Here is a 288,358-nt window from a genome sequence, read left to right on the forward strand (position 1 = left end):
CAAAGAAAATACCGCAAACAAATTATATTGAGACGCGTATCGCCGATGATAACGCGATTCAGTTCAATAAAATCAATCTTGTATCACTAATCGCCTGAATACAAACAACCAGATAATAATTGGTTTTCCATGAAGGCATCTTTCGGAAAACATGCATGCAGATGCAAATTCAACGATTTTACATGAACATATTTTTTCGTCACAAGTGATGAAATATTTTTCACGCGCGTAGGCACAGAGAAGTTAACCGCCGATGACGAAGCAAAACGGCCTTTGTCTGTACTATACCTGTGCAAATGACAATTGTATAAAACCAATGAAATGATGGGCTCGGTCGAGGGATCAATGTCATATTATTTATGCTATTAATGCAATCGTTTATACAACAATTTCCTTTTAGAGAGCCTATATATTTTAGTCTTAAAGGATGGTTAAATTTAGTTGGTTATGTCAGTAAAGCGCTTATGACTTAATAATGATATAATAATTTAATAATTTCGCTCAATTGAATGTGCCGTGCACATGCTGGGCACAATCAATGAGATTCCAATATCTATAATAATTATATTACGCTGATTCATGCTGAATCATGCAATGACATGTAGAATACAATATTTGTTTCAAATTTGTTTAGTTGCAATATATAGCTAGGAATTATTTCGTCATTTTTGTAACCACTGGCAATGTTGACTGTATTTGTGTTTATATTCTTATGTTGGAACGTAATATTAAGAAAAAAAATCGGTTTAGTCGAAGCTGGGCAAGAATGTAGCTCAAACAAGGATTGCGTGGGGATTTTGGCAATGAATTTCGTTTGCTGTAAAGGGTATGTTCGTGATTCGAAAAGAAAGTGTACGCCGTACAGCTGTCATGGTCTCTATTGTTTTACTGATGGTGATTGTGCGAGAAGTGAATGCTGTTTGGATAACAGGTGTCGTGATTCCAATCGTTGCCCGCGATGTTCTTCAAGTTTTGATTGTGCTTCATCCGAGTATTGTTGTAAGAGAAGTATTTACCCCAACGTATGTCGGAGGAGTTGTGTCACTGAGATGTGCACCAAAAAATCGGATTGCGGAGGTCCAAATGAGTATTGCAATTCCAAAAAGGAATGTAAAAAAAAAAGTAAGGAATCTATCTCAACCAGCTGGAAACTCGGCCTTATAATACCTCTCGCATTTATTTCCCCCGCAATATTAATTATTTTGGTTTATATTGTGTGCCGAAAAAGGAGGCGAATTGGAGGAAGTTGGCCTGAAAAGAGTGATCCAACACGATCGCCATTTTGTCCAAGGCCTACTGGCCAACTTACGTTGAACAATCCATGCACTCATTACATCATAGAGCAATGAACGAAGTTGAACCGAATTAGTTAAAAACATAGCCAAACTTTAACTATCTTTTCTGTAGCTATAATCGTAATCTTGCTTAGCCTGTCCCAGAGCATTATAAAGTGCCTATACAACTGTAAAATATTTCTCAGTTTTCTTACAACGACTTTGCATGATCAGTATTAACTTTTTAACGGGATATATATTTATCAAATACTTGTTCCTTTTTAAAGAGAAGTATATAATAAAAGGAAAAGTACTGTTTATAGTTTGGTTGCCGTGTAGTAAAGATTCCAGATTTGCTTTAAAATAGAGAGTGACGAAGAATCCTATTAAGACTCAATCGGGCGGCTCCACTGTTGTTGAAGCAGCGATTAAGATAATCTGTTTTAGACTTAGGTAGAGGTGTAACGTGCGGGTCGGTGCAACCAAACTTCAGGCAAGGTGGCCAGTTAAAGGTGACGTCGGTTGTTAACACAAAAAAAAGTATAATTTTTCTCAACTTGCTTAGTTGCTTGCGATAATTTGATAAATCGTCTCAATTGTCTGTTGATGAATCGTTTTTAGAGAGATAAAACAGATTCTCAAAGTTTTGCTCAATCAATAAGTTTATTATTAAAAATTATTATTAAAAACTTTATTTACCCACGCTAGCCTCGACAGCATATTTATATATAGCTGATTTCCACGAGGGGCGTCACACAAATAATACAATGTAGTATAAGTACTTTAAAAGAAATAGAGTTAAAAATGTAAAATACATAAACGTATTTGACACGTGTTGCACAGCATCTTCCACTAGTTTACTGCTATTTCTCGTTTAAAGCAGTTTAAAGTATCTGCCGATTTAGCTGCAGGTGAAAGGTTGTTCCATAGCATGGCGCCGCTGTACTTAAAACTTCTTCTTAGATATTCCGTTCTGGGTTTTGGAAGAATTAAATCCTTTTCACTACTTCTAAGATTATAAGTATTTTGTTTCACACTCTTTTTACAGAAAGATTCTTTTAGACTTGGGGCGGCGTAGCCATTTAACACTTTGTACATAAATACAGCCTTGGATTTTTCCCTTCTATTTTCGAGTGTTTCCCAGGACAAGGTATTAAGAATGTCTAGTGACCTTTCATCGTAGGTGGCACTAGTTATTACCCTTGCTGCGCGGGACTGAAATTTCTGCAGTTTATCTTGGAGCAATTTACGGCAGTTTGACCACAAGGTAGAACAATAGTCAAAATGCGGCTGGATCAGTGCTTTATAAATGGTTTGTAACGTATTGGTGTTGACGTACGGTTTAGCGCGCTTTATAGCTCCGATACCAGGGACCGGTTGTTCGAAAGGTGGATAAGTCGCTATCCAACGGATAACTCGCTATCCAACGGATAAGTTTTATCCAGCGTGTGATTTGCGTTGCACGAAGCTTGGATAACTTTATCCAGCGGATAAAAATCGCTATCTACCGGATAAATTTATCCAAGGTCCGGAGGTGGTTTAAATCCACTATCCAGTGGATAAATTCAAAGATACAAGGTAACACTGTAAACATTTATATAAAATAGGACAAAAATGCAATATTCCTATTACTGTGTTTCAACAAACTAATACACATCATGATTGTATTCACTATTAAAAATGTTTTCGAAGTGCAATTTGTCGCAGCAGCGTTTCACGTTGCCTACACATTCCGTTCCGAGCGGCGATTTTTTGGACATCCTCGCATTTATAACAAGCGGTAAATTTATTATACGCTTCTAATCAGTTTATAAACGCGAATATGCAAAGAAAGGTTCAACCTATTCCAAGGAAACTTGCTAATATCTAAGTAATTTCATTCACGAACATTAAAATAGTGTTCCTAAATTTGCTATGAGAACCGAAAGGCAAAGCGTTGCAAGGTCAAGGAATAAAATTGCAATGTGTTTAATTAATAAAATCACTATTATGTGAAGTGCAAAGTTCGAGCAAATCACTTGTTCAAGTCTTTTCCATTCAGTAGTTATACTCGAGAATTCGTAATGATTATGAATTCAATGTTGTAAATGCTTAGCAACAGCTGACGTTGTGGTACGAAATTTAAGGATAATCCTGTTTTCTTCCGGTAAATTTTAACTTATCTATTGGATAGCTATCCACTTCACTATCCACGCTTCGTGCAACGCGTTTTTATCCAATGGATAACTATCCACTGGATAGCAGATTTATCCGTTGGATAGGACTTATCCGTTGGATAAGTTATCCATCTTTCGAACAACCGGCCCCTGAACTTGCTTTCTTGCATATTTTATCAATATGTTTTACCCAACTTAGATTTTCATTAATTTCTACTCCTAAACTTTCAAAAGAATGAATTAATGGTACTGGTTTGTCGTCAAAAATTACAGCATTTTCACCAACCTTATTTTTAAGGTTATACGGTGATCCAATAAACATCAATTTGGTTTTAGTTGGGTGGTGTTGTAACTTATATTTTTGAAAAGCCAACTGTGCAAGTTTTTTAAGTCCTCATTTAGATTTTGGACAAGAGTATCATAGTCATGTGATGATGCGGAAATTACAGTATCGTCAGCATAAAAATAGGGAGTTGTAGATTTTAGGCACTTTGGCATATCATTAATATATAATAAAAATAGCAACGGGCCAAGGATTGAGCCCTGTGGAATTGGTATTATTTGTTTAGGTGACGAAAACTGACTATTGACAAGGCACACTTGTTCTCTCTTTGTTAAATAAGATTCAAACCATTTTAGCTCATTAATTCCAAATTGCGTTTTCATCTTTTTTAGTAAAATAGAGTGATCAATTGAATCAATGATATCAAGAAAGACAACGCCATTTAGCATTTAGCATGCCATTGTCCATATACACTTCTATAAGGTATATCATTTAAGGCATTTCAGCAACAAAGTCCTATCGAATTACATTTTGTAAAAACATGTACAGTCTATTCTCATTGCCTATATGCTTTATTTAAATGCGCTTCAAGTGCCACTGCCACATGCTCGCCGGTAAAACCTGGGGGTTGCATTAGCCTCCCCCCCCCCTCAGTTAAGATTGTCACGCTACGGTATAAAAAACCTGCGTTAATTAAAGTTGCTCTAGGTATATTCCCGCTGGATAAAAACGTTTTTGCTAATATCTGGGGTTTGACCGTTTCATTCTTTTAACATTAGTCTGTACACTTTGCATACTTTTTTTACGTTTTACAGACAAAGGATTCCATTAAAGCTGATCTGAAAGAAGATTGAATGAAACTACAGGGTGTATCAGAAAAAACTAGAAGATTTTAAAATGTCCAAAAAACTATCATTTTATCAAAATATCCCCAAAATATACTTACGTCTAAGTATTTTAGCATCTTCTGGCTTATCTAACAGTAAAAGCTATCAGAAAAATTAACCTAAAAAAGCGGGAGAACGGTTTGTAAAAGCCTCATTTTTAACCGCTTGCGCAAAGAAAATGAGAGGTTCAAAATCCAGTTCATTTAAAGAGATGAAAGTTTGGACCCTTTTGTGCAATGTGCAAAATTTCAGGAAATTTGATAAACATTTAGTCTGCCGTGAAACGTTTCAAAATTGGACTTTTTTCTCGTTTACTCCGCTCTCGCGTAACCTTTTTTGATGCAAGAATGATTACATGCATGAGTGATGGTTTGAATGACGTACTTAAGCATAACTAACAATGAATACTCTTGTTTCATTGTTTTATTTAACAAAGAGTTCTGGTAGTTACACCTGGAGAATGCAAAAGTAGGGCAGAAGTTTGCGTGCAAAGAAATGGAGGACATGTTGAGAACTAACAACAAATTTTGTAAACTCTGCTCTTGTTTGCAATTGTGTGCTGTTTGACGTTTTTGTGTAGTTTATTTTTAACAATAGCATTATTAGATACAACATCAATGTAAGGTATAACAATAGCACTGTAAGTACGTCATTCGAACCATCACTCATGCATGTAATCATTCTTGCATGAAAAAAGGTTACGCGAGAGCGGAGTGAACGGAAAAAAGTCCAATTTTGAAACGTTTCACGGCGGACTTAATGTTTATCAAATTTCCTGAAATTTTAATACATTGCACAAAAGAGTCCAAACTTTCATCTCTTTAAATGAACTTGGATTTTAAACCTCTCATTTTCTTTGCGCAAGCGGTTAAAAATGAGGCTTTTACAAACCGTTTTCCCGCTTTTTTAGGTTAATTTTTCTGATAGTTTTTACTGTTAGATAAGCCAGGAGATGCTAAAATACTTAGACGTAAATATATTTTTGAGATATTTTGATAAAACGATAGTTTTCTGGACATTTTAAAATCTTCTAGTTTTTTCTGATACACCCTGTAGAGAGGTTGTAATTTTCCTAGTTCCAGCTCTGTATCTATAATTACGTCTGTGTCGTTATTCAGGCATTTAGGGAGATCATGACCCTGAGTAGCCGTTCTGTCTTTCATTATTCCGTGGTATACCAAAGAAGTAAAGTTGCTATATTTTGAACCTAAGACCAGTAAATCAATTATGATTTTTCGCACCTCACTCGATGCAGGTAAATTCTAGAGGTTTAAAGCGTCTTAATTTCGAGTGGAATTATACACACTTCAAATTCAAGCCAGGAACAGTTGATGGAAAAAATGAGCGTAGGTTCGATTCCTGCCGGAGGACCTATAGTTGACTCATTTTTCCATCAACTGTATGTAGTATAAAAATTACATCGTTTTAACTTTTAACCATTTTTTCGCGAAAGGAAGATGGGCTACTGCCTACTGGTTTGGGTTATATAGGAAACGGCTTTCTTTTATGACTGGTTATTTTGTTGGCAAGCCGATTGTCATCAATCATAGCAAAGTAGGTGTTAAACGAATTTGCTGTATCAACATGCAGGGTCGGTGATCTCTGTTTTGCATAGTTTAAAGTTTTCATATTTGTATTAATAGTGACTTTACGGGTGGAAAAGTCATTAATAATTCGCTTAGTTTCCTTAGGGCTGCTTTCCACATACGCGTTTTTCATACGCACGTACACGCACATAAAATTCTAGATCTTTATATATGTTATCTTTCTTTATAAATCAAAAGAACTCGAGAACCTAGATGTCAAATAATAAAAATTTAGAAGCATTTAAAATTTCACGTGGGTGTGCGTATAAAAAATGCGTAAGCGGACAGCAGCCCTATAAAATTTTTTGGCTTTAGAAATCCGCGTCATGGAATTTTTGGTAAGTTTATCACCTTCATTCAGTTAAGAACTCATAAGCGAGCCTAAAACTGAATACATGCGCCTATACGCATACAAAAGCTGGTTGACGCATGAATGCATGATCATTCTCTAAATGCGGCACATTCTAACGTATTCTTATTTGTTATTATTTCGACCACAAATTTGGCATTACAAAGAAATTTTGCAAAGCACAGTGTGTGTCGAGGTGGGCAATGCAAATAACGGGAAGGCGATCAATCGGGTCTACTTTAAACGTAATAGATCGATTGGCAGTTTAAAAGTAACGAAAATGAAATGTGCATATTTGAATTTATTCCTAACATGGAATGTGATCTCTGTAACGTTAGTTTGTGTAAACATGACCAAGGATGAATGCTTTACGAATTCTGACTGCACAAGAAGCTTTCGGGAATTTTCTGTTGTTTGTTGTAAAGGAATTTCTCGGTCGAGCGAAAGAGTATGTCGTCCCTACGACTGTATTGGTCGGTATTGTATTACAGACGGCGATTGCGGTGGAAGAGGCGAATGTTGCAAAGATAATAAATGTGTCAACCACACTCGTTGCGAGAGCTGCAATTCAAAGTCGTTCTGCGCTACTTCTGAATACTGCTGTAAGGGACCGAATCCAAGTGTATGCCGAAGAAACTGTCTCTCCGAGCCATGCCACAACAATAGAGATTGTGCCGGTCCTGGAGAATATTGTTGTAGACGTGTCAGAATATGCCGGAAAAGTTGTGCTGGGGAAAAATGTTACCACGATCAGGACTGTGGTGGTTTGGCTGAACATTGCAGTCATCCGGACTTGAAATGTCGTAAAGAACGTAAAAAACTGCCAACATCTAAATGTACGAATTGGCAAGCATTAGATATTTTTTTTGAAATACTATTGACTGTGTTCGCATTTTTTTGCTACACCATTACAGTGTGATGTGGTTGACGCAAACATCCTGGTATAGAATGATACAAATGTCTAATACATATAATATATGGTAGACTTGGCATACAACGTTGGCTAAAAATTGTTTGACATTGGCTTTGTGGGCGACACCCACAATATATAGCTAGCTACTCTTAACAGAGCGGCATGCAGCCTCATAATGTTGGTTAGTTTAAATAATGTACCTTGTAGCTAATATTTTGTTTTTAAATTCGTTGAAGTCAAAAGGTAAAGTGTTTACTTTGTGGTACTAAGGACTTCAAATTTGTCGTAAAAAGCTTTAGATCAGCAACTAATACAATTCACAATTGCAGCCATTGCACAATCTCGTCGAGATCCGTGAACAAAGGCTCACTGTTACAGAGTTTTGCTGTTTTTGTATGCAGCCAAACTGGTTGTACTCAACAGAAATTTTCATATAAAGCTAATTAATTATTAAATCGTATTCTCCTAACTTCAATACATCGGTGATTATATTATTAATGTTAAATAACAAACACCATACATTCTACTACATGTATGTTTTTTCTGAATGAATGATAATTATCCCCTGATAAATGATAAAGTATAAAAATGTATTTTTGTCTATATAGAAGAATATGGACGTTGCAAACGTCGCCTTGCGTCTTTCGTTATTCACCGGTGAATTTAATATAACGCTATGCGGGGGCTGAACGCGCAGCGGGCAACCGTGTCTAACACCTGCTAAAGAACTTCGACCACGCAAATCAGAAATCAAGTAGCTAACAACCAATGACGAAGCTCTCTATGATTTTTCTTGTATCTTGCAGTATAATATCAACTACAGTTCGTGTAGCTGTGGCGAAAGATGAATGTGGCACGAATTCTGACTGTAAAAGCAACTATCGAAAATTTTCTGTTGTTTGTTGTAAAAAATGTCGTCCCTACGACTGTATTGGTCGGTATTGTATTACAGACGGCGATTGTGGTGGGAAAGGGGAATGTTGTAAGATAACAAATGTGGTAACCACACTCATTGCGAGAACTGAATACTGCTGTACAAGGGGCCGAATCCAAGTGTATGCCGAAGAAACTGTCTCTGTGCTCCGAGCCATGCAATGACAATGGAGATTGTACCGGTCCTGCATGGAGAATATTGTTGTAGAGGTATTCGTACATGTCCGAAAAGGTGCTTGGGGAACAAATGCTCCGACAATCAAGAGTGTGGACATGCCTCTGAATATTGTGATCTTTCAGTCCATAAATGCGCCAAAAAACACCCGCACCCAAGACAGAGATTCGACGAATTTGCATGGTGTAAATATTTACATTGAAATACTGTTAATATACTATTGCAATGGGAAACGGTTAATGAACCTTTATGTATAGTTACCCACCCACAGGATTTATGCTGTAAAACGCTACTATATTGGTTAAATTGATGGGTTCATGTAAGCTCTCCATGCACTATAAAAGCATATTTTCAAGAAACTGGTCGTGCTGGTAGGGATGGCAGGCCTGCATCAGCCACTTTGTACTTGTACTGCAACAAGCAAAATATATTTCAAAAACCAGAGTGTTTTGTTCCAATAATAACATTTGCATTAGGCTTCTCTCATTGAAAGCACTTGACTATGAGCAGAAGAAGCCTATCCAGCCACACCGTCTTTGTTGTAGTATTGCAAGCAGTGTGAATGTACAGAATATGTGCATGGTGTTGCCAATAATGGGTCATCCTCTATTTCCTGTATGGTAAACAGCACTTTTGAGATATATTTGAGATATCTCGATTCCCACCGCGGTCAAGTAGAATTTTCTGCTTGCCCGGTTGGTCATACTTGTGCAGAAGAACAAATACACCTTACATACATATATATATATATATATATATATATATATATATATATATATATATATATATATATACCGGGTGTCCCAAAAAAAACTTTACCTCTTTGTCTTAATATAACTCAAAAACGAATAAAAGTCATTAAATTGAAATAAACTCCACTGCATGCAAGCAGGGCTAACTTAGATTTTGATATATAACACTAAATTATTGATGCGATATTTACGGAGATACAAGCATTTGATGTCGCAAGGTACTTTCAAAATCTGTGCAAAATTGACAAAAATCGGCTATTAAATTATTTCTAAACTAATACTTTAACTTTTACGTTTTTAACTTTAGTGATTTTAACTTTAAATGTACGCTTTTCCATTGCAAACTTACTCTTATATAAGAGCGAACAATTAAAGTTAAAATCGCTGAAGTTAAAAACTTACCACGGGAAGTGGCATGTAAGTATTTTCGAATTAATTTAATAGCCGATTTTTGTCAATTTTTCACGGATATTGAAAGTACCTTGCGACATCAAATGCTTGTATCTCCGTAAATATCACATCAATAATTTAATGTTATATATCAAAATCTAAGTTAGCCCTGCTTGTATACAGTGGAGTTTATTTCAACTTAATAGCTTTTATCGTTTTTGAGTTATATTAAGCCAAACAGGTAAAGTTTTTTTTGGGACACCCGGAAAAAAAGTACTCCGGTTTGATTCATAATCGCTTCTAAACTATATAGCTAAGCTATTAAACTGAAATAACTTTCACTAGATAGAGGGAAGACTAACTTAGATTTTGATATATTACATGCAGTTGTATTTTACTTAAAAATTTACGGAGATATCAATGTTCAAAATTGGTAGCATATTTCCATGGATGTGTCTAAATTATATGCAAAAAACGCCGTATAAAATATTAATCAAGCTTTTCTCAACTGAAACTGCACTATTAGCAGTAAATAATGCAATATGCGACTTTTTTCTTTGGGGATATCTTATAAGCAGCAAATTTGGAATGTATCACACAATCAGCAACCACAGAATTTAGAAGAGCTTCGCAACTCAATCGTAACAGCATGCCGTAATCTAGAACAACGAATGATCCATGACTCCTTCGACGCAATGGTCTCACGGGCTAGGCAGTGCATTCGTGTTGGGGGGACACGCGATTCCGAACGAATAAATCTTCCTTGTTTTCTGTAACTAATAATACTTCGTTTCATAATAAACAATTTGTCAAGTGTCATTTATTTACTGCTAATAGTGCATGTTTCAGTTGAGAAAAGCTTGATTAATATTTAATACGGCGTTTTTTGCATAATTTAGACACATCCAGAAATATGCTACCAATTATATATATATGCTACCAATTATAGAAATATGCTACCAATATATATATATATATATCATATGGCTGCTAGACAGATATTAGCTCATATCTGTCTAGTATAGAGAAAGTAAACAAAATGGTGGAAAGATTTGGGAGTTAGTGAAATAGAAATCCAAGTCTAGTTGATAATAGCACACCAAAATGCACCGAAAGGGCGACAAAGTTTGTGTATATATATATATATATATATATATATAATTATATATAATTATATATATATATATATATATATATATGATATCATAATATAATACTACTATAGACACATATATTTAACAGTTATTCTGCGAACTCGAGTCGTATATCGGCTGATAGCCGATGAGGCGCATAGCGCTGAGTTGGCTATCGGCTATATACGACGAGAGTGAGCAGAATAACTGTTTTATTATATACACAAACTTTGTTGCCCTTTCGGTGCATTTTGGTGTGCTATTATCAACTAGGCTTGGATTTCTATTTCACTAACTCCCAACTAACTTTCCACCATTTTGTTTACTTTCTCTATACTAGACAGATATGAGCTAATATCTGTCTAGCAGCCAACCAATGAAATTGCAGCATACCTCATATCTGGCGCAGGTGTATATAATAATATATAATATTTGTCCCCAAAGCATGGCATTTTCACTCGATCCGACCAAAGGATCGTCATCTGAAGCATTGGGTGGTACGTATACATGTGAAGCAGGTTGATCACATCTGGACCTACGTCCTATAGCAGGCATGACCATATCACTGGATGAATGCTTATAGGGATATTATCAACTGCACAAGTTGTAGACGTGAAAGATTGTGAGGTGGGTTGTGCAGTAGAATCAATGGAAGAGCAAAGACCATGGCAGCAGAATAAATTTCATATGTCCGTTTTTCCAATTGATCTAGGACATCCACTCAATCTGAATTTTTTTTTCATATTTCAGTAGAATAAGCATGGTAATACCTTAAGATTGTGTTGCCATTTCCTTGGCATGGAGGTAATCAGTGGTTTGTGAGACAAAAGGTTTAAATTTGTTAAAGGCAGGGAAATGGTCAAATAAAAGTTTTGCAATTAGTATTTTGTACCGACTTCTAATTGACTCCATATCTGCATGCTTGGTTGAGTTTTGCCAACTTGGTAACATTCCGTAATCTGGCAAAATCTCCAACAGGTACCCTACTGAATACAATGCTTGTTGCTACAGCATAACACTGGCATTTTGGGATTCTGTTCTCATGTCATGAACCTTTTCTTCCTAAACCATGCATTGCTGCAACACGATCAATAAATTTTTTGCCAATATCATCAAGTATTGTATACTTCTTGGTTGGATCAAGGCACATACCATACTTGTTAAGCCTAGAATTAGAATGTTATGTATAGCATTTAGATCAATATAAACCTATTGTTAAGTAAATATATTACACTTCCCCTTTACGAGCAGAAAAATCCATAATTTAAGGCTACATTACACAATGCAATTTCCCTTGCAACTTGCAATGCAATTGTAATTTTGAGAGATGTTAATTGCTGAAGAGGGTAAAAAATGTAAGCGTGCAATATAATATGGCGGGTGCTTTCTTTCCAACGTTTTAGCTGTATTGCAGCAGGCTTGACAGCTTGATCGGACAACGTGTTGATAGCTCATTCATAACCTCTGCCATCCAATCTTGATTAATGAGGTCAGTAATATAATTTTATATTGTGTGATAGTTGAAGATGTAAAGTTAATATTATTATTACTGTGTTGTAGTGATATGTTTTGCATTTTCATCCATTGTAATGATATGTTTTTCATTTTTTTTACGATTCAAATAAACATACATTCGACTTTCCGAAGCAGACCTAAAAATCCTGGGCCCATAACCTGTTAGGAATTGAGGCCGAAATCGAACATTTAAGCGCCCCGTACAGACGGGCAAGTTTTCCTTGACAAGTTTTCGTGACCAGTTCACTTGCTAGTGTGTATGACGAACAAGTTTTCGTTGACAAGTTTTATTCGCTCGTGTGTACGCGAAAAAATTGGCAAATTTTTATTGACAAGTTTTACGATAAATAATATGAGTATATTTTACGATAATATGAGCCATGATAAAGTGAGTATATGATCGAATCTTAAAACAAACAGAAATGATAAAACTTCAAAAACGCACTCGATTGGCTCGAAGATTGTTGCGCTGTTCCCTGACGGCCGTACACACGAGCATTTTTCCTTGTTGAAAAGCTGGCATGACTAGCTTTTGAACAAGGCTCCTTGTCATTGAAAACTTGTCAATTTTTTCGCGTACACACGAGCAAATGAAGCTTGGCAAGGAAAACTTGCCCGTCTATGCGAGGCTTTAACCGTGTATTTATTCATGATTAATAACGCTATACAAAAACACATAGCTACATCACAGAGAAGAATACAAAAGCTTACCGAAGCATAAATCTATAAGCACATGCTGTGCAATCACGTGACTAATCTGACCACTGACGTCATGCTCTAAATAAGAAGAGATTATATGTGAATAATTACATGTTTAACATTTTCAGCAGCTTTGGTTATAAAATATTCATATATGCGGTCGCACCAGTCAGCGTCACAAAAGGCTTTGATCATTATCCGTTCATGTTTTCCTGGAAAAGCTGTCATAAGAACATTCTAGTAAAGTGAAAGTACATTCAGTGATAAAGATTTAAACATGAAGATGCATTTCTGTTTTTTGTTGCTCCTTGTCGGTTTTTCAGCCGCATTTATTCCAAATTTGCGCTGGAAAGCTGCTAGTGGAGCTTGGTCATCGCTTAATCACAAAATTATCACTCGAGCTGGGCTATGGTTAAGCGTCATTGAATTTCTGAAAGAAAATCCCAAGACAAAGACAGACGAGCTCGCCCGGGTCGACACGGCAAGGCTGCTCGAAGGAAAGGTAAGCAACAAGCTATATCGTCTGGTGAAGTCGCCAAAATTCGAAGACGCTGTAAAAGAAATCGAAAACGCTAATGCAAAGGTCGACAAGTACGAGCAGGACTTTGCTTCCGCGCATTTTGATGCTGAGCAGTTTCGCGCGAGTTGCATGCGTCTTATGACTTTCAAGAAAGAAGTTATTGCTCTTATTCAAAAGGCTGGCGACGACGAGGTTGACTATACCGTGGCTAGAAAGACTGCTGGAAAATTGCTTCATACATTGCAAGATTTTTACAGTCATTCAAACTGGGTAGAATCGGGAAGCATTGATCCATTATCGATGTTAGGAGATGAGATTATAAGCGAGAGTTATATAGCGGGTGCTGACGTTAAAACTTGCCGTGACTGTACCCCAGTAGGGTGGAAACGTCCCTTTGGAATTGGGGCAGACGATTGCCAAAATAACTTAGTGAACACGGGGAAACTAACAAGCGGCTACTACGGTGGGCAAGATGTGACTAAACCAGTTGGTGTTGGTAAATGCAGCCATGGTGGCTTTTTGGATAAGTCAAGGCATTCAGATTCGAAAGGAGGCATTAACAAGGATTCTACTCTTCGGTATTTATCGCCACATTACAGGTACGTAAATCGAGTCGCACGCAAAGACTTCTTATAATAGTATTATTGCTGATCTTCGCGTGTCGCGAAAAATAGGCATCTTTAATTGGCGGCTGTAAAGATATACGATATAATGGCTCAACGGCTACGAGATTCGTCGTTTTCACATCGAAGCAAGGTCTTGGGACCCTTACTGATCGACATGCCAACGTACTCGTTGTAGTCAGAACTTTGAATATAGGAGTGTTTTTAAGTGTTAATATATCATTCTCAACAGGCCAATATTTACGACGTTCACGAAATTGCGTACTTAGTTGCATTGCGACATCCTTGGACCATGCACACAGCGTTTGTTATCGGTTTGGCGCCGTTTATTTACAGTATTTTACGCCGTCTAGTGAACCGATCTTCTGTTCGCGTGGTATATGGCGTTTTACATCAGTGTGCTTGTATACTCATGTGTTTTCTAAGAATGGAAGTGCGTGAGTTTTCTAAGAAATGACATTTAAAGAAATCATAGGTGTTTGAGTAAATTTGTATAAATGAAAGTCGATATTTGCAACGAAGGTATTAAATTACAAGGAGGAAGAAGTTACATACATGTGTTTACGTCGTGCCGATTCATGTGTGATGCGCAAGGCTACCACTTGCATAATAGATCCACTTTTGATTTAGGAGACAAAAAGGGATTTCCGAAAAGGGCTTACTAAACTTAGTAAAGTTACCTTACTAAAATTGCCAAGTTTGGCTGAGAAATATTGTGAAGTGCCGAAAATATAGTCAAACGAAGTTGACAAATTTTGTATACTTTTGAATATAATGGCCTTCTTGTGAAATACAGTTAAAATAGGACAATATGCATTGACTATATAGGATTAGGAACATTTTTTTGAAACAACATGAGAAAAGTCATTAATCCTTGCTAAAACCACCCATTGAACGTAAGTAAACATAATTCTCGACCACTGGAAAGCATCAATTATTTTTTCTTTCATACATGACACTTCGTAGGTAGCAGGCATTAGGCTAATGAAACTATAACCTAAATCCCCTGTCACTCGGTGCAATTATTCTTGAAACTTGACAAATTATTCTTTTTAGAGATGTGAATTTTGCAACTACCGTGCATAATTAACAGCGGTTTAAGTGTGAATTTTTTTGCCGAGTTGTTTCATTTTTAGGTAAACGATCTCGTGACTGCGGCTGTAGTGTTGATATAACTTAACTCGAGAACTCAAGTTCGTAAAAACTCAGTATGCTTGATGAATCTGGTCCAAATTAGCTAAATTTCTCCCACTCATGCAGGCTCATATTGCCAGCGGACAAGCTACATAAAATTGAGAGCAGTGCGTAAAATGAAAAACTTCTAATTTTTGATGCGCACACCGCTGGAAAACTGCGCCCTCTGTACTGGGAAAAAATTTACCGAACATGACCAACGTGTAATGCTTTCGAGTCAATCATTCGGATGTGTATTTTCGCGCGTTCGAGCATTTTAAAGGCAATTCTCCATTACCGTTCGTTTCAGCCCGTGCGGGCCATTTCTGTCCATGCGACCGTGACGGGTCTGAAAAACAAAGCGCACTCCGCCCGCGCGGGCGGAGCGGACGCAATGAAGAATCGCCTTAAGTATTACGTTACAAAAAACCTAATTCGATAAAAATATTAGTGAATTTAGTTTAAGTTGTAGGATATTGTTCATAGTGGTACTGTTTAAAATTTTTACTATAAGTTTAAGATTATTTCAAGTTGTGAACCAGTTTTAACATTGATTGATTAAGCAAAAGACCAACTTGACTAGTGCGTCAACCCCTTAAGTAAATAGAATACAAGAACTTGACCGAACTTGTAAAGCTATCCTACATTTATATATATATATATATATATATATATATATATATATATATAATATAATATTATATAATATATATATATATATTCATATTTATATATATATATATATATATATATATATATATATATATATATATATACACCCATTTGCAAAAACGTTGGCCGCAGATAGATAGATAGATAGATACTCGAAGTCTAATTAGAATTGCATATGATTACATTTGCATGGGATTTCAATCATATTACACCACATATGCAATTCTAATTAGATTATCTCTCATAACTCATTTATAATTTTTCAATTTCATAGACTACATCAGCCTGCTGCAAGAGTGGCGATCAAAGCAACAAAATTATTCTTTGACAGCATTCGAAAACATGTTGGCGACGAAAATTTTTCAAAGTTCCTAAACATGAAAGCCCTTAATACGCTGACGTTTGCCATTGATACAACTGGCAGCATGAGTGGTAGGTATTTGTCTTCTGCAAATTTTATTAGCATAGTATACGTTTGGCCCTGTATAGTATAGCTAACAGCAGCTTTTGAGAAAATACGAAAAATGATGCAAATGCATGCATGGTCATGATCATGGTATAAACGGGTACACGTAAAAAGAATTGCAGATTGAAGTCAGTGCTAAGTCGGGCAACTTGTGACTCGGTTCATTTTTGCTGAAATCACTCACCTGTCCCAACCTCTCCCCCCCCCCCCTCAATTGAGTAAGTGTTTCAGATTTGGACGACACTGATGTAAATAATGAACTGAAAACCGAACCGCATGAGTCCACACACCTCATCGCTTCCCGGCCTGCATACTTACAAAAGATTTTGGTATGTCGTTCTCTCATAGATGAAATTGCAGGTGTTAAAAAAGCCACTATCCAGTTTATTGAAGACGCTGCAGCTGATGATCATCACGATTTCCGTTACGTTTTAGTACCATTCAACGACCCAGGTGAGAAACCTTAATAATGGACAGTGGTAATTGACAAGAGATATTGTCTCATTTAAAGGACGTCTAAAATTTTTTAGATCTTTTTTCAAATACCTTACTTCGATCATTTCTGTGATATTTTTTTTAAAGGGAATAAGTTGTCAGCCACCATTGAATGGTTGATCTTTAAGTGGAATTAGCCTTTAAATTGCTCTCATAATACCCAAGGCATGCAGTAACAATTAAATATCGCTCGGTTTTCTTTTCAATTTTCATCCGCAAGTTGGAAACAAAAACGGGTTTCATTCAGATAACGATAAAAGATTGCATGACCTGACCTCATAATCTATGCACCAATCGTCCAAGTTGCCGGGACAGTCCGTTGCTTTTAATCAAAATGTTACCATAAAAACTAGGAAATCAAACAAGAAATCGGCATTCAAGACTTCAAGTATATCGTCATTCACAGCACGGAAAATCCATTGTCACTGCTATCATTGTCACTTCCATTTTAATTTCGTGAATAAATATATTTTGCATCTCATTTACAAAATTAAAGGGTTTTTTTGACAGAAATGTTTTGTTTCTCCTCTGGATACCACATACATCGGGAAAAGATCAATTTGATGTTCTCCAAATTAAAAAATAGTTTTCTTGTAGTTATGCGATGAAAAATATATATAATTTTTTAAAAATCCCAATATATAAGCCACTGAAGTAATTTTCTCGCGTTGTGTTTTGAAGGTTTTGGTCCAGCAATAACGACCGATGATCCTGAAGTTGCAAAACAAGCCGTAAACTCCCTGACAGCGAACGGTGGTGGCGACTGCCCAGAAATGGGAATGAATGGTCTTTATTTAGCTGTTCTCAACAGTTTACCCGACTCCGATATTTATTACTTCAGTGATGCATCCGCGAAAGATGCCTATTTGGTACATGCTGTGATATCAGTCTCGTTGCTTAAACAATGCAGGATTTATCTTTTTATCAATAGCTATTGCAGCAGCCGCAGACGAAGAAGCTTGTCAGCACGGGACGTCTATAAGCAACTAGCCAGCCAAACTGGTGGACAACTCATACAGTATTCGAAGTCTAACATCGATGAAGCTATCAAGCTGGTTCGTCCCGCAAATGTAAGCTCTGAAGTGAAGTCGTTGTTACGAGAAGTCACGCTAATCTCTGTTGAAGCTAATGCTGTTAGCCTCGTAACAAAACTCTACAACGTTCATTGTGACTCAAGCATTGCCTCCATGACGGCTGTATTAAGTGCTGCAGGAAATACCAATGTTAAAGTTGTCCGGCCTAAAGGTACATACATATACAAAGTAATAGGGAGTTAACGATCTACGACGAGGTTATAGCTCGACGTCTCTAGTCAATTATTTGTGAATTGTAAACCCCCTAATATCTGTAAGCATGCTAGGAAACAGAATTGAAATTGATATTTCCTTGCAGTCACCTGAACCTTTTCCTATGTTGTGTATTCAAACTACTCCAAATTTTCTTTCTATCATAGAAGTTAAAGAAAGCTGCGTAATAGAATATATTTTTTAGCCCTGATTGTAGAGAAAGAGGGGATATTTTGCTCATCGTGCAATTTGTAAGAGGTCCCAAAATAATATATTAGTGCAAATTACTATATTTTCTGCAGGAATATAGTACTCCTTCCAAGGAGTCCTTCCGTCCCCAAAGTTCTGGTTTTTGGTATAGAATACAAAATATCAATTTCAGATTCCCAAAACGAAGGAAGTCCCATTTACTGTGATATAATGTCGAAATATTCTTAGAGAACTGTGGGCCTAAACCACTATAAGGATGCTTCTACTTCCCTAAAGAAAAATTCCTGGCAACACCGCCTAAACATCTACGTGGACTTAGGCACCCCACAAAACTTTTACCGACGGGTCCTGCAAAATTTTCTGTGTCGTCCTGAATGCATGCATGTGCTTTTATTCTCGAGCAAAACAATTAAATTTTTTTTTGTTCTTGTTACATTGCCCGTGAAATAAAATCCCTAAATTACGTCATCGAAAATCACCTATAAGCTACGGTTTGTGGTTATAAATTAACGAACGCCGATATATGAACACTTTCAACTCATGTTGATGAACTAGAGTTCAGTCCTTTTGTGATGATGTTCTCTTTGCACACCGTGTTCATTAGCGTTCTTTGTTTTTTGTTTCTGAAAATTAGTTGTGAATAATAGATATCTATCATGAAACCTATGTCTGTTATGTTTTAGATGGCAACGGAACAATTGATATAATCTCACAGACATCAACCTTTTATTCCGTTCGTGTTATCATGCCAACACCCGGGGTGTGGAATTTTACTATAACAGCATCTGGTTCATTCACATTCAAAGTTACAGCACAAAGCGCTCTGGCTTTTACAACGTCTCTTGAAAAAGAAGAATACTCTAGCACCTTTGAGAAGATTCTAGTTCCAGTAACAGGAAACCCAATTAAAGGTCGGGAGCAGCTTTTAGTAATTGTGATGTTATAGAGTGTCATAGAATTAAACTGATGTGCTTCGACAACATCTTATGGAGACAACTGTATAAGTATTGAACACTAAAAATCTTATCATCCATTATCATTAATTCGGTTGTCCATTTTGAAATCAGTAGGGGAACTCGCCTCTTCTCTTCTTCTCACCTGAGGTTTTTGTTCGTTTACGCAGGATTATCGTTATACGTGACCGTGGAACCGACAGAGAATGTACTAACTGAGGATAGAAGCTTCACAGGATACTTGATAGATACGAGAGGAGATTACTTAGAGAGATTCGAATTGCAGAAGGGGGAAGAATTTTTTGAGGAATCGTATTATGGTTCGTTTCAAGCGAAACACGATGCATTTAGGATAATGTATATTGGTTATGGTAAAAATGGAGAAACAATCCAGCGTGTACAACCTCCAGTGATCAGACCACAGGAATTTGAAGTTGAAATATCTGTACAAAACAGAAGCTTGAGTTTAACCCCTAACGAAACGACGTCGATTATTGTAGTTTTGAAAAACTACGGTCCGAATAATACGTTCTCAATTCAGGTGTCCGATGATAAATCATTTGTTGTTTCGTATTCGCCAAAGATTGTCGCAGTAAGAGGCAATGATTCAGTCAATATCCATATCGATTTTCTTGCTCCTTCAAATACCAACGATAGTACAACAACATCAGTGTCAGTTTCAGCCTCAATCCAGTACGGATTAAGAGCTGATCTAGCAAATTTCATCTCGTTTGAAGTTTCAGTTTTCTCGAAGGTAATTTTGAATTTTTCTTGCTCGTTGTTTTTTGTGTTCTTTATGCCGCTATATTATATATTTCACTTTAAATTATTGTAAAATAATTAAAGATTAATTTTTTTCCTTGTCACTATCATATGTCTCAGCAAAACTCGATCATACCATGCTCACAGTTGAAAATCCTACACATTCCCTATCACAATCCCTACACAATCCCTACACACCATCATCTGCTCTACACTTCTGCATGTCTGTGTAATTACACCAGCTGACACTATTCTACCCTCTCATGCGATCAATACCATATAACCACTGTCGAATACTTGTTGTTTTCAGGAGTTTCGATTTGTAAATGAGACTCTCGCCACTTCGAAACAGAACATATCAAGTTTGCTAAACGTTCGTCAGGATGATGGTGAGAGTACTACCATGGTTCCGTCGCATAAGGCTACACCGGGCAATGTCGGATCAGGTAAAAATTGAAGTATGGCACGCTTACATGTACCGCCGATTATGCTGAGCTTTTAAAATAAGTTATAACTCAAGTCACGTTTATTGAAACTGCTGCGATGCCGCGTTCCATTTAACTGACGTTTTCATTCAGAGAAGTCTTTTGAACGTTAATTACGACTAAACAACCATTTTATTTGGTTGCGGGTTGAGTTTCCTGATTTTTCCCTTTTATTTGACCACCTCGTGCAATCGCCAGAAGATAAACTACGGATATAGGTCTAACACATTTTGTCGAAATAAAGAATCAAACGCATGTATTCTAAAAGCTCACTCTCACTGAGTCGTTGAGTGAGAGATCTCAAACTTCTCATGACGTTTCCATGGAAGTGTTTCCTATCGACTAAGAGCTTGATTTTCAGTGTTTTACCTTAATTATTTTCATAATTTAAGAAAGAACATTCAGATTGATCAGTAATAACAAAATCTCGGTGTCACACTCAGTGCATGGGCACGAGTGTACCTTTTGAATACAGGCAATTTTGTGAAGGCAAATTACCAAAAGAGCTTTTCCCCGGAACCAGTTTTGCGGCATCGAACAGGAAAGGTTGGCGCGCTCGTTTACGCATGATTTACCCTTCTTGGCCGGTTACATATACGTACGATGTAGGACTTTATCGCGATAACTGTTATAGATTGTCATTTTCCAGCTGGATAATTTCGCAGTAAATTCTAGTTTGAAATTGTGAGGGTAAATCAATTACGATTTTGTGGCACTTCACTCTAAAATTCTAAAGGTTTTTTTAAAGGTCTTAATTTCGAGTGGAATCATACACAACTAAATTCAAGCCAGGAACAATTGAGAGTTAATTGAGAGAAAATTAGTCCACTTTCGGTCCTCCGGCAGGAATCGAACCAACGCTCATGCGATGCCGGTGCAGTGCACAGTTTCTTGTCGATTCTTACGGTAGATTCCACTGATTTTTATTTCTTTTTGCAGCTAACGATGGATTTCCAATGTATAGGACAATTTTAATTGTCGCTTTCAGCAAGTTCTTGCTCGTGTAAGCCGTGTGCAGTGGTAATTGTTTATTTTTTGCTAAGAAATAGAAAAAGTATAACCATGACTCGTAACATTATATAACCTTACAATATATTTAATAATAATAATAATGATAATAATTATAATCCTGCATGCAAATTAGTGAGATAGCAACCATGCATAGATATATATAAATACATTGTGCATGTAAACATATAAGGAGATAATACTATCAGGGCCGTAGCTAGAAGCTTAATTGGGGGGGTGCATATTCATATATTCGTCTTATGCCCGACTGATTTCTTTTGTATGCTATTGTTCCTACGGTATATAAACATGAATATATGAATATACACCCCCCCAATTAAGCGGTCTAGCTACGGTCCTGAATACTATATAGCCCTGTAGTCATAGCTAATCTTGCACATACGCACCTCGTTGCAATATTATATATCCAAACACTTTTTTTAAGCTCAGCTCCATATGTATATATATATATATATATATCCCGGACTGAAACAATTATAGATATTTCTGAGATGACAAATCGATTTGACTTTGGATTTCTACCTCAGTAGTACTTTGCGATTATTTAGCGATATAATAAAGCTTAACAAAAGTAGTTATTCAATAATAGTTATTTAGGTAATTCAATTTTTATCCATTTTTCGTAAAGGTCAGGCCGTACCGTGGGCAATTGTATGTGGGGTGTTTTTCAATAGAGAGTTAACGATTCACGACGCGGCTAGAGAAGACGCGTTAGAAAGGCTTGGTAACAAGCGCGGTCCAAGCCACTTGGTCCTATTTTACGTCCTACGTTACGAAACACAACAAGCTAGGGTAAAACATCAATTTTGGCGGAAAAATTTTGGTTTTTCAAAATCTTTAGGATAAAAGTATGGACCTTCTAATGTATATTAAAAACGCAATGTGATAACAAATTTATTTGTACGAAAATCAACGATTGAATACCATAGAAAATGTAGTTAAAGGACTTAATTCCAATTTTGAATGAAAAAATAGTCGATATTCATATTCGTAGCGTAGTGTTCACAACGTAAAATTAACAAAATTCCGTCGAAGACGCGTTAGCTGGGCTTGTCACCAAGCCTTTCTAACGCGTCCTCCCTAGCCGCGTCGTGAATCGTAAACTCTGTAATAGCAGTTTACCGACGAAGGCAATGATTTGTTGACCAAGTCTCTTTGCGAAGTTTGAAAATTTTTATACGTAAATTACCCAATTTTATCGAAATTTCTGCAAATTCAGGGGGAACAAGTGGACTACTCATTGGTGGATTGTGATCTCCAACCGGCGTGAAGAGCTGCATGGGAGGATACTAAATCCGCCCGGAGATTTTAATTATGCCCAGGGGTGCAAATGCGAAATTGAGGAAGGGCGCCTTCTCATTATATGTTTTCATGTATTTGTTATTAGCTTTACCGAATCTATTGGCTATATATGACATACCACCCCGCATACCGTTTTCAATAAATTGGAACATGTTAATATCTATTAATAATTCTAATTTTATATCAGTCATTTTTAACATATGTAGCGTCCCAAGATAGACCTGGACTAGTGAGGTATTTACATGGATCCAATTTGTAGTATTCTAGACATGTTTTTCTAAAGTTTTCAAACGCATCAGCTAATAGGAGAACGTCAGATTTAAGATATAAATCATGGTATTCCCCCATGTTTTTAAGAGAAAATGTATCCCAAACGGTTTGGGTATGTTTATAGTCTTTGTTTGAGATATGCTCATCATTTAGAATACTATAGAAGTCTTCTTTTGTTGGTAGTCCCTAATTGAATTTATCAAATGAGTCCATGTAATCATAAGGGTAGACACCTTTTTTTAGGCATCAAATCAAGTTTCTCACCTTTAAATTCTTTTGAGGTATATTTTAGATAAATATAATTTGGTTTCATACATGTTTGGGTTCTATTTATACAATTTCTACATTCACCACACGGAAAGCTGGTTTTATGTTGTATAATCTTACCTTTATTGTTAATATGTCGTTTTATACATTTATCAGGGTTGCATGTTTTACATTTTCCACATTTGGTTAGGTTTTTAACAAGGTTTTCTAGACTAGAGCTCATAAATTGGAAACTATCAATGAAGGTTAGATGGTTACCAAGCGTGAAAGCCATATACTTTTCCATGTTGTTGGGAATAGCGTTAATATTCATCTGTGTTTCTCCTCCTCTCTTGTTTTTATATGTATGTTTCTTAACAATAGCTCCAATTTCTTGCATGATAAAATGAGGGTCATAACCTCTTAGATTATGAAATATAACAGGAATTTTTATTTCTTCTGGATTTATTCCAAGTCTCAGATTACAGTCTTGATGTGCTGAACCTCTGTATTTGCCAGTGATATGGCAATGATCTCGAACTCGAATGTCTTTCTCAGTATATTTTTTATCACAGATGTGACATTCTTTTGTTTTTTTAAATTCCTCTTCATCATCAGAGGTCATTTTTAATGGTTGATTAAAATGTTATATTCTTTTATAATATTTTTACAATAATTAACTTCGATCTTTTAACATCTTTTCCATAAATTTGTATACAGTCTCTTCTCCTCTATATAGTAGTATTGGTTTTGTGTATTTGTCATCATAACAACAAACAACCTTGTATCCATAACCACAATCTGTATATTTTTGGTAGGCTTCAGTATATGATTTACCATCTATCCATTGACAACCATATATCTTTTCTGTTATATAGGTTCAAAATCTGCATATATGACAAATGGTACTTGTTGTTGTTTATGGAAGTTGTTAAATTTTAGTATATTATCACCCTTTTTAGGCATTTGCACTGCCTGTGTTCCATTTACTTGAATACAATTATCTTTATGATTGTCTAGGATTTTTTGAGTGCTGAAACATTGAAGACAATACATACAAAAGTGTTTTCTTTCTTTATGTTTTGTTTGTTTATACATAAGCTTATTAAATTTTTGATGAGTACATAATGTTTATTCTCATTTTCTGTAATCAATAATAGGTTCATATGATTGTTATATTTTTCTTTTGAAACATATATTGGATATGATTGTTTATCTTCATATCCAAAAACATTTATGTTTATCTTATTTTGTCTTTCGATTTGGTTATAGTGTTTTTAACTTACAGGGAATTCAATTCCTGAATAGTCTAGATTTTTAATATATTCTTTGTCTAATTTCTTAATCCTTTGTGGATATTTGTCTTGGGGATTTAAGTGTCTAATATGACACCATCTAAAGCATTCATTATCATTATTTTTCATATTAATTAGTCCTTTAGCTTGATTGAATAGTCCAACCAGATCCTTCAGATATATCCATTGAGCGATAGTATTCAATATTTGTTGTTTTGACAATTGTAGGGTCAGGGATCTCTTGATCATTAATAATAGTTTGAGCTTTACAATGAAAGTGTGCAGTTTTATAAATAGTTATTTTATCCGCATCGTCTTTTTTAAAGATAACCTTAAGGGTCTCAATATATTTAAATCCTTTCATTAATGTTAATATAACTATCTTTCATTTTAGATTCGATAGCCTTTCTTGTGCTTTGTAGTTGCACTAATGGGTCTATATTGTTTTCAATGTTTATTCTATATGATTTAGTGTAACCATCTCTGTCCTTGATGTTGGGACTATAGGTCCTCCAACCATTCAGATGGTGGTTGAGGAAATGTGTTGTCATCATCATCTGAGACTAAATCCTCCAACCATTCCGATGGTGGTTGAGTTATTTTTTTGTCCTCAAACTCTTGAACAATTTGTTTCACACTTTTACTAAGAGGTGAAATTGGTACATTAGTCCTTCATGATGGAACTGATTTGACTCTAGACTTAACAAGCTCACTTTCTTGTTTTAATAGCATTTCAATAAGTTCTGATCTACTCAGTTTTTGAAGATCGTTTTTATTCATATTATAACTATATATAATATATAGATATTTCTTTAAGTCTTTTTTTTATAGTGCGTTTAAAATTAACTAAATGTTTGGTCGTTTTTAAACAATGATAGAATTGGTTTATTATACATTGTTTATGGCTTCAGTATTTCTAATATCCTTTTTGTTTTAATATGGGTCCATTTTCCAGCTAATGTATAATCCCGATTATAACATACTGAACACCGCCACTCTTTGTTCAGCATATATTTGGTCTTGTTCATCTTGTTTTCTTTCTTCTTCGTTAAAATATTTTATTGGTCTTCCCATTTATATAATACTGTATATATAACTATAACTATAATAACTATATATAACTATAACTATATATATAATATATAATATATAATAACTATATATAATATATAGATATTTCTTTAAGCCTTTTTTTATAGTGTGTTTAAATATAGTCAGAAACGATCATATTTTTGGCTATAATAGCAAAAAGCAGTATATATTGAGTGTGCGTTAGATATAGTGCTTTCTTAAACCATGTCATACATTAATTCCTTAAATCCTTCTTTGATATCCAACTATTAAACTCATCGCTGTAACCTTTCCACTTTACTAAAGCTTGTTTCTTCTTATAATCTCTCCTAATGACCTTATCAATTCTAAATACGTCCTGTTTGACCTTTAATAATTCAGGCTCATAAATACTCCCTTCAGTCCCTTGAATATCTTCACCTCTGAGATCTTTTAGTTTGTCTGTTATTGGATTAGTGGATGTATTGGATTTTATGTATTATAAATAATTCTTCTGTCCAATTAGGTGTGTATCCTTTATCAAAGACCTTTCTTTTGTACTTCGATATACGAACCTTATCACCAATCTTAAACTTTGCTTTGGATCTTAATTGTTGCATATCCCTGTAGAGATTAAAGTAAACAACTCCTTCGTTACTCTTCCTACTAGCTGCACAGGTGACATTTTTATTGAACTATGTTTAATGTTATTATACTCTTTTAATATTTTAGGTAATATGTCTATATACCGTGTATTACCTTGGACTGTCTGTGAACTGCTTCCACGTTTTGTTTTTAATCGTACGATTCCATCTTTCTATTATTGATGATTTTCCCTCATTCTCATTATTGGTTTGTGTAACTCGTCCGCTAATTGTTGTTGCCAGCTTTCTTCACTCGACGGCACATACCGTTTTTTGAAACTCCAAGACCTAATTTTTGTTTTTTATCAATCAAGAACCTTGCTGTTTGGCCCCATTTAGGCATTTCACCATAAGGAATTTCATCTAGTGATTTAACCATTTGGCGATCACAGTCACCCTTATCCTTACCCATATCATAACAAATATCATGATAAGCGCTTATCTCATCGACCTTGTTATAAGGTTTGACATACCAATTAATCACTTCCCCAGTGTTTGGATGATATTGTAGCTGTTGATCTAGTGGGTTATATGGACCCATATACTTACATTTGCTAGGAGTCCAACCAGGAGTCCAACCACTTCCATGAAGGGCTTTTTTCTTTGACAGGTCTGATGTAATAGAATCCAAAGCTTGATCAAGATATTTATTAGCTATAATTTTCATCTTCTTCTTTGCGAGGTCTGACCTCGCAGCTTTTGCGACACCAGCTCTGCCGAGGTCAAATAACGCTGGAAATACATAGTCTGCCACCCTTTGCCCATTTTGTGTAGTAGACACAAATTTGGACTTTTTATCACCACAACTATTTATTCGCTCATATCTCTCATTATCACTATCTGTTTTTTTCTTTTCTCTGACACAATATGATTTCGTCATTATATATGTAGGTTATATATTTTCATCAAAATTCTTTTTGCAAAACTTCTCCTTATTTAGAAATAAAAACTCATATGGTTTAAGTTTATTAAATAGTGCTGGATCTACTAGATTTTCCTTTGCTATCATATTGATATGATTTTTGGTGGTTGGAGTGTATAATACCATATGGCTACAATTTTATTTGAGTTTTTGTGGTACGTCATAATACGATTGTGATAAATATATAGGGCTAATGTTATGATGACGTCCATCTGTGAAGTTGTTGGCTATTTTATTTTGCATCTTTTCTGATGCATTTATTAAGTCGTCAAAAACAACAACCTTTCTGTTTCCCTCAGGGTATTCACATGTGTCCACTATTTCGTCCTCCGACTTAATATCCATCACAGGGTACCCAACCTTGGAAGATATCTCATCCATTAATGATTTTAGATCCTGAATTTTGTCCTGCTGAGGATTTCTACTATATAAGTATATTTTGTCATAGTACATTAAAGGCTTTCTCAACATATGTGTTAATAGGTTGGTCTTTCCAGTGCCTGATGCACCACAAAGGAGCATCCGAAAGTCTAGTTTCTCATCTAGAAAGTCATTTAACCTTCGTTTTGGTACTGTATCTATCTTGGTGTCATAGTTTGGTATTCTCATATATTACTACAATATATAAAGATAAGTCTTAAAAAGCATTTATCTATAGAAATATATGTTAAAGAGCATTTATCTATGGAGATATGGAGATAAAAAACACATTTATCTAACGTTATATATATGGATATTAACACTTATAGAAAAAAACGTTGGGAGTAGGTCAAAGGCTTCATCCCTAAAACATCAAATCCATGACATGATAAGGGATTATAGAAATCAAAAAGGTGACATACAGTGTGAGCGCGGAGAACTATTCAGCCCAATAACAAAGTCCCAAGACATAGTTAGAAAGACTATTAACTGATGAAAAACAAGACAAATTAATAGACAAACTACAGCAGAATCAAGAAGCTATAACCAATTCACTTTACACACTAAGTGAGGTTGTATCAACTCAAGGGTCGTTACCTGGAGTTAGTAGGTGGATATCAGATCTACCATCAAGCTATGATAAACTAGAAGATATTGACGAAGAGGATGATGAGGGACTAGATGAAAAGTCGACTCCAAAGATATTTACGAAATATGAGGGGGAGATATATAGCCAGGAGTATAACCAACTAATATAAAATGGATATACCATTATTCATCAATAGTTCTGATGGAGTGCGTAACTCAAATAGTAATGATTTCACAATTACTTTTAATCATGCAGGTTTACATCTAGACAAGAACAAGAGGTACTATATTGCCCTCGACAGTATCAGTATGGCATACAGCTGGTATAATATCGCAGATGATTATAACCACAACACCCTTAAATATATAGTCACAATAATGGATTGACATGGACAACAATCACCTTTACTAATGGTAATTACAGCTGGCTATGGAGCGGCAGACAACGCAGCTCTAGTTAATGGATCCCATAGTCTTATCGACCAGGTTAAGGTTAATTATGGTGGATTAAACGTTCTTGATACTGTTAATGTCAATCAGTGCGCACATGTGAGAAACTTGACTGAATTCTCAAAGTCTTATGCTGACACTGTTGGACCATCAATGTTCTTTTATCCTGACACGGCGACTGGAGCGGTTAGCAAAAAGTATGCTACCCAAGCTCTTGCATTGGACGGAAAGGCTCAAAATATTAATGTGATACCATCTGATAATGTAAATTATAATCATGGTTTCACCCAACGAAAAGCACTTTTATCAGCGGCAGCACCAGTTAACACTATAATCCCACTAAATCGGTACGGGTTTTTTAATGGTCTTGAGGATCAAATACTTCCAAATGGAAAAATAACTATCGACCTCGTATTTGCATCAGACGATAACATTATTTTTCGAGCAGCTGCGGCTGACCCTGGTAGGTTTATAGTCACTCGTGCTGTCTTATGGGTTCCAAAGATGGTCTTTCACAGTGAAGGAGAACAAATGTTTCTCTCAAAATTCTTAAGACCTCATACCTGGAGCTATCTTAAGGAAAGACTAGAACAATCTGGAGACCTCCAGACAAGGCAAGGTACATTTAGAATTATCACAAACATACGAAAACCGCGACATGTATTCATCTGGGCTCTTAACACTGCAAAACTAAACAATCAGGAACAGAATCCATTTGTGTTTAACACATATAACATCGCTAATAATAGAACCTTTACAGATGTGCAGCTCGAACTACGTAATGGCATCTACTATCCACAGGAAAGACATAATCCAACAACTGAGATTGTAAAAACATATAGAACTCTTCTGGAATACCAAAAAGAATTTAACGCCCACTTTTACAAGTCCACTAATTAGCCTCAAAGACTTTCAAAGTTTGTATGGAATTTTATACTTTGACCTAACTAATCAGGAAATAGAGTTAAAGAGTGGATCAACCAAAATTGAGTTGCGATACAGTTTGAATGACACATCTAATGCAGCATATAATTTGTATGCCCTAATCCTTCATGAAGAAGATATAGGTGTTGATGTTGTTAGTGGTAAAGTTATGCTACGAGCATAAACACCACCGAACTAAACATATTTGTAATATAAACATTCTTTAAACTAAATATGTTATATGAAATTTTATATAACATATTAATATAAAAATGAGCTACATTCCATATAATGTATCGCTTAATGATAGCCAAAAAGAAAAACTAGCTAATGCAGTAGCAAATAGTTCTGCTATTACACTACGTTTAGGTAATAAAAACCTTGCAGGTAATGATGAACTGATGTTAACTAAAACACAAATTAAGAGGATTCAAAAAGCATTGAGGTTGGGTAAAGGTGTTGATATTAAAATATCTAAGACACAGGTCCGAAAGGTGGTAAAACAAGGTGGTGCTCTCTTTAATGTCTTGAGTGGATTAGCTCCAAAAGTAATGCCTGTGGTCACTAATGTTGCTAAAAAGAATATTATGCCTCTAGCAACTGGGGTGTTATCTAGTCTAAGTGGTTCCGCTACTGATAAAATTCTTGGTCGTGGTCAATTTGGTGGATGTAAGTCGGGTGGATGTAAGTCGGGTGGTTTCCTAATTCCCCAAAACAAAATTGATCAGCTGAATCGCTCATAAACACCTATTAACTAAGAAACTGAAACAAGACATCCTAACATCTCTCTCCACAGGAAGTGGACTACAAATGAAGCCAACACAAAGACAGTCAGGTGGTGCTCTGGGAACATTGCTAGCCTCAATAGGGATTCCTATGTTAATGACCTCATTGTTAGGTAATGGAATATTTTATGCAAAACAGAAAATCAATAGGGCAAGGTATGCAAAATAGACCCTTTATGAATATTGGACCACCACCTTTTTATGGATCATGGGATGGTATGGGTATAAAAAAAGACCAAAAAAAGACAGGTCAGGGGTTATTACTAGGAAAAAACAGCCCGTTAGGAGGAATTTCCCTACTAGGATCAATATTCTAAAACCGAAATTTGTAAATAAGCCAATGTCTAACTTTGATATTGTGTCTTGGATTAAATATTTAAGGATCGACGACTTTAATGGTGTTCTCTCAAGAGACCAAATCCAAAATAAGAGTAAATTAGGATATAACGTTATTAATATGGATGATACCCAAGGCCCTGGAACACTTTGGGTTGCATTAAATATCACATCTAATAATCTTGAATATTTCGGTATGGATTGTCCATTGGAAATAGTTCTATTATCAAATAGATTAGGTTTGAACTATATGTATAACAGCACCCAATATCAAAACCTAAAAAGTGTCTTATGTGGTTACTATTGTATTTATTTTATTCATGAAATAAGTAAGGGTAAATCATACTACAACACAATAAAACCATTCTCCATAACAGATACTAACTATAATGAACATATAATAACCACATACTGATTCATATATTAATGAGACATAATTCAAGACTGTCAAAACATTAAACTGATGTATGTTGGAGTTGCCCAGAGCGTTGGGCAGACTCATGGAAACGAAGTTAACATCGTTGTAGGGTTTGATGATCCACCTCATTAACAAAATATAATTGACACAATAAGATAGTATTATATAACCGATATATAATACTAACATGAGTAAAAAAATCAAGGAACTTTTTAAGAAGTTGAGAGACTTCGTGTTATGTTGTAAGAAAACCATTAATACAGTAGATAGTGTTTTGGAGGATATTAATGACTTACAATGGTTTAACAACCCAATCTATAAACCTGTTGAAGGTGATCTATGATAGCTATCACTCGTAGATAACTCATATATTTAATATAATAAGACATATAACCGATATATAATGCTAACATGAGTAAAAAAACTATAGATTTTAAAATATTGAAGTTGAAAAGATGGTATATGTATGATTATAAATTATGCATATGCTATAAATGGAAATATAAAAGGCTAGGAGAATTAGGTTATCTCTCAATATGACAAGTGTTTCATTAATAGTAATCGGTAGCGTAGTCGGTGGTATTACAGCTAACCCTATCGTATTAGGTTGTATTACCGGGTCTGGGGTCTTGATACAAGCGCATATAACAAAGAGTAACCATAGCTAATAAAAAAGTTGAAATGTGTAGGTTCGCCTATACATCATACAAAAAGATACTAACACAATTAATTAAGATCATACTTAAATGGTTTACCATATGGTGAAGCTACATTTTTATCTGATGTAAAGGTGCTTGATGATATTGTTATTGATTTATGCTCAACGATTAATGGGATGTCTGCAAAATATGATAAAATATTCACCAACTAATTATTGACTTAATTCGATCACCTATTAATAGGAGTACATTATCCCATATATCCCAATATTATATATATGACGCTGTATTGTTCTTTTTGATTTAGATACAGACACATACTCTTTAGCTGGTAAATTCATCATCTCAAACAATTGTTTTAAAATAAAATTAATATGAATCATTCGTTTACGATTACCATTAATTTGTGAAAGCACCCTTTCAGTCTCCTCAAAAATTCTATATATCTTATCTTTATCACTACGCGATATCTATAACAGTAATAATATTACATAATATAACAGTAATAATATTACGAATAATAATATAACAGTAATAATATTACGATATAACAGTAATAATATTACGAATTTCGGTCCCGTCTTGTTAGCTTTTTTATGCTTCCGCACGCCATGACTGAAGCAAGTGCTTCCACACTGAAAATTTATAATTGCCTTTAGATGCGATATTATGAATATTTTCGTTATTTTCTAAGTTCATTTCGGTGCCAAAAAGTTATAATAAAGTATTTAAAACATTACATAACTACATAGGTGATATGTTTAATTTTTGAGTAGTGAAGTGCTATTCCACGAGTCGTGAGAAAAAAACACGACCCACGACAAAGTTAAAAACCATATATAATATTATGACAATCGGTTTATCTCAAAAATAAAACATAACCTATGAAGACATGAAGTTATGTAATGTTTTAAATACTTTATTATAACTTTTTGGCGCAAATGAACTTAGAAAATAACGAAAATATTCATAATATCGCATCTAAAGGCAATTATAAATTTTCAGTGTGGAAGCACTTGCTTCAGTCATGGCGTGCGGAAGCATAAAAAGCTAACAAGACGGGCCCGAAATTCGTAATATTATTACTGTTATTGTAAAAATAAAGTCGAAGAAACACAATATTAGCGTCTATTACATCGTTATCGATGATTATAAGCTTTCTGTCAATAATTTTTAGCTTGTTGTCGGTTGTTGTCGGTTGTTGACGGTTGTTGTCGGTTGTTGTCGGTTATTAGTAAGACCGATGTTCGGTTGCAAATATCATTTATAATATTTTGAATATGATACTTATGATGATAGATTGACTTTCTCTTTATCTTATATTTATTCTCATTGAAATCCACATATGCATGGGGATGTGTAATTATATGAATCGATAGCGCCACATTTGATGCACACGTTTATTCCATTATCATTTATAAGCTCTTTATTCTCACAACACAATTCATCTATCTTGACACAACTATCTCCTATCCTTTTATCAAAAAGTCACAAATTACATAGCCCATCTCTTTTAATTCAGCATGAATATCTTCATTACAATATGTCATTCTTTATATTATTAGTGGAGATTATATTTTATGTGACGTCACGACACAGTTGTGTCAGTCTAGATCCTACAGATATCACGAACCATGCACGAACACAATCCAGTTTATGGGTCCATGGTATCGCTGCCTGATGATGACTCTCAAAATATTCAACCACAATAATAACCTCACAACACAGCTGTGTTAATTGGACTACATTTGTACCGTGATAACACTCCGCACACAGGTTTCAATGTATATATATTTTACAACGTACAACGACAGCACGCAAAGCTGAAAGCTGACCTACAACATAACTGACTAAGTTACAGATTTACACTCTGATTATATTCATTACTTATCTATCATGTCATTCACTTGCACGCACTTACAATTATTTATACAGGGAAACTACTGAGGTATAAAGTACATGATTTACAAACTACTACGTTACTGCACCACTCAACAGTTCACTAGATACAAATTACTTCACTAGACACCAACTATATACGTTACACATTTTACAAGTAATACCAGCCTGAAGTAACACAATCATAGTCGATTTCACGTGTCTATGGAACTCCCACCTTACTGTTACTCATACTTATAGACTGGTGATTGCAAAAATCCCACTTTCTGCAAAACAATGCGCTCTTTTCCATCAGGAATGTGTTGCCAGAGCTCAAATAAGCGAAATGAAACTGTGTTGACGTGATCACCGATGGCAATCCCTTGTTCTCTCACCCAGAATGCTATTTCATTGAATGCTTGTTCTTTTGGACGATTTTTTAAAACAGGCAAGTTTCTTTCAGGAATAAGGGGGTATGGAACAAAATCTGCTCTCTGCCAATCACTCATTGTGGTGAATTTTTTATCAAGAACCACACCAACAAAGACTCGAAACTCAAGGTGAAATGTGAGAAAACTGGAAATGCTAAACCACTATAAGCTGATTCAGAAGTGAACTGATTGGATAAAAAAATCATACGACCATCTCGTGATCTGAAACAATAGCTATTAGTGATGACTCATTTCCTGTTTATCAGTTGGTAATCCCCGTGGTAATCCCTGTGGTAATCCCCTAAATTTTTCTGTCTCTAGGTATTTAGTCACACAATAAGCACATTAAGATGATGTCATATGATGAAACCATGCTTTTTATTCTGACTGGTAGTGCGATAAGCAAAGTGCTTTTACCAGGTGGTTGAAGCATGTGGATTAGAATTATCCACTTTTTGAAACATATAGTTTTTATCACTTTGAAAACCATATAGATTTCCAAATTTTGAAACCATATAGATTTCCACTATTTGGCAACCAAAATTTAGTAACCATCAATTAAAAAGTTATGAAATTAACAAAGTATCACTCAGCTGTTTTGATGACAAAAGATATATACTAAAGGATGGAATAACCAGTTATGCATACGGACACTATAAAATAGAATAAATCCATTGGTCATTTAAGTAACCATATAGTTTTATTAATTTTGGAATTCTTCATGAGATAAAATCATGAGATGAAATCACTATATGAATCCATGTCATGAAAACCATTGTTTGATTGGTTAATACGTGGTTATGTGATTTTTCTTATAATTATCCCAAATTTTTAAACAATGGTCTGTTACCCATCTCGTGGTGTCACATATAGTTTATGGGGATACCAAACATTTTTTTATGTAAATTTGCTGACGTAAGCATTTTTTTTTATTCTAACATATCAATCAATCAATCAATCAAATAATTTATTCAAGATACAATGGTACATCTTAACTAGTGAGACCAACGTTCTTGCAGGAGAAGGATGGTGACAAACGCACCTCATTAATCGAAAAACAATATAGTACTCCAATTTTTGAATTTAGGTTGTGACGTCATATAGTTTTTCATTATTTGGTATATAAACCTACGAGATCATAAAATATAAATGGTCTGGTGGCTGGTGCCCCCATGTACTATAAGGTATCGTAACTGTTTGTCTGCATAGATACTGATAAGGTATCGTAACTGTTACGAGAACCGTTAAAATTTTGAATGAAATAAAGGCATTGGAGACTAAACAAAACATTTTTAAAATTTAATTGTTAAACGTTTTAACATCTTTTTTTGACGTCAAATTACACTAAACAAGACGCCCACCCTGGCGTTAGCTTGCAATGCGAATTCTAGGCTGTAGTTACGAACAATAGCTACCATAGCACCACAATTGGATTGTACTAAGGGTTCGATTACATGGTGCAATTACAGAAGTAGCTGTTGATGTATGGAAATGAGAAATATTGATTCAAAAATGCTGTTTTTCATTTATATTACGTTCTTAGTTTTCATACACCAACAGCCTCTGCGGTCGAAATGTCCGCCCAGGCCTAGATTGCACCGAGTGCTAAAATAATATTTCGCGCTAATAGACCAAGTAGTATTAAATATGTCATGCATGATGATTTTTTTGTACGTGGATAATTATATTTAGCCACCAACACCAGATCAGTGACAAACACTAATTATAATCACCCGAAGTTGGAGTTTTAGTCATGAACTACCGTAGTTGTAAGGCCTACTCCGGGTCCTAAAGTTGCCTAAAGTTGCTGCGACTTAGTGCAACTTAATGCAATTTAAGGCGACTTTAGGCGACTTAAGGAAATTGGTGCAAAAATGAGTGTCGACTTAAGGCAACTTAAGGCGACTTTAGGCAACTTAAGGCGACTTTAGGCAACTTAAGGCGACTTTAGGCAACTTAAGGCGACTTTAAGCAACTTAAGGCGACTTTAGGCAACTTAAAGCAACTTTTACAGGGATTTTATATAAGAAAATAGCATGCATTCCTGCATTTTCTTAACTCTAGTTCACATAGCAGTTCATCATCAAATAGGCATTATTATGCATCAGACTTTTTAATCCATCAATATGTATTAATTTAAAAAACTTTCAAAGCTTTAGCTACAATATAAATACAGTTTAATCATGGTTCCGCTATAGTCTATATTTTATTGCTTAGCCTTCATAAGCTATCATAAGCTACATCTTAACTTCTGAATTTTGGGATTTCAATGTCAATTAACATAAAAATCACAGTTTAGCAAAATCAATTCATACCTAGCATCGCAGAAGGTTTTAATTACAGTGAGTACACATGTTTCTCTCAAATGTTCCATGCAATCTTGTAATGTTACAGCACATGATGCAATCTCATCCAACTTAATTGAGAGACTCATCCAACTTGCTTTTCTTCGTTTGTATTAAAATAATTTGACCTCCAAATTTTGTGCCAGAAACAAAAGTTGTTTATCTTTATTTTAACATTGTGATTAAAATTAACATTAACATCTTTCCGGGACCTCCTTTTTAGCGAGTGCTTGTTTAATTTGAGGTTTAACCTACGATGGCAAACAAGAAATGTTGTCCATATCATTAATCACTGTCGTCTTGAATGAACACTTGAACCACTGACTTGAATAATACAGTCGCCATTTTATATAAACAGTGTATGAATATGATTGATCCACTGAGTCTGAGTGGATCACTGGAGTGGATTGATCTTACAAATATATTACACTGACCTCTATACAACTCTGTATGTCAGACTCGCGACATACAAGTCCAACTAAAAAGTATACAGATTTGCCAATTCACATGGCTTTATTTTCCACACTTTACAAAATTTGTACATCGTGGCCAATATTTTGTATGTTTTCGTCATAAAATTCATATGATTTCCATCATTTGGACGTGTGCAACACCAAGAATAGATGGCTGAACTATGAATTAAACATAGCGTGACAAGCAAGTTGTAATTAAAGGTCGGTTTGGTATTTATTTATTTTTTGCGAAGTAAATGTCGCTTTATATAGTATTTCTAAACATACAGGCTGTAACATTATTCTTCGACTTCAAGCATTGTTTCAAGGTTTATCTTGACGGTTGACGATTAATAGACTTCACAGTACAATTAAGCTTATCATTAATTTGAACATCTCCTATTTTATTAAATAGAGTATCACAATTGAATTATTGAAATACTGCCGGGTGATTTTGATCTAAAGATCTATGTTTATTGTAAGTAAGAGTCGGACGCCTTGGCAAAATGCTCTTCCTGTTAGCCTAAATACTTTATCTTTGCAGGGCTTTTCAGATAAATTTGCCTGGGGGCGTTTCCACATAGGCACTTTGAGATTATCTTTGCACCAGGGTTAGGATTAGGTGTTAAATTAGTTTATGATTGATTATGGTTATAGCCCTAATCCAAAATCTAAATCTAGTACTAATCTAATCTGAAGGAAATAAATTCATTTTTACCATTTAATTACTATATAAACGAGGAGGTGTTTACTCCTTTGTATTTGTTTAAGTTTATACTAGTTAGGAATGCATCTTTTAAGACCTGGTTTTTATATGTCATAATTCATTGGCGATGGCTTTTGTCAGTACTCATTGATGCATAAAATGCTTCCTCTTTTAAAGAAAATTACATACTTCATTGATCATCAAAAATAGATAGTAGAGCATTGCCGATGAATTACAACATATGACAACCAGGCTTAAAGGAAATTAGAGAGGTTAGGGTAACTTGAGAGAATAATCTGCAAAGCCACTTCTGCTTACTTCAAACAAATTACCATAACTTTAGGCAACTTAGGGCGACTTAAGAGAATTTGTGCAAAAATGAATGTCAACTTAAGGCGACTTTAGGCGATTTAAGGCGACTTTAGGCGATTTAAGGCGACTTTAGGCGATTTAAAGCGACTTTAGGCAACTTTAGGCAACTTTAGGACCCGGAGTAGGCCTTGTACAGCATACCTTCGGGTTTTGGCGACCAATTTCACCAATAGACCAGATTCACTGTAAATAAACCTTGATTTTGTTGTATGCCAACAAATATATTGGCCAGCGCGAGTTATAAACTATAGTAATTGTGACGTTACCTTATAGGAAGTTACTTCGTGTGGAGAGTATATACCGCTTCTATTAGTAATGAGCCCGTTGAACAAACGGCAAACAGCTTCACGATCATAATATACACACTAAGCACATATCGAAATATGTTCACAAGTTTTGGCGTTCAAAAGGCTTAATAAACTTTGAGTAGTTATTGCTGTTTTACACATAGTCTAACTGGTAACGTGGTATACGTGGCCATGCAGTTTTACGATGCTATAAACGTCAATGTAGAGATTCTAATGCCAACGCACATTATTTCCTCTAATGTACCATCACATGCATGCGTAAACAAACGTATCCCACTCCCACAATCCATGCCAAAGATGACAGTTATGTTAATAAATAGAGGAAGTCACACTACTTCACTGAGCTTCAGTGACTTCAGTGATGCTTGTTTTTAAATGATGTATTATACTATACTCTGAATTTAATACACAAAAATACCATGAACTCCAGCAAATACTAGCAATTACTGTACAAATAAATGGTATATAAATATAGAAAGGACCCGATTGAAGGTCTTTGGTCTGTACAATAAACAACACTATAAACATCAATTGTATTCAGTGCCTAAGCAGAATCTATTCAGTTGTATCGGTTTAACTTTTCCGAGACAAGTTATGCTACAAACTGAATATGAGAATTATAGATCCAAAATTTTACTTTATTCTACAGCTTTTTTGCAATTAAAATTTTGGACCCCTGTAGTGTTTTTTGACCGAGTGCTATGACCAAGTCTATACAAATAGCAAAGCAACTAAATAAGGTAAAGGTACAGAACCAAACAACAACAAATCATGTCAATGCGGATAGAGGCACGCGTTTCAACCAACTTTGGTCATGTCGTCAATGCTCGCTGGCTGAAAGGACATCCGCCTTCGGAGTTTGTCCGGAGTTCTCACCACCTCGCCAACAACAGTGATCTCTTCTATTATGTTCCTCCTGTTGTATTTTATGGACAGGTGGGAGAGATCCAAGATGCTGTCACTTAACTGGTTATCATCTTGATCCGCTGGGGCTTGGATGACTTTTGCCAACACTTGTTCGAAAATTGTTAACGATATCGCCGTTTCATGATCGTCCCCCATAACTGCTAGTCGGACAGAAATGGATTTTGGACAATCTGAAACGCGCATTCGACGGTGACAGCTGTTACACATGATTGATTTGCCATGAACGCTGACTTGGAGTTTCTTTTGGCACTCAACCCGTTTGCAAGGTTTTCAACCCGTTTGTAAGGATCATTAGCGTCGTGTTTTGACTGTGACGGAAGCTACGAAAAACTCCGAAAAACTGACGACTGTATGGCGTGAATACTAATGATCCGGGGGGGGGGTCGAACAGCTAAAAGGTCTAAGACCTTTGGCTGAATAATAAATTAATAATCAGTCGCTTGAATAATAAGGAGTTGCTGAATAATAATTATACCCCGTGGCCGCGCGGAGGTCTACTATCTAGAACCCAAAAAATAAAAACAAAAAAAAACAAAAAATGCCCATTTTAAAGCTTGCTATGCTACGCATCGCAAGCAATAAGTCCAGAAGAACACATGAAATCTGTGACGTATTGCCCGCAAGACGTTTCCACCTTTTTTGACCGGTTAAAACACCCGTTTCGCCAGAATTTATCTATTATAATAACTATGAGATTAGTTTCAGGCGGCAGTTGTTATAGGCGCAATTTGAAGGTAAATGTACATATAACTACAGAGTTAACCTTTGGCCGATCCGTTCATTCCGCTGTTTATATGTTTTATCCTCGGTTTTATTTGGTTTTACAATATATGTTGGACAGAGATTTCTTCGGCTAAACGCCGCATGGCACTAACTGCAAAGATTTGACGAATGCAGTCTTTCAATAGATGTTTTTGCGGAAGGCATATACAGTTCGTGTATTACAAATCCGCCAATTCTAAAGGAAAATCAAATGTTTGATTTTGGCGCGCGAAAATAACGGTATCCGGTCAATTAAATAAAATACTTACATGTTTATATAGAGCGCTCCCAGTGCTCTTATTCATGCCTTTTATTGCAAGAATATATGCCAGAGTGTTTTGATATTGAAATTATTTAAGATATTGGCGTTCGCTTATTAATGTATCAGTGTGACAGTGTTTTTTTCACCAGAAAATCTGTAGCTTCAACAACCCTGTCTTCTGTTTATTTTGTCATGTTTTAAATTTATATTACACAATATATTACACAGAGTTTATACTATTGGCCAGTTTATAATGTTAATTGTTTACTAATAAACATGGTAAACACTTTGCCATTTTCAAGTGTTTACCATTGATTTTGAGACTTGTCATGAGTACATGCTATATCTACTATCTAATAGTGATTATTATTTATTGAAAATGAGTCAAGAGTTTTGATTGGCCAGCAGCTGTTGGCGAAATCGTCATATCCGCTCGGCAGCTGCCCAAATTTGGACAGTGACGTCACTTCGTCGGATATGAAAAAAATTATTGCACGTTTGACGTCACTTCGTCAGATATGAAAAAAATTATTGCACGGTATGACGTCACGCTAATTTATGCGGCTTGTGCCAAAACCTAAAAGTGGGAAAATACGAATGTCTAAAAATGTCTACAACGCAAGCGTTTAGTCTAAGCCCAAAATTTTTGCAAATAAATAATAAAACAATTATTGAATTCGGTTCTCGCAGGATATGAGGAATTATCAAGGCCTCGGTTTGTGTTATCAGCCTTCGGCTTCGGCAGATAACACAAACCTCGGCCTTAATAATTCCTCATATCCTGCTCAACCTCATTCAATAATTGTTTAATATCATAGGCTATATAGAGTCCACTGTTCATGAACAGATGACTGCCATATTTTGAAGATTCCATAAGATGTTACTGCCTTTCTGGTTTCTTCGAAAGAAAATAATGCAACTATTTTACCACAATGAATAAACCTGCAAAGGATTTAGCCATAAATGCTTTGCTTTAAAAATTTAGAAAACAAAATTGGAAATGTTTTGATATATACCTTACTGACAGGGGCCTTGGAAAAAGTGATTTCAACAAAAGGGAATGAAATTTTTGAAAATGCTGGAAGAGAGTGCTGGAAATGGCATTCAGGAAATTGGAATGAGGTTAGCTCACTGCATTTTTAACTGATTACTGATAGAAAAGTGCTTTTCATATTTGTAAATTTTCAATTTGCTCACCTCAATATCAGATTATCACCTTGAATTAACAAAATCCTGGATTGTACAATTCAAAAGTTTTTGAAACCACATAAACTGGATCAATGTATTAATAATGTTGTATTCTTCTGAAAGTCATGCATCAATTTATATACAACAATAATTGTTGTGTCATCATGCATTCATTATCGACTAGTTTATTATTATAAGTAGTTTTTTTACTAGGTATGCCTTAAGCCTGTTCAAACAGTGCTGTTTAACAGCTTCAGTGCAAGGTGGTCAACGCCGCCTTTTGCTTTTATCTCTTCCTGGTGGAACTTGTAAAAGATCCGCCAGTTGTCGAGGACTGTTAAGGCAGTGCTTCATTGCATATACTATAGACATTTATATTATAAGTAGTTTTTTTTACTGGGTATGCCCTGAGCCTGTTCGAGCAGTGCTGTTTAACAGCTTCAGTGCAAGGTGGTCAACGCCGCCTTTTGCTTTTATCTCTTCCAGGTGGAACTTGTAAAAGATCCGCCAGTTGTCGAGGACTGTTAAGGCAGTGCTTCATTGCATACACTATAGACATTTATATTATAAGTAGTTTTTTTTACTGGGTATGCCTTGAGCCTGTTCGAGCAGTGCTGTTTAACAGCTTCAGTGCAAGGTGGTCAACGCTGCCTTTTGCCTTTATCTCTTCCTGGTGGAACTTGTAAGAGATCCGCCAGTTGTCGAGGACTGTTAGGGCAGTGCTTCATTGCATATACTATATACATTTATATTATAAGTAGTTTTTTTACTGGGTATGCCTTGAGCCTGTACAAGCAGTGCTGTTTAACAGCTTCAGTGCAAGGTGGTCAACGCCGCCTTTTGCTTTATCTTTTCCTGGTGGAACTTGTAAAAGATCCGCCAGTTGAGGACTGTTAGGGCAGTGCTTTATTGCATATACTATATACATTTATATTATAAGTAGTTTTTTTTACTGGGTATGCCTTGAGCCTGTACAAGCAGTGCTGTTTAACAGCTTCAGTGCAAGGTGGTCAACGCCGTCTTTTGCCTTTATCTTTTCCTGGTGGAACTTGTAAAAGATCCGCCAGTTGAGGACTATAGGGCAGTGCTTCATTGCATATACTATATACATTTATATTATAAGTATTTTTTTTACTCGGTATGCCTTGAGCCTGTACGAGCAGTGCTGTTTAACAGCTTCAGTGCAAGGTGGTCAACGCCGCCTTTTGCCTTTATCTCTTCCTGGTGGAACTTGTAAAAGATCCGCCAGTTGTCGAGGACTGTTAAGGCAGTGCTTCATTGCATATACTATAGACATTTATATTATAAGTAGTTTTTTTTACTGGGTATGCCCTGAGCCTGTTCGAGCAGTGCTGTTTAACAGCTTCAGTGCAAGGTGGTCAACGCCGCCTTTTGCTTTTATCTCTTCCAGGTGGAACTTGTAAAAGATCCGCCAGTTGTCGAGGACTGTTAAGGCAGTGCTTCATTGCATACACTATAGACATTTATATTATAAGTAGTTTTTTTTACTGGGTATGCCTTGAGCCTGTTCGAGCAGTGCTGTTTAACAGCTTCAGTGCAAGGTGGTCAACGCTGCCTTTTGCCTTTATCTCTTCCTGGTGGAACTTGTAAGAGATCCGCCAGTTGTCGAGGACTGTTAGGGCAGTGCTTCATTGCATATACTATATACATTTATATTATAAGTAGTTTTTTTACTGGGTATGCCTTGAGCCTGTACAAGCAGTGCTGTTTAACAGCTTCAGTGCAAGGTGGTCAACGCCGCCTTTTGCTTTATCTTTTCCTGGTGGAACTTGTAAAAGATCCGCCAGTTGAGGACTGTTAGGGCAGTGCTTTATTGCATATACTATATACATTTATATTATAAGTAGTTTTTTTACTGGGTATGCCTTGAGCCTGTACAAGCAGTGCTGTTTAACAGCTTCAGTGCAAGGTGGTCAACGCCGTCTTTTGCCTTTATCTTTTCCTGGTGGAACTTGTAAAAGATCCGCCAGTTGAGGACTATAGGGCAGTGCTTCATTGCATATACTATATACATTTATATTATAAGTATTTTTTTTACTCGGTATGCCTTGAGCCTGTACGAGCAGTGCTGTTTAACAGCTTCAGTGCAAGGTGGTCAACGCCGCCTTTTGCCTTTATCTCTTCCTGGTGGAACTTGTAAAAGATCCGCCAGTTGTCGAGGACTGTAAGGACAGTGCTTCATTGCATATACTATATACATTTATATTATAAGTAGTTTTTTTTACTGGGTATGCCTTGAGCCTGTATGAGCAGTGCTGTTTAACAGCTTCAGTACAAGGTGGTCAACGCCGCCTTTTGCCTTTATCTCTTCCTGGTGGAACTTGTAAAAGATCCGCCAGTTGTCGAGGACTGTTAGGGCAGTGCTTCATTGCATATACTATATACATTTATATTATAAGTATTTTTTTTACTGGGTATGCCTTGAGCCTGTACGAACAGTGCTGTTTAACAGCTTCAGTGCAAGGTGGTCAACGCCGCCTTTTGCCTTTATCTCTTCCTGGTGGAACTTGTAAAAGATCCGCCAGTTGTCGAGGACTGTTAGGGCAGTGCTTCATTGCATATACTATATACATTTATATTATAAGTCAGTAGTTTTTTTTTACTGGGTATGCCTTGAGCCTGTACGAGAGGTGGTCAACGCCGCCTTTTGCCTTTATCTCTTCCTGGTGGAACTTGTAAAAGATCCGCCAGTTGTCGAGGACTGTTAAGGCAGTGCTTTAAGGTATATACTATATACATTTATTAGGGGTGCATATTGGTTTTTTTGTGCAAGGTTGCTAGGTGTGTGAGTCATCATAAATGCATTATCGACTAGATTGATATTATAGTTTCTTTGTTCTTTAGCCTTGAACCTGTATTGGAGCCACCAGTTTTCAAGCTTCAATGCATTTACTAGCAGACTGTCAGGCTTCAATGCATTTACTATACATATTTATGTTGTCTCGCATTGGTTTGTCCTCGTTCATAATTGGTTTGCTGGCGACATGCGTGCTTTTGCTGGTTGTTGGCAAAGAAAGCATGCATAATATTTTGCCAGGGCCATTATCTAAGACATGCAAGTATTAATGTCACACGAAGCGACAAACGTGAGCATAATAATCCGTTATGCTATGCATGTTTAATCTTGTTCGATAATTCGTTTTATAGTTGAACGGACTGAAGTCGCATTGTCTACCTTCGTACCATCATAGACAATCCAGAAGACAGGGACTGGAAACGCAAGCTAAAACACTTATAATGCTGACGCGCCATCCGTGATATCACAGAGAAGAGATGGACAGAGAGTCGACTCTTCCGATTTAATGTTGAAACGAGTGTCCCCGAGTTTTGCCTAATATTCACGTCATTCTCACGTCATTTCCACGCGCCACGCAACCACCCGATTCTCTTCTGGTAAGCTCTTTCGGCCAAATTTCAATACAAAAGTGTAGAAAAAACGCTGTTCGATAGGTGAAAAATTGATTTTTTTTTAACTGGGTCGGATTATATCCATTTTTGGACTAAAATTTTGGAGATGAACGGTGAGTTGTTTGTTTTGTTGGGTTTAAATGATCGTGCTGTTTTTAAAAGCAATATTAAAATCCTTGTTTTGTAAGTGAGTTCTGATTACCGTTGTCGGCTGCCATATTTTTACCCGAATTGTCAAATTGTGTTTGCCAAAGTAAAACGTACTCAGAGCTGCTTTTTACTGTTTGTCAACTAGCAGGCAGAGTGTTTGCATATTTGTGAGATAACAATATAGGACGAATTTCAAAGAATACTTCTAAATTCGCGTTTTAATTTTAAAATATCGACAAAATACGTAGCAAAACATTTCAAAACAAAACAGAGTTTTAGGCGTGATATAACTTTAACTCGCAGAGGATATCAGTTTCTTAATAATTAGCACCATTTGATGATACAAACATTCACTGAAAACATTCATAATTATGTATCTTTACTTCTCAAGCAGAGTTGCCGTTCGATTACATACTTTTTCAGTCATTTTTCAAACTTTTTTGATCAAATTTTCATCAAGCATATCATCCCTGGGCTTTCTAAAGAAAATATATTTTAGCTCTTACCTTACACTACAAAAAACGTTTGGAACATTTCAGCCAAAGCGGTTAAATTTTTTTAAATTGCATTTTTACTGGCAAAAATTCCATTTTTTCTTATTAAAAATGTGCTCGGAGCTTACCAGAAGGGAATCGGGTGTAAACGCTTACTAGCGCGCGCGAGTAAAAAAGTGGGGACGCGTGGAGCCGCGAGTCGACTCTCTGTCCATCTCTCCTCTGTGGTGATATGGCTTTATCACGTCAATTGTTAAGTTGCTACGCAACCGGGCTCTTTATTCAGAAAAAATAATGCAAAGTAGATCCAGCAAAAGTTTGCATATTTTGAAGGATTTTTTTAATATAAATACTACATTTCTACCTGACCTTTAAGTCAGATACATTTTCAAGGTAAGTGCGTTTTCATTTTTCATCTTGAGTGTAAACAGTGCTCATAGTTTCAGTTCCAAAAGTGTTTGCATCAAAAATAAACGCACGTAAAAACTAGGTAGTTTTTTGGGACCCTGTAACTTGAAATTAAAGCTATAAATTTTCTTTGACAACATAAAAATAGCATCTTATATTACAAAAGAATGCATTAGGACAGCGACTGCAACTTGTAACTACATGCAGACTAGTGTGTGAGCCCGACAGTAAGAACCTTTTTTAGTCTCTACCACAAAAGGACCGCCATGTATGCACCATTAATTTGTACACCGTAACTACAATTTTGATAAATTGAGCCGAAACTTTGTCTTACATTGTGTAAACAAAATAATACAGGGTTTACATCTATTACCTTTTTCAGCCTCTTTTTGCGCTTGAAAAGCTAAGAATCGCCAATAACTTCATGCGTCGTGTTTTGATGTCAAAATGTCACTTTTTTTGTTCTCGTAGAATATGTACCTAGTTGGGACCCTATAAAATCACTTTGACCCAGTTTCAGAGGGTCGTTTTTATATATTTCACACAATAAATCAACTAACTGTGCACTTATCGCATTTTCCAACATCGTCTTATATTAAAAAAGTGAAATTATCATAAAAAACTGCGTGCGTTGTATTTTTTGCTAAACCGAGTGTCGCCATTGTTTTCCTCGAAATATGTGCCTAGTAAATTAACTTTTGGCTAGTTTTAGAGTCCCATTTAAAGATAGTTTAAACAAAAAACAATAAACTGTTAACTTTTCTTTTACCAACATATTCTTTGCGTTTTTAAAGCTACAAATCACCAAATAACTGCGTGCGTTGTCTTTTTGCTGAGAAGTGTCTCCATTGTTGTTTTCGAAAATGGAGTTCTACATGAGCCCGCAAAATATGCCGGCCGTATCATGGAGAGCGCACGCGAAAACAATAGCGTTTCCAGTCCCTGTCTTCTGGATTGTCTATGGTACCATTTATCAATGTAAGTTTTCCGTTGAATCATTTACATTTGAACAGCAATCTTAGGTGTGTAATCTTGGCTTCACTTTTTCAGTGCCTATATTTAATGTGTTGTATATCTTTTGTTTTATGTATAGGAAAATGAAGATATTGAGAAGATGGTTAAGAACAGCTATAAACACTATGACCGCATGACCCTAACATAATGTATAAATATATACGCATGACTTTTAAACGTACATTACTGTATTTTATAAATTATAAATTTATGTAATATAAAATTGTTTCACTCGTGGTTGCGTGTAATTTCTTTACTTACATCCGAATTTTTTTCTAATCTGTTTGGTCGACTCACTTTACTCGCATTTTGAGTAAATTTACTCAAAAGTATGTGTTACTGTGGACGCATTCACTTTACTCAAGTATTTGAGTAAATCTACTCAAGCAGAATGAGTAAATTTACGCAAAAGTATGTGTTACTGTGGACGCATTCACTTTACTCAAGTATTTGAGTAAATCTACTCAAGCAGAATGAGTAAATTAACGCAAAAGTATGTGTTACTGTGGACGCATTGTTTTACTCAATTTTTTGAGTAAATCTACGCAAAGTTTTTTTGCAGTGTGGATGAGAAAGATGAGTTCTCTGGCTTCTCTGAAAAGGTTCTGGTTCCAGTATCAGGGAATCCAGTTAAAGGTCGGTAGTAACTTAAACATTAGCAAGGTTCAGATTTGACTACCACTACGACTACCACGAGGGAATATAAACCAATCGAATTAAGCCCTCTGCAAAAAAGGGTGTGTCTTGGGCGTGGTCGGGACTTAACTCGAAAAGGGCTTAACTCGGGAGGCTTAACTCGAACTTTACCGACCTCATTGTATGCATGGTTTCGCACAGAACTGTATTATAGTTATGATTACTTGGAATTAATATTTCCGTCTCTAGTCAGAGCCGCCCAGAGAATTTTGGGAGCTTGGGGCAAAATTCTCATTAGGGGCCCAAATTGACCCACAACAAAAAATGCCATAATAAGTTCATGCAAATTTGTACTATTGTGGTACGATAATGCATGGCCTGAATTCGAACCTTGATAGGTGTAAAAGAGGTACATTTGGGGGGATAGAGCGCTTTTAGGGGGGTATCCCCCCGCAAGAAAATTTTGAAATTTTGGAGTGCGCAAATGCGATTTCCTTCGTTTTGGGGGTGAGATTTTGCAATATCGAATATATAATGCATTACCTGAACTATAAATAACCCAAAACTCTTTCTAAAAGAGCTCTATATACTTCCAACAATAGTTTGATTTTTATTCTTCTAGAATTTTAGGGACTCTTGCGACCCTTTACCCCTCTCTGGGCTTTTGTTTATTTATATTGCATATACGTAGGAATGCCATTATACATTACCGTGGAACCGACAGAAAGTGTCTTAATGGTAAACAGGAACCTCACAGGGTACATAATAAATATGACAGGAGATCGTTTGGAACGATTCGAGTTGCAGAAAGGCCTGGAATTCTATAATAACTCGTATTATGGTTCCATTCAAGCCACACACGATGCATTTAGGATAATGTATATTGGTTATGGTAAAAATGGAGAAACAATCCAGCGTGTCCAACCTCCAGTGATCAGACCACAGGAGTTTGAAGTTGAAATATCTGTACAAAACAGCAATTTGAGGCTAACACCAAACGATACAGCGAAAATGATTGTAATTTTGAAAAATCACGGTCCAGGTAATACATTCACGATTCTGGTGTCCGACGATAAGTCATTTGTTTCTTCATATTCTCCAAAGAACGTCACTGTAAAAAGCAAGGATTCCGTCGGCATTCAAATAAATTTTAGAGCCTCCTTGAATACCAGCGATAGTACAACTACATCAGTGTCAGTCTCGGCCTCAATCCAATCCACATTCGCGGCTGATCTTGCAAATTTTATCTCGTTTGAAGTTTCTGTTTTCTCGAAGGTTTAAGTTGTATTTTTTCGTTAATTCTTTTAACCTTTGCACTTTTATTTTATAAAATCTTCGTACGTTTCACAATGCATTAGAAAATCACTCCTATGCCATTACAAACGATATTCAACATCCAACAGGAATTTTCTGTAACCATCCCAACCATCTGCCACTAGAAGTCTACAACACACATATCCAGCACTATTCCAACACGATACCAAATCTGTATCACCTTCCACCGAAACCACCATCGGATTTTGCATGACACTATATTTCAACCATCAGACGCAACCACGCAGACACATACGTTGACGATATACCATTCAATGCTTGACTACCATGGAATACTTTTTTGTTTACAGGAGTTTCGATTTGTCAACGAGACTGTTGCAACTTCGAAACGTAACATTTCAAGTTTGCTAATTATTCGCCCGGACGACGGTAATAGGACGCAGAGTACACTGAGACCAAAATCTGATGGTAAGACACATTTAGAATATTTGAACAGACGATGATGCCAAGCTTTGAAAAAAGTTATAAGTTGAAAAAAGTTGTAACTGTTATATATACAATGCCACGTTCCTATTATGGCCACTAAACTGACGTTTTCAGTTCGACTAAACAACTGTATTTTTTTTTTGGCCTGAAGACAACAAAATCAACTTCGGATAGCCAACATTTTTGTTGCAAAAACGAATCACTGTCACCAAGGCACATAACCAAAAAGAGTTTTTTATGGTTTTGCGACATCGAACGGGGAAGGATTATACCGGCGAGGATTACTCGGCCATTTTGATACAAGTTAATGATCTTAAAAACTTTAGGTGCCTTAGCCCGTTAACATTTACGCTATACATGATTTACTTTTCCTTAGGTTTTACATAGGATATAGGTCTTTAATGTAATGATAATAGTTATCAGTTTCCAGATGGATCATTCCGAAGTAAATTCTAGTTTGAATTTAGTGTTTTTTAGTTCACTTTTTAATTTTACTACCTCTGTGACTTTTACGGTAGTTAGATTACCTTAATTTTCATTTTGTTTTGCAGCTCATGATGGACGTCCAATGCTTGGGACAATTTTGATTGTCGTTTGCTGCATGGTAATGCTCGTGTAAGCCGTGTGCAGTGGTAATTGTTAATTTTTGCAAAGAAAAAAGGAAAATCATGATTGTGGCATTATATAACCTTGCAATCTATCTAATAATAATCATAATGATAATAAGGTAGCAACCATGCGTATATATATATATATATATATATATATATATATATATATATATATATATATATATATATATATATATATATATATACTATACATACATTGTACATGTAAATAATCGATGGGGGATATTACTAGTCATAGCTATTCCTGCACCTGCACCTCGTTGATATATTATAATATATCCAAAACCTTTTTTAAGCTTAGCTCTATGCATATCCCGGACTGAAACAATTACATAATAATTTTGATGAAAAATCCGATTAATACCTCTTTGGAAAATGGAAAAAAAATCAGTATAATGTTTTCCATTATTATGAAGTTGAACGAAATTAGTTTTCAGTTTTTTATAAATTTTTCGTAAAGGTCAGGCCGCAACAAGAGCATTCTCGTTGAGGTTGTTACACCCCGCACCAGCCTCCCCTCCACCCCACTGGTACGTCCCTGGTAACATTGCGCGTTCTGCTTTATAATTGTACCTGTTCCACTAAAGGAAAGCTACCTTCAGTCGGGACCGGACGGATTCGCACGTAATTGTCCAGTTCAGATGTTCACACGATAAGAATGGATGGAAATTTGACTGGTTTTTCGTGTTAGCATGAAGCACGCCACTTAGTTCGATTAGTTATAAAATATTGGTGAATTTTTACTATCTAAGTTTTGCTTTGTCTTTGCATCATAGCAACAACCAAAAGGAAATAATGGCGATCAAAAACCGCTCCGCGAAATTCATCAACTGCATCGCGTTGGGGAACGCATTTACATGTCCTTTAAAGCTTCTAAAATGCGATCTGAAATTCTCTGTGCTTAAAGGTCGATAAAATTTATGACGTTTCATTGTTTTGGACGTGGACATACATGACTTCCCAATTGTGAGTTAAATGTAACGCAAATTTTACTGGTTTCCCACTCCTTTCCTAAGGCGATTTTCCACCAGACGAAATTTTTCGATCGATAACGAAATTTTTCGTTCGATTTTCTTCTCAATTGTGACCGGTGAAGAAAATCCGCTACGTTCGAATTCTCACAATTGAAAAGAAAATCGTCAGCGAGTTCTTGGCAACCATCAAAAAAGTCGCGCATGCTTGGCAACCATGTTGGCCAACATTTCTGAGGGTGTGACGGTATAAAATTCGTCCAGTCAAGTGGAACGCGCGCAGCCTAAAGGCCATGTTACACGATGCAATTTTTCTTGCAACTTGCAATGCATTCTACTTTTAAGAAATGTTAATTAGTGAAGAGGCCTCAAAATGTAAGTGTAAGAAAAGCCATGGATTGTAATAAAGACAAAAGTTCGGTAGTTGCCAAATTTACATCTCTCAAAAGAAGAATTGCATTGCAAGTTGCAAGAAAAATTGCACCGTGTAACAGGGCCTTAAATGGATTGTGTGACGACTCACTAATTTTATGCATGCTATTATATAATAGCGTGGGGGCGGAGTGTAAAAACGCTCAAACAACGCGCGGTAAAACGTGAACTAAACTTCATCGGGGACACTGGGAGAACATTTTTCACATACGAAGTCGGAGAACATTTATTAGTTCTAGCAAAGATATAAGTCACCACGTATTTGTTTATATGTTCAATCATTTGTCTCGTCTTTGTATAATCTTATATATGTAAATACTATAGGCATAGTTATCTTTAATCGTCGTTTTAGTTTTCCCCGACTGGTTACCGAATAAAATATTTATACTAAGCGGTTTAAGTATGTTGGTTTACCGGTTCTGTTGACGCTCCGCTCCTGTCAGCAGGGACGCGACAGATGGCTATACCTCTCAAGGCAACTGTGATTTATCAAATCCGAATCAATATAGCGGATTACACAGATTCTCGACGGCAAGAAAACTGAAGGTATATTTACGTTAGCGTAACAGCACGTAATAGACCTTTCTTATAATGACGTCAAACGCGGAAAGTCTGATGTTACACGAAATTTGATTGGCTCCACAAAACTATCGAGCCAATCAAACTTCGTGTAACATCAGACTTTCCGCGTTTGACGTCATTATGAAAAAGGTCTATTATCTATGCATGCAGGAAGTTGAATTTCTGGAACAAATGTATCAAAAGGTCACATTTTTGTGATTGTGAAATACAATACCTTATCAAATATCAATTATAGGAAATACAATAGCTGGACCTAAACTATGGCGTTGTCGCTTGAAACAATTCAAACAAGCATGATCATTTCACAACAATGGCAATGCTCTGTTTGTCGAAAGTTATTGAAAGACCCAAGAACGCTTCCATGTTTGCATTCATTCTGTAAAGCATGTCTCGAAGACATTGTTCAAGCATGTCCTGACAAAGCACCCGACGGTCGACGTATCCGTGAGTCACCCTGTCCTAATTGTGGCCAATCCTTTACAATCGATTCCCGCAATCAGATCCCCGATGTGCGACAAAATCATTTCATATGTAATTTGGTTGAAGAAGCGACCATCCAGGATGAGAGTCACGAGACCGCCGACGTTCCCTGTTCGCATGAGTGTACCGAAGGTCCTTCAATTGCTCGTTGCCTCACCTGTAAGAAATTCCTGTGCAAGGAATGTCTAGCAGTCCATAACAAATATCGAGGTCACAGCAATCATTCTGTGCTCACGATGAAAGAGCTGACTAAGCCAGAAAATCGGACGAAATTGAGAGAGAAAATATATTGCAATGAACATCAAGGCGAGACATTGATCGCATACTGCCAGACATGCGACAAGCTGGTTTGTAAGAAATGCATGGACGGCAAACACGCCAGGTTCGTTCATTCCCGTTTTTTAGTTCAAAATTTGGCAGGCTCCTGTAGGACGAGATTGGCATTGGAAAACCAAGCGATGCATACTGCTTTGTTTGAAGGATATGGTCGTCTTGGCAACTTACTGTTGGCGAATAGTCTACTTGATAGCGATGTTGAAAGTGTTAAAAGAGACATTGAACAGCAAAAGGATAGCGTTATAGCACAACTCACCGGCATGATAGAACAAAAGGCTGCAATGCTTTTAGATGAAGTTGACTCAATTTATTCCCGTGAGCGGTTGAGGTTGGCTGAACCAACAGAGAATGCAAAGGAATATGTCGAAAATATGCATCGGTCTGTTCAGCTTTCCAGAAAATTGATTGAAAGCGGTACGGGGGAAGAGATTGTGTCCTCGTACAAAATGCTGTCTGATAACGCGGATACTCTACTGAGAAAGTGCCCAAATGATTTTTGGGCACCAGTGCACGTTGCCAAGCTGAGTTACACCTCGTGTATAATGGAGCCATCGAGTGAAGAGATTAACGCGGTCTTGGCCGACTTTTTTGGAGTGGTTAAGGCCAATGGAATGTATAAATTATAGTAAGTAGTATTTAAACAAAGATTTTTGCACTATTGTACAAAGTGGTACTGTGGTTGTACTAGACAGTTGTACTATTCAGGGCTATGGTGTTGATAGTATATGTTTTATCCAGAGTATCTTGCCCTAAACGTTCGATTTGGTCAGAGTCTGGAGGAGAGAATAGAATGTGCAAATTGCTTTTAATCAGAATAACGATTTTCAAATGAAGTGAATCTATCTTTTAGACCGGTCTGGAGAAGTAGCTACGTCATATTGACGTTAACTGGCGTTGAGTGGTAGGTAATGTTAACCAAAATGGAAGTAATGGACGACGTCTTGTTCAAATCTTGCTCTATTTTTTACTCACAAATATAGTTTACTATACATATAGGAATCATGCATTGCATTAAATATTAAAAATCGTAAAGCTTTTGTGGCGATTCAGGTAAACTAATATCTTAATATTCACATTTCTCTTAAAAACATGTTTCAATTGCTTTTCGGCTTAGCGATGTATAGAATAAAACACACATCCGGTGATAATTATTTACAAATTCATTTTACAGTTTATAAACAAAAGTGTCCTGGGGAGGATAATCCCCTAGAGCAAGCGCTCTTTAGGCGATAATCCCCAAGAGCTATGGGGTGATAATCCCCTGGAAGAAGGGTCGATAATCCCCTATGAGGTGGGGTGATAATCTGCTAGAGAATGGGGTGAAAATCCCGAAGAAGTGAAGGGGTGATACTCCCCTAGAAGGTGGGGTGATAATCCCTAAGAAGTAAAGAAGGGCTGATAATCCCCTGAGACAGATCATATGATTAAATTGTATGTTCACCCGGGTTCCGGGTGCAATTCCACAGCAATTCATCATTCTCACGATAATAAATTTCATGAAACGGGGAAGTACGCGTTACACACTTCTGCTCGTTTACACTAAAATAAAACACGATTAAATGTATCTTCGTTTATTTAAAAATAATTTTTAATCAAGGATATACCTTGATATACCCTAATTGAAGCCAGCTGTATATATGTCAATCATAACAAAGCGTCTTCGCGTTCAGTACTCAAGGCATATATTCAACAGTACTTTAGTCGTAAGGCTAGTTCTGGCGCTGGTGTGCACTCTTTCTTTGCTGGCGTGTTTAGTTTTCAATGATCTCACTTCGTGACAGGAGTCACAGGACATCTCGCGATAAAGTTGTACAATTGTACTCCCGGTACAAATATTGTTTTTAACTTGTTATGTAACCAAGGTTACGTACGAGGATATTGTTGCATGCATGCTCGCGTTACTAGACATTCAACGGGTACATTATGTCACAGCCAAGTCTAAACAATATCTTCTTACGCTACAACTGATATACATTTCCACACACAACTACTACAGGTAACCTTTCTGCGGTAACTACCAAGCACGCTTGTGTGGAAGCAGGTGTACTGATATATGCATATTTACGTTTGTGTGACAACCCTAATTACCCGTTCCGGATGAAACTGGAATTTCTAGAACAAATATATCGCCGGAAGGTCACGTTTTGAGATTGTGAAAGAAGATATCATTTCAAGTATCAATTACACGAACGACCATAGCGTTAAATCATGGCGTTTACGTGCGAAGCAGCTCAAACAAGCCTGATGAATCCATCACAATGCTCTGCTTGCCTGGAGTTGTTAAAAGATCCGAGAACCCTTCCATGTTGGCATTCATTCTGCAAAGTATGTCTCGAAGACATTGTGAAATCGTGCCGTGATAAAGCACCTGACGGTCGACATATTCGCGAGCTTCCGTGTCCAAATTGTCACCAGACGTTTACAATAAAACCTCAAAAGCAGGCCCCCGATATTCGACAGAATCCGTTCATACGTAATTTGGTTGAAGAGGCGACCATACTGAATCAGACGACCGAGGTTACGTGTTCGCATAAGTGTACCGAAGGTCCTTCAGTCGCTCGTTGCCTCACCTGTAAGAAATTCCTATGCAAGGAATGTCTGACAGTCCATAATAAATATCGAGGTCACAGCAATCATTCTGTGCTCGCGATGAAAGAATTGATCAAGCCGGAAAATCGAAAGAAACTAAGAGAGAAGATATATTGCAATGAACATCAGGACGAGATATTGACGGCTTACTGCCAAACATGTGACCAGCTTGTTTGTAAGGAATGTATGGAGGTTAAACACACCAAGCTATGCAACCATTTTCTTTTTTTAGTTCAAAATGTAGCAGGCTCCTGTAAGGAGAAACTTGTCGCGAAAAGCCAAGCGATGAATAATGCTTTACTTGAAGGCGATGCTCATCTTAAAAAATTACTGTCGGCGAACGAACAACTCTATAGCGACGCCGCAAATGCCACGAGGGAAATTATTCAGCAAAAAGAAAGCGTGATAGAAGAGCTCACTAAAATGGTAGAGCAAAAAGCTGAAGTGCTTTTGATTGAAGCAGAGCTAATCTACGCCGCCGAAAAGTTGAAGCTGGAGAGACCGACAGAAGAGGCGAGAAAATATGTTGAGAATTTAAGTCGTTCCGTACTACTTTCCAAAAAGCTAATCGACAGCGGAACGGACGAAGAGGTCATGTCCTCGCAAAAAATGATGTTGTCTTACGCAGAGAATCTCCTGAAGAAACCACCAGCTGGCCTTAAGGAATCAGTACAAGTCGCGAAGTTGAGTTACACTCCGAGTGCAAGCGAACCATCAAGTAGTGAAGAGATTAGAATGGTCTTGGACAAACGTTTTGGGGAAGTCGACGGTAGGAAGACAAACATTTGTAAGTAGCTATAATGTACAGTTACTCCAAGCTTTTCGAGATGGGTTTATGCATATGACAGCATGTTGATTTTGTTTGAAGTTAATTAATGTGTTAATGAATATTTATATTCAATTTTTTTAGTCGGGAACATCCCAGCCCAGGCCCCCGTGAGGCAGAACAGAGTGATTCGTCGCCCGGTTCGAAGATTATAATAGACCGTTTGCAAATGGGTGAAAGTTAGAAATCAGTCAATGAAATAAAGACGTCTGCAATAAACTTTTAGCACAAATTAATTATTATTTGTCATCAGTTTAGTATTTGTCTCTAAACTACAGGGTGTCTCAAAAAAACGAAAACTATTGAAATCACTCATTGTTAAAATTTGAATGACGTATTCTCGAATTATAGACCGTGGGAATTTAATGCAACTAATAAAATGCTAAATACGAAAAATTTAAAAATGTGAATATGATTAAATTTAAATTAGCCTTGTTATTGCTTCGAAGGAAAATGGTACAGCTGACCGCGGAGCAACGAGTGTTTATTGTTATATTATCCCAACAGAATATTTAGGCATTCAAACTCTAACAATTACATTGTTATGAGTGATTTCAATAGTTATCGGGTTTTTTTGAGACACCCTGTATAATATATAGCCCTAAAGAATATACGCTAAACGAACGTTTAGAGTAAAGTATTTTAGCTCGTACCTCCATGAAAACTTCAATGGCTTTAATTTCGTTCACGAATGAAAGGTGAATATATGAACGCGCTGTTAATCATTAGAAAAATAAATGATTTTCAAATTGCAACAATACTACTTAAAAACATTTCGAAATCTTTAAAACTTGTTTGGTGGCCAAATCTGGCACTGATGTATATTTTCAGTCTCCCTGAAAGGGAGAGTGAATATCGACCCTGGACTATGTATCCCACACCCGTTCGTTTTGCGATTCACAACTCGTGCATAAAAATCGTACGCACTCGTCAACCACGAAGTAATCTATATTTATTCGACCTCATCGAGGTTGAACATACTATATATATATTCCGCTATATTCGAACTCACCAAGATTAAACGTACAGCATACCACAACAAGGTTGTATATACCATTTCTATTGATTCGACCATACCAATGTTGATTATACCATATTTCGAATATTCGACTTTGTGAGAAGAACTTTACCAACAAAATAGATTCGGATTTTTTTTTCGGTTTTAAGTCATTAACATCCTCTTTCCGCAAAAGTTTTGTTACAAAAAAAATTTCACAGATTCGTAGCAGCGCCTTTGTTTGTTGAGAAGTCTTTTGACCTCGTTGGTAATCGTCATTCGATGACGTGACTTTTTCACACCTTACGTCAACTTTTTCACAGGTCTTTTTCGACCCTCGGATATCGTTCTCTTGGAACAAGTCACCATGTTCCGCCATACCGATAGAGGCCAGCCAATCACAAACGTGCGCACAGGACCAATTCTCGTAAGGCGTTTCCAGGAAAGATGTGAATTTAGGATAGAGAATTTTAAAATTGAGCTAGCACACCCAAAACCCGTACACCGAAAAAATGAGTCAATTTGGCTAATAATAAGTGTTGCGTAACCAACAGTTAAACGTCCGAAATATAAATTATAATTAATTAATTATGATTAATTTTCATGTATTCGTACTAAAACGCCTATCAGTATAAAAAATCCAGGACCTTAGAGGGGCGCTGTTACGCTGGTTAGAACTAAGTTTGAAAATACAAACCTGCAAACCCCCGGCCGCGCTGGTTTAGCAGCTTAAAGCGACCTTTGGGTGTAGGCCGTGTAGCAGCACCTGGTTTTACGGTTTCTGTACTAGCAGTGCATCGAGAATCAGTCTCAACATGCTGGGAACAAGCAAACCGAACACAAGGACATCCAGTTAATAAATAAGCCATACCTATCAGAGGATGCTTCAGATCGTTTGCAGAGAAGCCTCCTCCATGCAATAAGGAAAATAGAAAAAACTGCAAAAATAACGAAGATTCAAAATGGAAAGATCATAAGGCTTGAACATATACTGTTTGAAGAGCAAAGTATGCAGTACAACTCTTATGAAAAACTTTGAAAGACAATCAAGATAAGCACATTATAGTAAATTCGCTAAAATTCAACGAATGGCCCTTGATTGTCTTTCTTTCTTTTAGGGAAAGCCTAGTTTTTTTAATTTCGCTTCCTGTTTATAAGAAATCAAAGAGTAAGGTCTGTTTGATGAGAAATGATTCAGAGGAAAATCGAATCATTATTCTGTTAAATAATGACATACGTTGGACATGACAATTTCACATATGGCCATTACCCAATCATAAAGTTTCAGAGTTTCGTACGGTTGATATTATGGTCCAAGCTGCCAACGGAAAAAAGATCTTCTAGGTAGTCTTGTAGGTAATTAAGTGGGCACATTTCCATATTTTAATAAATTGCCTGAACCACTCTTTATACCTATAGTCATACGTTGGTGCATCTCTGAATCTAACAAACGAGCTCTGCAACACAAAATGCAATAATTCATCTATTTATAATGCAACATAATGAATAATCTGTCTCAACCACTGAACCACTCTTTATACCTATAGTCATACGTTGGTGCATGTTATCAGTTAGTTCAAGCAAACTACTTTGTAACATTTATTTTTTATGTATATAGGTAATTTTGGCAAGACTAAATTGTCAGGCTGGCAAGACAACGCGACTGTTTGTCATTTTTTGCACTTTGATTATCTTCGGTTTTCCATTGACAGCCCATGGGTCAGTCACAGAAAAATGGTGAACTTAGCACGCACACCGTCATGCTTTGCGTCAGACTATATCATAAAACGCGGCACCAGACGAGGTGTTAGGTAAACGCTGGATTTGACAAAAATTATCGCAATGAATTGGTTGATTGTACGAATTCCCCGATAATGCTTTGCGACCTTGCGCCCACGTGCCATTCAATATGCGTGAAGTTACAAGAGGTTCTTCCATTCTGCTTCTTCGCGCGTTTTTTTGCAAATAATTATTGTGTTGAAATTTGAAAATATTGACAAGAAAAAGCATATGCTAAATTTGCACCAATTGCATTTTCACCTCATTAACGTTTTTTGATTTGAAAAGATACTATATTTTATTTAAAGTAATCAATGCAACTTGGCCATGGCAGCACATCAATTTTATCTGCAAGCAAGAACTTGATTAAAAAAAAATGAAAACTTTAGAAAAGTTTAGAATACTCATAGATATAATAATTCATATATAAATATTATTTTAAAATTCTCTTAATCCTTCAGCTTCAAAACCAGGATGAAATTGCCCAGTGTGTCCTATGCCACTTTGCTTTGAATATATGAAAAGTCAGTCTGGATCAATTAAAGGATGGCTTAAAAATGAATGGTAACTTGTAAGGTACAATGCATCATTGTAATACTTTTATTTATATATATGGAAAAAGTGCATATCATTTGATACATCGACGCAAGGGAATCTTTCAAACGAAAAAATAGGTGATAGCTATTATAACACACCATCAAAGAAGTCTGTCCATAGTCACTCAATCCTCTGATTATGTACACTATGTCCACAATCATACTACCACAATTTGGACCTCTTAAGTCTCAACAGGTGATTGAGCATGAACATAGAAACCAGGACATTTTCACCACCCTTGTCCAATTGTACTCTGGATGGCAAACCATATTCATTGACTGCTTCCTCAAACAATTTGAGCACAGTTTCAGCTTGATTATTGGTACAACACTTCAGAAATGTTGGAATATGTGTGTATCCATCAACCCCACCATGCACAACAATTCGCTATCTAATAAAAGAAATGGACATACAATTCATTTCCTAAGCAATTACTGTTTTATTGCATAGCTGTAATTTCTTATCTTAATAAAGTATTTACTGAATGAGCTTGTGGTTGCTATCTATCTGCCATAAGGAAAGAGCACCTCGCACATTATAAACTCTTCTAGGAATTATTGATAGCCACCTCATGGCAACACCCTCTGGATCTGTCCTGTGCATTGACTCTCTTACACTTTCTTGTGTGACATTCACTGATCTTGCCCTCAGAACAGAATAAACCCTTCAGTATCCAGCATTTGGAAACCGCTGCTGCACATCTCTTAGCAAGTTATCTATTGCATCGTCAGTTAAGCGTTCGCCTGCCTCACTACGAATTGAGATGCCATATTCCCTAAGTCGCCATTATCGCCTTTTAATTGTACTTTGTGCCACTCCAAGGGTCCAAGGGCATGTTGCCATGTGCAATGTCATTGTCACGTACTGATATATGACATATATCACACTCAAGTAAATAGACCAGTTGTTCTTGACTTCTTGAGTTACATTAAACTTTGATCTTCCGACAGAGTTAGTTCTAGTCTGTTCGAGAATGTTGGGAATAGCTACTCTGTTATGGTGTGATCTCAAGTCTTGGATAAGTGATATAACGTCTGTGATACAGTGTACTGACAGTCTGTGATAGCCCGGACGAGTCGGACGACAAAATGGAATCTATCTTCCATCCGAGTCAAATGACCACATATTTTCTCCAAACGAAACACAGCAAATTCGACAATGTCGTCACCTGGATTGGACTACAATTTTCTGCCAAAATCAATAAGTGACAGTCGTAATCTCGATTCTCGATAAATACAAATCATTAGTTACTTTTCTGCCGCCATTTTGAATTGTGATTTTTGTCAAGATTAAGATGACGTTTTGCATTGCGGTTCAAATCAAGCATGCGGGCTCAAAAATTCAAGGTATTATTACCATTAATGGTCGCGACTCGCGAACACTGGTCGCGAAGCATTTCGAGGAATTCGTTAATCGTTATTATGACTTTATCACTGAGTCTTATTTCAGATCAGTGGTTATTCACTGGGATAATTTTTGACAAATCCAGTGTTTACCGAATTATTGGTATTGACTAATTCTTACACATTCGAAATATAAATATTAAAGCCCAACATAGTGCTTTCACTAAAGCCATAAAAGACATTTTAAACCATTTGAGAATAGTAAAAATATATTTAATTGTGACGTTTTGTCTTAACTCAAGACATCTTCAGACTAAATGATTAATTACATGATAATTTGAATATTTAGATTAGTAATATATTTACAATCAATTTACAAAGGGTGATAACCAGGACAAAGTAAAGACAAACAGTACATGAGACGACAAGGGACAGAGACGTCACGACACGATGACAATACGAATTACGAAGTAAGCACTAAAATAAATTGAGGGGGATAGAGTTGCCTTGATGAGGAGACTCTCATGTATCATAAGCTCATAAGAGTCAGATGAGGAAGAGAGGATTCTAAATTCGTCAAAGCTAGCCGAGTGTCCGTAAGCCTCTAAGTGCGAATGTATACTGGACATAATAGGGCTTGGGGTCTGTTTACCAGTGATAGATGATATTCCCAAGTGCTCTGATATTCTGGTATGTAAATGTCATGACGCGTGGTTTGACCCACGTACGACGCGGAACAGCACCGACTCTTAAATAAATAAACTACACCAGATCTCAGGTACTTAGGGACTATATCTTTGAAAGGAAAGAGTGAAGAAAGCCTTCTACTGAAACGAAAAACAAATCTAACATCCAAATGCGCATCGTACACATTCATCGCATCTTATACATTCATCGAATTTACATCTTCGTATTTTGAACCCAAAAAAGCGCCATAGTATGATTTTGGCCAGAGCACGAAGACACTTTTTATGGAAATTAGTCTCTCGTCCTCGTCCACTTCCACAATGAATATATAATTGCATACGGTAAACATAACATAATAGCAAACGTATTGGTTGTGGTTCGCTGTTGCTTTGACGAAGCCATGTATCTCTGCTAGCATTTTAAAATGAGGTTTCGATATGTAAACCAGAATGTTTTTATTCTTATTGTAATCGCCATCGTTCTGCTCATTTACGTATATTTTTATAGTGCAATAACTACGACTTATTCCGCCGAATATTTCACTCAAAATGATGAAATCATTTTCCCAAATGTTTCGTTATTTTCCAATTTTTCCGGTAATATTTCATTATTTGTGAGGATGTCTGGCAGAATGGACCACAGGACTCGTTTTTACTGTATTTTCTTCAAGCCAGTTGTTGTATTTTGGCCTCCTTCATTGGGAAAAATTGTGGTCGCACTTGATGAAGAGTCACAAGAAGATCACGAGTTCGGCAAGCAACTAGAACAACAGACCAGACAATATTTCCCTGACTACAATATGGAAGTTAAATACGAACCATTACCTAAGGACAAGACAGTTTTAGATTTTCCACGTCGACTCAAGAGTCCTGGCTACAACCGCCAGCTCTGGAGCAGTTTCTTCATTGATAAATTTACGAATGACTCGATAATCGCATGGATGGATAATGACGCCAGTTTATTGATTCCGGTGAAACAATCCACTATTCTTAACGCAACAAAGGTCCGTGTTGTAGGCTCTTGTTGTAATACAAAAAGATACGGTTGGGTCAGATCCTGGGCAAAAACAACGCAGCTGGCCATCGGGTTTCCAATGATTGCTGACTTTATGACATATTTCCCTGTGTATTTTTACCGCGATACGGTAACGCACTGCAGGAGTCACATACTCAAAAGATTCAAGACGACCAACTTTGAAGAAGCCTTTAAAAGATTCTATCACACAGACACTGGATATCTCTCTCCAGTGAGTGTAATTTTGAGTTATGCCTGGTATTTTGAAAGAGGGAGATATGACTGGAGCCTTGAGGTTTGTGAAGACCTGGCGGAATATAACAAATTTTTACCAAATGGACGCAAATTGGAACCCAAATACACAAAAAGTGTTCTTGGCCAACCGCACACAGGAGGTCATGGTGTCCAGATCCCAAATCACCTTCGACGTGTTCCTCGAATTAGTTTCTGTCAATCACAAATAGCGGCGGGAAATCGGCCAGAGATGTGTAAGAATCACAGTGCATCAGACATGAAAGATCTGCTCATGCTTTTCAACCATGATTCCCACTATGTAAGAATTGAAGCAGGTCAGACCCCATGTACGGGTAAATTAGAAAAATACTGTATGACAATCCTGGAGGATTATCACCGAGATATTGGCCGCGAAATCAAAAATAGGAAGCGTAAAATCGTGTGGCAAAATATTGAGACTGTCGCCAACATTTCGAAAAATGCTGGAATAAGCTGTCCAGAGAACTGGTTTCGAGTGTAGTAACCGCTAACGCTATTTTTTAAGTCTTGTTTGGAAAATTATATAGCTATAAACTAGAAATTTGTCTTGCCGGCCATAGAAGTTGTTTTAAAATTTTTAAGGAGTATTTTTGGCCTTTGCAATATCCCTAACAATAAAGCTGCATACACAGGGTGTCCCAATAAAAACCAAAACCATTGAAATCACCCATAACTGAATGTAATGGCCAGAGTTTGTCAGTTTGAATGCCTAAGCACCCTGTTGGGACCCACATGCAAGTGTATAAATACATGTTCGACGTAGGCATTTTTATGCATGTGGGCCAGCATGGCAGTACAATTTGTTTGCATACCCACAAATGACTTTTATTGTATAACAATACGCTTTTATTCGCTTTACAAATAACCGTGGATAACTGTGAGAGGCGCGGTGAGACTTTTGTTTGTGCCGGCGTGGCCGAAAGCCTATTTAGCATTTTGTAAGTTGTGTTAATCCTCACGGGCAGAAATTCGTGAACAAGTCGTTCAAATTTTAACAAAAGGAGATTTCAATAGTTTTGGGCATTCATCGCAATTATCGCTACTCTGGTTTTAATAAATGAAAGTAATCACCAACACAAAGATTAACTTTCACGACGCAACGTTTCTTCACTCCGGTCAAGTGCCTTTAGTAGGGGTGATCTGATATTGAAACTCATTTCTTTATACAGGGTGTCTCAAAAAAACCGAAAACTATTGAAATCACTCATTGTTAAAATTTGAATGCCGTGTTCACGAATTTTAGCCCGTGGGGATTTAATGCAACTTATAAAATGCTAAATACGAAAAATTTGAAATTGTGAATATGATTAAATTTAAATTAGCCTTTTTATTGCCTCGAAAGATGGTACAGCTGACCGCCAAACAACGAGTATTTATTGTTATATTATCCCAACAGAGTGCTTAGGCATTCAAACTCTAACGATTACATTGTGATGGGTGATTCCAATAGTTTTCGTTTGTTTAGATACCCTGTATACTCTCAAAATGACGTCATCTATCAATCTGATGTAAATGTTCTTTTGGCAAATAGCTTCCGTCATCCCTATTGAGGGCACAAAGACCTTAATATGCCAGGCTTCCAAACAACGCCTTTGTCCCTAACGATGGTCATTAGTGGTAATGACTTTTGAATGATTCAACGCACTGTTATGGTTAGTTTGACACACGTGTTCCGCCAAGGATTATTTTGAACCATCTAAGTTCGAAACGGCTTTTTGATGTTCTTTTAAACGTGTGCCGAACTGGCGTTTTGTTTCACCTAGATATTCTTTCTCGCAATCACCACATAGAGTATACAGCATGAGTTTTCTGTTTAGTCGCTACGCGATCCTTGGGTTTCGCGAAAAAATGTCCATTTTTATACCAAAATATAAGGCCATTTTTATACCACAATTATTCGGGATCCTCCTGATTGGTTTTGCAATTCTCTGAATGTATGGAACTATAACAAAACAGGCTTTTCGAGGGAAGGAAGGTTACGAAGGTTTGTTAATCTATGCTGGGTTCAAGATGGTGCTCCACCTTATCGCCTTATTGCGGTGCGAGATCGTCTTAACGATGTGTTTGGCAATCATCACATCATAGGATTAGCTCATGATGTTGAGTGGCCACCGCGCTCACCTGATTTGACACCATCCACCTTTTAGTGGGGATATATCAAAGATAAAGTGTTTTTAACTCCACTGCAAAATATGAACGAGTTGCGCCAGACGATACACAAAGAATTTGATGCCTTAAGAGTGCAGCCTGCCTTCATTCGAAGGGAAGTGAATGATATGTACCGGCGAACAATGCTTTTTGTTGCTAGAGAAGTGGGACATGGTGCTTGAGATGCACATTTAAATATTGTTATCCATATTTGTAAATTGTAAATATTTTTAATAAATATTTTTACGTACAAACAAATTTTACTGCATCATGCAAAAAAATGCTTATGGCAAACATTTATATACGGTACTTGTGGTTCCCAACAGAGTGCTTTACTTAGGCATTCAAACTCTAACAAAAGACCTTTCTTATAATGACGTCAAACGCGGAAAGTCTGATGTTACACGAGATTTGATTGGCTCTACAAAACTTGACTGTTTGTAGAATTTCCGGGATGAGAGCGAATAAAATGAGAGTACTTGTAAAAGCACTTCATCTCACTTCTTTACTACGTCCTATGCCACTCTCCGATATATAATATCGATAGCACTGCTCTATAGGTGAGGTGCATCGAAGTATTCATGTGGCAGTGCGGGAAAAGTCTTTTGAGTTTTGACTTTACTCATGCCGTTTGTGTTGTCAAAACCCGGCGTCACTTGCTTAAGCTCACTCAACCTCGTAGCTCACTATTAAAACCTCAACTCCTTAATATGCAATATTCAGTATTAAAGAGAGTCTTCAGTGTAAGGAAAAATCTTACATATAAAAGACTCGCTTTCTTCCTCTTCCTTAAATATCCCTTTTTGTTCATTACCTTGGGGTTCCTGGTTGGGTTCCCACTTACCGAATCAGCGATTTTTGGCGTTGTCCATCCCCGATCTTCGTCGTGAGATTGCAAAACAACGTCAAGCTAGGACTCGTAATCGTTGCTGCTACAGAACTTGAGATCGAGCATGAGTGAAGAGCAGATTCGAGCAAATGACCTCAGCTTGGCTAACAGCTCTGCCACTTGCTGATGAGGGTTTCATCTTGACCAAGCGTGAGTTCTTTGATGCAATCCAGTGCATGCGTTATCGATGCGATCAGCCGATGGCGCTAGAGTGGATATTGCTGCGAGAGGTCACACCAGTCGTCTTCAGCGCCTTTGGCGGATGCGGTAGAGAGACCCAACATTGTCTCTCCTTCCTGGGTGCGAAGCTGGCTGACAAGAAGAATCATTCTCCATCTATGCTGGTTAGCAGGTTACGACGAAAGATCGCCTTTGCTATGCTTTGCTTTGATTAGAGCTCGCGTGGTGTGTGTTCGTGGCAGTCCAAGTTGGAGGAGTGCGTCATCACATCGACTAAAGACATTACGTTGTCTGAATGGAACTCAAATATTAGCGAGTAGTCTAGTTAAGTTGTTTCTGTAAATAGTCTGCAGAACTATTAAATTAGTCTGTAGAACTTCGTTTTAATGCATGATCGATTATTGTAAATTTCCCTAGTACTAATAATAAATTATTAATTTCTTTTTATTTAAAAAAGAGAGAAAATGTTTTGGCGTTATTACTCCAGATATACATAGGGTTCACTGGCTTATTATAATGAAGGTTAGATAAAGTATTTCATCAAGAGCACGTGTCGTGTAACTCTGTTTAAAAATTTTGAAAGTATCAAAATTGATAAACAACGTGTATTCAGCGACCTATTCAAAGATAGAAGCGTGAATTTGTTCGATTTAGAATGGGCAGATCGACGAATCTGTTTAAATTTGTGTCATTCACTGAACGAATTTCTAAACTACGCATTGATGTTGTGCATAAGATCGAAAAAACGTCAGAAATTCCCGAAGATTCCGACACATTTTTTCAGCAGGGTTTGGCGAAATGGACTGAGCTAAATTGCTCCCTCGATTTCCAATCGTTTTATAAAGAGGTTAACAGTTTAGTTAAGAGCCTGTCGCTTTTAGTATACCATCAGAAGGATATAATCGAAATTCTCTTGCGATATTTACGAAAGAACGAGTCCTTAGCTTTGGATGCATTGTTGGAATTATGTATTGAATTATCAAGGGATTTGCAGGGAGATTTTAGCCAGTATTTTATGCAGTTTTTGAAGGCGATCGCTGGACATTTGGATACGAAAGACGCTCAAAAGATCGAAGATTGCTTCAAGACTCTAGCCTATCTGTTCAAATTTCAGTGGAGATATCTTGTTAAAGATCTCAAATTGCTGTTCAGGTAGTTATATCACTGATATGAAATCATGTTTCACATAGAACTAGACTTCTTGTAGCTATATATAGCTGGTTATAGGCTAAGACTCAAATGATGAAAGCTGGTTATAGGCTGTATTCAAAAAACTCACTCACACTTACACTCATTGAGTGTGACATGTAAATTTTGTCAATGCTGGCCAGTGAAAAAGTTCTTTCTCAATTTGCGGAAAAATTTAAGGTAAAACACTGAAACTCAAAACCCTATCCGACTGAAAATTCCACCATGGAAACTTCATGAGAAGATTATGAACTCCCACTTGATAAGTTTGAGTGAGCTGTTAGAATACAGGCATAAGACTTTCTTCAGGTGTCTTCCTCACAATCTTGTACTTTGTGCTTTGGAATTCCCAGCAGTTCCTTTGTGTCCGGTCACCTGATGGTACAGCATACATCAATTTTATTGCTATTAGTATAGGTAATAGCATGGTTTTGAGTGCAATTTGGATATAACACGCACAAGCAAGTTTCTCAAAGACCTCAAAATAGCACGAGTCTGAAGGACGAGTGCTATTTGAGGCCTTTGAAAAACTCACAAGTGCCTGTTATATTCAAATTTCATGAGAAACCATGCTATTACTTATTAATAATATATATATAATTTGATTTGATAATATACACATATATATAATTTTTCACTGTGATTACAGATTTTTGCACTGTTGTTTAAGATTACTGCATTGAAATTAACCTGTCACAGTCAAGTAATATATATAGTCAAGTCACTAGGCAATCACAAAATCATAACGTTTCGACTTTAATATTTTTCTCAAGTTGAAAGAAAGGTAATATCTTGAGAAAGATATTAAAGTCGAAACGTTATGATTTTGTGATTGACTTATATAGAGCTTTTTTCTCTGTTGCTTATTACTGATCTAATGTACTTTTTTATTTATGTTGACAGATCATACAGCCCATTATTAAGTGGTAATCAAGCTGGACATATACATAGATTTGCCGCAGAGAGTTTTGCCTTTCTTATTAGAAAGTCCAAAAATTTACCTGACTTACTTGACTACATTTTCAATCATGTCCTGAAGTCCCCGCAGATATTGCCAGGTGTTGGAAGGTTATTTGCAGAAACCGTTCGTGGCATTCAAAATCAGTTCCATTCATGTTCAGAAAATGTTATTACTATTTTGTTGAGTAAGCTTGCACCTGACTCTGAGATTGACCAGACATTAGAGCAGGGGGATAAGGTAAGAATTGCATGACCTAATAATGTCAGAGTTACCGTATCTTACTGATTACCTGGCAAAGATTTGTAAAATTACCTGGCAAAGATTTGTAAAAGTGGGTTTTGGTTATGTTATTATTAACAAATAGATAACATTGAAACCTTGTCTGCTCAGTTATAGATATACAGTATGAGGTGATTTGTGATAAGAACAAAAATGACCACTTGCCCGCCTGCTTGTGGCCACTTTGTTTTCTTCTTATCACAAATGATGTCATACTGTGTATCTATAACTGAACAGACAATGGTTCAATGTTATCTATTTGTTTTATATAATAAAACCGAAACTATAAACAGTCATATAGTTTCCCCAAAACTTGCAAAATTGTCAAAGTAGAAATTTTTCAGATATCAGGCCTACATGATCTATATGATTGACTATTGGCTAGCTTAGGACACATACTAAAATGTGATTGGCTGACAAAATAAAACGATGGCTGATCAGTAAATTCACTAAAATTATCTGTGAGGTCATTCCGTGGGTTTTCCGTGCGTCTGTTCTCTTATAGATCATGGCTCTCCACCAATGAAATTACTTGAATTCTTAATGTTATATAAAAAAATGGTCACCTAATTTAAGCGGGCTATTGTGCAGATATTACTTGATTGGATTTTTGTGGTGGTAAGATTTTGTAACAAATGGAGATTAAATGATTTGATATGGGTTTGTTGAAATACTTTGGTGAAAATTTCCACTTCTGCTTTAATCTGAACAAGAGAAAAAGCAATTAATCACACAAATGTCAAGCCTGGCTTTTGTTAAACGATAGTTAGAACGATTAACTAGGCATGAGTGTTGAATTTCAATAGTCTTTTTATTTCCGTCATGATTTTCATGAGCGATTTCCGTCATGATTTTTGAGCGAAGTCATATTTGCTTATTTCTTCCCCATATGGACTATGCCTATGGTACAAAAAAGATGTCATTCGACAGCAAAAAGGCTGATCTATCATAATATCAAAAACTTACACTTGTTTATAAAGCAGTTTACGCACAACAGCGTACTGAAATTAGTTTACCATTTTTTTACACACCCTCTACAGAAGTTCTGTAGCACTTTGTGTGTCCCCACAAAGCCTCGTAACACGAACCACACTTTTTGCGCAGTCAGTAATTATACGATGTAATGTAATGTAAAAACAGCAATAAAAAGGAACTATGCGAAGTGGCGAACACTGCATGTTGTCCATGTACTGCAAAACAAATACCACAAACCAGTTATCCGCGTTTATATCATGAAAGTTTGCATCTACCATTTTTATTCAAAGTCAGTGACAGTGTTCAAAAGAGACAACTAAAATTTAACAAGCCTACTCAATTTCAAATATGTTTTCTATGCCTATGGTTGATTTTGAGCGACCGGAGCTGGCGCATTGTTCTGTATTAACTGCCCTAAAAGTATTTTTTCGTCTCACCTATATCCCAGCTCTCCTGTGGTGTTTCCTCGGAATTTTAGTGTTCCCTTTTCCTGACGTTCGTTACGGCCAATATTTCACTTTGGTAATCGGCACAAAAAAATCAAATTCACAACTGATGCATGCAGGGAACGGGCGGAACTGAATATCGTTTTAGTTTCGGTCCTGAATGCGGTTTTATACTAATAATATTTTAAATGCGTCTTGTACTGACAAGAATTTGATAAATATGGCGATGCTAAGCCTAAGGACAACGTAATGGAGTTTTAAAGATGCTTTTACGATCCTGAACCCACTTAGCCTTAGGCACTACGCACTTAACTTGTCTTAATAGAGAACTCTTGATTCTTCATTATGAACAACATAGGTTAATCCTTTGAATTTATTATTCTAGATTTTTCAAGTATTTGTATGTATGTTTGATGAAATGGCCAAGTACACGAATAGTGAGCACAGCCAAGTGATATGGGATTGTTTAGTTACTGCTATTGATACCTTGCTCGAAGCGAATGACCTGAATTATGTTGAATCTGAAAAGTTAAAGTATTTGGTTCAATTGACTGAATTTTGGGCAGAATACAAACAAGGATATTTGATATCTGATGCATCGCAGTTACAAAAGGTTTGAACTTTGTCAATGTTAACAATATTTTAACAACATAACAATACATTTTAAAGTACTGTATTTAAAAACACAATGCTTTAAAATACATCATTGCAATATAAACCAATCTCGTGATAATTGTCACTTACGTTTCGACATAAGGCGGGAATTTTATTTCATTTTACGCAAGAAATCGATTAAAACTAAACTCTCTCTTTTTAAATTGATTGCAGTCTGACTGCACGGTATAAAGATCCGAAATCAGGAACATTTCATGGGCTCGTTCTCTACTCCATGTTTATACCTTTTTTTTCTTATCCAGTTTTCACCTTCTCTCTTGCAGTGTGTCGTCAGCCTAATAAAGTCCAACACAACATCGTCGTCTTCAATCTCCGCCATTTTGAAACTTGCCTCGTCACTTTTACTGAACAGCGAAAAAGTCGAGACCAGGGAAGAAACTGAACTCCTGAGTTTAGTTTTTGCGTCTAATCACTTCTCCGTTGCCAACATATGTGTGTTTTGCCGAAGCCTTAGTCAATGGCCGAAATTTGATGAATTTGTTCGACCAAAACTTATTGATTACTTCGAGGAACTGATGCTCTCTGGATCATTAGACCAACAACAACGAAACGAAATTCTTCTCATGTTCTCGGAAATGGTTTTGAAAGGCATGTCGTTTGAAGAAGGCTATTCTGACAGTGTTTGTGAGGAAGAAATAACTACAATATTTTTTTCCAAGATGGCGGCCAAGAAAAGCACAAATTGGTGGAAAGGTTTGCTAAAGTTCGAATGTGAGGTGTCTGCTGAATGTGAAACAATATGGGCGTGTCTTGTGGTTCTACCATTTATACGGTAATCTATGATCAACAATTTTATGTTTTCTGTTGATAACTTACATATAACACAGACAGTGGACCTTATGTATTAACTATGACGTAACAAGCCGTGACGCCTGCAAGGAATTCTGGTCTTAATAATCACAGTTATAAAGTTTAAATTTCCCGCCGTGACTACTAAGGCTAGAATTCCCTGCAAGCATCACGGCGTGTTACGTCATTATGCATAATATATATTGGACCTTACTCTGTCATTTATGGTGCTAGTACCATGGTGCTAGTATCATGCGGTAATCTGTCTGTGAAACCTGAATGCTTTATAATGAAGTTTCGTTTCTGCCCTTTTTAGACCTCTCTCGATTAATACAATACTATGTTCTCTGCAAAAACTGTTTAACCGTCTAAGCGAGGTAGTGCAATGCACAAGTGACAAAACCAAAGTCTTGTTTTTGCTCTCTCGCTGTGTGGCATGTATTGCCCTCTCGTGCAAGTTTCATGGTGTCCCTTTGGAGGAAACACTATCATACAACTTTGTCTTGGATACTCTAAGGTAAACATGCCACGGCATTGCACCCTAGATACACATTGTCAACACGGTATTTTAATTCGAAATTTTGGTTTATGGAACAGCAACTAATTATGCAGGTGCAACATCTAATTATATGCAGCTGTGCATTCACATTTGTGAAATACAGGGTGTCTCCAAAAAAAAACATGGAAATCAAAACTATTGAAACCACCTATTGTTAAAATTTGAATGACTTGTTCACGAATTTTTGCCTGTGAGGATTAACTATATGCGAAGTGCAATGCTAAGTACAAAAATTTGCATGGGACACCCTTTATGTGGGCAAATGAAAAGAGAATGTCTAGCAAATATTTCTACAAATAAAATCTTGTTAAAAGTTAACCCATGTAATTTTCATTCCATCATCTTTATATGTCCAAGTCTTTTAGGAGATGTAACAACGAAAAAATAATCTTATTTAGGAATTATTCGAGTGATGTTCACGTACTTCAAGGGTTCCATGTTTATCTCTCCGTTATCAAAGAACAAATGTCACAGTTGATCTTGGACGCTAAGAAGTTCGTTGAAGTGTACGGTTGTGTTGAGAAGAATCTTGCGTCACACGCACGGCTGGTCCGACTATTGACGTTGAAAATTCTTACAACGTTTGAGCCGTTGGACATGGACACTAGCATGGTTCGTATGAATTGTAGAAATAAATGATATTTTATGGATTTAACCATAATTATAAAGCCTAAATTAACTAAGCTCAAATGATGCAGTTTGTATAGGGACGAGGCCCAGTTATAGTGAGACATATCCATTATATCCATATCCAAGTTATAGTATTTTACGACAAACAGGATTCTTCTTTAATTATCATAAACTTTTATTGAAAGAGGCTTCTTAGTGTCAAGGGAAATTTCAGTATAAGTAATATTTGGTTTGAAAATTTACCTATAATTTTAGGATACAGAAAGTCACGGAGTAAAATGCGACGTTTTCGGTGATTGCCTCGAAGCCGAACTTGTGCCGCTTACCTTTCACGAATACCGTCGAAAATTGATCTTTCTACAAAAGCTGGTTTACTCGAACACGCGCCAAGCGCCCGACGTAATCAGAGAAGGACCATTACGATATTTAATTGCTATGCTGTACTTGAACCTCAGCACCATGTGGGAACCCATTATGACCCTCATTTCCACCTATGCTGTTGAAGAGAACAAAATGACGTTTTGGAAAGTGTTTCATGACTATCTTGCCCGAGACCCAACAGATTCAGGTAATCAACACGCAGCTTTCACGTGGTAACGGCGGGGGAGGGGGGCGGTGCAGTAAGGGGGTGTGACAAAATCGCCAAATCGCTTTGTTGTCGGTCAGAGAACCACCGCATTTAATTCGAGCGAATTTAATGATTATGCAACAAGTACTGGCTTACAAGTACTGAATATTATCAAGTCACTCCCAAAATCGGCTATTTAGGAGGCCTGGCTTAGAATTTGAAAAATGTGAAGATCAGAGAGTTGAACATTTTCATTATAAAAGTTAGTCAATATCATGAATACCGTATGACTCATTCGCTGCACCCCTGCCTGTCAATCTATAGATTTAAATTGTTTAAATTGATTTTCGCACAAATCATTGTCCTGTGTATTACTTTTTTTAGAGGAAAACGTTATTATGCCTGTTTCAAACCAGGATGTCCCAGCATCACAAACGACGCTGAGCGTGTTTTTTCAAAGAAAGCTGACAATGTGCATCGGGGCGAGAGAAGACAACAGAGTTGACCGTCACAACTTCAGATTGTTACTGTGGAAGTGTATGGCAAAGTTTCCTCAGATAGTGGAAGCACGCTCGCGTCAAGTAGTGCCGCTGTTCCTGGAGTTTGTTAGGTATGGTTATAGCAATTCACCCGCCTATACTACGTTAACACTATAATAACTTGTACAATATATTTATACAACTAATAGATTGGTAAATGCTCTTCCTTCGTCTGCATTACATAAATTAAATGTTGACGGTTTTTCCGGAAACATACGATCTTAGCGATCAAATCGCAGAGGTGTACGTTTGATTCCTGCCGGAGGACTGAATTAGCATCTTCTAAAATTGTATGTTGCCGTCTTCATTCTCCGGAATTCTTGTACAATAACAGACCGTTGTCTTAGACACACCAATTTTTTTAAAAATTTGGAACGTGCTTCCTTTTTACGGATGTCTCGTCCTTTTTGTCACTTTTTTAGTCGTTTTTCTGCTTGTTTAGTCGTCTGAGCTTTCCAAAATAGCTAGGATTTTTCAGGGCCACTTTTGAATCTTCACCAGCTTCTTTTGAGCTTTTGTTCAATTTTCTATAATAGTTTTTATAATACCGTTATGTTAGGAAGTTCTCTCTTATTCTTTAATAAATTGCACTATTTTATTTTGCAATATTTCTTGTGTAGGAAGGAGTGTTCTGTCATTGATGAAGCAGGGAGAGTTTCCTACCAGGATTTGACGAGAGGCAAAGATACACCCAACGATGTTGACCATGAAATAACTGGCATCGAAAGTGACCTAGCGGAAACCGACAATGATACGAACGATGTCGAGGATGAAACGAAAAATACCGAGCATGAAACGGACACTGCCGAACATGACTCTGGAGATATCGGACATCAGCTAAATGACAGCAATCCAACAGATACCGACGATGATCCAAGCAAAGCCGACCAGAATACCAAAGTGCAATCCAGTGATTCTAATAATTTCGAGATTGCGAGGGAAATTAATAATGGCCCCTGTATTAATACAACGGACGTTGACTATAGCAGAAGTGTAGGTAAAGCCGGAAATAAGAAAAGTTCCCAAGATAAATTCAGGACAGCCCGTCCTGTTCGAATGAAAACATTAAGCGCCTGTCTAACTCTCTTTGGTTTATTCAAAAATCCAAGCAAACTTTACCAAGAGCCAGCCATGAAACAAATATATCTTACGTTGTTAACTTTAAAAGATGGAGAAATTCAGAAGCTCGCTATAGCCTGTTTGATGGCATACAAGTTGAACTATTTAATGCCTTATAAGGAAAGCTTGGATCGATTGATGGAAGACAAGACTTTCAGGGACGAACTGATGAGTTTCAGTTCTGATGAAGAGTTGAATGTGGTTATCGCGGAGCACAGGGCGGAGTTTATTCATATCCTAATCAGGTTAGTAGATATAAAACCTATTACCAGATCACGGTAGCCTTTATACAGCGTGTTCAGACAATAGAAATCGCATCTTCATATAGCTTTCTAACAGAGAAAGAGTGTTATTTAAATTTGACTTATCCACCGTTTAAGCTAAACGGGCTTGATACAACCGGCCCCAGATCTTTTATACCGCATATAAGGATTAAATTATTCAATATATACGTCGTAAATTTTTTTAGTCACCTTGTAGAAGAGAGTAGGGCATTCACATTTTTAGGTCCGCGGATAATTCAGTAATCGGCTGACCAGAGTTATGATCGACCTGTAGACAAGCCATTTTAACATGTTTATTAACAAAAACGTTCGGTCGACTGAAACTGTAATGGGGGTTATATATACTGCCTTTTTACAGCGTTCATAGGCCACCCCCTTTCAAAAATTGCCTATTTGGGGAGGAGGTTATGGTGGGGAGGTTGTGCGTGTGAAGTGTTTTTTGTCATCGTTTACCAAAACACCTACAAATGGCGGATTTTTGCAAGAATAAGATAAAATGACATTTAAATACAGCAAATTGCAAAAATATATCACCGACAAATAGATGTTGGTCTCTGCACTTTGTACTGTCGTGCACCTTTCGACAATTAACTAGAACCGTATATTGTCCCGGACGCGGGAGAATTTAAATTAGAGCTAAAATGTGAAAAATTAAACTCATCATCAGTCATCTTGGGTCAAATTTAGAAAATATATAAGATGTCACTGGTTCACTTCAAAACAACATACGAATTTATATGTGAAAACATATACGGGTTTTACACTGTGGGGATCACTGGATATTTATGTTTTGTTTTGTTTTGAATTTTGAAAGATTTCTCACACAAATCTTTTAAAAGTGGATTTTCCTCTACTTCGTTCATCTGACTAGATTATTGCTACATCACCTTCCACTACAGTAAATGAGGTGTTCTTCGTTTTCTGATTATAGCGTTCTCTTAAGCCACGAAGATACATTGTCCACCTTCGCTACATGACGTTTTCGCACTTTAATAGATACTTTTCGCACGTTTTCGCAAATATACTTCTTCAACATGGTATAGTTCAAGCTCTGGTTGCAAACGTTGATCCGACGAATAGCATAGAGTTAGGTGACAGTGGTAGGCAAAGCTACATCGTCCTCGACATAACTGAGAGGCCTACTATTTAGTGAAACCTCGACATCAAGTAAAACTTCCTGGAGCTCATTCCATTTGAGACAACCTTTCCCAATCGTTTTGTTCAAAGCTCTTTTCACCAGTCCAATTAATCTTCCAAACTGGGAGCGGCTTAGATTGAATTGCCAACGGATTTTATTTGGTGCAAGGAAATCGCCGAGTTTCTCGTCTTTCTGCGTTGTTTTCAGTCATTTAGCTGCGGCCTCCGACGTTTTAGCATTATCGGAATAAACTTTGTCCGGACTTACTCTCTCTAGTTTCCAACGAAGGTAACAGCTCGAGGTGGACTGTTCGCGAAAGGCCACATGCATACAGCAGTATATATGACTTTGTTTCTTTCTTCGTTCTTTTCTGATACTTGATAGGCCCTGCAAAGTCCACGCCTACGACTTGGAAAGGCCGGTTACATTCTGTTGGATGTAAAGGAAGGAGCCCGGGCGGTGGTTGTGCCACAGCATCGAACATCGACCGCCGGCATCCGAAGCAACGCTTTTTGACTTTCCGGGTTGGTTGTCGCAGTCGAGGAACCCGATACAACTCTTTCACCCGTGCCATTGTCGATCCAACTCCGCCGTGCAGTGTACGTCGGTGCCGGTGCGCATCTTCGACTAACTTCGAGGTGAATGAGTGGGAATCGGGCGGCATTCTAACACGTTTTCCAGATTCTCTTGAAGATTAAATCGCATCTAGCTTGGGTTCTTTTGACCCAGAACAGGCGTTGCTGTTCGATTTCATCTGTTAATAAGGGCCCTTTCACTCGCTGATCCCCACGCGCACACGCGTATAATGTCTTACTCATGTCCAACTTCGTCAAAAGGTTATCAAAGTTGTCATTCATGACTTCGACAGCGGCAGCGAAGATTTTTCGAACGACCTTAGTTTCCGCATAACTTTCGTTGGTTCCTGTGGCCACGATATCTGGGGCCACTGGTCCTTTTCGGCGAGCCAATTCGTTCCATTCCGCCAAAGCCTATCATCTTTAACTTCTCCCCTTCGGCTACCCAGGTCCGCCGGATTCTCTTGTGTAGGGATGTGACGTGACGCCAATGGATCTGTGGATAGGATTGAATCTTGTGGACTCGATTGGCGACAAACTGCTTATGCTCACCTGCTCCCCTTATCCAGCGAAGTGCGACCGTACTATCTATATAAGCTACCCAGCCATGTATGCTCGACACTGGAAATCCTTATACAAAGCTGCTTCTACGTTGCTGGCAAGGTTGGTGGCCATGTGTGCCGAGACGAGCTCAAGACGAAGTATCGTCAAACCCTGCTTCGCCAACCTCGACTTCGCTGCAACTAGTCCCTGAATCACCCCAGACGGTTGTCTGACGAGTGCGTAAACGGTACTTGACGCGCCCTTCATGCTCGTCGATGTTTGACCAACGCGTGTTCTGTCGTCACTTTATCTGGAAGTAATCGGTCAATTGTAAAACAATTTTGTAAATAACTATTACTGGAGTACTTCAACCCGACAACCCATTCTACCACAAATTCGTGTTAGTGTGTTTTACTCAGTAGTCAGAAAGCAATTGCAACATTAATTAATGTCACAATAATGCAAAGGGCGTACATTAAATAGTAAATACGTAGTTGGTTATTAGAGCAAAGTTCACACATAAATAAGTGATTATAAAATAACCCATTATGCTTTGCACGTTCAGTACGTATAATTTTGCAGGGTCAACCTTTCTTGATTAATATTTCGCTTAGTCGTGTCCCACAATTGTGGAAATCAGTCAATGTTACACCATTATTTTAAAAAGGATGACGAATTATGACAAACTATCGTCCGGTTTTTTTTATTTTGCGTGCCAAGTAAAATTTTGGAATCAAGCTTTGCCTTAACAATTACAACCCATATTGTACAAAATCATCTAAGTAATCGACGACACTGGGCTTACAAAAAAAGGACATTCCACTGAACTGTTGTTAATCAAGATGAACGAAGATTGGAGAAGAGCACTGGATGAAAATAAAGTTGTAGGTATTGCTTTCGTTGATTTCAAGAAAGCATTTGATTCTATATCTCATTCGATACTATTGAAAAAATTACAAAGTTTTGGCATCTCAGGGGATTTGTGGTGTTGGATTGACAATTAGATTGTTGGATTGACAAGAAGTAACAATTGTAAATGGATGCCAATCAAAGCCAATGCCACTAAAATATGGAATGCCTCAGTGGTCAGTGCTAGGCCCTATTCTGTTTTCATTATTTTTTAATGATCTGCCAAATATCTGGAAAACGATGACGGGCAAATATTCATGTATGCTGATGACTTCATGCACCATTTATGTAATTGGGACAACCCATGATTTAGTTTGTGCAGCACTAAATAAAGTCCTATTTAAGCTATATAAGTATGCTGCAATAAACACCTAACACCTCATCCTGGAAAAACTGAATATATGATACTCAGTCGAACTAATTTTATGGGGCCGTTACCAGTGATCAGATTGGGAAATAATTGTATTTAGCAAGTCGAAAAATCAAAAAGTTTGGGTCTTCAAATAAACAACAAATTAAAGTGGAAAGCTTATGTTAACGAAGTAACAAGGTCGTTCGCCCAGAAAGTGAACCTTTAAAATCTCTATATTTTTTACCTGAGGCCAGGGCAAATTTTTACTTTGAAGTACTATTGCCTTCAGTTGCATATGGTCTTACAATATGGGGTTCATGTTGGGCCGTACTTTTTGGAGAATTAGAGCGAATACACGTAAGAGCCGCCAGACTTATTTATTATTTGAGCTGGCAGACGCCAACAGTGGAAATTTTTACTCACGTAAATCGACATCGCTTAAAGATATGTACTTAAACAGGTTGTTAATACTAGCATCTAATTGCTATAACGGCCGCCTACCAAGAGTAAAAGTAATAATTTAAAAAAATCCATCTTCTATCAAGCCGCTGTGTTGCAACTCATTGGACAATAATACAAGAGCTATAGATAACTTGAATAATTTCAAACGTGAAATACGGAAACATAATAGGATGAATAGACTTAGGATAAATTAGGATAATGTAAATGCACGACCACATCAGCTACGCTGTAAACTTATCGTGTTAAAATAAATGCGTTACTACTACTACGAAAGTGTATAGTTAATTCTATTTAATTTTTAAAAATGTGTATAGAACTACAGATATTCGAGGACACCATCCCACGCATATTATCTGCTGTTTTAATTTATTTTATGTTAGATATCTTTATTGAAACACGCTGTTGTGGTATTTCCGGCCTATTGAATGTCGATTATGTGAAATACAATTGAAAAACTTACTGGTGGGAAATCAATTAACCAATACCTTTTTATTTATATCAACTACGTATTCAAACCCAACCATATACGCAAATAAGCCAAGGTATAAACAGAAACGAACGTTAAAGTGAGTCATAACATTGAATGTACTAAATTATGATACCAATTTCCAAGTCCAGATAATTTATTTCGGCTTTTTATTTAAGCAATAAATCTATAATCTTTATATAAGCGTGCACGCAAAATGCTTCGCCTTCATACTATAATAGAAACATACAAAACTTAAGCACGCCTTATGTTTTCACTTTTTTAAAAATTGTTTTTAATGAAAGCATGTATACTGTAATTGCTGTCGTATTCGGCCTTAGTGCCGATGTGACGATGTAGGAAAGTTTTTCAGAGTGTTACGTAACTGCACGAAACACGATTAACAGCATCAGACACTTAACGGAAGACTTCACATACTGTAAGATGGCTTCTATGTGTCATTCAACTATACTTTGTAGACTGAAATGGGTGAATTCATATACAAACCCGTATTTGGTAATGTTTCACATCTGAATTTCTAAGGTGCGCAGGCGACCCGCTGTCTAATGAGCGTATAAAGCAGATTGCCTGTTGATGCCAAAATGTCTGGTTTCCAACATGATGGAGAAGTTTTTAAAATAAATTTCAGTGCTATGTATAGCTGAAAATAATGGCTGTTTTCATGCGTGCAATGGAAAGAGTATTTTGGAATGGAACATTCCATCTTTCAACTCGTGAAATATATTCTTACTATCGCATTCATATAATTAGTTCAGGATTCTATATAACATACGCTGGAATAAGAGGCAAGAGGGTCTAAAAAAGTTCACAGCCAGAATCACTATTCGAAAGAAATGGCAATCAATTCATTTAATTCAAATCTTATGCTTCGTGGGATACTTTTGGGAAATAGCTGTCATTCCTGCACGCTAATAATGTTTTCATCTGGTGACAACCTTTTTTGCATTACAATAAACAGATTAATTTAGGAATCTTCGATTAGTTCGATATCAGGATGTATATATATGGTGATAAAACTTATATTTAGTAAAGTTTCATGTTTGAATATAATGAAGTATGCTGACACCCGCTGTTTTATGAGCTGTATTTTAAGCAGAATGCGTGGTGATGGCAGAATGCCTTGTTGCTTTCCAACATGATCGAGGTAATCAAAGTAATATTGGAAAGTTTCATCGTTTTAAGACAAATCACTTCTTCCTTCAGGCGATTTATAAGCAAACCTTTGGAAGAAAGTAAGCATTTGAACATTGTCCTTGATGATTTACAAGTAGGAGTCTCTTACCTAAGACGTTCTCTTCAGAATCCTTTAGACGAGAATCAACGAAGGTCGAACTTGAAAGACACTGATTCTCCGGTCAGTGCTGCCATTGTTCTTGTAAACTCGTTGGACTCATCAAAAATCCAATCTATTGATGACTACAATTCCGCTAGAAGCTATTTCCGTCGTGCACGTAAGAAGGCCACCAGTGTTTTCTGCGACCCGAGTTTACCCATTGAACTTCGGATCCAGGCTGCTCAAATTCGAAATGTGGCAAGAATCTTAGGTTCGCCACAAGGCTGCCAATCCCAAGAGGTTAATGTTTGTCTTGGGTATCTTCAACAACTGTACAAAGTGAAAGATGTTCAAGAAATATTTTCTGTTCTGACCGTAGGAGGACTGAAATCATGGTGTAATCGTGCTAAGATCCTAAAAAATGCCTCAGCCGTTCATGTGACGAACCAAATTTCGTTCGATATTGCGAGAAAATTTATGAAAGAGCAACCGAGCATTTTAGAATGGTACAAAATTTCATTTGGCGAAAGAAATTATCATCCAATGTTTGGATACGAACGTGTTGTGAAAGATTCGGGTGTGAAAGTTGTGCCATCAAGTGTTTCCGTAACATTTGATGAAAATGTTACCCTTGGATGCTCTGTCGTAAACAGCAAAGGAGAAATTATTGCAAATATATTGGGAAACAATTCATTCGAAATATTTGAACGTTCAAAGGAAAATCGCAAACTTTGCGATTCTCCAATGAAAGAGGAAGCAAGAGAGTGCAAGGTTCGTGCCGTGGATGTCGATAAAGAAGACAACATTCACATCATAACTGCATCTAAAAATTGCAATGACGAAGTTATTTCAAAGTGGTCATTTCAGTTGCTTATCTTTGACGCGAATGGAAACAAAAAACTCGAGTGCTCTTTACCTTTTCGTCAGAAATGTTTCACGTCAGCAGTGTCCATGGCAATAAGTAAAGGCGGTAAGATAGCTATCTTAGATCGGGTGAATAATATGGTGTACATTGGATCTACTAACACGAATGCCTATAAAGTTGAGAAAGGTTTTCATGTGCCAGAAGTACCTCTTCGTTTACATTTTTTGTCCAGGAGCATACGTTTCTCATATTTTGATGGAATAAAGATAATTGTTTTAGGCTGGCATACCGTCTATATCTACAGTGAGAACGGAGACTTGGAACAAGATTTTAAGTTACCGGAGGAATACGGAGCAGGTGTATCCCTTGAAATAAATCACGTCACCCAGCGTATTCTAATTGGAACATGGAGTCCTCTGCAATTCCCACGATACAATTTGCTACAATTTTCAAAAATTGGAGAACTTTTAGACAATTTTATGGTTGGGACCTTTGATAAGTATCAACACCCTGCCCTAACGTCTCATTTGAACGGTTCAGTTGTTTTATCTGGTGAGAAACAAGGAGCTTATCTTCAACTACAAAAAAATGCTCAAGATGGCGATGACAGTATGCAATGTTAGTAGCTAAAGCTCAAAATGTCACGTAGAACCATAAAGCACAGCCTACATAGGGGTCATATTCTTGATAGCGCGCAATTGTAGAAATTGTGTAATAATAAATATAAATGAAACGAAATACTTTGGGCAGAGTATCAATGTAGTCAACCATGCCCTTTAGTTTTTAGCCCATGTTTTTCGCCGTTTATAACATGCATGGAAATATGATGATATCAAAATTAAACTATGGTGATAAATATATAATTGCATATTTGCGCCTCTATGGATTTCGTGAAAAACCATTGACGCGTCCTCACTTCATTATATACTACATGTATGACCCACGTTTGGTCACTAATACAAAATGTATTTCATTACTTTAAGATTTTGTTCTTTGGTCCTAAGTTTCCATTACAGCTATTAGCTAGTCTAGCTAGTATGTATAGATGTTCATAGACATGAACCTACGCAGATTACCCGCTGATTTAAATATGTCTATTGAAGAATTCTGTTTTGGTATTTTTTGCATGCAGACCATTTAAAGAAACATAAATATAGGTGAGAAATCAATTAACCCATTTAAAAACATAGTGTACATTCCTTTTCGCTATGCTATTATATTCCAGGCTCTTAATCTGCTATCATTACAAAAATTTTTATTGGCGCGTTATAGAAAAATATCTGGGAACTGCAATTTGATTTATGTTAGAGATATTAAAGTAATTCCTTCAATTCTAGTTGTATGCATGTGGTAGTAACCCCAATAACATCATTAGTTTCAAAACAATACAGAACATTTTTTATTTAACCCATGCAGTAATACAATATAAAAGCTGTATCTGTACGTCTTTAATTATTATAAAATGGCTGATTGTCTCTGCGGACTCCAATATACCATTTCAGCTTGTATGCTTGAAATAAGTCAAATGGTCTGAAATTCTTAAGTTTTATTGGCTATTCCATTAGTCACAACATCCGAAATGCGTGCAAGCTGAGAAGGTCTATTGTCAATGTTATTAACTTGCGATAACGTAATTAAATTTTGGCTGCATTTTAGAAATACCAACCTACGCAAACAAGCCAGGGTTATAACCTTTTAAAATATGATTTGCATACTAGGAAAACAGACGGGATAAATTTTAGTGTTCACTCGCACTGCTCAGAAATGTGGTAATTCAGCATGGTCGAGCCAGCTACAGCTACAGTACGCAGTGTTTTGAGACATGTATTCGGACTTTTGGGAAAAGAAACTCGTGGAAGGATTGCCAATCAATGCAAAGGTGGCAAAGTTGGCGGCGACGAAGAATCTCGTCGCTTTATCGTGGGAGAACTTGACAACGTTCTAGGTAATTTTAATGGTATTGGAAGAAAAGATCTACTGAGCAGCGTTTGCTTTCTGCAAGATGGGGTTAACGAACTGTACCAGTTTCTACATCTATCTCATTCAGGATCAATTGACCGTGTGACGGAAGTAAAAGCTGTGTCCTCAAGTGACGCTGGTTTTTATTCTTCTGACAACCATGCTATTGCTCTGGAAAACGCCGTTCAACTACCTAGATCGAGTGAGTATTTCAGGTTGTCAACCAGAAATTTTATGCTCGCAAGGGAAATGGCCACTAAAGCATTCAACAACGAGGCGTTATCGTTTGAAGATCGCATTCAGGCGTATCAAGTGCGAATGATAGCGAAAATTTTAGAAGATCCCAAAAATCCAAACGTTGGCGTTGGTGATTGCCTGCGGCATTTTAACCAGCTTTTTTTCCCTCACCCTGGACTACTGAAAACAAGTTTTCATCACAAAAACCGTGTAAACATTGTCACGGCCGTTGAGGCGATGAAGCCAGATTTATTCGACCTTGCCATGAAGTTTACGAAACTGGCACCGAATGTTTATGTCCGGAAACCTATTTCGCATGACGAAAGTCTATATAATCCTGAGCTTTGGGACGACATTCAAGAAAAGAGCGAGGTAGGAAAATGTCTGGGACCGTTATTTTATCCACAGAAAGAAGTTGCGAGAGGATGGAAAGTTTGCGCGATGGATGTTGACGAATACGATAACACCTACGTTATTACGGCGTCTAGAAAGCATGAAGGTGAAAAGTTTAAATTTGGCTTTTTCATATTTAACTCGAGCGGGAACCAAAAACTTGAATGCAGTTTACCTTTTTTTAAAAACCATTTTACCCCGGCAGTATCTATGGCAATATGTAAACTCGGAAAAATTGCTTTCCTAGATCGTGTAAATAAAAAAATGATAATTGGTTACCCATCTAAGTACTCGAATGCGTATGAAGTTGAAAAAAAGTTTGATATTGATGTACCTTTATCCATGCAAAATGATCCAAAAATTGATTCGTCTAAAAATATACGATTCTTTTATTCGAATGATGAAATAAAGATAGTCGTGTTGGACCGTCATACCGTATATATATACGATATAAACGGAGAGTTGGAAGAAAGAATTGGTATACCCGAAAAACATGGAACAGGTGTATTCCTTGAAATTGATCACGACAGACGGAGATTCCTGATTGAGGCATGGAGACCGGTAAAATCTCTATATGACAATTTGGTACAATTTTTAGAAAGTGGAAATCCACCTGACATCTTTAAGTATGAACACCTTTTTCAAACTTCTCACCGTCCAGTCTTGTTAGTTGGAGAACAAGGAGCAGATTATCTTCGACCACTGACACTGTGACTTCGCACGATATATATAAATACAACGCTGGAAAAAGAGAGTCGATTAGAGTTCGTGTACCTTTAGTCGGTCAAGGGAGTTGATGAGAGTTGCAAAGCAGCTAGCGGGCTGCATTTTGCAGTAGAGGCTCAGAAAAATAGTACAAAATTAAATACAAATTAAATAGTACAAAATGGTCCTTGGTACGAGCGCGGTAACATCTGGTCAACTCTCGCTTCTCGACTTTCATCTCGTTTGACCGGGGCTTAACTATAGAGTTAAAGCAATATATACCTTTGAATTCCTTACTTATTGCACGAACGCTCCTTTGCAAAACATAATTTTAATATTTCGCATGCATGCAGTACTGTGGAAATGTACAGGAGACTTATAATAAAAATCACTTATATTAAACATGTATATGGCGTGCACAAATGTCGTAAATGATTGTCCAATTCATGCAATGATATCCTGATGTTCATTGTAATAATCGTCGGCTCTACGTGTACGGTTTCACATTCACTTTCACGTTGGAATTGAATATAAAAATAGCCGGGTATCTGACAGCTACGCGACCAAAATGTCGATTTATGCTGCGCCATGCATGCATATTGTCGCAGATGAGGTTAGCAAAACACTTTTCTGCACATCTGACTCGAACAGCAACATACTTGCATGCCAGATTTAACGCGCCTCGCACATTTAATCGCGTGGGAGTGTTCTCATCTTTGCAGCTATCATGCACAAATTGCTATGCCGTTTCGACTAGAATATTCCGGAGAAAAACAGCGATAATGTCAAAAAAAGTAGCAAGAATAGCTGTGGTTTTTGTTATTGTCAAACTCATTAGTTTCATGCACGTATGTAACTGCAATGCCATGTTAAAGCCTGCTTGAATTATGTAATCTAAACAGTGTTATCAAAAATTTTATAATTATTGTGTTTTGAACAGTATGTTTGATAATTTCAATATTTGCATGACTAATTTAAATTCCAATATCTTTTGATATCATGCATGCACGGTGTAAAATACAGTGTCAAAAGACTATCAAATTGAGAATTTATGTAAAACCTTAGCAAATTGTCCTTAGACCTTACGCTTTCACTACATATGATTATTATGTACTTTAACAAAAATAGCCTGAACATCAACTGTCCGTTCTACAATCTGTGTATATATATAGAACATTAATTCAGCGTTGTTGCATCAGTTTAATATGAACATTGACTCATTGTGCACGGTCAGAAGATTAAGGTTTTTTAATCATTTTTACTTGTCTTATTTAACAATTCTTTCGTCCTTTTGCTAAGTTCATAGAAAAGGTTCGAGAAATCTATGCCGTTCCTGTGAATTTTACGACATTGCTCTTCTGTGGTAATGGTTTTGTTTAAAAGGAATATACCCCTGAACACCCGACTTTTTCTCGAACATCGCAAATTCGCATTGGCTATCCGGCTTTGATCAATATTCACGATGGAAAACTTAAGGAGCGATTGAGTGTTGCTTCTAACATTTGTGTAGCAAAAAGCGAGTAAATTCTCGAGATTCTACGCAATTTATTTTTGTGTTAAGCATGCATTACGAGAATTCAGTAAGACAGAGATATAATTTGGACGGTATATTATTCATTAAACAGAGAGCTAGGAAGAGACAACGCTGTGCTGTTTATGTATAGACATCTCTTACGTGATCTCTTATCTCTTACACCGCAGTTGAAATTGCGACTGCTTTGCATGAGCGACCAACGTAACGAGCGTAATTTGAGTGGGTAGTAATCTACCATCTGCAATCGCGACTCTTTAATTCACATCTATAACTATAGAACAAATGTTTATTGAAAATACAGTGCTAAAGGAAGCATACAAATTTTGCCATATTCGTGTGTGGTACTGCATTGAGCAATTGTAATAATAGAAATCAAACCTCCGTTTGATCACGTTTGGTTCGGGCTTATGTTTAACCTGCTTCTTTAGATTTTTATTGGCAAAGTCAAAATCCTATATGTTGCGACAGACGTCTGGTTGCCTAGGTATCGGGAGGGCACTGAAACTTTGCGCTATTCTTGGATCTCTAGTTTTATGAAATGGGCGAGAATTTGTGACTTGAGTATGTTTTCCATGTTTTCGCAATGCCGGCGTGATTCTTTGAGAAACATATCACTTAAAAACAGACACGGTTGCGACAATTAAAACCATAGGCTAAAAAGTTCTAGCGTGATAGCGTCTCCGGGCAGTTTCCCAATGGTTTAAACAGTTGAAAGCTACAAAATAAGGAGACGAATACGTAAATTTGATAGGATTTCTATGACTATAGATTCTGAGCTTTATAGAATTGATTTCAAAATTCTATTATATGTAACTTAAGATCGAGTCACATATAGAAACTTATATTATCAGAATTATATATTAGCCAGTGGCGGATAGGGTAGGTCAGAAACAATTAATGCTGCAATTGCTCTCCGACTAGCAGAACAGAATAAAACACGCTAACATGAATTTGTGGGAGAATGGGTTGTCGGGTTGAAGTACTCCGGTAATAGTTATTTACAAAATTGTACACAATTTATCTATAGATATAAAATAGGCATAGGGTTGTAATCTCCTAGCTTGAATGTCCTAGGGGCTAAATCCCCTAGAACTAAGGAGTGATAATCCCCTGTAATTGAAGTTGGGGTGCTAATCGTTGTAAAATGAACGCTATACTTACATGCCGGCTTATTAAAGTATTATAATATGATTTAGAGTATAATGTAAAAAATCCACCCAACATTTTTATTTTCGTCCTCAAGCCTGTTGTAATCTAAGCTTTAATCACTGTCACCGTCTTGCTTTCGACAATCTCGCGCATGCGCAGACAAATTGCGCAGACAAATTGCACTTTTGTTGCTCGAAAGCTGCCCATTTTTATTTGATAAACAAAATGTATTAGACGATAAATTCATTAACAGTCACCTTTAGCTCAAGTCTTGCAGAATGTAACTTTTTGAACTGTCTGGTCTTTTTTTACAATATTATAATTAAGAATGCAATGTTTTTTATGCGCTTGAAATTTGGCTTTGAGGGAAACAAAGGCTCTGGAACAATTGAAGTTCGACAATTGAAAATCGACAATTAGTCGTTCACCCCGTATGGAGTGTTGTAAGACAATACAGTAAATTAGCCAGAATTTCTGGCTTTCCTCGCTAGAGGATCGTAAGCTCTGGGAGCGGGCTTGTTGTTGAATAAAGTCTTTTGTCAGTCTTTTGCAATGGTCGTCAGTCTTTTGCACTGGTCATGGCTTTTTAGGATACCCAAAAGGTCAAAATGTGGACAGAGGACTGGGACGGACCCTAACCCATCCCCGTTCCCAGGTTCTTTGCGTGCTGCGCACAGTTGAACAAAGATTAACTTTGATTACCCACTCTTGAAAAGCAATTGAGTATAGGGATTTTCTACCGATTATTTTTACCCTGATAAAGAATCTTTTATCACCAATAATAGGTAATTTATATTATTTTCTACCCAGAATACTGTACGGCAAGATGCAGAGGTGGACTGGGGCGGGAACACGCGGAAAATCTGGTGCTGGCGCTCGACGTTCTCTGGTGCTACGCTTCCTGAATAGTTGTCATAACGACGAAATGAAGGTGTTCATTGACTTGATAACCCATGGTTTTAAGGAAATACACCGTAAGTTGATAGACATATATCGTTTTGTCAAGTGTATATATTTTCCGATTTGTCGAACAATAACGTAAAGTAAACGAAGGTGTTTTTCTCTTCAGAATGTGGACAAACACAACCTGTTGTCGTTTTAACAAAGGTGGTTCCTTTAAGAAAACAACTCGGCTTCCTTAATATGTTTTCTCAGCTAATTGAAGTACTTGGTGCCCATGCTTCCCAATATGTACCTCACTTGCTTGAGATTTTGTTCTATTGTTTGGGCTTATGCAAGGATAGCTTGGAACAGCGAGAGAAGGTGAGGACAAGGAATATTGTATTCAGGCTGCCTCCATGGAATCTAGCAAACAGTCTAAATATTCCGCGTTTCCAGACGCAATATTTAGGATCACACCACCTTACTGAGAATTACTCTGCCGAAATATTAAATAGACGAAACGCATAGTCATAGAATTTATTCCAAGCGTGAACATAATGTGGTATGATATTATTATTAGACCTAATTACTAAATATCAATTTTGTAAAATTTACTTCTTCCATTTGGTACTAGTTCATTTTTTCGGTCGTGGTCTTCTTGTTTCCTTCTTTAAACCTATGGAAAATGTTGTGAATAGTTTCAAAAAAGAAATAGATGAAAACATATATCCGTATTCGAGTATATAAACTAAACAAGTAGATCCAACAACAATGCTGTATGTACGCTAGCCTAATATAATCCAAAATTTTGGTGGCAAAATATTGTATATACAACGTAATATGTATTTTGCAACCAAATTTTTAATTTCCATTTGAGCTATTTTATAGCTGTTTACTGTCGCACTGATTATATACTTTTAGTGGGGATTAGTCCATTAGTTTAAATTTTATGTATTTTATGTTTAAATAACTTATTCAATTATTTAGGTCGACCCTCGATGTTTGCCAAATCTCAGAGCTGTTCGTCAACTCGGTATTAAATGCCTGACAAAGTTTTTCGAAAAATTTCCAAATTACGATTTTTCTTCCGTTGTGGATAAAGTCTTTGAATCGGCGGTTTTACCTCAGGTAAATGGCACCACGATTTTTGTATATCATGCGATTATAGATAAAATTTCATGATTATGTTACATAAGGTATAATGACCGTATCTAACGAATTCAAACTGGTACCAAACTACCAAAATTATGGTACCAAACTACCAAAAAAGGTTTACCAAAAAGTAGCTAGGCGTTTTATACTGTCCAGCAGTTTCAGTTTTTAAATTTACAATGCCGAACTCATAAGTAATGACAGTAATGATAATTTAGTTTTTTCGAGGATCTGGGTTCTGATTGGTTGATTTTTGTACTCAGATCAGCTGGGTGCGCACTCATCTAAAGAATTTTGCAACCGGCCTCCCCTCCCCCACCCAATCTACCAGCTCTATAAGCTAGACAATTTGTGAAAAATAAAATTACAAACAAACAAACAGACGTAGATAAAGAAATATTCTTCTTTTTATTTAGATCACAAAGTTACGTTTTGAATCTCTTCAAAGTCCAACCTCGTTGCTTCGTCTTCTGAACGCTTGGAGCAAGAATCCTCGCTTTCATCATCTTTTAGGTTATTTGCCTTCCGGTTCGGATGAAGGACTGCTTCATCACGTATTCGCATGTCTCGCATCAGATCACGTGTGCACACCTGTGGTAACTATGGTGATGGAGATAGCCGAACGTCTGTTATCCAACGGTGGCGAAGCTCGTCCGAGTCATGATGAGGAAGGCCAGCAAGGTCAGATGTCTTTCGAATCTAGGTGAGTTGTGGATTTTTATCATTTACACTTACAGCCCTTTTTATATAGGAGCTTGCTGGTTCCAGAAGACGATTTTAGTCGTAAAGCTATCACTATAATTATGATACCACATTTCAAATACCTTTTTTTCTAAAGAAGAATATCGCAACATCTGCCTGACTCTTGTGCTAGTGTGCGGATTTTTTTAAGATAATCGACAGACAGAAAAAAAGTTAAAAGAACCATGTTAATGAATTTTTTGTGTTAGGAATTAAGTATCTATTTGAAATGGCGATACTGTATATAGCTCGAATTTTCTATTACACGTACACGGCAGAGCCGTTTATTTTAGACCCATTCAGGTGCACATACCCTGCATGGAATAATTTGTAGCCCACGGCCATTTCACTGGATGTATGTAGTTTTACTGTATGAAACGAATCTCGCCGAAAAACAATCAAATCGGCAATGTTATTTATTTACAACCTAAATGGAAAGGAATGCAGAATTTCTTATTGCATATACGAATGTCTTCCAGCCAAAAGAATGCATTGGAAGATACCTCAATCCCCTTTGGCACTGAACTTGTATTGCCCCACGTTTCAACAATTTTGGATCATCTCAACAAATCCATCAAGCAAACAACCAAAGATATGTCTAAAGCCAGAGGAAAATTGGCCAAAATCTCACCTGTATCAAGTACGGAGCTCTCGGTGTTGTCAAAGATCAGCCCGTACATCGTGGATCCTGAACAGTCCTTCACGCTCGTTCGCTTGATGCTGCCTATTCTAAACGCGACTCAGAAAGAAGAATCTCAAATTGGAATGCTTAGATCTATTAAGAACCTCCTGAAAAATGTTGCAGATCCAATGATTTTCTTCGGACAGTTTTCAAGACTGTTCTCCAGTCTACACAGCAGAGTTGCGCGGACGGAACTTTGCGATGTTTTCACCAGTATAGCTGAAAAAAGAGTTGCCTTATCCGAGTATGCGCAATTGTTACATGGACTCAATTCATGGGACAAGAAGCAACTTGATGAACCGAATTTCGAAATCAGGTAACACTGATCATTTATGTCGTATGAAATTTGATTGAAATAGAACAAGTGTATTCGTTGATCAGTTAGAAGATGCAAGCTTGCGCACTTCAAAATCCCGGTCACTTTATTTTAATTTCAACCTGTTATATTTTATTAATTCTTGGGGGTACGTATCACAGAGTAAGTAATAAATACAGAGCTGGAAGTAGGTGGGGCATAGAAATTAAATATTGCGGTTTTTTGTACCCGCTTTTTTACCGACGCGTTGCTCGGTAAGTGCCTGAAACGTTCAACATGACTTGGATTTCTTGGTAAACGCCTGCTTAAACATTTTTGATAATTGAAGCTTTACAATATCGTCATTTATATAGCAATTTACGCACATTAGATATATTGCAGTATTGGTAATAATTCTATAATCTCAGGCGCTTCGGAGCATGCGCACTAAAAAGTGAGTGCACTAGTCCCCACTGAGATGCAACTCTGCATCTATTATTCGCCTATCTCTGGTGACTGCATTTTTTGGGGGGGGGGGAATAAAAAAAACTCTGGGAAAAATTGTCGACCTCTACTTTCTCAGGCCCAATCAATTCCTTCCAGCATCTGAGATGCATGACGGTTAGAATATACAAAACTTACCGAAATAGTCATGTTTCGGAGCAAAATTATATAGTTTTCTTTAATTTATATTAGTTTCGGATACGTATTGGTATAGACCTGACCCCATGTATAGAAACCTTGAATATTTAAGACTGCTGTTTAGTGCATTGAAAATGGACCTTTTGCATTATAGGCAACTTTTTGATCTTCGCGAGATAATCCAATAAAATCACCATAGCTGAAAAGAGCGTACCAAAATTAGTAAAAATGCAAAGTTTGGTTGCGAAATGTCGTAAAATACGGGAAATATGGCCTTGCAAAGTTTGCAAATTTGTATACTTTAGTCTAACGCACGGAAATTGCTACCATTTTTGGCCCGAATGTGGTAGCAATTTCCGTGCGTTAAACTAAAGTATACAAATTTGCAAACTTTGCAAAGCGATATTTTCGGCATCTTATGACATTTCGCAACCAAACTTTGCATTTCCACTAATTTCAGTACGCTCTTTTCAGCTGTGGTGATTTTATTGGATTATCTTGCATAGATAAAAAAAATGTCTATAATGCAAAAGGTCCATTAAGGTCAAGTGTAGTTATAAGTATAGCGCGAAGATTAACCGATTAAAATTTTGGAGTCAACCTAATTGTACAGTTTTATACAACCCTTTGCCTGCCTCACCGTTTTGGTTATTTACCATTTTGGGACGTTCACGTTTACCATTTTTCGAATCTACTAGGTTAGAGTCGTTTTCACGCGCCGGGAAATTGATTCAAGCGCCAGAGACAGACCCCGACTTTGTCATACCATTGTTGCTCAACGCTACGTATACAACGATGAAAACCAGTGACTTGGCACTGAGGTATAGCGCCATGGGATTTGTAAGGACGGTGGTTGATGTGGTTGAAGGAAGAGACGGCAGTCGGCCAGGGAACTGGTTCGATGTTTTGGTCCTTGGAGGTCTATTACCCTCTGTAAAAGAGGCTGTGAAATTGAAACACGAGGTGTGTTTTTCAGAATTACTGCAGTTTTCGTCAGAGCACGAACAGTCGCTTGGTAAAAAATATGTAGTTAGACTGACCAAGACGCAAACTGCTCAAATATAGTTAGACTGACCCCGCCTGGTATAAATTTGGCAATTTATAAAATCAGGTGCGACTCTTTATGTGCATCCGACCAAATCTGGTAACAAAAAATACCAGATCTGGTCGCATTGATTTTAATGCATGTATATTTGATATTTATACTTTTCAAAGTGACATTTTTAGGGATGTGTATTTCTAGGGATCTAGAAACGAATTTGTACTCATTCTTGGGAGCTTGGTGAAAAGATTTGATCATCCGAAATTGAATGTACTCAAACCGTTAGCAAGCGATGACGCCGAAGTCGATTTCTTCGAGAATATTGTTCACATTCAGGTGAGTTTTGATGCGTGGAATACCGAATAGCACAGAAATTTCATTCACGTGGACGCCACCTGCCTTCAAATTCTAGTTGAAAATGACATTTTGCCCTGCGTGATCAGAATTTTATCATTGTATCGCACTTAAGTTGTTTGTATTTGTTTGTGCGTGCGGTATAAATTTTCAGTCGTATACAGTTATACATGCAGTTATTCAGTTATTTACCAATCAAATCACCCTCTCAAAAAAGCACTTCGTCTGAAGAACTGTATTATAGGTGTATGTAAAGTCAATACTATCTTGTAAGCCAAAAACATTTTAATTATTTAATATATATTGTATAGGTGCATCGTCGAATCCGGGCTTTACGGCGATTGTGTAACGCGTGCGCAGAAACATTGTTTCCAAACCAAACGCTGTCCTCAATCCTCCTTCCTTTGGTGACACATTTCGTGTACGAATACAAAGCAGTGAAAGATCACAATGTCGTCACCGAGGCAATAAACGCAATCGCTGCCATAGCAACGCAACTGCCCTGGCCGAAGTACTCCGCGTTACTACGTCATTACTTAAGACTGTTGCCAAGGGAGAAAGAAATACAAAAAGTCGTTGTGAGGTAAATACTTAAGGCGGATTTCCACTTACAGCGAAATCGTTCGCTAGCGAAATATTAGAATATTTTCTTTTGAATTGAGAACAGTCAAGTCGAACTAATTTATTTATGCTGTTAAAATTCAAAAGAAAATATGCAAATATTTCGCTAGCGAACGATTTCGCTGTAAGTGGAAATCCGCCTTTACTGCATCAAAATAGCCGCGTGCATCTAAATAGCTGCGTGTGAAGCTACGTGTGTGATGTGCGTGTCTTGACAACCAGTCTCGTGCAAGGCGGGGTGAATATACCTTTAGCCTCGAATTCAAATTATTCATTTCATTTTCAATTGTATTATTGATAAATGTAATATTATTATTTATATTTTGTATTATATTTTTGGTTATTTCAATCAGAATGTTTTTTATCATTTTAAAACAAAGTGTTAACTTTTGGGCTATAGCCTACCTAAGCCACTGTTGAATCCATATTAAAATTATATATTATTTTTTATATTTTGGATTATTATTATTATTTCTATTAGAATGCATTCACTGACTCCTGAACATCTTAAATTTAAGAAATTTGAAAGAAACGGCTACATTGCACATATAGACCACGTTACATATACTAAAAAAGGGTGGAAAACCCTATTATATAGGAAGATATTTTCGAAGGTCAATGAGTGATTTGTACTGCATTTTTGCCAGGGAATATACCCTTTCTTAATTTCATACTTCACAAACACTCTTTTAGGATCGTTGTTTGCGTCTTGGAATCCTTTCATTTTGATCTCACATCCTTGCAAGATGCAGATATTGAAAATGAAGGTAAGTTTTAATCCGGTTTTCAGTTAAAGTATAACAGCAAGACATTGTACACAAATGACAAATGGTCCCCTCCTTTGAGAGATTAACTTAAAGATGGAGATGTCTATAGCTACATCTGTCAAAATGGTATATTTAGTGTGTATATATAGAAAATGAGAAATATAGTTAGCTGATTAAAACCACAACTTTCAAAAACAATTCACAACCAATTTTTTCAATTTTTCTTTCAGTATTGCTTTAATCATGTGTCTAGGGTTAACCTCTTGATGTTAGTCAAATATAAATGGAGTTTATGCCCAAAATGAGACTTTTTGTGAGGTTTAAATAGTTGAGATGTTTTGGTTACTTTAATTTTTTATCCAAAAAATGCTGCTCGTTACATTTAACGTTTTTTTCTATTTCCGAAATTCTGCAAGTGTCTAGCGATGTCAAATCACTACATGCATGTGCATAAAAAATTAAAAGTAAACTACTAATTAGCAACTTTTCCACACCCGGAAATGCTGTAAGATGCAGTTTTGTTACAAAAGAATTTGTTTACGTATATAGTATCGATGTCCTTTTGGAGTATTGATGCTCTTTTTTTCTTGATTCATGCTGAGTTGTTTGTATTAACGATTTATTCTTTTTTTCGTTGTAGGTCAGCCTGATTTTGATGCTGTAAGCAATGCTGGGTTTGAGGATGAGAAGGATACCTCAGAGGAAATCGGCTCTAAAGGCGAAGAAGATGAAGCAAATATTGATAAGGCAAATGAGGGTATTGAATGTCCCTTGGCACTTAAGTTAAAGATCCATTCCAATATTACGACTCGAATATTGCCACAGCTTCATAAGTGTTTGACTAAAAAGGTAGGAAGGTTTTACCCATTTGTTATTGTTGTTAGCGATCAATGGCGCTGTTGCTGGGTTGGGGGATATTATAGCGATTAAGATTTTGACCAGACTATCGAGTTCGGTTGGTTTTGAGAGATTTCTGAAGAAGAATCCACAATGTGTTTAGGTTTGTTATTTAGCTAGAGAGATATATTAGCTCTTCAAACTTCCCTCAAAATTACAACAGCGATAGAGGGAGGGATTTGTGCTAAAAGGATAAATTATGTATTTTTTTTCCCTATGAGAACAGTCATGCAAATTCAGAAGCCATTTGACGTCGTGCAGTAGCGATCGAAACGCTTATTTTCGAGAAACTTTAGCGGCTGAATATTTAACACCAATTTTCGAGCTAGTCAAGTTCACTACGAAAAAAAATATACTCATGCATGGTAATTTTTGTCTGTCTGTGTTAAAGTACTTCGCATACGAGGAATGAACAGTATGCTGATCAATTGTCTCCTCTAATTCCCTATTAAAAATAACGTGTTTAATAATTAGGAATTTTAAAAAATTTATACACAAGAAAATCGTAATTAATTCGTAATCGTGATTAATAATAATTAATTCCCACAAATTGCCAGTGACACACCAAACCACCCAAAAATGTTTATAGAATAAGACTTGTCTCTTATTTTTTTGCTAAGCATTCTCTTTTAATCTGTTAAACTGTATTTTTTGTCAGATTGAGTCGAAGGATTTTCACCGTCTCAGTGGCAGAAAAGAAGACGACGATAATGAAATATTACGTGTTCCTATCATACTGGCCATGGTTAAACTGTTGCAGTCTCTACCTAAGAAAACACTGGAAACCAATCTGCCTGGGTGAGTCAAAATATCTCATTTGTTATACTATGTACGTAATTCAGTCACTAATTTTGAAATTCACTGGTGCTGTCATAATTTTTACCAGGCAAATGTTTGTAACTTTTTGGAAGTAATTTTTGCTTTGAAAGGAAGCGAAATTTGTTTCCGAAAATAAATGCGCATGACATAGCTAAACAATGTTAATTAAACTTATTAATTGTTTAGCAACGTGTTTCCAAACTGCATGGCATGAGCAAAGTGCTATGCAAAGATGGTAAATAAATTGCCCCAACATGTTTTTTGTTTTGTTTTGTGGACTTGACTAAAGTGGGCAATTTTGGTAGCTAACATTGCGTAACAATGTTGTTTTCTGTAGCAATGCTTCAGACTGCATATGCAAATTTTTTAAAAAAGGCAAATTCCAACCAAAAACCTTCAGCTGGCGATGCGTGCTCGCTAGCTTCTGGTTGTCGTGGCGAAGCGCGTCATAAATTCGCATTCCTCTGCATTTCTGCTAATGTTTTACGAGTAAAACGACATTGTCTTCTGTGTTTAAATTTTCATAGCAGGACGCGCGAAAAGTTTGTCTCATATATAGGCCGGCTATGTTTTCTATGCGACGAATGATTTACTTGGCCGAAACTTGCAGACGATTGAATAGTTATGACGCTCTGTGTGTAAGTGCCTTTTTTTTTAATCCGTGACTTATCCACTCGATTAAATCTCTCGAAAGACGGAAATCGCGCACCTAAAATCGCGGCAAAAAGCTCCCGTGAGAACTGGCCTTCAGGGAATATGAAACCTTTCAGATCTTTCCGCTTTTCTATAAAGCTTGCCAGGGGGTTATATCATATGTACGTATTTTATGACATGCATGGTTCGGCCTGTACAAGATTACGATCATTATTTCGGAATATCAATATATAGCGACTGCATTAATTGATGCAGACATTTTTTATATCATATTCTTCTCAATTGCAATGTTTATCAGCGAAGTTAAACAGGTTTTTTTTTTAAATTTTTTTGTACATTAGTAGATGCCAGAACAATATATCTTTTGGTTTATGTTTTGTTGATTTCGCGTACAATATTGTACGCAGATATGACTAATTTTCACACCATCGCCATCGTTATAACATAGTTGTAGTGTAACAATTTCAATAGCAGTAACAATATTAAATATCATCGTGGCGCTCAAAGCAAACTCCCTGGGAATTATAAAAAATACATAAAAAATACGTTCAAATGATATACTGTATCTATAAGTTAACCAGTTGGAAAAAAACAGCGCATTAAATGTCATCGTAGCGCTACAATTCTTAAAATGACTTTTTAAGTCTGTCAATTAAGGACATATCTATATGTACATACGAAATTAGGCCAGTGATTAAATATTACTAAGTAAACAGCAGACTAGAACGTTGCAAGCTCATCTAACCTAAACATGCGCTATACAGAAACAAATGCATATATATAAATGAAAAACTTAACAAGTTGCGACTTATTTTTTCCCTCACGTATCAATGGCCCTATAATATATAGTCATACTGTAAAATCTTGTAAACTCAATGACAATGACTGAGGCTTGAAATACAAAACAACAGTTTTGCGGTAAATAGTCGTCTCGTCTCGTTATTTTATCGCTATAATATCTCGTGTTTACAAGATCGTGTTTTTCGGAGTATGTTTCATTCAGTCATTTTAGTAAAATGATTGTCTATGATAATAGATTTTTACTGTGGCAACTAAATATAGGTTCTTAAACTATAACAAATTGAAGGATTGTCAAAATTACAATCCCCAAAAATTATACAAGCAAAAATCGTTTAGCATGCATGCATCCTATAGCTGCCAATATCTGGCATTCGCAAAATTTTGACTGAAGTATTTAGAAGTAGAGTTAGATAACAGACATACATATCATTCATAGTTGCATCGTGTAGTCATTTTAGTACTGACATCGTGTGCTGTTTAATCTATATGACTATATTCTATATTATACTATTGTAATCGTTATAGTATATCTGGATTATTTTTGTATTTATAGCTAACTTATCTGATAAACCCTTTTGTATATTAGTGTGAATTGTGGTTGAATAAACCATCTATATCAAAACGATTAAATAATAATTAGAAACTTATGGGGTTCTCATGGCGACACAATAGCTGATGTATAGACTATAGTTAAAAATTCGCACCTAAAATACGTAAGTTAAATATTCGAGTGGTCTACGATAAAATCCCTAGACGCTTTAGTTCGAAAATATTTGGGAAATGCAGTCAGTTCGTACATGGTAAAAAAATATGCGAAAAGTTTGGTTCGCTTTAGATATGTATCGGGGACTATAATATGTCAAAATTTTTCAAGGGCTAAATATTAAGTATTTATATACATATAGAAGAAGGCCATAGTTTTCTCTCACGGCCAGCTGACCGAGGGCGAAGTGTGTATATGTAAACAATGGCGAGAGATGTAAGTTCGTTTGTTTAGTCGCCAAATCCGGAGATCCATTGAGCTTCTTCGAATATAATCTCTTTAAACTCTTTCAATATATTCAGAGATAAGTTTTTGCAAAGTGTCATGACGCTGTGGGGATTGTGATCTCAAAACAACGCGATTCCAAACGTCGTTTAAATATATTTCAAAACACGCCGGCGCATGGAATTTACACTTTTGAAATGCCGGTGCTAATATATTTGCGACAGCTAGTATCTCCACTATAATATACACTAGCTCGAATTAAAAACAACACACTTATATAATTGGTGATATGACTAAGTCCGGAGTGTCGGTTTTATTGTGGCTTTTGATACAAACCTTCGTATATCTGAACGAGGATTTTGTCCATGGGAGTTTTTGCGAAACCGACAGCGATTGTGCGTCGAGTCATAGACAATTCTGTTGCCGAGTTAACAGCCATTCGAAAAGAAAACGATGCAGGGCTAGCTGTATTGGACAATATTGTGCGACTCATGAGGATTGTCGTGGTATTAACGAGTGCTGCGGCGTTTTAAACCGTTGCTCGGCCTATGGATGTGCCAGCGAATGCTTGACGAACTCGGATTGTAAATCTGGCACTTACTGCTGTCGCAAGAAAGACATACACGAAAAGAGCGTTTGCTTACGGAGCTGCGTCGGCGAGTTTTGCTATACGCATATTGACTGTGGCGGGCAACACGAGTGCTGTAGCGGGTTACATCATTGCAAAACGCACGGATGTCGCCACGAATGCTTCGCTAATCAAGACTGCGCGAACAACACTGTTTGCTGTGTCAAAGGGCACGATTTTGACAAGAACAGCTGCCAGTCCTCTTGTCTTGGAGAATCGTGCCAGTCTGACGGAGATTGCGGACGAATTGATCTTTGTTGTGGCTCGGATTCCTATTGTACAAATAAGTGTAATGTCGATTCCAAGGAGTTGAGCGTTTGGGTTATTGTGACGATCGCTTTGGGCATTTGTTTCCTAGTTTTGTTGCCTGGGTTGTTAGGTGTTTATTGCCTGCGAAAAAGGGGTCATAAGAGTCCTACGGAAAATCCTGCCGTTGATACACCATCTGAAGTGAAAAGTAAAGATCTTTCTTTGACGGCGACTTCTAAACCCCAAAACCGTTACCGTCGGCCAGCGTCCCTTCCCCCGCCACTCCCCCCGCCTCTCCCCCCGCCGTCTAAACCGCCATCTGTCGATCGACCCATTCAAGAAATCCGCGATCAGACATGTACCGCTAACGAGCCTGAAGCCAGTGCCTCAGCAAAATTCCCTACAAGACCTAGTAAAGAACGGAGAAAACCCCCCGAACCCCCGGCAGCGAAACCCCAGGAGAATCCTCCAGACCCAACATCCAACAAAGACGAACCCCTGCCGCCTCTCCCGCCTCGCGCAACGAGATACAGAGACCCGCCTCCTATCCCATGCAGTGTGACGTTAACTAAGGATCGACAAAGGCCTTCCCCTCCCCCTAGAAATCGACGGTAACTTGGTATGTACAAGTCGGAATGAGGTGAAATATTTCGCCATTATCAGGAACAAATGAAAGAATTTCGCTCAGACTATAATTCATTCCGTGCAATTTTAGCGTATTTTCGCGCTTTGCGATCAGCACACACCAGATCTGATTTACCTTTTGCGAAGCAAGTGAAGAGCTCTATATAAAGTACTTTGTCAATTTTGGTCATGAACGCGATAGTACATTTAATCCCACATGCATATGTTCTAAAAATATCTCCCAAAGAAATATCTTAGGATTGTTTGCTGCATGCAATGCCATTTTCAACCGCATCGTAGCGAAGCGTAGCGTATGTCATTGTTTCCTGAAAAGGCTAGGAAAAATTACTTTGGAACAAAGGAATGCTACGTTTTGCCACGATACAGTTGAGATGAAAACAGGCCTCAAGAAACGGATTGAGATATAACAATGGATTATTTACGCTATGTATAATAAAAACACTATAAAAACTTTATAAACAATCCATAGCTTGCTCAATAAAACTCTTCTCATAACGATGTAAAACGGGAAAAAGGTGACCTTTGAGCGATGGCGAGAGTACTTACTGCACTCGAATATTTACACCACAGATGCCGAAGTCCAAAATCATCCGCTATTATGAATAGGCGTTACGTACGGCCATTTGCATTATGCGCATGCGCTACCGAAAGATAAAAGTAGATTGGTTACCGTAGCCACCAGGCTTATATATTTTAGATGCGTAAGAAGATGAACTATGGCACAGGTGAAATATGTACCAATATGGTTATACCAAACCCCCCAAAATTGTACGAAACTCCAAATCACACGATTTATTGCGCAATCTACGTAATTTAATTGCTGGCAACTGTCACTAAAAGTTCTGGTGAGTAAATCAATGGAAAAAATTATAATTGAATATTTTAAACCGGATACTGAGAAAATCACATAACCGCAGATAAGACTGTGGTCTGGGATTTTCTAATCTAACGAGTGCTCAGTAAAAACCAGTGTGAATTATATCATAAAACAACAGCGTCAGTAGCGAAATTGTTCTCCCTTGGCAACGTGCGTTGCTATTCGCGAAATCTTTTATTAATTATTTCTAAAAAATCAAATAACCTTACCATTTCAGTGCAAATAAATATTATAAATATTTAATTGGATATGTATTACCTTTATATACAATATTAAAGTTCCTCAGTAGCGAACCATTCAGCGTTCATGATACTGATATTTTTAGTCTGCTCAGAATACAGACCTGTCTGTTGAACCGGTTTGGAGAAATTGTCCAGCTTGGTTATAACCACCAGAGGGTAATACTGTTGGTGATAGGTTTTCACTTGGGTGGGGTTGCTGAGTATGATGAGAGTTATGAGGAAACGTTGCAAAATTTGTGCTTGGTTGCCAGGTTGCTGTGTCTTGGTTTGGGTTGATAATCCCTGTGCAAGGTGTATTTGAATTTCTTCGTGAATTCTCTGATATGCAACGATGGTACAACAAATACGATGTTATAGCACCTATGATGGTTAACAGTATTCCAATAACAATGAATCCAGTCGCCCAGTCGGAAAAGGTGTCTGAACACGAACAAGTGAATGATTCGGACTTCTGTTTTGGCGCTGGGGTTTGATTTAGGGTTTGCTTCGGGGTTTTCCTTGATGTTTTAATTGGATTCAATAGTTTTGCACAAGCATTATTTGGGTCACAGTATTCCCCAGGACCTGCACACTGATCGCCACCTTTCTCGCATCTTTCTCTGACGCAGCTCCTCCGACAAACATTTCCATGAGCTCGCTTGCAGCAATACTCCGAAGCAGCACAGTCAGAACTTGTTTTACACCGAGAGCAATTTTGAGAGTGAATACATTTGTTATTCATACAGCATTCACCCTCACCTCCGCAATCACCGTCGGTGAAACAGTATCGACCTTGGCAATTGTAAGGCTGGCATATTCTGTCGCTATCTCGAGAATTTTTACAACAAACGATTCGTAAATGCCTGAAGTTGCTATAACAGTCGCCATTAGTATAACATTCGTCTATAGCCAAAATGAAGCCAATTCTTCCCTTGAATATTGCGATACAGGTAAAGAAAAGAGTCAGCGATGTTTTAACCATTTTGTTGCACGATGCTACATGAAGAAATTATATAAAAGTATACGGGAGCCAACAGGTTTCCCTTGAGTGTGCTATTTCCTTATGCAAAAGTTGTTGTTTTTCTTACCGTTTTGAATAATTCTTTTTATACCCCCTATGTCGCTTTCACAATTCATTTATTGTAAAAAAAGTGTCGGGCATATTTTGAAATGATGATCCAATATGTGATTTGGCCACACTCAATGCTTAATATTCCATCTATTTTTCTAAACCACCTCACTTTGATCAAAAGCGTAATGATTTGCATTAATAATTCCGGCTTTGCTCAGTTTATTTCTGCATCAAACACTTCTTGGTTCGTTAGGAATTCCTAAATATTCCGCATGTAAACTAATTAAATAAAACAAATACTTGGGTGCATTGCGAATGGTTATTTTTAAGTAGGTATTTGATATCCTTCATTGTCAGTCCTTGAGATATTCCGGGATTGTTTTTTAACGCTGAACAGCAAGTAAGATAGTATACCGATTATACCAGCCATCATTATAACGAGTACAATTAATGCGATCGCCCAATCTGGCATATTTGCCGTTTTCGTGCTCTTGTGTGGATTATTAAATTTCGTGATTTGCGTTTGGGTTTCCCATCCATTTGTCTTTTGCGTTTGCTTCGCGGTTGGGTTTTTAGTTTGTTTTCCGGTCCTCTGTTGCTCTAAGTTGATTTTGGTTGGAACCAGCGATGTCGCACATACATTATCTGAGTCGCAATATTCCCCAGGGCCGGCACATTGATCGCCACCTTTATCGCATCTCTCCCTGACACAACTTCTACGACAAACATTACCGTGTGTTCTTTTGCAGCAATACTCAGACGAAGCACAGTCGGAATTTGTATTACATCGTGGGCAATTTTGAGAATGGATGCATTTTTTATCGATGCAGCATTCGCCATCACCTCCGCAGTCACCGTCTGTGAAGCAGTATCGATCTTCGCAGTTATAAGGCTGACAAATTCTATCGCTATCACGAGAATTTTTACAACAAACTATACGTAAATGCCTGAAGTCGCTGTAACAATCGCCGTTCGTATAGCATTCGTCTATGGCCACAACCAGACTGATATGTGATAAGAAAACACTGCAGCAAGTTAATAGTATAAAAATCGTGAGAGTTCCTCTAGTCATTTGGCTCCTTCAAAACTTCCCATGCATACAAGAACAGATATTCGCTTAACTTGGTTTATCGCCTTACTGTTGTTTTTGCCAGGGGGTTTCCTTACGCCTTTGTAAAACAAAATATAATATAGTTAACGACGGGGGACAAAACACCTAATACACATTCGACATTAAGACCGAAGAAAATCCAAATTCGTTCAATACGACAAATTAACGCAGATGGGTTCAAATTCGACACTGATGTGCTGCTTTTAATCTATGTCATCAAACTTGGAATAACTTGAATTGGATACTTGATGCAAAGTTGTGATGAAACCCTATCAAAATTTTAAAGAAACATGCCGTGTTAAAAGAAAGGTAATAAAATCGAGAGGAAAGTGAATCGCAGAAAATTAGTCATGAAAATGTTAAGTTCGCATTTTGAATGTAACAAAAAAACTGCATGTGTCGTGGTGCCTGTAGTGAATTAAATATTCTGCTTATAATTGAGAATGAGCAAGCGCCGTACTGTATTATTCTGAATTCATTGACCAGTGCTCAGGTGTCTAAAGGAAACTTTTTAATGTGGTGCACGTCTTCTCTTTCTAAAGTTTGTGATAAAAACCCCCCACCCCGCATATTGATTTGGATCAGCTTGTGAATGAGTTTGGCGAGGTTTTGAGCATTGCGGTACACGTCTGTTGAATATCGCCACCTACAGCTGAACGTACTTCATTTCGTCAGTTGAAGTCATCATGCAAATGCTATACTTGTGAAATTACGCGTTGATGCATTAAAAACTAATCACAAAAATCATTATGTCTTTTAATTTTTTGGTTATGTTCCTGGAAAGTTGCTCTTCCGATACCGATAACTATATACTTACGCTTTATTTGAGAATTTTAGATCTGTAAAAACCTCTCATTTGTTTCAAAAATTGCCGAAAGATCTTAATGAGTACGGATCAACAAGAGGCACGGCCTTTGATACGGTAGATCACTAGGTTATATATGTTATGATAAAAATATTGAAATAAAACTTTGGTGTTGGCGGTACTGCGTTAATTTAAAGGATAAAGTCTTTTTGTCGGACAGAAAACAGCTTGTTTCAATAAACCAAGTATACTTTCAAGTAGTTCCCCCATGCCATGCATAGAGTTCATAAGCTGAAAGCTGAATGATACCTGTTTTTGTTCTTCTGCCATGAGTCACTGAAATCTGACGCAAAAACCACCGAAGACAGTCATGAAGAAACAATCATGCTGCTGCTCTAATATAGAATGAGCTGTCTTCCACTTCAGATTAGACGGTGTGAAACAGTTATTGTTTTTAAAACTCGATTAAAAACATTTTTTTGTGTTTAATTTACTTAGGATAATTTTGATTTTGATCCAAAAACATACATATATTTCCTAATTTGCATATATTATTAAGACAGTTCATTGTTTAAATAAGAACAAATTGGGCAGAAAACATGAAAGCTAAATAACAATTATTATGCTGTAGCATCGATTCAAACACAACTTTGATGATGGGAAAATGTTATTGTTTTAAGGTTTAAATATATTTACGGGGAAAATAAAAAGTACGGTAATAATTGTAAAACTCCAAATCTTTTTAATTATATAATTATATTGTATGCATATCCTCATACACTAGTGAAAACGAGTTACTATTTTCAATCACATTTTTTGAACCAGTAAGACAATTTGCCCAGACTAATTATACCTAACAACATGTGATGCGTACTGTTACTGTTGTATAAATTTTCACCTTTGAAGCGCTAGTTGTGAAAGTCATGAAGAGTCATTTCATGGTGTTGGTTTGCTTGCAGAAGTTCCCCGTGTGGGTAAACAACTCCTGCTCTGCTCTTGTAGCGCGATTTGCAATGTCGGTGCAACAAATAGGATACAAGCGCGAAGATGATGACCAGCAGTAATCCAACTGCCACAAATCCAATCGCCCAACCAGGAAACGGATGAAAACACGAGCAAGAACATGAATCTGACTTCTCTTTTGTCGTATGGGTTTGTTCTGGCGTTGGAATTTGTTTTGGTGCTTGAGTTTGTTTTGGTGTTTGCTTTGAAGTTTGAAGTTTCAAACGTTTCGCGCACATATTTTTCGAATCGCAATATTCCCGACGACCTGCACACTGATCGCCACCTTTCTCGCATCTTTCTCTGACGCAGCTCCTCCGACAAACATTTCCATGAGCTCGCTTGCAGCAATACTCCGAAGCGGCACAGTCAGAACTTGTATTACATTGCGGGCAATCGTTAGAGTGGATACATCTTTTATTCATACAGCATTCACCCTCACCTCCGCAATCACCGTCTGTGAAGCAGTATCGACCTTGGCAGTGGTAGGGCTGACAAATTCTGTCGCTATCGCGAGAGTTTTTACAACAAACGATGCGTAGATGCTTGAAGTCGCTAAGACAATCGCCATTCGTATAACATTCGTCTACAGTGACAACCAAGCTGATGTTGACTATGAATATCGCACTCCAAGTTAAGAGAGAAATCAGCGCAGTTGTTTTTAACATTCTGTTGCTCCCTGAAAGTAGTAAGAAATTATACAACAGCGTCAATGGCGAAATGGCTCTCGGTTTCTATCGGCAAAATCCTTCATTAATGATTGTTCCTATGTAGATTCCGATAACCTTACCTTGCGTGTCGGCGTCTCAATTCCAGTATTATAAATAAATAGTTGGATTTGTCATATATTTTTTTATTGAATATGGTATTGGTTTTCCACTTTGATTTTCATGTTTTTGAGCCAATTTGCTTTAGGCAAATCCTCGATAATATGCTTTCCAGTTGTTTCAATTTGTTGGAACCGGTTATTTTGTTTTACTTACTTTATCGGAATTGCAATATATATGTCCCACGGGACCAACACGTTGAAGATGTAACAAAAATTTCTTTCGCTATTTCGTATTTCGTTATTTCGCAATTTTTTTTCGCCTTTCGCTACCCAACTTTTTCAAAAAACACTTCTCGTGTGTTTACTTGAAAATTCAGAGGGTAGAAATGTCGAAATGGTTTACATTGCGAGCAGTCTTTAAATTCGATGGTACTTTTATTCATACAGCATTCGCCCTTACCTTTGGAATCACCGCGTTTGAAAAGCAGTATCGACCTTGGCTGCAGTTGTAGAGCTGACAAATCCTGTCGCTATCCTGAGAATTTTCACAATAAACTATGTGTATATGTCTGAAGCCTATAAGGTGTATTGCAGAAGTGTTTGACGACCTATAGCTTGCACGCATTTTTGCGGTTGGTTATGCCGCACTCTATATGTTTGCGGATTCTTACTTTTAAATTCCTTGAAAGTGGTGACAACGTTCTCAGGCATTTCTTGTTTGAAGCCTGCGATAAATGACATTAGTAAAGATACATAATTCATCAATTTGTACAAAAGCCCTGTGAAAAAGTCGTGTCTCATTGTATATCGCATACTACATACTTATAAAAGTTGCGCCAAACCGCAATTTGCCTATAGAAGCAGATATGTATCAAAGAATTAATATGTATATACTCCAGACGTACTAAACTAGGCAAAAAATAATAAAATTGCGTTAAATCGGTCTTCCGCCGATATCAGAAAGGAGGAATGGGAGACGGGTGAGGGTATATGGTTTACCCGCTTGTTTATTTTATTCAGAGTGTTTGTTTTAGACACACTGTTATTTTTAGGGAGTTATTTTAACACCAAAAAAGGGGTCAAAAAAAAAGGTTCAAAATGAGTAGCTTTTTGGAGTAACAAATAACTCCACTTCTGGTGTTATAATTTAACACCGCTTTTGGAGTTAATTTAACTCCAATTCTGGACATAAAACATAACTCCATTTTTGGAGTTAAACACATTTAACACCGTTTTAGGTGTTAGGCCGGTTTTCTACTATATAGGTAAATTACTTCGATCGAAGGAAATTTTTCGCTTGATTTTCTTTTCAATTGTGATCTATCCAGTAAATCTGCCTCGGTTTAATTTCACAATTGAAAAGATAAATAAATTGAGCGAAATATTCCGTTCCATCGAAGATTTCTACCTATATATAATACCGATCGAGTCAACAAACAATGCAGCACAAATATCGTTATTATATTATTATAATATTGAATACATGAGATCAATTACATTTCTGTTTGAGTACAGCAAGTCAACTACGCATTAAAGGAATTGCTTCTATAGTATAGCTCTTTAATACTTTTTATTTACACTTTAACACACATGCACATTTGCAAAAAACTTAGAAAATGTTTTTAAGTGGAGTACCATGCATGCCTAAAACATAATGGTATAGTCATTAAGACACTGGTTGTTCAGTTCTACTAGAGTTCTACTAAGCTAAGACTCACTCTACCAAGATGATGACTTGGCTGTATAAGCAATACTGATCCACGTTTCTTCTTTTACAATTTTCCTCGTAGTAAAATTTTCGGAGGTTTCCTGTTGTGCCAATTGCACGAAACAAGTCTTCAATCTACGAACAAATAGAAAAATTGCATGTATATGAGTGTAAATTCGAGTAGTGTGCTTTGTATGCATATAACAGAGCACATTGTTCAACAGAACTTCAAAATCTATATGTTCTATGTGATCCACAATGCAAACATACTCAAACAAATAAGCAGAAACATGTGAGTATAAGGAAGGAATAATTTCAAGTAACTTAGGCTTAGCTAATATAAAAAGAATAGGAAAAAAATTCCACATACCTAGATTTACTGCATCATGGTAAGTTGCTTCGTCCATTGAGAATTGAACAGTTATTTTGGGGTTGTTTTCAACATCGTTTCGCTAGGTTAGGGCCTGGTTAGGGCTTTCTTGTATTGAAATTTGTGTTTGAGTTTCCCATTGGCATTGCTTCTTCTACCCTCTACCGGGCATTGTGGACTCCTTCTACTGCTTCTAAAGATACGAATTCGAATTGTTATAGACTGTTAAAATATCCCAGGAACTTTAAGGTAAATATCGGAGGCTCGCGATATAATGTATTCATGCTGATCAGAAACAAAAAAATACTTCGCCGTCAGTTTTGCGACTGAAAAACTCTTTTGGCAAGAGCCCCACAGAAAAAATAAATCGACCAGCATCAAAAATTATCGAAACAACTATTTGAAAAACATTTTAGAATCAAACTATAAGAATCTTGCAATAAATTTGTCTGTTTTTGCAGGCCAAGTTAACACAATAAAAAGGCGGGAAGACTAAATGCAAGAAAAACTTCAAATATTTACCTTAAAATAGCTCGCACTAGTCGCCAAATCCAGCTTTTCGCATCCAAAATCGCAAGTCCTCTACTAAGTTTACAATTTTCGAATGAAAAGTACCGAGAAAGAGAACTTTTTACGGAGCAAGCGAGGGCTTCGTGTGTACTTTGCAAATATTTCGCCAAGAAAGACCCGGCCACTGAGCTGTATAAAGACCTGAAGTCTTAGCATAGGTGTCCCTGGCAATTCAACCCACATCATGAGGTTTTCTTTTTCTTGATTAGTTGACTCAGTTTGTCTTGATTTTAAAATCAACTGTCAAAATTTAAAATGAAAGTTAATGTTAGGATACTATCAGTAATGTTTTTGGCTTTATTAATTTATGAACATATTCTGTGGTAGCTAACAAACACTTATTTCTTCAGTTTAATTAATCCATGATTTGATGTTGTTGGTGATTTTGTATAAATGTTATTGAGGTTTCCAAGTGGGACAATGGAAAAGACATATAAATTAATTATTTTTCATACATGAAAATTTAACTTTCATGAGCCCTCAAAAATATTAATTCAAAAGGTCAAATTTTTTAACATTGATTTCTGATTAAAACCTGCCTTGCAATACATATTGTGTATAATTATAGCTCTAAATTATCTGCACAGTTTAATGCTTGATTCGCATGATCTGCACTGTTCAATGCATGGTTCTTTGACAGATAATATTAACACAAAATAGTTTTTTCAAAAAATTGTATTTATAGCCTTATGAATATATATAGCTTCATAATCATATATAACATGTTTAAGGGTCAGTTTTGAGAGATGTATTACTTAAAACTTTGTAGCATAAAAGACCACATTTGATATGGAAGACTGCAAATCACCAAGCTTTTAAATGCCACTTAACTCTCACATATATATGTTATCCAAAAATGCACCAATCAAATGTTTATAGCACTTCTTGGTTGTGTAAATAGCTAATGTGCATTTGAGCATTACACTCAAATATTGACCACCTTTCAGACAATTATTAAAAAGAACCAGGAATGGATATTACAATGTCCCATATTACCTGGTTATTTTAAGGTGATCCTGAGTATAAAAATAAAGAAGATTCATTGCAAAATAATTAACAAAAAACAGGAAAATGTTTATTATTTGATTTATCATAAACTGAAATAAACAAGCATGCTTGGATTTTTTGCACATAAAGAGGTTAAAAATAGTTTTATTGAATAATTCATGAATAAATCATGTTTTAAAGTACCAAAAATATAAACCTGGGGAATTCGCATTTCCATAAATATATCAAATGAGCTCTTTTATATAGTTTGTTTGAAAATTTGATTTCGAAAAAACTTCAATTAAGGCCTTTCAGGCTAGAACTACAAGACCGTAAGTTATGATATCTTTAATGCGCTGAATACCTTATTTAATAATGCGCTATACGATGTATAACGATCGGTTGTCAATGCTTTACTCCAGCCGATCGACCATGTATTTCGCTATTTAATGATTGATTCTATGACATTTATCGTTATAAACTTACCAGAACTATCCGAGGCAATCTTTTCATCACGTATTCTGATGTAGTAAATGATTTCAATTAATACAAGATTTTGTTCAATTTCAATAAAAATTATCATTAACGCGATGTGCATCACCAATCTTCACTCCTTGTTTTCAAATCTCCATTATGAATATATAATGAGAGGAATTTAACTCCAAAAATGGAGTTAATTTCTCTAACCCTCTAGATGGGATTATTTTTGCATACTAATCAACGTTCGAAGACCTCGTTACTCCACCGAGGAGTTAATATAACTCTAAAAGTGGTGTCAAAATAGCACCAAAATTTAACACCCCGAAAAATTAAATTTGGGGGTGTTAAAATAACTCCCTGAAAATAACAGTGCATGCATGACAAATTTTATATGCGCATTATTGTAAATCCGCGCTGCTTTTAAGTAAACAACCTCGACACGCTGTCATGTCATGCGTTGTCTCTGTGTTGATAAACTGCTCTCGTGAAAGTCCTTCAAATCCTCTAAGTATATAAACTGGCACCGAGAGCATTTTGTGTCGTTCAAGCTTTATCCGTTTAATCCTAGGATAACGAATACCGAAAAAATGATATGCCAGACACTCCTATCAACAAGGAAGTATGGATTTGAGATGGTTTTATAGTCTAAAATTGACGAATAGGCAACGCTATTCGAGCAAATGTTTAAGAAAAAGCAAATACTTAAATGCTTACTTAAATGCACATAATCGTCCTTTTAGAAATAAAGACTTCCTTTATATATAGTATTTGGCTGTTTGAAACGGGCTTCATTTCGTCAAAGTTTGTCATTTATACGAAATTATCAGTTGTGTACGTGTAGAAATCACGGGACATGCAGTCAACCGGAAAATTTCCAATGCCGGCAGACAAAGTCTCAAGCGAATCTGTGTTGTTGATTTTCACTCTAAGCCTGGTGTTCATTGGAGAGCTTAGTCTGTCTTCAGCCCAAAACATGTGCAATTCAAATTCTGATTGTCGGGATGAGGTCTTTCCCGATAAATTGTGCTGTAGGGGATATCGGAATACCAGAAGAAGCTGCTACGACCAACCTTCGTGCGTCGGTCGCTTTTGTTGGACGGACGGTGATTGTGGAGGGAAAGACGAATGCTGTATATCAAACAAGTGCGCCGTATTCGGTTGTAAAGAATGTAATTCTAGTCTTGCCTGTGCCTTGTTCGAATACTGTTGTGAACATCAATACCTCAACGATCATAATATTTGCCGACGAAGCTGCGTTGGAGAAACGTGCCATTCCAGTTGGGACTGTGGAGGTCTTGGAGAATTTTGCGACTCTAATAATGTATGTGCCGTTACAAGCTGTGTTACAGATGGTGATTGTAGTGGAGATGAATGTTGTTGGTCTAGAAAATGCGTTCGCACTGGTTGCTCGCGGTGTTTATCTAATTCTGACTGCGCCGCTTCGGAATTTTGTTGTAAGCGTGGCAGGGACGTCAGCGTTTGTCGGAGACGCTGTGTCGGGGAGAAATGTCTCTCGGACAGTCATTGTGGAGGACCTTGGGAGTATTGTAATTTGAATACAAGCAAATGTGAGAAATCTTCGGCAACGGGGATTTGTAATTGTTCCACAGACGGTGATTGCAGTGGCGATGCGTGTTGTCTGTACAGCAGATGTGTCACCGCAAGTTGCCCGCGGTGTTCTGCAAATTCTGACTGCTCTAATTTGGAATATTGCTGCAAAAGAGGTCCGTACGATAACGTGTGTCGGAGAAGCTGTGTGGGCGAAAAATGCGCCATTGATGGTCATTGTGGGGGCCCTGGAGAATCTTGTGATTTGAGCAATCATACATGTGGGAAATCTATGATTTCAGTGGATGTTAAATGTTTTACAGACGGCGATTGTAGTGGCAATGAATGCTGTCGATCTAATAAATGTGTCACCGTGGGTTGCCCGTCCTGTTCCTCCAGTACAAACAAACGTAAGAAAGAACTTGCTTCCTGGGTCATTCCGGCTATTATTTTTGGAAGCGTTGTGTTGGCTATCATAATTGGCTCAATTCTCGTCTATCGCTGCTGTCGCGGTCCGTTCCGACGTGGTGCGGAAGTCCGACCCATGGCAGCGCAAGGCAACGCTTCTGTTATTGCTCTAAGAGAAAGTGAGATTCGCACAAATCGAGAGCATCATCGTTCTTCACCTCCGTCAGCGCATAGCTTCCTCCCTTATCGCAATCAGGATGAGCTTTTTCCACCCCGTCAGACCCACCGATTACCCCCGTCAGATTCGTGAAATCTATTCCAATGAGCATGGCCCCTACATTTTGCTTTCCTATGAGCATTGATGGTATATCAGTATGGGTCTGGGGATGACTGATAATAAATCGGGAAAAACTGCATGCAAAATAGCCAACTTCTCGGCCTATAACCTCGATATCATAGTAATAAAGAATAAGGTGCAACATGGCGATACTTTGGTTAGTGGGTAAATAGCTTTAAAACTTAGCGAAGAGAACATACTTCAGATAGTTTATATGGTTTGTAGTTTTTCACATGTCACCAAAAGCCTTCTTCAAACAACGATTCGTGTTATTATAATTAGCTATATACTGTATCAATGATATTTAAACACGATAGCCTTTCAGTTGATCTGTTTTTCAAAGTGCAATAAAATTCTTGCAAGCCTAAACTTAATGTCATTCAATCTTTTATTTACATATTTACAAGATGATATTTTATATGTTGAGTCAAGAGCGTTCAAGAATACGCGTAAATAATTTTTTAATGCTCATGCCTTTTTCTTTTGCTTCATTTTATAAGCTATTCCAAACTCTTTTCGGTAGTTTGTTTTAGGTTCTCCAAGATCGTAGTTGTTATTGTTACTTTTTGCTTTGAATTTTTAACACGTTAACAAATAGATAACATTGAACCGTTGTCTGTTCAGTTGTAAATACACGGATGACGGAATTTGTGATAAGAAAAAAACACGTCGCCACGAGTGGTCATCTGGGCAAAAACGTGATGGATATTTTCAAAACATCAGCAAGAAAAAGCCACAAGGGTGAAGAACTCGTTTTCGAAGAGCCCGAACTCTTCGATCAACAAAGACCTATTAATATACATCATGTTTTGCTTCACTTCTCGGTTGGACACTTTCTCAATATTTGCGAGTTTAAGCCTAGTTCATACGTCGTATGTTGGTCGCATGCAATTCAAACAATAGATAATGCGACGATAATGAAGCTAAATGAGGTTTACTATCTCATTATGTATTGTTTGAATTGCGCTCGACGCGACCAAAATGCGACGTATGAACTGGGCCTAAGAAGTTGCATGACAAGCGACTACCGTATTCGGTTATTTCAAATATATCCCGGATGATGTGTGTACAGGAAAGTCTTGTGCTTAGCGAGTTTACCTTTATTTTCACAAACAAACTTGTTTTCCAACAAATATAACGAATTAGTCAGTTTCGTTACAACGTTCCTCAATCTTATATTGCGCAAGTCGCAAGTGCGGAAGTCGCAAAGGCAGAAGTCGCTGAATAAAACAAATAATTCAAAAAAACAAACATGGATTATCGTTGCATTTTTTTACTTCCGCCCTTCCTGAAAAGTGATAGGCTTGTACTTAATGCTGCATGGATCAAATGCCTAGTAACGAGAAATTTTTTGTTTTATTATTGACAGCCAAGATATCGTTCGTCTATATGACTTTGCTTTTCCTTTTAAATGCGATATTGATGGGAAAGTTTGGCCGCGTTTTAGGCCAAAACACATGCGATTCAAATTCTGATTGCGGAAGCTATTACAGCAACATCGTTTGTTGTAGAGGATATGGTTCTAGCAGTGGTAGAAACTGCTACCACGGAAGTAGCTCATGCGTTGGTCGCTATTGCACATCAGACGGTGATTGCGGAGGGAAAGAGGAATGCTGTATATCAAACACGTGTACCAAATCAGGCTGTAGCAATTGTTACTCTAATTCCTACTGCGGTTTATTCGAGTATTGTTGTAAACAGCAATATCTTGACCAAACATATGTTTGCAGACGAAGCTGCGTTGGGGAGTCATGCCATTCCAGTTCAGACTGCGGTGGTTCGTCAGAGTATTGTAACATCAATAACAAATGTGTGGAGTGTTCTACGGACGGTGATTGTAGTGGGAGTGAATGTTGTCTTTATAACAAATGCGTCACCTCAGGCTGTACGCGGTGTTCATCGAATTCTGGATGCTCCAGTTTGGAGTATTGTTGTAAGCGAAGAATCTACGCTAACGTTTGTCGAAAAAATTGTGTTGGGGAGACGTGCTCTTACGACAGTGATTGTGGAGGGCCTGGTGAGAGTTGTGATTCGAGTAGCAAAAAATGTGTCGTGCCCACCTCCTGTTCTACAGACGGTGATTGTAGTGGGAGTGAATGTTGCCTTAATAGCAAATGCGTCACCTCAAACTGCACGCGGTGTTCATCGAATTCTGAATGCTCCAGTTCGGAGTATTGTTGTAAGCGAAGAAGCTACGTTAACGTTTGTCGAAAAAATTGTGTTGGGGAAACATGCTCCTACGACAGTGATTGTGGAGGGCCGGGAGAAAGATGTCATTCCAGCAAATGTAAGAGATCTTCTTATTCCTCTACAACGGCATCCTGGGTTGTCCCGGTGATCGTGGTATGTGTGATACTGTTCATAATCGTGTTTGGCGGAATTCCCGCATATCGTTGTTACCGTGGCTCATCCCAACGTGGACGGGTCGTGAGACCACGGCCTGCCCAGAACGCAATTGCTATTGTTGCCATTGAAAAAACTCAAGTTCACACCAGCGCTCCACAACCCGCAGACTGCAATGCTCCCCCTCCTCCTTATTACAATCGGGGAGGAGACTTTCCTTCCGCACAACCCAACCAGTTTCCCCCGCCTCAACCCCTACATTTCCCGGAACGTCAACCCCCGCTGTACTAGCCGTGGTAATGGCCGATATATACGAGTAACTGATTGCATACTGATTTAAAGGAACTATAGTGACTAGACCAGGCTTTTACGGCCTTGAATTTCGTCCGTTAATAACTATAATTTATAGGATAATATTATGTAGTTCAATATTAAGGGGTAAATACTATCGTGTCAACTAAAATATTCTCTTAATAGTTCGCTTTGTAGTGTTTTTGTTCCAGTATAATAGTATAGTTTCCCGACGAATAGTATTTCACGAAAAAAGTGAATTACAATATATTTACATATGTAATAGATAAATTAGATCTCGTAAAATGTTTACCGTATTATCAATGTATCCAGTGTGAATTCTTCTTCCTTCGCATTTCTCTGCCTAGTGCATTTTTACGAGTCTATTGGCAGTATTGCTTGGTGCAAGAATTTCGAATTATACAGTCTGGATAGGTTGATTCTATGATCCAATGCGCGCTGGATGTCTTGTGTCATTATTTTCCTTGGGCAAGCCTTTTCGAATTTATTAGCTGTATCCGAATTTATTATAATTGTATTGTCGTATCTTGTTCTTACTCTCGCGCAGAATAGGTGCAAATTGTTTTTGTGTCCTCGAATTTTCCTAAAATGTCATCACACTTGGTAGACTGAGGATGACTGAGCTTGGATTCCTTATCATTTCTGCCGTTTTACTGGTTTTAGTAGCAATTTTTTGACAGTTTAGTAGCAATTTTTATATAAATGAATTAATTTATTTTCAAATAGTGAAATAGGTCATTAGTGAAATAGGTCACATGCTGGAAAGATGTCCGCATTGCCATTGAGACACTTTTACACCTGAGACTGACATCTGTCCATATTTCATCTATGTTCTGGTGTATGTGATCGTGTAAACACGCGAACGAACGTCTGCAGAGTTTCAAATTTTGCGATTAGTGAATAAAAAAAAATATGTGGCACTCGTTTTCATCCGTAAGACGATTAGTAATCGTATTAGGATCTTGCGATTATGAGATTACAACTATATAAGGTGTTCATCTTAAGTGGCATTGCAAAGTGTCACATTTTCCACATTTTCTCCATTGTAGTTTATCTATTTCTGAGAATTTATAAAACGTCCTTAAACAGCCGATTCCATGCATGATCTCCTTCTCATTTAGTCGCAATCGTCGCGAAAATTTATGTCATTTTCAAAAGTGTGAAATAGTTTGCATCCTTTTAATGGGATCACTACAGTTGCTGCGTGACTGCGTTGATAGTACGTGTAAAAATACAGTATAGCATAATTTAATGCATAATCTACATCTATATTTATTATCCATAAAACCTTTTAAGTATCACATCCCATGCATTGTCTCTGATTGCTTGATAAACTGCTCGCATGATGTTATTTAAAGCCTCTATAGATTATAAACTGACACAAATCAAATAAAGCGCGGTACTCGGCCCATAAACTCTGATCTTTTTTTGTTTTCGCTTTCTTCAGGATCTTGAAACGTTTATTCATTAGATGCATTATGTTAGGTGTGATCCAAGCTCGCTATGACCAGATGAATGAGTGTTTGTGCTTGTCTTCCGTCACTCTAGTGGGTTGCTTCCGATCATTCATAACACTGTAGCTGAACAGTCTTCAGACGTCTTGTAGGTTTTTCCCAGTGTACGAAGTCATACCGTCCTGACTAAATAGATCAGAATTCAGAATCTACGTCTCCCACCAGTACCATATTCCTATATTTAAGCCATGCATTGCGGTTATATTGTACAGTCTAAAATGAATAAATAATTATATAGGTAACGTAATTCAAGTAAATATTTCAGAAAAGGTAAATGCAACTTAAATGCACTTATAATCGCCCCGGATGCAGACTTTGAAATACTGGTTCAGATTGTTGTGTGCGGTCGCTCAAATCGACTCCGAAAGCAAGTTTTACGCGATCCCAAGTTAACATTGAAAGACGTGCTAGTCCTAGGCCAACAATTCGAACGAAGTTGTCAACAAGCTGCAGAAATTGTGGAAAGTACAAGAAACAATGAAACCGTTATGAACGATGACGCTGTTGTAGATGCTGTTTGCAATATTTCTGGTGAAAAGACAACGCAGAAAGGGGTTTTCAAACATTCTGGGGGTGAATAGCCACACGGCACGGGAATATGTCCTGCAAAGAGCAAAGAGTGCCGAAAATGTTCAAAACTAAACCATCTTGCAAGAATTTGTCGTTCTACACCCACAATGGCGCCGGCAAGATCGTGGACGAAGGCGAGGACGTCATGAGAACAAACCTATTCGGCGGACAACGACAGTGATTCAAGCGAATCCAGCAATTATTGTTATGCAACACAAAGGCACAAAATCCTTACACAAAGTTTACTATTGATACTGATTCCAGCATAAACATAATAATAGATCAAAACACTTTGGAGAAATTGGGACACTATACATTGTCCAAAACAAGCTTACGCATTTAATTCGAAGGTCCCTGTTAAAATGAATGGGAAATTTACTATATATACCATTGTGGAATCACGGCGCAAGATTACGGTGGCAACAATTTATGTTACGCAAGAAAACGGTGGTCGTCTCTTACAGACCATGTAGTACAGACCACAAAACCATCGCAAAAACCACCAACGTTTCCATCGATCAAAGAAAAGGCAATACGACAGGTCGTACAAAAACATCCAAATGTATGTAAACACGAAACGGTAACTCATTACTTATTACTAATATTAACTAATGACGTAACCTGATATATATAAACTAAGTGTATTGACATTGAAGAGGATTATTGTTCGAGACATAATTGCACACGTGATACCGCAGGAAAGCCTTGTGCTTTGCGAGTTTAACCTTGGCATCCTCAATCCCTTGCTTACAAACTTGTTTTCCATTAACGCCGAGTAATCAGTTTCGTTGCAATGTTCCTCAATCTTCCCTTATAAAACAAAAAATACGGTTATTATGTCGTCTTGTCAAGGTCGCTACGATGTAAGTTTAGTGGTTTATATACTCGTAGAAATACGCTTCTTGTGGTTTGTCTCTTCAAAGACTTCGAGTACAAAGGTTTAAACGTAGTCCGTACCTATTGATTGTTGTGTCATCTTAAGTTTCCCATTATATACATGCAGCTCTATGACTGTTTCCTGCTTGACATGTCTACTACTAATTGTTCTAGGGCTGTGTAGGCTAAGCTTGCGCGATTAAATTAAGTCCGTCGCTCATTTCCCAATTTCCCTATTAAACATTTTTTTGTTATGATATCGCGGAAGTCGCAAGGAGAAAAGTCGCTAAATAAAAAAAAGGCACGAAAATAGTAATTCTACTAGCATGGATTATCGTATCACTTTTTTGAAAAGTGATAGGCTTTGTACTTAATGATGCATGGATCAAGTTGTCTAGTAACGATGAATTTTTGGTTTCATTATTGACAGCCAAGATGTCGTTCGTCTATATGACTTTGCTTTTCCTTTTAAATGCGATATTGATGGGAAAGTTTGGCCTGGTTTCAGGCCAAAGCACGTGCACTTCAAATTCTGATTGTGTGAGCAGCTATTACAGCAACAAAGTTTGCTGTAAAGGATACGCCTATAAAGGATATGGATATACTAGTAGAAAATGCTACTACGGAAGTAGTTTATGCGTCGGTCGCTATTGTACAACAGACGGTGATTGCGGAGGAAAAAACGAATGCTGTAAGTCAAACAAGTGTACCACGTCAGGCTGTAGCAATTGTTACTCTAATTCCAACTGCGGTTTCTCAGAGTATTGTTGTAAACAGCGATATTCTTACGATAAACATGTTTGCAGACGAAGCTGCGTTGGGGAGACATGCAATTCCAGTTCAGACTGCGGGGGTTCGTCAGAGTATTGTGACTTTAATAAAAAATGTGTCGAGTGTTCTACAGACGGTGATTGTATTGGGAGTGAATGTTGTCTTTATAACAAATGCGTCACCTCAGGTTGCACGCCGTGTTTTTCGAATTTTGGATGCTCTAGTTCGGAGTATTGTTGCAGGCGAGGAGTCTTCTACTCTAACGTTTGTAGAAAAAATTGTGTTGGAGAAAAATGCTCTTACGACAGTGATTGCAGAGGTCCTGGAGAGAGTTGTGATTCCAGTAGCAAAAAATGTGCCCTGCCTACCTCCTGTTTTACAGATGGTGATTGTAGCGGGAGTGAATGTTGTCTTAATTACAAATGCGTCACCTCAGGCTGCACGCCGTGTTCATCGAATTCTGGATGCTCCAGTTCGGAGTATTGTTGTAAACGAGGAGACTACGTTAACGTTTGTCGAAAAAATTGTGTTGGGGAGACGTGCTCCTACGACAGTGATTGCGGAGGGCCTAGGGAGAGTTGTCGTTCCAACAAATGTAAGAAATCGTCAACAACAACTGCATCCTGGGTTGTCCCAGTGATTGTGGTAGGTGTGATACTGTTCTTTGCCGTATTTGGCGGCATCCCCGCATATCGTTGTTTCCGTGGCTCATCCCAACGTGGACGGGTCGTGAGACAACGGGCTCCCCAGAATGCAATTGCTATTGTTGCCGTTGAAAAAACTCAATCCCACACCAGCGCTCCACCACCACCCCCAGTCTGCAATGCTCCCCCTCCTCCTTATTACAATCAGGGAGGAGACTTTCCCTCCCCACAACCCAACCAGTTTTCCCGTCCTCAATCCCCGCAGTACTAGCCGTGGTGATGACCGATATGTGCGAGTAACTGATTGCATACTGATTTAAAGGAACTATAGCGACTGGACCAGGCTTTTACGGCGTTAGATTTCGTCATTAATATCTATAATTTATAGGTTAATGTTATGCAGTTGAATATTAAGGGGTAAATACTACGTGTCAACTAAAATATTCTCTTAATAGTTCGCTTTGTAGCGTTTTTGTTCCGGGATAATGGTATAGTTTCTCGTCGAATAGCATTTCACGAAAAAGGTGAATTACAATATATTTACATATGTAACAAATAAATTAGATCTCGTAAAATGTTTACCGTATTATCAATGTACCCAGTGTGAATTCTTTCTCCTGCCTAATGTAGTTTTACGAGTCTATTGTTTGGTGCAAGAATTCCAATTTCGAAGAAATCCGAGTTATACAGTCTGGATAGGTTGATTCTATGATCCAATGCGCGCTGGATGTCTTTTGTCATAATTTTCGTTGGGCAAGCCTTTTCGAATTTAATAGCTGTATACATGGACATTGTATTGTCGTATCTTGTTCTTACTCTCGCGCAGAATAGGTGCAAATTGTTTTCGTGTCCTCGAATTTTCCTAAAATGTCATCACACTTGGTAGACTGAGGATGACTGAGTTTGGATTCCTTATCATTTCTGCCGTTTTACTGGTTTTAGTAGCAATTTTTTGACAATTTAGTAGCAATTTTTATATAAATGAATTAATTTATTTTCAAATAGTGAAATAGGTCATTAGTGAAATAGGTCACATGTCATAGTGCATAAAAGCAATGACGTATAAAAATATCACGCAATAAACAGTAGCTGGAAAGATGTCTGCCTTGCCATTGGGACACTTTTACACCTGAGACAGACATCTGTCCATATTTCTATGTTCTGGTGTATGTGATCGTGTAAACACGCGAACGAACGTCTGCAGAGTTTCAATTTTTTGCGATTAGTGAATATTAAAAATATATGTGGCACTCGTTTTCATCCGTGAGACGAGTAATAATCGTATTAGGATCTTGCGATTATGAGATTAGAACTATATAAGATGTTCATCTTTAGTGGCATTGCAAAGTGTCACATTTTCCACATTTTGCCCATTGTAGTTTATCTATTTCTGAGAATTTATAAAACGTTCTCCTTAAACAGCCGGTTCCATGCATGATACGTTGACACGTCGCAGTTAATTTGCACAGGATTGAAGATTTAATATAAGCACGAATTCCAAAGTGTAAGACAAAGTGAACGTATCATGCGGTTTATTTACATTTTTAAACAATTGAATTAACTTCTATACTTTTTAAAGTAAGATGTGCTTCTGAATGTCGCCATCGAACAACATTTAGGTTCGCAAGGTATCTAGAACAGGCGTCTTGTTATCCATAAAACCTTTTAAGTATCACATCTCATGCATTGTCTCTGATTGCTTGATAAACTGCTCGCATGACGTTATTTAAAGTCTCTAGATTACAAACTGACAGAAATGAAATAAAGCGCGGTACTCGGCCCACAAACTTGGTTTTTTTTTGTTTGCGCTTTCTTCAGGATCTTGAAACGTTTATTCATTAGATGCATTATGTTAGGTGTGATCGAAGGTAATGACTGCATGTCTCCTGATTTTTATTTCTCTAAGGCGCGTGCAAATAGCAGACCTCAATGAAAAGTTGTGTCCATGCCCAGAAACAGTCGTCTTGATCGTCAAACACCCTACAAACGACCATGGACCATTTTCTATGTCCTTTGCGAATGATTCAGAATCAAAGTTTTTAAACGATCGAGTGCTGATCACCTTTGGTGGCAGTTTCTTGGTCTTAGTGCTTAAATGCACGTGTACTAGTCTGTGATCAGAAATTCCGAGCTCTAACACCTTTGTGCTGCCCTCAATGTCAACGAGGTCAGGTTTACTTGCTATGACCAGATCAATGAGTGTTTGTGTTTGTCTTCCGTCACTCTAGTGGGCTGGTTCCGATCATTCATAACACTGTAGCTGAACAGTCTTGAGACGTCTTGTTGCTTTTTCCCTGTGTATGAAGTCATACCGTCCTGATTAAATAGATCAGAATTCAGAATGCACGTCACCAACCAGTACCACATTCCTATATTTAAGCCATGCATAGCTGTTGTATTTTATAGTCTAAAATGAAAAAATAGGTAACGTAATTCAAGTAAATATTTCAGAAAAAGGTAGATGTAACTTAAATGCACTTATAATCTCCCCTTTACAAATAGTATTTTGTTATTCAAGGTTAGGTTTTTGATTTTCTAATCTGTTAGAAACGGTTATAGTTTCAAGTCACCGAAACCTCTTGAAACAGCAATTCGTGTTATTGTAAATTATATAGCCATGCAGAGCTGATAGTCATATTTGCTGTGTCAGTCATTATATAACGCACCGGATGACCTCACAGATAATTTTAACGAATTTAATCAGTCATCCCTTGTTTTATTTTGTCAGCCAATCACATTTTACCACGTGTCTTAAGCTAGCCAATAGCATTTCGACAAACGTATAGATCATGTACGCGTGATATCTGCAAAATTTCTACTTTGACAATTTTCCAAGTGTTAGGGAAACTATTTGCCTGTTTAATTTCGGACTCGACCCGGCGGTTCGTGGCCACTTTGTTTTGTTCTTATCACAAAATTAATAATGTCATCCGTGTATTCCATAACTGAACAGACAACGGTTCAATGTTATCTGCTTAAATACATTATTTATAATGAAAGTTGATATAGATCATATCAGCTCATTTCTAACATAGCCATTGACATTTTTACGCCAGTCCAAACTACGGCATCTGCATTAGTATTTTATGAAGCGAGATGCCCCTGAATTGCATTCGTAGAATACAATCATCCCGGCGGTGGCTTTCAGAGTCTTTCGGTCGCTTTTTTGTGCCGGTCGGTGGTTTTAGGGAAGTACGAAAAGTGAAGTTAGTGTAGTGTCACGTCACTTATGGTGAGCCTCGGGCGAAGCATTAGTAGAAAAGATACAACACTTAGTTCTGTACGAGCGCAATCCAGACAGGACAGTGGTTCAACAGCGAACTGAAACAGTTCAAACCCATCAAAGATGAATTAGCTATTGACTACACTAATGATGTGGTGCTTCAGGACACCAGAATCGTATTACCAACATCATTAATACAACATGTCATCCAGCTGGCCCATGAAGGACATTAAGGGCAGACCCGGACGAAGGCGTTAATACGAGAACACGTTATGTTTCAAAAAAATAAACAAAGGAGTCAGAACTAGAAAAGTGCCTTCCTTGCCAAGCCACGGGGTTAACCAACCGGAACTTCTGCGCTTCACCCCGCTACCAAGCAAAGCCTGGGACAAACTCAAAGTCAATTTCTATGGACCACTACCGACCGGACAGTATATTCTAGTAGTCCTCGATTGCTACTCTCGATTTCCGGAATTTAAAGTGTTGTTCGATCTCAGCTAAAAGTGTAACCACAAACCTCGATGCAATTTTTGGCCCGCAAGGCGTTCCTTCGCAGGTTGTCTCAAACAATGGCCCCCCTTTCTAATATCAGAATTCAGCATACTACATCCACCCTCCTTTGGCCTCAAGGTAATGCTGAAGTTGAAGCTTTTATAAAGCCACTCGGCAAGGCTATTCGAATAGCAAACCTTGAAGGACGACCTTGGAAACAAGAGCTCTTCAATTTCTTGTTGGCGTATCGTCCTACATCGCATTCGACCACAAAGGTACCACCTGCTCAGTTGCTGTAAAACCGAGAAATTCATAAAAAATTGCCCACACTTCCCCACAACAGCAAGGTTATCAATCGGCATAGAGAAGCCAAGCACAACGACAAAAAAGGCGTGCGCGGTCAAGTAAACTACTAGTTGAAGATCGTGTTCTTGTGCGGCAGGAGAAAACGAATAATTTTTCAACCAATTTTAGGTCTACACCATATCAAATTATTGCGATCAAAGGGTCAAAAGTAATTGCGAGAAACCAACAGCACTCTATCACGTGAAATGTATCGTTCTTCAAGAAGATAGCGCAGCAAGTAGCCAGAGAGGAAGAGAGTGACGAGGATGTCCTTAACAGAAGACTGGAAGGTGATGGAGACAAAGTACAGGAACAACATCAGCAAGAACAACAAGAGCCTAGAGGTTCCACACGAAATATACACGGCAGACAAATCTTTATGGGCACCCAGTAAACTCGCGGGGTTTAGACTTTAAAATAAACACTCAAACAATAAGAGTAAACTATTGGATATTCGTTCAGATTAAACATTTGACATTTAGTTGTTTTGTTGGAAAAATGGGAGATGTAGTGTTACGTCATTTCCGGTGGGCCTCGGGCGAGGCATTAGTAGGCAAAGCGGCGAGGAAGAAAGTAAACATTTATATTGTAAGCGGATTCGAGTTATAAAACGATAAAATACCAAACATAACAGTTAGATGGTTGTCAAATGCGAGATAAGGCATATGCAAATAGAATAGCAGATAAAAATATGCGGCAAATCTTTCTTGTACTGTGGTTTGCCTCGTGTAACTTTAAAGACAAAGCTTTAAACGTAGTCTGCGCCCGTCCTCATAAATTCCTTTAGACATGCAGCTGTGTACCTATTTCCTGCATGCTTGACATATTTCCTGCTGATACTATTTGGTTTCAAATCTAAGGCTGTGTTGGCTAGGAAATCTAAATTAAAAATGAATATCGACCCTGGTAAATCTAGATAAGAGGCAGCCCATGCACCTTAAACCTCTTGCCTTTGGGAGATCGTACCTGCGTATGATAGGTTCCGAAAGTATGAGTTATATGCGTTTCTGGCCCTGTCAAAATAAACTGAATATAAATACTTTCCAAAATTTTATCAACAAAAACCTTCCAAGATTTTGAATGTATCGTGAATTTGAGCTAGATTTTGTGTTAAAAAAAATTTCGAAACATGCGAAACTGGGCAATATATATATATATATAGGCAGAGCCAATGCGCAAAACGGGCTTGACTTCCACTTTAATATTCCCAACTTACTGCCAAACAATTAGCCAAGTTTTCAAGTCTCATGTGAAGAGTTCACAACTACGTTAACTAGATTTCAGTGACACAACAACCTACTATTATGACCACGTGCATTCAAAATAAAACAGCTGGCGAACTTGCACATGCTTCATCTTTGTTCATTTAATCTATTCAGCAAAAACTTAGGCCCAAACAAAGAGAACAATTTACATAAAATTCCTCATAAACGATGAATAGTGAATACTTCATTCTCCAAGGCTGTTGTCCAACCCGATTTGGCGAGTACCCAGGTAAGTACTTCTTTCTACAATTCAATCCTGCATGACTAGGCTTGCGCAAGCGCGTGTTTGCAGATATACAAGATGCAATAAAGGCAGCATTCACTATCTGTAGGTAACCTAGTATTACTGGTAGACCTGACGCTAATGCTTGAAAAACACAAAAGTGAAGGAAAATCTGCTCGCATTGAATACAAACTTTACGACATTTTACATTTCTTTACAAATTTACATATTAGAGGCGCCTGTATGTTCTAGGACGCTCATAATTTAAGTAATTACCAGTTTAACAAAGGCACCTCATTGCGCCGTTTAGTGTCAGAGGATTACAATCTCAATTTATTATCTATGAAGACGACTTAACTTAGAAATGAAATCGAAAACTTACACTGTTTCGAAAGGCATCGTATTACGAATTGTACTTGCATTTTCAAAATGACACGTTTATTCGGAAATAGATTTTATTTTTAAGATCATTTGGCCTTCTTCTCACTTTAGAAACTAAAATTTATAATATGAAGAAGTTGCATATAGTTTTTACCGGTGAGGAGCAAGGCTTGATTCAAATGCGACAGCGAATCAGCGATGTGCCGACGACGTGTAGCTGGTAGCAAACGCACCAAATAATTTTGAAAATAATTTATGCGAAATCTCTTGTAAATTAATCCATTGTTTACAAAGTTCTTGCTCTTAGTCAAGGTCACCACAGCCTAAGTTCACTCTTAGTCTTTTACCCTTTTTTGTGCTGTGGTTCGTCTTATAGCAATTGGAATACAAAGCTTTCAACATATAGTCTCTACCCGTTGTTTGTTATATCATTGTAATAATTTCCTTTATACATGCATCTCTGTGACAGCATGTTGCCTGCTTGACATGTCCATTACGAATGACTAATGACAGACTTCCAGGACTGTGTTGGCGTTGTTCGCGCGATCAAATTAGAGCGGTGGTTCAAGTTGACTTAATGTTTGCGACTATTGAGCAGAGCCTATTGAGCAGTATACTCATTATTGTCCCAGCATGGGTTATCGCTGCGTCACTTTGAATTCCACGTATTCCCCCTTCCAAGAAAATGATAGATATTTTATTAATTCTTGATTAAGTTGCCAAGTAACGAGGAGTTTTTTAACAGACAAGATGTCGTTCGTCTCTATGACTTTTCTTTTCCTTTTGAATGCGATGTTGATGGGACAGTTTGGCCTGGTTTTAGGCCAAAACACGTGCAATTCAAATTCTGATTGTGTGAGCAGCTATTACAGCAACAAAGTTTGCTGTAAAGGATATGCCTATCAATATGGATATACTAGTAGAAAATGCAGATACGGAATTAGTTCATGCGTCGGTCGCTATTGCACAACAGATGGTGATTGCGGAGGAAAAAACGAATGCTGTAAATCAAACAAGTGTACCACGTCAGGCTGTAGCAATTGTTACTCTAATTCAAACTGCGGTTTCTCAGAGTATTGTTGTAAACAGCGATATTCTTACGATAAACATGTTTGCAGACGAAGCTGCGTTGGGGAGACATGCCATTCCAGTTTAGACTGCGGTGGTTTTTCAGAGTATTGTAACTGGAACAAAAAATGTGCCTTGTCTACCTCGTGTTCATCGAATTCTGGATGCTCCGGTTCGACGTATTGTTGTAAGCGAGGAAGCTACACTAATGTTTGTCAAAGCAGCTGTGTTGGGGAAAAATGCTCGTACGACAGTGATTGTGGAGGGCCTGGAGAGAGTTGTGATTCGAGAAGCAAAAAATGTGTCGAGTGTTCTACAGACGGTGATTGTAGCGGTGATAAATGTTGTCTTAATAGCACATGCGTCACCTCAGGCTGCACGCGGTGTTCATCGAATTCTGGATGCTCTAGTTCGGAATATTGTTGTAAGCGAGGAAGCTACTATTCTAGCGTTTGTCGAAAAAGCTGTGTTGGTGAAAAATGCTCGTACGACAGTGATTGTGGAGGACCTGGAGAGAGTTGTGATTCGAGTAGCAAAAAATGTGTCAAATGTTCTACAGACGGTGATTGTAGTGGGAGTGAATGTTGTCTTAAAAACAAATGCGTCACCTCTGGCTGTACGCCGTGTTCATCGAATTCTGGATGCTCTAGTTCGGAATATTGTTGTAAGCGAGGAATCTTCGACGTTAACGTTTGTCGAAAAAGCTGTGTTGGGAAAACATGCTCCTACGACAGTGATTGTGGAGGGCCTGGAGAGAGTTGTAATTCGAGTAGCAAAAAATGTGTCGAGTGTTCTACAGACGGTGATTGTAGTGGTGATAAATGTTGTCTTAATAGCAAATGCGTCACCTCAGGTTGTACGCGATGTTCATCGGATTCTGGATGCTCCAGTTCGGAGTATTGTTGTAAGCGAAGAAGCTACTTTTCTAGCATTTGTCGAAAAAGTTGTGTTGGGGAGACATGCTTCTTGGACAGTGATTGTGGTGGGCCTGGGGAGAGATGTCATTCCAACAAATGTAAGAGAACTTATTCCTCTACAACTGCATCCTGGGTTGTTACAGCGATCGTGGTAGGCGTGATACTGTTCTTTGCCGTATTTGGCGGTATTATCATATATCGATATCGTTGTTTCCGTGGCTCATCCCAACGTGGACGGGTCGTGAGACAACCTGCTCCCCAGAACGCAATTGCTTTTGTTGCCGTTGAAGGTCATACCAGCGCTCCACCACCGCCAGTCTGCAATACTCCCCCTCCTCCTTATTACATCCAGGAAGGAGACTTTCCGTCCCCACAACCCAGCCAGTTTCCTCCGTCTGAACCCCTACTCTTTCAGGAACCTCAACCCCCGCAATACTAGTCGTGGTAATAGTTAACAGATGACGAGGATTCTACGTTAACGTTTGTCGAAAAACCTGTGTTGGTGAAACATGCTCCTACGACAGTGATTGTGGAAGGCCTGGGGAGAGATGTCATTCCAGCAAATGTAAGAGATCTTCTTATTCCTCTACAACTGCATCCTGGGTTGTCCCAGTGATCGTGGTAGGTGTGATACTGTTCATTATCGTGTTTGGCGGGATTCCCGCATATTGTTGTTTCCGTGGCTCATCCCAACGTTGACGGGTCGTGAGACAACGGGCTCTCCAGAACACAGTTGCTATTGTTGCTGTTGAGAATACCCAATTTCAAACCAGCGCTCCACCACCCCCAGTCTACAATGCTCCCCCTCCTCCTTACTACAACCAGGGAGGAAACTTTCCATCCTCGCAACCCAACCAGTTCCCTCCGCCTCAACCCCTACACTTTCCAGGATCCCAACCCCCGAAGTACTAGCCGTGGTAATAGTTAAACAGTTTGACGGAAGGAAGGCTTTATTAAGATTATATATTCGAGTTACTGATTGCATATTAAAGTAAAGTAGGAACTGTATTTAAGGACTATACCAGGCCTTGGTATTTGGCTTCTGCATGATTCCGTCATTAATGTTTAATCTCTATAGCTAAGTATAGCAGTGGGCGTACCAGTCTGACATTTACTTGCCCTGTTTATGCTATTTCGAATTCGCATCGTCACGACATCAAAATTAGCCATGGCAGACCGATTTTTATCCCCAAAAGTATGACAGCATGATTGCTTTAACTTGATCTGCCAAATGAAAAATGTTCTGGGGATAGAAATACCGTAAAACAACTTAAACTGATGTCGTGACCATGTAAATCTGGTATATTGTAAACGGGGTCTTTTCTGCCTTGCAAATTTCAACTCTTTAGGATAATTGATTTCTTTAGAAATTCATTGTTTCCACATTCAATGAACACCAAAATAATTGTTAGCAAAGCAGGAGTAAATTGTCAGGTTGCCTACGCTATTGAATTTTATACGTAGTTCAATGTTAAGAAATAAAACGATATCGCGTTTACTAAGATTCTTTCAGTTTTGTCATTATCAGTTCGCTTTGTAGTGTTTTTTGTTCGACTAAAATAGATTTCTGCATACAAAAAAGCGAATCTTGTATGATTTAGCAGTAAATTTTATCACAACGTGGGCGGTTGAAATTAATAGACATAAACAATACAGTTCATTCTGAAAAATTCCACATTTTTTTAAGTTGGTGCTATAGTTTATTTTTTAGTTATAGTTTATCGACAATTAACATTTCACCAAAACATGAATTGCAATGTGTTTACAGATACAAGTAATCAATACAAGATAAGTTTTTTAAACCGCAAATTCCATGGCATTAGTGTGAAACAGGTGACATATCATGTGACACAAAAGCAATATGACCTAATGAAAATATTACGCAATAAACAGTAGCTAGTAAGATTGCCGAATTGCCATTGGGACACTTATACCAGAAATTTACGTCTGTCTATATTTCATCCATGCCCTAATGTATGTACATGTGATCGTGTAAACACGCGACGAACATCTTGTTTCAAATTTTCCTATTGGTGGATATAAAAAAGACCAAAAATCTGGAATATATTTAATTTAAAAAGTCTTAAATAGTTTGCATAATCTTGTTAACCAATGTTATTCAGTCTCTAACTGCAAAATTGGTTCTTTTAATAAATCTTAAATCTTAAACACAACACGGGAATATGTCCAGCAAAGGGTAGAGTGCCGAAAATGTTCAAGACCAAACCATTTTGCAAGAATGTGTCGTTCTTCACCCACGGTGGCGCGAGGTCAGCGGCAAGGTCGTGGACGAAGGCAAGGACGTCATGAGAACAAACCTATTCGGCGGACAACGACAGTGATTCAAGCGACTCCAGCAATTATTGTTATGCAGTCCACAATACAAAAGCACAAAATCCTTACATGCACAAGGTTGAAGATTAATAATCGCAACGTAAAGTTTACTTTTGATACTGGATCCAGCATAAACATTATAGATCAAAACACTTTTGAGAAATTGGGACACTATACATTGTCCAAAACAAGCTTACGCATTTGATTCGAAGGTCCCTGTTAAAATGAATGGGAAATTTACTACCATTGTGGAATCACGCCGCACCGCAAGATTACGGTGGCAACAATTTATGTTACGCAAGAAAATGGTGGTTGTCTCTTGAGTGGGTCAACTGCAGAAGAGCTTGGACTAATCACCTTGCATTTGAATGTATGTATAAAGCATCGGTGTCAATCTCCTCAGAATTTTGTCTCGTGCTTTTCGAAGAAGGTGAGATCACAATGGAAGAATTTCTATTAATCTACCAAGATTACGAGTCAAGGAATCCTGAGTTTCCCTTCGAAATGTACCAATTCTGTCTTAACGAAATGAATAAAGCCGAATGTAAAGCAGAGTTTCAAGTAGAAAACAACACGACTTGATTTTTCCTCAAAAATCTTCGAATTCCCACAACTATCGAATGTCGTCAATACCACTGACTATCATCTCCTTCATCAAAAGCAAATCATGTTCTTCTGTCTATCCCATTTCCAAATTGACATTCGAAAGTTGCCTTTCTACGCGGCCGCAGCAGGTCGAAGGCGACCACAGAAGTCGAGCAACGTGATTCGAAACGTACTTCCGCTTGCCGTTGCCGTCGTCAAAAACGTTGCTGCTTAAGTTCTCTATTAGTAGACAGAGCGGCGAGGGAGAAAGTAGACATTTATATTGTAAGGGGGCTCGAGTTATAAAACGATAAAATACCAAACAGAACAGTTAGGTGGGTTGTCAAAATGCAAGATAAGGCATATGCAGATAAAAATATGCGGCAAATCTTTCTTGTGATGTGGTTTGTTTCGTGCTGCTTTAAATACAAAGCTTTAAACGTAGTCCGCGCCCGCGTCCTCATAAATTCCTTTGTACATGCAGCTCCGTAACTTGGTTTCAGATTTAAGGCTGTGTTGGCTAGGAAATCTAAATTAAAAACGAATATCGACCTGGGAGATCGTACCCGTAATAGGTTCCGAAAGTATGAGTTATGCGTTTCTGTTCCTGTCAAAATACACTAAATGATAAATACCATTCAAGATTTTATCAATAAAAACCTTCCAACATTTTGAATGTATCGTGAATTTGAACTAGATTTTATGTTAAGAAAAATTTCGAAACGTGCGAAATTTGGCAATATATAGGCAGAGCCAATGCGCAGAACGGGCTTGACTTCCACTTTAATATTCCCAACTTAGCTATTGTATAATATTACCGGTAGACATGACGCTGATGCTTGAAAAACACAAAAGTGAAGGAAAAACCTGCTCGCATTGAATACATCGTATGTTCTTGGACGCTCATAATTCAGGTAATTGCCAGTTCAACAAAGGCACCTCATTGCGCCGTTTAGTGTCACAGGATTCCAATCTCAATTTATTGATCGCGTCGCGTAGCGACAGCGATCTATAGTTTCGGCTTGGTTTTTTTTTATTATTTTCCTCTCGGGTCGACCCCCAGCGTCGCTAGCTGCAGGCCATATCACCCTAATCGGGAACCTGCGCACAGGTAAGTTGCTACTTATACACGTGTTGTATTCACTTTGGGCATATTTCGTTTCACCTTCAAAGCAGTAAAGTAGAATCAATAAAGCGATAAAAATGCTAGCAAGTGCTATCTTTATCTTTACACTCATTACACAAACTAAAGGATTTCAAGCAGTTTCGAAATAGGCTGTTGTGTGTTTCTCCTGCTTTCAACATGCGACTATAGTTCGGTATATTGTTCATTTTTATTATTAAGAACATTTACGACACAATGCCGCTGTGAACGACGCGATCATATAACGCCTAGTAGGCGTCTTGTTATCTATGAAGACGACTTAACTTAGAAATGAAATCGAAAACTTACACTGTTTCGAAAGGCATTGTATTACGAATTGTATTTTGCATTTTCAAAATGACACGATTATTCGGAAATAGGTTTTATTTTTTAGATCATTTGGCCTTCTTCTTACTTTATAAACTAAAATTTATGATATGAAGAAGTTGCATATAGTTTTTACCGATGAGGAGCGAGGCTTGGTTGAAAGACGACAGCGATGTGCCGACGACCTGTTGCCCGTAACACCGATTAATTTTGAAAATAATTTATGCGAAAGCCTTGTGTTTAGGTATAACGTTAGCAGGCTAAATCAGGGGCGGATCTCGGGTTGTCAAATGAGTCACGCGACTAAGGCAAACAATCCAGGTCGAAATATTTAAACTTCAGTCAGCGGAAAAATTGGCGTCATGCGATAAGTCAACAGTCCAGTTATGAGTTTCAAGCTTCATTCAGTTAGTGGTCACTGACTTTTGAGCTTTCGGCAAATGAGTCATGATAGCGGTAGCCTGCTTGAATTTTGCCTTATCGACTGTTGATTCTAGGCATTTGATTGGCTTAAAAGAAGTTTGACTCATCTCTGCAGAGGTCTGACTCGTCTGCGCAATTTAAGCGTTTCAGATTAGCTGGTGAAGGGCTAATACTGGTTCCTCATTGGCTTGCTTAATCTTTGCGGGGGTCTGATTCATTCGCCAAATTTAAGCTTTCCGATTGGCTGGTGAGCGACAAATACTGATTTCTTATTGGTTTGCATTATTTGACTTAAAGGAAAAATATATCCTTTTCAGTAAATAAGGAATATTGCAAAATTTCTGGATGTTTGACAGCGGATGTTTTTAAAATTCTGTTGGATTCTACTGCTCGCTCGCGCCATTTATACGAATTCGTATTTTTACTTTACAAAATAGCATTTTATTTTAATGATTTGAGATTCCTGCAAAGCCCAATACAGATGTTGTCCAGTTTATCAAAATGAGAAATCTACTTAGATCAGATAAAGATTCATGTCGATGTTCGTGTAAACAATACATCTATAAGTTCATATAAACTATAGTCCTACAAATTGCTATGTTAACTATATATTTGTATATCCTGTATTAGCATATATTAGCATTGGCCCGTCGTCGTTCGGTCATAAGTCGACTATTGTATTGTTTATTTGTATCAAGTATACCAACCAAGATTTACTGCATGTATGAATTTACGTTAACAAGCTGATATAATACACATATTTAGGAGTTGAGTCCTTAAACAGCCAATACATAATTATAATAGATGTAGAAGACTGTAGAATATTAATATATTTGTAAAATCTTGTAATTCATGTTTATGTCAAACAGTACAACGATTAATGCCACCACCAAACCAATACGACAATTGTAGCATTATAAACAATACTGCCCTAACTCTGATACCTTACTGTAAAGTGTATAAGCGGTATTTAGCGCATAAATATTTGGCATGTGGCATAGCGTAGAGCAAATGTACAAGCTTACGCTGTAACGCTTATGAATATTCCGTCTTACAAATTGACCGCATCATTCACCAGTTTCTGGTATTAAAACTAAAGGCTCAGTAAACACTTAAACATTTTTAGTGCGTACTTTTCGTGTATCATTTTCCCTATAAATTTCGGGTTCATTTGATAAGTTAATAATTTTTCAAATTATTCGACCAAATTAGTTGACTTGGTGTTCACGATTCTTGAGCAGGGTTGCAATTGTTTTTTGGTAATAATATCGGCCCGCCGCCCGCGTATTCTCATTATTGTCCCAGCATGGGTTCGCTGCATTACCTTGAATTCCGCGTAATCCCCCTTCCAAGAAAAAGATAAATATTTCATTATTTCTTGATTAAGTTGCCAAGTAACGAGGAATTTTTTGTCTCACAAGGTTTCGTTATTAACAAATAACAGACAAGATGTCGTTCGTCTCTATGACTTTTCTTTTCCTTCTAAATGCGATGTATATGGGAGAGTTTGGCCTGGTTTTAGGCCAAACCACGTGCAATTCAAATTCTGATTGTGTGAGAAGCTATTACAGCAACGGCGTTTGCTGTAAAGGATACACCTATGAATATGGATATAATAGTAGAAAATGCAGATACGGAAAGAGTTCATGCGATGGTCGCTATTGCACAACAGACGGTGATTGCGGAGGCAAAAACGAATGCTGTAAATCAAACAAGTGTACCAAGTCAGGCTGTAGCGATTGTTACTCTAATTCCAACTGCGGTGCCTCAGAGTATTGTTGTGAACAGCGATATTCCTACGATAAACATGTTTGCAGACGAAGCTGCGTTGGGGAGACATGCCGTTACAGTTCAGACTGCGGTGGTCCGTCAGAGTATTGTAACTCGAACAAAAAATGTGCCTTGCCGTGCTCATCGAATTCTGGATGCTCCGGTTCGACGTATTGTTGTAAGCGAGGAGTCTACACTAATGTTTGTCAAAGCAGCTGTGTCGGAGAGACATGCTACTCGAACAGTGATTGTGGAGGGCCAGGGGAGAGTTGTCGTTCCTACAAATGTACGAAATCGTCAACAACAACGTGTTCATCGAATTTAGGATGCTCCGGTTCGACGTATTGTTGTAAGCGAGGAATCTACACTAATGTTTGTCAAAGCAGCTGTGTTGGGGAGACATGCTACTCGAACAGTGATTGTGGAGGGCCAGGGGAGAGTTGTCGTTCCTACAAATGTACGAAATCGTCAACAACAACGTGTTCATCGAATTTAGGATGCTCCGGTTCGACGTATTGTTGTAAGCGAGGAATCTACACTAATGTTTGTCAAAGCAGCTGTGTTGGGGAGACATGCTACTCGAACAGTGATTGTGGAGGGCCAGGGGAGAGTTGTCGTTCCAACAAATGTAAGAAATCGTCAACAACAACTGCATCCTGGGTTGTCCCAGTGATCGTGGTAAGCGTGATACTGTTCTTTGTCGTATTTGGCGGGATTCCCGCATATCGTTGTTTCCGTGGCTCATCCCAACGTGGACGGGTCGTGAGACAACGGGCTCCTCAGAACGCAATTGCTATTGTTGCTGTTGAAAATACTCAAGTTCAAACCAGCGCTCCGCCACCGCCAGTCTGCAATGCTCCCCCTCCTCCTTACTACAACCAGGGAGGAAACTTTCCATCCTCGCAACCCAACCAGTTTCCCCCGCCTCCCCCGAAGTACTAGCCGTGGTAATAGTTTAACAGTTTGACGGAAGGAAGGCTTTTTTAAAACTATATATACGAGTTACTGATTGCATATTAAAGCACTGTGATTAAAGTAAAGTAGGAACTGTATTTAGGGACCATACCAGGCCTTTGTATTTGGCCTCTGCATGATTTCGTCATTAATATTTAATCTCTATAGCTAAGTATAGCAGTGGGCGTACCAGTCTGACATTTACTTGCCCTGTTTCAATTTCGAATTTGCATCGTCACGACATCAAAATTAGCCATGTCAGAGCGAGTTTTATCCCCAAAAGTATGATAACATGATTGCTTTAACTTGATCGGCCAAATGATAAATGTTCTGGGGACAGAGATACCGTAAAACAACTGCTATTTTCTGCTATGCAAATTTCAACTCTTTAGGATAATTGATTTCTTTAGAAATTAATTGTTTCCACAGTCAATGAACACCAAATTGATTGTTAGCAAAGCAGGAGTGAATTGTCAGGCTTGTCACGCTATAGAATATTATACGTAGTTCAATGTTAAGAAATAAAATAATATCGCGTTTGCTAAGATTCTTTTAGTTTTGTCATTATTAGTTCGCTTTGTAGTGTTTTTTGTTCGAATAAAATAGATTTCTGCATACAAAAAAGCGAATCTTGTATGATTTAGCAGTAAATTTTATCACAACGTGGGCGGTTTAAATTAATTTCCATAATCGTTACAAGACGCCTGTTCGGGTGTTAACTCCGGCGTGCCGCGCACGTGCCAGTCCTCGTGCAATATAAAGCTTCTGGACATTCACAGTACAGTTCATGTTCATTTAGATGCCTTGCGAACCTAAATGTTGTTCGATCGCGCATTGGTTTCTTGCAATTATGTCACATCCTCTATAGTGTTGCTTAAGGTGTACGCTTTACCTTCCGAGGACCACACTTATTTGCTGCTCAGCTTATGAACATAATGATAATTAGAACTTCTTACAAATGCAAACCACAAGAGAATATTATAATAATCATATAGAGAAGCATTATTTTCTATTGCTGCGTAGTCGTAGAGAATTCCACATTTTTTAAAGTTGGTATGTGCTATAGTTCATTTTTTAGTTATAGTTTATCGACAATTAACATTTCACCAAAAGGTGAATTGCAATGTGTTTACAGATACAGGTAATCAATATAAGATAAGTTTTTTAAACCGCAAATTCCATGGCATTTGTGTGAAAAAGGTGACATATTATGGGATATAAAAGCAATATGACCTAATGAAAATATTACGCAATAAACAGCTAGAAAGATTGTCGAATTGGGACACTTACACCAGAAATAGATGTCTGTCTATATTTCACCCATGCCCTAATGTATGTACATGTGATCGTGTAAACACGCGACGAACGTCTTGTTTCAAATTTTTTTATTAGTGAATATAAAAGAGACCAAAATTCTGACACTCGTTTTCAGCCGGGAGAACGATAGTGGCATTCCAAACTGTTTTCCCACATTTTTTCATTGTAGGTGAATGTAGATAATCTATTTATAAGAATATACAAAATACTCTCTTTATAAGTCCGATTCAATGCATAATCTCCTTCCCAATGAGTCGAATATATGTCATTTACAAAGTCTTAAATAGTTTGCGTCACTTTGTGATCACTATATACAGTTGCTACGCCTGATAGTACATGGAGGCCTGGCTTCAACCTCCCTATGAATGTAGGAATAATCACAGCTATTAGAATATACATGGTTTGGAGACTAGATGAAAGTACAATACAACTGATTATCTATGTTATTGTCCAGGTTTATTCCAAAAATTGTTCCTTATCCGTCACATGTCTATTGTATTTTTGCCCAACTAAGCAATAGCAATAGCAATGGCTTGGCTTAGCTCCTCAACCGTGATTAAATGTTAATTCAAACCTTACTATTGGTTTATTTGTTCAAAATACAATAGACACGTGACGAATAAGGAGCGATTTTTTGCATAAATGTTCCCCGACATAGTTAATGAGTTCTATTGTACTTTTATGTAGTCTCCAAACCATTTATATTCTATTAACTGTGGAATAATGAACCAAACTGCCAGTGCTGTCGCAATCGCTTCCAACGACTTCCTCTCGTTCCTAATCCTGAAATATGATATACTTTTTTCTTGGAATTAAGCTGTCAACCAGCGTGTAAAAAACTTTATTTAACCACGCTACCCTCATCATCTGTCGATGGTTTTCGTGAGAGGCGTCACACAATTACAATAGATTAAAAATACCTATGTACAAGTATTAAAAATAGTATTATAATATAAACGAATAAACATGCAATATAAGTATTAAAGAAGGTAAAAACTAGGAATAATCGATGTCTGACTCAGTAGTTACATTATTTTATCATATTTTTAAAGATACCTAAAGATTTTGTTTCCTTTGCTTGCTTTGGTAGACTATTCCATAGCGCAGCCCCACTGTAACCAAAACTCTGCACGCGGTGTTCATCGAATTTTGAATGCTCTAGTTCGGAGTATTGTTGCAAGCGAGGAGTCTTTTACTCTAACGTTTGTAGAAAAAATTGTGTTGGAGAAAAAGCTCCTGCGACAGTGATTGCGGAAGGCCTGGAGACAGTTGTAATTCATTTAGCAATGAATGTATCGTACCTACCTCCTGTTTTACAGACGGTGATTGTAGTGGGAATGAATGTTGTCTTAATAATGCGTCACCTCAGGCTGTACGCGGTGTTCATCGAATTCTGGATGCTCCAGTTCGGAGAATTGTTGTAAGCGAGGAGGCTACGTTAACGTTTGTCGAAAAAGCTGTGTTGGGGCGATGTGCTCCTACGACAGTGACTGTGGAGGGTCTGGGAGAGTTGTTGCAACAAATGTTAGAAATCGTCATCCTGGGTTGTCCCAGTGATCGTGGTAGGGTGTGATACTGTTCTTTGCCGTATTTGGCGGGATTCCCGCATATAGTTATTTCCGTGGCTCATCCCAACGTGGACGGGTCGTAAGACAACGGGCTCCTCAGAACGCAATTGCTATTGTCGCCGTTAAAAAAACTCAAGTTCACACCAGCGCTCCACCACCCCCAGTCTGCAATGCTCCCCCTCCTCCTTATTACAATCAGGGATGAGACTTTCCTTCCCCACAACCCAACCAGTTTCCCCCGCCTCATACCCTCCATTTCCCGGAACTTCAACCCCCGCAGTACTAACCGTGGTAATGACCGATATGTACGAGTAACTGATTGCATACTGATTTGAAGGAACTATAGTGACTAGACCAGGCTTTTACGGCGTTAGATTTCGTCATTAATGTCTATAATTTATAGGTTAATATTATATAGTTCAATATTAAGGGATAGATACTATCGGCAACTAAAATATTCTCTTAACAGTTCGCTTTGTAGTGTTTTTGTTCCAGTATAGTATTTCACGAATACACAGATCGTACGAGGTGTACAAATTTCGCGAGGCACGACAAGATGCCAGTGAAACCTTAGACCAATACAACATGTCATCCAGCTGGCCCATAAAGGACATCAAGGGCAGACCCGGACGATGGCGTTAATATGGGAACACGTTAGGTTGAGGCACGGGGCAACCAAGCCAACCGGAACCTCTGCGGTCCACCCCGCTACCAAGCAAAGCCTGGGACAAACTCAAGGTCAATTTCTATGGACCACTACCGACCGGACAGTATATTCTAGTAGTCCTCGATTGCTACTCTCGATTTCCGGAATTTGAAGTGTTTTCTTCGATCTCAGCTAAGAGTGTAACCCCAAACCTCGATGCAATTTTTGCCCGTCAAGGCGTTCCTTCGCAGGTTGTCTCAGACAATGGCCCCCCTTTCTAAGGACAGGAATTCAACAAATACATGACCAAAATCAGAATTCAGCATACTACATCCACCCCTCTTTGGCCTCAAGGTAATGCTGAAGTTGAAGCCACTCGGCAAGGCTATTCGAACAGCAAACCTTGAAGGACGACCTTGGAAACAAGAGCTCTTCAATTTCTTTATGGCGTATCGTCCTACATCGCATTCGACCACAAAGGTACCACCTGCTCAGTTGCTGTATAACCGAGAAATTCGTAAAAAATTGCCCACACTTCCCCACAACAGCAAGGTTATCAATCGGCATAGAGAAGCCAAGCACAACGACAAAGAACAAAAGGAAAGAGGAAAACGATATGCGGATTCTCGAAGGCGTGCGCGATCAAGTAAACTGCGAGTTGGAGATCGTGTTCTTGTGCGGCAGAAGAAAACAAACAACGTTTCGCCACAACTACGACGTAGCCCGTCAAGAAAACCTTGGCCGAGTACGCCGTTCCCGCGGAACTTTAAAAACATTACGCAGTAGTGCACTATAAAGCATCGGTGTCAATTTCTTCACCGTTCAAAACGTTAAGAGAATTTTGTCTCGTGCTTTTCGAAGAAGGTGAGACCAAAAATTCTGTCTTAACGAAATGAATAAAGCCGAATGTAAAGCAGAATTTGGAATAGAAAAACACGACTTTATTTTTCTCCTCGAAAATCTTCGAATTCCCACAATGTGCCGACGACCTGTAGCCGGTAGCAAACGCTCCGAATAATTTATGCGAATGCCTTGTGCTTAGGTTTAACGTTAGCAGGCTAAATCCCTTGCTTACAAAGCTGTTACTCTTAGTCAAGAAATATTAGAAATATACATTTTTTTGCTGTGGTTTGTCTTATAACACTTGGTATACAAAGCTTTAAACATAGTCTCTGCCCGTTGTTTGTTATATAATTTTAATTTTCTTTTTTACATGCATCTCTGTAACAGCATGTTGCCTGCTTTACCTGTCCATTACTAATGACTAATGGATTCCAGGGCTGTGTCGGCGTTGTTCGTGCGACCAAGTTTGTTGACTTGGTTTCGCGATTCTTGAGCAGGGTTTTAATTGTTTCTTGGTAATAATATCGGCCCGCGTATTTTCATTATTGTCCTAGCATGGGTATCGCTGCATCACTTTGTTTTCCGCGTCTTCCCCTTCCAAGAAAATGATAAATATTTTATTAATTCTTGATTAAGTTGCCAAGTAACGAGGAGTTTTTTAACAGACAAGATGTCGTTCGTCTCTATGACTTTTCTTTTCCTTTTAAATGCGATGTATATGGGACAGTTTGGCCTGGTTTTAGGCCAAACCACGTGCACTTCAAATTCTAATTGTGTGAGCAGCTATTCCATTTGCTGTAAAGGATATGTCCATCAAGGATATGGATATACTAGTAGCAAATGCCGCTATGGAAGTAATTGCGTCGGTCGCTATTGCACAACAGACGGTGATTGCGGAGGCAAAAACGAATGCTGTAAATCAAACAAGTGTACCACGTCAGGCTGTAGCAATTGTAACTCTAATTACAACTGCGCTTTATTCGAGTATTGTTGTAAACAGCGATATTATTACGATAAACATGTTTGCAGACGAAGCTGCGTTGGGGAGACATGCCATTCCAATTCAGACTGCGGTGGTTTGTCAGAGTATTGTAACTCGAACAAAAAATGTGCCTTGCCGTGTTCATCGAATTCTGGATGCTCCGGTTCGACGTATTGTTGTAAGCGAGGAAGCTACACTAATGTTTGTCAAAGCAGCTGTGTTGGGGAGACGTGCTCTTACGACAGTGATTGTGGAGGGCCAGGGGAGAGTTGTCGTTTCTACAAATGTAAGAAATCGTCAACAACAACGTGTTCATCGAATTTAGGATGCTCCGGTTCGACGTATTGTTGTAAGCGAGGAATCTACACTAATGTTTGTCAAAGCAGTTGTGTCGGGGAGACATGCTACTCGGACAGTGATTGTGGAGGGCCAGGAGAGAGTTGTCGTTCCTACAAATGTAAGAAATCGTCAACAACAACTGCATCCTGGGTTGTCCCGGTGATCGTGGTAGGTGTGATACTGTTCATTATCGTGTTTGCTGTGATTCCCGCATATCGTTGTTACCGTGGCTCATCCCAACGTGGACGGGTCGTGAGACAACGGGTTCCCCAGAACGCAATTGCCATTGTTGCTGTCGAAAATACTCAAGTTCAAACCAGCGCTCCACCACCGCCAGTCTGCAATGCTCCCCCTCCTCCTTACTACAACCAGGGAGGATACTGTCCATCTTCGCAGCCCAACCAGTTTCCCCCGCCTCCCCCGAAGTACTAGCCGTGGTAATTGTTTAACAGTTTGACGGAAGGAAGGCTTTATTCAGACTATATATACGAGTTAGATAGCATACTAAAGCACTGTGATTAAAGTAAAGTAGAAACTGTATTTAGAAACTATACCAGGCCTTTGTATTTGGCCTCTGCATGATTTCGTCATTAATATTTAATCTCTATAGCTAAGTATAGCAGTGGGCGTACCAGTCTGACATTTACTTGCCCTGTTTATGCTATTTCGAATTCGCATCGTCACGACATCAAAATTAGCCATGTCAGAGCGAGTTTTATCGCCAAAAGTATGATGGCATGATTGCTTTAACTTGATCTGCTATATGAAAAACGTTCTGGGGACAGAGATACAGTAAAACAACTTAAACTGATGTCGTGACTGATGTCATGTAAATCCGGTATAGTGTGAATGGGGTCTTAGTTCTGCTATGCAAATTTCACCTCTTAGGATGATCGATTCTTTAGAAATTCATTGTTTCCACAGTCAATGAACACCAAAATAATCGTTAGCAAAGCAGGAGTGAATTGTCAGGCTGGCTACGCTAGTGAATATTATACGTATAGTTCAATGTTAAGAAATAAAATAATATCGCGTTTACTAAGATTCTTCTAGTTTGTCATCATTACTATTAGTTCGCTTTGTAGTGTTTTTTGTTCGACTTAAATAGATTTCTGCATACAAAGAAGCAAATCTTGTATAATTTAGCATTAAATTTTATGACAACGTCAGCGGTTTAAATTAATTTCCATAATCGTAACTAGACGCCTGTTCGGGCGTTAACTCCGGCGTGCCGCGCACGTGCCAGTCTTCAATATAAAGCTTCTGAGCATAAACAATACAGTTCATACTCATTTAGATGCCTTGCGAACCTAAATGTTGTTCGATCGCGACATTCAGAAGCACGTCGTACTTTAAAATGTATAGAAGTTCAATTGTTCAATAGTGTAAATAAACCGCGATGATACGTTCACTTTGCCTTACACTTTGCCTTTGGAATTCGTGCTCATATAGTTATATTAAATCTTCAATCCTATGCAAACTGCGACGTGTCAACGCGCCCATACACGACCACATCTTGTTAAAAGGCGAAATAGCAGCGATACTATTAAAATAGGACCAGGATCTACATGTATTAAATATATTCTTACCCCAATTCAATCTAAACCTAATCGAACAGCATCAAAAGAACGGTTTATTTGTTCCTCTTGGAAGAATTGCCGTGTCATGCGAGCGAAATGACATCGCGCGCATCCGAAAATTAGCCAAACCTGTGCACCACAACTCTTGGGAGACAAGACTGGGACATAGATAATGTTGTAATTTTCCGATTAGTGCTATAATTTAATTTAGTTACTGACGATGAACATTTCACAAAAAAGGTGAATTACCATGCGTTTACAGATATACATAGCTAACCAATAAAATAAGATGAAATAGATAAATTAGATCTCGTAAAATGTTTACCGTATTATTAATACAGCGATTGTACATTTATTATTACTCATTAGCATTTCTTTGCCTATAATGCGGTTTGGCGAGTCTAAGTTAGATGTAAGAATTCTATTAGCTTTTTGCAATTATGTTGTATCCTATAAAGTGTTGGTTAAAGTATACAAGAGCCTTCATCTTTATAAACCCGATTTCATGACCTCTTTTCATATATAGTTGCAGTCGAGAATGTACGTAATTTAGATAAGTGTGAGATAGTTTGCATCACTTTGATGTGATCACTACAGTTGCGACCAAATGCTAGTACGTGGAGGCCACGCTTTAGCCGGCTTCTTGTATGAATGTAGAAATATTTTACAGAACTCTGGTCATAGCATTACGAAGAATTGGTAGTGGGTGGTCGTAACGGTCAGTGCTGTCACAATAGCCCCCAACGACTTCCTCATGTACGCTGACAAAGAAGTGTTTTGTCTCACACCGTTTTATGATTGACACATACAAAATGTCGTTCGTCTATATTCTTTTACTTTTGCTTTCGAATGCGATAATAATGGGAAAGTTTAGCCTGGTTTCAGGCCAAACAGCGTGCACTTCAAATTCTGAGTGTGGAAGCAGCTATTACAGAAACAGCGTTTGCTGTAGAGGATATGGTTTGGGAAGCAGTAGAAAATGCTACTACGGAAATATTTCATGCGTCGGTCACTATTGCTTGGCAGACGGTTATTTTAATTCTGACATTATTCTAATTCTGACTGCAGTTTCTTAGAATATTGTTGTAAACAACGATATTATTTCGATAAACATGTTTGCAGACGAAGCTGCGTTGGGGAGACATGCCTTTCCAGTTCAGACTGCGGGGGTTCGTCAGAGTATTGTAGCTCCAGTAAAAAATGTGTCGAGTGTTCTACAGATAGTCATTGTAGTGGGAGTGAATGTTGTCTTAATAGTAAATGCGTCACCTCAGGCTGCACCCCGTGTTCATCGAATTCTGGATGCTCTGGTTCGGAGTATTGTTGTAAGCGAGGAAGCTACGTTAACGTTTGTCGAAAAAATTGTGTTGGTGAAAAATGCTCTTAGAACAGCGATTGTGGTGGTCCTGGAGAGAGTTGTGATTCGAGTAGCAATAAATGTGTCGTGCCTACCTCCTGTTCTACAGACGGTGATTGTAGTGGGAGTGAATGTTGTCTTAATAGCAAATGCGTCACCTCAGGCTGCACGCGGTGTTCATCGAATTCTGGATGCTCTAGTTCGGAGTATTGTTGCAGGCGAGGAGTCTTCTACTCTAACGTTTGTAGAAAAAATTGTGTTGGAGAAAAATGCTCTTACGACAGTGATTGTGGAGGGCGTGGAGAAATTTGTGATTCGATTAGCAATAAATGTGTCGTGCCCACCTCCTGTTTTACAGACGGTGATTGTAGTGGGAGTGAATCTTGTCTAAGCGAAGAAGCTACTTTTCTAGCATTTGTCGAAAAAGTTGTGTTGGGAAGACATGCTTCTTGGACAGTGATTGTGGAGGGCCTGGGGAGAGATGTCATTCCAACAAATGTAAAAGAACTTATTCCTCTGCAACTGCATCCTGGGTTTTTCCAGTGATCGTGGTAGGCGTGGTACTGTTCTTTGCCGTATTTGGCGGGATTATCGTATATCGATATCGTTGTTTCCGTGGCTCATCCCAACGTGGACGGGTCGTGAGACAACCTGCTCCCCAGAACGAAATTGCTATTGTTGCCGTTGAAGGTCATACCAGCGCTGCACGACCGCCAGTCTGCAATACCCCCCTCCTCCTGATTACAGCCAGGAAGGAGACTTTCCTTCACCACAACACAACCAGTTTCCTCCGTCTGAACCCCTACTCTTTCTGGAACCTCACCCCCCGCAATACTAGCCGTGCATGATAATAGTTTAACAGGATGAAAGGAAGGAAAGGAAGACTTTATTAAGACTATACGAGTTACTGAGTGCATATTAAAGTAAAGCTATGAACTGCAAAAACCATGACCAGCCGACAATTTAAAAAAGTAAAGTAAAAAGCAAATTCCGAACAAAAAAGGCATCTTGAGAATCAAAATATAACTCAAACAAGGCACAGATTGAGACTGTAAATTTTCGACTTTATTACAAAATCATCTTCAGACAGAATGAAATACAATACTTTACAACGCGTATATATACAACACAGAGAGAGAGCGCACGTGTCAATCCAGCATGTAGGCGGAAGGCCGGTAAACCAAGCAGAGCGAAACATGATAAGGTTGTGAATAAAACTAAATATGTATGCTATATTTACAACAATATGTTTGATAGATTAATTTAAGGAAAGAAACGAAAGACCCGACAATTAAAATATAGAGAGATTAAGTGACCAGTTGTAGTTCTTTGCTGGCTTTAAGTCCGGTGTTAAGGAAAGGGTTGTTCACTTTGCTGTGTTTGATTAAGAGTGCTTCAAGAAATGCGAGAATATGATAGTTATTCGATTTAGTTATGTGAAGAATTCTATAGTTATTGAAAACTAAGTTCTCAATAGGAGAAGAGTTATTCAAAGATAATGGTATATCGTTCAGTAGTGAGAACTGGTTTTGTAGTGTGGCTAAGAATTGAGCATGCTCACACTCAGAGAAATGTTGGCCTACTGCACTAGAAGAGAGCCTATATAGTAGAATGCTCTTTCAAACGTACAGAAAGGCACCTTTGCCATTTAGCTCTGCTATGTAAATTTGAACTCTTTATAATCATTCATTTCTTTTGAAATTCATAGTGTCCACAGTCAATGAACATGTAATTGTAAGCAAAGCGAGACTAAATTGTCAGGCTTTGAATGTTACGTATTTTAATATTAAGAAATAAATAATATCGCGTTTACTAAAATTCTCTTACTTTTGTTATTATTAGTTCTTTATTATTATTATAGTGTAATAGATTTCTTAGTACAATAAAGCAAACCTTGTACGATTTAGCGGTAAATTCTATGAGAATGTAAGAAGTTTGCATTTATTTCCATATCCATAATCAATTTTTATCAATTTTTAAGTTACTGCTATAATTGCATTTAGTTTTCCGACGATTAACATTTCACCAAAAAAGGTGAATTACATTGTGTTTATAGATATCCTTGATCAATAAAATAAGATGTAATAAATTAATTAGAAATTCCTAAAATGTTTACCTCAACTCCTCCTACACATTCCGGAATCTTAACCTCCGCAGTACTAGCCTTCGTAATAGTTAAACAGGATGACGAAAGGATGATGGGCTGTATAAAGACTGTACATGTAGTAACTGACTGCACATTGAAGTGAAAGTAAAGCAACTATATATAGAGACTATGGCATTTGATTTGTCTTTAATATTTAATCTGGAAGTTGCTTAGCCGGCCTGAAGATTTAGTTCTGCTACATGGAAATTTCAAGGTCAATTTTTGTGTAATTATTCATTTCTTTAGAAAGTCATTAATGTTTCCACAGGAAATGAACACCAAAATAATTGTTAGCAAAACAGGAGTAAATTGTCAGGCTTGTCACGCTACTGAATATTATACGTAGTTCAATGTTAAAAAATAAAATAATATCGCTTTTACTAAGATTCTCTTTGTAGTGTTTTTTGTTCGATTATGATAGATTTCTGATTAAAAAAGAGAGAATCTTGTATGATTTTGCAATAAAGTTTATGACAACGTGGGCGGTTTAAATTGGTGTCCATAATCTTAATAAGTTTCATACAAATATTAAGTTAGTGCTATAATTTCATTTAGTTTTCCGACGATTAAGATTTTACCAAAAGGGGGAATTACAATGTGTTTACAGATATACTTGCATGATCAATAAAATAAGATGTAATAAATTAATTTGAACTTCCTAAAACGTTTGCCTCAACTCCTCCTACACATTCTGGAATCTTAACCCCCGCATTACTGGCCTTCGTAATAGTTAAACAGGATGACGAAAGGATGATGGGCTGTATAAAGACTGTCCATGTAGTAACTGACTGCACATTGAAGTGAAAGTAAAGCAACTATATATAGAGACTATGGTCTTTGATTTTGTCTTTAATATTTAATCTGGAAGTTGCGTAGCCGGCCTGACGATTTAGTTCTGCTACATGGAAATTTCAACGTCAATTATTTGTATAATTATTCATTTCTTTAGAAAGTCATTGTTTCCACAGTAAATGAACATCAAAATAATTGTTAGCAAAACAGGAGTAAATTGTCAGGCTTGTCACGCTACTGAATATTATACGTAGTTCAATGTTAAAAAACAAAATAATATCGCGTTTACTAAGATTCTCTTTGTAGTGTTTTTTGTTCGACTATGATAGATTTCTGAGTAAAAAAAAAGAGAATCTTGTATGATTTTGCAATATGGTCTATGACAACGTGGGCGGTTTAAATTAGTGTCCATAATCTTAATAAGTTTATGCAAATATTAAGTTAGTGCTATAATTTCATTTAGTTTTCCGACGATTAAGATTTTACCGAAAGGGGGAATTACAATGTGTTTACAGATATACTTGATCATAAAAAGAAGATGTAATAAATTAATTTGAACTTCCTAAAATGTTTGCCTCAACTCCTCCGACACATTCCGGAATCTTAACCCCCGCATTACTGGCCTTCGTAATAGTTAAAAAGGATGACGAAAGGATGGAGGGCTGTATAAAGACTGTACATGTAGTAACTGACTGCACATTGAAGTGAAAGTAAAGCAACTATATATAGAGACTATGGCCTTTGATTTTGTCTTTAATATTTAATCTGGAAGTTGCGTAGCCGGCCTGACGATTTAGTTCTGCTACATGGAAATTTCAACGTCAATTATTTGTATAATGATTCATTTCTTTAGAAAATCATTGTTTCCACAGTAAATGAACATCAAAATAAATGTTGGCAAAGCAGGAGTAAATTGTCAGGCTTGTCACGTTACTGAATATTACCCGTAGTTTAATGTTAGAAAATAAAATAATATCGCGTTTACTAAGATTCTCTTACTTTTGTCATTATTAGTTCCCTTTGTAGTGTTTATTTTTCGACTATAATAGATTTCTGAGTACAAAAAAGCGAACTTTGTATGATCTTCCAATAAATTTTTTGACAATGTGGGCAGTTTAAATTTATTGCCATATCCATAATCAATTTTTATTAATTTTTAAGTTACTGCTATAATTGCATTAAGTTTACCGACGAGAAACATTTCACCAAAAAAGGTGAATTACAATGAGTTGATCAATAAAATAAGATGTTATAAGTTAATTACATTCCGGAATCTTAACCCCCGCAATGCTGCTCTTCCTAATACTTAAACAGGATGACGAAACGATGGTGGGCTGTATAAAGACTGTACATGTAGTAACTGACTGCACATTGAAGTGAAAGTAAAGCAACTATATATAGAGACTATGGCCTTTAATTTTGTCTTTAATATTTAATCTGGAAGTTGCGTAGCCGACCTGACGATTTAGTTCTGCTACATGCAAATTTGAACGTCAATTATTTGTAATTATTTATTTCTTTAGAAAATCATTGTTTCCACTGCAAATGAACATCAAAATAATTGTTAGCAAAACAGGAGTAAATTGTCAGGCTTGTCACGCTACTGAATATTATACATAGTTCAATGTTAAAAAAAAATCGCGTTTTTTTTAGACCAAATAGATAAAGATGAAAGTTTGAACATGATATAAATTAGATATCGTAAAATGTTAATCGTATTATAAATACAGCGAGTGTACATTCTTACCCCGGTTTGGCGAGTCTAAGTTTGATGTGAGAATTCTATTAGGTTTTTCCAATTACATGCAGTATGTCGTATCGTATAAAGTGTTGGTTAAGGTATACGAAATGCTTCATATTTATAAACCCGATTTCATGCATGAACTCTTTCCCATTTAGTTCCAACTGTCGCGAATTTATGTTATTTTGAAAAGTGTGCGATAGTTTCCATCAGTTTGATGTGATAACTACATTTCTGACCAGACGCTAGTAAGTGGAGGCCATGCACGCTTTAGCCGGCTTCTTCTGGGAATGTAGAAATAGTTTACAGAAGTGTGGTCATAGCACTGAGAAGAATTGGTAGTGGGTGGTCGTAAGGGTCAGTGCTCTCACAACCGTCCCGAACGACTTCCTCATGTACGCTGACAAAGAAGTGTCTTGTCTCACAACGTTTTGTTCTTGACACATACAAGATGTCGTTCGTCTATATGACTTTACTTTTGCTTTCGAATGCGATAATAATGGGAAAGTTTGGCCTGGTTTTGGCCTCATGCAAGTCAAATTCTGATTGTGTGAGCGGCTATTACAGCAACAAAGTTTGCTGTAAAGGATATGCCTATCAATATGGATATACTAGTACAAGATGCTATTACGGAAGAAGTTCATGCGTCGGTCGCTATTGCACAACAGACGGTGATTGCGGAGGCAAAAACGAATGCTGTAAATCAAACAAGTGTACCACGTCAGGCTGTAGCAATTGTTACTCTAATTCCAACTGCGGTTTCTCAGAGTATTGTTGTAAACAGCGATATTATTTCGATAAACATGTTTGCAGACGAAGCTGCGTTGGGGAGACATGCCATTCCAGTTCAGACTGCGGTGGTTCGTCAGAGTATTGTAACTCCAATAAAAAATGTGCCTTGCCGTGTTCATCGAATTCTGGATGCTCCGGTTTGACCTATTGTTGTAAGCGAGGAAGCTACACTAATGTTTGTCGAAGCAGCTGTGTCGGGGAGACATGCTACTCGGACAGTGATTGTGGAGGGCCAGGGGAGAGTTGTCGTTTCAACAAATGTAAGAAATCGTCAACAACGTGTTTATCGAATTTTTGATGCTCCGGTTCGACGTATTGTTGTAAGCGAGGAAGCTACACTAATGTTTGTCAAAGCAGCTGTGTTGGGGAAAAATGCTCGTACGACAGTGATTGTGGAGGGCCTGGAGAGAGTTGTGATTCGAGAAGCAAAAAATGTGTCGAGTGTTCTACAGACGGTGATTGTAGTGGGAGTGAATGTTGTCTTAATAATAAATGCGTCACCTCAGGCTGCACGTGGTGTTCATCGAATTCTGGATGCTCTAGTTCGGAGTATTGTTGTAAACGAGGAAGCTACGTTAACGTTTGTCGAAAAAATTGTATTGGTGAAAAATGCTCCGACGACAGTGATTGTGGAGGGCCTGGAGAGAATTGTGATTGGAGTAGCGAAAAATGTGTCGAGTGTTCTACAGACGGTGATTGTAGCGGTGATAAATGTTGTCTTAATAACAAATGCGTCATCTCTGGCTGTACGCAGTGTTCAACGAATTATGAATGCTCCAGTTCAGAGTATTGTTGCAAGCGAGGAATCTTCGACGTTAACGTTTGTCGAAAAAGCTGTGTTGGGGAAACATGCTCCTACAACAGTGATTGTGGAGGGCCTTGGGAGAGTTGTGATTCGAGTAGCAAAAAATGCGTCGTGTCTTCATCCTGTTTTACAGACGGTGATTGTAGTGGGAGTGAATGTTGTCTTAATAACAAATGCGTCACCTCTGGCTGTACGCCGTGTTCATCGAATTCTGGATGCTCCAGTTCAGAGTATTGTTGCAAGCGAGGAATCTTCGACGTTAACGTTTGTCGAAAAAGCTGTGTTGGTGAAAAATGCTCGTACGACAGTGATTGTGGAGGGCCTGGAGAGAGGTGTGATTCGAGTAGCAAAAAATGTGTCGAGTGTTCTACAGACGGTGATTGCAGTGGTGATAAATGTTGTCTCAATAGCACATGCGTCACCTCTGGCTGCACGCGGTGTTCATCGAATTCTGGATGCTCCAGTTCGGAGTATTGTTGCAAGCGAGGAATCTACGTTAACGTTTGTCGAAAAAACTGTGTTGGTGAAAAATGCTCCTACGACAGTGATTGTGGAGGGCCTGGGGAGAGATGTCATTCCAACAAATGTAAGATATCTTCCAATTCCTCTACAACTGCATCCTGGGTTGTCCCAGTGATCGTGGTAGGCGTGATACTGTTCTTAGCCGTATTTGGCGGGATTCCCGCATATCGTTGTTTCCGTGGCTCATCCCAGCGTGGACGGGTCGTGGGACAACCTACTCCCCAGAACGCAATTGCTATTGTTGCTGTCGAAAATACTCAAGGTCATACCAGCGCTCCACCACCGCCAGTCTGCAATACTCTTCCTCCTCCTTACAACCAGGAAGGAGACTTTCCTTCCCCACAACCCAACCAGTTTCCCCCGCCTCAACCCCTACATTTCCCGGAACCTCCGAAGTACTAGCCGTGGTAATAGTTGTTAAACAGTATGACGATGGGAAGGAGGACTTTATTAAGAATATACGAGTTACTGAGTGCATATTAAAGTAAAGCTGGAAACTGTATTTAAGGACTATACCTACCAGGCCTTTATATATGGCCTCTGATTTTGTCATTAATATTTAATCTATAACAAAGTATGGCAGTGGCGTAGCCAGTCTGACATTTAGTTTTCCTATGTAAATTTGAACTCTTTATAATTATTCATTTCCTTTGAATTTCATAGTTTCCACAGTCAATATACATGTAATTGTAAGCAAAGCAAGACTAAATTTGACGGCTTTGAATATTACGTATTTCAATATTAAGAAATAAATAATATCGCGTTTACTAAAATTCTCTTACTTTTGTTATTATTAGTTTCCTTTATAGTCTCTTTTGTTCGACTGTAATAGATTTATGAGTGTAATAAAGCAAACCTTTTACGATTTAGCAGTAAATTCTATGACAATGTGGGCAGTTTGAATTTATTTCCTTATCGATAATCAATTTTTAGTGCAAAGTTTCTGTGAAACTTTGCAGTATTGTGGTGAGTGGCGAAAATTCACATCAGACAGTCAGACAGTCAGTCAGTCAGTCATAGTGTAAACTCCGGGGGGCGGAGTGTTTTTATGCGTATAGTAGCTTTTTGTATATAATCAGTAATTTAAAGTTTTTAAATCAGTTTAACTTGCTTTATTTATTAATCCTCTACATCCCTTTTGCTAAGTTCACCAAAATATTGAGGAATTTTGACGGTTACTGTAAATTTTAAAGCATTGCTTTTCCGCGGTTTGGGTTTTGTTTCAAAGGGATTTGTGCAGATTTACCCCCGGAACACCCGATTTTTTCCTATACGTCGCAACTGCGCATGTGCCGTCGAGCCTTCAACATTATTCACGATGTAAAGAAACGAGGAGCGACGAGCATTGCTTCAAAACATTCCGAGCGTAAAAATCGTGCAATTCTTTGAGAATCTACGCAATTTATCAACTTATGTTATGAATTACGAGCATTCAATTCGACACAAATATAATTTGGAAGGTTTATTCCATAAATAGAGCTAATAGGTTAGGAAGAAACGACGCTGTGTTGTTTATGTAATGATAGATCTCTTACACGAATGACGAATATATATTATGTCGATATATAGCAAGTCGATACCTGGTATTCTGCATACAGTACATAAATGATACTATACAAAACGGACATTTTGTGCAGTAATCAAATCATTTTGGCGGTATACAGTATTGATTATATGTATATTGTTTTGTATCGATTTAGCTACGCGTCGAAGTATCCACATCATAGACATAATATGCACCGCGGTTTATTTACATTATTTACAACGCAACTATTTTGGCTATTCTTATGAAATGACGATAAATTGTTGCCATCATATAAATGTAGTGAATGTAGTCACAGTTGTTTGACGAAGAAAAGAGACTAAACTGAGAAAATCGCGTCCGGTTTACATGGGCAACTAAAATTATAATTTAATAGTGACAGTATCCGCGGCTAACGTAACTTGAGTACTTTGAATAATTTCCTTTTGATTAATGTTTAACCTAGTTCATTATATTTTTACTGGCATAAGTCAAAATGTTTATGTTGGGAAAACGTGTTGCTTAGGTATTACAGGGCATGAAAACTTTGCACTATCCTTGGATCCCTAGTTATCAATTTTTATCAATTTTTAAGTTACTGCTATAATTGCATTTAGTTTACCGACGATAAACATTTCACCAAGGAAGGTGAATTACAATGCGTTGATCAATAAAATAAGGTGTAATAAATTAATTAGAAATTCCTGAAATGTTTACCTCAATTCCTCCTACACATTCCGGAATCTTAACCCCCGCAGTACTAGCCTTCGTAATAGTTAAACAGGATGACGAAAGGATGGTGGGCTGTATAAAGACTGTACATGTAGTACCTGACTGCACATTGAAGTGAAAGTAAAGCAACTATATATAGGGATTATGGCCTTTGATTTTGTCTTTAATATATTTGATATGGCAGTTGCTTAGCCGGCTTGACGATTTAGTTCTGCTACATGCAAATTTCATCGTCAATTATTTGTAATTATTCATTTCTTTAGAAATTCATTGTTTCCACAGTAAATGAACATCAAAAAAATTGTTAGCAAAACAGGAGTAAATTGTCAGGCTTGTCACGCTAGCGCTACTGAATATTACACGTAGTTTAATGTTAAAAAAAATCTCGTTTACTAAGATTTCTCTTACTTTTGTTATTATTAGTTCGCTTTGTAGTGTTTATTGTTGGACTATAATAGATTTATGAGTATAATAAAGCAAACCTTGTACGATTTAGCAGTAAATTCTATGACAATGTGGGCAGTTTAAATTTATTTCCTTATCCATGATCAATTTTTATCAATTTTTAAGTTAATGCTATAATTGCATTTAGTTTACCGACGATAAACATTTCACCAAGGAAAATGAACTACAATGAGTTGATCAATAAAATAAGATGTAATAAATTAATTAGAAATTCCTAAAATGTTTACCTCAACTCCTCCTACACATTCCGGAATCTTAACCCCCGCAGTACTAGCCTTCGTAATAGTTAAACAAGTTGACAAAACGATGGTGAAACTGTATTTAGGGACTATACCTACCCGGCCTTATATATGGCCTCTGATTTTGTCATTAATATTTAATCTATAACAAAGTATGGCAGTGGCGAAGCCAGTCTGAGATTTAGTTCTGCTATGGAAATTTAAACTCTTTATAATTATTCATTTCTTTTGAATTTCATATTTTCCACAGTCAATATACATGTAATTGTAAGCAAAGCGAGACTAAATTTGACGGCTTTGAATATTACGTATTTCAATATTAAGAAATAAATAATATCGCGTTTACTAAAATTCTCTTACTTTTGTTATCATTAGTTCCCTTTATAGTCTCTTTTGTTCGACTGTAATAGATTTATGAGTATAATAAAGCAAACTTTGTACGATTTAGCAGTAAATTCTATGACAATGTGGGCAGTTTGAATTTATTTTCTTATCCATAATCAATTTTTATCAATTTTTAAGTTACTGCTATAATTGCATTTAGTTTACCGACGATAAACATTTCACCAAGGAAGGTGAACTACAATGAGTTGATCAATAAAATAAGATGTAATAAATTAATTAGAAATTCCTAAAATGTTTACCTCAACTCCTCCTACACATTCCGGAATCTTAACCCCCGCAGTACTAGCCTTCGTAATAGTTAAACAAGTTGACAAAACGATGGTGAAACTGTATTTAGGGACTATACCTACCCGGCCTTATATATGGCCTCTGATTTTGTCATTAATATTTAATCTATAACAAAGTATGGCAGTGGCGAAGCCAGTCTGAGATTTAGTTCTGCTATGGAAATTTAAACTCTTTATAATTATTCATTTCTTTTGAATTTCATAGTTTCCACAGTCAATATACATGTAATTGTAAGCAAAGCGAGACTAAATTTGACGGCTTTGAATATTACGTATTTCAATATTAAGAAATAAATAATATCGCGTTTACTAAAATTCTCTTACTTTTGTTATCATTAGTTCCCTTTATAGTCTCTTTTGTTCGACTGTAATAGATTTATGAGTATAATAAAGCAAACTTTGTACGATTTAGCAGTAAATTCTATGACAATGTGGGCAGTTTGAATTTATTTTCTTATCCATAATCAATTTTTATCAATTTTTAAGTTACTGCTATAATTGCATTTAGTTTACCGACGATAAACATTTCACCAAGGAAGGTGAATTACAATGAGTTGATCAATAAAATAAGATGTAATAAATTAATTAGAATATCCTAAAATGTTTACCTCAACTCCTCCTACACATTCCGGAATCTTAACCCCCGCAGTACTAGCCTTCGTAATAGTTAATCAGGATGACGAAACGATGGTGGGCTGTGTAAAGACTGTACATGTAGTAACTGACTGCACATTGAAGTGAAACTAAAGCAACTATATATATATAGGGATTATGGCCTTTGATTTTGTCTTTAATATATTTGATATGGCAGTTGCGTAGCCGGCCTGACGATTTAGTTCTGCTACATGCAAATTTCAACGTCAATTATTTGTAATTATTCATTTCTTTAGCAATTCATTGTTTCCACAGTAAATGAACATCAAAATAATTGTTAGCAAAGCAGGAGTAAATTGTCAGGCTTGTCACGCTAGCGCTACTGAATATTACACGTAGTTTAATGTTAAAAAAAATCGCGTTTACTAATATTTCTCTTACTTTTGTTATTATTAGTTCGCTTTGTAGTGTTTATTGTTCGACTATAATAGATTTATGAGTATAATAAAGCAAACCTTGTACGATTTAGCAGTAAATTCTATGACAATGTGGGCAGTTTGAATTTATTTCCTTATCCATAATCAATTTTTATCAATTTTTAAGTTACTGCTATAATTGCATTTAGTTTACCGACGATTAACATTTCACCAAAGAAGGTGAATTACAATGAGTTGATCAATAAAATAAGATGTAATAAATTAATTAGAAACTCCTGAAATTTTTACCTCAATTCCTCCTACACATTCCGGAATCTTAACCCCCGCAGTACTAGCCTTCCTAATACTTAAACAGGATGACGAAACGATGGTGGGCTGTATAAAGACTGTACATGTAGTAACTGACTTCACATTGAAGTGAAAGTAATGCAAATATGTATAGGGACTATAGCCTTTGGTTTTGTATTTAATATTTTATCTGGAAGTTGCGTAGCCGGCCTGACTAAATAGTTCTGCTACATGCAAATTTCAACGTTTATTATTTGTAATTATTCATTTCTTCAGAAAATCATTGTTTCCACAGTAAATGAACATCAAAATAAATGTTGGCAAAGCAGGAGTAAATTGTCAGGCTTGTCACGCTAGTGAATATTACCCGTAGTTTAATGTTAAAAAATAAAATAATATCGCGTTTACTAAGATTCTCTTACTTTTGTTATTATTAGTTCCCTTTGTAGTGTTTATTTTTCGACTATAATAGATTTCTGAGTACAAAAAAGCGAACCTTGTATGATTTTGCAATAAATTCTATGACAATGTGGGCGGATTGAATTTATTTCCTTATCCATAATCAATTTTTATCAATTTTTATCAATTTTTATCAATTCTTATCAATTTTTAAGTTACTGCTATAATTGCATTTAGTTTACCGACGATAAACATTTCACCAAGGAAGGTGAACTACAATGAGTTGATCAATAAAATAAGATGTAATAAATTAATTAGAAATTCCTAAAATGTTTACCTCAACTCCTCCTACACATTCCGGAATCTTAACCTCCGCAGTACTAGCCTTCGTAATAGTTAAACAGGATGACAAAACGATGGTGAAACTGTATTTAGGGACTATACCTACCAGGCCTTTATATATGGCCTCTGATTTTGTCATTAATATTTAATCTATAGCAAAGTATGGCAGTGGCGAAGCCAGTCTGAGATTTAGTTCTCCTATGTAAATTTGAACTCTTTATAATTATTCATTTCTTTTGAATTTCAAAGTTTCCACAGTCAATATACATGTAATTGTAAGCAAAGCAAGACTAAATTTGATGGCTTTGAATATTACGTATTTCAATATTAAGAAATAAATAGTATCGCGTTTACTAAAATTCTCTTACTTTTGTTATTATTAGTTCCCTTTATAGTCTCTTTTGTTCGACTATAATAGATTTATGAGTATAATAAAGCAAACCTTGTACGATTTAGCAGTAAATTCTATGACAATGTGGGCAGTTTGAATTTATTTCCTTATCCATAATCAATTTTTATCAATTTTTAAGTTACTGCTATAATTGCATTAATAGTTTACCGAAGATTAACATTTCACCAAAGAAGGTGAACTACAATGAGTTGATCAATAAAATAAGATGTAATAAATTAATTAGAAATTCCTAAAATGTTTACCTCAACTCCTCCTACACATTCCGGAATCTTAACCCCCGCAGTACTAGCCTTCGTAATAGTTAAACAGGATGACGAATGGATGTTGGGCTGTATAAAGACTGTACATGTAGTAACTGACTGCACATTGAAGTGAAAGTAAAGCAACTATATATAGAGACTATGGCCTTTGATTTTGTCTTTAATATATTTGATATGGCAGTTGCTTAGCCGGCCTGACGATTTAGTTCTGCTACATGCAAATTTCAACGTCAATTATTTGTAATTATTCATTTCTTTAGAAATTCATTGTTTCCACAGTAAATGAACATCAAAATAATTGTTAGCAAAGCAGGAGTAAATTGTCAGGCTTGTCACGCTAGCGCTACTGAATATTACACGTAGTTTAATGTTAAAAAAATCGCGTTTACTAAGATTTCTCTTACTTTTGTTATTATTAGTTCGCTTTGTAGTGTTTATTGTTCGACTATAATAGATTTATGAGTATAATAAAGCAAACCTTGTACGATTTAGCAGTAAATTCTATGACAATGTGGGCAGTTTAAATTTATTTCCTTATCCATAATCAATTTTTATCAATTTTTAAGTTACTGCTATAATTGCATTTAGTTTACCGACGATAAACTTTTCACCAAAGAAGGTGAACTACAATGAGTTGATCAATAAAATAAGATGTAATAAATTAATTAGAAATTCCTAAAATGTTTACCTCAACTCCTCCTACACATTCCGGAATCTTAACCCCCGCAGTACTAGCCTTCGTAATAGGTAAACAGGATGACAAAACGATGGTGAAACTGTATTTAGGGACTATACCTACCAGGCCTTTATATATGGCCTCTGATTTTGTCATTAATATTTAATCTATAACAAAGTATGGCAGTGGCGTAGCCAGTCTGAGATTTAGTTCTCCTATGTAAATTTGAACTCTTTATAATTATTCATTTCTTTTGAATTTCAAAGTTTCCACAGTCAATTTTCATGTAATTGTAAGCAAAGCAAGACTAAATTTGACGGCTTTGAATATTACGTATTTCAATATTAAGAAATAAATAATATCGCGTTTACTAAAATTCTCTTACTTTTGTTATTATTAGTTTCCTTTATAGTCTCTTTTGTTCGACTGTAATAGATTTATGAGTATAATAAAGCAAACCTTGTACGATTTAGCAGTAAATTCTATGACAATGTGGGCAGTTTGAATTTATTTCCTTATCAATAATAAATTTTTATCAATTTTTAAGTTACTGCTATAATTGCATTTAGTTTACCGACGATAAACATTTCACCAAGGAAGGTGAACTACAACGAGTTGATCAATAAAATAAGATGTAATAAATTAATTAGAAATTCCTAAAATGTTTACATCAACTCCTCCTACACATTCCGGAATCTTAACCCCCGCAGTACTAGCCTTCGTAATAGTTAAACAGGATGACAAAACGATGGTGAAACTGTATTTAGGGACTATACCTACCAGGCCTTTATATATGGCCTCTGATTTTGTCATTAATATTTAATCTATAGCAAAGTATGGCAGTGGCGAAGCCAGTCTGAGATTTAGTTCTCCTATGTAAATTTGAACTCTTTATAATTATTCATTTATTTTGAATTTCATATATAGTTTCCACAGTCAATAAACATGTAATTGTAAGCAAAGCAAGACTAAATTTGACGGCTTTGAATATTACGTATTTCAATATTAAGAAGTAAATAATATCGCGTTTACTAAAATTCTCTTACTTTTGTTATTATTAGTCCCCTTTATAGTCTCTTTTGTTCGACTGTAATAGATTTATGAGTATAATAAAGCAAACCTTGAACGATTTAGCAGGAAATTCTATGACAATGTGGGCAGTTTGAATTTATTTCCTGATCCATAATCAATTTTTATCAATTTTTAAGTTACTGCTATAATTGCATTTAGTTTACCGACGATAAACATTTCACCAAGGAAGGTGAACTACAATGAGTTGATCAATAAAATAAGATGTAATAAATTAATTAGAAATTCCTAAAATGTTTACCTCAACTCCTCCTACACATTCCGGAATCTTAACCTCCGCAGTACTAGCCTTCGTAATAGTTAAACAGGATGACGAAAGGATGGAGGGCTGTATAAAGACTGTACATGTAGTAACTGACTGCTCATTGAAGTGAAAGTAAAGCAACTATATATAGAGACTATGGCTTTTGATTTTGTCTTTAATATTTAATCTGGAAGTTGCGTAGCCGGCGTGACGATTTAGTTCTGCTACATGGAAATTTCAACGTTAATTATTTGTATAATTATTCATTTCTTTAGAAAGTCATTGCATGTTTCCACAGGAAATGAACATCAAAATAATAGTTAGCAAAACAGGAGTAAATTGTCAGGCTTGTCACGTTACTGAATATTACACGTAGTTCAATGTTAAAAAAAAATCGCGTTTACTAAAATTCTCTTACTTTTCTTATTATTAGTTCCCTTTGTAGTGTTTATTGTTCGACTAGTATAGATTTCTGAGCACAAAAAAGCGAACCTTGTATGATTTTGCAATAAATTCTATGACAATCTGGGCGGTTTAAATTAGTTTCCATAATCTTAATAAGTTTCACACAAATTTTAAGTTAGTGCTATAATTTCATTTAGTTTACCGACGATTAACATTTTACCAAAAAGGTGAACTACAATGTGTTTAAATAGATGAGGTAGATAAAGATGAAAGTTTGAAGATGAAATAAATTAGATCTCGTAAAAAGTTAACCGTATTATAAATACAGCGAGTGTACATTCTTACCCCGGTTTGGCGAGTCTAAGTTTGATGTGAGAATTCTAGTAGGTTTTTCCAATTACAGTATATCGTATCCTATAAAGTGTTGGTTAAGGTATACGAGAGGCTTCATATTTATAAACCCGATTTCATGCATGAACTCTTTCCCATTTAGTTCCAACTGTCGCGAATTTATGTTATTTTGAAAAGTGTGCGATAGTTTGCATCAGTTTGATGTGATCACTACAGTTGCGACCAGACGCTAGTACGTGGAGGCCATGCACGCTTTAGCCGGCTTCTTCTGGGAATGTAGAAATGGTTTACAGAAGTGTGGTCATAGCACTGAGAAGAATTGGTAGTGGGTGGTCGTAAGGGTCAGTGCTCTCACAACCGTCCCGAACGACTTCCTCATGTACGCTGACAAAGAAGTGTTTTGTCTCACAACGTTTTGTTCTTGACACATACAAGATGTCGTTCGTCTATATGACTTTAATTTTGCTTTCGAATGCGATAATAATCGGAAAGTTTGGCCTGGTTTTGGCTTCATGTAAGTCAAATTCTGATTGTGTGAGCAGCTATTACAGCAACAATGTTTGCTGCCGAAAAGTGTTTCACAGGTATCTCGATCTTGTGTTCAGTACTACAGAATGCTACTACGGAAATAGTTCATGCGTCGGTCGCTATTGCCTGGCAGACGGTGATTGCGGAGGGAAAGGCGAATGTTGTAAATCAAAGAAGTGTACCAAGTCAGGCTGTAGCAATTGTCACTCTAATTCCAACTGCGGTTTTTCAGAGTATTGTTGCAAACAGCTATATACTTCCGAAAAACATGTTTGCAGAAGAAGCTGCGTTGGGGAGAAATGCCTTTACAGTTCGGACTGCGGTGGTTCGTCAGAGTATTGTGACTTCAATTACAAATGTGTCGAGTGTTATACGGACGGTGATTGTAGTGGGAGTAAATGTTGTCTTAATAGCAAATGCGTCACCTCAGGCTGCACCCCTTGTTCATCGAATTCTGAATGCTCTAGTTCGGAGTATTGTTGCAAGCGAGGAGACTACGACGTTAACGTTTGTCGAAAAAGCTGTGTTGGTGAAAAATGCTCCTACGACGGTGATTGTGGAGGGCCTGGGCGGGGAGTTTGTGATTCGAGTAGCAAAAAATGTGTCGAGTGTTCTACAAACGGTGATTGTAGTGGGAGTGAGTGTTGTCTTAATAACAAATGCGTCACCTCAGGCTGTACGCGGTGTTCATCGAATTCTGGATGCTCCAGTTCAGAGTATTGTTGTAAGCGAGGAAGCTACTATTCTAGCGTTTGTGGAAAAAGCTGCGTTGGGGAAACATGCCATTACGACAGTGATTGTGGAGGGCCTGGGGAAAGTTGTAATTCCAGCTCCAAATGTGTCGAGTGTTCTACAGACGGTGATTGTAGTGGGAGTGAATGTTGTCTTAATAACAAATGCGTCACCTCTGGCTGTACGCGGTGTTCATCGAATTCTGGATGCTCCAGTTCAGAGTATTGTTGTAAGCGAGGAAGCTACTGTTCTAGCGTTTGTCGAAAAAGCTGTGTTGGGGAAAAATGCTCCTACGACAGTGATTGTGGAGGTCCTGGAGAGAGTTGTGATTCGAGTAGCAAAAAATGTGTCGAGTGTTCTACAGACGGTGATTGCAGTGGTGATAAATGTTGTCTTAATAGCACATGCGTCATCTCAGGCTGCACGCGGTGTTCATCGAATTCTGGATGCTCCAGTTCGGAGCTTTGCTGTAAGCGAGGAATCTACCTTAACGTTTGTCGAAAAACCTGTCTTGGTGAAAAATGCTCCTACGACAGTGATTGTGGAGGGCCTGGGGAGAGATGTCATTCCAACAAATGTAAGATATCTTCCTATTCCTCTACAACTGCATCCTGGGTTGTCCCAGTGATCGTGGTGGGCGTGATACTGTTCTTAGCCGTATTTGGCGGGATTCCCGCTTATCGTTGTTTCCGTGGCTCAGCCCAACGTGGGCGGGTCGTGGAACAACCTGCTTCCCAGAACACAATTGCTATTGTTGCTGTCGAGAATACTCAAGGTCATACCAGCGCTCCACCACCACCAGTCTACAATACTCCCCCTCCTCCTCATTACAACCAGGGAGGAGACTTTCCTTCCCCACAACCCAACCAGTTTCCCCTGCCTCAACCCCTACATTTCCCAGAACCTCCGTAGTAGTAGCCGGGGTAATAGTTGTTAAACAGGATGAAGATGGTAAGGAGGACTTTATTAAGTCTATGCGAGTTACTGAATGCATATTGAAGTAAAGCTAGAAACTGTATTTAGGGACTATACCTACCAGGCCTTTATATATGTCCTCTGATTTTGTCATTAATATTTAATCTATAGCAAAGTATGGCAGTGGCGTAGCCAGTCTGTCGTTTAGTTCTCCTATGTAAATGTGAACTCTTTATAATTATTCATTTCCTTTGAATTTCATAGTTTCCACAGTCAATATACATGTAATTGTAAGCAAAGCAAGACTAAATTTGACGGCTTTGAATATTACGTATTTCAATATTAAGAAATAAATAATATCGCGTTTACTAAAATTCTCTTACTTTTGTTATTATTAGTTCCCTTTATAGTCTCTTTTGTTCGACTGTAATAGATTTATGAGTATAATAAAGAAAACCTTGTACGATTTGGCAGTAAATTCTACGACAATGTGGGCAGTTTGAATTTATTTCCTTATCGATAATCAATTTTTATCAATTTTTATCAATTTTTAAGTTACTGCTATAATTGCATTTAGTTTACCGACGATTAACATTTCACCAAGGAAGATGAATTACAATGAGTTGATCAATAAAATAAGATGTAATAAGTTAATTAGAAATTCCTTAAATGTTTACCTCAACTCCTCCTACACATTCCGGAATCTTAACCTTCGCATTACTGGCCGTCGTAATAGTTAAACAGGATGACGAAAGGATGGAGGGCTGTATAAAGACTGTACATGTAGTAACTGACTGCACATTGAAGTGAAAGTAAAGCAACTATATATAGGGATTATGGCCTTGGATTTTGTCTTAATATTACACGTAGTTCAATGTTAAATAAAAATCGCGTTTACTAAGATTTCTCTCTCTTACTACTAAAATAAAATGTTTACCTCAACTCCTCCTACACATTCCGGAATCTTAACCCCCGCAGTACTAGCCTTCGTAATAGTTAAACAGGATGACGAAAGGATGATGGGCTGTATAAAGACTGTACATGTAGTAACTGACTGCACATTGAAGTGAAAGTAAGGCAACTATATATTATAGGGACTATGGCCTTGGATTTTGTCTTAATATTACACGTAGTTCAATGTTAAATAAAAATCGGGTTTACTAAGATTTCTCTCTCTTACTACTAAAATAAAATGTTTACCTCAACTCCTCCTACACATTCCGGAATCTTAACCCCCGCAGTACTAGCCTTCGTAATAGTTAAACAGGATGACGAAAGGATGATGGGCTGTATAAAGACTGTACATGTAGTAACTGACTGCACATTGAAGTGAAAGTAAAGCAACTATATATATATATATATATAGAGAGAGAGAGACTATGGCCTTTGATTTTGTCTTTAATATTTAATTTGCATGGAAGTTGCGTAGCCGGCCTGACGATTTAGTTGTGCTACATGGAAATTTCAACGTTAATTATTTGTATAATTATTCATTTCTTTAGAAAGTCATTGTTTCCACAGGAAATGAACATCAAAATAATAGTTAGCAAAACAGGAGTAAATTGTCAGGCTTGTCACGTTACTGAATATTACACGTAGTTTAATGTTAAAAAAAATCCCGTTTACTAAGATTCTCTTACTTTTCTTATTATTAGTTCGCTTTGTAGTGTTTATTGTTCGACTATAATAAATTTCTGAGTACAAAAAAGCGAACCTTGTATGATTTTGCAATAAATTCTATGACAATGTGGGCGGTTTAAATTAGTTTCCATAATCTTAATAAGTTTCACACAAATTTTAAGTTAGTGCTATAATTTCATTTAGTTTACCGACGATTAACATTTTACCAAAAAGGTGAACTACAATGTGTTTAAATAGACCAAATAGATAAAGATGAAAGTTTGAAAATGATATAAATTAGATCTCGTAAAATGTTTACCGTATTATAAATACAGCGAGTGTACATTCTTACTTCGGTTTGTCGAGTCTAAGTTTGTTTTAAGAATTCTAGTAGGTTTTTCAAATTATGTCGTATCCTATAAAGTGTTGGTTAAGGTATACGAGAGGCTTCATCTTTGTAAACCCGATTTCATGCATGAACTCTTTCCTATTAAGTTGCAACTGTCGCGAATTTATGTTACTTTGAAAAGTGTGCGATAGTTTGCATCAGTTTGATGTGATCACAACAGTTGCGACTACATGCAAGTACGTGGAAGCCACGCTTTAGCTGGCTTATTGTATGAATGTAGAAATATTTTACAGAACTCTGGTCATAGCATTACGAAAAATTATTAGTGGGTGGTCGTAACGGTCAGTGCTCTCACAATCGTCCCCAACGACTTCCTCATGTACGCTGACAAAGAAGTGTTTTGTCTCATAACGTTTTGTGATTGACACATACAAGATGTCGTTCGTCTATATGACTTTATTTTTTCTTTCGAAAGCGATAATAATGGGAAAGTTTGGCCTGGTTTTTGCCAGGTGCAATTCAAATTCTGATTGTGTGAGCAGCTCTTACAGCAACAACGTTTGTTGCAGAAAAGTATTAGATAGTGGACAGGGGTATGTGATAACTACTAAAAGTTGCTACTACGGTAGTAGTTCGTGCTTCGGTCGCTATTGCCTGACAGACGGTGATTGCGGAGGGAAAGACGAATGTTGTAAATCAAAATCGTGTACCACGTTTGGCTGTAGCAATTGTTATTATAATTTCAACTGCGGTGCTTCAGAGTATTGTTGTAAACAGCGATATTCTTACGATAAACATGTTTGCAGACGAAGCTGCGTTGGGGAGACATGCGCATCCAGTTCAGACTGCGGTGGTCCGTCAGAGTCTTGTAACATCAATAAATGTGTCGTGCCCACCTCCTGTTCTACAGACGGTGATTGTAGTGGGAGTGAATGTTGTCTTAATAGCAAATGCGTCACCTCAGGCTGTACGCCGTGTTCATCGAATTCTGGATGCTCCAGTTCGGAGTATTGTTGTAAGCGAGGATACTACGTTAATGTTTGTCGAAAAAGCTGCGTTGGGGAAACATGCCTTGGCGACGGTGATTGTGGAGGGCCTGGGGAAAGTTGTAACTCCAGTTCCAAATGTGTCGAGTGTTCTACAGACGGTGATTGTAGTGGTGATAAATGTTGTCTTAATAGCAAATGCGTCACCTCTGGCTGTACGCGGTGTTCATCGAATTCTGAATGCTTTAGTTCGGAGTATTGTTGCAAGCGAGGATACTACGTTAACGTTTGTCGAAAAAGCTGCGTTGGGGAAACATGCCATTACGACAGTGATTGTGGAGGGCCTGGGGAAAGTTGTAACTCCAGTTCCAAATGTGTCGAGTGTTCTACAGACGGTGATTGTAGTGGTGATAAATGTTGTCTTAATAGCAAATGCGTCACCTCTGGCTGTACGCGGTGTTCATCGAATTCTGAATGCTTTAGTTCGGAGTATTGTTGCAAGCGAGGATACTACGTTAACGTTTGTCGAAAAAGCTGCGTTGGGGAAACATGCCATTACGACAGTGATTGTGGAGGGCCTGGGGAAAGTTGTAACTCCAGTTCCAAATGTGTCGAGTGTTCTACAGACGGTGATTGTAGTGGTGATAAATGTTGTCTTAATAGCAAATGCGTCACCTCTGGCTGTACGCGGTGTTCATCGAATTCTGGATGCTCCAGTTCGGAGTATTGTTGTAAGCGAGGAGTTAACGTTTGTCGAAAAACCTGTGTTGGTGAAAAATGCTCCTACGACAGTGATTGTGGAGGTCCTAAGGAGAGTTGTGATTCGAGTAGCAAAAAATGTGTCGAGTGTTCTACAGACGGTGATTGTAGTGGGAGTGAATGTTGTCTTAATAGAAAATGCGTCACCTCAGGCTGCACGCGGTGTTCATCGAATTCTGGATGCTCCAGTTCGGAGTATTGTTGTAAGCGAGGAAGCTACGTTAACGTTTGTCGAAAAACCTGTGTTGGTGAAAAATGCTCCTACGACAGTGATTGTGGAGGGCCTGGGGAGAGATGTCATTCCAACAAATGTAAGAGATCTTCCTATTCCTCTACAACTGCATCCTGGGTTGTCCCAGTGATCGTGGTGGGCGTGATACTGTTCTTAGCTGTGTTTGGCGGGATTCTCGCATATCGTTGTTTCCGTGGCTCATTCCAACGTGGACGTGTCGTCGAACAGCCTACTTCCCAGAACGCAATTGCTATTGTTGCTGTCGAAAATACTCAAGGTCATACCAGCGCTCCGCCACCGCCAGTCTGCAATACTCCCCCTCCTCCTTATTACAACCAAGGAGGCGACTTTCCTTCCCCACAACCCAACCAGTCTCCCCCGCCTCAGCCCCTACATTTCCCAGAACCTCCGCAGTAGTAGCCGTGATAATAGTTGTTAAACAGGATGAAGATGGTAAGGAGGACTTTATTAAGTCTATGCGAGTTACTGAGTGCATATTGAAGTAAAGCTAGAAACTGTATTTAGGGACTATACCTACCAGGCCTTTATATATGGCCTCTGATTTTGTCATTAATATTTAATCTGTAGCGAAGTATGGCAGTGGCGTAGCCTGTCTGACATTTAGTTCTCCTATGTAAATTTGAACTCTTTATAATTATTCATTTCTTTTGAATTTCATAGTTTCCACAGTCAATACACATGTAATTGTAAGCAAAGCAAGACTAAATTTGACGGCTTTGAATATTACGTATTTCAATATTAATAAATAAATATTATCACGTTTACTAAAATTCTCTTACTTTTTTTATTATTATAGTTCCCTTTATAGTCTCTTTTGTTCGACTATAATAGATTTATGAGTATAATAAAGCAAACCTTGTACGATTTAGCAGTAAATTCTATGACAATATGGGCAGTTTGAATTTATTTCCTTATCCATAATCAATTTTTATCAATTTTTAAGTTAGTGCTATAATTGCATTTAGTTTACCGACGATTAACATTTCACCAAGGAAGGTGAACTACAATGAGTTGATCAATAAAATAAGATGTAATAAGTTTATTAGAAACTCCTGAAATGTTTACCTCATGCAACTCCTCCTACACATTCCGGAATCTTAACCCCCGCAGTACTAGCCTTCCTAATACTTAAACAGGATGACGAAACGATGGTGGGCTGTATAAATACTGTACATGTAGTAACTGACTGCACATTGAAGTGAAAGTAAAGCAACTATATATTATAGGGACTATGGCCTTGGATTTTGTCTTAATATTACACGTATATCAATGTTAAATAAAAATCGCGTTTACTAAGATTTCTCTTACTTTTGTTATTATCAGTTTGCTTTGTAGTGTTTATTGTTCGATATTGTGTTTGCTTTGTAGTGTTTATTGTTAATAGATTTATAAGTATAATAAAGCAAACCTTGTACGATTCAGCAGTAAATTCTATGACAATGTGGGCAGTTTGAATTTATTTCCTTATCCATAATTAATTTTTATCAACTTTTAAGTTACTGCTATAATTGCATTTATTTTACCGACGATTAACATTTCACCAAGGAAGGTGAACTACAATGAGTTGATCAATAAAATAAGATGTAATAAATTAATTAGAAATTCATAAAATGTTTACCTCAACTCCTCCTACACACTCCGGAATCTTAACCTCCGCATTACTGGCCTTGGTAATAGTTAAACAGGAAGACGAAAGGATGGTGAAACTGAAGACCAAAGAAAGTGAACTACAATGAGTTGATCAATAAAATAAGATGTAATGAATTAATTAGAAATTCCTAAAATGTTTACCTCAACTCCTCCTACACATTCCGGAATCTTAACCTCTTAAACCCCGCAGTACTAGCCTTCGTAATAGTTAAACAGGATGACGAAAGGATGGAGGGCTGTATAAAAACTGTACATGTAGTAACTGACTGCACATTGAAGTGAAAGTAAAGCAACTATATATAGAGACTATGGCCTTTGATTTTGTCTTTAATATATTTGATATGGCAGTTGCTTAGCCGGCCTGACGATTTAGTTCTGCTACATGCAAATTTCAACGTCAATTATTTGTAATTATTCATTTCTTTAGAAATTCATTGTTTCCACAGTAAATGAACATCAAAGTAATTGTTAGCAAAGCAGGAGTAAATTGTCAGGCTTGTCACGCTAGCGCTACTGAATATTACACGTAGTTTAATGTTAAAAAAATCGCGTTTACTAAGATTTCTCTTACTTTTGTTATTATTAGTTTGCTTTGTAGTGTTTATTGTTCGACTATAATAGATTTATGAGTATAATAAAGCAAACCTTGTACGATTTAGCGGTAAATTCTATGACAATGTGGGCAGTTTAAATTTATTTCCTTATCCATAATCAATTTTTGTCAATTTTTAAGTTACTGCTATTATTGCATTTAGTTTACCGACGATTAACATTTCACCAAGGAAGATGAATTACAATGAGTTGATCAATAAAATAAGATGTAATAAATTAATTAGAAATTCCTAAAATGTTTACCTCAACTCCTCCTACACATTCCGGAATCTTAACCCCCGCAGTACCAGCCTTCGTAATAGTTAAACAGGATGACGAAAGGATGGTGGGCTGTATAAAGACTGTACATGTAGTAACTGACTGCACATTGAAGTGAAAGTAAAGCAACTATATATATAGGGATTATGGCCTTTGATTTTGTCTTTAATATATTTTATATGGCAGTTGCTTAGCCGGCCTGACGATTTAGTTCTGCTACATGCAAATTTCAACGTCAATTATTTGTAATTATTCATTTCTTTAGAAATTCATTGTTTCCACATTAAATGAACATCAAAATAATTGTTAGCAAAGCCGGAGTAAATTGTCAGGCTTGTCACGCTAGCGCTACTGAATATTACACGTAGTTTAATGTTAAAAAAAAATCGCGTTTACTAAGATTTCTCTTATTTTTGTTATTATTAGTTCGCTTTGTAGTGTTTATTGTTCGACTATAATAGATTTATGAGTATAATAAAGCAAACCTTGTACGATTTAGCAGTAAATTCTATGACAATGTGGGCAGTTTGAATTTATTTCCTTATATCCATAATCAATTTTTATCAATTTTTAAGTTACTGCTATAATTGCATTTAGTTTACCGACGATTAACATTTCACCAAATAAAGGTGAATTACAATGAGTTGATCAATAAAATAAGATGTAATAAATTAATTAGAAATTCCTGAAATGTTTACCTCAATTCCTCCTACACATTCCGGAATCTTAACCCCCGCAGTACCAGCCTTCGTAATAGTTAAACAGGATGACGAAAGGATGGTGGGCTGTATAAAGACTGTACATGTAGTAACTGACTGCACATTGAAGTGAAAGTAAAGCAACTATATATAGGGATTATGGCCTTTGATTTTGTCTTTAATATATTTGATATGGCAGTTGCTTAGCCGGCTTGACGATTTAGTTCTGCTACATGCAAATTTCATCGTCAATTATTTGTAATTATTCATTTCTTTAGAAATTCATTGTTTCCACAGTAAATGAACATCAAAAAAATTGTTAGCAAAACAGGAGTAAATTGTCAGGAGTAAATTCTCATAACATTATTTCAAACGAACAATGAACAACAAACGATGTGCTTTGGGACTTAGCTATTCGAATGGAGAGTCTAGTTCGCTGTTATTTAAACATAGGAACTACCCTTCTTTTGTTCATGGTTTTCTTGTCTAGCGTATTTTACATTTTATAGTAAAATGTAGTACAGTGCTATTAACTACTTCGTTTATGTTTTTAAATTCAAAGCCGCGAGGCGGGAATAACGTCGCATGGGATATAACGTTGGAGGCCTGGTTTCAACCTTCTTATGAAGGTACTGACACAAGAGAACTGCTAAAATTAACCACTTTGTTTTGTAATGCAAATTAGTGCACTAGTGCTGGATCCACCCCTGAAATAGATTACCGAAGTGCTCTCGCAATCGCTCCTAACGACTTCCTCTCGTTCTTTTAATCCTGGAATATGATATTTTTTGTTACATTAAAGCTGTCAACCAGGCTGTAAACAAGGAAGTGTTCTGTTTTACAACATTTTATAATATTCTTGCTCTGTTCCGAAAAAAACAAAAATCTTACACTCGTTTTCATTCGGGAGAATGATAGTGGCATTCCAAACTGTTTTCCCACATTTTTCCATTGTAGGTGAATGTAGGTAATCTATTTATGCGAATATACAAGATATTCTCCTTATAGATCCGAATCCATGCATAATCTCCTTCCCATTAAGTCGAATATATGTCATTTAAAAAGTCTTAAATAGTTAGCATCACTTTGATGTGATCATGTGATCACTACAGTTGCTACGCCTGATAGTACGTAGAGGCCTGGCTTCAACCTCCTTATGGCTATGAGTGTAGGAATAATTAACCGAACTGCCAGTGCTGTCACAATCGCTTCCAACGACTTCCTCTCGTTCCTAATCCTGAATATGATATACTTTTTTTTATTTAAGCTGTCAACCAGCGTGTAAACAAGAAAGAGTTCAGCCTCACAACATTTCGTTATTGACACAAACTATAATATCCTCACTTTGTTCCGATCAAAACTGTTTATTTTCTATTCCTTTCGACGGCATTTTACACGAGCTCTTTCTCTTGTTCGCTCACTTACATGTCTATCAGTATCGTTTATTCCTAACGTTAAGTGTCAATCGATCATCCTCAGTTATTTCCCCATGCTGGGTCAGCTAAGTACATCACGTATATTATTATGACGTGTGAATATTACAAAGAAATAATGTCGTTCCTCTCTATGGCTTTTCTTTTCCTTTTAAATACGATATTGATGGGAAAGCTTGGCCGTGTTTTATGCCAAAACATATGCGATTCAAATTCGGATTGTCGGGGCGGTTTGTACGGAGTTTGTTGTAGAGGATATGGTCTTGGCAGTAGTAGAAAATGCTACTACGGAGGAAGTTCATGCGACGGTCGCTATTGCCAGGCAGATGGTGATTGCGGAGGGAAAGACGAATGCTGTATATCAAAAAAGTGTACCACGTCAGGCTGTGTCAAATGTAATTACAATTCTGACTGTGGTTCGTCAGAGCATTGTTGTAAACGCCGATATCTCCACGATCACCACGTTTGCCGACGAAGCTGCGTTGGAGAGACATGCCTTTTCAGTTCGGACTGCGGTGGTTCGCCTGAGACTTGCAACTCCAGTAACATATGTGTCGAGTGTTCTACAGACGGTGATTGTAGTGGGAGTGAATGTTGTCTTAACAACAAATGCGTCACCTCAGGCTGCACGCCGTGTCTATCGAATTCTGGATGCTCCAGTTCGGAATATTGTTGTAAGCGAGGAATCTTCGACGTTAACGTTTGTCGAAAAAGCTGTGTTGGGAAAACATGCTCTTACGACAGTGATTGTGGAGGGCCTGGAGAGAGTTGTGATTCGAGTAGCTATGAATGTGTCGTGAATACTCTCTGTTTTACAGACGGTGATTGTAGTGGAGATGCATGTTGTCTTAATAGTACTTGCGTCACCTCAGGCTGCACGCGGTGTTCATCGAATTCTGGATGCTCCAGTTCGGAGTATTGTTGTAAGCGAGGAATCTTCCACGTTAACGTTTGTCGAAAAAATTGTGTTGGTGAAAAATGCTCCTACGACAGTGATTGTGGAGGGCCTGGAGAGAGTTGTGATTCGAGTAGCAATAAATGTGTCGTGCCTACCTCCTGTTATACAGAGAGTGATTGTAGTGGGAGTGAATGTTGTCTTAACAGCACATGCGTCACCTCCGGCTGCATGGAGTGTTCGTCGAGCTCTGAATGCCCAAGTTCAGAGTATTGTTGTAAGCGAAGTAAAGAAGTTCACGTTTGTCAAGAAAGCTGTGTCGACGAGACATGCTTCTTTAACAGCGACTGTGGAGGTCCTAAGGAAAGTTGTTCATTTTCCAAATGTAAGAAATTTTCTAAAACAGCACCCTGGATTGTCGCAGTGATCTTCGTAGGTGTAATAATGTTTATCGTATTTGGCGGAATTCTCTCATATCTGTGTTACCGTCGCGCATCCCGACGTGCAGGGGTTATGAGGCAACTACCTCCACAGAGCGAAATTCGAACCGGTGTTCAACCACCCCCAGTCTACAATGAACCCCCTCCTTACTATAGCCTGGAAGGAGGCTTTTCACCCCCGCAACCCGACCAGTTCCCCCTTCGCCAACCCCTACATTTCCCTGAGTCTCAACCCCGCAGTACCCGCCTTCGTAATAGTTAAACAGGATGACGAGGGCCGGGAAGACTATATATGGGCTGTACAAGGAACTGACTGTGTATTTACGTGATGGAATTAATTATAGAGACTATGACCGGCGGCCTTTATGGCCGTCTTTAATATTCATTTTATAGCTAGATTCTATGTGTTTCAATTCTAATTAAAATGATATCGCTTTAACTGATATTCTTTAAGTTTTGTCCTATTGCTTTAATATTATTACAAAGGGTGATCTTTTCGCAGCTGATTGGTCGAGCGACCTCGGCCTATTATGCGATAAACATTTAAGCGAAATTTTGTATTTTGAAAGGGCTAGTTGTTTTGTTAAAGTGACTCATGAGAAAATTAAAAAATTTTAAAAATACGCTGTACCTAAAAACAACGAAGGAAACGGAAATAGGATTAAAATCATTTCACGGTAAAAAGATTATATTCATTAATAAATATCTCATTTATAGGTTAATATTATATGGTTCAATTTTAGGAAATAAATGGTATCGTGTTGACCAAATTCTATTAGTTTTGTTTTTAATAATTGAGTTCCCTTTTAAGTGTTTCTTATTCGACTAATAGATTTTTCAGTACAATAAAGCAAAACTTGATTTAGCAGTAAATTCGATAACAATGTGGTTAGTGCTATATATTATTTATTTTTGTTTACTGACGATTAATAGTCAAGGCCGTAGCTATAGACCGCTTAATTGGGGGGTGGGGTATTCACATATTCACGTTTATCTACCGTAGGAACAATAGCGTTAAAAGAAATTTGTCAGGCATAAGTTGAATAGATGAATATAACCCCCAATTACGGTCCTATCTGCGGACCCGTTAATAGTTCATCAAAAAGGTGAATTACAACGCGTTCACAGATAGAGATAATCAATGAAATAAGATGTAATAAACGAATTCTTTGTCCAATTCAGTTTGGAAAGTCTATCGCGACTTGTCGTTATATTGTTCATACTCAGGGGCCGGTTGTATCAAGCCCGTTTAGCTTAAACGGTGGATAAGTCAAAATTAAATAACACTCTTACATCTCTCTTAAATAAGTCAACTTGAATATTATGCACTGAATTTGTAGTTATAAACAGTATCTTTGTATTAAGGTCAAAAACATTTTGTTTGCTTCTTGAATAAAACGGCAGTCTTGCTTTCTATTTTGAACTTATCCACCGTTTAAGCTAAACGGGCTTGATACAACCGGCCCCTGGTGCATGTGATCGTGTAAACACGCCTGGTTTCACGAACGTCTGGTTTCATGTGACCTCGCATGTGACACTCGTTTTTATCCGAGAGAATGATAATCGTATTAGGTTTTATGCAATTATGACATATCAAATGTAATGTCGCTTTAAGGTGTACAAAATGCTTCATGCTTAGTGGCATTGTAAAGTGTTTTTTTCACATTTTCCCCATTTTAATTTATTTAATTATGGGAACTGATATATAAAACGTTCCATGCATGATCTACTTACTATTTCTAAGCCTTCTCTTCCTGTCTTCTAGTTGTTAATTCAATCTCGTTTCTAAGTACTGAAGAACTGAAACGTTTTATTGTAAGCCATATCAGTTGTTCGGTTTGGTTTGCTTTTGATTTTATAATGCACACATGCTTTGCTGCATTTATGTTTTGCATTTTAAAAACATACTCACGTGAACATAAGTATGTTCGGGGTTGGCAAAGGGAATTATTTTTTTCACGAATTCCTCGAAAAACCTAAATTTCTTAAACCCCCCCGAGAACCCTCAAAGGCAACAAAGTTCCTAGTTTTAAGGATATCTCCTTAAAATTGTCAGAGCTGGTGACAGCGTTAGCAAATTGCGGAGACGAATATCGTATTATGGTCTAAATGTTTAGTTGAAAATATCAAGTAGGTTCTCCAAAGAGTCTTTTATTTGTTTCTGATCCTATAGGCTAAACCAATATGGTTCGTCTACACTCTTTACAACTTCTTTATACGTTTAGAGTGAGCAACGTAATTTAAAATCTGTCTAAAAAGACAACGATATATTAATTTGTTGCTATAATTCAGGATTTAATATAGCCCGTTTGTGTCGAGTTAAAAGGTGAATTAGAATGCGTGTACATATATGGCCAATAAATAAGAAGATATGATTGATTATAACTTTCTACAGCTAGTAATAAAATATAATTACATGTATATGTGACGTAAATTTGTTAAGGTGTATAAGTGCAGTGTATGCATGTATATATATGTTTAATTGCCCTAATTGTTTGTTCCCACTTCCCAGTTATTCTTAGTTCGTCAACGAAGGTTTGCCATTATTGTGGTCGGAACTGCTCGTGCAATGAGCTGTTGTTGTCATTGACAGCACCGTCGTATTCATCTCCAAATTTTGGGGGCTCACCCTCGCTGAATCTCGCCGAGGCTTCAGTATAAGTTTGTACAGAAAAAAAGATAAAATGATCGATGTTAAGACCCCTCCAGATATACCAAAATACACGAACACGCGTCTTAAACCAATTCTTTCAGTCCGATGCTCATCCTCGCATCCGGTACGCATGCAGGTTTTTGAGACACAACACAGATCCCAACGAAGGCAATGTTTATCGGAATCGCAACGCGATCCGGCGCAATTAATCTTGCATCGACCATAGGCATAGTCGCTCATGCGATTTTTCCCGCAACAAACCGCGTCCCCGTCACATTCCGAACTTTGAGTACACTCATCGCATTCGGTACATTTATTAGAGGTACAGCATTGACCGTCACAATCGCTGTCTGCTTTGCAAAAGCGCTCGGCGCACGTAGAGACATTGTGACAACTCAGATGACTTCCATTAGCGAAACCTCGACAACATCGTCTCTCCGTCTCTCCTTGTTTTGTTGTCACGCAGTCGTTTCGCGTTTCACAAGTACAGCAAACGTACGTTATGCGTACAAAATTCAGCGCGAGTTGTAAGAGGAGGAACATCGTCAACTTCCAGTACTCTCGCATTTCAAAAATACGATCGTGAATAACGCAGTAACAATCATTAGAGGTTCCAGGAGATTTGATGACCCATTACGTGAAATGCCCTCCAGACAAATTTCCCTGACCTCTTATAAAAAAGATAATAAAACTTTTTTTCTTGTAACCAAATATTTCCGCAAGACGCAGGCAACAACATGCATCAGCAGCACAGCACGAAACGTAGATTTTCGTCCGCTATGTTCAAGCCTATATGTATATCGCATGCATATAGCCAGCTACTACATTGCGTATTCAGGGTCGAGTAAAAAAACCCGATACCTCGGGTTTTTATTCATCCTGTAGAAAATTTCAGCCTGGTCATAATCACTGTGACTTGAATAGTTACGATAACTGTTAAATGCTTTATCACCGTGTGAAAAAAAAACTTATCCTATTTATATATTAGTGATATAGCCGGATAATTATTACTCGCCTTGCTGCATTTCGTCCAATAGGACGCAATTGACAGCAGTTTTATTATCTCTCGCGTGAGTAAAGTGCATTTTAACTCCCAAGGGCAAGGAAAAAGATTCATGCTCTAGTTTAAATAATGATTCGCTTTCGACAACTCTCTGTCAAACTACAGATAATTTGCAAATTCGCGTAATAATAGGCATCAAGGTTTTTTCTCGCCCTGAACAGGGCACATAAAAAAGCCTGCGTGCAATGGAATAATTTGCGTTGCAAATTATGCACAGACCTTATTATTAGAATTTCAACGGCTATGCAGTTAGTTACGATTCTCGGATTTGTTTACTTGTATTTCTATTTTGGTAGTCCTGTACGAGGAAACGTGTTTTCAAATCCTGGAACTTGGCCAGTGGTGTAGTTAACAGCCATTGAAATTGTAGTTTATGCACCCTTATATAGATCTAGACTATCGCCTGTATTCTAAAAACTCACTTACACTCAAACGCATTGAGTGGGGGATCTTAATCAGTTAATCTTCTCATAACGTTTCCATGATGGTATCTCCAGTCAAATAATAGCTTGATTTTCATTGTTTCACCTTAGGTAAATCTTTGCATTGATTAAGAAAGAACGTTATCATTGATAATTTCTATGTCGCACTCATTTGTTTTATACAGGCGTACGGCTTATTTGAATTTTAAAGATAATACTTTTTTATATACATATATTGTTCAAAGTATACATATGTCGCGCTGAGGGGAAATTAATCTCCAATCTATGTCGGATTATTTGAGACTGACTATATGCTTTGCGCTTATCTTTAGGCTGCTCATTCGTGTCTGTGTAGCCTTGAAGAGCCGCGCTTATGATGTTCGTGAAACGGCCAGGGACACCTTGTCGAAGATTACAAATTCGCTTGGAATCCACTATTTTCCCTTCATTCTCAACGAATTACGGAGTTCATTGATTAAAGGGTATCAGGTTAGTCTGTCATGCAATTTTTGACGAGGTTATTTCTGGCGTTTGGCCACTTTAGGAATCCATATGCTTATATGGTATACATTTAGGTGTAGTTTTCATCTGACTGTTTTTAATTATGTTCTTATAAGGGCCGTTTCGAATACATTGAAGGATCTCGTATGGATCTAATGTATTTGGCACATGTGAAATACGGGTCAAGCCAAAAGCCTAGTGCACACTGGCCGTGGTGCACTTAGCACGCACGCATTTGACATACTCATGACAGTTCTATTGACACCTATTTCTAGTCTGCCGGGATTAAGTTGACATATTATGTTATTAATACTCAATTCCTCCACACGAATGACAGAATATCTCAATCATACGTGTAGGTCAATGTGTGCCGGCTAAATGTACCGTGTGCGCGAGGCTGGGGGCTGTTTTCACTTTGGCGGCGGCATCGTGGCAAAGCGTATAGGATATATCATTGTTTCCGGAGTACTCGGCTAGAACTTACTACTTTTTAACAAACTGGAATTCGCTGCGTTTCGCTACTATATACCGTTGAAGTGAACTACACGCCTGTTTTTGTCCACATAAATCGCAATTGAATGATTTTCAGTCAATTTTTGATCGCATTTTATTCAATTCAGCTTAAAGGCCCACACAGACAGGACGCGAATTGGCAACGCGGCGCGAATTTTCAACGTTTTATATTTTTCAAAAGCCAATAAATTTGAACTTATCAAAATTTTCTTGTACATTACATAAAAATAATACATTAATACATTTTGACCGCTCTAGCGTCCATAGATTCTATATTTTGATCCCAGAATTTAATTTATATGCTTCTGGAAACTGAAAATTCGCGTCGCGTTGCCGCTTCGCGTCCGGTCTGTGTCGACCTTTAATATTCATTCATAAGCATTAAAATCCGCTTTCATTTGCCGCTTGCAAAGACTGTGGGCTCCACATTGAGGTGACCTAGGTTTACTATATTTTTTAAGGTAGTTTGCCCAATAATAATCGTCGAATGCGTTGATAATATCGCTGCATCAATAAACTGGCATTAAACTGGAATACGACACCGAATCTGAGGCGAATAATATTGTCTTAAGATAATAACATAAAAAAACTACTCGCCTCTATTTTGAAACACTGTTTAGGTGATTACATTGGTGATTATCGCGTGATCCGAGGTCGTCTCGCCATGCAGTGGCATGCACAATTTTCCATAATCACCTTTGTGATGAATTTTCTAAACTTATGTTTATAATCGTCTTAATTTCGAGTGGTGTTTATAAGCGATGCAAATTCAAGCCAGAAACAGTTGACGAAAGGGTATACACAGTCGCAATGTGAATAAATGCTTTGTTTACAATGAGAAAATATAATATCTTTTATAACGGTTTATATTATTAAAACGCCTTTGAAGTAACAACTAAATTACGCACTCAAATGGTAATTATTACAAATGTGAACTTATCTATAAATTTTAACACCATGTTTGTTAGCTATATATTTCTCGATGATCGATGAATACGGAGATTTTATGTTCGGGAAAATTAAAAACATGCGAGATTTGGGCAATTTTCATACATTTAAATCATGGAATCCCGTTATGTTATTAGCAGAACCGATGTGCAGATGTCGCCGTAACTCCCCTTTGCATAATTTCAGGTAAAAAATATCACGGCATCGATAAGGCGTATAGATTCCTGTCAATTCCTGTCGGAGGATCATGCAATAGTTGATAATATTCTCTACTGTTCTGCGTGGCTCGAATTTAAATTGTGTACATAAATTCCACTCGAAATTAAGACCATAACCCTTAATCTAAACTGTCATGAAATTCTCACGAAGATTTACTGTCACCTTTGACTTTGTATTTACACTTTGTGTTTATTTATTTTATCCTGTTTATATATCCTATTCTCAACTTTACACTCGCTCGATTTTCTTCTAGCTTCATGTTCTCGGCTCGACGTTGTTCTACGTATTAAACAAATTTGAAGAATGTATTCCTGATGGAGCACTTGACGTGTCTGTGCAAAGTATAGTTGAGGTTTGACGCTAGTCAATAGAGTGAATATACCTTTCCCCTTTTAGCTTTCAAGCGCGCAATGCGTTACGGTAGTTGGTCAATTTGATTTGTGATTTCGCCATGTTCAGAAGCGATTTGGTTTAACAAAGAAGCAAAAAGAATCGGCAAGGTTTTCTTACAAACGATATTGCAACTCAAAGTTGCTTGATAATCAACTACGTCACGCATTGCGCGCTTGAAAGTTAAAAGGTCTATTAAATAATGTTAAATATTTATACCTGAATGGCCGGTGCGTTATGCTAAACGTTGGATAAGTTAGAAATACAAAATGGAATAATTAGAAATAGAGACAATTCATATTAAAAGTCGAGGCAAATAATTATTTAAAAAGATTGTAGTTATATGCATGTCACGTTGCGTATATCACGTGTAGTCCTTGCTATTTTGACATCTCTTGCCCGACAGCTTTCGAACAATTGCCCGTTTATCTATTTTTGTTATTTATATTTTCTCTTTTTAAAGATATTGATCGAAGATTCTTTTGGAGAACCTGCAAGAGAACGTGAAGTTGATAAAATTTCCACAAAATTACCCGAAGCTCGAACTACCAAAAGTTTCGAGACTTTTGAGCTAGTGGCGAAGAAGATATCCGCAGCTAAGTTGATGGTTATAATCACGCCATTGAAAACGGTACGCATGCGTGCTAGGCTTTTTACTGAGTAGAATTCAAGTAGCATACATGCAGTGTCTATAGAGAAAGCGCTTTAAACGTGAACCGCTTTTCTAGGTTCTAGATGAAACACAAAACCATAAAACGTCTCTTCGGGTCCAGGAAGTGCTTCGTCGCGTCAGTATCGGCCTACAAAAGAACGCCATGTTTTCACCCGAAGAAATGTTGGTCTTTGTTTACAGTCTAGTTAGCGAGAGATTACCGTTGCTTGAAAAGAATGCAAGGTACGTCATTAAGTATCGAGCGGAAATTCCTTGTACTGTTTGCCTTTCATTTCCGATTCCCCTAGGTAAATGGTAAGCGCACTTTAACTTAGAGATTCCTAAACCGTTCAACCCTCGGTGAACAAGCATAAAGGTTGATAAGAGCCATGGGCGCCCATCTTTTTTAAACTCGCCGGAATATTCCATGCAGCTATGACTATATAGTCCATACTTCTTAATACCCATGCAGTCAGCATTGAAATGAAAGAGATGTAAGACCAGATTTAGGGTCAGATTTTGGCGGGCGCAAACATATAGTGAATGCTATAGACAGTTTCGTTGTGGTTATACGGTTTCGTTTATTTAGCGAGTAAGTGTTCACTTTCGATCTGTTTCTGGGAAAAAAACTGGAAGTGAAATTTACTTCACTTTTCATTTCTATATTGCACGATTCATTGGTAGCAATTAACAGTTTAAAAATTAATTTTATCTCTTGAATTGAGTTTTATAATTCCATTGCACTTTATCTATAGTGATGGTAAATTAAGCTTGTTATCATCATCATCGTCATCATTATTGTTGGAAAGTTTTTGAACTTCATTAAACGGATTGCCGCCATGTTTGCACTCCGTTATCCTAGCTGTGCCCAAATTGTAGAAATTATTACTTGCATAAAGTAAGTAAGATTTGCATAAAGTCTCTAGTGTCGATTTTTTGTTTAGCGGTGAAGAGAAGAAACAAGGTGAACATGATCCTCGTTTACAACCATCAGACACCTTTCTCATCCCTTCGCAACCTTCGAGGAAGGGCAAAACGCCTGAAGTCAGTCACAGAACAAACACGCATGTTCTGATCACCTTTGGGCTCCAGGTATTACAGATATTTAGAACTAAGACTTTGCCCAATTTGTTTAACGACTGTGGAGGAGAACTGTAACTTATATTTTTACATTCACTATTAACAAGAGGCCCTGAGAAACGATAAAGTTATTGAACTAATATATTTCTTGTTTGTAGCTCTTATTTACAGCATTGAAAAGACAAAATCTAGTTGCAACGGAGCAACAACATGTGAAAATGCTCGATCCATATGTCGCTGTTTTAACCGATGCTTTGAACTCGAAGCACGTTAAGGTAGTATATGCATAAATTATTCTCTCCTGAATTTCAATATTTCTCCACTTTAATTTCAGCAGTGTGAAAACTTGTATAGGTATAGTTATGCATGCACTGAACAAGCCTCGTGCAGGCTAATTTTATCGTTACCTGGCTTTGCCAATAACTTTGAACAAATCCTCAACCTAATCTGACCTAATTCACCTGACCTTCCATCAACTTTGCAGCCTTTCTCCTCTTATCGTACCTTGTTCTACTTGTCCCGTCTTACCTTACCTTACTTCACGTTAATTTTCTAACCGGACCTGACTTTACCATAGCTATACCTTGCCTTAATTGTCTGACGTTCCTTAGCATATTTCACCTTACCAGAGTTACAAAGGCACACACAATTAACTATTCATTATGTTATCACTGAAGGCTACACATATAATGGATACCTACAAGCACCACATATTTGAGATATCTGTGTTTTTTCAGATAACAACGATAGCATTACGATGTTTATGCTGGGTCGTCCGCTTTCCTGTACCATCGCTCAAGACGCATGTCCTCGAAATAGCAAGCCGTCTTTTTAAGTTACTCAAGAATCACGCTAGGACGGGGGGAGCATCCGGAGATAATTATGAAATGGTCTTGTCGGCATTTAAGGTATTCTTATAGACATTTTCTTGTTTTTTGCGAGAGACTATGAGACATTGCCTAATGAACTTATAATAACGTATACCAAATAATGCATGAGAATCAATAAATTCTGCATATATACTATTTTTTTAACTTTAGTAATTTTTATATGCAACAAAATTAATATGCGTGCTTACAAAAGTTATTGTACTTCGCTTACCAAATTGTTTATAAATAATTGAGCCACAAAAAATCTAAAAAAGCGCATTTATCCATTTAATTAGTTCATTAGACCATTAAGGGATTAAACCTATGCATATTATATCCCGCTAGCCCGAGATCAATAGCTTTAGTAGCTAGAATTGATCCTAACTATAATACCTTTCAGACGATCACAGTTTTAATACGAGATTTCACTGAACTTAAAGTTACCGATAGGCAACTTCGGGTAGGTGTTGTATTGTAGTAGCTACTATATGGCTTTTGATTTCATACGCAATAACGGTAACAAATGATATATGCTTCTGTAAATTTTGACTTTTATAGATTCTACTTACATTTGTCGAAGAGGACATGCACGACTATACCCGACAAACTAGTGCTTTTCCTTTGCTAAAGGTAACAAATAAAATTACCATGATAATTTATCTGTTGTCAGCCCTAAACTAGGTGTAATCCTATGCGAAACTTGAACCTAACTTACAACAGAAGCGTGAAAATCTTGGGGTCTCCGGTAGAGTTGAGAGAAGTATATACTGTATACGGGTATTTATTTATGTATGTCATTTCAGGCAATTTTGTCACGTGGGCTGCAGGTTTCAGAGATAAATGACGTCATGCTTAAAGTGGCCGAACTTTGTGTTACGGATCAATCGCCGTCCGTTAGAAGTCAATGTAGGCAGGTTAGCCGCCATCACCATAGTATACGATATTGTACTCGTCTAGCGTTAGGACGCATAGATAGTAGTCATTATCGCTAAGTAATTTGTTTAAAGTCTTGATTTTTATCCCTTAAGGTTGTTCTACAATATTTACTGGATTATCCTTTGGGCAAGAAGCTGAAACGCTATTTGGAATTTTTCATCAGTCAACTTGAGTACGTTTACTGCATGCTTTTTCACATTTTTGACCCTTTTCGTATTTGTACAATATTTCTAATAGGCCATCGACGAAAGTTGGGTTGCATGAGATTCCAGAATTCTTTCTTGGTTTAACAGGTGGAAATGTTTCTGCACAAAACGTGTGTTGTTATGCTTCCGAAAATCGAGCTTGCAATGAAAATATTTTATTGCTAGCTATTATAGCTATTTTAATCTAAGTTTATCTACAAATTTGTCGTTTCGTTTAGATATGAGCATGCTAATGGGAGAGAATCCACACTGGAAATGCTAATTTCTATTGTCAATTCTTTTCCGGAGGTAAGACTATGATAAACCTGTTTGTTTTTTAGATATAGCCAGGTAATATAGCAAGGACTTCAGTTAAATATTTTACCCCAGCTATACTCTTTTTGCATTGCGAAGTTTTTTCTTTATAGTTAAATCCAAATTTTCTTCATTTTTCTCACAGAAAGCTGTTTACATTAATTCGGGACTGTTTTTCCTACCGTTGTGCACAAGGCTTGTGAACGATGAGTCTACCAACTGTCGAAAATTAACGGCGGTTGCAATCAAAGGATTAATAACAAAGGTGAGTTTAGAACAAATTGAACCCATAGTTCAAGCAACTTTCATTAAGTCCAGTACCCTGGAGCTAAATTCAGTCTAGCTTTGGTTGTACACAAAAAGAATAATTCAATGTATAATAATCAAAATACGTATAATGTCACATTAGAAATGTTCTTCGATAGATCTTTGGAAAAACAAAAATAGAAGAACATATAACTGTAGAACAAACTCGGTCATATAGTTCGTTGTAAAATATACTTCATATGGGTCATAATTTAATCGTATCTTAGGGATAATATCTTTGGCGAAGGTCAAATTTAGTATTACTACACTGTATATTTTCCTTTTCCAGCTCGATGTGGAACGGAGAGATAATTTGTTTGCTATTGTTTTGACGTGGATGAATGACGATAAGGTATGTAGCAATGACCTCTTCTAAAGCGGTTCCAGTCTCCATATATGGAATACGTTTAGTAACCGCGGAAAATTAGGCTGTATGTATGACGAGTTTTACTCCAGTTATGTTAAAGTTAGTTTGGTATAGGTTGGGGCGATAACGGGTTGTCTTTACCTGAATAATACCAACCATGTTCGTGCGGTGCAGCACAAATTCATTGTTCGGTCCTGCCGGTTTTGATTAACCGGAAACACCTTGACCGTTTTAGCCGTGTATTAATTCACTAAGAATACTTCCGAGCTTATTGAACGATATTAGTTTAGATAGGCCAACCAGGGGCGTAACTAGAACGATAATTGGGGGGGGGGGGGGGTGAATATTAATATATTAAGTTCTGACCGACGGATTTCCAACCACGGATTTCTACTGTAAGCTATTGCATTTACAAAAGAAATCTGTCGGGCAGAACTGGGTATATAAATACCCCCTCCCCGCCATTATCATAATTATCGTTCTAGTTACGCCACTGAGGCCGACGTTGTTATTGACATTTTAAAATATTTAAAATTTCTATTTTCAAATAGACAAGCCTTCAAAGACTGTCGTGTCATGTTTGTGGTTTGTTCGTTGAAGTAGAAGGGAAATCATTCGACCGTCGCCTCGTTGATGTTTTGCCCCGATTGTTGGATATTATAAAGCCAGAAAACTATAATGAAAAGGTATTATATGTTATTGTTTGCATAACTAATTTAGTTACACACTTCCGACCATAATACAAGAGTATACAAAATTTGCTAACTTCGCTTAGCTATATCCCTCAGCATTTTACAATATTTCGCAGCCATGCAAATTAGGCAGCTTTACTATAAGTTTGGTATGCTCTTTTCGGAAACTCCTTTTCTGTCGCCTGAATCAAAAGTTGGTCTATTACGCAAGTGGTCCATTAGCAGGACGAAACCAGCATAGAAGATTGATAAAAATCCTTCAAATATTGTGTTTCCGTACCTCCAAAAGGAGACTTTAAGGCGATATTGCTAGGTGCAATCATATTTTTATTTTGATACCATAGGAGCAACGTGTGGTTGACATTGACGAAGTGAGACAAAAGGAGACAATCGGTGATCATCTCTTAATAAATGCTTTGATGACCCTCACAAAAATCTTACAAGAATGCTCAGTTTTGACCGGGAAAGGATCAGGAGCAATGACCGTAGAAGCCTGGGGTAAGACTGCATGCTAGCTGTGTTGATAATGTATGTTCGTATAGTAATCAATTAGTTTATTAATGTTATGAATCAATCAGTATTATTGTTTTGTTGAAGCTAGCGATAACAATATTTTCTATATAGCCATGTTTTGAAAGTTGTGTTGTGAAAGTTGTGGAAGTAACAAGGAAAATTTATTAGTAAATGCATCTCACATAACTGGTCCAATTTCAAATGTTTTAATCGTGAGGTTTTCATCGTATTCTTTCACTTCTTTTCAGATTCAATTTCAAGTCACCTAACATTTCCGCACACGTGGGTGAGATTGATGGCATCGCGTTTGCTTGGTCTCCTTTTTTCACAAAATAATCCAAGCGATCTGATTGACTTATCAAAACAAGGGAAAACCGAGGAATATTTGACTATTGATACAGCGAAAAAGGTAATTTTATATCTATAAATGTTAATGTCGCAAACACTAAATTATATAGAACACTCGCTCGGTCACAACAAGCGATTATGCGTTTTGACTAAGGTGACAAGGAATCTGGTTCAGCTTGAAGATTTCTAGAGTATTTCGTTTTTAGGTTGATTCACTTTGTGAAGCTTTGCTTGAACAACTGAAAACGCAGAATCTCGATCAGGAACTAGGCGAACAAGTAAGCTTTATATATTTAGTAAATGTTAGAGAGAAAAGCATAGAGATCGAAAGACTCCATACTAGAAACCCAGTTGCTGTAAGAGTTATCAGCATAGTTATGGGTAAGTTGATTTAATATTTCTCTAAGAGATTAAAAAGAGGCCAAACTACAGAAAGAAAAGTTCAGAATTGATACTGCTGGTGACCTTATAACAGTAGAGTTTAAATTGATAGCAATAATGGAAATAGAGCCGGGAGCAGCGTGGCAGCGTCTTCAAACAACTTAGCGTCAAATGTGGTGTAACAACAGCCTAAAATAGACAAAACACTTCTCGACGTTTCGACCTGAGGGCCTTCGTCAGGAGAGTTAGTATGGCAGTATACTAAATCTCCTGACGAAGGTCCTCAGGTCGAAACGTCGAGAAGTGTTTTGTCTATTTTAGGCAGTTGTTATACCACATTTGATGCTAAATAATGGAAATGGCCTTTCACGTAGTCCTTTCGTCGGATATTAGGTACTTCAGTTTTACCGAGTATATGCTCTTTAAGCGACCTTGAGGCAAGCATATACCTAAACAAATGCACTTGAGTATTCAACTATTGTTGAAACATCAGGACATTTTGGGTTTCATAGCTACCAAATCGGATACTTTAAGCGAGAAGTGCAACTCACGCAAGTCTTCCTGCAGGATTTCAACCGCCACTTCTAGCATCACAAATAATTTTTCTTTTCTACTGTTTTCAGGTTGTTAAGAACCTATTTTATTTGAGCAAACTGATCGTCCAATTGGAGAGAAGAAACTTAGATGGCAGTGTTCCATCATCCGACGTCGCCCAATCGCTTGACAAATCATCGATGACTGCAGAGGCTACTAATCACATGACAATATCATGGTTGCTCACTAAGATGTGCAATATCGCCAAATATGAATCCTCTCAAACGCCAAAATTGACTCAAAAGGTCTGGTTTCTGTAGTTGATTGAGCTCGACCTAAAATAGCACACATGGCAATTACTTTAAAGCCTATCTCCATGCACATCAACAATCCTGGTTAAAAGTCTTTGAGCACCACGACATTTTCGAAACCTTTTTTTTGTATGTTCTTACAAAAAGCAGGTTAATTGGACGCAGAATATTTTCTCTGCTCCGACCCAGTTTCATGTTGATTTGGAGAATCTTAGGGGAACTTAAATTTTGTGAAGGGATGGGTTGTCTCAACATTATTGGCTTGGTTTGTACAACTAAGACTTAAATTGTTGTCAGTTGGCATTTCTCACCATTGTAACGTTAGATAATATTGATGGTAACTTAAGATGATAACAGCGGCAATTATATCAAGTTGAATTTCAGTGCATGCCTAAACACTCTGACCCGCAGCTAAACGCCTTTTGAACAACCTGCCCCAGATAGTTGTGTAAGGTGGTCTAATTTGTTCTCGAAATTCCCTTTAGCGTTGTAGTGTCTTAAGGTGGATTGCTGCTGTTGGTTCGTACTTGGAAAGTGAAGGTGTTCGTCCATATCTTACCCAAATGCTCAAACCTGTTTATCGGGAACTTGATGGCGGATCGACTTACGTTGGTAAGATAAGCTGCCATTTCCATTAAACATCCTCAATCAATAGAGAAAAGCACTGAAGTCGTAAAGCAAGTGACTGTTTAAAGTTTCGAAAAGCCTTAAAACATATCTCGTGTTTTAATCTATAGACGAGAAGTTACGTGAATTGGCACAGGAGGTGGCTGAATTATTTAAGAATCTTGTTGGTCACGAGAATTTCTCCCAAGCTTACTCAGCAACAAAGCAGAGTGCCACTGAAGTAAAAGCTAAACGAAAAATGCAAAATGCGTTTGAGGTAAGCCGGACGGACCTACAAGGGGGTGTTCTTGCTAGTTACGGCCATCTTTGGTTTCACCTTCTTTAAGGAAGTTCTGAAATCTCACTCTATATGCTGCCCCGGCGCAATGTTATTTTAAAATTTATTCGGGAGGGCGTCCCTCTTCTACATTTCAATTATCTGTCATTTCCGTCTGCTCATGTAAGTTCATTTGTTCGTTCTGTTGCGTGCTCGATGTAGCTTCTGATATTCAAGCCTCCCCCCTCATTTATGCCCCGAATGTCGAAGCGACAAAACAGAATAAATAATTATGGAACGAAATAGTAGGCCTAGGAACAACCCCGTAGGCCTAGGGACTACATGGCCTCTCAAGTGCATCCTTGTATCGAGGCCATTCTGCGAGCCAAAAGACAACGATGATTAAACAAGATCCTTACCCGGGCCATTGTGCCGTATACCTATTCTGAATCCTACCTATGTTATCGTAGCTGACTCTTTGACTTGTGGCTTTATTTCTTAAGATGGTTGCGAACCCAGAAGCGAGTGTTGCTAAGAAAATGAAACGAAATGTTGCAAAAAAGGAAAGTCGAAAGAGAAAGTTAGACGCGAAAAAGCCGACCAGAAGATCGAAAAAAATCAAAACTAAAGCAGTCGTATAATTTTGCACGGTTTTTTAATAACTCTGAACAGTCAAAGTGTTTTTTACAGTTCGATGATTTTTTAAATAAAAATATTTATTATCGCGCGTAAGTATGTTGTCTGACGCAGGAAAAGATTTCTTGCCTATCGATAAGGAGGAATTTCGTAACCAATCATCAAATTTGTTTACCTTTTCAGTAACCCAATTAGAATGCATAAATTTTGACTATTTCCGGTAAAAAAGTAAATTATTTACCACTTTACATAAGTATTAAAGATTCAGGCATTATTTATTGACTTTGCCTGAAAATGTAAACAAATTTTCCGATTAGTTTAGAACGTGTCTTATTGTGGAGCAGCAAATTTGGAGTTACAAACATGGCGGCTATTCCAGAAAGGAACAATATCCTGTTCAATTACGCCTGTCATACCGTGTGATCACTTTTTCCTTCAGATTAGTGATTACCCAAGGGGACGTGTGTTGTTGCACCTAGAATATAAATAAACATTTGCCTGGGTTTTTATCGACGTTTGCAGTTAAATTGGAATTTGTGTGATGATCGTAATTATATGGTTCTGGAATTCAAGAAATTATAAAGGTGGGGGGGGGGGTACACTCCGTAATCTAAACAAACGCAAATCAGAACGAATAATGAGAATATCTAAACAAAATGAATATGAGAGAGATTATGTTCAGTGATATACGAAACATGCGAAGTAGACTACCTATTGTTATGAGCAGAACCAATGCGCAGAAGTAACTGACTATAACCCACCTTTAAGATAAATTCTAATGCTCTTTTGTAAACGTTGATAGGCTTTTGAATTTGTATGGCCAAAAAATTATGGCTGATCCCATTCAGCATTATTATGAAGTTGTGACTCTCTGGGTCTGCGTTTTTCTTTCTATTAGGTCTTTTTGGTTCGTATTCTTTTCAAATCATTTGAAAGAGGGGACTTAATAGAGTGGGAAGTTTTAAATTTTAGTGCTTGCAGTATGCTCGAATTCGAATCGAATTCCTATTCTCCGATGTATATTTTGAACATATACGCCCGCGGTGGCTATCCGGTGTGCACGCGCGGGTCTATTTTTAGTTTTGTTCCAGAGCTATAATGGCGTGCGAGTTTTATATAAAGACTAAGGAGAGTAAAGGAAAAATTCAAGATGGCGAAAATTATTGAGCTGGATGAAAAGCAACCTCAAAGTAAAACAAAGAAAAACGTGTCAAAAGTGAAACAAACTCGTAATAAATCAGAGGAAATTGCTGGCGTATCAGTAATACAGCGAATAGTTGCCGTAGCAGTTATTATAACTGCTTATATTTATGGGAGAGACTATTTTCTGAATCGTTATATACTGGGTGAAGATTTTGAGACGTTTGCCAGCGTTTCGGAGTTCATTTCGGAGAGGTCTACATTTGTACCTTGCTCAAAGGATTATGGAAGTGAATTTAAAAGATGCATACCTAAAAAATGCGGGCGGTTTGTGATGGATTCTGTCGTTACCAAACAGGAGGCAATCAACCTGAGGAAACTAGCAGAAAAGGGCATGAGTCACGGAGGGGGGAGTGGAGGTGCCACCATACTTGACCTGCATTCAGGTGCTTTATCAGTCGGTGACAAATTTGTGAACATCTATTCATTAACAGCAAAAAATAATGAACCAGTATTCTCAAAAGAAGATTTTGAGTTATACAAAAGGGTTAAGGAAAAGATTCATTTTGCTGTAGCACATAAATTTGGCATTGACCCACAAGTCTTGTATCTCACAAAACCAACATTTTTCTCAAGGATGAACTCCCAGCCGGCGGTAACACTGCATGATGAGTATTGGCACCCACACATCGATAAGGTCACTTATGGTTCATTTTTCTACACATCCTTACTCTATTTAAGCGATAGCACCAAGGATTTCTCAGGAGGTCGATTTGTTTTCATAGACAAAAATGTGAACATCACAGTGGAGCCAAGGTTGGGTCGGTTATCATTCTTCACATCAGGGTCAGAAAATGAACATTTTGTTGAAAAAATTGAGAAGGGAACAAGATTTGCAATCACTGTGTCATTTACTTGTGATAAGAAGTTTGCTATTAGCAACCCCAATGGAAAATTAAAGTCTTAAATTTTAATTGTAATCTGATAGCTATACTTTAAGGCAATGCTCCTGAGAATAAATGTTTTCATAAAACTTCATGAGAAATTCAAATATGTTTTATGATTCATATTTCATGAATGCTCCAATGGTTTTGTTTTTTAATTTTTGTTGAAGGATAATATTTATGGTATAAATTATTATTGTGTTGTGATATACAAATGTTTAGTAATATGCCTTTTAAATTTATATTAGGAATAAAAGTAATATGCCTTTTAAATTTATATGGAATATTGCACATTGCAGAGGTTTTAGAGACAGAACTAAGCAGCAAAGTTTATAAAGTATAGCCAGTTGGCAAATAAATATTACAATCAAGAAAAGTTGTTCGACTGTTTTAAATTGAATGTTGCCTTTTTTTAAAGGTAGCTAACTTGGATTGCTCACAGTGGTTATTTAACATTTACTTACCATGACCGAAGGAAACATCTGCTCCGCCTCGTGAAATATCGACCGGTCTCGGGCCCACAAGACAATGTTTTCTTGAGGTCTCGGTAAAAAAGTTTTTTTATTATATACCACTTGTCAAAGAAAAACCAAACTACAAGGTAAACAATGAAATATCTATTCATAAATCATAAAAGACATAATAATTCATAATTTCATATCGATAAACAGTCTAAAGCCACATGTCCAGGTGAGCCGCACGTGATTAAAGTTGTTATTGTCCTAGGAAAATAACGCTTTATCTGGCTTTATCTCCCTCTGAAGAGGGTCGCGCGGGGGACATCAAAATTTCATCACTCGCGTGATTCGCTCTGCACAAATGAAACGCTACGAACACCAACTGACAAATTCTTCTCCTTTAGTTTAGGCTTTAGCAAGAAATCTCCTGCCAAAATTTTAAATCCACGTTTTTCATAATTTCAAAATTGTAGCAAATCAGAACGAATAATGAGAATATATAAACAATAGATTTCCGGTTAGAGATAGCCAAGAGAATATCGTATTTCTTCAAGCCTCCGACTTGTTCATTCTAATCCTTTCGCTTGCCTTTTTATATTAATATTAACTATGATAGCTCTAAACATTCATTCCTTGGCGTGCAAAATTTATCAATCACTGCCAAATAAAATGTGTTTAAATTTGTTTCAGGGTTGACGTTTCGACAAATACATTCGAATATTTCCGGATTCTCATGTAAACATCCTGCATATCTTGCGCAATTTGACAATTTCACAGCACTATCGTCGTGCTCAATTCAATTATGGCTTCAATAGTTACGGGTATTTTATGCTCTACTGTGGGCTTGTTGTGGAACGCGGGACGGGATGCGGCAGCGGTTCAACTAAAGGGCGGAGATGTTACAGATGCAAAGATTCGCGAAATACTTGTGCGAGATTTGAACGAGGTGAAAACGAAGCTGGACGGCCTTTCACGTAAAGATCTACTTAGCAGCTACCGCTTTCTAAAAGATGGATTGGCACTCCTGAACGTTTCTCTCGACGAGTCGAAGCTTGACACAAAAGCTGCTCGCGGTGAGACGCAATCTCGAGTATCGAATACCATTGAGTCGGGTATCTTAAACGAAGCTCTACGGCTATCGTTCGCCGTGGGAATGCTCGAGATGCATTCGAATAAAGCCTTTGAATCTGCCAAGAAACGATTCGAGGAAGCGCGCAAGGCAGCAACCCATGCTTTCTGCAACGAAGCGCTAAGTATCCAAGATAGGATTTTCGCCTCGAAATTGCGCGTGGTTTCGGAGATACTGGAAAATCTCGATAGCCCCGATACCGGAATCGCAGGGAGTCTATCGTTTCTACAAGATCTTCACAGCTTGCCGGCAATCCGTAAAATATTTTCCGTGTATCTCAATTGCAGGATGCAGTCGTACCTGCATAAAGCAGAACGAGTGGAGAACGTAAAGTCTGTCATGATGATCAACTACGTTTTGTTTTATTTTAATCTCAAATTTAGTCGCAAACTTGCAGAAAGATTGAGATGGCCTGGAGCAGGAATTGAGCTGTCCGATCGTAGTTTTAATCCAATATTTGATTGGCAGGAGGTTTCAAATAGAAAATCTTGGGGTGGAGAATTCGTGCAGTTGCCTCAAAGCAGGCTGGCACTCCGTGAAAATATATATCCGTTCGTATCTTCGGTCAATGGACATGGAGAGACTGTTGTAAGCGATGGTGGTAAAAGTATCCAAGTGATTTCGCGGAATGGTGACAAGAGGTTGGTTAACTTGCCGGGTGCGGAAGATGGCAAAATTACCATGCGACGTATCGTAGCGCTTGCTTTCGATCATCGTAGCAATGTTTACGTCGTGCGTTGGCTTGAAATTCGTACAGAAAATAGCGTTGTGAGACGTTACGACTTGTGTATATTGGACGAGAATTACAACAATACGATCTGCTACTGCGATTTAGCTTTTCTCGAAGCGAGTGTCTTGTTTTGGCTGGGGATGTCTGTAGGCAAAAATAGTATCGTCCTGGTTAAGCACCAAGATCAGCACGTGTATGTTTGCAACACCACTGGAAAGTTAAAAAATAAGTTCGATCGAAGCTCCCTCGGACTGCCCTGCTTGAGTATTTCTAACAAAGATGCAATTCTCCTGTCATCATTTGGTGGCATGGCCTTTCATGTTTACACTGAAGATGGGACTCGGGTGTCGACAGTGATGCTACCGCACGACCACGAAATCTGTGGAATGGTATTCCATTATGCCATTTGCAAAATAGTCGTCTTAACTTATGAGAGAGAAGAAGATTCGTATTTTCTCCTCTGTTACACCGCTTCAGGTTTGCTGGAAAGTTCAAATCACTTTTGTGAAAGAGGTGATGGTAAAAGGGCTTGGCCATCCATCGCATCTCATCCGGATGGTCCCGCTGTTGTTGCGAGGGATAAAAGCATTACTTACATTTGAATGATGACTTTTAGTTGGGTACAAAAAAAAAAGATAATTTTACAGATAACTGCGAAGCGCTTATGAATGCAAGTTTGTTATAATTTAGTTTTCTCCGGTGGTTTACGATGAGCAATGTGTCCAAGGTAGCCCAGAAGTATGTGTGTCTAGTTTCATATTTCATCATAGTCATTGTAATTTAATGATAAATTTTTCTTATTTCTAAAACTATATAGCTGTGTAAAAAAGCTATTCTACAATCTTTTGCGCTGTTCTAGCCATAATTTCGAAGTTTTTTCTAGCTTTGCTATTTTGAACTAGGCGTTGGCGTCTCTTTTTTCTGGAGTCAAGTCTGGTGTCTAGGATATCTGTCACTGACTCTATTAGCTGAGGTAAGCTCCATCCATTTATCACGGCAACCCTGAAACCAACAAAAAAACAAGTCTAGGTTAAAATACGTTTGGTACAGCAAATAATTTCAGTCGCTGACAAACTTGGGAATATGGGTCCATAATTTCCATAGCTTTATTTACTCATGAGCTTTTTGTGTAAAAGTTTGGCATTGATATTATGAAATTGATTTTTATCAAGTGAATTCAAATCCTGACAGAATTGCAATTTGTGAACTTCGTTAGAATTTAAAATCGAGTTTCCAAAATTCTTTGCAAATTTACAATTGGCCTGCTTCATATATTAGCTTGGGTTACGTATTTTTCCCAATGGTTGTATTATTCCCTAATGGTCCGTATGGTTCGGATATACTGTAAACAAGCACTAAGCAAGCCTATTGTATGTCCAGACAAGACATTCGTTTAATGTCAACAAGACAAGACATCCAAATAGAATACCTTTTCATTTCTTTATACACCAAGAGGCTAGCCCATGCGTCAGTGCAGGCATAGTATATTTGATTCTCTGAAAGCTCGCTTCTATTCCAATCAGAAGTCCGTAGGCCTTTAGAGATCCTCCACCCCAAAAATATCGCACATACGGCATGGAGACCTAAAGGTTTGCAGTTCAGCTGCATTGCCCATGGCAAGGTATCAAGGAGACGCTTTGATGTGACATCGAACTCCTTTTTTAGTAGGACGACATCATCACTTATAGCATGGCCCACCTGCATTGAGTACATGTATATATGGTGAATTTTACATGTGATGTAAATGGGAGTTTTTCTTTATGTCATCAGAAAAGGGTAGAGGGGTGTGAAACTTTTAAATTGAAAGTACTTGAATAACAATGTTAATAGTTACAAAATTGAAACAGATACAGTATGTCAGAACTCAAATCTACCAATGGAATACTGTACCTTACTGCAAAGTCTACCAATGGATTTAAACAACTGGAATAAGGTAACATTTATAGAGAAGTCAATTGATTTGCCTAGTATTTAACAACTACCACATCTTTTTAGTATACAATATCATATTTACCATGGATGGATATAATAAAGTATATTAAATTAATATTTTTTGAAAAATAACCTAATTTTCATACTGATTTGAGGATGCTCAAAGACCCTACATTTTTGAATTACCATGTTATCATGTTTTTTCTGATATATAATCGCATACATGAAGAACATGTATAGTCGCTTGAAATATGCATTGTTTTAAGAAAAATTATTGGGGCAGAAATTTTTGGAACAGGATATGCATTTGTTCAGACTGTTTCAGGTTCAAAAATGTCTCCCTTTGAAGGATAAAGTGGAAAATTTACTGCAATAGATCTATCAGACAGAAAATTCCACTTGCATGGATGATGTGAGAATATAGTCAGGGTGATGTTGGACTGTTAAAATCCTACTGTTTGGCATCTCGTTCAGGAACTATATAATTGTCTCATTAAGAAAGGGGTAAAATTACCTTTAAGATATCAGATTTCAAAAAAAACACAAGTGATGGAGGCAAAGTTGTAAAGTTCTTAAGTTGCCATACAACGGCATCAGTTTCCGAAGCGATCTGAACAACTCTTGTTTTTTTACTACGTTTATAATACCCTTTTTTGCTTTCTGTCATTTCAGCATCCAGGCCTAGAACTGGCTCACGCTTCAACTTATTTAAAACATCTAAAGTTTCCAAATCTTGCTCATTCCTGGGTTCTTTTATAACACGGATGTTGCCTGCAAAACGACGTATAGGATGCTCTGACAATTCCTCTTCGCTTAAAGTTAAACAACTAGAATTTTCCTTATAAAAATTATCAGAATTTGCACTCAATTCATTCTCTTTATCGCCTAAAAAGCCATTCGAAGCTTGTCTCGAGTAATGAAACTTCCTCGCGTACGCCTTTGCTATTATTCGCAAACGTAGATAGTCTGTAATTTTCGACGTTTTCTTGTATAAAAATTCCACTCCTCTGGCCGCCATATTTTAAACTTTCGAAACCGGAAGTTGTGTGCTTTTTAGTGTTTTCCTATTGTGTTTCCAACATGATGCAGTGAAAGAATTTTGAAAGTCAACATTGATCAAATGATGGTATAATTCTGGAAAAATCATAGCTTTCCGTCCAGCTATGTAAGCATTCGAGAAGTCTTTAACAAAAAAATTAAATGAATACCATACCCATTGACCATTACCCAAATTACCCAATGATAAAAAAGGCATGGAAACACCAGTGACAGACAATTCACCATGGAGAAGGAGAACAGTTTAAAATGACAATTTTCACCGAGAAACTTTATTTTATTCTATTTCATACAACTCCTGTGTACGATGGCATCTAGTTTAGGTAGTGATAAGAAAGGAAAACAACTGATTGTTGTCTCGTTGCCAGAAAATGCGTATTATCGCAAAAGTCTAAAGGATATCGAGAGTTTCATTCGTGACATGAGCGAGAGAAGCACAGGTCTTGACGATGTTCTAGTCGTGTACTCGAATGCTCTAGAAAAAGGATACAAAACTAATTCAACCTTACCGCTAGCGGCAAATACAAGATGTTTACTTGTGGATGAATCTTTGGATCTTTGGATGCGAGATTTTTGCCCAGTCTTGCCAAAATACCAAGTAAAATTTAGCTACAGGCCAAAGTATCTAAAATCCAAAGACGCAAAATTCGTAGAGTCGGAGTTTATGAAAGTTTTAGGGAGAAATATGGACATTTCTCTTAAGAGCAGTGACATTGTGTTAGACGGAGGAAATGTTGTTGACAATAATAGCAATAAAGTTATAATTTCAGAGAGAATTTTTGTTGAAAATAAAGGAAAGTCACGACACGTTTTGCAACAAGAAATAGAGAATTTATTAGCTGCAAAGGTTGCGTTTATTCCAGATCCAGAAGATACAACAGGCCATGCAGATGGCATAGTGGCATTCATTGAAGAGAATGTATTGGCAATTGCAGACTTCGGGGATGAGGATGAATATTATAGAGATGTTGAAGTTGCTGTAAAGTCTGCATTCCCCAATGTGGAAACATTTAGGGTGCCTTGTGGTAAGCAGGATAGTGGATCAGGTATGACTCTCACATGAGATGGATTTTACACTGTTAATATAAGAAGTGAAGTTAGTTTAGTGAAGGTTAAGAATATAGTGCTAAATCCAGTAGCAATAGAAAACCATTTAACTTGCTGTACAACTATGAGGAATTTACAATGTAAGTCTCAGTGGTCATGCAAACTAAATTCATTGGGAGAGGGGAAATGTGTTCCAAGCTGTCAAAATAAGCATGGTCCCAGATGGCAGCTCCCCGGCTTGTCTCTATCCTAATTTTGTTTTAAATGGCCTGACGCACTCGGTTTGATAATTAACATTTTTCAATTGATAAAAATGGGCACCGGCGCCAAGGAAAGGTGGAGCCAATGCCCATGATACATGCTTCTCTGATGTGCCAGTTTTTATGTCACAAAGAGAGTGTGTGGACTAAATCATAGATAGATGTTGGGGTATGGAAATTTTTTTTTGATTCTCTATGTTTCTGAAATGCTCTTTTCTGCCCTTTGAGAGAAACTTTAAGGCAAGAAGATTGCCATAAACGGAAATAAAAGTTGAGACAGGAACTCAAGAAAAACAAATATTTGACCACTGTCCTAGCATAAACAGTTTAAGGAAAGAAATTCATGGCTTAGACCAGGAACTTAGTTGACACTTTGAATTTAGTGCATGCATATGTTTAACCTTGACAAACAAAAGTCGTCTAGACCAACTTAAGTTCATGCCATGCTAAAATCAGCTGCTCATATTTGTCGCACACATTAACCTTTGGTTGAAAGACAACTTGTAAAATGAGGAATTGTTGACTATTTTAAATATCACCACAATAATTCTCACAAATAAAGTTGGCTACAATAATTCTTAGAAATAAAATGTTGGGTAATATTAACCTAGGAAAAACCAACCAAATTCGCTATAACTTTTCATCTGTAAGGTTTCTAAGATGTATTCAGTTTTTTTGTTTAGTTGATAAAAAGTGGAAAGGATTTACAGATGCAACTGGCAGTTATGTGAACATGTTGGTCACAAATAATGCAATATATGTCCCGCAATACGGTCAAACTAACTATGATAAGCAAGCACTGGAGATTGTCAGATCTCACACAAGCAAGACGGTCGTACCTGTGAGTACGAAGATGTTATCCCATATGGGAGGTAGTGTGCGTTGCATGTCTTGGCAAATGGAATCTTCACATCCAGTTGCTCAAGCTTTGTACAAAAATTCCACCATTGGAAAAGGATCGTAGAGAACATAGCCATGGGCTGTCCACTTCCTATCAAGTGCAGGTTACTCTTCAATGCTCGTTCACTTAGATATGACCACACATATATTTAATTTTTCCGTTTTATTGCTTTGCCTTTCCTGGAGAAAAATAAGTGGTAAAACCTTCAAACTAATAATTATATTAATTATTATTTATTTTTAAAAATATTTTCAACTGACATTTTTTAAAAATTCGTACAAACTTCTTTGCTACTATGTTAATTTTACAATCAGAAAAAGAGTACAGCGGTTGAGATTATTTTGGAGTTACGTTCCACGAAGCACTACTACTGACACTGAGCTATATTATAATTCCCGCAGGAGATGCATGCAATACTACACAAGCGCCATATTCAGGCATACTGATTCTAGGCAACCACTCCAAATAGACTTTAAAAAAGTCTTTATTCTTGAATTTGCATATTATAATAATGAAATTGAAACCAGAATAATGTTAAGTTATCGCTGAAATTAAGCGACAAAAGCTCCAAATAATGTTGAGGTGGTGTTGTAAGGTCCTCATTTTTTAAATTTGTTTTCAAAAGAAAGTTAACTCACGTCGTGGGAGGTTTGGCAAACATGTCACGAGTTTCAAAGTGGCGTGGACATTTGGCAAACCATTTTCCTGTCGCCTTTGATGGACACCTGAACTTGACTTTGCTGAACCTCCCTGTATAATGCTTAAAGTCCACGTTATAGTCCACTTCACCCTTTCGCTTGTCACAAAAATCGTACCTTGCGGTTTTGAAATGCCCTGAATATTTCTGAATGCTGAGAATTGCGATTATGCGATAAAATTAAACGAAAAGCGTGAAAACTGAAGGGGATAAAATTTGCAGACAAACATTACTGGCCTAAGCCTAAGGGGAATTTCCATGATTGTGTGTCGAAAATATTCAATAATATACCTTGGCATCGTAGATAAAGACTACCTGAAAAATAAAAAGGATAATTTGTAGCAATGAATGCCTCACTTCATTCGCATTTCAGCATATGAATTGGCAATGATTGGTTTCGGACTGTTGCCGTGTTGGCGTCGCAATTGACACGAAGATTGTTAATGACCATGTCATTATCGCTTTCAATTCCGCTTAACTTCATTCTTGCTATACATTGTTCTGTTATCGCAAAGGGCGGATGCCGGAAAGACCCAAAATATCATGTGTCGAGAATGCGTGCGATTATCGATAGGAATACCTCATATATTATTCAGTCTATCGCACTTCATCACTCTTGCCAATACCATGCCGGTTGCTATTACTTTTTGTTTCGTTACTATGTTATCATCAAGAGCAATCCGATTCATAAGGTTGACAGCGTGTAAGGACATCAATTCGTTTGAGAAACTATAACGGGATCGATAGGTTTAAAAAGCAGTAAAAAGCAAATTTCGATTAGACCGGATATCTTGAGAATACAATATATAAATATAATATATTGAAGAGGTTGATCAATCTTCATTCTGTCTGAAGATGACTTAAAAAATAATAATCGAAAATTTACAGCTCGCGTCCTATTTAATCATATATTCTATTCCCGCAAGGTGTCCATTCATGCACAATTTGCTTTTCAATTTCTTTTTTAAAGCGATTTCCGACCGGCTCATGACGAGAGTTACGCCGTCACGGAAATGTTTCTTGAGAACGCACGCAACAAATCCGAATAAGCTTAAAAGGCGCTAACTCGATTGAAAGTATAAATCCATCGTTATAAACGATGATCACCCGTCCTCAATCTTGAGCGGAAATTTCCACGCGCAGTGGATTTATAATGGGGCGGATATAATTTAACTAAGAATGTATTGCGGTTGACAAACGCTATATCATTGGAGGGAATTGTACAGAGGTTTTTATTCTAGAACATTCATAGTAAAAAAGAAATGAATACAAAAATCTGTGATTTGATTGATTATCACGAGAAAGAGAAGGTTTTGCCTGAATAAAACTCATAGCATCTAAACGGGAAAGGTTAACAGGCTCTTATGCTGAAAAAACCAATATAGACGTGCAATAAAATAGCGTGGGTAGAAAGCTTATTAAATTTTACTAAATTACCCGACCATCGAAAAAGATTAAACGTTAAACCTAAAGTCTTGCGTTTTTCTGAATTTCTGTAAAGTTAATAACTAATATAAGAACAAGCTAGGCTACGTCGCACAATGAATGGTATACCGGTTTCAGACTTGTGCAATGAATCTTGGCCAGGGGGCAAATTTATGCATTGTTTGATAACGCCCCTACAAAGAGAATACCATAACTATAACGTTCCAAAGCAAAAACAGCCGTGTCCAATTTCACGTGATTCACAGTATTAAAATTAGCTTAGGCCTGTGAAACCGCTGTGTTGTTTCAGGAATACTTGTCGGTATTGTAATTTCATTAAGAAACGCGGCTTTTGTTTGGTTGCTTAATTTGTGCTGGTTTTGAAAATAGGAAGAAAACTGCAAGCTATTTTCGGAAACCCTCTCATCAGAACATCGTTGAAATTCCGAAGGCCAAATTAGGTTGATTTATTATTGAGAATGACCGAGATTCCTGGAAACTCAGCAGGGTGAAATTGAATCCGATCTGATTTCAGGTGATGATAGCACTAAAGGTCTGTTCACACGATCCAATTTTGTTGGATACAATTCACTTCTGATTTATGGAATGTAGTCCGTTATTGATACGCAGTACTTCATTGGCTTCAGTGCATTTGCTGCCCATAAACATAAGACAACAGACTAAAAAACATCCATCCGGTGTGTGTTGCTTTTTTATGCTAAATCAATTGATTTCACCAATCACCATTGCTATTGGCATTGTTGTAGTTGAAATGAAATCGTAAGATAAAATGGATATAGCTACTAAAAACTCCGGCAAATCGCAACCATGCCTAAGATGAAAAAGTTCGTTCTCGGAATCTCGGATATAACCAGTAACGCTGTTTCAGACGATGTAAGCGGCCAAGAATTTGTAATCGAAACAGTGTTTCAATTACCGAAGTCCAATCGACATTCAAATCCCAAAGCATTTATTTACCTCTTGTATATTCTGAGCCTGACGAATCCTGCTATTTTTTCAATTTCATTTCGAGAAATTACTTGTTTTTAGTTTCAGAATTTTTAATTATTTGCAAAGTTCTGAAATTAGTTTGTTCCGTTAATTTAAACAACCACGGTCGTTTTGATTGGCCGTAATCTGGACCAGACAATCAGAACAGATATGTAGGTACCAATATCCAATTTCGAATTAGTATAAAATTTCAAAAGCAAATTGAAAATGAGAATGAAAATAGGTTGTTATTCGTAATTGCTTATTTTCTTACCTGTAACTACATTTGCTAAAAATCACACTGTTTTGGAGATTTCAAAATTTGAGCATTTCCAGAATGTGGAAGCCTCGTCGGTGATTCTTGACGTCACACTTTGTGTCACAGTATCCTCGAGTTGTTTCGACACACGCGAGGAAATTTCGAGATCACTCAAGAAATCTCGTATCACGTGTCGGTTATCTCAAATTACTCGAAAAGTCTGGATTCAGTGCGTGCAACATGGCTAAGTTTCGAAGAGTACCGTGTTTCATGGTGTATATATCGGTTTTTAGGCATTAAGCGGCTACGGATTTGTTATACTATTGCCGAAGGACTGCCTCGGGGTTTTCGCTTTTGATTTTAACGTGTTTGTGAGGCGAAATGCACTGGTAAACTGATTGAAACAAGCTTTGTTCATAAACAGGTAGGATATACGTCGTGTATTTTAGTTTTAGTGTACTGAAACGCACTGTGCGATGTATTTTGCTCTACAACGTTGTGAAACAGCGCTTATAGAAGACAAATTCGAAGTTCCGTGGATTCGCTTATTTAGGTTCAAGGTGTAATGTTTAAGGTGTTTGGGTATTCATCCTTGAATAAATATTTGATTAAAACATTCAAATCGGACTTCAGGCAAAGTGCAAGCGTTCGTTTTAATGTTTATAAATGTGTACATATTATAAACTTTCACGTAGGCGAAAATAGGATTTCACTTTATTGCCATACATTAAATTGTCTAGCAGTTTCTGCCGCATAATTAAGACAAATAATACAACTATTCAGATATTATACAGTTGTTTAATGCTTCTAACAACTTCGAATTTATAATTCTTGTCGGCGTAATTTTTATCCAAACATACTGGTAAAATTGGGATTGTACAAACTGTGATTGTTTGTAGAGATTTTTGGGACTAATTTCGAAGCAATTAGAGTTTTATCAGTTGCCTTTCATGCCACAATACTCGCGGACAAAAAGCCTTGTTTATGTCGAATGAGACAATTTAAAATGTCTCGAGTTATGCAAATGAGAACATGTAAACACACATGGAAGAAGTCATTTGGAAATAGAATGTGAGAAATCGAACATTCCAACTGTCGTTCTTTGTCACAATATATGTTGCAATTTCAATATTAAAAGAAGAACACGCATGTTGAGTGGATTTCAAATACTGGCAAAATTTTGACCTTATTTCGAAGCGGAATTAGATATCCTTTCTTGTCTGGTTGCTTTGGCGCGCTTGTACGGTGCCTTCTAGCAACGATCATTCACCCCTCAAGGAGAAGGTTTTCTTTTTTGAACTCCTAAAAGCGTGTTCATTGCTATAAATAGCGCCTGTAGTTTCACGTTTGGTTGTAGATCGTGAAATTTGGCGTCCGAATAAACCTTAACGTTTATGTTGTTCAAGGCCAATATTTCGTTTCTATATTGCACCAATTTTATTCCAGTGTGTTTATATATATGGGCCATGGAAAGGTTCTAAATTGTTTCGAGTCTTTATGTAACACGCGCGTCTTAGCTTAAATACAATTCTGATCTCCTTCTGTTATTGTTTCTTAATTAAGTTTGTCTGGTCTTTCCTGCGAGCTCAAAGGCAAAATTCACCGTCATAGCTTTTCCTAAAATACCGTGCTCTCTAGTGTCAATTGTTCTCAGTATGCTGCAACTTTTTCTGGGAGATTTCCGTGTCATTTCGAATAGTGAATTTTTCCGGCCCTGAAGCTTTGTCGCTTTGCCCCGCAGTGGTTATTTCTCGGCATGGTGCTATTGAATCCTGTTTTGCTGCGCTAATAAAGTACTTATCTGAATATTTATAAAGTTAGATTAGGAGCAATATACTCGGTCTACTTCGTGGCACAATTTAGAACAAGGATGTTGGTGTATTTTTCTGTTATGTAAATGTCAGGTGTTGCTAAGAAAGATTTAGACATAGTATCATACACATGCCAACTTGTAATATGACACAATCTGAACACAGAAACTGCTTATTGAGGTGTTTCCTAACATTGTGATACTTCTAAGTGTAAACAGAGAGAATAATTTGACATTTTATCAATATTACAATATACTTTGATTTTATTTTCATCCATTCCAATTAATTTGACAGTAAACCTTGGTAAATCTGAAGTGTAACAAATCCCCTTATTAAAAGTTGGATTATACAGCATTGAATCTGAAACAGGACTAATATCTGCTGTATTTCTTTAGTACCCGGTATATATATTTTATAATGGTTACACTTTCCCCAATACATAGTTCTTTTCATATGCAGATGCCACTGCAAAATGTGAATTTAATGCAGCTATGTTATACATGTGGCTAAAAATGAACTATGTTAACATGCATATTTTTAAGATATCCAACCATCACACTTTCGTGTTCACCTTATAAATAAGAAAGATGCACTTAAGAAAGAAAGATGGTGTAATTTATGCTTAAGTATAAATAAGCCAGCCATGAAGTGAATGTTAGCAATTTATTTAGATCAATGTTGAACATTTGCATATTTGAACATGAATATTTTATTATTGCCAGTCACAGCTTTCATGAATCACACTGAAGTGCTAATGATTAAACAGTTAAATAGCTCTACAAAAACATTTACCACCCTACATTAAAATGCTTCAAAGTATAACAAAATTGTATTCTGATTTGTATATTTTTATGTATATTTATTTAACTAAGCAAGGTACTTTCACATTCAGATTATTGAATATTGATCAAGTTTTATTAATTGATCTATCAGCCTCTTGGACCACTGGAACCTTATCTTTACAAATCCTCCAGACAATACTGTGCCAGATTTTTTCTTGTGAATCTGACAAAGAGTCTTTAAAGTATGCTAGTCACAATATTTTTTACTCTGATCTTTGAATGCTGCAGTTTTGGTGCTAGACTTGACTTGACCATCTGCTCTGAATAATTAGTCTAACTGACAACCTGGCAATGTTCCCAAATGTCACTAAAAGTTGTTCTGCCTTTTGACATTAACTATTCGAAGTTGCTGCTCATGACACCGTATTATTATTATACTATATTTGTTGGTTTGAAGAGATTGACAGTTAGTTCAATGGCTTAGCACTTAGCAGGAAGACCAAGGGTATTTCTTGTTGACCCTTACCTGGTAGACTGTACCCTTTTTCGTCATGTAAACTCGCAATCTTTCCATGCGTGACGTGCGTGCTTGCATGCATGTGTGCAGCAATGCGTGCGTTAAGCTAATAATGTATTTCTATTGAATGCTAAATGATTTTACCGTAAGTAGAGTTCCGGCAGTTGAGAGTGAATATTCAGTGTGTGCAATCGATGTTTGTCGTACAAGAGGGTCTTCCGACAAAAAGAGATGCGTGCGCAAAATTTCGACTTTCTGCTCTTCATCTTGAACTGCATGAATATCAAAAATGCCAGCCGTTTTAATAGCGATCATTATCTCTTGCCGCCGGCCAAAAACGTCGCAAGCGAATCTTTTTTGCGTCTTTGGTTTTTTCGGTCTGCGAAATATCAATAGACCTTTTCGATAATTACGTCACAACAGGGGAGAATATGCATGAATATATTCATCCCAACAGACTATAAAGGCAGTCGACTTCATGCCCCCTTCCAATGGACATTTGCATAATTGACCAACTTTAGATTTAGGCGACAAAAAGGTGAATTTCCGAAAAGAGCATACTAAACTTAGTAAAATTGCCAAGTTTGGCTGCAAAATAACGTAAAGTGCAGAAAATATAGCCATGCAATTTGGTATACTTTTTTTACTACGACTGGAAGCTTTTGACTAACTTAGTTACACCATAGACAATCCAAAAGACTGTGTTTTGGATTGTCTATGGTTACACACTAGTAAAATGTATACGAATTTGCCAACTTCGCTCGGCTATATTTTCCGTACTACTTGACATTTTGCAGCCAAACTTGGTATGCTCTTTTTAGCTGTGGTGATTTATTTCTTCATTTACCTACATCATAAGTTGTCTATTATGCAAAATGTCCATCATCGGTGCCACTGGCTCAATGTGCTGGCTACGCCACTGCGGTTGCTGTTCAATTTATTTTTATTATTCTAAAATACCTGTTATAGTCTATTTTGCCCGGGTATATGGGGATTTTTCAAACCAAATGCATTTACACAAAAAATTGAATGTTAAATTTTTATATCAAAGAAAACTTTGCCGGAATTGGGTCGTGTAAAAGGGCGTACATATACAGCCTCCTCCCCGGCGCGGCGGGGGAACACGCGTGGGTCAGTGGAGAACACTGAGTGGTGGAGAAGCTCTCGCGGGGGAGCACGCGTGGGTCAGTGGGTCAGCGCGTGATATATATAGATCTGTCACCAAGGAGCTTATATATAGATCTAGCCAATCAGAGGTCTGAATCTGGAGTACAAATCCAATATGGCGACCAGTGACCTCAAAATTTAAGTATTTGATTTAAATCCAGTTTTTATATTGATTGCATCATGCATTGTTTTTGTACAATACCTCGGTCCGAGTGGATTATATTTGCATTGCGCTTCGAGCCAGTCCAGTGTAAAAGTGTTGAAGCCTTTTTTTGTTAATTGTATTTTGCCGCTCCATTGTCAGATTACCGTGCATGTGCAAAACGATATTTCATTTAAAACCTTTTTCATACGTGCTGTCCAGAGAGTGGAGGGATAATTGTACTACACCAGCGTTGGGCAGCTCCGCCTATATTGCCCAAAGGCGTTTGTCTTATGAAGTGAAATATGTGAAAGAAACTGTAAACACGCAGTTTCGTTTAAATCTATATGGAGCTTTGCTAATGGCTCGTTTCACTGATAAATTACGAATGTTCCGATGCATGATGCAATAGTGTTCTAATGAACGTTCTGATGAATGTTGTGAACATCCGTAACTAATTCACTCGTTCACATCTGTCAAAAGAAGAAAATAAATCGCAAGTGTAGGTAATGGCAATTTGAAGTTCATGTAATCTCGTAAATATTGAAATTGCGCAAGTCCTGTTGTTTTGTCCATAAAAAGGTACAACAATTTTAATATTGTAATTTGAATTGTATTTACATACGCCGTAGTCTAAATATCTCAGAATGATGCATGGTAAAAATATAAAAACGAAATACGATCTCACCCCATGATTTCGTGAGTTCTTTAAATATAACAAAGCGTATAGATTGAATAGCAAAACGAATAGCCTAATTGGAATATTTGTTATCCGCAATTTTGGCTTGTCGTTCCACACATACAGCAGTAATTTCGCATCGTCGTAGGCCGATATCATGGGGTTAGTATAACACACGATTCGTAATATGTAATCGTTCAAAATATTTGTTCATGTGATGAGGTTTTCTGTCAGAGCATTTTTATTAACTTGAAAAATCATTATATGGTGACTACGGCTCATTAACATTTTTTGCACATTTTCTCTTCAATTTTGCGCGATTTGTTTACATTGCAATGCGACGTATTTTTCTTAGCGGTATCAAATATCTTGAAGGATTTATTATCGAATTAAAAACATCCCTTGGGCATGTTTGCTCTTGTACAGCGCTGTTTCGATGTGTTTATTCATACTTTTCAAAAATAGGTGTCTCGATTCCAGCGATATGCATGCTCATATACGTAAATTGTTGGGAAAATTATTCAAATCGTATTTTATATACAAACACATTCACTGATTCACCGATAAAGTAAAAGAGTGTATATTGTTTTCAAGATACATTCTTGCCAAGATCAAAATGCGTAGGCGGTCTAAGGGTTTTTTTCTTCCTAGCAAAATAGTTTTTCCAGTATATTTTCATCCGACAGTAAAAAGATACAACGATGTAGGTTTTGGACATGCATCTTCTTAACTGCCTGAAATCCCTATACCATGCATGCATGCACAAGACACAGGATTCAACTATGGAAGATGCACAGACGCATGCAATACATATTCTAATAGTGTTCGACATCGCAATACTGAAATGAAACATGTAATGAAAGGAATGCATATTCATGAATTGCCATTAAAACGTTTCAGCCTTGTGTAACATGTATTAACTTGTAACCCAAATTGGCTATGGAGTTAATCGAGTGCACATTTCCCTCGGATCTGTCAATGCTTGTGTGAATATTGGACGGTCAAAACTTGTTCTCTCAAATGCACTTATATTTGTATTCTGTTGAAAGTCTTACAAGATCTGAATGCATGTGTATGTACTGTGTAGTTGAATTTGTTTGTTTTTCTTCGTGTCTCTGCAGAGTTGTGCAAGGCAGAAAGAACACGGAGCATGAAAAGTTTTGTGAATTACGAAATACATTGGAACATTGGAGAAGCACAGCACTTGGATTTTTTAACAAAACAACTCCTTGATATATCGTAAACATTCGAAAATATGATCAACAATATAGACCATTCGAATTCGCCAATAGTGTTGAAAATCAATATACCTGACAAAGGAATTTATGAGGTAAGATCTAGAGTGGATTTTGTCGTATAATAATCGTACAATGTGTCGGGATAAGAATGTAGATTTCAGTTCTGGTATGTTTATGCGTGATGCATGACACTTGCATGACGCATGCAGTGAGACTTGCCAAGATCTGGTTTGTGATTATGAACTCCATCAAGTGCTATATATCTCACCGATTAACCCAGATAAAGCATATTTCGAGACGCGAAATTGTCATATAAACACTGTATCATGCCTCCCTGGATGAGAATACCTCCTATATATAGGTGTATATCTTCACTCCAAAACTAAAGATGCATTGGAAAACGACGATCGCAATCCTGTTTATCCACCAAAATTTTTCAGCCAAGTAGGATTAAATGCAAGATTTAAATGCAGGGTCAGCCAAGGATAAAATGCAGGGAAGAAGCCACCCTTTGACGGCTCTTTGAAAAGCTATATAATTCAACCCAATGCATGTTTTTAGATAACATCACCACCGCACGCGCACAGATCATTTAATACAATTTGAAAGAGTTGAAAGGGTATGATTACCAGGACATGCATGGGGTCCTTTGTAAGGCCCAACCTGAAAGAATTCCCGAAATGTCACATCTGCATGTATGGGACTTGCTGTAGCTCCGTGACAAGACGAACGTTGTTTACATAAGATGGCTTGATCATATAAGAAAGAATGTTAAAAAGTAGATTTTGCAACTGTGCGATTCTGCCGATTCATTTCACATCGTACTGAATCAGTGACGCTCTTTTCCTTGCGTTTAATTTAGAAACGGTTTACTTTTAATCATGAAGATAAAGTTTGGGCCGCCAAAGAGCAAGTTATACACGAAATAGGAAAGGTGAGAAACGAATGGAATATGTGGTAGCAATCTATACCGTTCAGTGCCTGGCCCTTGATTTCATAGCTTGTAATATAATCATGCACCTTTCGGGTGAAGCCTTATTTTCGTGTGTGGAAAGGAAGGAAATAAGGCTCTGCAGCGCATCAATCTTCTGTTTCGTCCAACGCGTTAAACCAGTTTAACTTGTTTTAACCATGATTCATTGCGCACGGCTATACAGTTTAATTAATTCAATAGTATACTTCATGTATTTCCTCGAGAGAGTCGTGTCTTTCTGAAAATTTCACGAGGGAAACGTCGAGATTTGAAGAAAAACATAACTTACTGTTTCCTGAGGGGTAAATATACACAAGTGTTTTGTTATAAAGCAAAGAGGAATACACAATATACAATATATTAAACGTGGTAATTCCGACAAATGGCGACAATTAACAATATCGATTATATTCTCGCAGTAATTTCTATTCAGTTATGATTTCAATAATTGCAGAACCTGTACGACGTTTCTTCAGCAAGTCCTGTTCCTTACGTGTGCATTTTTCTCTCAAATGAATACGCAAAATTATAGCGCGAAAAGACATCGACGCCATTGTTGTTTTTACGGGCGGGCAAAAAAATTTTTACACGTGACCATGCCCGGCTTAGCGATTCACGATTAATATTTTACATTGATAACAAACAACCCGGCAAAAGAGGCTTAAAAAATTCATTGAATTGTAACGACATTTTGAAGTTCACTTTATCATAAACTTTCATCTGTTTTTAGTCGTTGTCAAAGTGAATTATTTACCTATAAATTTCTAAAGCCTGGTTTTTGTCACTCCCAGACATTCGGCGATCTCTATTGTCAGTGGTTCTTGTATTGGTACTATGTCTGTCGAAAAAAAAGTTCTTCTTGATTCGTCGCCAACAATGGATCGCAGAGCATTGTCGACTGTGTGTCTGCGAGTGATGAAAACCAGGCTTGAAGAAAGTTTGTGTTTAAATAAGTTGAATAATTAATGTTAGTGCAAACGCTAGCTGTATGTATATGCATAACAATTGCTGTTATCGTTCGAGCCCTTTAGTCTGCGACTTGCGAGGACGTTGCTAAGTGACTCCCTAAAGTATTACTTCCCCAGTAGTTAAAAACTGTTTAACTGAAATAGTGAAATGAATTTTCTTTCAATACATTCTCGCCTTTGTTCTGTTGTGTCTTGAGCTTGTTCTCATCCTATATGGTTGTGTCGCGCTCACTCCACCAGATTTGGAAAAAAAGTTGGATAATAACCAGAAATTTAGGACATAAATTGACATAAAAGTTCATAATGCCAGGATTTCGCAATCAAAGATGGCTGCCCGGTTATTATAGAATTATATAAGGCACGAGACAAATTTTGAAATTAAAGCAACTTCTATCTTACATACTGCAGTTGCGGAGCTCCATTTAAGACGAGCTGAAACTCAGGATACTTTTATGACAATTTTTTCATATTTCTATTTTACCTTTAACAGGTTCCCCAGTAGCTAATGTCATTTCAGCAACGCGTCAGCTCCTTGAAATATAATGGTTAGCAAGTTGCTGAAATGACATTACTGGGGAACCTGTTAAAAATAAAAATATGAAAAAATTCTCATAAAAGTACTGAGTTTCTGCCCGTCCTAAATGGAAGCCCGCAACTGCAATATGTAGGATAGAAGTTGCTTTAATTTCAAATTTTGTTTCGTGCCTTATAAATAATTCTATTATAACAAGGCAGCCATCTTTGACTGCGAAATCCTGGCATTATGAACTTTTATGGTAATTAATGTTTTGAATTTCTGGTTATGTCTCGGGATCCTGATTTTATTTATTCTTTTTGGTAAAAACAACCAAACAATTGGCTGCTTTAACCAAGTCTTTATAGGTGTTTTAATCAATAAAATAATTGAACCAGTCGGTTTAATTTTATGCTTTTTTCAAGTATATTCAAGTTCCACTCGATTTTAGACGCCTTGAACCTCTAAAATTTACCTGCATGAAGTGAAGTGCCAAAAATCATAATTGATTTACCCACATGCACCTATTCCCGGCGTTACCATCATATACACATTACCCACGGTTGCTCTTGTCAGCTACCTCTGTAGCTCAGTGGCAAAAGCATTGCACCGGCATCGCAAAAGCGTAGGTTCGATTCCTGCCGGAGGACCGATAGTTGACTCAGACAAACCACTTATTATAGCTACGGTAACTATATAGCCTCATGTAAAGTCCAACCTATAAAAAGAATGTTCCAAAAAAGTTAATATTGATGTTATACATTTTATACCAATTGCATTTTAGGAGTTAAAAGACATACAAAACTATGGGTTCTTCGTGCCTCCGCACCAGGGGAAGGCCGGAAAATTTATGGACGAAGGGAGACCGCTATTGGAATATTCCATTCCTGAAAGTGATCAGATTCTAGAGGTGAGAAGTCGAGCTAATATATAGCTTCGGTGGTACTGTCCACTATAAAATAGGATAAATTCAGATCGCTATAGTTCATGCATGAATGCAATCATTGACACTGTTTTTCAGTTCTTATAGGCTACGTGCTCATGCACGGTAATCTTTTTTAGTGTTTGTGTTCTAGCGGACCTTCCTGTACGCGTTGGAGCTATTCGTATAATTAAAAAGTTCAATATTTTTTAACTTTTTTTATTAAACATCAAAACGATAAAGGAAACGAAGTAATGCATTTCCTGATGTTGACTATAGTGAAACGTGCAATCTGATTAGCATTTTCCGTGCAGGATGACACAATCATGCATACACACATTTCGCGTGGGGTTTTATGAACGTTAATTAAACCGTTATTTCAGCGTAGTGATTTCATAAAACAACAATTATGGAACGGTTTCCCGTACAGAAAGCTAATTAGCGTTTTTCACGTTTTCTGAAAATCTCGAAAAATCCCTTAATCGTGCTTGCATGGATCACGCAGTCTATCTATCCCTCTAAAAAAAACGTTTAAAAAACGATGTCCGCGTGGACATATCCTCACTCCGCTGGTTCTTTTATGCGTGGCTTTATTGTAATCTCGATGATAAAGGGAGTTACTGCCTAGTTACTTGCATGACCTTTCGACAGCCTGCGGGAACCAGTTTCACGCCTGTCGGGTCCTAGTGTTAAAATCACCTGCATGAACTCGTGTGTTCGTAGTAAATATTTTATATTGAATATCTCAGGATTTCACAACATTGTTTTCCGTTATTCGGACTCAGCCACCACCGAAATTTATCAGTATTACTTCGTATTGCCATCACAATTTCTTCTAAACGTTCATTTCATGATGTTTTGCATTCTAGTTCATGTTGAAAAGGCGGATCTACAGATCGATCAATTTCGACGAGAATAAACTTACAAAGATTCACACGAAGGTATCGATTTTTGTAATGTGATATTATTGCCCGAGTATTCCAACACCTTCTTTAACATACCATGCAACGTTTTCAATGTTTGCTCATGCAGGTGCTTTCCGTAAACGATTGTTCATTTTTTGGCGTGACTGGCATTGAAAGTTGAAACATAGGATTAAATTAGATTAAGATATTTGTTGAAAAAAACAATATATAGGCCTAATCAAAACCGTGATTTTTCCAATATGTTTCACGGTTCATATCTGAAGCTTTGATTTTAGCTTCTATATAGCTCATAGCTTTTTGCCCTCTGCTAAACTGAGACCTTTTTTAGTGAGAACCACGGCCAGGCCACGGGAATGTTTTTTATTTAAACCTCGTCTAGTTTTAAACATCGTCGTTTTGATCTGACCTGTGCGTACCGTAACTTTTGCCTCACAAAGGCAAATCACGGTAAAGTAAAAATTAGTTTGGCTGTGGCTGTATATCTTGTGAAGCATTAAAACTGAACCTTTGCGCTGGACATCAAACAGTCAATAAAATCATTAATACAATTTATAGTAAGATGGGTCCCGCAATATTGTTTGTAGTTTTTGTCACATGTTCTTTTTCCTTTGCCCTAAATTCGGAAAATAATTAGAAATTACTGAAACTGATTAAAATTTCGGTGAACAATATGTTGTTATACATAGATCTCCTGAAACAGGTGTTCTGCATGTACATTCTGTAAAAATGTCTCCAAACGTATACATTTCATTTCCAGACGAATCTAAAGAAACTCATGGAACTGATCGAACAGAACAATGCTGGTCAGGTGAACCAATTCCTTGAAAAAGGGCTGGATCCAAATTTCTTGGATACGAAAACTGGAGGTGAGCTTCAAGGACCATAATTGTCTGCAATCGTGCAGCCAAACGGTGTCCAACTGACGTAATGATTTCTCACCAATATAGAGACGCCTCTTACCACAGCTGCCGTAAAGAACAATGCAAACGAAGTGATCATGTTTCTCATTAATGGCGGAGCATATTTTGATTTCAAAAATCGTGATGGACTCACCGCTGTACACAAAGCTGCCGTCGCGGGAAACTCGCATAATATTAAGGTTAGTTAGCAACTTTACATTGTTAGATGGACCTCTGTTACAACAGTTATGTGGAACTGAATATAGAATATTGTGCAGTATAGTTCTTCTAATTAATGTTTGAGTTAATGTTTTATTGTCGTTTTAGGCATTTTTGGATCTGGGTGCCTCGCCAAATTACAGAGATCTTAAGGTAAGACTACGTAAAGAGTTGTAAAAGTTACTTACGTACCTTCCCTTTAACCTCTGAGTCAAGTCAGGACGCTGTGGCTGCCGTTCTGTCAAAATTATGCAGTTATACTTTTGTGTTTATATTATCGTCGCGTTGTGTAAAAATCTATGTGAATCGGTGAAGAATAACGTTACAACAAAGAACTTAACGTGTCTTCAAATTGAGGGCGATTTGGGTTTGAATTTGATAACGAGTTTTATCCACCATGCAATTCAAATGCACAAATATCTTTCGACGATTTAATGCTTATTGGTTAATCGCAGTGTATAAGATGGTAAATAAACAGCCAATAAACTGCTTTTCTATGTTACTTTTTTGAAGGGCCTAACACCATTATACCACGCATGTCTGAGTGGCAAGAATCCAAATGTGGCTGAACTATTGCTTGGTGATCAGGCTGATTTTGGTATAGTTGATTCACAAGGATGGCAAGAAATCCACCAGGTATAGATCAACACGTATGTTTTTAAGCGCATAACGTCTCCATCTAATGTTATCGCCATAATTATGACGAGGATTTAATTCCAACCAGGTAAAATTAAAAAACAAATTATACTACTAATACTTAAAGCCAATGAATGCTTATATTAAAAACTTGATTCTAGATTAGAGCCTTTCATTTTCATGGAACAATTGCTCTCTCTCTTCGCTTTACACTGTACCTTGCCCAATGACAGCGATACGTTTTTTTTTCTTAGGTTTGTCGCTATGGTTTCGTGCGACATTTAGAGCAATTGATCTACTACGGCGCTGATCTCAATGCACAGAATGGATCAGGCAATACTCCATTGCACATATGTTCATTGTATAATCAGGTAAAAGACCGTTGAAACAAGGACTCTTGGTACATATATGCAAGCAGTATTATGGATATGTACATAAGGAAGACTAGCAGAAAAGGTGGAAGAGTTTGAAGGAAGAAATCGGGCAGACAGGCGAGAGAAATAGATGAAAGGATGGAATGGGAAGGGAGGAATGGTGTTGAATGACTAATGATGTTGTATGCTTTACCCGCTCATTTCAGGAAGAGTGTGCTAAGTTACTTCTTTACCGCGGAGCAAGACGGGACATTGTGAATTTTGCAAACCAGACTGCTGAAATGGTAAGAACATCAGGTCATTATACAACCTCCTACGTGGGGCCTTCTCGTAGGGGGGAGGGGAAAAAATTGGAAAAGGCTGCCCACATAACTCGATCAACCTCGTACCCGAATACTCCAAAAAATTTGGAGTCACGTGGTTGGTCATTTTAAATATGGGGTGATGCGATTATTCACGAACTTATTGTTGTAAATAAAAAATGCAATTCAATTAGAGTTTTAGCAAAAAATCTTTCAGTCAAACACTACGTTTTGGTGCTTTACTCTGGGGTTCTAAGGTTCACTAGCTATAAACCACGGGATTGGCTTTGGCATGAATCTACTTTTCTAATTTCGCTATGGCATGTTGCTCTACGATCAGCAGCGTTTAATATTTTCGAGGGTCGAAGTGATGAATGTAAATTGTTTTACGATGGTTTTGGACGCACAAATTGAAAAATTTCTTTAATAAATAATAATTAGATAATTTTTATGTGTATCTAAATAGGGATATGAACAGACTCCAATCTTATGATTCACAGGCTAGAATGTGTTGTCGTATTTATTCTGAAAAACATATTGAGCTCTTGAAAAGGATCAGTCAACAAGCCCGAACAAATTCAATAAAGGTTATCATTTGGTAATCCTAAACCTTATAACATTGATGTGAAACAACCTGTTCCGAACCCCAAATGAAATAGACAATTTTCGTGAAGCATTTTGGGGATAAAGATTCCCATAGTCTGACTGGAATCGAGAAATTGTCCATCATTTAGCTATACTTTGCTGTTTCTGTTCTATGTTTATGATTTGAATGGTTTTTGAATGACAAACCTTTATCGACTTATCTGTAAAGAATACATCCTTCAACATCGGGACTCTTGACCTATACACCTCCATCATATCCATTACTACCATTCCAATTGTTTTATAGGTCGCAGTGGTTGCAACGAATGCAAGTTTGTCTGCGTTTATTAGAAATTATAACGAGAAGGATGTAGGTACGTGTTGTCGTAAGGAGTTTAACCTTTTCTATGATTATCCTGTGTAATCTTCATGTTATTTAGTTCCGCCTTTGTCGAAGGAAGATGAGAATCAAGCTATACTTATTAGTCAAGTGCAATTAGGCACCACTTTGTTGAACATATGTTTCATTTGTATCTCTAGTTCCATACATCGACAAGCCAACGTACAGTACTCGGCGGCGTACACAATCAAAGAGCCGACCTACGGCCAATTCCGTGTTTCATCGAGATTCCACCGATACCTTCATATTCTGTTCCGAGTCTCTGAGTACAACGTCATCAACCCCTTCTATCCACTCGGAAACGTCGGAACCCATGTCACTTGATCTTTCACCTCGCGAGATAATACCTCAGGTAACTTATGTAAATAGGAATATGTTTGTCGATAGACAAGTTAATGTGAATCACAAAATGATGAGATGTAAATCTTTACTTATGGGGGCGATTACACGGCAAAAAACGCTCAAGTTGTTCCCGGTATATGAGAGCAGGCCTCAACAATGTTGCCAACAACATTTTGCAATATTGTTAAGCGTAACAAGGTGGAACAACAATGTTGACAAAATTTTTCATGGGGTGCAGCACAACGTTGTTGAGGGCTGTTCTCATCAACCGGGAACAACTTGAGCGTTTTTTGCCGTGTATAAGAAGGTTGGATGGCACTATCCGCCAGACACCAGCCGGAGAACTTCATTTAAAAAAATAATTTTTCTTTTATAGGTCAATGTGACCGAGGTTGTTGAGACCCCGACCAAAAAGCCGCGACGAAGGCGCACTCTCAGTGGGTCGGGGTCAGACTCTTCTTATATGACCGATTCCGGAGACGAAGGGGGCTCAAGCGTGAACACTCCTCTTCTTTCACCCACCTCCGATGAACTTACCCTACGGTGGAGGACATACTCCCTGTCTTCGCTGAACAAAGAGGAAAGAGGGACTATTCCTCGGGTCAAAGAGGTAAAGGGAGCCGCAAACATGGGACCCGCTCCTGGTAAGAATATCTCGCGCAAGACCTATGTTGCTGTTACAAACTTCACTCCCACGCAAGCTGGGGAGTTGTCCCTTGCGGAGGGCGATCTTGTTGAAGGTAAGAGAATATGTACGTTTTAGGGGGGGGGTCATTTCGAGACACTCGCTGCGTACGAAACGTAACCTGCAGTGTAAAAAAAATGAAAACTACCTTAAGCGTATACACGTACGGAAGGGTACCTCTTATTCTAGGTTCAAGGTTCTCAGTATTTAGAGTGTAACACGCTGTTCGAAAAGACGTTAACTAAAAGTCACAGTTTCATGTTTTTTCTTGCTTAACTGACCTTAAATTCCAATTAGTTCTTGGTCTATCGTGCCTTTCTAACCATCATTGACATAAGAACGTTGTTACAGTCGCAGCAACATTTATTAACTGGAGGGGGGGGGAGGGAGTTTGTTCACACGAGCCAGCAATCGCTTTCGTTCCAGCCTATTTAGCAATGATTGTATATTATGTATGTGTAAAGACCGACTCGCTATTATTTCAACAATCTACTGGTCACTGAACAGATTTACAAATTTCGTCAACTGCATAGACCAATTGCGAAACTTAGTAACCGCGCCTTCGCATAACATGGAAGCGAGGCTTATTATGCAAAAAACAATATTTGTATTTTTTGCCGTACAAAGCTATCCGCCGAGTTATATCCCGGTTTTCGCCTTTGGTTTACATATTTTTCGATACCTTTAAAGCTCGGTTTCATCGTTGTTATCATAGTTTTAAGGTGAGGGAGTTTTGCCTTTCATTTGAGGCGTTTTTGTGATGTTTTCATTAATTTTTTCGGCTGCTTTCGTCGGGGAAATATGGAAAAGGCCGACACAAACTCAGGTAAAAATTCAGTTTTTTCCAAACTATTTCGTCTCAAGTCTTGAAAATTTATTTCATTTTTCTTCCTTTTATTTGTGCAAAATTTGGCGATATATATTTGGTGCAAAATCTATGTTTTTGTGACAAAAATTGTTGAAAACTAAATGAAAAGTGACAGTCAGATTTTATAATTTCACACCTAATGACTGAAATGGTTCAAATTTATTCACAAATATCACTATATTTTTTATCTTTATACCAGAGTAATACTGTGAAAATGGCAAAAAGTAACTAGCTGAAATGTTTTTGTTTATTTCGTTTTAAAAAAGTACAGACGATGCATGGCTTGCATACCGACATGAAGGCCGAATTTTATTTAAAAGTCGAATTCGAACGCATCTGACGTTCTGTATATTTTGTGTCACTACAAAACACTATTCTTTCTATCTACTACCATGCAATAGATGTTTTAAATAAGGGTTAACCAGGAATACTTTAAAAGGAAGGATTCCGTTCACCATCGCATTATAAAACGGAAAACACTTCCGAACTTCGGGGTTGTATATTTTTTTCGCCTTCGGCTTTGCCATCATGTAAAGGCATATCTTAAAAAACGCTGCTGCTCGCATTGTGGCTACCTTTATAGTATGATATTGTGGGAAAAGAAATATTAAATGGTAATTCAAAATAGAGAATGATATTATGTCTTGGTAATAAGTATTTTACTATCCATGTCATGCATGTGTGCCAAGTTGAAGAGTTGTTTTGCTTTTGAGTCGGCATGACATCACATGTACTGTAGTCTATATACACAGGGAAAATAAACCAAAAAACTCCGTTGTATATTTTATCTCCGATTGTTTCTGTCAACAGAGTTCTTCTAATTTTTCCTGAGCTGTAAAATTGCTGTGAAATTACAGCTTATCGATCGATAAAATTGGTGTAAAATAATTTTAAATGAGAAATGTAAACATGGTGGTGGTTCGACCGTGACTTTTCAATAATCCTTGTCACAAAAACATAGATTTTGCACCAAATATATATCGCCAAATTTTGCACAAATAAGAGGAAGAAAAATGAAATAAATTTTCAAGACTTGAGACGAAATAGCTTGGAAAAACTGAATTTTTACCTGAGTTTGTGCCGGTCTTTTCCATATTTCCCCGACGAAAGCAGCCGAAAAAATTAATGAAAACATCACAAAAACGCCTCAAATGAAAGGCAAAACTCCCTCACCTTAAAACTATGATAACAACGATGAAACCGAGCTTTAAAGGTATCGAAAAATATGTAAACCAAAGGCGAAAACCGGGATATAACTCGGCGGATAGCTTTGTACGGCAAAAAATACAAATATTGTTTTTTGCATAATAAGCCTCGCTTCCATGTTATGCGAAGGCGCGGTTACTAAGTTTCGCAATTGGTCTATGCATATATATGTTCTGTTATTTGCTTCACAGTGATAACGAAGGGAGAGAAAGGTTATTGGCAAGGATCAGTGGCGGGAAACACCGGCTGGTTTCCAGCAGAATGCGTGGAAGATCTAAAGAAAAGTACGTTAAAGTCTTGCATGTATTTTATTTTTTTTAAAAAAAAAGTAGTTCTGACCGTGACTTTTCAGCAAGGATGCTTGTCTCAGTTTTCTTTTGTTATGCCCACAACGTACTATTGGCTCCAGAACATTTTTAAAAAAGCTCGTAAACTTGTTTATTTTAACACGTGGCTTTAAAAACCATCCAAATTGGAAACTCGTAATAGCAAAATGTCGTAAATTGCGAAACTTAGGAAGAATTTTTTTATACTAGACGCGCCGAAAGTCAATACCTTTTCAGTCGAGAAAGGAATATAATATAGAGATATCGCGCTTTGTACAAAAGAGCTAAAAATTTGTTCACTATAACTTCACTTTTATTTAGCGCTATATTATGATGCCTTTTTTGAGGAATATTTACTACATTTTAGGAAAGCAAAAGTCAAAGAGTTCTCTGCATAAACCTTCTTCGATTGGAAGTTCTCTCAACAAAAGGTAAGGAAAATTAAGGCCGGGTTTCTCATTAGATATTACATGTCTTTATTCGTCGTATTCGTTATATAGTCACAAATACAAAGTAAATATTCAGAGCAAAATATGAAACCTAAACAGACACTATATTTCATGATCAATCGACCTTTAGGCTTGTTAACGGGGCGTTTTTAAATTCTAAAAGTGTTTCCCTGTGAGCGTATACATCCGTATTATATACTTTAACACTGTTTAAATACCCATTTTTCTACTGGCACTTGCTTTCAGTAACACTAGTCTGGACCAGCCTATAATACCTCCTGTTGTAATGGCACCTCAACCAAGACAGGTCATCTTACACAAAGTCAAGGCGGGATTCGGATTTCAAATGAGAGGCGCCAACAGTAAGTCTTCAACACAGATCTGATTTTCTAACTGGATTGATGGACCGATGGACTAAAATGCAGCTCGCAATTCGCCTGTACGAACTAACTAGCCTATAAAAGCCATACAAATTTTCTTGGCGATATTCCCTCAAGTCTTTCTCAATAATATTATATATTCACATTGCTATATCATGTTCTAGAAATTTTCATGTAAACAAAAGTACGATATTTAGCTATCTAATGCTTAACACAACCCATGCATTTTGTTGCATTTTTAAACGGAATGAATTATTTCCATTTATTTAGTACCAGCCGTGAATAAACTAGAGTTCCAGCCGTCTGCGAAGATACCAGCACTTCAGTATGTTGGGGATGTCGAACCGGGGGGTGAGGCGGACAAGCGTGGAGTCAAGAAAGGCGATTATATCCTAGAAGTACGGCATTTTTCAATTTTTCACTTAGTGTCAAAGTTCATTCAAAAGTCTCCCCGTCCCGTATTTTGATTTCACACTTCGGCTCATGCACGTCGCATAATCTCTTCAGATAAACAAAGAGAAGCTTCAATCTTCTGATCTGATCACTGCCCCAATTAACCAATTTCTTCAAGCATTTGGTTGGCTTTTTTGATCTCCAGTAGCGTGGAAAGAGATTATTTACAAATTTTGCACTGACTTGCGCACGACAATTTTAAATATACGTACACAAAAATTGTTTTGAAGTACTGAACATGAAATTTTTGAAATAAATTACTTAGTGCCTTGAAGCTTTCGTGTAAATAAAGTAGCTAAGAAGGTAGCTAGCGCAGTCGTACTAACAAGTTTTCGAATTTCCCAGGTCAACGGAAACGACGTCAGAACTGCCAGCCATCGCCACGTTGTAAGTCTGATACGAAAAACCGGGCAAACGCTCGTCATGAAATTGCTCTGCGTAGATAATGGCGAACATTTCGTCAAACCCGGAAGCAACAGTGTCGCCAAGCCAGCGCCTTCTGGAAGCCCCCCGCCGAACCAACCCCCGCCCTCGGAAATCCTACCCCCGTCGATGCCACCCACGGCAATTCCGACCTCGGCGAACCAAGAAAGGCATTCCAGAGTGATCGTTAATGGGACCAGTCATGCCGATGGACCTAGCAACAAGAAAGCGCCCCCAATCCCATCGAGGGCGCCTACGACCTTGTTGACTACTAACAAACCCAGATTGTCAGGTATGCAAAACACATCATGAAATGACAATGAGTTAAGTGTCGATAGTGATAGTCAATGCAGTAGCCAGAATCTTAATTTGATCTTAATTTGATCTTAAGGCTAGTTTCCACTCAGGAAAAATCTCCTTTGGATCGGAACGGACAGGAAAATTTCGTTGGTGAGTTCTCAGGCGGCGTTTATACAAAGGAAACCTTCCTGTCCTGTCCGATCCAAAGGAGAATTTTCCTGAGTGGAAACTAGCCTTTAATATACATATATTCGTCTAATGCCCGAATGATTTCTTTGAAAAGCTATTGTTCCTATGGTGTGTAAACATTATGTGCCCTCATGAATATGCCCTCCTCCCAATTTAACCGCCTAGCTACGGCTCTGTGGATATTCATTAAGTACTATATAAATAGTAATCATTCAACAAATTTGATTGATGTGATAGTCCTGGAGGATGCAAGAGGAACACTTTTTGTAGCTGAAATTACTTTCATTGCTTTCACACAAGGCGATGCAAAATTTTTCATTGTAATGTTGACTGCACTGTCGTTTTTTATAAGAGAGATGCCCAACCGTTTTTCGTTTAGTATTTTTAAACAAATTAATTTCTAAACATTGTTAAAGCACGAAATATCGCATTTATCGTCAATTTACTCGAATTTTTTTACTCGAAATTTTATCAACCTTTTTGTCCGTTTCAGACGGTGATGAGACGGCACCCGTTGTGCAAGAAGATCGTGTCATATCCGTTCCCAGAGAACGCATTTCCTCGAACGACAAGAAGTGGACGCTGAGCGGTTACAGTTCCCTACCACGGCGACCAAAAAGCTCATACGGTGCCATCATTGGAAGCCCTCATGCAAGCCCATCAAGCGAAAAACCTACGCGGAACTTCCACCCGGTAGACTCCTTGGACAATACCGGGTTTATGACCCTGCCTTCTAAGCAAAGAGAGAGTGCGCGCCGCAATGTAACTCAAGATGACTCGGCGGTTACCCGCCGTAGAACTGGTTCAGCTCGAACGGCAAGGGACCGTCCAAAATCGTGGATGCCGAAGGTTTTGCCGTCAGAACCACCTCCCGTTTCTCCCCCTGTTCCCCGGGAACAGCCAACTCCTAGGCAAAGTGATGACTCGAGGCATGTCTCCAGAACGGACTCAAAAAGAGATAAGAAGAGACGGTTTTCATTTCGAAAGAAGAAAGAAAAGGATTACATGGCCACTGCCTCCCAAGAGCCACCCGAACCCAGCGAGGAGCCTGGAGACGAAGGTGAAGTCATCGCCCAAGCACCAAACGAAAACCTCCAAATCGAAGGCGAACAAAATAGGCCGAATACGCTACCAGGACTTCAAAAACGATTGTCTACTTTTAAACCAGTTGTGGTGCCTCATAGACAGTTCGTCCACACAGATGCCGTCTCACCTGAGCTATCGCAGGCGCTGGAAAAACGAAAATCAAGGGGTTTTTCTTCGGGTACCGATGAAATGGTTTCGCCCGTATTTTCACCTGGTCACGAAGGTGTGCCCGTACCAGTGTTCCCCCCTGCACCCACCCAGGCTCCGCCTAACCCACCCAAAGCGAAATCTTTGGAGGAATCAATCAAAGAGGAAATGATGAGACGACGATGTAACACCGCCCCTGCCTCTTCAATCCCGACAAAACCACGCCGTACCTTCGAGTATAGGAAGTCCAGCGGTGAACCATTTCCCGAGGGGGAAGAACCTCCCGAAGAGAAAGGGGGTTTGGATTCCGAGCTTGCCAAGGCGGTTGCAAAGCGTGCAGCCAAAATGACTACTGCGCCTAAAAAAGACACCCACATTTACGAAAACGTGAAAAACCTAAATATTAATTCCCCGAAGGAGCCGAGGTCTTCTGTTGAAGAACCGCCGACTTTGAGTATTGAAGAAAAATTAAAAAAGCTACATTTGAGTGACGAGGTTATTCTTCCAACGAAGTTCAAACCTCCGGTTGCTCCTCCATCGGGTAAAGTTTCCAGGGTAAAACCGCCGATTGATCCACCTCGCGAAAAATCACCCCCGTCGGAAGTGTTACCTCACGGGAAAGCCCCTCCCAAAACCTTACCCAAACCGAAAAAGAAGTCCCCATCGATTACCTCAGATTCTGGAAGTGACAGCGTCGGGCCGGCGTCTCGACCGAAATCTTTGCCTCTTATGACGCCAACACAAACCTCGGCACTACCACCCCCTATTTTGTCCCCTGAGATGGTGGCCACCCAGCTGCTGGATGACGTCATAAATGAAGAGGTTAAACGGTCGAATTGGGATACTGCGTCGTGGAAGGATAAAGATCCCTCGTCAGAAAACACTTCTCCTCTGTCCGTGGACGGAGCTGCTACGACATTTGACGGAACGACGACGACAAACGACGACACTTCCCCGATCATCCCCGAGTCGTCGGCGTCTGGGAAAAAGAAGTACGTTTACAAAATTACGTTGGTGACCGAAAAGCACGCGGACGGCTCCGAGCAAACGCAAACAGTGACCCAAGTAATAACCAAGCAACCCGAACCACTTGAATTAGTTTCTCCTGGAGGTTCAGAAATGCCCCCGCCTCCAGCCCAACCACCATTGGAATTTATTGATGAAAGTTCATTGCCGGCCCCAGTATTCACCCCTCCCACTTCTCCAGGTTTCACACCAGACTCATCTGAATTCAACCCTCCCCCACCACCGGCATTTTCGCCCCCACCTCCTTTTATAATCGAGGATAACGAACAGCCTACAGAACCTAATGTTGAAAGTACCCCACCCTCCCATTTACCACCCCCCGTAGCATTTCAGGAGGATGTTTCATCTTCGAACGAACCTCTGTCTTCATCAGCAACACCTATCTCGACTGAGGATAAAGTTACCTCTGTTCCCGAGGAACATCAAGTCCACCCGCCTGTATCTATTCCAGAACCTTTGCCTCAAAATGAGTCAGAGGAGGCAACATATACCTGTTCTCCACCTGCCCCAGTGACCCCTTCTGCTCAGGAGGATTCTCCCAACAACAAAGACCCACAGTTCGCCTCGGGTACGCTACCCCCACCAGATGAGTTCACGGAGAATAGCTTAGATCGTCCGCCGTCGTCGGAGATTGTTGTTCCCCCTCCTGTATTTTCGGACAGTACAAATGGACAAGTCATAGACACAAGTGATACATCTACGTCAGAGAAGCAAGAAATCGATTTAAAGAAGGACGGATCCATTGTATCAATGGACTCTAACGAACAGTGCTCAAAAGATATTGCACAATCCCAGGCTAGTGATGTCTCGAAGTTACTTTCAGAACAATCAAAACAAGTCGAAACAGGGCAGCCAAAATCATTTTCAATAGCTCCCAAAGAAGAAAGCCATCTTGGCAAAAATCTGAGCCAACCATCGGATGGAAATTCGCAAAGCCAAGTCAGTTCTGAAGACTCGGCCATAGGTAAGACTGTCAGTGAATTCACACGATGTGTATGGCGATTTCATTCACATGTCTCGTTAGATTTGTGTCAGCATTTCAATTTTTTTTAACACACAGGTAAGTCAAGTGAAGTCGTGTGTCCGGCGAATGAGGACAGTTCTCAGGTCATCCCAACCGAGGAAGTGCTGGCACTTCCAGAGTCAAAGGATCAAAATGAGAATGTAGTGGAAACACCGACTGCGAATGCTGGTAATAAGGAGGTTAGTAGGTCCCTTCCTTCTTATGGGTTTTTGAAATGAGGCCTTCGACAGTGGCTTGTTTAGCAACGAAGAATTCTTTGTCGTTATACAATTGTTTTCTGGTGACAGTTGACATTCGTCATGCTGGGAATCGCCCGTATCAATCTATTTCAATTTAAACACACTAGGCCGACGTAATTTGCTCCACGACGATGATGAAATGGTAATTTAACTCCATTATACGATTGCTTCATTGTGCAATAAGTCCATTCATTGTCTTAAGTTCATTTTCGCCGTGGACCACTAAACATGACAAAATATAGGGCAAAGATTCTACACAAACAAAGGCTGTGAATTTAGCTGTGAAATAGCTATTTGTAAGCCCTAATTCGGTTGAATTTGATTGCTTTCCTTTTTTCAATGTTTTCTCGCGGTGGGTGCTCAATTCATATTACCCTAAGCAGTTATCTTCAACTAAATCGCACGCCTTCGGAACTAGTGTCAAAACGACAAAAAATATTAGTACAAGTCATAATTCTAGTCATAATTCTGAGTTGACCGTTCTGAAAAAGGAAATAACTTTGCCAATTCTATTTTCCTTATAGGAGCAGGCTCCTCTGCAAACAGTGAAGTTGGAAGCATCCACTGATAGGTATTACTTATTTATTAACTGGATGTCCTTGTGTTTGTATCGCTTGTTCCCAGCATGTTGACATTTTTTGAAACTGACTCTCGATACACTGCTAGTACAGAAATTGTAAAACCACCCAAAGGTCGCTTCAATTAAGCTGCTAAACCAATAAGTTTAGCTGTTGGTTGCGCAACACTTATTATTAGCTAAATTGACTCATTTTTCGGTATATAGGTTTTGGGTGTGCTAGCTCGATTTTAAAATTCTCTATCCTATAATTTCAGTTCATCTTTCCTGGAAACGCCTTACGAGAATTGGTCCTGTGCGCACGTTTGTGATTGGCTGGCCTCTATCGGTATGGCGGAACATGGTGACTTGTTCCGAGAGAACGATATCCGGGGGTCGAATCTCCTAGGTCTCACTAAGGAAGACCTACGCGAACTAGGTGTGAAAAAGTTGGGTCATCGAATGACGATTACCAACGAGGTCAATAGACTCTCAACAAACAACGGCGCTGCTACGAATCTGTGAAGTTTCTTTTGTGACAGTACGTTTGCAGGAGGAGGATGTGGATATATAATCGGAAACATTTGATTGCGTCAAACGCTGGACGATGACAAACAAACTACTGTAGTTTAGTGGCACACTAATATATTAGCTTGCGTCTTTAGCCCGTTAAAAGCATTCCAACATCGTCCAACATTTTTGGTCAAAACGTAACTTGGTTTTCTCCAACTGTTTAAAATTGGTTGACTGCATGGGTAACTCTGCTAAACCTGTTAACTTTGGCCGGGTCAGCCATCGTTAATAGAATACATGGTTTGCTAGGATTAGGTGGAAGTGAGTCGATGAATGTTTGTTGTGAGAAATTAGCTAGGTGGAAGTGAGTCGATGAATGTTTGCCTTGAGCAATGATGACTAATGGTCCCAATTTATTGAAAAGCATTTTTCTACAAATCAAGACAGTATGGTGGTTGGTGCATGCATGTATCCAGTCTTGTTGGACATGTCGGAGTGTACCTTTTTTAACGGGCGTAGTTGTATCTCCCTTTGTCGTGTAGAGTTTTGTTAATGGTTTGTTACCTTCTAATCTAGTCTTTTTCGAGACAATGCAACGTATAGCAGTATACTATAGGCGTGCAAGATACATGGTTGGGTAATTTTGAATGATGAAAATAACAGCAGTCATAGCAACTGAACAGTAACTGGCAATTCCGAAGAAGAAATAATTTATCAACATTAATTTTTCTCTAGGTTAAAGAGGCGGTCAGCGACGTTGTGCCCAAGTGCTGACGGGGGCGCCAGATGCAATCGATACCTGTATTTTGTCCGATGTTTCGAAAACTTTAATAATGAAAAATGATCGAATTGATTTGAATTCATAGAGAACCAGAATAATGTTAGGTAGCAACCAAGGTACGCATTTGCGCCGACGGCCTCTTTAACCCTTTATAACTTACAGAGTTTGCAAAACCGATATTTTTATATTATTAATAATAACCCCTAATAATTTAACCCTTCAGCTAATTAGAATAAAGGTTAGATTAAATTCAGGCTCTAAAATTTTGTGTGAATAGTTGATGAATTAGGCGTTGAAGTTCCAAACTGCGACTGGGCCAGAGTTAAGGCCGACACAGACCGGACGCGATGCGGCAACGCGACGCGAATTTTCAGTTTTCAAAAGCATATAAATTAAATTCTGGAAGTAAAATTTGGAAACTATGGACGCTAGAGCAGTCAAAATGTTTTATTGTTATGTAATCTACAAGAATATTATGATAGTTTAAGATTTATTTGATTTTGAAAAATTAAAAACGTTGAAAATTCGCGCCGCGTTGCCAATTCGCGTGCGGTCTGTGTCGACCTTTAGGCTCTGGCTCTTCCTAAGCGTCCACACGAATAAACATTAACCAGATGGCGACATTGTTTTTCGTTATTTTACTGAGCTGTATATATCTATGAACATCAGTCATTATCCCATGACCGGTACTAAAAAGGCTAAAAGGTTCTCATCAAATGTGGTATAACGACTGGCTAATATTTACAAAAAACGCCTTGACGTTGATGAAAAGTAGTTACAGGATCGTGTAAATCCTCCTAGAACTCGGTATCCGGTGCCGACCAACATGAAGGCGATTTCCTGAAGCAGGGATTATTTTATAGGTGCAATGATTACTAATTTGTGCCGATGATAGGTCCGTGCATGGGGTCTATGTGACTATGTCGTCCTAAAAGAGATTTTGTGCAGTGATAAAATGCGATATTTACAATATATATTCACTATACGCACATTGTGAGTATGGATATAATACATTTCTTACATAATCTGGTCGCATAGAATTAGTCGATAATGTAGATTTTAAGAAGCAGAATTAGTACATGTACTTATCCCGATGCAGGGCAGCAAGAGTTGCGCTTTTTTTAAACAACGTTATTTATATAAATTTCATTAATTATCATGAGCTGTTGTGAAGTGATAAAATTTCCTTTCTCCTTTTAACATCCTGCCCTTTGGAAAATGAACTCCGGAACTCGCAAGTCTTGATCGAGCATTGCGTATGCACAAAATGTGTTCATATTTCAATATTGCTGAACTTTCATAGAACCAGGCTGAAAGAATTTTTTCAAGCCATTCCTGAAACCTGGCCATATGGCATCCTTGCATCCTTGGCAACCGAAATTTTCCCATAATCTTGCGATCTAAAAATAACCGGACGCAAGCCAATCAGCCAATCAGAAGCGAGCAACCGGCTTGTGTTGATTGTGTTGATTTGTGGGTAATGGCGACCGAATTTTAATTTATGTCTATTTACGCCGTTGTCAGAGTTGTTGTATATGTGTATGTGGTTAGGAGGTTTAATTGTGAAGAATACTTGTTTTGACTGAAAACAAACGGTCTGATTATGCACTAACTTCGAATTAGGCCTTTTCTTTTGGCCGAGACGAGATGTAGAAGCCACATTCCTATTATCAAACGGTTTCGCAGGGCGATCTTGCTTGCAACGCCGATATGTGGAATATAAATATGAATACTATATGGACGGGCTCCGTTGTCACGGGCCACTATAAGCTACGTCTAGCATGGATTTGTCGAAGTTCGGTCATACAGGGATTAAATTGAAAAGATGATGACAAATCGTATTTCGCCTTTGGAAATGTAAGTTTATTTTTGGCGTTGTAAACTTGTAATGTTCGATTTTAATACTTCCCCAACATTTTATAATCCTACACCGACTTATTGGATTTCCTTCATGCCAAGCAAACATGTAAAAACTATTAGGAAGCTGTATGCATGTTATAGTTCATAATTTGGCTTACCTGAAGATTTTGATGACAAGCCAAATTGTTGAAAAAGTTGAATTTTTTTGTCTACATTATGGCATACTTTTTTCTGTAGTTTCTTACAAAATTATTTAGGAACGTTCGCTGAATGCTGCAAAAGAAGCCAACTTAATCCCCCTTTAATTCCTTTGTATTGTGATCTTGGCTCGGTTTTAGATTTTTCCGAGATCTTGCATAAAATAGAATTTTTTTTTTCTACACAAACGTTTTATATCTGTTGCACTCACAATCAATAAGTTCATTTTTTTACTGTGTTCAGTGATACGGTGAAATGGGTTGCTCTTAACTATGATGATTTTAGCAACGAGGGAAAAATTCCCTATTCGTATTAATGTAGACGTTTTGGCATGATATATGTAACTATAATAATCCACAGTCGTGTTCCAATTCCACTGAGCAGTCTGCTACTGCAAAACCATGCTTAGTTTCTCTGCAGTAACTTGGCAAATGTTGCTGAACAGTATGTCAAGGTTTTGATTGGGAAACGTTTGCTTGTCATTGCTGCAACATGAGCTATTATACTTCATGAATCATTTTTTTTGGGGCAAATACAGTGTCTCAATTGTGATTTAGATAGTATTAGACACTGCAGACAGTATATATTATATTGTGGGCAATGAAATTTTGGGCATGTATCTCATAATTTTACTTTGCCCATACTTTTATATTTTACTACAAATGTCTGGAATATGTTTTCATATACATGCAGTTAAAAAAAAGAATGAAACTTTTCTGTATAAGAGATATAGGTAAATGGGAAGGTGTACAGAGGCTGGAATGTTTATAAAACCTGCCAATGTTATTAAATTGCGAAGGCTGTTCTAGAGTCTAAGGAATCATAAATTATTTTGAAAACAAAAATTTACACTTAAAATGACTACATTGAGTTGTTAATTATTGAGAGGTGTATGTCTGATGTATATTAAAGACTGTCTGGTTCAAATTTTACTTGATTTGTTATTGCCAATTCTTTATACTAAACCTCCTTAGAAAGCTGCCAGCTAGTCCGTAACAGACAACTATACATAATATATTCAAGCTATATAGTTGTATTCATATAACATTTTGCAATTTTTCGTAAACTTATTGATCATTGCAGTCATTCATTTCAGAAAATTATTTAGCTGAACAAAGTCTACTACATGCAGTCCTATTCCCTAATAATATGTGACACAAGCTCATTACCTTTACTAATTTGGTGTTTAGCCGAGGATTTTCAAGAGGCAATAGCGAGCTGTTACGGCCTCTTCCGGAGAAAGCCGAAGAACCCCTACAGATGACCTATGTTGAGACTGTTAAAGAGGCGCTAAGTAGTTTGTACCTATCTGAAGATAGCAGTGAATGCTCAACGCCAGTGAACCAAACACATCGTACAGACGTTTCAGTAAGCAGCTTGCCATCAGAGTCAAGCCATGCTTGGTCTACAACTACGGGAACATTAACTGGGAGAAGTAGTGTTTATTCTTGGGGAAATGATAATGTGAGTGACCTGCTGGCATATCTACAATATATTTAAATACAGCATATAACATGTATCTCTAATCTCAAATTGTGATTTATCTAAATCTGGGCCAGCTATATACCAGCTTAATGTTTGAAACTTAAATACAATATTGTTTTAATGAAGCGCCCTTGTTGTGCCCTAATTGTTTCAGAATTTGGTATTTTACCCGGTTTAACACCAGGCAATATTACCTGTTGAGTCGAGAGGGCTTCAACCCAATGAATTTATCTCTCTCTTATAGGAGTTTGATCGAAAAGCTACTGCATCTGTCCAAAAAATGTTTGAGGAAATTGATAACATGTTGTATGAGGGAAAGCATTTTGATGGTAAGACTACTACTGTAATTTTACACTTTGACTTTATTTCATGGACATGTGCTTACTATATGGTGTTGTAATTGTAATTTTAAGGAGGGGAGGCATTGATGTCTGAATGTGAAGAGTGGTGTGGTCGTTTCCCTCATTTAAGGTGAAACTTTTCTTTTCAAAAAAAATATAAAAATTTTTTAACATGTTGATGTGAAATTGTTATATTTTCTTTTTCTTTTGATTGTTATGTATATTTTCTTTTTCTCTGAAACATTAAGATTCACTGTACGTAATTTGCAATCTTTAGGATCCGAGGTGCCCAGATTTTGCCATCGAATGACACTGGTACAGAACTTGTAGCTCTAGATGAGGATGATCCAAGAGTGTATGATTACCGACCTAAAACAACAGTTGTTGACATGGAGTCAGAGGATCTTGCTGGATACATGCAAGATTTTCAAGGGTAAATTACAGTGCAGTTTCTAACTTGTCTGGTTCTGCATGCACCTGTTACCTGTAGTTCCTTTCTGTTTGAATTGCTTCTATTCAACTCATTTGTACATGCCTTATGAATAACTTATTGATACTTATACCACCTTGGAATAGAACCGTAAGATATTCATACAATACTAGTTATACTACCAACTAGTATTTCATTTTGAATTAAGTCAAACATACAATCTTCAATTTTATGTAGACTTGCTGTACTAGGAAATAGTGTTGAAGCGATCTTTGGAGGGGACGAGTTTGCACCCACAGGTGAGGATTGTCATTTTCTTAATGGCATTTTTATATTTTCTTCCTAATGGAAATCATTTACTTATTCCTGGAAAAGTACTACCAATAAGTTAATTGATTAATGGCCATAAATTGTAAAAGAATGTTGCCAGCTAACTGCAAATTATGTAAATTACTTAAATCTAGAATACAAAGAAGAGGTTTTCGCTGAAGATGGTTGTGTGGAAGAGTACTTTGCATTTGACAGCTCAGGAAGGTAAGAGTGTGTATTATTATCTTAATACCCCTACTGGGTTTAAAAAATGTTGTTCAACTTGGGAAAGACTGGATATTTAATGGAGGTTGGTTTAACAATTGTCAATTGTAATTGGTTGGTTTCACTAAGCTTTTTCATAGTGATTTGAGTGGTGGTCAACCTTAATTGTCTGGATGCTTATGCTGTACAGGAGTGAGCAAATGATACGAAATTCACGTATATGCCAACCTCGTACCCTAGCTGGGTCTTTTTCCTGAGCGCAAAGCCCATTAAGACATACAGTGAACAATAAACTCACTCTGATTACTGTGTCTCGTTTTCGAGTTGACCCTCGAAATTATAAGGTATTCTTTTACAGTAAATGATTGAGTTAAAATCTTATGCATGCACAATACCAAGTAAACATTATTTCTCTAGTGTTGGCTTGGTTGGTACAGTATTTTCAATTTTTAATAGGATAAGACCAAAGTTACATAAAAAGTTCAATGATTTCATTTTCCCTCACTGTACATTATGGGATTCAACTTCAATAACGTTTCTTATGGATATATTAATATTGGTCATGTTTCTTGCAGTTCAGAAGATTTCAAGAAGAAAGCTTTATCCAAAAGCCGCCATCACATGGGGTATCCACCGGTCACTCCGAATGCTGTTGCCACAGATACTATCCTAAGTCAAATATTTGACCAGCTTTGGGGAGAGGTTTGTTATTGCGTTTTAAACATTATCTCAACTCAGAGATTACAAAATGAAATTGCAAAGAGTCTTGCCATCAAGCGGCAATCGTTAAGTTACGGCATTGCATGGATATAGCTATACAGTAGAATTAACCATACTTCTTTTTGCATGTAGATTATACTTTGGTTAAGAAATCTGCTTACTCTCTACTCGCAAAATGTTTTACGAGGTAAATTTTGTTAGTATAATTACAACTAAAATGCATTCGGATCTTGGAACGTTAATATTCAGTAGTGCATGTATTTCGCCACAATGTGTTAGTAGAGATGCCGCAAGGCGCAATGGTTGCCATAATGATTGATGATTGACGTGTTCAACCATATTGTTTTACTGAATAAGGACTGTATTGTTAATCATTTATCAAAGTATCGTTCGATTATGCTTTACACTGGTAAAAATTCTTATTATTAAATGTTAAAAGCCAAAATGGTTAAAAAGTCAACTATTTATGAACTATTTCAAGCTTTTAATAAGACGTTTTTACGGCATAATCGAAGGATAACATGACGTAACGTAACATAACATAACAGCATTAATTAAGATAGATATGAAAGTGTTTTGTATAATTTGGCATTTTCCTTTTTTCAAGTACCTGGTACATAACCTTTTTTACTACTGTACGTATGATATAGGCAAGTTAAAATGCGTGCTGTTTCAGCTTTAGCAGGACAGCAGGTCTCAAAACTCTATCTTTCTGCTCATTCGGTATTTTGTATCCGCATTTATTACATGCTTTACAAAACTTTCCCATCGAGAACCACTGTTCTACCTTCGTGCGAAGACAAGAACCACTAAAGTATCGCACAATCTCATTCACATTCATACCATCCCCAGGTAGTTTATCTGAGAAGCAGCCGTTCATACCTGAATTAATCAAAGAAAGTGAAAGTATGGATTCAAGACCAGCGTCGAGGGACCCTTTTGCTCGGACGTATCAAGTAAGAGTCTTAAGACAGTACTGCAATAAGGCACGGAAAAAAGAACCTATCCATGCCTCATTAATTTACAATTTAAAAAAAGATTACTCATTTGTTATAAGTATGCCTTTGCTATTGTATTATTACAGATAATTTGCTGGGAAATTTTTGTTGTTTTTTTACTATAAATTTCCAGTGAATTTTATTGCCCCCGAGTAAACGTATAGCTTAAAATGAAAATTTTGTTCTTAAGGTTCGATTGAGGTCCGGCATAAAGTCCTCGGATGTGAATGGGCTAAATGACTTAATTACAATACGGTCGCTACCTCTGAAGCAGAGAACAACAGTTTAGTAAGTAGACTGATATCCTCTAGTATAACAATTAACATGTATTGACTATTGTCAGTATCGATGTTTATATTTCGGAGAAGGTTAAAATTGTGTTATAAATACTGTGAAGTTTTTTTTTTATCAATTATTTTATTATAGTGCCTTATATATATCAATAATTAGAGGCTATAAGCTCGGAGAAAATCTGTATAAAAAATACTGTACAGTGAAGTTGGATACTCAAGATTATGTTCTTTCTTATTGTAGTGAAAGTCGGGAAGGGACACCAGTTTGCCAGGTAGGTGAATGAATAAGGCATAATGTGTGGAAATTATGTACGCATACTGTATATAGCTATTCAACCAGTTTAGGTTGATTCGCATGCATGCTTATCGACAATCAACCATAGCCATAGGCATGCATAGCATAGGCGTAATATTCTGTTTATCCAAAGGCTTAAGTGCATATATAAGATGAGAAAATCTCAACCATATAAACTAATCTATAGGCCTATTACAATTTCACTACTGAAACTCATATGCATGCAGTGCATTTTTGTACTTTTAAAACCTTGTCTTTGCCATGGTGAACAGAATCTTATTTTTGGCTTTGGGGTATTGAGAGGTATATATAGAGGTTTTAGTTATAATATCCAAATCACAATTTTTCCGGCTAGACACGTCCAGAGTCAAGCAGTGCCATCATGACTCGAAGTTCTTTGGGGAGATTGTTGAGCTGGAGAAATTCTGATCAACACATCAACTCAAGGATGTCTTCAGCTAAAACGCTACGGAGGTAACGAGCGCTTGTAATATGTTATTAGCTTCTTTGTCTGTGAGGGTCACATGAGCTTGACTGGTCCCAGTTGTCGTATTCCTTTGTGTTTGACACTTCGATGAAATCGAAGATTAAAAGTATAGATATTAATAATGGTTATGTAAAAATAGATTTTCATAATAAGCCTATTATTCATACCGCAGTATAGTATCAGGCAATTGTAACATGTTGTGTTTTTTCTGTTTAGAAACCCGTCGCTGCGACTTCAACCCATTGATCGATCAAAAACACCAGCACTTCAGGTGAGCATTTGCATGAGGACAGTCTTATCGAATTTTCGGAAACATGCAAGTACTATCAATTTCAAAAGTTGACAAAACTTGTGCACGATAAATAGAAAAATAAATACTTTGTTTTTAACTTACTGATTACTATATTGATACATTTTTTGGAAGCCATACATGCAATAATTCCATCGCCCGAGTTGGCGCCAGCATGTCTAGTTATGTCGGCTCCTCTGTCAGTTTTAGAATCTTTTGCACAATCTTTTGTCCGTGTGTTCTGGAACTCAATGTAAACACAGAAATATCCCGCCGCTTTTGAATTTAAAAGTTGTTATTACATTTCTTTGTGTCAAGTAAGAAAAATATACAGAAACATGCGTTTTCCATATCGATATATAGTTACATCAATACCAGTGAAAATTGGTAAAATTCAAACTTAATTAATTCAGAAAGTAAACTTATGCACATGCAATTACTTTTGAATACAAATTTGTACGAAACTATTCACAATTTCCAAATTCCAATTGAACACTCTTTTTCTTTAAAGAATTATAAAGCAAAACTCTAAAGAGCGTTTCTGGAACTGTATATTTTACATAATTTCGCTTATGTTTTCAGGAAAATGATGGTATCGGTGAAGGTGTTCGTGGTACAAAACTGTAAGTTGAGTTTCGAATTTTAGACATGATTTCGTTGAATTTCGTATAGTTTCTTAACTTCTTCACGACACAGAGAGTTAATTTCTGTCTGAATCTATCTATATATAGTGTCACTGGAAGTGAACGTCTCCCATCCCCCAACACAACATCGACATCTCCTCAACTCTGGGGAGCGCGGAACGGCACCTTGCCTCCGATCGACAAATCAGAATTCTTGGACACACGACCACGTGGAAGTGCCGTAAGTCTTATATTATCTTGTATATATTATTGGGAAGTCATGTATTTTTTCGGCGTATATATTCTTTTCGGCGTATATATTGCACCTGACTAGAAATATAACCACCTAGTTTGGTGTCTTGTTTCCACAAGAAGGTCAATGAATCTCTTTGAGACAAGACATCGCCAAGATTATACTAGTTATATAATGCATGTTTTTTCCCTTTGGAAGTTGACTATGGACGGCGAAGTTTATCGTAAAAGTTCCTGGCGCATTTTTTAGACAAATGTCGAGTAAAAGAACGTCGTTCGCATGCATGGGGAACGTACTAATTCGTACTAAAGTTTAGCTTCTGTTTTAGAAGACGAAAGTTCATTTTAATTTACGAGCAGCGAGCGCTGCAACGGATGACTCCAGGTAGATTGTCGTTTCTTCGCCTCGCTAGATACATGTGAAGGGATTCACAAGTGATCATAATCAAACTGATGTTTTTCAAATTTCTTAAATTTGCAGAAAGTCTCTCAAAGATAAGGGAGCGGCGCTAATAGACTCAAGACCGAACACAACACACTCGTTTCGAGTAAGTTGTATGCGTTTTGAATTTTGTGTTTAATTTTGAAAGATCATTCAGCTAATTCGAGAAAGGTTGTTCATTGCAAACAGGTCATTTTTTCTCCTATAAGAAATATTAGCCCCGTTTACACTGCACATGATTTATTGGCACGGCACGGCTAAATTGGGTACCCGTGCCCATTTCATCGATGCCCGGCCATTGTTTTGGTAGCCTGAGCACTAACAAAATTGGGCACGGATACACATTTTAACCGTGCCGTGCCAATAAATTGACTGTAGTGTAAACAGGGCTATTATTTTCTATATTCAAATCGGTCATTGTTGACTGCGCAGACATAAAAAAATTCTATTACGTCACAATGACTTGTTCACGACAATAACGACTAAACGAAACCCGAGCTTTAGCTATTGTACCGTGTTTACGTAATACTTGACACCAACCTTCTAATGAAGTTCAAAAATTACCGCTTATATTCGTCTATAGCCACCAGAAACCTCGCCAACACGCAGACATTCCACGCCGATGGGTGGTGTCAGCGGTCCTGGTGGTCAATTACGTCCCGCAGGCTCATTTGGATACAGCGGACAAAGCATGGTAACGGGGATCACCGGGGTCAGTATGCCCATATCCAACTATCACCCCTCAACTGAACACGGTATCCAAGGACATCAACAGTTGTACTACCACGTGGAAGATAGTGCCTTGGATGAAGAAACGGATGATTTTGACGATACAATACAATGGAGTAAGTTCTAAATCTTCCATGCATTAGTAAAAGCACTTTTGAGTAGGTCTACTATTTCAAATGCGCCATTTTTTACCATACTCGATCGCAATCCGTTAACTATAACTCATTTACGATAGTGATTTTTTCACGAGTCTTCGCCGCATAGTAAATAGTCAAGACTTAGATAGGAAATATAGTTTTCTTACTTGTTTTTCCAACACCACGTTAAATGACCAATAATTTCCCCCTAAATAAAGGTCAATATCAGCCACCGAGCACGAGTAACACTCGAAGAGGACGTTATTACAGCTCAATAAGGTAACACATCAAGGAATATTTCCAACTGACTACCTAAACTCCGTGGTCAGTTCCAGAACACACAATGTTGTGCCTGTTGTGGTTGCGCCGACTACTGTCGAGTACCCGTGAATTTAGCGAAGTCTGTGATGGGTAAATGATTTTACACTAAGAACACTACGTCTCCATAACGGTATAACCAGCTGTATTCCATCCGGACATCTTCTGTCCGAGACGGTATGCATGTAGTATCACATTCAAGAGCCGCGAAAAGTCGAATGGCCAAGGACAGTACACTTCGGGATTTAATTACCCTAAATGCAGGCACGATGTGAACCGCTGACATCGAAATGTGTAATGGCACATGGCGCTAGTACCGGCCGACACAACCTCGCGCAATGGGCGTTAAATGTGACGTCAGTCTGGCAATCACTTCGACGAAATATCCAAATCCAAATTGTGAAGTTGGACCGATAACCAGAATTAGGGCAATTTTCGGAGATACTCTACATTGCCCTAATCATAACGAGCCTTTATGAAAGTCTCAACAGGGCGTGCTCTGTAAATGTATTTTGGCTACTAGATGAAGAACATTGCTAGTGGCGCCTGTAAGTCTCAAGGCAATTTGACAACACGAAAGCCTAAAGAATGCTCGCGTTAATTATATAATGTAAATAATCGTTATCCGTACGAAATTCACGCGAAACTGCAAAGACAATGTACAGATGCATGTGTATATATAAGTTAATTTAGCGCGTAAACTTCAATTAAAGTGCGTTAACTATAAATATATATATTATTAAAAAATATTACCGCGCATAATTTCAAACTTCAAAGACAAATATATAATTATATATTGTTCATATTTATACAATTTATGATAAGTTTTCTTTTAGACCATCTCAATCAATATTCCTTTGGGATTAGGGCCATTTAGGCCCGTTTCAGACGCCAAACTTTTCATGTCCGAACCTAATGTTGGTGAGCTAAAGTCTTTGTTTAATTAAGTTCATTTGCATTCGATTCGACACATGAAATGTTCGACGTCTGAAACAGAACGAAAACATGTTCAGGGATATAAGCCGCAGCGTTTTAGGTACCAAATCAACCACTAGTTAACTCCATAAACACTGGAACGACCAAGTGTTCAATCCAAGACACAAAATACAGTTGCATGATTGATATCTGACAGATGTTTTGCATCTTTTGCATCTGAAGCACTCAGACTGAACGTGTTGGAACGCGACGTGTCTGGACCGTTTGCACGTTAACACGTTGCAATGGACGATTTTGGTGTTGGCTGCAATTTAACTGCCAATCGTTAAGTTTAAAACGTATTTAGAGGTTCACGCATGCATCCGTTGAACTTTCCTCCACCATAAAATTAAAATTACGCTGATAACATTTTTGACTTTATTATTCCGTTGTACGAGTTTGTCCTGCCGCTCTGTTGCTAAAAATGTTTCCACACGAAGAAGGTGCAGGTTCCCATTCCAAAATTCCACGACGATGCAGGCTGTTTTGCACCACTATGCTGCCCAAAGCCCCATACTTTGATGGCTTATGATAAATTTGATTTCAGTTTTTACAGCATACATGCCGAGTATATTCGCCTCCCTCTAGACACTTCTATCTGCGATTAATTTGATTCGACCTACCGAAAATCCAGTATCCATTTTGTTTGCTATTTTTCCAGGAAATCCATCCAGTATATAACATTAAATATCAGAAATGCTACTGGGAAAAGAACTCGACTGATCATATCAATAATATTGTCATGCGTAACAATTTTATGTATCGGGGAGGCGCGATGGCGCAGGCTTGAGGCGAGCTTAGTTTGCCTCCTCGGCTTGACCACGTGACTGTAAAGCAGCGAGGAGGACTTGGCCGAGTCCATTCGCGTTAACACCGGCCTGCTTTGTCCGTTTGCAGTAGCATGGCCATTGCATTCATAGCGAGGCGGTTTTTCTTCAAACGACATGAGCTTCCCGCCTTGGTTGACTTGTATTGTTAGAGGCGGTTTCTCGTCCTCCTGATAAGAAAATATGAAAAACGTCACTCTGGTGGTGTTCAAACGACTTCGAAGTCGATGAAATTCGTCAGTTGTTTCATTGAAATCTAATATATAGTAATTGTGCATAAGGCTCAAGTGTATATGTGAAATCAATATTGTGATGATGCTACTCTGAGTAATTTTTCAGCTTCAGGTTGGCGACTCAGAGTAGCATCATGACAATATTCATTTCATGAAATCGAATGGTCCACTCTGATTGGTTAACAATCACAATTTTCAGGGATTTTGTATTAAAACACGATTATGGTTGCGTTTGAAGGCAGCAAATGAGAGAGCACCGGCGTTCTCACTTTTAAGGAAATTTCCTTAGAAACTTGACTCTGTCGAGGGGAGGAAGGAAGTTTGATATATTCTTTTCAAATGGTCTTTGTCTCAGAATTACTCAAAGCATCCTCCCACCGTAAAAAGTCTATTTAAATTGCGAAAGCACTGGAGAGCACTACCCAAGTTTGGGTAGTGGAATTTGTGCCTATTTTGTCCGTGCCCGACCCATTGTTAGCCTGAACACTAATAAAATTGGGTACGGCTACCAATTTTAGCCGTACCGTGCCAATAAATTGACTGGAGTGTGAACGGGGCTACTAAACCTTTCACTTATTCGCAGATGTTTTTTTTACGTATTCATTATTTACGTCTCCGTGCAGGCAAAAAGTCGGGAGTTTCAAAACCTCTGAAAATTGCGTCGTTTTGAAGTTTGAGCGCTAGCATTGTGAGCGCGAGCAGCGCCGTTTGACGATGCTCGTGGAATTGTATAGAACCAGTGATCGAACATAAGTTTATGAATGTCAGAACTTACAGATAAATTATCCGAGAGTGTTTTCTGATTTTTGCGATCATTCGAGGCTCTCCTTCTTTGTGAGAATCTGATCGCAACAACGTACTCCAAACTCGTGAGAAAGATAAACCCAAAGCACACCAACACGAAATTGTCAATGGACTTGAGGTAAGTCACCCTTGGCAAGTTACTATTTACACTGGCCAGCATGTACACCATCGTCAAGACGGTGGTGATGCCAAGTCCCGTTCTGGCCGGCACGGCCTTATGGTCAATCCAGAATCCTATCCAGGATAGAACTGTTATGCAGATGCATGGTATGTAGACCTGATAAACATAGTAGATCCACCGTCTTTGAAATGTGAAGGTCACCGTAAGGCCTGAGAATTGTTCTGAAAAAAAAATTAGAAGGCCACGTTCTACTACATACCAATCATCAATGAGCTTTGTTCCAATGGTTATTTGGTAATGGTTATATCTTCTGCAAAGGAGATGGGGGCTACCTTTTTGATTTCACTAACGAACCGTTTTTTGTTGCGATGTCTCCTTGTGGCTGAGCAAACTCTAGTATGTATGGGTCGTCCCTCTAGGGGAAGCCCTCACTGGCTGGCCTCGCCCGTTCATCAAGAGTCGTACATATTACTAACTTTAGAATGCATGGATTTGCTGATTTGTCACTAATAATATAGTTGAGCTAGTTAAGTGAACCACCTTATACACCCGGCCTCTGGACCTGCATGGTTTTTACACATCATCTATGATAATATATTTCTCAGATACCATGCATATTCTGGATATTTTATTCGCAGGTAAATTTGAATAAATATACCCGATTTCTTTAGTTTATGCCTGATTTCCATTCAGTCGGCATAAAATTGTCGTGAAAGTAGCCGATGAGATGGAATATCTCTATTTGTGTGCAGTCAACAACGACCGATTTGAACACAGGAAATTGGGTGAAAATACCTCGTTCACGACAATTACGACAAACGGAAACCAGGCTTTACAGTGATTACTCGTCTATCCCAGTTGTATTGTAATATCTCGGTATAGTCTATCCAATCACAACACGTTACACATCATCAATCCTTCCCCATTTTAGTGGCATACCTGAATGGTACTGTTTATGTTTCAAACCCCTTTCTGCTTTTGCCATTACGAATTGCGCCATCTCGTCGTCGTAAATGAAAATCGAGCCATTATTTCGCCATTTGTAGATTAGATCAAACTCCTCGTACGTATCTACAGGATTCATCAAGCAAGTGTCATTTTTAAGCTTTGCAGAAGACTTTGGGGGCTTGGGGCAAACATGGGGGAACTTAATTTTCCCATGGGCAGTGCTGTCTTTCCTCAGTTGCACTTTTATCATTTGATCATAGAGTCCGGGGGAAGATTTATCTCACCTGAGCCGGCTGAGGCTATTCAAGCAGCCGAATATTTTAAAAGGAGAGGCGAAGACACAGCATTTCGCAACTAACACAACGGGTTTGTTCGCACAACTTCAGTTTATTTTGGTGCCTGTTGGTCGGATCCAAAAAGTCACGTCATGCGAGGGTATAAGTGCCAATAAATATATTACATGCTTTATTTAAACTAAACATACTTACAACTCTCAAATGGAAGGCTACATTCCTGGGTGTCTTTCGGATAGTTTCTTAAATTCAATTTACAAGACGCTGTCACCCTGAGCCTTAAAAATTCAAAAGAAGAATGCATTGGATATATATAATAATATATATTTATTTGATAGCAGATCAGAAGATAATTTTTTCACTTTCAATAAAGGTAGATCATTTTTGAGACACCTGCTTTGATAAACACTAAAGTAAAATTTCGAAAAAAATTTTAAAACCAATTTTCTATAAACGATTTAAGGCACCTAGATAAAAAATCTGGCAGATAGTATTGCAATTTGGTAAGTTCTTGACACAGCCTTTGCTATTAAGCGATGATAAAAGTCCTGTTATATTTTATATTCCCACAGTCCCACTCGCCCCTGTAATTTACCATAAAAAATCGACTGATAGCACATTTATGGAAAATAAAAACTACCCACGGACATAGTATAGGTAGCCTATTATTAATATTATGTCATTATTAATTTTTGTAGGCTTACTCTTAGCAAGATAGATTTATTCTATTCCAATATGTAAGTAAAGACCGCTTTGTGTAGACGCAAGTCGTGAATTCAGCCAATTTTAGTGGAGCAAAGAGGCTGATTGACAGGCCTTTTTTTCGCCCTAACGCTAAAGGGGAGAACAATAAAGGCCTGACATTCAGGGGCCGGTTGTTCAAAAGCAGGTTAAATTTAACCCTGGGTTAGTGCTAAACCTAGGTTAAAATCCTTAACCATAGGTTAGCTAAACCTGGGTTAAAATTGTGTTGTTCAAAGCAGGGTTAGCGGTAGGGTTAGTTAACCCAGGGTTAAAATATTTAACCTAAGATTAAATGTATTTTAAGGACTAAATTGGATATAAGAACGTTTTCGATTGGTCAATAAACGAGCGTCAAAACTTTACCCGACGAGGATATATTGTCAGTCGAAAGATTATATGCCGTGAGGGCAGGGTCGCAGGGACGTTGTTTTGAACAGCAATTTCCGTGCATGGAATTTTGGAAAGATTCGAAATGAAAGGCCATTTTGTATGATAAACAATGTCGATGTGAAATAAAATTAAGGAAATTATAAACAATCTATTTTAAATTTCAGGCATTCTTTGATTATTCAAAATTCAGGAACAAACGTAGCCTTACCACTTGCTGCCAATCAAAAGAATCGAATTTTGGCATCCGAAACAAATATTTCGATTACGATTTACGATGTTTCAATTTGTACGGTTGTATTCATTTATCATGTATTGCATTGAAGCGAAGATGAATAAATCAATACATCAGCTGAAACCGAACGAAGTCAAACTTAAATAATTCTTTGCTGTCGAAATTATTCGTAAAACCTTTCAAAAGTGTTTAATTCATGACGAATTATACGTGTTTACGTCTTTCAGCTCCTTATTCATCCATTTTGAATCGAAGTTAACCCAGGGTTAAAAAGTTAACCCACCTAGCTAGCAGGGTTAATTTTTTTATCAATTTTAACCCAGGGTTAACGCTAACCGAGCTTTGTGCAACGCAAATCAACCAAGGTTTAAAATTTAACCCTGGGTTAGGCATTTTTAACCCTGGGTTAGCGTTAACCGGCTTTTGAACAACCGGCCCCAGGTTCTAAAATTCTTCGAGCAACTTTTATTCGTATTTCTCCAATTATACGACAACAAAACGCGATATTTTATACGGATTTTAAAAACACAACTTCGTTACATTTTATGCAAGTTACATAAAGTAGTTCCATGCATAACGTAGGTCCCAATTCAAAATTTTGGCGGTTTTCATAATTCATACGTTATTTTATTCTTTTTGGTTACAGGTCACAGTCTTCTACCTATATAACTGATCTAAGAGTTGTTTCGAGAGAATATACTTGTTTGGTGGACCCGCTACAATTACAAGGCTCCAAATGGTCGTACAAAATGATGGTCCTCGTTCGCCTTATGGTTTGATCACTTTATGAACAATCTGGGCGTAGTCATCAACTGATCAGTCGCAACACAGTTAATAGAAATAAGACTGTGATCGTAATTAATTCCAGTCTGAAATACCCTTGAAGCTGAAGGTAAGAGCCTGAATCCTGATACTATTAAATCCAATAAATGATATAAAACATTGGTTTGAAATAACTTTGAATACAATGCTTCTATGACTATGACCTACCTTGACGTATGCATTGTCCAACCATCTGTTAAATTCATGAAAATTTTCTGGTTCTCTTTGGTGAGCTTATGCACTTGAGTTTCAACAGCATTTATAACGAAAGTATCTGGCGTCCAGATTTCGTTGACAAATTCATCGCCCATAGTATAGTTTTCATTAATGCCAAACGCAAAACGGTGGTCACGCCAAAACTGGCCAAGATAGAAGTCGACCACAAATTCCTGGTTGAAAGCAAAATATTTTTCACACTGGTGATTTAATTGAGCCAGGCAACCATTATTATAAGCAATCTGTCAGTCAATTGCAAGTAAACACTGTTTATGCTAGCAGTGAATGGCAAACATAGAAAGAATATTTATACTAATCAGAGAGCAATATTGCAGGAGAGTTGGGCATTAATTATCTTTCAGGAATGCTTTGGTGTGAAATGTCATTTAAAGGCTATGAACAAATTAAAGTGGCATTGAAGTGCACTTTTTATTGCAAGTGGGTTGAATTCGAATTAGATCTTAACATTTTTAAAGGGGGTGCACTGTGCTTTTCAGGAAGGATGAAGCCCTCTTATCTTCTCTCTAAGTCACTGCTGATGAGTTGGTGTTTAATCGGACAATGTAATTAAGAGTCAGGCCATCAGTACTGCTGTGTGCCTGTATCAGTTGGAAATAGTTTCTCCATGGTTCAGTTAATTGGTTTATTTAGGATTAGTAGAAATTTCTGTTAAGCATGGTTTAGCCAAATACTTCAAAAAGATTTTTTGCCTGGGAGCCTTTCTATCAGTTCTAAAGGTGCAAGGCAATTGGCTGATGGTCTATGAGAATTGAGAGGCCTGCAGGCATAATTATGTAAAGCCGGTTGCAACATGGTAATGTCTCCATAAATAAATCATTGTCTGTTAAATATCTAGTTATTTTGAATTAGATTGGTGGATAAAGGACTAGCTAGAATATACATGTACCTACCATGTTGGCTTCCCTAATTTCACTAAAGGATATAATAAGGACATCTAGTTCAACTTCTAATGGCTTCACTGTTAAAAGAAAAGAATATTAGTTGATTGCCTTTTGCAAAGTGCTAAACGGACTTGAATTTGAAAGTAAAATTATTGAGGAGTGGATGAATAATAAATTTTCCACAAGTGAAGTGAAGTTTTTCAATAAACGCTGCATTGAACGTCCGTTTTTTTTTTAATAAGATATAATTTACAAACGTATAGGCGCATGCGTGTTATAGACAATTTGCGACGATTTTTGCCACGTTTTCATCCGCTACACGGACATCGTGTGGCAAACGCACTGGTGAAAAACTCACGTAACTTAGTATACTAGTGTATGGTTGTCTTTGGGCTCACCTCCATAAAATGGCCGTATCTTCCTGTCATAGTTCTTCAGAATGTGTTTTAATAATTTTGTGAGTCTTTTGCCTGGTCGAACGTTTGCGCTCATTGTATCATTCTTATGTTCCTCAAATAATCTCAATAATTCTTGCTCTCTAAAGCAGCAAAAAAGATGACGTGTACTTTATAAATGAACTGAGAGATCACCGTGTAGTACAAGCATGCCCGTAACTGCCTGAAAGTGAAACCAAATTTAAATATTTGAAAACAAAATAACATCGATATTACTTATTAGGCATAAAATGGCACATTATAAGTTCATTCGTTTTCACGTTTTAAATTAATAATCATTGTCTTTCAAGCGAATCGGTCTTGAATACTTCACACTTTGTAAGTAACGTTTTAATCGTTTAATGCATATATCGTTTAATGTTATACCTGGATTCATTCTCTCCGTTGGCTTGGATTATTATATAGATCATTAAGATGAAACAAGCCAAATAGTTCCGCTTTCTTTGCAGCATAGTGGCAACCTCTAGATATAGAGAAAAATATACTCGTCGTATATATACACCAATTACAAAGATTGTATTGCAATTTAGTTCACGCAATAAAGTTCAACTGAATATGTTGCGTAACGAAGTCTTGTATGTATAATTGATATGACCTCTATAACTTACGAGTTAAAGACATACTTATCACTATACAATGCTAACGTTAAAAACAAAGTACTCCCATTGGCTAAATGGAAGTTACTCGTGAGACGAGGCATCGATATAAAGAATGCATCAATATCAGGACCCATGCATGCACGCATTGGCTATTTATTTATCTATAGGCTTTTGCAGTGGGCGCCACATGTGAGCATGTAGGGCAGTTATAAAATATCTTGTGTGTGACAAAGTAGTGTATCAGTTTGCATGCATTTATGATACTGGTTGCATGCAATTTATGATACTATCATATTTCTGATGGAAACTACCTTCACACATTTCTGATGGAATAACCACCTTCAAACATTTCTGATGGAAACTACCTTCACACATTCCTGTTGGAAACTACCTCCACACATTTCTGATGGAATAACTACCTTCACACATTTCTGATGAAATAACCACCTTCACACATTTCTGATGGAATAACCACCTTCACACATTTCTGATGGAATAACTACCTTCACACATTTCTGATGGAATAACTACACATTTCTGATGGAATTACTACATCACACATTTCTGATGAAACGTCCAAGCCTCGAGCGTCTAGCGCTAAATCCACAAGCGTCTAGCATTTTATTTCTAGATAGTTTGGAGTGGAATGATATAAAAGCATTAAAATACATCGTAACGCGAGACCTAACTGGCGAAAATAGTCACGCTAACCTTGCAAACGCAAAGCCTTCGTCATATCAGTCTCCCGACAAATTAAATTAAACTGATGCAACAAATGAAATATTTTTGAATTGTCATCGTAACGGAATTAAATTTGTAAGGAATTGTTTTTGATATTGACAAACTGAAGTCTATCACGGCAAGGCGGACATATAGTCAAACTCCATGTGATAAAGCCTTAAGCTACATGCATGGTTGTGGATTTTGATTTCAACAGAACCGGTTACGGCTTACGTCGTATAGCGTGAAAGGCATTTTACTCTCGGTCTATGGCGCGAGACGAGTTTTGAACTTCTCAACATAAGAACAGTTTGGGCGAACAGTTAGTTGGGTGAAGACTTAATTGCATTTTCGGCTGTAAAATTCTGAAATTCTCAGCTTTTACAAATTAGGTCAAAGAGACTATAGCCTATACTATTGTAAATTGTAATGTTGATTGTTGTGAAGTAGCTATATCGCTTGTTGAGAACCGTTGTGTTAGTGCACGAACTAAATATACATGTGATATGTATACTCAGTCCACTTGATTTTCCCTGCACAGCTAGGAATTACCACATTAGTCATTATAGCAACAAGAATTACGTTACCATGCATATATACCGCAAAAACGTTCACGGTAATTTTCGACGTGTTGCTCATATAGAAGCGTCTACATATGCATGAACCTTCTAATGAAAGATTACAGATGGACAAAATCCCTTAATTGAAACAGGCCTGCTGCAATTTATATGATAAATTATTGTTTTTTCATCTATCGTGATACATACCTAACTCCCCCGAATGATTTGAACCGCTTCCATGCCTTTTTTTTGTCCGCGAATAAAAACAAAACACAAATTGTCGTCGCCGCGAAACACAAAGTGTGAAAAATTAAAGTCGAATAATACGGGGGCATTTATAATTACTGGAAAGACTCGACAGCAGCTACGGGCCGATCTTATTTGCGCGAGGAAATTAGTCTGCAAACATTGTTCTTAATAAATATGCTTGATTAAAGTCCTGTTGACAAGTTTGCCGCTCGCTTTACAGCATTTATAGCGGGGGATGTGAGACCTACGATGCGAACTGCAAAATGCCTTTCGAAATTTAAGCACTATTGCTGCTATTTTTGTAATCATAATGTATATAGCGACTTCCGTTCTGTTTAGTAACTATATATAATTGTAGGATATAGTTTAAACATGTTTTAAGTACTATACTCTATAGAGTTTAATTTTAAATTGAATAGAATGTCGAGTTGAGTTATATTTTCGGCATTTTTAGTCTTAAAAAGGAAGGTTGTGTAACCTGCAATCAGGCCGTGTACTCAGGTTGATTGTTACATGTAGTCAGGTTGATTGCGGACAGCGCATCGCAGCGTGAATTTTTCGTAGCTCTTCCAATTCGGGTGTTAGGTAATATACCATAGACCATGCAATAAGCGATGCTATATAAAAAATTATCTACTCGTCTAATAGAAATGACTTTTAATAAAGTCCACATTTAATGGGAGCATAAAGGCCCTTTTCCACTGATCGCAAAAACCCATGCACTCGCAAGCTCGCTGCGAGTAATATAATATATAATTACAATCAACCTATAAAAGCATTTTCGTTGGATGAAAACCCTTGCAGCGAACTTGCGCCTTTGCGATGAGTGAAAAAAGAGTCTTAAAGAAGACGCGTGCGAATTCGATAGAATGAGGCCATCTTGATATGACGTTTTTGATTAATCAAGAAAGGCGCTAAGTAGGTGTAAATTTTCGACCTCATTTCATGGACATTGAAATACATCAAAGTCATCGTCATTTTGTCTGCCGGTCGACTTTATGATTTAATAGTTTCATTTTGCTCTTCTTGACACTTCGTGTGTCTTCGAAGGTTTACCGACATGCATTCAAGCGCCTTTGTTGCTCCAATCCGAATCTATATATAGTTTTGTTTAAAAAGACGGCGTTTTTCTTCTTATTTTACTTTTCCTCACAGTGAATTTCAGGCACACAACGTGTGGTTGTCGTGTTATAAGAGCGGACGTCGGAGGCGGCCTTTAGGCTTTACCAAACCTTTGAATGTTATAGTCACTTATTTATATAGAGAAGACGCCATGCATGCATATGACAGTAATTAGTATTATATAGGACGGACCGTTGCAGACGTTAAACTTTTATGTGCCGGATAAAATTCAAATGAACCTAAAGACTTTAGCCCATTAACATTAGGTTTGGCGCATAAAAAGTTCGACGTCTGTAACGGTCTAACCTAGTTTGCGATATTTATTACACGATTAAAGATATTATTATAGAGATTTGTAATTTTGAGTAAAACGTATGATATATATACCTATGCACAAAATAGTTTTATAAGCATTCCTATAAAAAAAACTATATCTTTACTCAGAATGAAACCTAAGCAAGCACAAATATGTATTAGCATGGCTATTTCATTTGTACATTTAGCTTGCGTATAGTCACCGCGTATATATATACTTATAGAGTGAATGTGCACGCAGTTAAACATAATTTGGAAATATGAGTGTCGTTTTACTCAATTGTATATTTTCCATATTTTTTTATTTTTTTCAATGTGGGTAGAATATTCGAATGTAAAGATGGCTATGAATTATGTTTGCATGGAAAATGCTGTGTTTTTGGAAATTTGATTCAACAAAAATCTAAAATTTGCTAAATTTTTGCACTTCTTTAGCTATAGCTGTTCGGCTACGTTGATCAATTTTTGTCTAATCTATATAGATTGAAAGATATATTTGATATTGCCAATATATAGCGATGGCATATTTTGACGCGTCTCGTCTGCGATATTTAAGCATGTTTTTACAAACCTTATGATTGTTTAGGTATTGCCCACGGCGAAATGAATGCCATTTGATATTTCGAACAGATTTTTTTGTTAAAGAAAAAGTGGTTACATATATTGAATAATTAATAGTAAAGATGTCAGTTAAAAATTAGAATAAAAATAATTTAAAATGGCCGCCATGTTTGCAGCAATATTTGCAAAACCTATTGAACTTGGACAGTCATTTTGTCTTTGGTGTGTCACCCGAAATCTCTTCTCTTTAGCCTTATTTAACAGATTGAGAACTTTGTGGTTGCTGGTGTATACATGTGGTTGCTTGTGTACACATGTACATGTGTAAGTTTCGAGCTGGTGTTTCGTAAGATACGAAAAAATCTACTTCTTAACCGAAAGAATCCGGCCCACCGCGTTGTCACATCGCGTCTTGTGCAATCTGGAATTTTGAACCCACACTTCTTAATTTATCACGTCACGTTCCTTTTCAAAGAGCAAATAACAGCTTCTATAAAAATATTATTCCATGCCCTTTTTTCTCTTCATAACAATATTTATTATAAACAATGCTCTTTCTATTAAAACCCACTACTTATCACGAAAAACGGCAATAAAATAATCTATTTTATAATGTCCAAAACAAAGCGTTAATTAGGAATGGGGCTAACCAATTCATGAGTTGTCAACTTTATTTTGCTTTTCTATAAATTAGCGAACAAAGAGTGTTTTCCCGCGCATATATTTTTCAAGTGGTTCGGTAAATACCAAAATTGAAGCTCGTCGTGATTTCATGCAATTTTTCATGATTTTTTTATGAATTGCTGCATGCAGTATATTTGGTGTCAGAAAGAAGAATAAATCGCATTCTATATGTCAAAGATGGCAGCTTTTGCTGACGAAAGGCCAATCAGGGGCTTTGTAAAAATAACCTTGAACAAAGTGCAACTGCATGGGAATCAGCATAATATAGACCATAATATAGAAGGTTTATAATAGAGTTTTCAACGGTATTTAGTATAAACATGCAATATTCCATTTTTATTTAAACCAACTACTTGTCATGAATCGAAAAAGCGCAGTGAAGCATCAATTAGCGATGAAACTAAAAATGAAAATCATAGATTGTCAACTTTATTTTGCTCTTCTATAAAAGATTTGCCTGTAGTATTTTCCAGAACATATATATTTTAGTGGTTTGGTAAACACAAAATTGAATACGTTGATTATATGGACAGAATTGTTTGAATTTTTCATGAATTGTTATAGGTAGTGTCAAAAAGAAGATTAAATCGAATCTTATGAGTCAAAAGTTACATGCAGTGTATTAATTTGCATAAACATTGGGCATAAAACATGCGAGATACTGGAATGCATGCAATTCTCTTTGTTTTCGTCGTTTTTTTTGCCAACACTAATGAACCCAGCCAGATAAGCGTCGCAAGGTCCACAACTCAAACCTATTCAATTTTACATTCATCTCATTGATGTTATGTTATGTTATGTTATGTTATGTTATGTTATGCTATGTTATGTTATGTTATGTTATGTTATGTTATGTTATTTTATGTTATTTTATGTTATGTTATGTTATTGTTAACGTTACGTTATGTTTCTGTTAATGCGTTTTAAAGAGGTCGTCGTGATAAAATTTTGCCGGTACCCACTTGCACAGAACAGAAGTTGCTATGATTGGCGCAACGTTTTAACCAAACGATCTTTGTGCAACCTTAATTCCCTTTCCTGGAACATATGTTATGCAACATAAGTCAAAAGACTTTATTTAGTTGCACTGCATAATTTCACACAAGCTATAAAGTTCTGGAACAAATGAATAGTCAATCAAACTACTTGACAATATTTAATTTGTCACATAACGTTTTTGATGATTTCTTAAAATAGCCATTATTATAGATATAATATTTTTACCTATTGTCTCATATATCCCGGGCGTATCAAGAATCACATGTTATCCGAATTTCGTTTGTACAAGTCAGCAGTGTTCGTGATTCAGTCTATATACATTATACACTTTGCATTGAGTAGCCAGATGCTATAATCCATACCATTGTATATGTATTGGTTCATGCAGACCGGTTGCATAGGACATAAGAGAGGGGCTAGGGTTCTCAAAATTTTGGTTAGTTACCCCATTTATAGATACTAGCTTAACGTGATTCAGCCTGAAATATCCGAAAAACGCAAAGCCTACCTTTCACCTAGCCACAGTTTTATCGACATTTATATAGCATATATATATGTATAAAGTGATCTATCACGAAAAAACCTCGCGAGAATAACATGCATAGAATTCAGGAAACCGTCTATTATAGTTGACCAAATATAGGTGACTTGTGCTGTATAGTTTCAACTAAACTGTCATGATTGAAAACGAATTGCACCGATTTTAGAATTAATTTGTCTCAAACTAAGTTATTTCCTATTCCGAGAGCTTTTCGACATATTGTATTGATATCTCATTTAGTAGCAATGTGTGGCCCGATCTGGCCGTGAGAATTCAGGTACAACATATAAGAAAGGGTTCTGAACAAGTTAGTACGGTTGACTTAGCTACTGAACGACATTGCAGTCAATTTTTAGAAAACTCAAAAACTTATCAGAATTTGAACGATATTTATATTTACGGCTGTATTCGATCTAGCTAGGTAAACGTGGAGCTTATCGTATTGCTATAGAATATAGATATACATGCACATGCAGCTGTGAATGATTATATACGTATATCTTGCTACTTAGCAAATACTATGCTTCTCTTACCTAGCCTGAGTTTTCAACACCGAATGGACGATATCTTGAATTGTTTTGATCGAAACTTCTTCTCCGCATTTGCATGGCAACACACTATATTCCTGTATGTTTCAGTCCACAACATTGGTGTTTTAAAACGACCGCGTGAGCAATGATGACCACGGTAATGTTTTATATAAAGCTGTAACGTTTAACGGTCAATTTTTTTTAATCTTTAGAAAGCCTTGATTTGGTGATTGACTTTGAAAGCCAAGATTGACTTTGAAGACTTTATTAAACACTGTAAATTTCGGAAATGCTTACTTATAGATGACGTACGTGTGCTTGCATGTTTGCTTCGCCATAGGATAATTTATTCAATATCTTTGGCACTTCATGATATTTTTTGTCAATAAACGTTGAGTTTTGTGGACATAATTTAATGACCAAGAACGCATGGCTGTCATGTAACGTTAGCGTGATTGAAATTGCATCCATGCACCGAATGAATTAACGAGGATCGTGTGATGAATATCGCGGAGCGAGGAAGGAATATACTATAATAAAGATTCGTTGTTAAAAAAAGAATGAAGCCCTAAATGAAAATTTTTTTTTGTACGTTTTCATTACTTTCGTCTGAGTTATACACGCATGTTCGAGTAAAAAAACTTATAGTTGCAGCTAAATTAACGAAAACGGCAAACATGTAGTGATCCATGTCATCTAAAAAGTTATATATAACCTTAGGTTGTATGCAAGATATAGATTCTGAAGCTTCTTACCTCGATGCATGAAGATATAGATGCTTGTAATATAATCCCGATCGAAAATTGATATATCTTTATGACAAAATATGACCGATCACACAAGATGTAACGTTATATATATGGGCCTCAATGCTATATAAGGAAACCTGAAAATTATCTTAATCTTACAGTGATTACAGTCTGCAAGAAAAAAGTCTGTACTAATTGCAATTTTATCTCGAGGCCGTTTTATGCAGTATACAACCGTTAAATATAGGCTTGCACATGCATGCATGCAGTACATTACCTTTATATCGTTACACCACCTTAATCAGAAACTTTACGTGTACAAAATTATTCTTTCATCTTTATAATATTATATGTGAGACATTCTTTCCTGTTGCATGACTACGCGGCCAGCTAATGTTTGTTATTAATAATTTTTTCTGCTTCAAAAAGTGCTGTTTATATAATATGTTGTTTTGTCTTTGGGTGAATTAAAAAAGTAGCGTGATAACAAGCAGCAAGTTTCCCACACAAACCACATAATCATCTCGTTTGCAAAACAACAACCTATGTAACTGCACAAGGAAGAGGCATTTTATCAATACTTTATACTTTATTGAAGAAATTAGCTACTATATATAGTTGCCTCGATATATATGTATATATACAAATGCCGTATGGTTTACAAAGTAATATGATGAAATGAGGTGTATAGCTGGTACTAATTGCCCGCAAAATAGGATTCTTGAGTACTAATATTTATGAGGGGCTGTAGGTCCTTCACCAGACGTTAATTAATACCAAATTCCCAAAATATATAGGTAGCTATATTATTATTTGTGTCTTTTTTGTTTAAATAGACAGCTAGTAGGCTACCTTTATAGCTATGAACACTCCTTTCATACTTGAAGCCGAATTTGACCTCAATCCGCTTTTTTCCCTATGAAGGACGTCCTTATAAGGGTGTAACCCAGAAACTCGACTCGCGCCCGTTTGAGACGTTGAACTTTTCATGTGCCGAACCTAATGATAACGAAGGTATAAGCCCCGTTTACACTACACTCAATTTATCGACACGGCACAGCTAAAATTGGTACCCATACCCAACTTTATAAGTGTTCAGGCTACCAAAACGAAGGCCGAGCACAGATGAAATGGGCACGGGTCCCCATTTTAGCCGTGCCGTGCCAATAAATCGAGTGTAGTGTAAACGGGGCTATAATCTATGTTTAAGTTCATTATTTGCAATTCGAAACCATGCAAACTATGGCACAAATTTATTCAAAAGCTACACCAACATGATTGAAACTGTTGCTGATGATTGAGTTTATAGGAATTATAGGCTCATCAACAAACCAATTTATAGCGAAAAAGTGGAAGAAACTTCACGCAGTCGAAGAAACTCCGAGCCAGTCGAGAAAAATACAATGGCGAGCAGCACAACTTATATAAATGATATATTCTAATATTATATTATATGTTTCATGCCCTACTCCCAGTAAGGTTAAACAAGAAACACGAGAAATCACAGGATAATACCACGGCGGACTTATCGGATAAGACAAAGAGAATTATAATAAACTGTTATTAAAAATTATACCGTGCAGCTCATATTTATATCTTAGTATATCTCAAAAAATGTTAAATCTTTAAATTTCGTAGTGTTTATGAAGACCTAGCACTTAAAAGTTCCATCAGTAATTTTCGGGAAAAGCTAATTCAATTGGTGTTTGAAATGGACATTGCTACAATTCCCGAAACTATATAAGTAGGAATCCCTGCGATATGAATTGGATTTAACAGTCGAATGGAATGTAGTTTAATTGTGGCATTAATTACCTGTGAAACACAATAGACAAAGGTGTTTGCTTAGAGATAATACAAATATCAACAAACATTGAAATATGCATGCTTCTGGGGTATTTTTTTTGTGGAAAAAGTCTGGCACGCAAGCAGTAGTTTGTATAGCTGATAGTTTTTAGCATTACAGCGGAATAAAGCTACGTGTATAAATTGAAATATAGTCTATAGTCTACAGACGCATGCCGAAGACGAATTCGTTGAGCGCGAGCTTAATTTGTCACACTAAATTTTCTTAATATTTCAGTTTTAATTAGTTTATATGGTCGGAATATTACAATTAGGTAACCCTTATGTTAATTTATAGAAATTATTTTGTCAAAGTCTGTCTATAACTCGATTGGTATATTCGCCACAAGCAATAAATGAACTAGCGAATATTGCATTTAAAACCTTTCAAGTTTTTTAGGCACAGTTTTATCTATGGCAACATGCATGTGGTGTTTTGCAGACTAAATTTCGCAGACTCAATACGAGGAACATTCAACTACGTTACACACAGATAGGCTACCTTATAAAACACGCTTAAGAAATGATAGCTACCAGCGGCAAATCCGCCAGTTACTTACTATTTCGATCGTAAACTAGAAAATTTGGCTTAAGGATTAGATTAGGTTTGATTAGATTAGATTAGACCATATTATATTAGATGATTAGATGTACATATACTGATCATAGACGATGTCAAGCATTGCATGGACGTGTTGTCAGTTGTTCGATGCCAGTTTAAAACGCGTTGAGTACAAGCTCGTAAAGTGTGCGAGAAACAAAGTGGTTGACATACATACGCGACTATATGAATGTGTTTATGACACATATAAATGATCTCCATGCATGGTAATATCATGATAATGATGAAACGATTACTACAGATAAAGAGCACATGCTATTAGAGATGCTAAAGATTGCTGCAAATAAGAGCACATTCTACTTATACAAGTCGCTGCCTTCTAAGATCATGAAAATAATCCCACCGGTCCCACATTTTCAACAGTTGCAAGAGTTTCTGAGTTTTTCGAAGGGATAATTATACCTAGCTCGTTATCACTGACGCTAAACCATGGGAGGGAATTTATAAATAATTGTCTAATAAAGCAAGCTGGTCTAGACCTCATGGACTTAGTTAAATTCTAATCAAATTTTCGAAGGATGTTGAACTCTTTAGAATTAACACTATATCTATTTAGCTACTGTATAGTTATTTCCTATATATCATACAGAATGCTTATAGTATATTATAATAAGACATTGATTGTACGCGCGTGCTGATTGGTCGAAAAGCGTGACTTTCCCGCCGAACTTGACAAGCGAAGTAAAGTAATGAGAATTGGAAATTGAATTGCATTATAATATTTTTATTGAGTTATATTATAAAAGAAATAGAAAATATTTTTTCCTGCGTTTCTATACAGTTATATAGAAACACTTGTGGGAGTTTGGGAGAACTCTAAATAACGTGATTTGTTCTCCCAAACTTCCACGCGTGCTTCTATAACTGTATAGAAACACCGAATATGTTTTTTATTTCTTAAGTGTTAAATAGATATTAGATACTGTTTCCATGCAAAATCAGCAAATATTATAGTTATGTTTAAGAATCTTTGCCGATGTCATTTACGAGTCGAAAAGCTGTCCACGGCACAGCATGCCTGACATGCAGCAGCAGTATTTTTCTTGAACATCGTATGTACGCAAATCATTCTTGATTTAAATTTTTGTATACAAAATTATTAGTGAGATACGTTTTTCAAGAGAAAAGTACCATTGATTTTTGTACAAACCATGTTTGACATCTCTTCCTACATCCTCGCTTCTTCCTTCGAGTTTCTAAAAAATCACCGCTTATAGTGTATAGTTATACTGACCTTGTCGCTCATAAGAAAGTAGAATTTTTGCTAACAGTTGTGATTAATTTCTATTCAAATTTTGAATTATGTTTTAAAATTTAGCCATGATATTGATTAAAACTATATTGCCTGCACTCGTTTTAAACTAATTGTATCCATAGTATGGATTATAGATGTTTTTTTTTCGTAAACGAAGTATAGAAGGCGAGACATTGTACATGGTTTTAGATTTATTATAGTATAGCATTTGTTAATTCTGGACTTTCTGGAATAATTCTGAAAACTTCAATGAGAACATGGCCCGGAAATCCCCCGCTTCTTAAGTTTCTTTGTATATACACATGCATGCATATGTATATACCACCATGCCTTGCACGCTTAAGATTCATTATTTTGCAGTCGGCTATAGAAAAATGTTTACATTTTGATATATAAATATATATTATGTTATGTCAACACGAGCAGAAATTAGAAAAACTCGAAATTTCTGCTTGTCTTGATATAGCTATTATAACCGTATGTTTTCTTAATGCAAAGTCTATAAAAGTATACTACTATATATTGTATTATCACAACTATATACCTGCTCTGGTCGCGGCTTCTTATAACTGTTAGTGATGCATGAAAAAATCTTTGTAATCTTTGGCCGCTTTACATTTCAAACCACGTATATATAGTTCACTGCATGGGATGTATGTATAGAACTCTCAATCTCGTTCGACTGCCTGGTATATTAAAGGTTACGAAGCACTCGAGCTCATATAGATTTTCTTGCATATACCGAACGCATCCTCGTACGATTTGAACACTAGCTATATACGTTTTCTTCGCCGGAAAAACTTACATCAGGTCTTACCTTAAAGTTCCTTTTGACATCACCAAAAGCTTTCAATTATCTCAATAGTTTAACCGTAGGTCTACATATATACGGCCTTTTTATAAACGCAGGGCAAATATTTACAGTCATAAATAATCAATCTAGTTTGCTTTTGCGTAAATTCACTGCACATGTGGAGAGCATTGCTATTAAATTTTGCCACAAATCTGCAATAATTACCGAAGGTAGATTACTTGTTTCCAAATATTATGAAAATCGCTCTATCCTGTCGAACTGTTCGCATATTGTATAGTTTGGATGTCGTTGTTATGGTATGATGGCGTTGTTTATATATACTTTTTGGCGGGATAAAAGAATTTCAGAGAGCTAAATTTTGCAGAGAGCCAAAATGTTTAGTGTGTCGCGGTGTCATTGGTTTTAATGAAGTCCGACATTTGCATGCTGTGTCGTTCGCTTTTGTTCTCGGTTAGCCGCGCTTTCAAATTTAGTCGACTATTTGGTCTAATTATTCCCGCCGCAAAACTTGAATCATGTCAACCCCGTCATCTATATGTACATAGACCGATACAGAATGCATTGAGCTTTGACACAAAATACAACCTTAGCAGCTAGTAATCTTTTTTATATATTGCATATGTTATTTATACAAGAGCCGGAAGAAAAATTTTACTCCAGCGTCTTCATCATACAAACACCGGCCGGCTACACACCCGATGTGCCAGCATGATTTTGAGTAAGGTATATAAGATTATATAAACTTGAAAACTATTTTGAGCACGCTAGCCCCAATCAGCATGGTAAAGTTTGTACAATTTATAATACAGATATGTCCTTAATATATGAATATATGTTATATATTGTAAGCATGTATAATATATTTATTATTATCAAGAGATAAATATTAATATCTGTCAGGCTAAACATAGTATATATAGTGAAGCAGCTCTCAGTAATAATCTGCGAAATTTCGAGTAAAACTTCAGGTCATGCAATTATCAACACAATATGAAGCCACAAAATATGAAAATATAGATGTGGATTTGAACGCGAAAAACCTGCTCTTTTGTGGATCCCAAATTTTACTTTTACTGAAACAAAAAAAAGAAACTCATGTAAAAAAATGATTGTTATATATGTATAACTGAAATGACTAAATTCAAAAGTATATCCTTCAGGAACTCCATAATAATATCAAGCATGCATGTATATGTACTTACTCGCCTATTTGAAACAGTTAACATATTAACTTCAAAGAGTGCCATGCATTTATTGATAAATCAAACAATATCTCACATATCAAACTTCCAACCTGCGTGCTTTAAAAGTACATGACTATTAGGCTAGAAGATACCCATGTACCCGTTTTCTTGTTTAGATTAAGAAGAGTCTGAGATGTTATACTGGTCAGTGATGTTATACGAGTTGCGTGATTGTATCTATTTTCTCATGTCAGCCAGTGACGACACTTTTAGCTAATTCGTTTTTATTCTTATCTCTTGTACATTCGTCAGTTTTGTCCTTTTCCACAATACCATTATGATATCGCTTTTGGGGTCAGTTTTACCGTCGTTGCATGCTTACCTCGCCGACAACGTTTATCTTTGGAACAATTTTGTCAGCGTTATTTGTGATGCTGAGGTTAAAACTATGAGTATAAGTCGTCGTTTCGTTATTTCTCCCTATCCCATCACCAGATCTGACAAAATGATTCGACGTTTCGCTGATTGCTTGTCTCTCTCCACGATCGGATAAAAGCGGTACTATCCTACCAACCACCAAGAATTCTCAGCATCGTTTTAACACCAACCCTCACGTCTTTTGTGCGAAACACGAAGATGATAGGGTTGATGCAAGTGTGGATTTGGACAGTCAAGTTAATCCATTTTATGTTGGTTTGGTAGGTTCTAGTATCTCCTCCAAACGCAAGGTATTGCAAACGATATAATGTCGATATAACGAGGCCAATAGTCTTGGTTGCCTTGATTGGAACCGAAGCGGTCCTGCTGCCTTGCGAAGGTGAAGATCAAAAGCTTCAAGGCTATGGTCAGCACGAATACCCTTGTCACTGTTACAACCATTTAGATATTCGGTTGGAAATCGAAAACGCCTCGAAGAATTCCGCAAAATACGCCAAAGAGCCATATGAACGAAACATGTGCGAAAAGCGTAGACAAATGGATGCCTGATGAATATGTATTTGTCTAGAGTGGCGAAGAAAAGACTTAAAATGCATTAAGGAAGCTTACCTCCGCCTCCGTCCTTGTTGTGGAGGGAATCTTTGCACGGTAGACCATGCACTTGTTGTGCGAAGAGGAAATTGTAAAAAACAATCGACTGAACATTGTACAGAGGTAAATCGACTGAACATTGTACAGATGATTCCTATGGCTATTCCGAACGTACATTTGTAAGAAAAACAATGTGTGCCAGATTGCTCAACCCTCCGCGTATACTTAACGTGCAGCTAACGAATGCGAACGGTATTGCACTCTCCAAGCATCTCGCGAATCCGTGGTCATAGCTATAAGAATTGTAAGATACAGTGGTGTATGTTGAATTGTTTTCGCCTCGTCCTGTGAGCATTGTTGGTCGTAATGATGCAGTGTTCTTTATTAGGACGTCGTGGTTGTTATAGGTAGTATACTTGGAGCCACTTCCCAAACATTACCTTTTTTCAGGCACATTTTTATTTATATATGCGTGTGGTTACATGAAAGTAACTTTAGTTTATTTATATTGCCATTGCAGTAAAGTTTAAGTGCATGATTGGAATTCCCCATCACAAGGCACAGTGTATATTCACGTCATAATTCCGCATGGCAGATGTTACGTTTTGTCTTGAGTAAGCAAAGTAAGCAAATATTGAGCTAGGAATATTGTTTGTCCGATCTTATATTAAGTATACTTCGTTACATATAGCATAATGAAAAGAGGCCCTCTTTCTTTCTCAAAAGCAAATATTAGAAAGTGATCGATCATTTACATTATGTCTTACGTTCAGCGTATATTATATTAATTATTTTTTACGATTAAACGTTACGCGCATCATCAATATCTATTCCCGAGAATGAGATAGCGCCTATTGAAAGCAATGTCAACACTGCACACATTAGGGCATCAGGGAAATTGAGAGGAAATGCAACCATGGTTGAAAAAACCCATAAGTTTGAGTAAAATATATACCGATTAATTGCTATAATATATACATTTTTCTCCCAGTTTTTTAAAACTCAATTATTTTGGTCTTTTAATCTTTAAATTTCAGTAGGCCTACCCTCACACTTACATTCAATACTGCATGCACACTTTCCTATTAATACTGGACAAAGTGTGCAATACTGCACGCTGAAATGGTCCCTGTATAACAGCGCAGTGAGAATTGAAGAAGCCAAAACTGGGAATTAATTCCCGGGATTAAAATTCACATCTTTCAAACTTTTCATACATTTTTCCCATCCGTAAGGGACTTTTATATTGACAAGCATTTGTAGTCGTGAGTTTTAACTACGCAAGACTTACATAGAAAGGCCATATAAAATTTGATAGCTTTGATTGTTCACTTGACGTATGCTTCCACGCACTTATTGAATTTAGTGGAAATTAATGAAAGCAAATATCAAACATGTTCTTAAATATCGCACAACGTAATTGCGGAAGGTGTTTAAAAAAGTTTGAACTTCATCGCGTAATTGTGCGTCGACGTCACAAACGTGATTTTTAAACATAAAAAACAAATCAACCTTTTCGCTGTTGACATATTTTGGTTGATACAAAAATGAGCAAGTACTGAATATTTTGAGAAAAATCGCACTTTCCCACTTTTTGCGATGCCGGCGGGACAAAAGGAAAAACAATTGATGACGAGTTTGTTTAAGTGGTGTTAACAATGTGCAGGTGCATGGGAATTCAGTCTTCCCTATACGACGGATCAAATTAAAGTCTAGATTTTCGGTTTGTATAATGAAAACGTTTCATTAATGATTAATCATTATTAATTATTTTGAATAATTATGATGATGCATGATATAATGTCCTTTTGCGCTCGACACCACCCCCCCCCCTCCCCCATTCGGACAAAAAGTGCATACGATAAATTGTGCGTTCGGTGTAAAATTGGCAGATAAAGTTCCGTTCTTGCAGTGGTCCTGTTTCCCCCACTTTCAAACAGGCTCTGCTTTTTCTGCATGCATGGCTTATGACAGTTCACGGTTTATCAGTTTATAGTTTTTTTTTTCATTGCAGGTTATACTTTCACTGAATTCAATCGCTCACAATTTTAATCGTACCGAGCTTGCATGCATTTTATCACGAATTTCGACTCGTTGAACGGAACGTGCAATCCACAATTTACCTCACGAAAATATTTCACCATTTTTGTCATAAACATTCATTATTAGCATATCATTCTTTGCCAGAATTTTTCCGTGCCATCTTACTTAGTGCGGATTAATGGAACTATAATTTCATATAATTTCATTTAATATTCATTTTTTGTAAACTTACGTTCTGATTGGTCGATTTGTACCACGTGAGTGAATTTTATATAGCAACAACGCCACGGCAGTGCCGTTATAGGATTTATTGCACGATCAAAATGGCGGCAATAAACAAAAAATTTGCCGAACTTAGTTAAGAAGAAATTAATGTAATTATAGATAAATCCACACCGAAAAATACTAAACGGGCAACCGGTTAAGGTGTTTTAGTATTTAAAGGTGCGCATGTGTTGTTTATTTAAGTTTTAAAATGATATAAAGTCTTTACGAGTTTACTCAAAATGAATATTAAAAGCATTAAAGCACTCTTTGTTTGTGTATTATCGGGTTTTACATGCACTCGTTCACAAACAAGGAACTCGAAGTTCAATACTGCACTCGGCTTCGCCTCATGCAGTATTGAACTTCTCGTTCCTTGTTTGTGAACTCGTGCATGTAAAACCCGATAATGCACTCACAGAGTGCTTTAATCCTTAAATAACGTATAGCTAGCTATATAGCCACTATGAAACTGTCGTTTATTTATTGAACTATTTAGGTTTATACATAGCGCAAAATTTAACAAGAATGCTGCAGATAATTGTTTGTTGCAGATAGTTGTTTGTGGTAATTGTGGTTCGAACCGAATTAAGAGCAAAAGCAAATATTTGTTCAAGTCAAACTATGCATGATCTTGCCCTTTGTTTAATTTGTGATTGTTATTAATAGCGCGGATGCAATAAAGAAGGGTCTTTTGCACTGCCAAATATAAAGCTCCAGTTTGCGTTTTAATTGCTGAGCTGACTACCTTTCAAGGCGGTCAGTGCCTGCATACATTATTTGGCTTTTTTATGTGTGAATAGTGCATGTATGTGAGAAATTTTAACCCCGCGAGGTAAATTGCTCTTTTATGTGAGGAGGTATTTCGGACTGATTCGACTGCCTGTTAAGGTTATTATAGCTGAGAGTTCTTGTGTGAGTCAAACTTATATATATTTAAACCATATAGGTATGTTTCAAAGTTAGAATTATAATGTGCACTAGATGCATGATGAAGAACCTAAGAATGACTGTTAAAAACTGGTGTTTTTGAGTGCTGAATTATTCCAATTTCTTTTCTGTATGGCATGCAATGACACGTATCCCACACATGATTCTTGCCCTTCATTTTGTCTCGATAGATAAGTTTGCAATGCATGGGTTATACAGGCTATTGCCTGTGGTAATTCGAAGTCAGTTTTAGTATATTACAAAAGCAAAGAAAACGCACCGAAATAATGTTTGTTTTACCTCCTTCATTTAAAATAAACGTCATGCCATACAAACACAAGAATAGCTACTTCAAAAATTTAATGAAATTATTCAAGCGAGAAACAATAATCGTGCACGCACCTTTCCCCAAAAATACTGGCTGGATGAAACATTGGAACAGGCTATTGAGCTTAAATTAATTCCTGTTCCGTCAAGGAGGTAAAGTAATTTGCTGTATAACAAATATTGCATGTATTATACCGACATAAATCATTATTTACCTTAATTGTATAAGTTTGAAAAGAAGTCTTTTGAGTTCATACAGGTCTCTCTTCAATATTTTATACTCTGTTGGTTGTATACGACATCCTGCACCGAAAACCTTTTAATATAGAATGTATTCTTAGCAGGTGTCTTGCAGAGTAATCTCGCGGCGCGTGCATTCTCATTATATAGAACTAGCACTCTGTTTTCTTTTAATTAATAAACAAGTTAAGTGGAGGGCATATGAGGTGTTACCTTCGTTCGTGCGTAGACAGAAAACGCAAACTATATATAGCGTGTGTGATGAGCGGACTCAGTTAGCTCTGGAATGCTGGAATGGTTAAAATAATTCGGCTCCATTTGGCGTCAGGAACTGTGCGTTTAGCTTTTACAGGCCAATTATAACTTTTCACTTCCGGAGAGACTCTAATTTGTGATTTTAATTTATTTGTTCAGATGTAGCAAATAATCCTATTCGATCATATTTAAACGCGATGAATTCGTGATATAAATCGAAAAAAGCACAAATGATTACAGAAAATCATGAGAATTAAGTTACAGAATCGAAATTGAGAAAGTTATTGTTGTTTGTTAAAGTGCATGGATATAGGTTAATTTGTAAACTAGTCTTTGTATATAAAAGATAAAAATAAATGTAAATTAGTTATATAATAACCAACGAAATGCCCGTAAACTGGCTGCGAATCTCGTTAGAATTATTCGATGAAATTTATTTCTTCATTAGCTACATCTTACATTACTTCTTTTTTAAATAAGAAAAGTCGTTTCAACGTTAAACTTGTAGCTACCTAACTAAGCGATAGCTCTTTTTACTGTAGGCGCGCGTAAAGGGCTTATGATAACGCCTAAAGGTTATAACCTCAATCATTATCGCGCCTGCTGCTAGAGTTATATTCGATCATTGGACTTGTTTTGCGTAGAAAACGTTGTTGTTATCTATTCAACGATATATATATAGGGATGTTTTCGTAACTTTAAGGGTTTGTTTCAATTGTTTGTTCAGCCTGCATCATTTTAAACCATTTGTAGCCCTTTTTCTGCATGTGCCATAAAGAAAAATTATTACAGAAAATCATAAGAGTTAAGTTACAGAATCGAAAGTTAGAAAGTTCTTGTTGTTTACAGTAACCGTTATAGAACTGGTATATACCTTTCCAGAATGACTTCTTGCGTTTTCAACGCCCTTATATAGTTTGGCGGATGCGTTAATTTCAGCCACTGAACTAAAGTTTAAAATTTAAAATCTATTTTAGTTCAATGAATTGCAGCATTCATGGTTTCGTTGAAAATGAACGTCTGCATGCATAATAGATCATCAAGTTGCAGCAATATTCAAGCTAATGTAGCTAGCTCATTCGACACACTTTCCAACCGACTTATAATTATAATATAATTATAATCTGATGATTTCTGAGTTGTTATTATATACTTTGTCTTTAAAGCCGCCGGGTTATAAAATTTAGGATTGAGAAATTTTGGCGGAAATTAGTTTTAGGTATAATGTACTTAAAGGAGGCGTTCAAGTCGCAACGTAAACAAATTGGGCTGTTTTCACATTTTAAACGATTTTTTTATAGTAATTACCTATGCATGTATTTGCTAAATATTTAACCGTCTGATTCAACGGTCATCTGTGATGTAAAAGTTGTCGAAATAGATCAAAATTTGACCAATATTTCGTATCAACGTAACGCATAACATAATCATAGGGATAAAAAATCAACCTATAGCATTAACGCGATAAGGTATATTTATAAGTGGGTTGTGCCAAAATATATCAAATGCCCGCTGCTCGGCCTTTGCCCGCAATGTACTCTTCAGTCTTTTTTCAACTACAGTTTATAGGTATATTGCTTAAATATATTAAGTTTTGTATTTCCACATCTTTAATGTAACTGGATTGCTATATATTTTTAACTGTTTAAAGTTCATATAGATTAAGGGGGTCCTCTACCAAAAATTTTTTTAACCTTGCTATTCATAGTACCAAACTGATACTTTAGTATGTTGTTAGGCTATGGTCAGTGACAAAAAGTACATACAATTGCAAAGTTGTGTTGCCTCGGTTACCAGAAAATGCCACGCCGAATAGCAAAATGGGTGCCATTTTGCAAACATGATAACTACACAACCATTAGCTATAAAATGATGAAATAACTTTTATTAACTCAAAAATAACATGGTCTAGGAGTTGAACTAAAACTTTTTAGGTTGGTGGGGTTTTAGCAGTTTTACAGGCAAAACAATTGAAAAGGTTACAATACATTCCATTGAATTAGATACGACTTGATATCTATGCATCAGAATTTAATTTCTTTAGTTCATCTCCTAGAGCTACTCATACTGAGGCTATCCTGAAAATTTCAGCAAGATAGCTCCAAAACATCTTGAGATATCTTGCATACAATCTCGGAAATTGCTGAATTTCGGCATTTTGAGAAAAATGCATTTAAAGTGTAATATTAAGTTCATAACACAAACAGGTCTAAATAACAAGGCTCTATTGCTATTTTATGGCTACTGTACATTTGTTACCACATTAGAAAGCTCCTGCTTCATAAGTGGTGCCCTCTCTTCCTTTATTTTTATCTTCTTTCTTCTTTTTCTGCCAGCGGAGGATTTTTCGTCGTTTCCTTACTTCAGGAGTGTTCCTATGTTCAGCCTTCCTTACTCGCAAACGATCACCTTTTTCTATTCCTTCTTCAAAGAAATGTCCTGGAACTAAGTCCATCTCTTCAAAATGTTCACAGCTGCTTTATTGCCAAGATTCAAATGAGCTACAGCATCATATGTTCCAAAATTCAGGACATCCGCTCCGACAAAAATGGTTTTCGGCAACCGGTTCCAAATCATGCCATTTAGTGACTCATTCTGGTTTTGGGTTTTTCCATCTATGCACTTGCTCAATAGTTCATCATTGCTAAGCCTGGTATAAATAGATTTGAGCAATGCAATAATATCATCAGGAAGACCTTCACCGGGTTTGTACAGCTTTGTATTGTTTGCTTTATCTTGTGCAGAATTACTGGCACTGTAGGCATTTGAATGGAATGGAGGTGGCATGTTCATCAAGCCACAAAAACGTTTCAGTGATGAGTGTCCTTGTCCCATACTTCGCATAGCATACACAAATCGCTTGTTGATGTAAAACGAGTGCTGAACTTTATTTCATGTATAAAAGGTATACACCCAACCACATGTTTGGCAACGAACACGAAGATGAGACGCACTGCCTTTTCGTTCACGTGGGTCTTCTTCCAAAACAAGACAAGACGATGAACCACATTCACTGCAAATCATTTGCTTAAAAACATAGTTCAGGATCTCCATATCAATAAATCGATACCCTGTCACGGTAGCTGAAACTGGGGGAGCATTTCGTGGACATGGATTGCCAATCTTACGAGCGGAAGCAGAGATATTTGGAGACGAATTGCCTTCGATCATTAGTTGAAGTTGATGGCACAAAAGAATCATTCTCAAGACGCGCTTTCCTTACAGAGTCCGTGAATCTATTGCCATGAAATTTCCATTTCCTTACTCTTGAACCTTTCCTTAGCATCGCGAATATATGAATATATAATATCGGAATATGCAAATAATGTAAATTACGCTTGACGAACGCTTGAGAGTTGAGAACACGAGAACAACACAATGAGTTTATTTAGCTCAAAAGACGCCTTCAGATCGTTAAAAGAGCTTTCAGCGGGTGTGTTAAGAAAGCAGAAGGACTACTTCATATAATATACAGAAAATCGTTCTCATTGGATAAAAAGAAGCGCTTTCAGGCGGGGTTTTCAAACAAAAACAGCTGTTGCTAAGGGCGTTGCTAAGGCAGAAAATAGCCAAAGGTTCAGGAATTTGCTTTTTTTAGTGTGTTGTAGTATTCTATGCGCACTGAAAATTTCTGAGGCCATAGAGGAAGGTTGAAAGTACATATAATGACTGTCTTTGAAAATTCAAAAATTTCGAAGTCAAAGTGAAAATTTTAGTAGAGGACCCCCTTAAATATTGTGAGACAGCTCAGTTTTTTTAAAAAAAATTTTCATTCGTGCAGTTGATCTTCAGGAAAGATCAAAGATATCTTCTGAACTTGACCCCTTGACTTTATATTTATATACATGCATACCTGCAAAAATGTTCCTAAAATGTATGGGGATTTTGAAAACGTAAGGAAAATTTAAGGTGTTTTGTCATAGAATTGGACAGGAAACAAGAAAGCTTATTCTAAGCAAAAAGTTTAGCGGCAAAATCACAATGTTTTGGCCTGAATTGTGGATTATATTATACAAAGTTCAGTTGAGTAAATACAAAAACAATTCTGATTTATAAAACCAGTCTAACTTGATCATGGCTTGCTTCATTGCCATTGGTTCTTTTAAATTGGGGAAGAATGCTTTTCTGTTCTATGTTGCACGATCAGTCGGGGTACGAGTCTACGAGACGACAACAGTTCTTATTGACTTAGGAAGAACGAAAACAAATAATATATATTTGCATATATTCAATTAACTTGTTCGCCTGTTTTGACGAACACATGGTGAAAACGTGTTTTCAAAGCAGCGAAACATATTGTTTGTTTGTTTTCTCACGCGCTTCGCTGCAACAAAACATTCAGTTTTTAAGGTAATTGTTGAATGTATTTGTTTAATATCCGGAATTTCCTTGTAAGTGGCTTACATCTGTTAACTGAATTAAACGCCTAGTCAGTTTGAAAATTAATCACTTCGAAACATGCATATCATTTTCTTTAAATATGTCACATTCACAGATAGCATCTATTGTGCGTGAACGTAATATATTTACAACGCAGAATTTTTATGCACGGTTTTTAGTTTAAAATAATATGAACCAAGCAATATAAAGGCAGTATCACTGCTCATAAGAGTTTTACTGTGTCACTTTTTGAACAGTTCGTGGAAACATTTCGATTTCAAAGTGGATAAGAATAATATTTTAAGGCGGTCAGGCATGTAAGGCATGACATGGTGTCAGAAATTGTTACGCTATAATCGAGTGTAAAATATTGCCCTGCATTCAGTGGGGCAGACTGTTCACAATCGAGAGCTTTGGCAAATACCGTTATATGCTAACGTAGGTCACTGCAAATAATGGCTGTTCGAACTGAGTATATCTAACATGTGGGTTTTATCACCGAAATCATCTCCCAGAATATTCACAGTTTTCCTATTGATTTATTTACCTTCTGTTCAGACTAGACGTAATAACAATACCTGATTTATGAGCCGTTTCAACGCGTGCATGACGCAGATTTGAGCAATGACCCCCTCTTGCAATTTAAGCTTGCTTTGTCACAATGATATATAGCACTATCGATGTTTTTTTCTATTGAATTGCTTGTACGATGTAAGATGTAAATTTGTTGTCTGTCTCAGTAATATTTTACACATTTATAGGCGTATTTAAACAATTGCTTAACTCTTGATAGAAGTATATGAAAAATGTTTGAAAACTGCACACGTTCTACTGACAATTTTAGAAAAATAAAATCAACCAGAGTAAATACTCCCTACATGGCATACGTGGAATAAGTTTTTTTGAAGTACGAGATTTTAATATAACAGGAACGGCGCTAAAAATTTCCAATTTTATTTCAAAGTCCTCGCAAAACACTGAAACAATTAAAGGCGTAAATTTGCACAGCGTTTTTTTCGTTCCATGTACGTCAAATCATGTATTTTAAGCTGGAGTTAATATTCAGTTCACTTTACAATAAGTTTTACTTTGCACAATTAAAATTCTCCTTATACCTTCGATAGGCAATTTATACCTGCGGCCAGTTGTATAAAAGACTAGTTAACTTTTAACTGTAGTTATGAACAGCATTGGCCAATCAGATTTGTTTATTTCTGATTTAACTACGATTTACCTATGCAAAGTGTAGTTCAAGAGTTTTATACAACCGGTTCTTGAAGTGTAATTTTATTATCATTATATTTATAACCGTAATTATATTATTGATTCATTATTATAAACAACTACTGAATATGAGCCATTCTGCAAACTGATCGCATGGCTATCATGTCTTCTAACAGTATATTAACTTATCTTCTACTATAGAAAATTACAAAGATTTTGCATGGCGAACAAGAAAGAGTCAAGATATTATATGCATGCATGCCGTATAGTCTCGACAAGAATAACTACGGATGAAAAATAATGTCAATTCTCCACAGGTTTGCAAACGATATAGTGTATTAATTTAAAAGAAATAATTTTTAGGGAGGAAGTCAAAAAAAGACGTTGCAAAAAAAAGTTAATGCATGAGTAATGAGATGTGAAGTCCACCAGTTCTTTTAAAAAAACCTTTAAAAGATAATAAGTGTTCAAAGTACTTTTGCATGAAAACAGCATGTAGTATTTCCTCTGGTTTAGGTTGAGTTACATGTATGTTAATTGATAAAAATATTGCCATATACCCGTCCGTCAATAAATCTGTCATAAGCTACGTAGCTATAATTAATAATATTTTTGTAAGTTTGCATGCATGGTGACATCAATAAGTAAACGAGCTTGTAGATACACCACGTAAGTATTTAATACTGCAAAGCTTTCGGTCCGTTAACCCGGGCCTTCATCATGAAGACCCGGGTTAACGGACCGAAAGCTTTGCAGTATTAGATACTTACGTGATGTACCTACAAGTTCATTTACTTATATATAATTATATATTATAAATTGTATGATTATTCTACTCTCTAGCTCGTCGTATATCTCAAAGTCAACTGCATGGGTGCGCCTCAGCTAGATTAGAGGGATTTAGCTTGAGGATGGGTTCGTCGAAGACAGCTTGAAAATAGCAAATAAATGACGTGGTACGGTCCATATTTGGGTGCATCACGCTATTTATTCGCCATTTTTTCGTTGTCTTTGACGCTCCCGTCCTCATGCTAAATCTGCAGCTTATCATCTCATGCACCCACGACTCGGAATTCACAAAATGACTGGTCAAAATCAATAGTCATTGCGTGCTTTAGTATATCATCTGCTGTCTCGACTTAGATGAAATAGCATAGATGAAATAGCATATATATGCAGGGATAAATATTTAACTACCATGCATGTGGTTTTGAAGACAACGAAGGCATTCGGAGAATGGAGCGATATTGCTTTAAAAACTATTATAAAAATTTAGTATAAAAATCTTCAAGAGATCAATTTTATCCCAAGTAGTGTCTCAAAACCGATGGTCATCCATGCAACGTGTTCGCTGGGACGATTGACGTTTTGGCCGGAATCCACAAAATTTCCGTCTAGTGTTTATCTTTTCTTCTTATGCATCTATTCTCTATTCTGTAGACTATTTTAATGATCGGTAGACAGAGTCTGAAATTGGGTTTTTGTGACTGTAATTCATGCATCTCAATATCCGTCACCCACTTTTCCATCGGGATTATAATTCATATAGCTACATCTTCGGCCGCGGAGAATTTAGTTTGCATGCAAAGAACATTCGATTACATTTTCAACCGTAGAGGAAGGCTGAGAAAGAAATCGGTTAAATTCGCACTCTCATATACATTGTCTACATTTTTTTAGCTTAGTAATTTCTTTAACCATGTTTATAGATCTCAAAGTGTTTATTATACCCAGTTGATAGAGTCGCTGGACATTTGGCGACTTCACCGCATGTTATATATACATTCATATATGATTGATATTATCTAGCTCATTTTGAAATCCATCATGCTGTCTCCATGTGCGTAATACGTATAAAAAAGTAACATCCGTTGAAGCAAAACAGGAATGAAGTCGCAATAATGATTTTATATGTCGTTTCACGGAGACTGAGTCAAACCCCTTGGATCGCGAAATATTTGAGCGCTCAAAATATGTGATATAGAAACTCAAATAAGCAATTAAGCTATAAAGCCTGCTGTATATCAGTATTATCTGATGCAATTTAATTAGCCGACTGAGGCCCACTGACAAATAAAACCGCACTAAAACCGCCGAAAAACAAACATCGAAATAAACACGTCTATCTATATATATGCAAATAATGTCTTTCTTGCACGACATCCTCTTTCCCTTCCCAATAATACGATTCACTTTTAAAACATTTTTGTAACAAATTAACACGAACAAAATGCGACACATCTGGTCATGCGTAATATTCTTCGTTAAATAAACACTCTAACTCCTTCAATATACACTCAACGCCGTTGTTATTAAAGCCCCAACGGCGAATTTGACCTTTAAGTAGTTCACTTTACCTTAAATTCAGCTTTTAGGAGCCATTAGACGCCAATTCTCTCGCTGTTGGTGAATTCCACAGTTGTCCCGTGCATGAAACGGTGACCAGACCAAACTCCGTCGAGTTCTAAAGCGATTTACGTTTTATCGATTCGGTTTTCGTTTGTCAGATTGTGGAACAGATATCGGGTTTATCAATTAAGCAAGAGTCCTAAGCTATGTGCTATTTATTAATACACCCCTCAGCGTGTCATAATTTCACAATAGAAATAACGAAGATTGATTGGATCTTGCAATTTCATGATTACACATTTTGCATGTCTTTGGGATGCGATCATTATTTTTTCATTTTCCTTTATGTGATTACCATAGTTAGGTTTACAATTTAAGTAGTTTACATAAGTTATCCTGTTCCATATGGTATAGGGCCAACTAACGCTCCAAACTTGCCTCAATTTAATGCCATTACATGCCCAAGACTGCATTTTGACTGATACTTAAGTCTTCTCTTATTACCATTTATATTTCACGCTATGTTCTTCTATTAATCAATGATCAACTATTTTATCCGTGTTTTAACGACCCTAATACAAAGGCCAAGCAAGGACGAGCGTGGCACGATACTGACGATAGTAAAATTATCTCGATCTTCCGTACCAACAGTCCAGTGTAAATGTGGTCTATATAATTGCATGTATGTATCTTAAATTATATGGACAGTATGAACTTTTTAGATTCGTTTACGATATGGATTCACTCATATGTTAAAACTGAAAGAGGCTTAAATAAAGGGATATGATATGGGCATCTATATCCATAGGTTAACGCGGTCATGTTATCTTGGGTTGGTGCATGCATGGGGATTTTCGTCTTTAAGACTGCGAGTGAGTGCCAGTGCCGTTTAAACAGAAAGATGCGTGTAGAATATTTAGACTGAAATGCAATGTCTGTTTCATCCATGCATGATAGCGTTGTAGGAATACAAATTTGACGGGGTTTGTAATTGTAGCTTAAAATAATGAACTTCTACATATCAATTATGTTTTTACAACTGTGCAGTTCCATGCCGTCTCATAGGAGGTCAGGAGGAAACGACAAGGCAATCTTACAAAGAATGCAATGAACATTGCAAACAGATTTTAGGTAAATTCGAAACACTTTATACACAATGGGATATATATACGTTATCATGCATTGTCAAAGTCGAAATTGATTGCATATTGTGCTTTGTCGAGTTTGCACAAAGCATTGATACAGCTCTAGCTGTGCCTAAACTGTAAAATCAATTTGTTTGCTCTTAAACAGATTGAAAATTTCAGAATACGCGGCATGCCCGGCAGGTGTTACAATCGACATTCATTGTTCTTCACCGCGAGCTATTCATATCGGTCAGTGTTCGAGTCCTTATTTAAATAAATATTGTAATTATCCTTTTAATAATAATGCTTTTCCTTGTATAATATGTAAATGTTGCTTTTTCGCATGCAAGTGTCAAAGTTTAATTTTCTGTTCTCTGACTACGAAATCCATGTTTCCTACAGGCTTATAATAAATATGAGAGCCCAACATATTACATTTAAAAATTCCATCAAAACAATTAATAGTTTAAAATAATTTATTTGTGACGTTTCATCTTTAAACTTAAGACATCTTCAGACTAAATGATATAAAGTTACATATAAGATTTGAATATATATATTAACATTTACATATGTAATTTACATATCGTCGTAAGGATGAGGACGGATAGGAAGGTATAAGATAGTACATGCATGATAAGACAATACCGACGAAGGGACATAAACACATGACGATAGGAAAAGCGTTACAGAAGATTGTGGAATTGAGCTGCCCTTGAACTGGCTGTATTAAGCCTGTTTAGCTTAAACGGTGGTTAAGTTCAAAATAGAAAGCAAGTCTATCGTTTTACTCAACAAGTAAACTAAATGTTTTTATAACCTTAATAAAAAGATACTGTTTACAACTACATATTTAGCTAGTGCATAATATTTAAGTTCACTCTTTCAAGACAGATGTAAGAGCGTTATTTAATTTTGACTTATCCACCGTTTAAGCTAAACGGGCTTGTTACAACCGCCCCTTGGATGTTAAGTGAGGGTTTTAATTTAGAAACGAGGGGGCTTTGGTGAATCATTAATTCATGATTGTCAGAACATGAAGAAAGAATTTTAAAATCATCAAAGTCGGCAGAGTGCCCTGTAGTGCTTATGTGGGAGAGTATCCTGGATATAACTGGACTAGATGATGGTTTTCCAGTTATAGGGGAAATTCCCAAGTGTTCCGATACTCTGGTGTGTAGATGGCGCGTGGTTTTATTATAAGAATTCGTTTTCCGCCTTGCAAATCTCTAGCTACGATATTGAATAATCGTTACAATAACGCCTTCGTATATAGAGGCTGTTTAAATCGACTATATTTGCTCGGATGGGATAACAACGTGACAAAGCCGGCAAATAGTGAAACAAAAAATTACACTGACAACAAACTTGTCGTTTATAGCATGCAGTACGAATTTGATTAAGTTTGAAGGTGTGACCATAGACAAGATTTTTTCTTGATAATGGTCCTACTCAACACTCCAGCTGATCTAAGCAAACGTCACGATTGCGGTTGCCTTGTGCAGTTTTTGCTTTTTTTGCACCACCTAATCTACATGTTCCATCATCATTTCCTCATCATTTCATCTCCAGGGTTGAAAATTTGTAACTAGTTATAGCTTTAAATGGATAAACCATATGCTGATTCACTTCTTGCAGTTTCTTTGCCGACTCTCGATCAATATCGGACGCGGTATTTTGTACACAGGGACATATCCCCGGGGTGCGGAGATGCGGCAACATGAATCATCGCAGGGTTTTTACACGAGTACTTTGATAGCAGGGGTGAAAAGGTGAGGTCAGAAAAGTGGGTGGCAGCCAGGCTTCTAAGGGTCTATTTTGTTAATTGACATTACTGTGTACCACATCATTACAAAATGTTCCAAACGTTTGTATCTTTTAATACAACTGAAACGAGCAAATGTTAAAAGGGAAGATATCATGCAGTTCTACAAGTCATACATTAGATCTGTACTTGAATATGCGTCTACAGTTTTCCATCAATATCTACCAAAATATCTAAGTGATGAAATAGAACAAATTCAAAGGCGTGCATTGTCAATCATATACACGGACCTTAGTTATAGGGATGCTCTAATTGAATCTGGGGAATTAACTCTCTATGACCGAAGAGAACAAGCGAGCAAAAAGTTCTTCCAACGAATTTTAGATAATCCTAGTGATAAATTATACAAACTAATATCTAAAGTCGATTCAGCATCCTTTTATAACCTTCGTTGCAATAGATTAATAAACATTCCTCATTTTAAAACTGAACGATTTAAGAACACCTTTTTAGTAGCAAGTAGTTTTGAAGATTAATAAGTAAATAATTTTTTCTTAGTTTTAACTTTATATTGATGTTATTAATAAGATATTTTAACTTGTAAGCACCATGTATTTCAGTCGCAACTGCAATGGTTTTTGATTAAACATCTATCTATCTATATAAATAAAGCTCAGTATATATTTAGTATGAACATTTAGTGTAAATTTTCTATTTAACAATTAAACAACGAGTCCGAGTTGTCCATGAGCGAATAGTTAACGAAGGCGAAGCCTGAGTTGACTATATATTCGTTCATAGACAACGAAGGCGAGTTGTCTAATTGTTTTAGTATACACCCTGTACCTAGATATATTAATTTCGAGAAAATAATCGATACACCGCAATTACATTGAAAAATAATTTAATTAATTCAATTTTATACGGTCGCGCGAGCGAATTTTTTCCAAACGTTCACCATCACGAATAGACAATGGTTGAGTAGCCAATCAGAATGTAGGATTTGTAATAGAATTACTAATTTCCCACAATTACCACATTAGGATTTATTTACAAGTTCAATAGTTTACAATAGAAATCCGTCGGGCAGAACTGAATATATCAATAAACACCCCCCAGTTATTTTTCTATAGCTGCGCCCCTGAGTGATCTATAATTCTGGAGGAACAAGATTTTTAGAACTCTCTTTTGTACAAACTGTTTCCAGTCACGAGTTTCGCTACATATCCAGTAAAGGGCAACTAATAAGAATGGTTTATTATCACATATTCTTGCACAAATATAATTGTGAAATACAATATGTTTACAAATAATTAATTCGTATTTACAAAGTAAGATCTATACTATATTTACAAAAGACAATTTAAACGTTACGGAGTTTCTATAACCTACTGACTAAGGGGAATATTTACAAGTTAAGTCGCTATCCAAGTCCTATCGAAGTCTGAATCGTATGGATAAATAACAGCGTATGCATATCCTTTCAATGTTTCCTTTACAAACGTTATTATTCTTGCCAATATTAGTGCTGAAAACAGTTCCGGAATAGATTGCTGCGTGAAAGGCGCTACTCTAGTTTTCGAAGGTATACAATGTTCGAACAATAAGATGCCAATATCTTGTTTCTAGTTTTAAATACATAAGCGCGTTTACTGATGAATCACAGAATCCTTCCAAACTAGCATTGATGTCCGTGGATTTAACTCCGTTGAAATTACCAGTAGCGAATAAATAGAACGATAATTGGGGGGGGGGAGGAAATATTCATATATTCAGTTCTGCCCAACGGATTTCTTTTGTAAGTGCAATAGCAGAACTGAATATATGAATATTCACCCCCAACCCAATTATCGTTCTAGTTACGCCCCTGGAAATTACATTGTGGTAATGAGAAACGCTACGTCCTCTTTGCATTCTTCAGAATGATAATTCAGCAAACAACTAATATAATTTATACGTATAGTCTGAATAGGACTTAAATACAAATAATGTCATTAGATTAAACACTGCCATTCATTAATGACTTTACTGTTAGAATCAATGCATCGACTGTTTTTCTTTAAATTTTCTAAAAATGTTACACCACCAAAAACGGAAAAATTCTACTGAAAATGAGAATGTTGTCGAAATGCGAATGAGATGAATTTGCCACAAAGGATGTGCTGCAGATGTTGAATTCGAATCTGGGAGTGGTGACACGAATAAACAGGTTCTCTACTTCGCTACTGAATGGAGATATAATACCCAGAAAAGGAGGCGTCTATTTCCACCCACGGATCATCTGTATTAGAAAGGAAAAGCCTTTTTTATTCTAGACATGGTCCAATTACCATCTGCACTTGCACCACAGTAATTGCCAGTTTTCAGCAGTTTTGTATGCGGCTTTGTCATAATTACGACTGTAATTACGATTTAGGGGTACCACGCCCAGTACAAAAGTAAACAAATATAAAACAAGTAGAATATATATAAAACAAGTAAACATCGTAGGAACGTGTCGATCGTTACTCTGCATGCAATATCAATATTTTCCGTTGTGTTTTGTTTTCTTTTGTTTCAGGTAAAAAACGTTAGTGAACATCTACAACCAGCTGACAGGGTTTCACTCTCACACCGAAGGGTTGTTATTCAAAACCGAGACCTTTACGACCCTTTCGATAATTACCTCACAACATTATCGTTTTAAATTTAGAACCACCTTAAATGAGATGGATTTCAAGTTTTACTCTTACAAGCTACGTGCAAAGATGCAAAACATCCTTCATTTTGACAAGTTAGTGTAGAAATCAACCGTAACGTCAGAACGAGGCTCCTGCGATCGTGACCTGGTAGCCTTGACGTTACGGCTGTTTCCCACATATATTGGTCACTCTTTTTCATGAATGTGTTGAAGAATGATGTTTTGTATCTTTGCACGTGGCTCGCCAGTAAGAGTAAAACTAGAAATCCATCTCATTTAAGGTGATTCTAAATTTAAGACGTAATTATCGAAATGGTCAATTCAGTTGCCATTTTCAGTGGATTTACATTTTACTTCTATTTTTGTGGTTTCAAACCTCTTCAAAACCTTTGCTTTGCCGCACAAAATCTTTGCAGCGCACATATCTGTCCAAATATCTTTAATTGCAACAGTATAAATTACATTACGCATGCATTCTTGGATTCAGATCAAATTATAACCGACCAACTGATAGTTCATTTTACTCACGAGGGCATGGTTGACACCGTTGGTATAGCGTTTCTAAATTTAGCGTTTGTATAGAATGTTAATTTTGTCCAAATTTTCTGGCTATAGTGAACACCTAAACCGGACGAGTTCAAGCACGGTCCCAAATTCGTCCGGTCCCGCGCACCAGTTTCACGTATTCTAATACGCTATATAGAACGTAAGTTCTAAAAATTAGAACAGCGCAGTATAGCGGGGCCAACGTGTAACCGAAGCAAGCTATAGAACACGGTCTAGCGCGTTCACAATCGTCACGTCCAAGATGGCGGAACGATCTGCACCCGGACCGGCTGCAGAAACTCTTAAAGACAAATACACTTAAAAATAAACCTGAACCACACCGGAAACGCTGGAATAACCAAACGGCATTGTAGGTGTTCAATTTTAAAAGAAGTTAAAAAAATTTGAAAAAAAGATGTGAAAATAATAGTATATTTGATTAATTGCTTACTATATAAGCGCCCTGAGCGAGGCGGGGAACGCGCTTAGCAGAAAATGTGTCGAAAAGTGTAATTTAATAATAGTAATAATAATGATGGAACGAAATTGCAGAATTACATGGTTAAGAAAATTTAAAAAATTACCTAAAACTATAAAACCAATTGTTATATTACAACTGTAATAATTATAAGTATATAAGTATATGTTACTACCATTTGCAGATTTGGCAGTCTTATACAAACTTGAAGATGGTCAATAGAAGTTGGTCAATGCTCGAAGAAATTAACAAGTCTTTTCAGATAATGACTAATCCAAGGTAATTTCTTATATTTTCTAACTTAATCTTTACTGATAAACTGATCTCGAAGTCGTATAAAATATGAATATTTATAGGAAATTATCACAGGCAAAAATATTTTCGACACAAAATTCATTTGGACAGAACATCTTTTCTGCTTTCTGCAATCGTATATCTTCGGTTATATATATTAGTTCTAAGGTCCCGCCATCTTGAATGCATTTTCTACCAGGCGCGTCGCCCGCCTTCCGTCGCATCGCGCGTGTCCCTTCGCGCGTGTCCCTTCGCGCGTGTCCCTTCGCGCGTGTCCCTCCGCGAGACAAAACATACGCAATTATATTAAAGCAAAAACACTCGCCAAGGACGAGGCTGGTTTAGTTCTACCGGGTGTCCCAAAAAAAACTTTACCTCTTTGTCTTAATATAACTCAAAAACGAATAAAAGTCATTAAATTGAAATAAACTCCACTGCATGCAAGCAGGGCTAACTTAGATTTTGATATATAACACTAAATTATTGATGCGATATTTACGGAGATACAAGCATTTGATGTCGCAAGGTACTTTCAAAATCTTTGTAAAATTGACAAAAATCGGCTATTAAATTAATTCGAAACTAATACTTTAACTTTTACGTTTTTAACTTTAGTGATTTTAACTTTAAATGTACGCTTTTCCATTGCAAACTTACTCTTATATAAGAGCGAACAATTAAAGTTAAAATCGCTGAAGTTAAAAACTTACCACGGGAAGTGGCATGCAAGTATTTTCGAATTAATTTAATAGCCGATTTTTGTCAATTTTTCATGGATTTTGAAAGTACATTGCGACATCAAATGCTTGTATCTCCGTAAATATCGCATCAATAATTTAATGTTATATATCAAAATCTAAGTTAGCCCTGCTTGTATGCAGTGGAGTTTATTTCAACTCAATAGCTTTTATCGTTTTTGAGTTATATTAAGACAAACAGGTAAAGTTTTTTTTGGGACACCCGGTATATATATTGCTCAAATATCGTACTGCATTTGGGACACATCACCCTCATTGCTTCGGTAGCCATTCTTTTAGATTCAAAATTCTAAATTTCCCTTGACAGCTTTGTTATAGAATAATACTCGCGCTTCAAACTAGATATAGAAGACATAAATACTGATTTATGCATCTCGATCTTGCTCCTCCTATGAAAAATGATATGGATGGAAATGATCCTTTAAATTCATGATAACGTTATGTAAATACTTCTCGAAACGTCGAAATGATGACTGAGATTACTGGCCATTTCCTAAATGAAAATTGAAGAGGTTAGAGATTAATATGTATTTTGCAATATTGTAAACAAGTTAGCCGTACGTAATGCTACTTCAATTACGACGTGATGGATTCTTTTCAATCTCTTGTGACTCTATATATATAGCTAATTTGTCAAATCTATCACGATAATATATCAGAAGGATGCGTTTCATCATGGAATACCGGACGCATCCTGTTCCCGTGCAATTATCTGATGCATACTGTGGAAGTATGTATTTATAGAAAAGTATGCATGTATATACATATATATGTAAATAAATGCTCTTTGAAACTCCAAAATAATAAATTATTTACTGCGATAAATCCTGTATAAAAGTCTGTTAATTCCCAGGTTCGTTGTTTCATTTGATTGTTTTAAAACGTGGATAATATTTACTGGGTATTCTTATAATATAATAGACATGCAAAATACAACCACTCTCAAATAATAAATTAAAATACATCAAGGTATGAAAATTGACATCAGTAAATTTAGAACCTATAGTTACAGCGTCCCATAGCGATGCTCATATCAGATGGAATAGGCTGGAAGGTTGGTAGTCGATTCGTATCTTTAAACGAGAAGAGATTGCATCATATAGAAAATTCCCAGTCCTGCAAGCAAAATAGACGAATTAGGTACGAACCGCTTCCACAAGATTGATATTAATAAAGAACAAGAGAAAAGTGAACAAAATAACCCACGTTTAATGGCCACGTTATTGATATTCATTATGTCTATATATTGTGTCAAAAGTCTATTTGGAATAGATTTATTATAAATCAATAACGACTGTATATTTATATAGTCGTTATCATTAAGTTTGTCCATGTCAATATATATATATATATATATATATATATATATATATATATATATATATATATATATATATATACAAAGATGTAAATAACAATCACGTGACCATTAAACATGGGTTTTTGTTCACTTTTTTTTTTACTAATATCAATATTGTTCGCCTAACTGTGGCGTTTAAGAAAAAACAGATGTCCGACCATTTCCCTTAAATTTAACATATGCAGTACAATCACGTGATCGATGTTTACGCGCTATAAAAGCGATAAAGGCTTCCCTTTACCATAATTGCAAATCAATTCCAAAATAAGAACAGATTGCGCGTTGACTTTTGAAGATATTTTTAATAGGCTTTACGAGGATTTCTTTTGGACAATGATGACGATAGAGATATAATTGATATTGTCGCTTCTATATTTTGGGGCAAATTCGTAATCAGAGATGCAGTTTTTTTTAAAAATAATCGTACTGGCTGAGTTGATTTTTGAATGAACGCGATAATATATGCGTGAACATGCATATAAAATTCCTGAGAAGTTCAGTGAATGGCCAGGCCTAAAAGCTCAATGCAGCCTTAATCCAGCGGTTAACACAACCTTTCTAAACAAACCCTAGCTTCTTCCTTGAGAATTTACGCTTGGGCCAAGCGAATACACTTGTTCCAATTGTTTTTTGTGCGGATTTACCGGGGCATTTCATATTTGTGCAAATATAGTAAACAATTCATCATTTCATCCATTATTTTCCAACGCTATATTTTATCTATATCTTTGAGAGATATGTAAGTTTTTTAAATTAATATAGGCTACTGCTCTAACACCTGCTTCCGACAGATGAAATTTTAATGTCGTGAACACGTCAGTGCCATTTTTTATTAAATTTGAATCCTGTTTTTGTCTAGAGTTAATAACTGGGCTGGCTAACACAACACATGCAGTTTTATCAAGCATAACGTTTATGGAAAGGTTGGTGGCAGTTTTACGCTACATATAGCCTATACCGCATATATCTTAATATAAATAGAGTAAGTACATGGTAGACAGAACTAGGGACAATGCATGGCTCTGGGCAGGCTAACTTTATACACGCATTTATATCGAATTTGATGCACACTAACTGGTTGTATAGCTAGTGTATGTTTGGTGGCAGTGTGATAATTAAACTGTCGAGATTTAATTAATCTTATATACAGGTAAATTTCAACTTGAACTACAAGCTACCCACACATGCAAGCTACCCTTTTCAATTTTCTCTATATATTTGCGGTTTCGACACAATGCATGGCTGTGTGTATTACTGTGAGCAAGAAAGTGCTGAAACAAAATTGATTTACTTTCGCGATAGATCATATATGCTATATGCATGACGTTTTACGGCGTTATATTTAAATACCAAGACCTATAGCTATGTATAATGCTCTCCAGAATATATATATATATAGGCATATAGCTTATTGCAAGATACTATATATTTGCAAACTGGCGTTTATATAGTTGAATAACGTTAAATTGTAAGGTATTGGAAACCTTGTTGCGCTCGGCAGAAGAATTTTGACGCTATATAGTTATTCTTTTATTTTAATATGATTCATTAAAACGAGGGAGTGAACGAAAGTAGATCACATGCATCTTCTGTGCATGTCAGCTGGATCTGAGATCGAGAGTATAGATAAAAGCATGCAACATGAACATATGTTTTATTAAATAAGCTATACAAGTGAAAAAATGTTAACAGTTCGTATACAGCTATGTATATTCTAGCTGTTCCCACAAACATCGTTAGTTAAATAGTTTGGTATATGTGTAAGTATACACATTGCGGTTGCGGTTCGGTTATGGTTGACCGATAGAAACCGCAGATGACCGCAAGGTAAAAAAAACCCGATAACGGCTCCCGTTGGCTTCCGAACGGAATGTTATGAACTCTTGAAAACGACAATTATAACACAATATCAAATCGAAAACATCTTACGAAATGTCTGTCAGACCGAGGTTCGACCGAGGACCGAGGTTCAACCTTGGTCTCACCGCAGTTCTACCTCGGTCAAATCTCGGTTTAACCGCGGTCAATCCGAAGTTTAAACTAGGTTCGACCTTGGTGTAACCTCGCTTCAACCACACGGTCAGACCGAGGTTTAACCTAGGTTAATCGCGGTGTTTGTTCAGTATATATAGGCTATTTCTGGACAAATAGCAAATACCATAATTTGTATGCACGAGATCGTAAATTAGAATTTCAATGCCTGCATGTGCAAGTGTGAAACTAATTACGCTTCTTGTACTTGAAAATAGATTCAGTCCACGTGCAGTAAAATCAAAATAAGCACAAAAAGTGAATTAAAATTTGGCTCAGCTATATAGAACAGATTTAATAACAATTTTAGACGGAGATTGAGTTGCTCGTATATACGTTTAAAACAAGAAATTCTTTTAGTTCTGTTCCGTTAACTGAGCGATTCGTAATCGAAATGATAAGTTTAATTCACTTTGTGTGCTTGTTTTTATAACCCTAGGAAACATAATTTCAATCAGTTACATCGTTTATGTGTAAGTAGTATATGACCTCCAAACACACACTCTACGAAAAATTTGACTTAATAAACTTTAGAACGAGTTCTAAAAGTATATGTTTCATAGACGCAAAATCACGAAATTGATTATTTTCTGAAAAGCATGCTATATTTTCGACTTTTTTAGCTTTATAGTTTAAACAAAAGATTCGTTCCGTTTATAAACAGTTTTCAAGAATTTTCGTGCGTTTTCATCAAAAAGTAGACGGACGTTTTCATCAAAATATCAATTTTTCTTCTTAGCTATAGTCAAGTGAGTGCTGCGTGATCACCTCATGTTTTGAATCGGCATCCATGCAAGCTCGCCCTCTTGGAACTCAATACATATGGTTGATTACAGAGATCACATACCAATGACATTTATATAATTTTAAAGAGTTTTTAAACGCTTTCGCTGTCGTGCTCGAGTTGACATATAGATATCAAGGTCTCTTATATTCGAATATAGTTAAGTAGATTATAAAACCAGCGCGTCAACTGCAGCGAAATCAGTCACTTATTTTAGCCGTGCGCATACCAAACACTGGGGGGTTGGTATTACTGTCTAGTATACATGTAGCATGATGAGTATTCAACAATTTAGGATAATTATTCCAGCTGGGTTAATTGCATGTTTTGAAAGCGAAAATGGACTAATACGGCTCGTCGACGTGACGTTCTAGATTTAAAGATGTATATATAGTCATCAGGTACAGGTGCATGTCACAATCACCTGAAAAATATTGCGAATATTTTAAAATGGATTTTTTTTGAAAGACCAACTTAAAGTGACAAGTGACAACAGCACCCATCCGGAGACAGAGTAAGGCCTAGATTAGACGTCGCATTTTAGTCGAATTTAACTCGTCGCATTTAGTGCACTGAAGTGCGACGCCTTTTTTTCGACGGGAATGCGACGTCTAAACTGTTTTTATTCGACGCGGCACATTAAATTCGACGCTGTCGAATTTTGCGACAAGCTTTGTCGCATAATTCGACCTATAAGCGCGACACCAGTTTAGACGGCAAATAAAACTGACTCGTATAAAATGCATACATTTGTTTTTTGTACCACATTATCCATTATGATCCAACCATTGTTGCTTAAGTTGTTATTAAGTTATGCGTTCAGATGATGTTTTTAGGGCTTTTGCATATTGTTTTTTGTTATCTCTGTGCCCAAGGGGATAGAACTCGCTTTATTCAGTATGGAAATGCTTACACACATATTTTCCTCATAACGGCATAAACTTAACATGGCGAGCAAAAACGAATTTTGTAAATTTTGTGGCCTAGCTACAAAATACAGATGTATTGATTGTAAGGACGTACTCTGAAATCGTTCAGAGTGTTCTGTACCAGAACTATATAGACGAGGAAACTGACGGTTGGATGGAACAAGCTTGCGTATCGTACTGCAACGATTTCTTTCTCAAGACAACAACCGATCAAACAAATTGACAGGGACAAAGATGAAGACGAAGTTGAAGTTGAAAGCCAAGATGATTCGTTGCAACATCCGCCAACCCTCAAACGTAAAAGCGAAAGTGGAAAGATCAATAACGGGAGAAGACCAATGTGGACATCTGAACATTTGGATGACATGGTTGACATCATCACCAACAGCAAACAGTCTAAGCGAAAGCTGATATTTACAAATATCAAGACGGCCAAGAACACAGATGTTTATCGCATCGTTTTGCAAAAGATAAAAGAGAGACAGGCCTTATTTACACTCAACATCAAGCAGGTCCGAAACAAGTTTAAATGATGTGTTGGAACATGCAAGAATCCAAACAAAATCTGGCATACAGCGATTCTTAGAAGATAAAGGTTTTCCAAAATGGTTCGATGCTCTATTCCTATGTTGAATAAAAGTAGAGATTCGTGCCAGCCAGATGAAGCTGTTGAGCCATCGGCCGTAAGCAGCAAAACCACATCCTCATGTTTCCAGAACACTCTAGAGGGTGATGTAGAAGAAAACGATTCTAAGGAGGATGACATACAGGAGAAAGATCGATCTAGGGTTAATCTGTTTGCTCCATCCAAAAAACGCAAAAAAAAGAACGATGTGGCAGAGCAAGTCACAAAAGTTGTGAATGTTTTGGAGGGGATAGTGAAAAATGATCCAACCATGGAACTTCCCGCATTCATGACGGAAGATGCTGAGAAATCCAGGCAAAGTGAGATCGAACTACTGAAGCTTCTAGCCGGTGAGTCTCAAGGACCATATGCCCAAAACTCATCACGAACTCTTCAACAAGAACACCAGCAGCAAAAACAACAGCAGAATTCTCCACAACAGCAGCAGAATTTTCTACAACAACAGCAAAATTTACCACCACAACAACAGTGGCGTAGCCAACCCGACAATTTAGTCATGCTATGCTAATATTTTGGTGTTCATTGACTGTGGAAACAATGAATTTCTAAAGAAATGAATAATGATAATAACATAAAATTTGCATAGCATGACTAAATCGGCAGGCTGGCTACGCCACTGCACAACAACAATATTTTCCACAACAGCTGCAGAATTTACCATAACCAAGGCAACATTGGATGGAACTTGAATCATCAGCTCCTCTAGCACCTTTCAATCGTTTTTATCACGATAATAATGTGTCTACATCTGCACCAATTCAGATGAGTGACTACCAGAAACTATTAAACTTTATGAAAACTAATGTTATATTTGCTGTCATAACTGTGTGATAGCATTGGTGTATATTAGTATTTCCATATAACTATGGCAGCTATAAGGAAATTGAGTGCAAAACCTGCAATCAGATCCTGAACATAATCACAACATGGTCTGATAGGAATATAAAGATGAATCCTAACCCAGAGAAGTGTAAAGAAATGCTAGTATGCCCACTACTATACATAAACAAGATGTTGCCTCTCTAATGGTAAACAGTGTCCCTCTTGAGAAAGTATATCCTCTCATAAATTGTTACGCCTTCCTATGATAGATAATTTTACATGGAATAGCTACCAATGTTAATGAACTTATCGCCAAAGCATCCAATCGGCTACATATTATCCGGGTCCTTAAGCGAGCTGGTGTTCCAGCCAAAGAATTGGTTCACATTTATTGCGTTTTGGTGAGATCAGTACTCGAGTATTGTTGCGTGGGATGGGCGAATAGCACTTCAAGTATGCATGTGCATGTACAGAAACGAGTAATGCGCATTGTATTTCCCGGTCTTCATTTACCAATAGCGAATTGTACCGACTCGACTGAAAAATACATTCATACGCGCTGGGGCAGAAAAGCATTGGGTTTGTAACTGTTCAGAGGATGTGCATGCGCACAGATTCTTTCTGTTAAGGTTTTGAACTTGGTCGTTCACATTTCAAGTTCACTATTTTTATCTCAATGGGTTATTTAATTAACGTGAATAAAGCGTCAGGTGTTTACAAAGTGCTTTTTTTATAGCATTCCATTTTTCACCACACTCGGAGCTTCTACATTTTTTCTTGCCGAAAAAAACAAGTCGCGTCGTATAAGAATTTTTTCTTTTTTTCCATTTCTATACCTGCCTTGTCTCTCAGTGGAAAGTTTTTGAATTGTCTTTTTTTTTAAATGATTATGTGGAGATACTTCGTGTATTTGTCTCATCGCAGGGCGCAATTGAAAAATATAGCTTGCACTTCAATAAACTGCTTTCTACATATAAGAATATAACATTAGTCATTACGGATTGCATAACGCGTGCACCTCAATAAGCTGCTTTCTACATATATAAGACTAATATTACGGATTCTACGTATAAGATTGATATTATACTTTCTAATATTACGGTTGGTATACAAGTAGCTTTACTATAAATGCCATGAACACTATACAGAAATATGTTTCTGTTTCGCTAATTAATAATGTGTATTCGCTAAGGTATGCATTGTAAACTATAGTGATGAAAATTTTGCAAATACTTTTCGTGCGTAGACACATAACGCAACCTCTACCTATTTGTGCGCAAATGTCATGACATGCACGATATTTGACGATAGATATGCAAATCCCCTAATTTAACAGAGCGCGTGCATATTTGCTTGCAAATATCTGGGAAATAAATGTCCATCAATGTCACTAAACGAATTTTGCATACGTTCCTTTCAATCAGGCAGGAGTAATATGCCATGGGCGTTAGGTATATGGATAACGCCATGCACGAAACCTTAAAGGTCGACACATGCAGACCGGACGTGAAGCAAATTTTAAGTTTTCAGGAGCATATAAATTAAATTCTAGAAGCAAATTTTGGACTATATCGATGCCAGAGCAGTCAAAATGTATTATCGTTAAGTATAGTACAAGAATATTATGATAGGTTAAAATTCATTTGCTTCTTTGGGAAATAAAAAAACATTGAAAGCTTGCACCACGTTGCCCTGAATCGCGACACATACAGTAAATCGTATAGGGATTTGCACCGCTTCCGAAAACATTAAGTAACGAATACCACTGAAGCCACAAAACCATCGTTCCAAATGCATGCACTGGACAATTGCATGATTATTTCTCACTGCTAGACTGCTGTCGCGTTTCGTTGCATGAAAAACTAGCGTATTTATGAAGTTTGTTCCTTTGGGTTATCTAAATAGTTTGACCAACTGCAGTAACAGGATGTGATTTTGCCCAATTTCAAATATTCTTTGTCTATTTTTTAAACATGGCATTTAATTCCCCTTTCATTCAAGGCTTGCAATTCAATCTCTTTACGTCTAGCAACGCTGCATCGGACCCATATAGGGAAGACCCATATAGGGAAAACCTTCGAATGCATGCATGCTCTCTGTATGGCTATATCAATTACAACACACTAATGGGACTTTCCCGACATGTCAACTTAAAATCCTAATGCCCCATGGCCATGTATGAAATACGACAGTGGCTCCATTCATGATACAACGTTAAGATGCTTAAATTAAAATTTGTCAACGGGCACTCAAGCGTTGTTTTAAACTATTCTTGGTATTGATTTTTAAGCCACAACGTAGCCCCGAGAATCACGCCAACTGGATTAAAACGACATATGAGGAACAGCCTATGATGGAACGGAGCCTGTAAAGGTAGGACTTCCTTTTCTGAAGTATGTAAACGCCATGGACCTATATATGTCCTATATAGTCTTATAGACACTGTTAAATAAAAAATTAAGCGCTATGTCTGCACTTGAAAAAAGCGTGTCGCTGATGCATGTGTATGTGCGTGATGTTTTGATTAAATTCATGCATGGCTGGGGAGATTAAGGATATTACGCCTTAAATATCTAAGGTATATTATCCCAACCTATTTGACTATATATAGTTTTGAAAATAAAAAAAATGCTTTGAAAATTTATTGGGTGTTTTTGTGGTACAACTATACTTTTTATACAACGTTAGCTATATCAGGATTTGCAAGGATTAGTTGAAAGGTTTTCTCTTCATGAGAACATACATATTTGCCATGGTTTGCATTCATAACACGGTTAACACCGAAAATGCTCGACATTTCAGGTTGTTTGGCTGATAAAAATTGCAATTAACTTCATGTGCAAATATATGCAGTTATCAAAATTAGATCTTTTCTATTATCTTGTGTCCGATATCTCATGCACGCGTACATGCACTCTGTGGTTTGTGAGAGAATATATAGAAGGTTGTGGGGGAGTCTCTTTATGACACGACTTAACTTGTGGCAACGTTACTTAGCCTATACGGATATGTCGGTCGGTTGTTATAGCGTGCACAGGTGACGTGAGCAGGACTGTATGGACTATATATATATCCTTTCAGTGAATTTGGTTACGCGGACCCAATCGAACAGGTTTTCAAGTACCAGTTTTAGCTAAAAGCTGTCGGGCTTATTGTATATTGCAGTTTATAACACGTCCTAATTATTTTAGGAACAGGCTGAAATTTCAGCCCGAAGCTAGTTTCGGTAAAGTCTTTTAGTAGACCCAGCTATTTTGCATGATTCTAAGAACGCTCTCAAATGCCTAATGGCAAAAACTTGACCTTCGAGGGACTGTGAGGGCACATAAAAACTAAACAAACTAACAAAAAGCATTATGAGGGCGCTTTCTGTATTTTGCAATTTCTTTACGATTACATGCATGACATTACTGC

At 37.2% G+C, this 288,358-nt stretch overlaps 18 protein-coding genes and 1 long non-coding RNA gene across 22 annotated transcripts; 16 read left to right on the plus strand and 3 right to left on the minus strand.

Annotated features, from left to right (window-relative positions):
- The first annotated feature begins 13,320 nt into the window (after window positions 1–13,320).
- On the plus strand, window positions 13,321–21,790 carry LOC114520897 (von Willebrand factor A domain-containing protein 7-like). The gene is made up of 8 exons (XM_028541242.1): window positions 13,321–14,164; window positions 16,308–16,465; window positions 16,848–16,952; window positions 17,676–18,239; window positions 19,174–19,401; window positions 19,614–20,197; window positions 20,516–20,651; window positions 21,630–21,790. Exons 1-8 carry the CDS (start codon window positions 13,323–13,325, stop codon window positions 21,695–21,697), a joined length of 2,685 nt encoding a protein of 894 aa, XP_028397043.1. The 5' UTR covers window positions 13,321–13,322; the 3' UTR covers window positions 21,698–21,790.
- A 25,887-nt stretch (window positions 21,791–47,677) lies between these two features.
- On the plus strand, window positions 47,678–50,276 carry LOC114520962. Its single transcript, XM_028541323.1, has 4 exons — window positions 47,678–47,790; window positions 48,482–49,065; window positions 49,416–49,533; window positions 50,103–50,276. The coding sequence occupies exons 2-4, from the start codon at window positions 48,484–48,486 to the stop codon at window positions 50,168–50,170; spliced, it is 768 nt and encodes a 255-aa protein (XP_028397124.1). The 5' UTR covers window positions 47,678–47,790; window positions 48,482–48,483; the 3' UTR covers window positions 50,171–50,276.
- Window positions 50,277–52,421: 2,145 nt separating this feature from the next.
- LOC114520951 (E3 ubiquitin-protein ligase TRIM33-like) lies at window positions 52,422–53,667 on the plus strand. The gene has a single exon (XM_028541300.1). The coding sequence runs from the start codon at window positions 52,429–52,431 to the stop codon at window positions 53,608–53,610; it is 1,182 nt and encodes a 393-aa protein (XP_028397101.1). The 5' UTR covers window positions 52,422–52,428; the 3' UTR covers window positions 53,611–53,667.
- A 1,130-nt stretch (window positions 53,668–54,797) lies between these two features.
- LOC114520906 (transcription intermediary factor 1-beta-like) lies at window positions 54,798–56,816 on the plus strand. Its single transcript, XM_028541255.1, has 2 exons — window positions 54,798–56,360; window positions 56,484–56,816. Exons 1-2 carry the CDS (start codon window positions 55,193–55,195, stop codon window positions 56,552–56,554), a joined length of 1,239 nt encoding a protein of 412 aa, XP_028397056.1. The 5' UTR covers window positions 54,798–55,192; the 3' UTR covers window positions 56,555–56,816.
- Window positions 56,817–62,019: 5,203 nt separating this feature from the next.
- Window positions 62,020–64,256, plus strand: LOC114520961. The gene has a single exon (XM_028541322.1). It carries the CDS (start codon window positions 62,227–62,229, stop codon window positions 63,568–63,570), a length of 1,344 nt encoding a protein of 447 aa, XP_028397123.1. The 5' UTR covers window positions 62,020–62,226; the 3' UTR covers window positions 63,571–64,256.
- Window positions 64,257–66,908: 2,652 nt separating this feature from the next.
- On the plus strand, window positions 66,909–188,012 carry LOC114520778 (small subunit processome component 20 homolog). The gene is made up of 42 exons (XM_028541111.1): window positions 66,909–67,458; window positions 68,398–68,692; window positions 70,541–70,768; window positions 71,094–71,602; window positions 71,936–72,136; window positions 72,577–72,790; window positions 73,064–73,376; window positions 73,761–73,986; window positions 74,536–75,279; window positions 88,710–88,873; window positions 88,969–89,162; window positions 89,769–89,909; window positions 90,350–90,636; window positions 91,154–91,672; window positions 92,992–93,256; window positions 93,537–93,671; window positions 94,001–94,272; window positions 95,004–95,077; window positions 95,718–95,926; window positions 96,633–96,772; window positions 176,680–176,836; window positions 178,782–178,880; window positions 179,382–179,549; window positions 179,647–179,813; window positions 180,515–180,662; window positions 180,809–180,925; window positions 181,388–181,558; window positions 181,920–181,979; window positions 182,078–182,149; window positions 182,323–182,433; window positions 182,548–182,627; window positions 182,880–182,949; window positions 183,101–183,220; window positions 183,551–183,613; window positions 184,180–184,314; window positions 184,665–184,818; window positions 185,082–185,242; window positions 185,388–185,459; window positions 186,186–186,401; window positions 186,893–187,019; window positions 187,145–187,290; window positions 187,794–188,012. Exons 1-42 carry the CDS (start codon window positions 66,962–66,964, stop codon window positions 187,929–187,931), a joined length of 8,379 nt encoding a protein of 2,792 aa, XP_028396912.1. The 5' UTR covers window positions 66,909–66,961; the 3' UTR covers window positions 187,932–188,012.
- Window positions 108,043–111,054, minus strand: LOC114520785. 2 transcript variants are annotated; one of them, XR_003686728.1, is made up of 4 exons: window positions 110,737–111,054; window positions 109,216–109,503; window positions 108,694–108,886; window positions 108,043–108,458 (listed from the first exon to the last, which is right to left on the minus strand). It is a non-coding gene; the product is annotated as an uncharacterized LOC114520785 (long non-coding RNA). The 2 variants fall into 2 exon arrangements; XR_003686727.1 differs by lacking the exon at window positions 110,737–111,054 and having other exon boundaries at window positions 109,216–110,276.
- On the plus strand, window positions 111,646–113,304 carry LOC114520781 (prestalk protein-like). The gene has a single exon (XM_028541115.1). The coding sequence runs from the start codon at window positions 111,704–111,706 to the stop codon at window positions 112,994–112,996; it is 1,293 nt and encodes a 430-aa protein (XP_028396916.1). The 5' UTR covers window positions 111,646–111,703; the 3' UTR covers window positions 112,997–113,304.
- Window positions 114,376–121,540, plus strand: LOC114520782 (keratin-associated protein 5-4-like). Its single transcript, XM_028541116.1, has 2 exons — window positions 114,376–116,428; window positions 121,083–121,540. Exon 1 carries the CDS (start codon window positions 114,413–114,415, stop codon window positions 115,655–115,657), a length of 1,245 nt encoding a protein of 414 aa, XP_028396917.1. The 5' UTR covers window positions 114,376–114,412; the 3' UTR covers window positions 115,658–116,428; window positions 121,083–121,540.
- LOC114520783 (keratin-associated protein 5-3-like) lies at window positions 119,084–120,626 on the plus strand. The gene has a single exon (XM_028541117.1). It carries the CDS (start codon window positions 119,089–119,091, stop codon window positions 120,322–120,324), a length of 1,236 nt encoding a protein of 411 aa, XP_028396918.1. The 5' UTR covers window positions 119,084–119,088; the 3' UTR covers window positions 120,325–120,626.
- LOC114520780 (keratin-associated protein 10-7-like) lies at window positions 126,486–129,652 on the plus strand. The gene has a single exon (XM_028541114.1). The coding sequence runs from the start codon at window positions 126,733–126,735 to the stop codon at window positions 128,404–128,406; it is 1,674 nt and encodes a 557-aa protein (XP_028396915.1). The 5' UTR covers window positions 126,486–126,732; the 3' UTR covers window positions 128,407–129,652.
- LOC114520784 (keratin-associated protein 5-3-like) lies at window positions 139,812–142,365 on the plus strand. Its single transcript, XM_028541118.1, has one exon. The coding sequence runs from the start codon at window positions 140,549–140,551 to the stop codon at window positions 141,629–141,631; it is 1,083 nt and encodes a 360-aa protein (XP_028396919.1). The 5' UTR covers window positions 139,812–140,548; the 3' UTR covers window positions 141,632–142,365.
- Window positions 160,490–162,755, plus strand: LOC114520779 (tenascin-like). Its single transcript, XM_028541112.1, has one exon. It carries the CDS (start codon window positions 160,517–160,519, stop codon window positions 162,251–162,253), a length of 1,737 nt encoding a protein of 578 aa, XP_028396913.1. The 5' UTR covers window positions 160,490–160,516; the 3' UTR covers window positions 162,254–162,755.
- A 1,064-nt stretch (window positions 188,013–189,076) lies between the features above and the next one.
- Window positions 189,077–190,351, plus strand: LOC114520793 (2-oxoglutarate and iron-dependent oxygenase domain-containing protein 3-like). The gene has a single exon (XM_028541125.1). The coding sequence runs from the start codon at window positions 189,077–189,079 to the stop codon at window positions 190,031–190,033; it is 957 nt and encodes a 318-aa protein (XP_028396926.1). The 3' UTR covers window positions 190,034–190,351.
- A 2,798-nt stretch (window positions 190,352–193,149) lies between these two features.
- Window positions 193,150–195,353, minus strand: LOC114520987 (Werner Syndrome-like exonuclease). Its single transcript, XM_028541366.1, has 3 exons — window positions 194,774–195,353; window positions 193,757–194,025; window positions 193,150–193,329 (listed from the first exon to the last, which is right to left on the minus strand). Exons 1-3 carry the CDS (start codon window positions 195,275–195,277, stop codon window positions 193,158–193,160), a joined length of 945 nt encoding a protein of 314 aa, XP_028397167.1. The 5' UTR covers window positions 195,278–195,353; the 3' UTR covers window positions 193,150–193,157.
- A 21-nt stretch (window positions 195,354–195,374) lies between these two features.
- On the plus strand, window positions 195,375–198,134 carry LOC114520986 (putative agmatine deiminase). The gene is made up of 2 exons (XM_028541365.1): window positions 195,375–196,361; window positions 197,306–198,134. The coding sequence occupies exons 1-2, from the start codon at window positions 195,623–195,625 to the stop codon at window positions 197,584–197,586; spliced, it is 1,020 nt and encodes a 339-aa protein (XP_028397166.1). The 5' UTR covers window positions 195,375–195,622; the 3' UTR covers window positions 197,587–198,134.
- A 2,949-nt stretch (window positions 198,135–201,083) lies between these two features.
- LOC114520985 (SH3 and multiple ankyrin repeat domains protein 3-like) lies at window positions 201,084–226,338 on the plus strand. Its single transcript, XM_028541364.1, has 23 exons — window positions 201,084–201,318; window positions 207,114–207,322; window positions 208,093–208,164; window positions 210,470–210,595; window positions 211,477–211,548; window positions 212,291–212,399; window positions 212,481–212,632; window positions 212,760–212,804; window positions 213,165–213,287; window positions 213,542–213,658; window positions 213,868–213,945; window positions 214,856–214,922; window positions 215,089–215,300; window positions 215,667–216,030; window positions 218,241–218,333; window positions 218,743–218,806; window positions 219,071–219,186; window positions 219,475–219,602; window positions 220,003–220,372; window positions 221,063–223,792; window positions 223,889–224,031; window positions 224,616–224,662; window positions 224,926–226,338. The coding sequence occupies exons 2-23, from the start codon at window positions 207,248–207,250 to the stop codon at window positions 225,170–225,172; spliced, it is 5,550 nt and encodes a 1,849-aa protein (XP_028397165.1). The 5' UTR covers window positions 201,084–201,318; window positions 207,114–207,247; the 3' UTR covers window positions 225,173–226,338.
- Window positions 226,339–227,445: 1,107 nt separating this feature from the next.
- LOC114520851 (protein FAM149B1-like) lies at window positions 227,446–237,159 on the plus strand. Its single transcript, XM_028541195.1, has 20 exons — window positions 227,446–227,798; window positions 229,190–229,463; window positions 229,729–229,813; window positions 229,898–229,955; window positions 230,103–230,258; window positions 230,493–230,554; window positions 230,720–230,789; window positions 231,365–231,491; window positions 231,642–231,696; window positions 232,362–232,465; window positions 232,698–232,795; window positions 233,042–233,072; window positions 233,451–233,569; window positions 233,799–233,853; window positions 234,454–234,494; window positions 234,603–234,735; window positions 235,076–235,131; window positions 235,228–235,294; window positions 235,772–236,033; window positions 236,273–237,159. Exons 1-20 carry the CDS (start codon window positions 227,767–227,769, stop codon window positions 236,335–236,337), a joined length of 1,950 nt encoding a protein of 649 aa, XP_028396996.1. The 5' UTR covers window positions 227,446–227,766; the 3' UTR covers window positions 236,338–237,159.
- Window positions 237,160–237,530: 371 nt separating this feature from the next.
- LOC114520852 (gamma-aminobutyric acid receptor subunit beta-like) lies at window positions 237,531–270,895 on the minus strand. 3 transcript variants are annotated; one of them, XM_028541196.1, is made up of 9 exons: window positions 270,733–270,895; window positions 244,701–244,797; window positions 244,278–244,417; window positions 243,889–243,956; window positions 242,930–243,150; window positions 240,769–240,851; window positions 240,272–240,403; window positions 239,183–239,553; window positions 237,531–238,344 (listed from the first exon to the last, which is right to left on the minus strand). In XM_028541196.1, the coding sequence occupies exons 2-9, from the start codon at window positions 244,784–244,786 to the stop codon at window positions 237,997–237,999; spliced, it is 1,449 nt and encodes a 482-aa protein (XP_028396997.1). In that variant the 5' UTR covers window positions 244,787–244,797; window positions 270,733–270,895; the 3' UTR covers window positions 237,531–237,996. The 3 variants fall into 3 exon arrangements, with proteins under 3 accessions (XP_028396997.1, XP_028396999.1, XP_028396998.1); XM_028541198.1 differs by lacking the exon at window positions 270,733–270,895 and adding an exon at window positions 256,503–256,579; XM_028541197.1 differs by lacking the exon at window positions 270,733–270,895 and adding an exon at window positions 251,218–251,356.
- Between the last annotated feature and the right edge of the window lie 17,463 nt (window positions 270,896–288,358).

The sequence above is a fragment of the Dendronephthya gigantea genome, unplaced genomic scaffold, assembly GCF_004324835.1.
Source record: "Dendronephthya gigantea isolate DGI-Jeju-01 unplaced genomic scaffold, DenGig_1.0 000018F, whole genome shotgun sequence".
NCBI classification, from domain to species: Eukaryota; Metazoa; Cnidaria; class Anthozoa; order Malacalcyonacea; family Nephtheidae; genus Dendronephthya; species Dendronephthya gigantea.

What these genes read in the sequence shown, in the direction of transcription:
- LOC114520793 (XM_028541125.1), top strand. Translation starts at nt 189,077, where the DNA reads ATGGCGAAAATTATTGAGCTGGATGAAAAGCAACCTCAAAGTAAAACA.
- LOC114520783 (XM_028541117.1), top strand. Translation starts at nt 119,089, where the DNA reads ATGACTTTGCTTTTCCTTTTAAATGCGATATTGATGGGAAAGTTTGGC.
- LOC114520985 (XM_028541364.1), top strand. Translation starts at nt 207,248, where the DNA reads ATGATCAACAATATAGACCATTCGAATTCGCCAATAGTGTTGAAAATC. An exon ending in CTGACAAAGGAATTTATGAG is followed by an intron (nt 207,323 to 208,092) that starts GTAAGATCTAGA and finishes CGTTTAATTTAG; the next exon opens with AAACGGTTTACTTTTAATCA. An exon ending in TTGGAAGCATCCACTGATAG is followed by an intron (nt 224,663 to 224,925) that starts GTATTACTTATT and finishes CTATAATTTCAG; the next exon opens with TTCATCTTTCCTGGAAACGC.
- LOC114520782 (XM_028541116.1), top strand. Translation starts at nt 114,413, where the DNA reads ATGACTTTGCTTTTCCTTTTAAATGCGATATTGATGGGAAAGTTTGGC.
- LOC114520951 (XM_028541300.1), top strand. Translation starts at nt 52,429, where the DNA reads ATGGCGTTGTCGCTTGAAACAATTCAAACAAGCATGATCATTTCACAA.
- LOC114520779 (XM_028541112.1), top strand. Translation starts at nt 160,517, where the DNA reads ATGTCGTTCGTCTATATGACTTTAATTTTGCTTTCGAATGCGATAATA.
- LOC114520961 (XM_028541322.1), top strand. Translation starts at nt 62,227, where the DNA reads ATGAGGTTTCGATATGTAAACCAGAATGTTTTTATTCTTATTGTAATC.
- LOC114520962 (XM_028541323.1), top strand. Translation starts at nt 48,484, where the DNA reads ATGCCATTATACATTACCGTGGAACCGACAGAAAGTGTCTTAATGGTA. An exon ending in AAGTTTCTGTTTTCTCGAAG is followed by an intron (nt 49,066 to 49,415) that starts GTTTAAGTTGTA and finishes TTTTGTTTACAG; the next exon opens with GAGTTTCGATTTGTCAACGA. An exon ending in ACTGAGACCAAAATCTGATG is followed by an intron (nt 49,534 to 50,102) that starts GTAAGACACATT and finishes TTTGTTTTGCAG; the next exon opens with CTCATGATGGACGTCCAATG.
- LOC114520852 (XM_028541196.1), bottom strand. Translation starts at nt 244,786, where the DNA reads ATGCTGCAAAGAAAGCGGAACTATTTGGCTTGTTTCATCTTAATGATC. An exon ending in AACGGAGAGAATGAATCCAG is followed by an intron (nt 244,418 to 244,700) that starts GTATAACATTAA and finishes TTGCTGCTTTAG; the next exon opens with AGAGCAAGAATTATTGAGAT. An exon ending in ACATAAACAGTACCATTCAG is followed by an intron (nt 239,554 to 240,271) that starts GTATGCCACTAA and finishes TTTTTTTTTCAG; the next exon opens with AACAATTCTCAGGCCTTACG.
- LOC114520986 (XM_028541365.1), top strand. Translation starts at nt 195,623, where the DNA reads ATGGCATCTAGTTTAGGTAGTGATAAGAAAGGAAAACAACTGATTGTT. An exon ending in TAAGCAGGATAGTGGATCAG is followed by an intron (nt 196,362 to 197,305) that starts GTATGACTCTCA and finishes TTTTTTGTTTAG; the next exon opens with TTGATAAAAAGTGGAAAGGA.
- LOC114520778 (XM_028541111.1), top strand. Translation starts at nt 66,962, where the DNA reads ATGGGCAGATCGACGAATCTGTTTAAATTTGTGTCATTCACTGAACGA. An exon ending in GAACCGAATTTCGAAATCAG is followed by an intron (nt 91,673 to 92,991) that starts GTAACACTGATC and finishes CGAATCTACTAG; the next exon opens with GTTAGAGTCGTTTTCACGCG. An exon ending in TGGTCTTGTCGGCATTTAAG is followed by an intron (nt 181,559 to 181,919) that starts GTATTCTTATAG and finishes AATACCTTTCAG; the next exon opens with ACGATCACAGTTTTAATACG.
- LOC114520987 (XM_028541366.1), bottom strand. Translation starts at nt 195,277, where the DNA reads ATGGCGGCCAGAGGAGTGGAATTTTTATACAAGAAAACGTCGAAAATT. An exon ending in TGAAATCTGATATCTTAAAG is followed by an intron (nt 194,026 to 194,773) that starts GTAATTTTACCC and finishes TACTCAATGCAG; the next exon opens with GTGGGCCATGCTATAAGTGA. An exon ending in GTGTATAAAGAAATGAAAAG is followed by an intron (nt 193,330 to 193,756) that starts GTATTCTATTTG and finishes TGTTGGTTTCAG; the next exon opens with GGTTGCCGTGATAAATGGAT.
- LOC114520781 (XM_028541115.1), top strand. Translation starts at nt 111,704, where the DNA reads ATGTGCAATTCAAATTCTGATTGTCGGGATGAGGTCTTTCCCGATAAA.
- LOC114520784 (XM_028541118.1), top strand. Translation starts at nt 140,549, where the DNA reads ATGTCGTTCGTCTCTATGACTTTTCTTTTCCTTTTAAATGCGATGTAT.
- LOC114520897 (XM_028541242.1), top strand. Translation starts at nt 13,323, where the DNA reads ATGAAGATGCATTTCTGTTTTTTGTTGCTCCTTGTCGGTTTTTCAGCC. An exon ending in TAAAGTTGTCCGGCCTAAAG is followed by an intron (nt 18,240 to 19,173) that starts GTACATACATAT and finishes GTTATGTTTTAG; the next exon opens with ATGGCAACGGAACAATTGAT. An exon ending in AACAGGAAACCCAATTAAAG is followed by an intron (nt 19,402 to 19,613) that starts GTCGGGAGCAGC and finishes TCGTTTACGCAG; the next exon opens with GATTATCGTTATACGTGACC.
- LOC114520851 (XM_028541195.1), top strand. Translation starts at nt 227,767, where the DNA reads ATGATGACAAATCGTATTTCGCCTTTGGAAAT. An exon ending in TTGACCAGCTTTGGGGAGAG is followed by an intron (nt 231,492 to 231,641) that starts GTTTGTTATTGC and finishes TTTTGCATGTAG; the next exon opens with ATTATACTTTGGTTAAGAAA. An exon ending in CTTTTGCTCGGACGTATCAA is followed by an intron (nt 232,466 to 232,697) that starts GTAAGAGTCTTA and finishes TTTGTTCTTAAG; the next exon opens with GTTCGATTGAGGTCCGGCAT.
- LOC114520906 (XM_028541255.1), top strand. Translation starts at nt 55,193, where the DNA reads ATGGCGTTTACGTGCGAAGCAGCTCAAACAAGCCTGATGAATCCATCA. An exon ending in CGGTAGGAAGACAAACATTT is followed by an intron (nt 56,361 to 56,483) that starts GTAAGTAGCTAT and finishes CAATTTTTTTAG; the next exon opens with TCGGGAACATCCCAGCCCAG.
- LOC114520780 (XM_028541114.1), top strand. Translation starts at nt 126,733, where the DNA reads ATGTCGTTCGTCTCTATGACTTTTCTTTTCCTTTTGAATGCGATGTTG.